This window comes from Phoca vitulina, unplaced genomic scaffold (assembly GCF_004348235.1).
Source record: "Phoca vitulina isolate PV1807 unplaced genomic scaffold, GSC_HSeal_1.0 scaffold3, whole genome shotgun sequence".
NCBI lineage: Eukaryota > Metazoa > Chordata > Mammalia > Carnivora > Phocidae > Phoca > Phoca vitulina.
The window spans coordinates 1500835-1742352 of record NW_022589706.1 but is presented as its reverse complement, the minus strand read 5'-3'; the positions used below and the strand labels follow the sequence as shown (position 1 = coordinate 1742352).

Sequence of the window (241518 nt, the reverse complement as noted above, 5' to 3'; positions counted from 1 at the left end):
TGGCAGGAAGCTGTTTTTTCCAGAACACAAAAGGGTGGGAGGATTTCAGGGCTCAGGTAAAATTCAACATTGTCGACTTGAATAGGCTGGAATCCAGACATGCTGTGGAGACGTGCTGTCCTCTCTGTTTTCTCCTGACGCAGAGTAGACCCTCAGTGATGCTAACGGAACAGGTGCGTGCATGAGTTGAGGGAGGGAGCAACCACTAAGCCCTGGAGAGGTCTGAGAAGGTGGCATCTGACGTGTTGTGCTGGGGGCCCAAGGAGCAGATGGTCCTCTCACACCTCCCAACAAAACGGTTACAAGGGATGGGAAGGCGAGAGACCCCGTGTTTGCTAGGTGCTCATGATAGGCGAGGTGCCCTGGACAGATCCCCAGGGAAGACAGAGGGCTCTCTAGTTAGTCCAAGCAGAGGATGCTCAGGACAAGGACTTAACTGCTCCCAAAGCTGTTGAAAGGGGGAGAAGATGGGCTGTTGGGCCCTGCTCCAGCGCCCCCCTCTCCTGGGGCCCCTGTGCCTCTGTCCCCCTCCTCCCCGGTGCCAGCCTCTGGCTAGCACCCCAGCAAGCCGTCTGGCAGTTCTTGAAATCCTGGCCTGGTTTGGGACACCTGCCCAGATGCTGTCATCCCTCCTCACTCCCTGCACGTCCTCCCTCCCCTGTCAGGGCCCTGTGCTCCTTGGTTCTGGGAGAGCCCTAAGGGGCAGGGGCTGCACGCTGCCCACTGGAAGCCCCCCCGCCCTGGCTTCTGCCTGGCGCCCATCGGTCCTGTTTATGGTGATGGATACAAATGTGCTGGAACAAAGGGCTCGAGAACCAGTCAGGCAACAGCGCCCAGAGGTTCCCAAGGTAGCCAGTCTCTGGTTTACCGACATCATGCATCCGTGCTGAACACACGAGTGGGTGTTCAAGCAGAGTGAAAAGGACGGTTGGGGGGCTGGAGGACCTCCTGCGGAGGCCCATGGCCCAGGTTCTAGTTTAAAATACCAAGAGCATGGGGCGCCTGAGTGGCTCAGTCGTTAAGCGTCTGCCTTCGGCTCAGGTCATGATCTCAGGGTCCTGGGATCGAGCCCCGCCTCCGACTCCCTGCTCTGCGGGAAGCCTGCTTCTCCCTCTCCCAGTCCCCCTGCTTGTGTTCCCTCTCTCGCTGTGTCTCTCTCTGTCACATAAATAAATAAAATCTTTAAAAAAAATAAAAAATAAAATAAAACGCCAAGAGCGGTTCTGGACACAGACACATTTGCCCGTGAGCTCAGGGCATGGGAAACAGGGTCATGGCCGGTGGCACAGGTAGATGCTCTTGTATAAAAGAGGATTCATCATGATAAAGCTGCCTCCCTGCTGTTGCTCGTTAAAACCGATTTTCAGGGTACGGCTTGCTCATGGTGGGAGCCCAGGGAGGATCCCCCGCCAATGAAGACGCCTCGGCCGGCTTGCTGTCTCCCACGGGGGCGGTGGTGCTGGTACCAAGTTTTCTTAAAGCGAGGCCTCCCCAGCCCCCCAGGATGGGGTGCAGCCCCAGGGGCACATTGCTCAAGCAGCCACGGTGAGGGACAGTGGAAGCAGGTGTCCACATCCTCACATCCGCCCTGGCAGACCCGGCCCCCGTGTGCCCCCTGCAGGTCTGTAACTTTTCTCAGTTATCCCGGGATCGAAGGTCTGGCCCGGTCAGCCGCCAGCTCTCCTGCCCCGCTCTGGTTCTCGGGGTGGGGAGGGTGCGGCCTGACTCTCCGCCGCCCCTGGCTCATCTGGCAGGGGTCTCCCATGCCCCGGGCGGGCCCGGCCCCCCCAGCCTGGGGCAACAGCAGGACAGCCTGCCAGAGTGGGCGGCTCACGTTCACTTTCAGCCGTGAAATGCCCCCGGCCGTGGCCTTCCCCCACGTCCTGCCTGCCGTCACTCTGTGCGCACTCATGTGGGCTCTTGGGGGCCCCGGCCCCCAGCAGGCCAGTCCACCCAGATGTCCTCTGCGAGCCCCATGGGCAGCCGCACGGTCCAGGCCCCCCCCACCCCGGAGCCCGTAAATGCCGCCGGAGAGAGCAGAAGGGACTTTGCAGGTGTCACGAAGTTAAGGAACTTGGGGCGGAGAGGCTGTCCAGGATTACGTGGCCGGGCCCTCTCTGTTGTCACAGGGGTCTTTACAAGAGGGGGGCAGAGGACGAAGGCCGTGCGATGTGGGGAGCAGAGAGAAGCTGCCAGACAGGGGCCCACTGACAGCTCAGTGGGAACTGGTGTGGGGATGAGGTGGGGGGTCAGGGTGCCGGGTCCTGAGCCCCGTGCATGCACACTCGTGTGTGTGTGTGTGTGCACACGCGTGTGTAAGGTACTCACGTACATATTAGCTAAGTTCAGATATGACACGAGGTGGGATCACATGCAGGCTTTGGATGCACAGATACTCTGCCCACAAGGGGCTAGAACACGTCTACCGGAATCCGGGGTTTTCCCACCTTCGGCAGGGCGCTGTGGCCTTTCATTCATTTATTCACCCAGTCAGTCAATCAGTCAACAAGTATCTCTGGAACACTCCTTACTCTGATTTGCCGTGGGTCCCCTCCTCTGAGCTCTGTAACCCTCCCCCAGGCCACGATGCCCCCCGACTGGCAGGACTCCCCACTGCAGGGCAGCCCCGGCTGCTCAGGTGGGAACCACCCCATGGCAAGGGAAGGCTCCTCTCGAGGTGTTTCCCAGACGCCCCCCCAGCGCGGGGGAGGATCACCTGGGGGTTGGGCAGGCCCCACCTCCGAGAGTCGGAACCACCTGGTCCAGGCAGGGGATTCCCTGGTGATTCTCAGAGTTTAGGAGACACCGCGTTTCCACCTGTGCACACAACTACCTGGGGCGGATTAGACGCAGAGCGGAATGCGCAGCTCAGGGAGGGGGGCGGACTCTGCATTCCCAGCCGGCTCCCGGGTGGGCCACGCCCGAGCATCGAGGCACCGCAGGACCCTCCTCCCTCACCATCTCCACCGCTCCCTGTGCTGACCAGCTGCTTTCTGCTGAGCCCTTCCTGGCAGCAGGGAACATCCTAAGGGCTTTGCGTACTATGTCTTGTTTGACGAGTACTAGGCTCCGTTTACAAACGGGGAAATTGAGGCATAGGGCAGGTAGGGACTTGCCAAGGGGTAGAGTGCGCTCAGAACGTGCAGAGCCGGAGTGTGCAGCCCGGCAGTCTGACGCTGGCGCCCACGCTCAGAACAGCAGAGCGGGAAAGGACTAACATTTTCTGCGCGACTGCTCTGTGTCAGAGGGGTGCCCTGTCCTGTCATCCTCAGAGCAGCCCCACGGCACCCTTGTTAGTGCCCTCAATTTACAGAAGCGGGAACCGAGGCACGGGAGCTTACAAACTGGCCCGAGTCGTCAGTGGGCTCTGAGAGGCAGGGCTGGGGTCAGCGTCGTCGTGGGATCTCTGTAGCCATCCACACATGTGCAGCCTCCGAGCAGAGCCCGGGCTGGGGCCCCTTGGGGACCCGGTCCTCCGCCTGCCCGCTCGCCCCCGCCCAGCCGTGAGCCAGCCCCGTGTTACCTGCCCGGGGCCGTCACAACAAATAGCACGAGCTGGCTCGCTTGGAACAACAGAAATGTCCTCCCTCGCAGTCCCGGAGGCTGCAGGCCTGAGACCAATGTACGCGGGGCTGCACCCTGTCTGTCGGCTCCAGGGCAGGATCCTTCCCGGCCTCTTCCAACTTCTGGTGGCTCCGGGTGTTCCTCGGCGTGTGGCTGCCCCACTCCGATCCCTGCCTCCGTTGTCACGTGCCTTCTGCTCTGCGTCTGTCTGTCTGTCTCTTCTCCTCTTCTTAAAAGGACCCCAGCCCTACTGGATCCTGCATGATCTCATTTTAACTAATGAGGTCTGCAAAGACCCTGTCTCCAAATGGGGCTGCACTCTGAGGGTCCAGGTGGATGGAAAGTTCAGGGGGATGCTATTCAGCCCAGGATAAGACAGCTTCCCTGTCTTCCCAGCCTCGTCCTTCCCCGCCAGCCGTAGGCCATGCTCTTCCATTGTTCTGCACATTTGCTGATGCTCTTCCCTCTGCCCCAAATCCACTGCTTGTTTATTTACTCCCAGAAAACTCCTACGCATCCTTCAAAACCCAAATCAGTTCCCATCTTCTCTGTGAACCTTTCTCTGACTGTCCCCAAGGGAGTTGGAGTTTCTCTCCTCTGCTTCTGCAACCTTTTATGCCACCCCCGTCCCAGCTGTCACCAGCTTGCATCGTAAATGAGTCATTTGGCCCCCTTTCCCCTCCTCCAGGCTATGAATTCCTGAAGGGCAGGGACTCTCACTTCCTCACCGGGGCCCAGCACAGAGCTAGCCCATACTAAAGACCCACTAAACGTTTGTCGAGCAGTAATTCCATGTGGTGACTGACCAAGAAGTTCCAGGTTAATGTACTCATTGGAATGACCATCAGAAATAGGAATCAGGGCCCTCATGGGGAAACCAAGACTGACGGGGTTTAAGAATCCGACAAAGAGAGCAGGACGCAGAGCACATTGATGTTGTCTGAATCCAAATAGCTCACGTTCTTTGTCCAACACCCGGATCCGCTTCCCGGGGCTGCCGGAACAAAGCACCACAAACCAGGGGGCTCAAACCAACAGAAATGTGTTCTCTCCCAGTCCCGGAGGCCACAGGCCTGAAATCCAGGTGTCTTGCAGGGCCGAGCTTCTCCAAAGGCCCTAGGTGACAATCCTTCTTGGTCTCTTCCAGCTCCTGGTGGCTCCCACTGTTCCTGGCCTCGTGGCCATGTCACTCCTGTGTCTGCCTCCACTTTGCACAGCCTCATCTGTCCTTCCTCTGAGTGTCTCATGCAGACGCTGACCTTGGACTTAGAGCCCACCCAGGTAATTCCAGCTGCAAAGTCCCTTTTGCCAAATAAGGTCGCGTTTCCAGGCTCTCTGAGGTTAGGATGTGGATAGCTCTTTTGGGGAGTCAGCTTTCAACTCGTGACATATACCTATAGCCCCTGAATTTATGATTGAATTTGTTTTGTTTCTATGCAGTAGATTTCATTTTAACCCAGTTCAGTTCTGTCAGCGTCGATTACACACCTGCCATGGCCCAGGCCTGACAGACCTCCAGACATGAGCCATGTGGGCCCCTCCCCGTGAACGGTCCCCACGCTAACGAGGGGGGCTTGCAGGAGGGGGCAGCTGACTCCCCCTGTCCTGCGACGGGGGGGGGCTTGCCAGAAAAGGTGACTCTTGAGCCCAGTCATGTGGCTGAGGAGGAACAGCAAGGGACCAGGCTGTCCAGGGCCCAACGTCGTGAAGGACCCGGGTGGCGGGTCCTGGCAGAGCCCGGCCAGCCTCCAGGGGAGGCTGTTGAAGGAGGTGGTAGGCGCCCCGGTCACGGAGGGCCCCCCGGGGTGCTGGGAGCTGGGCTCTGTGAAGTGGACTGAGTACCCCCAGGGTCTCAGAGGGCCCTCCACCCTTCGCACCCTCACCCACCACAGGCTCCCCCAGACCCAGGGTACTGCAGGTCAGCTTCCCTCTCTCTCGGCCTAGCGGAAGCCCTCGGGCTGTGGCTGGATGCTGGATGGTGTCCTTGGGGCCGCCCGGGACTGTGACACTGGACTCTCTTTACAATGAAGAAAAATGCCCAGCGGTGCTCAACGCCGGCTCACACTGGCCTTCCTTACTACGTGAGTTATTTTAAAGGCCTTCCCTGTTCTCCGCCCCTCCCACCCCCTGCCCCACCGGCCCCCACCGGAACCTCTGTGAGCCAGAAAGACAATCCGATGAGATGAAGGGTGAACGCATAAATATCTCCCTGCCTCTGGGTAAATCCCATCCCTCAGAATGTGAGTGTTCATGCGGCTCTTTCCAAGAGTGCCAAGTTCACGGAGACCCTCTCTCCCACCCCCTCCGCCCTGAGCTCGTGGGCTCCGATTCCAAACCCCGGGGGGGCCCCACTGTGAGTTGCTGGAAGGTAGAACCGCATCTCCCTGCACACTCGCTTACCTCTCTTCCTCCACGCGGACCCCAGCCTCCAGCCCGCCCTGCTTCAGGCTCCCGCATCCTGCTCATTCCCGAACCTGCGGACATCTCTCCAACCCCAACAGTGCTCCGCGGGGCCCTGTGCTCTGGTTCTCCCCCTTCCTTCTGTGCGCCCCACCCCCCAGCTCCCCTGTACAACGGGGATAATGGTCAGCTTTACTTCACTGGGTTTTTTTAAATTAAGGTAAAACATATATAACCTCAAATTTACCATTTCAACCCTGTTTAAGTGTGCAATTCAGTGGCATGAAGTACATTCACACTATTGTGCAACCATCACCACCATCCATCTCTAGACCTTTCTTCTCTTCCCAAACTGAAACTCTGTCCCCATGAACTTATTCACCCCGTGAGCCCCTGCACCCACACCTCCTCTCCGCGGCTGAATTCATCTGCTCCGGGGACCTCACGGAAGTGGAATCATTGGTATTCATCCTTTGGTGATCTACTTCTGAGCCCACAATCTGTGTTCTCCATCCACCTATGGACGGACACTTGGGCTCCCACCTCTTGGCTCACGGGAGGAGTGCCGCTGTGAACATTCATGTGCAAATATCTGTTGGATTCTTTTCTCTTCCTGATGAAGTCTTTTGGGTAGGCACCCAGAAGTAGAATTGGATAGATCTCCAGAGGTGGGACTACTGGGTCTTTTGAGAACTCTATGTTTAGCTTCTTGAGGAACCGCCAGATGATGTCCCACAGCGGCTGCCCCATTTTTCCTTGTACTCCATAGGTTTTAGGTGACAACTGAGGTGGCACGGGGCAGCCCTCAGCAAGGATAGAGACCCACAAATGTTGGCTGTCAGTGTCAGCCTCTTGTCTCCTGGGGCTCCCCATCACCCGCGGTGGAGCCGAGCTCCCTCATCAGCATCCAAGACCCCCTCGGCCTGGTCTCTCCAGCCACCCCAGCACCTCCTCCTGCCCTGGCTCCCCCTGAACCCTGGCTCTGTTGGGTGCCCCTGACCAGGAGCCTCGAGTCTTGGTTTGTGCCAGTTCTGCTGTCCGGTTCACAGGCCTTGCCCAGCAATATTCAGTGTCACCTCCTACAGGGAGACGTCCTGGTTGTCCAGACTCACGTAAGTGCCCTCATGGCCTTTTAGTGAATCCCTGAGGGTCTGAGAGGAATAGAAAGGAGGAAAAGGGCCTCAGACCCTGAGGCTGGGACCCTGGGTGTTTTATCCGTCTCTTGACTCTGCCGGAAGCTCCCTGAGGATATGCTGCATCTGGTCCTTCTGTCCCAATGCCCCCCATCAGGCCGACTCATGGTGAGAGTTCAGTGAATGAATGAGTGGACGAACACCTCTGCAGCTATTGGCGCGTGCTCCAGTCAAGGGTGCCCTCCTGTGCTGGGGGCTGGTGGTGGGGTGCTGAGCTGGGAGGCAGCGTGCTGGGGAGGCTTGGAGCATGAGGCTGCCTTGTGGCCTCAGGAAGCTGACCCGCATCCGCCAAGGCTCACCCAGCACCTGCTGAGATCCTGTGAGCATCAGAGGTCTCGGGTGTGACCTTCTGTCTGGACGGCCCCCCTTGGATGGCCTAGTGAGGGACACTCCTCCCCATCCCGGGACCGTTCCCCGCGGAGCTCGTGAAGGGGCACACAGCCCCTAGGGCCCGCTGTCTGTCGGCCCCAGGAGGGCAAGGCCAGGTGTCCTTTAGCAACACACCTACACACAGGTGCACACAGAGGGACAGCACCTCACTCACCCGGAGAACTGCACCTGTGTGGGATAGGCTACAAACCAGAGTTTGCCAAAAAGAAAGAACGGGAAGGATTCTGGGTCTGACCGCAGGCTGGTGACCTTGCCTGTGGCCTCCCAGCTCCTCACAGAAAAACCTTGATATTCTCGAGGCTCGAGTGCCGTGAACATGGCCGTGGGGCTCCCAGTCTTCAACAGCTGCGGAGCGGTGATGGTGACCGTGTCTGGAGTTTTCATTACCCACAGGCGGGACCCTGAGCTCTCCCGTGTTCATTCCCATTCATTCCTCCCACAGCCTCAGGAAGCACAGAATTTTGTTATCATCCCTATTCGAGAGACGAGGAAACAGAAGCACAGAGAGGTTAATTCATTTGCCTGAGGTCGCATCGCTAATAAATAGCAGCCCTGAGATTTGAGCCCAGGCCCCTGGCCCCAGAGCCTACACTTTGACCTCCCGGAGCTGGTGCCGTCGATGCTCAGGAGGCTGGTCTGAGAGCAGTGAGACCCGCTAGGGAAGCTGGGGAACAGAAAAGCTATAAAGAGAAGACAAGAGCTCAAAAGGCTGGCGGTGTGGGGCTGTTCAGTGGAAGGACCTCTACGCATGGGGATCGCCTTCCTTCTTCTCCCGCTCCCTCCCGGTGGTCCTGACTTACCCCTCCCCCAGGTCCGTGCAGCAGAGAGCATCTTCTTTCCTTTCCAGCCAGGCAGCCAGGGACAGTCTCTGGCCCTCCTGTGGTCCAGACGCGACGCAGCCTGGAGGGTGGGCTCCCCACAGTGGCAGTTCAGCTGGCACCCCCGGCCCCATCCGCAAGCAAGGCTTGGGGGGCCTCCTGTCTTATTAGAGATGCCAAGGAGGGTGCACCTAGCAAAACAGCGGGTCGGCGCTTGTTGAGTGGGTACGCGCCAGTTAGCCGGACTCCTCGGTCCCAGGGAGGCCCGCCGTGTGCAGCTGACCACTCCCCGGCCGCGCAGCACCTGCAGCCCCACGGGGGGCCTGGACGCTTTGCCAAATATGGTTGGGCTTGCTGGGATGGGGTGAGCTGGACCATTGGGCCTTTTTGCTTCTTCTGCCACCTGTTGGGTCGCTGTGAAATCCGTCCACTAAGCGTTTGCAAAGCACTTTACCGACACCTAGGGCAACAGTCATTTCAAGCCAGATGCTACCTGTCTGTGTTCCGAAGCCACCCTGAGGTCGACAGACACGCCGAGACACTGCCAGGGTGCCGGTGGGGTTTGGAAGCTCCCTGGAACGTGGGCCAAGACAGAGCTGGGTGTTGGCCCCCCTTCCGTGCAGAGTTGGGGCATTTTGTAACGTAATGTAAAAAAGTCACCGAATGAAGAGGTTTAGCCAAGGTTAAGAGCCGGGACTGTGGAGCCAGGCTGCCCGGGGCCCCGTGATGCCCCTTATTCCCCGGCTGATGGCAGCTAGATAATTTCCGTGTGCTTCAGTTCTTCTCCGTAAGACAGAGGTGATGCTTCGTCCTTGTTGGTTGTCAGAGAATCCCATGAGCTCGTCTTAAATTAGGGGTTGAATGAAAGATTAAATCAGCTAGATGTTGTGATGCACACAGAACAAAGAGCACCACGTTGGAAGACATGCCACCCACGAGCTGCTGGACACATCCTGTGGTGGAGGGGGGACTGCTCGCTGGGGTGACCCCCACGCCTTCTTCCCCAGGACTTGGTCATCCCCGGTTTGGACCCCTCCGCCGGCCCTGCCTGTCCCCCTGGGAGGGAAGATCCTGGCTCTCTGTAGGGAGGATTTTGCTTTGAAGCTTCCAGAAGTGGGCTGAGCCCTTTGCACACGGCTAGAGCCCAAATGCCAAGTTTGTGGGTTACAGCCCCTGTTTATTGTCCGTGAGGAAATAACATGGGGGATGCCACCCAGGGCGGAGGCAAGTCTGGCTGGGGACCACAGGACTGGCAGACGCACGTGCAGGAACGTGGATGCTGAGCAGTGTGGGGGTAAACTTCCGACAGGGGCTGCCCCCCTGCCCACATACCCTGAGCACCCCGAACCTTCCAGCTCTGTACGCCTGTCCCCTTCTCCACGACACAGTTTTCCCAGATCCTGTCCACTCCCCTTGGCCTGAAGAAAAGAGCCAAAGGGACATGGGTTCAAAACCCGCTTTCACTGCTTGCTGCTGTGTGACCTTGACCAAGTTACTTACCCTCTCTGGACAACTTCATCCTCAAAGCGGGGATCATGATGCTTTCCAAAAAGGAGCCCTGAGGAGATTCCGTGAGGTCAGCGAGGACACGGACTGTTGGTTCCTCCTCAGAAAGGCTCTGCCTCCTCAGACCTCCCATCCTCTTTGCCTGGGTGGGCCGCCTCCGCCTCATACCGCGGCTAACGGTGTGCGGGCTGCACACCCCCCCGCAGCTGAGGTCCCCGAGTCAGAATCCAGCCGGCCTCGTCCGCCTGTGCCCACAGCACCCCGCGGTGCCCAGCAAATGCTCGCCGATCAAGTCCTTGCCACCAGGGACTCGCACACATGTCAGCGTGCCCCCTCCACACGTGGCTTTTAGAATCCTTCGACCAGAAGCAGTGAATGTCTTTAGACTTGGCTCGTGGGCAGAGATGGAAAGAGTGAGAGAAACCTCCCGTATGGAGGATCAGGTGTGGGTGTGGGGGAGGCTGCGGATTACGGGGGGTCCGGGGCTGGGGGCTGGGCAGCTGCTGCGTGAACACCGCGTGGGCGGGGGCGGGCGCAGGGGGTGGGAGAGCATGGGGTCACCAGTGCAGCACCCCACACGCCATGACACCACTTAGGAGCCGGTGGGCTGAACCCCCGCATCCTCGGAATGCTGCCTTATTTCGCAAAAGGGTCCTTGCAGATGGGATTAAGTTAAGGATCTCCAGGCGAGATAATCCTGGGTTATCCAGGTGGATCCTAAATCCAGGAACAAGTGTTGTCGTGGGAGGGAGACCTCGGGGAGAAGGAGGCAGAGCTTGAGTAGGAAGAGCAGGGAGGACCCCCTCCCCTGGAGCTTTTGGAGGGAGCACGGCCCCACTGACACCCCAACTCTGGGCCCTGGGCCCTCAGACTGTGAGAGAATCGATCCCTGTCCTTGTAAGCCCCCCCACCCTGTGGTATTTGTTCCCGCAGCTGCAGGAAGCCAATCCCTGAACTCTGTGCCGCCGCACGGACCCCTAACTCTTACAGGTTTCAGCTTCCCTCCCTTGTAAATAGCACTGAATTTACACAATTATCTTAAGGATTAACCGAAGTATTTAGGCTGAATCATATTAAGTTGCTGTTTTTACAAGTCAGAAATAATTGGATGTTGGCGACATCATTTGAGTCAACATGCTGATCTGTGCAAAGCGCTTGGAACGGCATCCGGCATGCAGCAAGGGCTCAGCAAACGTGGGGACACACCCTCAGGGCAAGAAGAGATTACTAGTCAACTGGGGCTGGCAGCGCCCATGTCTTGGGGTGGAGTGGCATTCACGCTGGGCTCTGAGGGACGGCGAGGAGCTCATACAAAAATGGGGCCGCTGGGGGGACACGTGCAGGAGGTGGGGCGGGAGGGAGACTGTGGCTCTGGCAGGGGCTGGTAGAGGACAGAGGCAGCTCACCTGGGCAGAGGGGTGCAGGGGTGATGTGTGCGCCTGTGGAATACAAGCCCTCTGCACCTGCCCAGCCCCAAAGGGAACCGGTCATGTGGTTGTCTTGTCACTAGCATGATTTTCCTAGGACACCTGCTCAGACCCCTCACTGGGGCACGGGACCCTGGGAGAAAGCTAAGACCTCTTTAGCCCAGTGTATGAGTTTCCTGGGGCTGCTGTAACAAATGACCCCAAACTGGGGGGCTTAAAATCACAGAAATTAGTTTTCCTATAATTCTGGAGGTCAGAAATCCAAACCCAGTGTCAGTGGGTCAAACTCGAGGTGTCAGCGGGACTGTGCTCCATCTGGAGGCTCCAGGGGAGTCATTCCTTGGCTGGTGGCCCCTCCCTCCATCTGCAGAAGCAGGAGCTTCCTGCCTTCAGTGTCAAATCCCCCTCAGCCTCCCTCTTCAAAGGACACCTGCAATCACAGCTAGAGTCTGCTTGCATAACCTAGGATAATCGTCCCCCTCAAGAGCCTCGGTGTAATCCTATCTGCATGTCCCCTTGCCATAGACAGTGACAGGCACGGGTTCCAACGATCTGGACCAGAACGCCAGGGGGCCTTTATTCAGCTGACCACAGCTGCCATTCCAGGTCCCTCCTGCTTTGGCCCCTGCCCCCCTCTGCAGCTTCTGCTCCTCACGTTCCCACCTGCTCTACCTGCTCAGACGGGCCAGCGACCTCCTTCTTCTGGAATGCTCTCCCTGCCCCCTGTGGAGCTTCCCTGGCTGCCCCTCCCTGGTGCCCCCAAAGCAGTGCATCTGCACCCCTCACTCACAGCATCCGAATCCCCCCAAGTCGGTTCGAGACCACTGTGGGAGGGACACATCATAAACAAGCACGCGACCTTGAAGGTAGGAGGTTGGAAAGAAAGGGACAGGTCAGGTGAGAGGAGCTGGAGGTGCTGAGAATGCCCAGACCAGACACGGGTCAGGGGCAGGAGAAGTGCTTTCCGATGGTCGATCTGAAAACTTGGAGCTAGTATCGACCGAAGTCTCACTATGTCCCAGCCACATGACGGTTCCAGTGTAGCCCTCACAATGTCCCTAAGAGGGAGAAACTGTGATCAGGTCCACTTTGTAGATGAGGACACAAAGGCGCAGAGAGTTTGAGTAATTTCCACAAGGTCGCACAGCTAGCGACCTAGGGCAGTCTGGCTCCGGCGACAGGCATTGTCTGGTACGATGTGACAGAGAAGAGGGCATGTGGGTAGCCTGGAGCTCCAGGGCACAGACCCAGGCAGAAGCCAGAGCTCGGCAGAGGGGAGTGCCCAGGGAAGTGGCTGCTGGAGTGACAGTGTGGCTTCTCCCCGCCCCCCACCCCAGCCGTGTGCTCACTGTTGGTGCGCAGTAACTATTATTGCCCATGACTAGCAGAGTTGCCAACAGTAGGAGAAATGACATGACGAGTGAGCTCGATCCCCAGTGGGACCCATACTCAAGCAGCAAGAGTCATCCCCTAGGAAGGAGCACAACCAGAGGTCACTTAGGGAGCCCTTCCAACTCAAGGATCCCCAACTTTGTAGGATGTACGCAGAGACGCCAGCAAGCACTGAGCTCAGGGGAGCATTACTGCGTTTTAGGAGAAGGAAGGTCTGGCGGCTGGAGCATTATTGGTTGGGGGAGAGAGAGAGAAGCTTCTAGACCAGACTGACCAAGAAAAAAGAAAGAAGACGTATTATCAGTATGCAGAATGAAAGATGGGATGACAGACAGTAATAGATGAAATGGACCAACTGTTCAAGATCTACAAACTACCAACTCATGTACTAAGAACCTGAATAGTCTTATATTTATTACAGACTTTCAATGTTTAAAATGTGGAACAAAGAAAATTCCAGGCCCACATGGCTTCATTGGCTTGTTTTACTTAACACGCAAGGATGAAACAACTATTCTGCAAGAAAATTGAAGAAGGAAAACACTTTCCAACTCATTTTATAGGATCAGCATACGTAATACAAAAACCAGACAACGTTACAAGTTAAAAACAGAAAACAAAAAGTTACAGACCAAGATCTCTCACGGACATAGTTGTAAACATCAGCAAAACATTAGCAAATCAACTCCAGTAATACATAAAATGAATAATACTGTATTATGACCAAGTGGGGTTATCTGGGGAATTCAAGGAAGGCTCAGCATTTGAAAACTGATCACTTATAACCCACCCTGTTAAAGACTAAAGAAGAAAAGCTACAAGATCACATCAACAGATGGAGAAAAAGCATTTGGCAAAGAGCAGTATCTATTCATGATAAAAAAAAAAAAAAAGCCCCAAACCAAAGACTGTTAGCAAACTAGGATAGAATAGAACTTCCTTAATTGGGAAAAAAGATATCTTCAAAAATCCTACAGCTAACTCACACTTAATGGTAGAAAAATGAATGCTTTCCATGTTCAGAATGGGAAAAAGGCAAAGATAAATACACTCACCACTTCTATTCAACATCATAATGGAAGTCCTAGACAGTACAATAAGGTGAGAGAAAGAAACAAAGGGTATATAGATTGGGAAGGAAGAAATAAAACTATCACTATTTACATATGACATAGAAAAAGCTTCTAGTGGGGCACCTGGTTGGCTCAGTCCTTAGGTGCTGCCTTTGGCTCAGGTCATGGTCCCAGGGTCCTGGGATTGAGCCCCACATCGGGCTCCCTGTTCAGCAGGAAGCCTGCTTCTCCCTCTCACTTTCCCCCTGCTGTGTTCCCTCTCTTGCTGTCTCTCTCTGTCAAATAAATAAATAAAATCTTTTTAAAAAATTTAAAAAAAAGAAAAAGCTTCTAGAAATAAACATAGCAAGGCCACAGGATATAGGGTCATATTCAAAATTCAATCATATTTCTATGTACTAAAAATAAACTCCTTGACACTAAAATTTTTTAAATGGTGCTATTTATAATTCCTCTCCCCCAAAATAAATAATTAGGTATTAACATAACAAAATATGTGCATGACCTGTATGTTAAAACTGCAAATACACTAGTGAAAGAAACCAAAGAATATCTAAATAAGTGGAAAGATACACTGTATTCATGGATTGGAAGAGTCAATACTGTTAAGATGCCAATTCCCTCCAAATTGATACATAATGCATCCCAATCAATCTGCGCAGGATTTTTTTGTAGTTATTAACAAGCTGATTTAAAATTTATATGGAAAAAGAAAAAAAATCCTATGGAAAAGCAAAGGAACAAAAAAAGCCCAAACCACTTTGAGATAGAAGAACCAAGCTGAAGGCTGATACTACCCGATTTAAAGACTGAAAACAATCAAAATATTGTAATGAAAATATTGTGGTATTGGTGAAAGGATAGGCACATAGTTCAGTGGAACAGAATAAATTTCAGAAGTAAGTCCATAAATATATGGTCCCTTGATTTTTGTTTCTGGTAAATGCCTCATTGAGATATAATTCCCATACCATACAATTTACCCATTTAATTTTTTAAAAAGATTTATTATTTATTTTAGAGAGAGAGCAGGAGGGGCAGAGCGGGGAGGAGAGAGAATCTCAAGCAAACTCTGAGCTGAACATGGAGCAGGACACGGGGCTCGATCTCACGACCTTGAGATCACGACCCAAGCCAAAACCAAGAGTCAGACGCCCAACCGACGGCGCCTTCCAGACACCCCCAATTTACCCATTGAAAGCATAGTACACTTCAGTGTTTTTTAGTACATTCTCAGAGTTGTGCAGCCATCACCATAATCAGTTTTAGAACATTTTCATCACCCCCAAAAGAAACTCTGTACTCTGGCCATCATCCTGTCTCCCCCTTAACCCACGCCTTAGGCAACCACTAATCTACAAATCTCTATAGATTGTGCCTCCCACTCTCTAAACTCAGGAGGGACTGTTGCCTGGGACAGAGTGGGGGCAGCACCGGCTTTGGGGCAGGCCGTCCCTGGGTCATGTGGGGGCAACCCTCGGCCCCTCTTCTGTGCAATGGGCTGTCATGAAGTTTCATGAGAAAAAGTGCCCCAGACACAGGATTTGTGATCTAGCAAACCCCAAACAGACAACAGATGGAGGAAGCACGTTTCCCCTGACCCGGAGGAGTCCTGACATCAGCGCTGAGAACACTGTAACATGCTAAGGGTTTCTTTTTTTTTTTTTCAAAGATTTTATTTATTTATTTGACAGAGAGAGAGAGCAAGAGAGGGAACACAAGCAGAGGGAGCAGGAGAGGGAGAAGCAGGCTTCCCGCAGAGCAGGGAGCCCGATGTGGGGCTCGATTCCAGGACCCTGGGATCATGACCTGAGCCGAAGGCAGATGCTCAACAGCTGAGCCACCCAGGCGCCCCCATGCTAAGGGTTTCTGTTCTGGCTGGAAGATTCCCTGGCCTGAGCCATCCAGGGCTCCTGGCTAAAAGGTGACCCAATTATTAATGAACGCTGCAGAGATGAAAGCGAAGACATAATCCACCCCTGAATGGATTCGGAAGGAGCAAATAATGGGACAATAAAATTAATCTTGTAGAAAAACACAATTAGCTGTATCGTTTATAAATCTCCTCTCCTTCTACGTGGGGTGAAGTGGGAAGCTACTAAGCCTGAGCTGTTGGCAGCCCGGCCTCCATTCCACATGGACGGATGTGACTTTTGCTGGGAAAATATTTCCATTTCACATTCAAGGGGCATTGTTAGAGGTTCAAAAACAATCTCCGGAAGCCAAGATGACCCAGAGAACAGAATGAACGTGGTGGCCTTCCATCCGCCCAGCCGGATTTCTTGTCTATTTCAAGTCACTCCCGTGCAACATGCAACATGTCCCACAAAGGCTCCGTGCTGGGCCTCGAGGGCTTATGAGCAAGTCCCCGATCACGGGCACCCCCGAGACGCAGGCCCAGCCCCAGCTGTGCAACCTTGAGCAAGCACTCCACCTCGGCAAGCCTCAGTTTCCTCACGGGTAACATGCAGCACATAAGGGTGCCTCCCTCATTCCCAGGGCTGGGGGAGGGGATTAGATGGAAGTCTGCAGAGCCCCCCCCAACCAGCTCGGGGCAGGAACCGGAAGCTGGGTGACCCCCGTGGCGGGAGCGCGCACTGTACACCAGGTGCTGGGAGCTGCAGAAGACAGGAAGGCTTCTCACTGGGGTCTCCTGGTGACCCTCACTTCTCAGAGGCAGGAACTGGGGCTCAGAGAAGGCAAATGACTCACTCTTCACTGGAAAGTGACCAGATCCAGGTCGGAACCCTGCCTGGCCTGTCTGGCTTGGAGGCTACAGCTCTTTATGCGACATTGCTCTATGGGACAGTTGTGAGCTGAATTACGTGTCCCCAAATTACGTGTCCCCCAAGCCCCAACCCCCAGGACCTCAGAATGTGACTGTGCTTGGAGACGGGGTTTTTAAAGAGGTGATTAGTTACAATGAGGTCATCTGGGTGCGCCCTGAGCCAGTACGACAGGTGTCCTTACAACAAAAGGAGATCAGGACACCAACACGCACAGGGACGACCACGTGAGGACACGGGGAGAAGATGATCGTCTGCTGCCAAGGAGAGAAGCCTCACAAGGAACCAGTGCTGCCCACGCCTGGATCTCAGACTCCCAGCCTCCAGGCCTGGGAGGAGACCCATTTGTGGTGTTTAAGCCACCAGGTCTGGGGTCCTTTGTCACGGTGGCCGAGCAGAAGAACTCGGGCGCCCTAGGGACGGGGGCTGAGTCGGCCTGGGGAGCTATGGTCGGTCTGCAGAAGCACGCCTCGGGCTGACCTGGCACTTTAGTCAGGAGGGAGGGCTGCTTCCGACCCGCTCCTCGTCTCTTTGTCTGTCCATCTTGCCCTCGGGTGCAGACTGACTTCCTTTGGAGCTTTTATTCTCTCGATCCGGTGCTATCCAACCCTGGAAACTGCCCAGCCCCGCCAGGAGACTCTAAGAGCCCCTCAGCCTCTTCTTGTGGGTGTGCAAGACACACACACACACGCACAAACACAATACACGTGTGTGCACAGTTCCCGTGTGTGTGCACACGGACACCCAGGCACACGCAATGCACACACATGCTCATGCACACGCGTGTCCACAGCATCACACCGCTGTCCCCACGGTGGCAGGGAGGGGGCTCCGTGGGGGTGTCAGCCCCGCTGCCCCTCGCACACTCCGGTTCCCCACCTGTGAAGGGCTCTGACCACCGCCCCTGCACATGCTTGCGGCAGGGACGGTGCTCGAAGCAGCGGACATGGGTCCGGTCTTAGCACAGAGCCTGCCCCGTGGGTGCTGGACAGTGTTAGCAGCCAGTCCTGTTGTGCCTCAGAGTCCTGCTGAACCCGCCCTCCCTGTCATTCTGCCCCGTCCCCAACTGCTCATGCTCTAGCCATTTTATGACCTGACCGGTTTTGGGTTTTGTTGTTTTGTTTTGTTTTGTTTTTTGATACCTAACTCATATACCATAAAACGTACCATTCACTGGTTTTTAGTATCTTCATGGAGCAACGCAACCAGCACCCCTGTCTAATTCTAGAATATTACTGTCACTGCTGAAAGAAACCCCACGTCTGCTGGTGGTCGCCCCCATTCTCCCCCCACCACCAACCCCTGGCAACCACGAATCTGCTTTTTGTCTGCATGCACGGACAGTTCATATCCGTGGAAGCATACGGCCTGTGGTCTTCCGTGGCCGACTTCCTCCACCCAGCAGAATGTCGTCGAGGTCCGGCCACAGTGCAGCCCGCGTACACACATCCCTCCTTTCCGTGGCCAGACCACACTCGGTGGCATGGACGGCCCACGTATTGTGTATCCCTCCGTCAGTTGGTGGGCATTTGGGTTGTTTCACCCTTTGGCTTCTACGATCAATGTTTTTAGAACATCGTGTGCCCCTGTTTGTGTGAACATGCACTGGGCGCATGTCTAGGAGGGAACTGCCGGATCCAATGATAAATCTGTGTGTGACCTTCTGGGGAAAAGCACGCTGGTTTCCACAGTGGCCACGCCATAGGACGCTCCCACTGGCCATGGGTGAGCGTTCCAAGTTCCTCACCTCCCTGCCAACACTCGTCATTGTCCTTTGGTGCTGGGGGTGGTCCCCACCACTCTCGCCGGTCTCCTGTGTCACCCCCTCTCTCCCCACTGCCTTGGCCCCTCCCCCCCTTCCGCGAGGCCTGGGGTGCCACCGCGGCTTTCTGATTTCAGGGCTCACTTCCTCGGGACTGCAGGCTTCCCAGGGGCCCCCGATGAGCTTCTTGTGTTTGCCTCAAGTACCAGCAAAGGCTTCTGAGCTGCTGGGTCACCCGGGGGGCAGGCCCAGATCATTGCGTGGCCCAGGGACGTGCTCATTCCTCTGTCTGTCCCTCAGTTTCCCCACCTGTAAAATGAGGTATCAGGTTAGATTAGGATCTCAAATTCAAGCGCCTGCAGGTGCCGAGCAGGTTAGGTGGCCCAGGCAAATGAAGCGGCAGCTCCTCTAAGGCAGGGGTGAGGCAGATAGGCGGCGCGGGGGCGGGTGGCCATTATCATTAGGCGGCTGGTTTTGCCATATGGGAATATCTTTGTTGTTAGACCACTCAGGTTTTCAAAAGAAAGTAGGAAATCTGAATGTTTTGTGAAATCTCCCTGCTTTCCAATAAAAGTAATTTTTAAAAAAAGATTTTATTATTTATTCGAGAGACAGAGAGAGCATGAGCAGGGGCCCAAGAATTTGCACATCCAGCAAGTCCCCAGGTGAGGCTGATGCCACTGGTCTGGGGAGCCCACTCTGGAAACCACAGCCCTGGGCTAACGCTCTCTAGAGTCCACTCCAGCTCAGAAATGCAGGTTCAGGATTCTAAAACCCAAAGTGCAGGTACTCCCCTCGAGGGGAAGAGGCATCAGGTCCGGGACAGGGTGTGGACGAGAGTTAGCAAGTGCCAGGGACAACCACCCAGCAGAGACCGGCAGCACCAAGCAGGTGCCACGCACCTTCACTCTACTGAGCTTCAGTTATGGAAATTCATGCCTGGGAAATGCTTTGAAACCCTGAGGGGCTATTTTAAAACTGCATCTGATGTCAACATATTCAGTAGATTAAGACATAAAGCTTAAAAGTATTGGGTCAGCCCTTTGGGTTGTAGAGTTTCTGTCTGAGTTTCCTAGGGCTGTCATCATAAATGACGAGCCTTTCTCTCCTGACCTTCAAGGTCTTCCGGCTGGACGAAGAATGAAATTGACGGGGGTGCAGATTACCAGGAGGGAAAAGCAAAGTTTAAGGACATGTGCGCGGAGGCCCGATAATAAAATTGAGACCTAAAGAAATGACCACACAGGCAGTTTTTATACTTTCTAGGCAAAGAGACGATAGTTCGGTAAGGTCCTGACAGGACACAGAAAACTTCAGCTTGGGAGCTTCCTTTAGTGAGGAATTCTAAACAGAATTTGGGCCGGGGTGGTAAGGTAGTAAGAAGTGATCAGGTTTGTTTCTACAGCTTTCCCGGCTCGAAGTGTCCCATCTCTGGTGGTTAGGTTGTCTCTATCCCTCCTGCTGCAGGGAGGGTAATTTTCATGGGGGAAATTTATTCCTGCTTTCAGGGGACACAGGGGGTCTGAGTGTCCTTACACTCACTGTCTCTTACGTAACTTTTGTTTAAAATAATCAATGTTGGGACATCCGGGTGGCTCAGTCAGTTGAGCATCTGACTCTTGATCTCAGCTCGGGTCTTGATCTCACGGTCGTGGGTTCGAGCCCGCATTGGGCTCCATGCTGGGCATGGCGCCTACTTTAAAAAATAATAATAACCAATGCCAAAGCAGTACATTTTGGGGTGACCTGCCCACAAACTGAGGGGCTTAAAACAATGGAAACCTATTCTCTCCCAGCTCTGGAGGTCAGAGGTCCAAAATCCAGATGTCAGTAGAGCTGTGCCTGCCCCGCCCCCCACCCCAGCTCTAGGGCAGGATCTGTGGTGTGATTCTCTCCCAGTTTCCAGGGCTGGTGGCACTCCCATGTTCCTTGGCTTGTAACCATCACCTGGCCTTCCCCTCTGTGTCTCCCTGTGTCCTCTGCTCTTCATAGGACACCAGAAGGACACCATAGAATTGCTCACCCTAAATCCAGGGCAATTTCATCCCAAGATCCTCAACCAATTGTATCTGCAACGACCCTATTTCCAAATGAGGTCACATTCTGAGGGGCCAGAAGGACACGAAGTTTTAGGGGACACATCAACCCACTACAGTCTCCTTATTCTTCTTTTCTGATGTCGTTCTAATAAATGGGGCAATTTGGATTCTTTGCTGACAGCAAGTACTGGGGATGGGGTGAGCAGTGGGGATGGTCACGGGCAGTCCCCTGGCAGGGCTGGAGGACATAGATCTCCCCAAAGCAGAATCATCACTGACCAAGCCCAGTGTGAGGGCTCCCAGCTCTGTAGAGAGAGCTGACCCGATTCTTGAAGAAGAGAGAAGATTCTTTACAACGTCCTCTGCCTCAGAAGGCAAGGGCAATGTGCCTTGCATTGTAGAATAAACGGGGGTCCAAAATGAGGACAATTGGACCTCGAGAGGTAAAATTTCAATCTTTTGGAAAATCCACTCACAAGGAGCCCACTCTCCTTCCCCAGCTGGACGGGAGAAACAGGGGAGCCTGCCCAACAGAGAAGAGGTTATAAATTATAGATGTTTAAAAAAAGAAAAAAGGCGTGCCACGGCCAGAAGGTCTGGGTCAGTGCAGAGCATGTGGCCCTGCCGTGTGCTAATCCCACTCAGCTGCCACGACCCGAGCCCGGCCCAGCTGCGGAGCGGAGACATCGCGGACGGAAAAGCCCCATGAGGTCATCGCCAAGCTGCCTGCAATGCAGCTCAGCCTTGCGCTGTGCTGTGTCCCGCACACTCCAGGGAGCCTCTGAATTTTAGACACTCTCTCAGGGACCCTGGCTCTGCAGAGCGTGGAATGAATTGCACTCATCCGTCTGTGGGCTTTTAAAAAATTCAATAATTAATTCAAGCGTACAGTGGTGTTATTAGAATTTGGCCTTTCTGTGGTTCTTTACTTTGGCCGAGTGCTTTTATAATCATTCACCAGCTAAATAATTCAGTCCAAGTTATGGCTACACGCTGGAAAGCTGGTGCAAGAGCTGGTGCTGGTGATCATGGAATGCTCCGGCACAGAGCAGGAGAAGAGCCGGATGAAACGATGGGGCCCCCGGAGTTTATTCCCCAGGTCAAGTGCAGTGCCTTGACCTCCACATGTCCTTGATCATTTTGACTCTGATTCGCCCCGGGCCATGCTTTCCATGTTGACTGTGACCAATGAGACGGGGACTTCTAAACTGGAGTGGGGGAGTAAGTTAGCATTCGAGCCCAATCCCCTCATTTTTTGGAAGGGGAAACTGAGGCCCCAGGAGGGCCCCTGGTCTGCCCAAGGCCACGCCACTAGCATGACCCACCTGCCAATGATTAAGGGAGTGACAGTGGCATGAATAGAGGCCCTGGGGGTAATATTCAGATTTAGGGAATTCCACCCCCCACCCCCATTTTGGGGCCTAAGTGGACCGCGGATCTGAGAAGGGGAAACCAGAGGCGTAGCCAGGTCCTCGGGGCCCCTGGCGCCAGCGTGGGGCAGGGCTGGACTTTGGGCAGAGGGAGAGGTTGCGTTTTTGTCTGAAGTCTGCACCCGACTAAGTTCTTGAAGCGTCTGGTTGTCTCCCCTCTTCTGCCAGTGAGTCTTCCAAGCATTTCATGTCACCTAAGCCTCTGTGGCCTGGTCTAAGGAGCCCCCCCCCGCCCCGAGGTGGTTGGAGGGCACCGAGAGACAGAGCCCAGAAAGCACCTGTGAGCACTCACTGCACGTGGGCGATTGCTCATAGGGTCATTTCTACCCGTTGGGATGGTTCCTTAAGCTGTAAAATGGGTATAACCATACCTGCCCCTTCCCCTCAGAATCTGTGACGCTCAGAAGGAAAAAAAGAAGATGGCAGAGCGAGTCCTTCATGCTCATCACGTAATTCTTCATCCTGGAGGAGGCTCAGGGAGGGCTGTCTTCCTAGCAGCTCCAGGGAGGATCTAGGCGGGAGCAAGAATGTTCTCCCTTCGAGTTTCTATCTGTCAAGGCACAAGGGGGTCGCTGGTGGAGGCTAAAGGGATCATCTGAGGGGGATTTGAGTCAAGGGGATTGTTTGCTGAGGGGCGGCCAGGCGTGGGGAGTGGCCGAGTGGGTCGTGAAGACTATATACACAAAACAACAAACAGAACTCAAAAACTGTCCAAATCTAAAACACACACACACACACACACACACACACACACACACAGAGTTCTGTTTAAATACATAATGAGTCACCAGATGACGATGAGCCCCATAGGACTATTTACTCAGTTTCTCCAAGGACAAAGAAACAAAAATGTCATTCATTCATTTCTTAACCATTTCCTGAGTACTTGGTATGTGTTAAGTGCCGGGGATGGAGTACAAAGGTAAACAAAACACTAAAGCCACTAGGAACTGGATTTACGATTTTGTCTGTACCTTATGTATTTTTAAATAAGGTTTGGAGTTTTCCAGAAATGAGCATTTGCAGCAAGGTTAAATCTAGGAGGGAGAATGTCACGGTGATGTCGTGGGCAACCCTGCCTTGGGCTTGAATTAGACCATGAATTTTCTTAGTACACACTCGAGCTCGGCTTTACAAACCTGACATTTAAACGTCTGAATCTACTGTGAATGTAAAATGAATGGATGCCTATTCAGTTTTACGTACAGTTTCTGAGTTGTTGCTGTACGCCAGGCTCTGTTCTAGTCTCGGGGGACATAGAAATGAAGATTAAGTTGTTCCTTCAGCATTTGCTCACAATTCAGGAAAAGGTCTAAATACCTGAACCCAGCGGGAGAGAAGCCTAGAGGAGGGCCAGGTGAGGCTCAAAGAGGAGCTGACATTGGATCTGGGCTTCGAAGGGTGAGGATGAGTTTGTGAAATGGACAGGGGATGGGGGACATGTTCCCGGCCAAGGAGACAGCATTGGCCCAGGCCTGGAGGCAGGTGCTTTGGGAACGGGGAGGTGGGTGTGGCTGGAGTGTAGGGTTCCAGGACAGACAGGGAGGACTGCCCAGGTGGGCCGACTCCCGCCATCCGCAGAAAGATCCAGAAGCCCCATTTCTCTCCCTAGTCCATGTCAGTGTACCGGCCTACTCAGAATTAAGGATGGGGCAGAGAAACGTGAAACCATCAGAAAGAAGGGTGTGTACCAAATAGGCAAGTCCAGAGAAAGTAATTAGGTAGTTCTTAAATTTCTCACCACCACCAAAAAAAAAAAAAAAAAAAAAAAAGGTGATAGACATGTTAACTAACTTTATTGTAGAAATAACTTCACAATCTATATGTATATGGAATCATCATGTTGTACACCTTAACTGACACACTTTTGTGTCAGTAAAGCTGGGGAAATTTTTAAAAAAGAAAGGGTCTTGGCACTGACAGAAAAAGAAAGTAGATTTGTAGTTGCCGGGGGCTGGGGGGCAGGGAGTATTGGGAGGGACTGATAATGGGGACAGGGTTTCTTTTTGGAGCAATACAAATGTTCCGGAATTAATGGTGATGGTTGTGCAACCTTGTGAATATACTAAAAACCCCAACGACGTGTACACTTTAAAATGGTGATATTTGTGTGTATTACTTCTCAACTAAAAAACAAAACAAAACAAAACAAGACATGTGGATGAAGCATGTCTGGCATCGACATGGTCGGGCCGTGGAACAGACAGGACCCTCCTCCCTCCTCCCTGCAGCCGCCGCAGCGGGCGGCCCTCGCCTGTGCCAGGGGTCAGGCTGCTTGCAGGGAAGCCGCAGGGCGAGCCTCACCCCAGCCCAGGCTCCGCTCTGCCGGGCGCCCCACGGCCTGGGACCAGGCATTTCCTTCTCTGAGCTGCCGAGAGGCTCACCAGGACGCTGGGGAGAGTCTCCTCAGTCCCTCTGAGCAGTAATCCTGTGCCCACAACGAGCACCTAGTACCTCATCCTGGCTCCACGTAAGCCCTCAGGAATCGAGATCAAGGGGGACCGAGTAGCAAGTAGCGCTCAAAGCCGTGGCCATAGCCAAAGTAGGTGCTGTTGTTTAAAAACATGCAATAGCTCATTGGATTCTTCCAGCACCACTGTGATGGAGGTATTACTACGATCCTCATTTTATGGATGGGGAAACTGAGGCCCAGAGAAGTTAAGCAACTTGTCTGAAGTCACACAGCAAGGAAGTGGGAGAGGCAGGACTGGAAATCAGGCTATCGCACTGCCCCCAGCCCCCACCCCACTGCCATGCAGTCTGGACTTGAACCCCTGGGCAAGGGCATCACTGAGAGGCTTGAACTTGGAAGTGGCACCCTGCCTACAGGAGGGAGGATGGGGTGGGGGTTGCGGCCATTGTCCAAGAGGTGGCGGGTATGTTTCCCGGGTCCTTCAGAGAGTCGTTCAGAAAAACCAAATACTTGACAAAAATCCTGCAAGGGGGTCTCCAGGTCCGGGTGATCTGACTGTGCGTACGCTTTACAACACCTTCTATCTGTCCCAGAAGCACCCTCGCGGCTCAGCCTGGCCCACTTCTGTGACTCTGGCCTCTCCAGGCTGATCTCTCGCCCAGACCCTGCCTGCCCCTCCCAGAGCCGCCTGGGGCTCCTGAGCTCCCCGAACCGCTGACCCCCGCCCCGCCGCAGGCTCAGTGCCCCGGGGAACCCAGTGGCGGCCCCCCCAAGACGTCCGTGCACAACCCCCAGGACCTGTGAACGTGTCTCAGATCATGAGATTAAGGCTCTTGAGAGGAGAACCTAATCCTGGGTCATCGAGCGGGCCCCAAACCAGCGAGCAGCGCCCTCATGGGAGACGCACAGGGAAGAGGGGGAGGCGGTGTGACCATCGAGGTGGAGAGACTGGCCGGGCCACAAGCCCAGGGACCCCCGGGGCCGCCGAGGCTGGAGAAGGCAGGACCGTTGTTCCCTGCAGCCTCTGCAGGGAGCATGGCCCTGTTGACACCTGGGTTTCGGACCTCTGGCCTCCAGAACTGAGAAACTACATGTTTTACGCCCCCAGTTTGTGGTTGTGCGGGTGGCCAGGAAACTGACCGAGTGCCTTGCACATTGCTTTCCTACCTGTGCTCCCTCTGCCCTCCCTGGGGATGTCCCACTTTGTCCTCAGCCTCCTGGCAGTGGCCCCTCTGGTGGGTCCACTGCTCCACCTAAACACTCATCCCTAAGCTTCCGCTGGGTGCGCTGCGGGCTTGCGCACCCGCATTCCCCGCGTCCTTCCCTGGGCCAGGTGCCTTTCGGACACCCACACACACTGAAACTGCAAAGTCCCCGTGAAAAGCCAGGACAGCACAAAAAAAGCAAGCAGGCAGCGCCGACTGTCCACTGCTGTTTCTGTCTGACCACGGGTCCTTCTCGTCCCTGTCCTCCTCGGTTCACAGAGCCTCTGAGGGCAGGAGGGGTACACATGGGGTCCAGGACGGCTCGCCCTGCAGCTCCGTGTGGGATTCCAACCACAGTGTGTGTGTGTGTGGCCTGTGCTGGGGTCGGTAAAATGCTGGCCCCTGAGACGGGGACAAAGCCACTTCCCCCGGAAGCACACAGGGTTTCTCCTGACCCGTGAGCTTAGACCAGGGACTAACCCAGGCTGGCACTTGAGCAGATTCTAACGACCCTTCCTCACCTGCTGCAGGAAGTGTCCAAGGGCCGGCAGGGAGGCTCCTGGGGTTCCACAGAAGAAACCGGGCACACACAGACATGCAGTATCACTGCCTCCCTGCTGTGGTTTACAGGCCTTTGCTGGAAAGATGCGGGCGGCCAGGGCCAGGGCCTGTGGCAGGGGCCAGCACCCGGGACACCTGCCTGGCCCGGGCTGGCCGGGGGTAGTGTCTGCCAAGATCCTGGGTCCTGCCAGGCTGCCCTGCGGTCAGAGGCCCACCTGCACCCTGCTGGGAAGCTGGGGCAAGTGTAGGAATCCAGTGACCTCGTGTGTCAAGGGCGTGGGGCCCTCCTGGGGATTTGGAATTGGGGCCACCCAGGGCCAGGTTCCTGGGCTGGGCTGCCGGCTCAAGGCCCAGGCGGGCACTGGCTACTCCCCTATCTCGGTGTACCCCCTGCGGTTCTGGGGGAGGGGAGGCACGTTCAGGTGGTTCTCAGTTGGCGGCCTCAGCCTTCAGCCGTGCAACTGGGGTGTGGAAGTAGGACTTCGGGCACCCCCTACTCTGTGTCCGAGCAGGGCCCGAAAGAGACAGGCGTCTGCAAGGTAGCAATTCCCCAGCAGCGGCCTGCCTCCAGCGCCTGGTCTTGCTCCCACGCCACGCGTGGTGTCTCATCTGGGCAGTCCTGCAGCCGGGCTGGCTCCAGGTCCGCAAAACGACGCTGTAGTCTGGGCAGCTGCGACAGTGGCTGGAATCCCCCGCCCTTCATCCCCCCCCTCCCGCGACCTGGATGCTCCAGGCTGCGGCTGCAGTGAGGGGACCCCTGCTTCCTCTTCCGAACAGACCAGAGAAGCCCTGCCCTCTCCCTCCAACGCGGCGCAGCGCGCCAAGCGCGCCCTCTGCCCTGAATACCCAACCCTCCGGCTGCCCCGGGGCGTCCTCCCAGTCCGGGCGCCGTGCCCCGCTCAGGGGAGCGCTCCCCCCACGTCCCGAAACCTCCCCCCTCCATTCGCATCCGCGCCCCCTACCCGCGGGCACGCCTTCTTTCCGGGGCTCCCTCCCCAGCCCAGCCGCGCGCCACGGGCCCGCTCCGGGGGACCGCTCCATCCCTCGGCTCGCCCCCTTCCCGCCGCGAGTCGCCGCGCGCCCCCGCCCGCGTTCCCGGGGCGCCCCCCGACGCCCCGCCCCCACTGGCCGCCGCCGCCGCCGCCGCGAGCCTCGGGTCCGGGCGCGCCCCCCGCAGCCGGGGCGGGCGCGGGTCCCCGGGGAGCGCTCCTTTGTGCGGCCCCGCGCGCTGCGTCAGGGCGGAGTTGCCGCCGCCGCCACACGCGCGCACTCTCCCGCGCACGGGCGGCCCCGGGGGCGGCGGGAAGGGAGGCGGCGAGCGGGAGGAGGGAGCGGCCGCGAGCCCATTCGCTCGGCTCCCCCGCCCGGCCCCGCGCGGCGCCGCCTCCGCCATTGCTGCGCGCGGGAGCGGCCGACGCGGAGGCTCGCTGCGCGCTCGGAGCCAGACCTGCGAGCCGGCGTGGGTGAGTGCGGCCCGCGGGCCCGAGCCGTCCGCCCCGGGGCGGGGACCACGGCCGCCCGGCGCCCCGGTGGGGGGGGTCGGGGGAGGTGGCGCTCCGCGCGGGTCCCCGGCTCCGGGACGGGGCGCACCCCCTCCCCGGCCGCGGTGCGCCCCTGAGCCCGGCGCTCGGGTCCCGCGGCGGGGCGGGGTGGGGGAGGGCCTGGGACATTCACCCCCCTTCCCCCGCCCCAGTCCCGGGCGGCGACCGCCGCGTCCTCCCGACCCCTCCTCCCCGGAGGCCAAGCGGGGGCCGGTGAGCTCGCGGTGACTCCCGCCCGGCCCTCCCTCGCAGGCGGCAGCCTCGGGTCTCCCGGAACGATGGTGAAGTTGGGGAACAATTTCGCGGAGAAGGGCGCCAAGCAGCCGCTGCTGGAGGATGGCTTCGACACCATTCCCCTGATGACGCCCCTCGATGTCAATCAGCTGCAGTTCCCGCCCCCGGACAAGGTGAGAGCCCCCCCGGCACCCCCGCGCTGCCGGGTGCGCACCCCAAGTCTCGGGCGGCGGCCGCAACAAAAGAGACGCGCGGCGTGCGCTGGGGATGGGAAGTGGGGGCGAGCTCGGGCGGCGGGAGGAAGGCCCCCCGGGAGGACGGCGTGCCCGCGCGGGATTCCGGATCGGGAGACAGCTCGGTCCTGACAAGGGAGCGCAGTCGGGGGAAGGTCCCTTCTCGATTTTCCTGGGAGTCCTGTCCGAGAGAGGCCCCTGGCTCCACCGCGGCGGCCCCCAGCCCTGCTCCTCCCCGCCCCTGCCCCACGGTAGCAGGGGGCTGTGGGTCGGGGAAGAGACTTGGGGCGCGGCTGCTCGGTGTGGCCGCCCAGGTGATGCGGTTTCAGCCCGGCTTGCCCCGCGGCGGTGGGGAGGCCCCTCTCCTCGGCCGGATGGACCCTCGTTGAGGGGCTGGCTTCCCGTCCTCACCCTCCCCGCCTGCCCCTCCCAGGCTGGCTGTAAGATGCGGCAGGGTGTCGGTTCTGACTGGGAGCTTCCTTCCTCTCTTTGTTCCTTTTGTGAAATCTTGAAGTAAGTGCTCAGCTCGCTGGGTATTAGTGTAACTGGGGACAACCATTCATCATCCTTTCCCCAAAGCGGGTTTTTCTTTTCTGAATTTAGAGTCCCTTTTCTTGAGTACAGTATCCAATCAAGTAGTTTCTGTACGTGGAGGATAATCTTTTCAAGAGTTAACTTTTAAAAAGGTAAATGCGATGATTTAAAGTCTCGACAATTGTATTGCAGAACTCAGACCTAAAATACTATACACAGCATCCCTCCTGACCATCTTGCTGCCGCCTTAAAAACCACCCCGGCCGCGAGTAAGCTCGTTCTAGTCCCCGAAGTGCGTTTACATTTATTGTCTCATTCAGCCCTGGCGAGGACGTTCTGACTCAGGTCTTTGTCTTTTATTCCGGCATGTTGGTGACTGCTGACCACCGGATGGGGATGGGGGGATATCTATGCAGCGATGGGTCCTTCCCTTCTGGAAGATTCCTTTATTCCCATGTGGATCCTTTGACCTACTCAGCCCTCTAGAGTGGTTTCCATCCCCCCAAGTCCGTTGTCTGTGTTGTGGGTGGGGGGCAGGGGCAGGGGCAGGAGCGTGGGCCGGCAGCAGGTGTTTCGGTTCAGGAAGAGGATCGGCTTGGGCACCTGTGCACCCAGGCCACGTGGGGCCACTTCGGGGGCACTGAGGGTCCGAGGAGGCTTGGGGGGAGGGGTGGGGCAGGGCTGCCTCCGCTGGCGCATCCCCTTCACCGTCTGGGGTGGACTTGCTGGGCTAGCTCGGTCGGGGGCGGGGGGCTGCCCCCACTTCCCCTCCCGCCTCAGCCCCAGAGTGGTGGCGGCCTGTGCCAGGAACGCTGTGTCCCAAGGCAGCACCTCTGTCAGGTGACTCCCTCCGCTCAGCCTGAGCCTCCTCCTTTGCCCTCAGTCTGTTCCGTTCCAGAATTGTCCGGCACACAGTTGGCTTATAGCAGGGAGGGGGATTTCAGGCAGGCGTGAAATTCTGGCCAACTAATTGGGCATTTAGAAGCAGTCTAGGTAGGTCTGAAAGGTAATGAGTCTCCCATCCCTGGGAATATTCAAACAAAGGGAGGGAACTGGCAGGGATGGGCTGGAACCAGTGGTTGGGTTGGAAGATTTCTGAGGTCACAGATGAGGAGACTGAGTCTCAGAGAGTTCACGGGATGGGTCCAAGGTCACACGGCCGAAGGCCACAACCCCCCCCAGTGCAGAAGCTTCTGGCATGGGCCACACATTCCATCCTGCTTGGGACGCGACCTCTCACGTAACCGGAACAAGAGCGCTGTGTGGCTCACAGGCAGGGTTCGGGGAGGTGATGTCACCTGTCCCAGGTGCCGTGGCTGCTGGGGTCAGGTACCCCGTCGGGGTCGTACGTGGTGCTCAGAGCGTGTACCGAGTGCCGCGGTTCGGCAGTGACAGTGGTCGTGGGGCTCGCAGCAAGGCCCGGGCCGCTCTCACCTGACATCTGGCCAGTAACTTTACTGATAGTGGCCCTGTTTTACAGATGTGGAGATAGAGGATCTAGTCCAAGGTCACCGAGTGTGTTAGTGGCAGAGGCAGGTGAATCCAGGCCCGGAGCATATTGACCGGGTTCCCACCGCGCCGAGCGTTGTACGGATTCCCCCCTCCTCCCTGCAGCCGGCTGAGCTAGGCCCTGTTCCCATTTCACAGGCCAGGATGCTGAGGTTCCGAGTGGCCAGGCAGGTGCTCAAGGTCACACAGCGAGTCAGGGACAGTTGGGATTTGAGGACAGTAGGGTGATGCACACATGCTGCCTCCAGAGCCGGGGGGGGGCACCCACAGTCACAGTAGGCATATCTGCCCTCTCGGCTCCGGGAGCTGCGTGCACGGAAGGGACCGAAGGAGGGAAGGAACGAGTCTGATCACAGTTCTGTGGCCCTTGGATCACTTGTTCGTGGCGGCTGGCATGGGCCGCTTTCTCTCCCGGGGCTGGCTCCAGGTCACAGCTCGGTCTGAGAGCCCCTCCGGAGGCCCACGCGGGGCCCACCATCCTGACTCGCTGCGTCCTGTGAGGTCTGCCCTGGGGCCCACGGTCACGGAGAGCACCGGGTGCGAACCTCTCTCTCTCTCTCTCTCTCTCTCTCTCTCTCTCTCTCGGCGGGGAGGGGGGGAGAGTGTGGGGGTGGCTGGTGCTCTGCAGTCCAGCTGCTGCTTCCTGGCTCCTGGAAGCAGGAGGGGGGGAGCGGGGACTGGAGATGGACAACCCCATGTGCGGCGTGGACAGCGCAGTACACCGTCCCTGGCTTCAGGCAAGAGGAGGAAAGGGCTGTGAGCCTCGGAGGGAGGAGGCTGGACGGGGCTCATCGGGAGCTGCTGGGGATGCAGGGAAGGGTGTGTACGGGGCAGAGTGGGGCAGGTGCCTGGGTGGAGAAACCTCTCCCACTCCGCAGTAGAGAGCAGAGGGGAAGAGGAGCAGGGAGACCCTCTGGGGGCCGTTGCAGGGGCAGGAGAGGGAGAAAATGGTGGGGTCGGGGCTGAGAGATGCGAGATACATTTCCTTGAAGGCCTGCTCCTTCCTGATCCGCCTCGCCTCTCCCCTCGCTCTACCCACGGCGGAAACCGAGCGCACTCCCTGGCCACCGTGTCGGGGGTTAGCCCTGGCACCCATTGGCTGGGTGGCCTTTGGCCGACGAGCTTCACTTCTCTGGCCCGGAGGTACCGTCTTTCCCTCCTGGGGCTGCTCTCAGGATTATTCACGGGCCATTTCTCTGAAAGTCCTGGCACTGAGATGTCCAACAAATGGTGGCTGGTCGCATTCTTTTTGTGACACCCTTGTGGGCGAAACGGTGAGTCGTCCTCACCGGGCAGGTGTGTCCGCGCACATCTGGCCGCTCCTCTGACGCTTTGCTTCCCTGTTTCCCCGACAAGGTGGTTGTGAAAACGAAGACCGAGTACGAGCCTGACCGCAAGAAAGGCAAAGTGCGCCCTCCCAAGATAGCGGAGTTCACCGTCAGCATCACCGAGGGGGTCACCGAGAGGTTCAAGGTGAGCAGCCCTGGATGGGGAAGATGCTGCTTTCGTGTCCAGGGCGTGGGGGGCGGGGCGCCAAGCTGGCCCCTGGAGTGACGGGAACAGGACCCACCCCAGCTGTGCAAAACCCACCCCGTGCCTTTGCAAATTTCTTCTTTATTTCCTTCATCTTCCAAAACGACCACACATAACTTGGTGGGGGGCGGGGGGTGGAGTTTGTGTTTAAAAAATTTTTAATTTTAATTTATTATTTTTTAAAATTTCGGCACGATGAGCACACAGTGTTATGTGAGTTTGGGGTGCACAGTATAGTGATTGAACGGTTCTGTCCATTTCCCGGTGCTCGCCACGGTAAGTGCGCTCTTCATCCCCTTCGCCGACTTCACCCCTCCGCCTGCCCCTCCTCTCCTGGGCAGGCGCCCGGTTTGTTCTCTAGAGTTAAGAGTCTCACTTAGTTTTAATAACAGGGAAAACCCACCCCCAAAACTTTCTTTTAGACAACGGTTACAGACAGGTGAACAATCACTTACCAGACTTTAAGATCCTTACCTCACGGTTCCAGGAAGGAAGCAGGCTCCCACAAAGGTAAGGCGGCCTACTTATTACCTGCAAGACCTGGTTCTGGGCCTCCTCCTTGTTCCAGCTGAGCTCAGGGAGCCTCCCCAGAGGTCAGGACTATCCGGACAACCCATCTTGCAGACGGGGAGGTTGAGGTGCAGAGAAGTCACGGCCGTCCAGGCTCCAGAGGCCTGTACTCGGCCTCCACCCTTCAGCAGCCCTGGCGTGATGCGGAGGTGCGGGGCTTGGCTGGCCGGTGTGCCCTCTGCCCGGGCCGCTGGGAGTGCTCCCTAGTGGTGGGCCCCCGCTGAAGGCATGGGTGACGCACATTGGCCACCAGGGTTCTCGGCAGCATCGGTGTGGTTACCTGGCTCCAGGTGCCCAGAAAGGGGCAGGGTTCCAGCCAGGCCAGGGGTGGAGCTGTCCCCAACGTCGGGCGGCCTTGGAGGGTGGACACAGCTGCGTTGGTTGAGCAAGTCAGGATGCTGATCTTCTGGAAACTTGTTCTTTGCGAAACGCGAGAGACGAGAAAACGGGGGCCCTCACCCAGATTCAAAGGGGTGATTTGAGAGACCTTGCAGAGTGGCCGTGGGTGGCCTCTCTGGTGGCTCCGTGTGGCTGTGTGAGCAGCTTGCGGGTGTCTGGGTGCACAGACGCTTGGACCCCCAATCCCTGCAGTCCCCCAAAGCACCTGTGCATTCAGCGTCCCGTTCATGTCACGAAAACCCTGGGGACTGGTTACTAGCTGCAAGCGAAGCTCACAGAGCTGAGGTGGCTTCGTGGGCCAAGTAGGGAAGCCCAGGGTGTGCCGTGACTCTGAATCCCTCCTTGGCATCGCTCCAGCCTGCCCCACCGGCTGGAGAAACACGGTGCAGGGCCTGCCGGGCCGGCGGACCCCTCCAAGCCGTGATCTTCCGTGTCTGCGGGGTGTTCACCCGTGTGATTTATCTGCCCCAAGAGGCGGGTACGTCTGGTAGAACCCACTTTCTAGCGGCAGGATTGAGGTGCAGAGAGTCCTGCGTCTGGGGTTCCTGCTGGTGGTATGAGGATGGTGTACGGGCTGAGATGCTCCTCGGGTGGCTCCTGGCTGGGCAGTCTGTACGTGTCATTAAGTTCACGGCCAGGACCGGGTCGGATTGACCCAAGATCAATCCTTCTTCCGCTCCGGCCAGCCGGCTTCGCGTGTGTCTTCTCTGCGGCTGCTCGGATGACCTGCACTCCCCGCGCCCTGGGGATCGCCTCCTGGCTGAGGCAGAAGTGACCTCAATTTCAAGGTCATCCTAGCCGTCATTCTGATGGCTGACAGCATCTGGGTTTCTCATGCCTGATTTGACCCTTGCCCTTCTCAGCCCTGGCATTTTAGGTCCCCCCAGAGTGGGGTGCTACCCTTCATCCTTTGGGGTCCGTTGTGTGCCAGGCTCTGTCCCCCAGCTCCGGTGTCCTTCGTTCGTGTTTTTCCCGCACGCTCACCTGTTACAGGTCCCCAGGGCCCCCGCTGAAGGCATGGGTGACGCACATTGGCCACCAGGGTTCTCGGCAGCATCGGTGTGGTTACCTGGCTCCAGGTGCCCAGAAGCCGAGGGCTCAGAAGATCTGAGCCCGTCCCTGTGGACGGGGCTGTGGTGGCAGAACCCTGCCTCGTCTCTGCCCCCACCTTGCAGGGGATGTCCAAGAAGGTGATGTATACAGTAGGTGCTCAGTAGGGCACTGCATCGCAGTGAGCCCATTCCCTAGTCTTATACCGAAACCGTCTGGGCACGTTCATATGCTTAGCCTCCGTGGCCTCCTTAGGGTTCACAACCACGCTGAAGGGGGTGGCGTGGAGGCTTAGGAATCCCAGGTGGTCTCGGGGGCCTGGGGGGGCTTCCGACTGGTCCGAGCCTCCGAGGCCAGTGCCTTTCCACCCCCCCTCCCCCGGCCTGCCACACACACCTCCGCACAGGCCCGCCTTCCAGCTCCTTCCAGGGCCAGCTCAGCCACCAGCTCCTCCACGAAGCCTCCGGGGATTGACCTCACCTTCCTGGGGCCTCCGCTGTCCTTTGTTAGGAGCAGTAACAGGATGAGAACCGGGAGCGCTCCCACGAGCCAGACTCCGGATCAAGCTCGTGAGACTTCTCGGCTCACTTAATCCTTGTAGAAACCTCGTGAAGTGTGCCCTGTCGTCCCCGTTGCACAGTGGAGGGGAAACTGAGGCAGAGAGCTTGGCCCTGGGCAGCCTGCACCTGGCTGTGACACCCGAGGTGATGTGGCTTCCCTCCCGGGGAACATGTTTACACGGGCAGCTCTGCACTCCAGGCAGCCCATGTTGCTGCTTTTTCCATTTTTTTTTAGAGATTTTATTTATTTATCTTAGAGAGGGGGTGGGACGGAAAGAGAGAATTCCAAGCAGATTCTGCCCTGAGCATGGAGCCTGACCGGGGAGCTCGATCTCACAACCTGAGCCAAAATCAGGAGTCACCCGCTCAACCGACTGAGCCCCCCAGTGGCCCCTGGACTATTGTGCATCTAGGAATCCTTTGCCTTTGTTGATTTGAAGCCCCTCCTGGTAACCTCTGCCCGGGGCCCTCCATCTGTCCCCTGAGCCACACAGAACACAAGTCACCCTCCTTCCCAGCAGCCGTGTACTTGAGTCTTCTCCGGGGGAAGTAAGCCTCATTTTGGTCTCTTCCTTCATGTCACAGCATCCGGGCTCCCCCTGTGAGGGGCCCAGGCTTCTCTTCAGGTGTGACCAGGCGTCCTGGTGAGGTCCAGTGGGGCGGCCTCTCTGCCAGCCAGGATAAGAGCCTGTCCTCTCTGGGGCCGTCCAGACACCCCCAGCTCGATGAGTCACTGGGTGACTAGCCGTGCTGCTGACCTGGAGTACGTGGTGACTTGGGGAGACTTCCAGGGTCTGCCTGGGGGACCCTCGCTTGTCGAAGAAGGCAGCTCCCAATAGAGCGCTCTCTCTAGGCCACGGGTGGGTGTAAGCCCTTTCCAGGTGTTAACTCAGCAGTTCCCACCTGGACAGGCAGACGACCCCCAAGGTCACAGTCAGTGGCAGAGCGAGACCTGAACCAGGTGGCCTGGGCCACTTGACTGGGAGGCCAGTGGGCCAGACTCACACAGCTGAACGCCCCGCGTTCGGTGGGCACGTCAGGCTTTTGTGCCGACACCCTTCTGAGCAGGGAAGGAGATGTACCCGGTTCCCCATGCACCTGCCGCGGGGTCTGTGCGTGAGAGGCGGCCCCAGAGCACCGTTCCTCTAAGTGTGGGACCGCTAGCACTGAAATCACCAGAAGTTTGATTTTTAACAGAGGGACCCAAGACCCTGGGAACGCGCACTGTGATGAGCTCTCCAGGTGATACACTGAGTTTGGGGCCCTTTGTGGATGGAGGTGCATCCTAGCGCAGGGGCAGGGCAGGCTCAGGAGAGCTGATGCCTTTGGAAATGCCAAGGGCGTTCACCCTTCTGGAATGTTCTCCCAGCCTTTTATTGCCCAATTATGTGTCTGACATCTTTGAATGGAACACCCAATAGGGCATGTTTGTCCTGTGCGGCGGCAGCCGGCTGAGGGCTGGAGAGCGAACCTGTGACAGGAGGCGGGGGGTGGAGGGAAGATCTGCCTCCCCCGGGGCCGCACTGGGGGCTCCGTCACAGCTTTGGTCTGGCCAGAACCTCTTCCGGGCAGCTTCCGTGTGGCGCCCAGGCCGGCCGTTCCTCAGCCCTTCTCATTTCCGTGCGTGAACTGCAGGGATGAAACCGTGTCTTTCTGGCTGTTGAATCAACAAGTAAATAACGCGTCCCCCTTTGTCTCTAATTTGTGCACTTCAGGAGCAAGGAGCTGGTTGCTTTGCATCTCCTCTTTATATACCTTTGGATGGCATCCTTGAGACGAGATGTCTTTTTGGATGTTACTTTATGGTTATCGCTCGGGGATGAATCTCTTGGCTCCGAGGTTGCTAGGCTGGTTGCTAGGTAACCGCTGATGGGGAGAGGGTTTTGTAAGACTCCGCCACACTGGGATTGCTGGATGAATCACCCAGCAGCGGCCAGAAGCCGAGGCTTCCGAAGAGGTTAGTGTCAACGAGGAAAAAGTGCTCGTTTAATTAATTGGAGGTGGATTTATGCTGAGAATCAACACAGGCTGAGATGTTTCTCAAACTAAGTAAACCTAAACATTCTTCCAGTGGCACGGTCCCGCTCCCCTCCCCCAGGGCAGAGTGGAGTGTCGGGGTGCGGCTGGGGCTGCTGCTAAGGGTGCCCTCCCGTCGCAGAAGCTGGAGGGGCCATAATTAGGCAGATTAAAGGAAGGTTCCATCAGGTTCTGCTTTGTGGCTGCCCTGATGGAGAGCTGTTGAAGTGTCTGAGATCCACACACCTTCTCTCTGTGAATTATAAGGGTTCGGGTGAGCAAACCGCACGCCCTCCGCCTGGTGCCACGGTGCCCTCAGGGCTCTGGGAGGGTCTGAGCGCCTTTCGTGGTCTGCACAGAGCTGGGAGGACGTCCTGGAAGGAGAGTTTGTCTGAATGGCCCCCGGTGTTGGCAGTTGGGGCTGCCGCGGGGGTGTCCCTTAGCATCCTGTCACAAACGATTCTGTGGGCGGTTTGTATCTTTTTCTCACATCCTTAATGACCTTGAGCTTCCTGTGCACCCGTCTGTTTTCCACACTCTCCAGTAATCCCCCGGTGTGTTTCAAGATGCACTTGTTAAATATTTATGAACGGCAACACCATTTCCTTGGCATTCGGCAGCGGGGGAGGTCTTCGTGCATGGCACTGGGGACCCGAGGATGGCCTGCGGACACCCCCGTAGCCGTCCACTCACCACCCTGCCGGCCTCGGTCGCCAGGTTCTGCGGTCGCAGAGCCCACGGTTTTCTGGCCCAGCTGTAGAGTGGGGCCTCATCCAGAATCCAGTAATAAGTGGGTTGAGTCATCTTGGGAGAAGGGGTGTCTGTGTGTTCACTTTTTTGTGGGTTATCTAAAATATTTAGTGTTGCACATGCTTGAAGATGTCAGGATTCATCCTGTTTCTCCAAGTTTTTTTTTTTTTTTTTCCACTGCATTACTCAGCAGAAAACACATTTCCTTTCCCCTCCCCCTGGGGGGGGGGAGGGCAGAGGGAGCGGAGGAGGAATGAGGAGGACTAACCTAGCCATCGACCCAGTGCGCGCTCAGGCTCTGAGCCGCACGAGTGTTAGTCCTTTCCGTGTTGGTAACAGTCCTGAAGGTTGATCTTGCTGGCTCGACTTTGGAGGTGCGGAATTAAGGTTAGAGAGGTTAAGGAGCGGACTCCGGGTCAGCCAGCTAACCAGGGGTGGAAGTAGGATTCAGACCCACATCCTCCTGACACCCCAAAGCCCACCGAGCTCTGTCTTCCACACCAGCCGTTGCACAGGCCCCGTGGGACAGCTCTTCCCTGCTTCAGACGTCTCGCCAGGCAGTGACCCGCCCGCCCAGAGGCCCCCGGCAGGAGGGGAAGCCCCAGGCCAGGAGGAGCAGAAGACCACAAGCAGACTCAAATGCTGCTCGAGCCCCTTGTCTGTAAAGTGGGGGTGTTGTCAGCTCCCCCTGGGCACGGAGAGAATTAGCGTGTGGACCAGGGCCTCGTAAGCTGAGTGGCTGTGTACTTCGTGGCCCGGACTGGGACACTCTGGAGAGGGACAGTGGACACTGCGCATTTGGGATGCGAAGGCAGTCACCACCAGCCAGGACTGTCCTAATAAGCGTCTAGGAGAAATGGTCCCCTCCTTATAAACTCCTTATATAGTTCCCCCCCCCCCCGCCCCGCACTGTCCCCCCAGGCCCATATTCTATTTGCCATCCATTCCTGGCTGTTCTTTCCAGAAAACATCCCTCTTGCCCCCGGGGCAGGACTGCTGGGGCTCGGACTCCCCGTCTCGCCAGGACCCCTGCCCCCCCCACCTGTGCTTCCCGTTCCTCACCTGTCTCGTCTCTCTCCCTCGCCCAGTTTTCCTTAGTGTGGTAAAATATACATCACATACAGTTCAGCATTTTGAAGTGTTCAACTCAGTGACATGTAGTCCCTCTGCGGTGTCGTCCAACCCTCACCACTGTCGAGTTCCAGACCATTTCATCCCCCCAAGAAGAGACTCCTTACCCATCAGCGGTCACCCCGTTTCCTCCTCCCGCCAACCCCCAGCGCTGCCCACCCCGCCAACACCGGTCATTCTCGGCCTCTAACTATAGGCAGCCTAGTGGGGGCGCGGCGGTGTCTCATCGTGGTTTTGATTTGCGTTGCCCTGGTGCCTGATGACGTGGGTGATCTGTCCCTGTGCCCCGTTGGCCATCTGTGTGTCTTTGGAGAGATGTCTCTTCCAGTCCTTTCCCACCTTTAATCGGGTTGTTTTTGTGTTGTTCAGTTGGACTCTGGATACGACGTCCTTGTCACATACATCGTTTGCAGATCCTGGCTGCCGGTCGGTGGGCTGCCTTTTCAGTTTTCTGCTCGTGTTCTTTGCACACAATTTTTAAATTTTGAAGTACAATTTATTTTTCTCCTTCATTTCTTGGGTGTTTGATGGCAGATCTAAGACACTGCTGCCACGTCCAAGGTCACGAAGATTTGCCTCTTTTGTTCTAAGAGTTTTATGGCTTAGGTTTTATATTTAGTCTTTATTCCATTTTGAGTTAATTTTCATATCTGGTGTGAGGTAAGTGTCGAGCTGCTTCTGCGTGTAGATAGCCGGTTGTCCCAGCACCATCTGTTGGAGAGACTTCTTGCCCCATTGAATGGTCTGGGCGACTTGATGAAAAACAAAAAACAGTCGATCATGGACACTGGGGGTTGTATTTCTGGATTCTGTCCTATTCCACTTACATGGTGATTCTTACGCCAGTACCACACCGTTTTAATTATCGTAGCTTTGCACTAACTTTTGAAATTGGGAACGATGAATCCTTTGACCTATTTTTTGTTTCCAAGATGCCTTTGGCTCTTCGGGATCCCTTGCAATTCCATTTCTGCAAAAGAAGGCTGTTGGGATTCTGCTAGGGATTGCACTGAGTCTGCAGATCACCCTGGAAGTATTCTCATCTTCACAATATGAAGTCTTGCACTCTGTGAACACAGGATGTCTTGCCATTTATTTGGGTCTCTTCTCATCTCCCCTAGCAACGTTTTCTAGTTCGTGGCGTTCGAGGCCCTTCCCTCTTTGCTGGAGGCCGTGAGCTCCAGCAGCACCAGCTCTACCCGACACCGTGGCCCGTGCGGCTCACACGGGGTCTTGTGTCAGGCTGCAGCCGGTGCCAGGATCTCGGGACGTGCGTATTCTCCTCCTTCCTTTGAAATCCCAGTGTTTCTGAGGTCTTGGTGTTTGATGTGTTAATAAATAAGCATATATATGGAAACCCTGCCCTGAGCTCTCCCCTGAGCCTTGCTGCTCTCGCACATTGTGCCTTCCAGGCCACCGGCCCCGGCAGCGGGGTCCGGGCCACCACGCACCACCGTGGAGCACAGTGGCCGGGGGACGCACGGAGCGTACAGCCCCTGCGTGGTTCCCAGAGTCTCCTGCTTCAGAGCCCTTCTTGACAGCTTCACAGAAGTGACCCAAGTCTTGGGACTACGCGGAACCTGCCTTCTCTCCCGCGCCCCTCACACACACACGTCGGTCGGTGGCACACATGTCCTCCGGCCGACGGGCAGCGCCTCCGCGGGCTGTCACCCCCGCGGTGACAAGAAATGGGGACTTATCACCAAGGGGCAGCTGCCTCCCGAGTCCTGCAGTGCCCAGGAGCTGCCTGGCTTCCTGCTGCTTGATGGGGCGCACAAGGACCCGTGTCGGCTGGCTCGTGTCACCTCCCACAGGACACGTGATGCTCCAGCCACACTAGCTGGACGCACCATATTCCTCGGGGGACACCCCTCCCGCCCTTGCTGCCCTGACGAGCGGCTCCTCCTTCAAGACCCAGACGCCCCCCCCAAACCCAAGTCCTGGCCAGCGCAGAAGAAGGTCCGCCAGGACCCCACCCAGCCCCACGGAGGAGCTGTGACGAGTTAACACCTTGCAGCAGAGACCAGGCCTGATGCTCTGCGGCCAAGGCGGCCACTGTCTCGTCTGCAGGATGTGCACCGGCCACTGGGGAGTCCACAGAGGGAAGAAGGCAGGGCCCCGGGCCCAGAGGCACTTTTGGCTTTTCTTTGTGGGCCCCTTCCCCCTTAAAAAGAAAAAAAGGCGCAAGAAGAAAGGACGTTATCTTATGACATCCAGACTGGATTCATGATTATTATATAATTATTTCCGGTTTTTCAACAAAATTAAAAACCATTTTCGTGGGTCGCTGAGAGCATCACAGGCCCCAGCACTGGGCCTCGTGTGCCCAGTAGAGGCAGGGGCCCTGCGTCCAAGGAAGTGCCCTTCTCCAGCCCAGGGCCCCCCCACCCCCCGCCTCTGTCCCTGGCCTCTGGGCCCACCGCCGCCCCCGGAACCACAGGTGGGGGCAGGCCCTGGCTGTCACCCCAGGCTCTCCAGGCCTCCAGGAGCCCGCGGAGGGCAGAGCAGGCCTGGGTCCCGCCTCCTTCCTGGGCGCGATCGTTGGCTTCATGAAAGCCAGACAGACTGGCACCCCTGCAAACTGAATTTATGTTCCATTTGCTGCGGGGACGCTCTGGGTTGGCTCCAGGTACCCGAGGGCGGCTCGGTGTAAGTGCTCACAGAGAGGATGGAGCTGGGCGGCCTGCCAGCTGGATCCATTCCCTCCTCCCCTGCCTCCCTCCCTCCCTCAGGGGGCACTGGGGAAATGGGCTCCAGAGGAGGCAGACTAGCTCCGTGGGGCGTCCGTAACCAAGTACCGCCAACTGGGTGGCTCAGAACGACACACATTCATGCTGTTACAGTTCTGGGGCTTCCGAAGCCTTGAATCAGTGTCACTGGGCGACGTCTAGGTTTTGGCAGGTGCTCCTCTGAGGGCTCCAGGGGAGGATCCGTGTCCTGGCCCTTCTGAGCTTCCAGAGCCACGGTCCCCACATTCCTTGGCTCGTGGCCCCTTCCTCCACCTGCAGCCCAGCGTCCTCCAGTCTCCACTCTGTCTCCTCTGCCTCCCTCCTGGCAGGACCCCTGGGATTTCACTTGGGCCCACCTGGATAATCCAGGAGACCTTCCCCATCTCTAGACCTGGATTTAATCCATCTGCAGAGTCGCTTTTTGCGTATGAGGCGACGTGCACAGGTTCCCGGGGTTAGGACCCGGATGTCTTTAGGGGACACCGCTCAGCCGACCCAGCTCGCTTGCCTTGCGCTGGTCACCCGCGCTGGCTGAGCCTCAGTGTCCCTGAGGGTAAAATGCAGTCAGGAGGATCGCCTTCGGGTGCTGTCACGAGGAGTACGTGAGCTTTACTGAAGCTGCCTGCCACAGGACAGACCAGGCTGGAAGCCTCTGGAGCTACTCTTAGGAGGGCATTTTGGCATAAGTGGGCCAAGGCTGGGGCGGGAGCTCAGTAGCCCCCAGGCTCCAGGAATTCTGTGCCGAAGGGGATCCTCTGTTTACCCCACGGTCCTCAGCTCCCGTTGTGTACAGAAAGCGTCTGCAAAGTTGTAAGTAATCCTGGGGCCAGCATTCTGCTGCCGGGGCTCTGGGTGGGGTCCCCTTGTTGGGGTCCTCGGGGGCTCCTGTGATTCTCACACACAGCCGGGCTGGAGCCTGTGCGTTCAGGCTGGGTCACTGCTCGTGGCTGTTCTTGCGGGCGCCCCTGGGCTCTTAGCGCCAACTGGGTGTCTTGTTGGCACGACTTGAAGGTGCTGTCTTTTCAGGGACTGGGCCTCCATCACCTCTAAAGGAAGGTGCTGAACACGGGGGTCTCCGAGCATCCTCAGGCTCCAGGGCTGACACTGCGGGAATGGGCTTCCCACCGTGTAGCGAGGGCTCACTCTGCGCCCCTGGGTGCCCAGCATGGGTCTCCTGGGCTCCCCGCTGTAACCTCGGGTGCTGGGCTGGCATGCCCCTTTCCCGGCAGACAGGGACCCAGAAGTCAGGGGCGGATGCTTATTCCAGAGCTGCTGTGTGTGGGGGCCGAGTAGGCCTGGGAAACCAGGGCTCTTGACACGTGTTGGGCAGTGAGTGGCCAGTTTGTCCTTCCAGTCAGAGTATTTTGGAATTGGCTGAAAAATGGGGCCGCTGGTGGTGGGGGCTCTCCAGGATTTTTCTAGTCAGGCCGTGTCGACGTTAGAGAAAGCCTGAAGAATGCTCCTGAGAAAGAGGTATGTTTGGTTAGGTAATTTCACACTTTTTTTTCTGGAATATTCTTAGTTGTCTCATGGGAGAGGGGGAGGTTTGTGAAACTCTCCAAGTTGGGACACACTTCGATTTCACTTGAAACACTGGGAAACAGTCCGTGCATGCACTATTGGTGTTGGGAGAGGCTAGGGTGTTCCAGAGCCTTCCTGGAGGCAGCGGGCCTGGCCAGGGCGTTGAAGGGTGAGGAGGAGAGAAGGTGGTGCAGTCTGGCATGCTGGGGAAGGACAGGGATGATAGCAGACAGAGAACACCCGTGGGGGAGGCAAACCAGCGTGAGCCCCCCCTAACAGGGCTCTGGCTTTTGGGGCTGCATGAGTTCGCTCGGGGTCGTCGTAACCCAGTGCACCACTGGGGCCTTCAGCAGAAACGGACGGTCTCGCGGTTCCGGAGGTCAGAAGCCCCGTCCGGGTGTGGGTGGGCAGGGCTGTGCTCCCTCTAAACCTGCAGGGCAGTCCTTCCTTGCCTCTCCCTAGTTTCTGGTGGCAGCTGGTGACCCTGGCATTCCTTGGCTCAGCCCTCCATCTCCACGAGGTTCTCGCTGTGTGTGGGTCTCTGTGTCCGAATTTCCCCTTTTTATAAGGACCCAGTCGCATTGGATTAGGGCCCACCCTGATGACCTCAACTTAATCACATCTGCAAAGACCCTATTTCCAAATAAGGTCACATTCAAAGGGACCAAGGTGCAAGGCTTCCATATTTTGGGGGTGGGGAGAAACAATTTAACCCATAACGGGCCTGGCACGTGAGGCTGGCATCTCTTCAAACCCTTGATCCCTGGTCATTCTCCTGCTGAACGTGTATGAGCACGAGGCTTTTCTCCTTCTCCAGAGATGACACCGGCAGGTGATCTGCTTAGGCACACAGCTGGCAGGTGGCAGAGCTGGGATCCAATTGGGGATCTTTCTGGAAAGGCCCATGGCGCTCTCCTCAGGCCATGATAACCACAGGGGTGCACTCTGCCACACGGTGAATAGGAAACCCACATTTCTCTTCCTACCACGGGGCACTTCCCGGGTCTATGCAGACTCTGGGCCCAGGGGAGGCTCAGGGTTTGCAGAGGTGTGGGGGGGGGGGGCGGAATGGGGACAGCCTGCAGGGGAAGGTTTTGCCACACGAGGCACTCCCTCCTGACTGTCTGTGGATGTCTTTCTTTGCCCCTCTCCCTTGACTATTGCAGGAACTGTTACGGTCTTTTTTCTTGGTCCTGTGAGCTCCTCGGTCATCGGGCCCGGGGAATCCCGGATGAAAGGCCCAGGCCAGGTTCCAGGAGGAGGGCCCCAGAGAAAGTGGTTCCTGGCAGCCCCGCCGAGAGATGGAGCTTATTTTTAAACCTAAACAGATGGGGCGCTGGGAACCAAACACAGGCGTGGCTTCCAAATTCAAGGGACAGGTTTAAGAATGCCCTAGGGTGTGAGATTGTGTGTGCGTGCGTGTGTGTTTTAGTTGAGGATCGTTTGACATACACCGTTATGGTAATTTCAACTGTGTAACACAAACACTCACTATAAAAATTGGATTTTTTTTTGCTATTGAGTTGTAGCAGTTCCTTATGTATTTTGGACCTTAACCCCCCTTATCAGATACATATGACTTGTAAATATTTTCTCCCACTCGGGAGGCTGGGTTTTCCATTTCGTTGATGGTTTCCTTTGCTGTCCCACTTTTAGTTTGATGTCCTCCTTGTCTGTTTTTGCATGTGTTGCCTTTGTTCTTGGTGTCAGATTTAAAAAGTCATCGCCAAGACCGATGTCAAGGACTTTAACTCTGTTTTCTTCTAGGGTTATTTTATAGTTTCAGGTCCTATGTTTAAGTCTTTAATTGCTTTTGAGTTAGATTTTGTATATAGTGTAAGAAGGTGGTCCAATTTTCCCAGTACCAGTTACTGAAGAGACTGTCCTTTCCCCATTGCATATTCTTGGCTCCTTTGTCATAAATTAATGGACAGTGTATGTGTAGGTTCGTGTCTGGGTCTGTATTCTAATTTTATGTCAGTACCATACTGTTTTGATTGCTTTTGTTTTGTAATATCGTTTGAAATCAGGGAACACGATACCTCCAGATTTGTTCTTCTTTCTCAAGATTGCTTTGGCTATTTGGGGTCTTTTGTGGTTCCATACAAATTTGAGGATTGTTTTATTTCTGTGGGAAATGCCATTGGAATTTCGATAGGGATTGCATTCTATCTGTAGATTGCTTTGGGCAGAATGGACATTTAAACAATATTAATTCTTTCAAACCATGAGCACAGAATATCTTTCCATTATTTGTGTCATCTTCAAGTTTTCTTATCAGTGTCTTAGAGTTTTCAGTGTACAGTTCTTTCATCTCCTTGGTTAAACCTGCTCATAGATATTCTTTTAGATGCAATTACAGATGGGATTGGTTTTTTTTTAAAAGATTTTATTTAAGAGAGAGCATAGAGTAAGAGAGCATGAGCAGGGGGAGTGGGAGAGGGAGAAGCAGGCTTCCCGCGGAGCAGGGAGCCTGACACGGGGCTCGAGCCCAGGACCCTGGGATCATGACCTGAGCCGAAGGCAGACACTTAACCGACTGAGCCACCCAGGCGCCCCTTATGGGACTGTTTTCTTACTTTCTCTTTTTGATGGTTTGCTATTATGTATAGAAACACTGCATATTTTTGTGTATTGATTTTGTGTCCTACAACTTTATCGAATTTGTTGATTGGGTCTGAGAGTTATTTGGTGGAATCTTTAGGGTTTTCTATGTGTAATATCATGTCATCCCGCAAATAGTGACAGTTTTACTTCTTCCTTTCCAACGTGGATGCCTTTTCTTTTTCTTAATGCTCTGGCTTGGACTTCAGTATATGGTGAATAGAAGTGGCGTGAGTGGGCATCCTTGTCTTGTTCCCGATCTGAAGAGGGAAAGCTTTCAGCTTTTCACCATTACAATGTTAGCTGTGGGCTTGTCCTAGATGGCCTTTATTACGTTGAAGCATGTTCCCTCTATACCCACTGTGTTGAGAGTTATCATAAATGGATGTTGAATTTTGTCAGATGCTTTTCTGGCATCTCTTGAAGATGATCACGTGTTTTATCCTTCATTTTATTCATGTGACGTATCACATTGATTTGCGGCTGTTGAACCATCCTTGCATCCCTGGAATGAATCCCATTTGTTTATGGTGTATGATCCTTTTAATGTATTATTGAATTCAGCTTGCTAATATTTCCCTGAGCAGATAATAGTCTAACAGGGCTTCTTAACCTACTGCGTGGCACGGGCCTCTTTTTGGCATGTTTTCAAATGCCTAAAATAAAGTACAAAGGGTTATGAGGCATGTGGGCTGGCTCAGTCCGTTAAACGTCCTACTCTTGGTCTCAGCTCAGGTCTTCATCTCAGGATCGTGAGTTCAGGCCCGTGTTGGTGGAGCCTACTTGAAAAAAAAGTACAAACGGTTCTGAAGGAAACCAGTTACATTAAAAACAGTTCTTCCCACAGAGCACCCTGGGTGAGGCAGCCTCGCTGCTCTGGACGGTGCAGAGCCCCTGAAGCTTGCTGCCCCCAGGGGCCGCGAGTGGGTAGCTGGGTCCTCAGCAGGCAGATTTGGGGCGAGTCTGGGGAGGCGGCTGGGGTAGGACAGGGCGGTGGGCGTGAGGGAGGCTGCGTGGCCTGGGTGGGAGCGCAGCTCTGCATCTGCTAGCCGTGTGACCCGAGTGAGGGCGGGAGCCATGGGGGGTGACAGCTGCGGAAACAAGGGCAAATGCCTCCTTCCCGGTGTGCACCGTGCCCGGGCGCTGTCGTCAGTCGGGCTGCCGGTCGTCGGCCCTGCCCTGGCCCTGGGAGCTGGGTCCTCCTGTGGCCACTGGCAGGCAGGGGCCTGGCCCAGAGGAGCTGAGCCACTTGCGCAGAGCTGCCCATCCCAGGTGTCGGCCCCAGCGAGGCTGCCGCTCGCGTTGGAAAGCGCAAGGGTCCCAGCTGCTGCGTCTGTGGCCATGTGGCCACGTGGCCCTGGGGCTGCCACCCCCTCGCCTGTCCTGCACACTTGACCTCCTTCAGCTCCGTGCTCAGCCGCCCCTGCCGTCCCCCCGGGATGTCTGGGGTCTGTGGTGGTGGTCTTGCCGTAGCCGCCACCAGAACCCCGGGGTGCCTTTCCTGTGGGCACTTTGGGCCCCAAAGTATCGGTGACTTTATCCAGTGTCCGTGTGCCGGGCATGGGCTCCGTCTGCAATATAGACCGTCCAGGCAGACTGCGGTTTCTCTGGCCCCAGAGAGGGTGACGGCCTTGAGGGTCCGGGTGAGGGTGTCCCCAGGTCACAGGAAGGGAAAAGGGGGGTGGAGGACAGAGATGGTGAGGGGGACTGATGGGACTTAGGGACGGGGAGGAAGGGCCTCATGGGGGGTGACGCAGAGGCTTCTTGCGTGCCTGGGGCCTCAGGAACAGGTGTCGCCCCGACCCAGCGAGCGTGAGCTGGGGAGAGGTGGGCGTGCGAGAGGAGGGAGCGTGTGGGTGCTCATGGGCCCCAGGGAGTGAGGGCCGCCCGGAGTGGGCCAGAAAGGGACAGTGCTCCAGGTGGGGCCGGCCCCAGCCCAGCAGGCCGCGCGCTTCGCTTCCCAGGGGCCCAGCGCTGGCCCCCAGCCGGGGCTCCCCACCGTCCCCCACAGGCCTGGGGAGGACCCTGCAGACTGGTGATGAAGAGCCTGGGAAACGGAGTCCCTGGCATTCTCTGTGGGCGTCTGCCCAGTTCCTGCCGCCCTCGTACCCCCCACAGCACCTGCGAGGTGGGGAAGTGTCGTCTTGTGTCACGGGCGCGGGGGCCGGGGGCCAGAGAGGCATGCGTGAGGTGGGGGGAGGGGGACGCATGGGGTGGGCGTCTGTCCGTCTGTCCCCCTGGGGAGCATTCCTCACACCCGTATTGTCGTGGGGCCCAGCGCCGCCCTGGTCTTCCACAGGTGGAGGGCCTGTACGGTAACGGAGGCCGCGCGGGATCGGGGGACGCGCGCCCAGGGGTCCCGAGGCCAGGCCAGGGCTCGGGGCACTGTCGCTGGGGGCTCGCCCCCAGCCTCTTCTGCAGCCCCAGGAAGTGGCGGAGTTCCGCCCGGGCTTGGCAGGGGAGGAGCTGGGGGGGCGCCCGGGAGGGCCGGGGCGGGGGGAGTCGCTGACCTCGATGGAGCCCCTGCCCCGTGCCGGCACCCAGGGCCCCGCGGCCTCTGAATCCCCCCCTTCAGGAGCCTGAAAGCTGTGTCTGCTCACGGGCTGGGGAGCGGTCTGTCAGCAGGAAGACTCACACTCCCCCCACCTGGGCTGCCCAGCCTTTGCACGGCCGTTTAGCCTCCGGCCGTGCCCTGCCCCTGCCGGGGGCGGGGGGGCTCCCAGCAGCCAAGCGAGCACCGTCGTGTCCCCCGCGCTCCGCAGCCCCCGGCCGTGCAGGATCTCCCAGCCCCGTGCCCGCTGTCCTGTCCCGCCCCCGCCCGCGCGTCTCCTGAGCATATGCTATGTGCCGCCCGCTCGGCGTACAGCAGTGACCGTGGGGACTGCCCTCTGGCGAGGGGACACAACTGAGCACGCAGGAGACTTGAGGGCAGAGGTGACAGGGGCCCCGGAGATTCAGGCCTTCCCGCTTCGCCGCTCCCGGCCCAGCGGCAGGGCTGGTGCCCCGGGAGCAGGAGACATGTGGAACGGCTGACGAGCAGGTGGCTGGTGCGTCACCGCGGTCATTGGCAGCAGGCGGAAAGGCAGCCCACAGGCCGGCTCCACTGTGTGTCCCAGTGTCCGTGATGCTCGATCGTGCCTGTACCCCCAGCTCCCCACACAGGGCCATTTACGACAAAGAGAGCTTGTGGACGCGGTGAGAAGGTTGTCCCGCTGGCCGCTCGTCCCCGAAGCCTCCCGGGGCTCCGCTGGGGCTCCGACCACAGACGGGCTCTGCGTCCGCCGCTGCGCGTCCACCTGGCTGGCTGGCTGCCCCCCGCGCCCCCGCACGCCGGCCTTCGCAGCCCCCCTGACGGGCCCAACTCTGCCCACAGGTGTCCGTGCTGGTCCTCTTCGCCCTGGCCTTCCTCACCTGTGTCGTCTTCCTGGTCGTCTACAAGGTGTACAAGTATGACCGTGCCTGCCCCGATGGGTTCGTCCTCAAGGTAAGGCGCCCAGCAGGGGCCCAGGGCTCTGGCCAGGCCCCCCGCCCCCCGGGGGACCCGTGCGGGAGGGAGCAGGGAAGGGAGGCAGGGGGAGAAGGCCAGGCGGCCCAGTCGCAGGGCGGCTCCTGGGAACTGACCTAACCCGGGGGAGCAGAGACCCGGAGGGAGGAAGTGCTCGCGCGAGGGGGGCTGGGGCGGGGCTGGGCACACGCCCCCCACGGCTGCCCCCTCGGCTGGGCTCTCCGCGCGCGTGCAGATGCGTGCTTTGCTCTGACGCCTCCACGTTCCAGACGGCCTGCAAGTGGCACCCAAGCAGACCCGGGGAACAAGAGGACTAAGTGAAGACCAAAAAAGGACGAGGCGATGAGGGGGAAGAGGTGAAGCACGAGGAAGTAAAACGGACTCGCCGTGGACCGGCTCCCATTTCCCCCGCACTCGGCATCTGGGCCCCACCTTCGGTTCCGAACTCCCCGCAGCCAGGGTGAAGAGGGAAAAGGATCATTGGCAGGATCTGGTGTTGCCGAAATTAAAGCAGGAGAAGCCCACGCCGAGCGCACACGCGGACGGGCTTGGCTTGTCAGCTGCCACCCGGTGACTTTGCTTTGGGGTTTGGTGACGCGAGGGACACAGGACCCTCGCACGAGTTAGCAGGCAGAGTTCAGGGTGCCTTCCAGCCCTCCCGCGGCGCGGCGGGTACGTGCGTGGGCCTGCCGTGTGGCCGCGGCGCTCGCTGTTCCTCCGGCCAGGACCCGTCGGCTGAAGAGCCCCGCCTTCGGGACGCTCCCCGCTATTCTCAAAAGAAACGTGAAGTCAGTCGTACGCTGAGTTAGGTTATAAGCACTGGAAAGCAGGAGAGCAAGGCAGGTTCTAGAAGGACGGTCATGTTTGAGCAACGCTCATAGGAGGCCAGTGAGGGAGCTGTGCGGGGACCTGGGGGACACCCCTTGTCTTCATGAACCCGTCCACCCCCCCGACGGGCTGGGAGAGGTTATGGTCTGCTTGGAAGCTCAGGAGGCACCATGGTTTAAAGGAGGCCAACCCAGAGGGCCTGGGGGCTTCGAGGAGGGGAGGGCTGCCCTTGACCAAGCAAGCGCATTCGCTGACGCTGGAGGCCGGCAGGGCCAACCCAGGCTCGGGGAGCAGCAGCGCCGCGGGTGACCGCAGGGTGGGGCAGGTCTGGTCAGCCTGGAGGACTGGGGACAGTTGGACGTGAGCCAGACTCTGCAGACGTCACGGGCCAGGCAACGGCCCCCAGGGGAGGGGAAGTGATGGGACGGCCACTCGGTGGCCCCGGGAGGCTGGAGGTTTGGTGCGATGGCCCAGGAGGCTGCTATAGGGAGCCTGGGGAGAGACAAGGGTCTGGCCTGCTCAGGGTGCTGGAGACGGAGAGAGGACACCCACATGACTGGGGGGGATGCAGGGGAGGAAGATGCAGGGGAGGACCTGGTCCAGAGCCCGGTGACGCAGAGGGGCTGATGTCATGGAGAGGAAGCAAAGCAGACGCAGGAGCGGTGCCCTGATGGGAACCCGGTGTGCAGAGGACAGCTTCCTGGGGACTGGACAGACTGCTCACAAACCGCTGGGGCCAGCAGCTCCATCAGGAGGACCCAGGGTTTGCTTCCGGGCTCATTCTCTGGGCCGGGGCAAGCTGCCTGCGTGGAGGAGGGGGCCAGGCTAAAACTACCCGGCCTGCAAGGCCAATTCTGCTAGAAAACCTGGTCTGGGCAGGTGGAGTCTGAGAGAGGAAGCCCTTGCAGGGCAGAGGGCAGCTCTCTGTGTTCAGAAGGCTCACGGCTGAGCCTGGGGCCCAGCCAGCCTTGGGAATTTGGAGTCCAGTGACCTTCTGTAGCTACGTCTCTTGGGACTTCGGCATTTTCCACTGGCCTTTCCATCTAATTGGGGGCAGGTGGCCTCCCTGGAAACCATGGCTGGGAGGACTGGGGAGCTCCCAGTCGGTGCCTAAAAGCCCTTGGCTAAAGCTGGAGGTGGGGGGAAGGTGTGGTGCGTGCCCAAGCCCCCTCCCTCCCTCCTTTGTGCACATCTGTGCTTGTGCAGGTCACACGCAGACCCCGACAGCTTAGAGGCTTTTACACTAGGATTTGTGAATGCTCCCAAAAGCCTTCTGGGTAGATACTGTCAGATCCCCATTTTACCCGTGGGAAGAGGCAGTAGAGACGCGACCGTCATTGTGTCCAAGGTCACGCCCTGCGGTATGACCGAGCATTTAGCACGTATGTATGAAGTGCCGCTGTGCTGTCCCCGGCTGGGTGCTGGGCTCCCAGCGCCGGACAGGAGTCAAGGCCCTACCCTTGGGGCCTGTGTTCTAGTGGAGGAGACAAGTGGCAGGCGGACAGGCAGATGCCCAGATGGTGTGGACACTGCTGAGTGCCAGGCAGAGAAGAAACCAGGGTGACTGTGAGAGCCTGGGGTCACCTCTTCCGGGTCATTTGGGGGCGCAAACTGAATGAGGAGTCAGTTTAGCCAGCGGGTGGTCTGGGCATGCATGGACTGAGGACCCAGACTAGGCTGGGGTCCTGCTGACCCCCAGAGCCAGAGAGGGGCCCCGTGGGAAGGGCGGATGGGCCCAGGTGCCACAGAGGTCCTGGCGTGAGCCTGAGGGCAGGCGTGCGCCCATGCCTGTGCCGTGGGTGAGGGGGGGCACGGGCCGCCCCGACCGGGAGTGTCACCGGGGGATTTAGGAGGGCAGGCATGGACTAGGGAGGATGCGACGTTTCTGCCTTTGTCCCGAAACCATGCAGTAATTATAGGAGTCTTATGGAAAGGTTTTAAATGTAATGGGAAATTGCCCAAAGCCCACGTTTTTTGACATTTGGGTATTCCTCGTAGACTGTCAGCAGACACACGCCTTCTCCCCGGGGATCTCATGTGCGAGGCACACTCACTAGCGCTGGCCGCGGGCCAGGGGCTGCTGGGAACCCGCCTGCCTGGGTTACCTCCCCGGGCCCCAAGGGAGCGAGGGGCGGAGAGGTCTGGTGGCCTCCCCACACTGGCCCGCAGGGGGCGCGGGGCTGTGATTTCTGGCCTGAGAGCGGCGGGGTCAGACCTCCCTGGGAGCCCCGGCCCCACGCTCCCCCCGGAACTGGGGTTCTCGCCCCCCACCAGCCCACCGCGGCGCCGCCCCGGCGCGTTCCTCCCCAGCCCGTGTGTGGGCAGCGGCAGAACCGTCCGTCCCCCCCGGCCCGGCCCGCAGAGGGCAGGGGGAGGTCCTCCGTCGGGTCTGGAGGCCCCGTCGTGGCCTGGCGTCTCGCGCTGCCCAGCGCCTTGCAGGACCCCGTGCAGGGGCGGAGGAGGGCAGGACGGAGCAGAGGGCAGGTGGCCGCGCCGGCGGGGTGGGGGGTGGCTGGCTTGCTGGACGGGGGCTGCAGCTTCCCGCCGCCCAGACGTGGCGGGGTTCGAGCTGCTGATGAGACGCGGGTGTCCCCTGGGTGCTGCCCCTGCGGCTTCTGATCTTTCCTGTGCGCTGTGTGAGCGTGGACACGCCGTGGCTTCTTACCTGCCTGTTGTGCTTGGCAGCCCTGGGGCCTGGCACGGGGCTGGCACGACGGCTTCTGGACGTGCTGGGCAGCCCACCCGTGGGAGAGCCGCTCCCCGGCCGCGCCTGGTCACTTCACGCTGACACTCCCGCGGCCGGTGTCCTGGGAGAACCCTCCGGGGGGGGACCTCCATCGTGAGGCCTCCACGTCAGAGCGCACGGGAGCTTTTCCGTGACTGGGGTGTCATGCCTGTGTCTCGCCACACATCACGTGCTCAGCCCTGTGGACCTGCGCGCTGGGGAGGCCTCCGGGTTCAGAGGACAACAGCCTGTTGCCCGAGAGGATGTCGCGTAGGCCGTGGCGCTCACCTGGCCTGGGTCACAGCAGCCCTGCCGGGCAGGCCTTGCAGCCCCCCCCCCCCAGACAGCCCCCCCCCGCCCCGGGCACTGCCGGAGGAGCACCGCGGCCCCAGCCTGCGAGGGTGCTGGACGCTGAGCTGGTCGCGCGCGCCGGGAACTGAGAGCTGCGCTGGGCCCACTCGCTGGCTGGATGCGAGCCTGTCGGCGCCCTGGGAAAACACTGGTTCGGCCCCAGGGGCCCCGGGGCGGGGCTTACTGCCTCTGCTTCTCACTGTCCCGTGTTTGAGTGGGTCATCTGTTGGTGGCTTCGCACCGTGACACTGGGGGGGGGTTCTGGGCGCTCCCACCGGGAGGCCCAGACTGGAGAGTTACCTCCCCTCCCTGGGTCTCCCTGGCCCCGTCTATAAAAGCAGACTGCTGGAAGCTTCCTCACAGCGAGAGAATGTGCGGGGAAAGCACTTGGCAAACTGTCAGGGACGAAGAGAAGGTCAGGAGGAGAACGGCAGTGTGGGAGGCAAAACCCCAGTCCCGTTTTCTTCTGCCAGGGAAGTGGCAGGTGGGCCTAGAATCTACAGGAAGACCTCAAGGAGCAGCCCCCCTGACCCGCCTTTGGCTTTCAGAGATGGAGCAAAAAAAGCTGGGCCTGGGCGGGGCGAGGCTCCCGGAGGTTCCTGGCCGCATCCCGGGCTGGCCCTGAGGTCTCCCAGCGCCCACGTCCACGGCGCAGCAGCTTTGGCCGGCCATCCTAGCGGTGGCCCGAGGTGCCCAGAGATGCGGTCCTCAGAGGTCCCGTCACGTTGTCCACATGGTGCCTGCCCCGGGCAGGTAAGTGGACACCCTGAGCGGCTGGGTTTCTTGCTAAGCCCCGGGAGTTGGTCAGAGTGCCCTGGGCGGCGCTCGGGCTACAGGTCCCGGCTGTGCGCGTACCAGCAGGGTGACCACAGCCGAGGCAGACGGCACTCAGTGTGCCGAGCCTCAGGATCATCTGGGCTGTTGAAGCATACAGATTCTCCCGCACGGATGTGCCGAGTCAGACCCCTCGGGGTGGGCGGAGAATCTGGGCTGTGACCCTCTTCCTGGTGACCGTGGAGGTGGCCGAGGCCAGGCACCGGTCTTAGCTGCGGTCTCCCTTTGCTGTCTGATGGTGAGGCCGGCTTTGGTTGCTCAGACACAGGAAGCGGGGCTTCCACGCGATGGAAGGGCGACCTCTGTCCTGTTAAAGGCTCCAGCGGGAAGGCGGCGGGGCTCTGTGAGGTCACCCTGGAGCCCCGATTCTGTCTTCTGCTGCCCTGCCAGCCCCCAGGGTACCACCCTTCCCTGCGCAGTCAGCCAGCCGGGGAAGGGCCGCGGGAGAGAGCGGACAGACCTCCACTCCTGTCCCACCGGCCAGAAGTTAGCCCCACGGCCTCGCCCGGCTGCCGGGAGCGCTGGGCGCCAGGTGCCCACCTAGCCCTGGGGGCTGGCTGGGGGAGCCAATCACAGCCGCGCCCACCTCCCCTGTGGGCTTGCTGAGCCCCGCAGCTATTGTGTGGGCTGGCCATGTCAGCTGTGGGGGAGCAGTGGCTTAGGTTGGCTCCTGAATAAGGAAAGGCAGCCTGGGGTGTAGGGTCTTAACTGTTTGTGGTCCTAGACCTTTTGCGAGCTGATGAGAGCTATGGGCTGGTCTCCCCCGGCCCTCATCTCCCCAGGGTTCTGTGGCCTGTAGGGACAGAGCCTCTTCCTTCGTGGACAGCTGCCTGGGAGAGTGCCCCCCCCAAACATGCTGTCTGGGGTCCTTGGGGACGTCCTGCTGCTCTCTGGGTCACAAGGTCACACTGCTCCCTAATAGGACCTGTAGGCCTTGTGTGGCTGCCTCTCTGACCCAGGCCACCCTTCCCAGTGTGTTCCCCATGCTGCTCACTGTCTGCGAGGCCGGCCTGCCCTGCCCCCGGGCCCCCCCCCCCCCCCCCCCCCCCCGATAAGGCCTACTACAAACCTAGCTCCCAGGAGGCCTTTCTGACTTGGTTTCTGGTAGATGTAAAATGACAACTAGCGTAAGCTCTTCAGTGAAGCAGGAAGGCCACCGTCCTGTTACACACGCGCCCCCCCTGAGCACCGCTGTTAGAGAGGTCGGCCCTGTCATGACGTGAATCGCTGTCGGGTGGTCCCTGGGCTGTGCCCAGGCCAGGACCCGTGCCCGCTTTTGCTCATTTGTGTATTTCTCCTCTCGGCCCCGGGAAGGTGCTCAGTAAACATCTGGAAGGGGGTTACCTGGAGACCCTGGAGACCCACACTGGCATCCCTCCAGCCTCGGTGCACGCGTCTCAGGGGCCTCTTCTGTCTTTCAGAACACCCAGTGCATTCCAGAAGGCTTGGAGAGCTACTACGCGGAGCAAGACTCCAGCGCCCGGGAGAAATTCTACACCGTCATCAACCACTACAACCTGGCCAAGCAGAGCATCACACGCTCGGTCTCACCCTGGATGTCCGTTCTGTCGGAGGAGAAGCTGTCCGAGCAGGAGACCGAAGCCGCCGAGAAGTCGGCCCAGTGAGGTGGGCAGGTTCCTTACGATGTGTCACTTGAAGGTAACAAAGGGACTCGGAGGGACGTTTCATTAAATATAATTCCCGATAATTTAGAGGTCGCTCATTTATGGTGCAACTGCTTGTTTGCTGATGCCGCTTTGCAAATAAACCTTGCTGCCGGCCGCCCGCGGGCCCAGGTGCATCTCAGCCCTGCTTAAAGAGCTCTGACACCACTTTCCGTGATAAGGAGTCTTAATTTAGCTACTTTACTGGGATTTATTGGATGGTATCAAAAAATAAATTTGCACCAGATACGCAAGGGGTTTGGATTCAGATAATGCATTTTGTGGAATTTTTTTACCACCCCCCCCCCCTCGCTGTTTGCAGTCCTTACCCCACAGCCATATTTAGAGGGAGCCCCACTTGGCTAAGAGCAAGCTGTACTTCAGAATTTCTTCCACCCTCCAGTCAGGCGGGAACAGTGCCGTCTCCAGGACGCATGGCATTGAGCGGCGTAGAGAAGGAAGGAATAGGGCACGCGCGCTTTCCCCGTGCTCATCCCTAAGTGTGCGAGTGTCCCGCAGCCAGGCACACCTGGGGGGGCTCTGTTCCACCCCCACACACCGGAGTTGGCATCTTGGTGCAGAGAGCCACCCGTGCTTTGCTCCAGTGCATGCAGCCCGTGTCCCAGCATGTGAGGTGAGGGGCTGTGGAAAGCAAGGTCCCTGGGCCGCGGGCTCCAGGACTCTGTCCCCCTGTAGGTAGTCCGTCTGCTCTGTGATGATGTGAGTAGGAGCGAAACCCCTTTGGTCTTTATGTTCTTTTCTGTTATGAATAAATTCGCACCAACAGCCCTGTTAGCCCCTAAGTTAGTTTTCAAAAACTTATTTGTGTTGGAAAAGTGAAAATGTAATTGCTGGGGAACCAAGACTAATTTTTATTTTGTGAACCAGAACTCCTTTGATGTGAGAAGCAGGCAGGAAAGGCTGGGCGGGGCTGGTGTGGCAACTTGCAAACCCAATGATGACATTTCAATTCACAATCTTTGTAAGAAAATGCTATTTCAACCTAAATCTTGACATTAAAGTATATGTTTACAAAATTGCCAGTTAGATAAGTGTGTAAGACGATTAAATAGAAAAAAGACATATGCAGACCTTTTCTTCCATGTTATTTGAACGTGTTGTTTCCGGTGGACATGTCAAAAGTTTCACTGTTTTTTAGTAGATCAAAAATAAATGACAACTAGTGCAAGATCTGTTGCAAACAAGCCTGGTGGTCACGGCCGACTCCGTTACTGCTTCCCAAACCCGACTTTATTCTCAAGGGGGTTCTGAAACCATGACCGTGGGCTCGGGGAAGGGGAGCGTGCCTGAGCTGCGTGCAGTGAAGGCCGCGAGGACGCACGGCGAGCAGGGCCCGTACATCTGTGAGCGCGGCCAGGCCCGTGGACACGCCCCACTGAGGCAACACACCCCTCTGTGCGTCTAGTAGACATTTTATTGATGAAAATTCACTCGCAGGTAACTTCTGACACTTTCACTGGGCACGCAAGGAACACAGACTCGTACCGCACACGGGGGAGCCATCCGCACGCACACGGGGCTGCGGCCCCGCGAACGCCCACGTGCTTTCTGCACAGACATGGCTCCAGAAGTCTTGGGCTCCCCACTGCAGACAGGCGTTCCTGTTTCCTCGATGGTCAGGCGCACAGTCCAGGAGCCGCAGGCCAGGTTCCCGCTCTGGACAAAAGCTCCTTGGGCCCCAGGGGCCCCTTGCCGAGGGCCCAGAGTCTGTCCCCACACTTCTGCCCCCCCGGCAGGCAGGCGTCCACTGCACATCTCTGCTCGGACCCGCTGACAGGACACGAAGGAGCTCTAGTTGCATTTATTACATGAACAGGGCAAAGGTGCATTCTCTAGAATACGGTGACTATCACAGGGCTCAGGCAGGTAAGATGCCACAGGAAACAAAGAAATGATCACTGTTGTGAAGTTACTAGCCAGCGCTGTTCCCGAAGCCACCAGAAGGGCAAGGCGGGAGCCTCCCTGAGCCCGGCCTCCAGGCAGCCCCTCCACAGGGTCTCCGGAGAACCTGCAGCTGGTAACCACCCCACCCCCACCCACCCACCTGGCGTCAGGATCGCTACACAGGCCCCTTTCCCTTTGTGTTCGTTATTTTCTTTCTCAGCTACCAAATGGGCTTAAAACCACAGGTGTGGGTGTCCCTTCGTGAGAGTGTCCATCTGTCCCAGCCCCCTCCCCCCAAATGGCTCATGATACAATCTGCTCGCAGCCCCACTCCGCTGCCGGAGACCCTCAAGGGCGCGCCGTCCGCCAGGAGCAGCGGGGACAGGCTAGCTGTCGTACCAGTCCAGGAAGAGCAGGGAGAAGGAGCACATCACCAGGAAGAAGAGGACCCACACGCGGAAGCCGGCGTTGTTTTTAATGGCCTGGGGCGGGGGGGGGGGGGGGGGGGGGCGCCGGGGGGGGGGGGGCCGGGGGGGTTTTTGGGTTGGGGGGGGGGGGGGGGGGGGGGGAACAGTAGCTCAGGGATTTGCGTCACCAGGGATTTTTGCTTTCAGAAGCCCTCGAGTGCCCCCCCGTCCGCATGCGCTCTCCCTCCGCTGGGCTGTAGGTGCACTGCTGGGGCCTTTGCTTACCGTAGTCACTCGGCAGGACCACAGAGTGGGTTTAGAACCCATCAGCAAACAGGTATTTCCCTTACCCGCTGGCCCTCACTCAGAGATCCTGCACCTTCTCCCAGGAAACACCCAGAAACGGCCCACGTGTGTCCCAGGGTTAAAGCCACACACACGACCGACCACGGTCCCCCAGCAAGTACAGTGGCAGTGGTGGCCCATCAACCCAGCCCGAGCCCCACGCTCAGAGGACAGAGTCCGCTCAACAGAGTCCACTGTGGTGGCCCCAGTAAACAGGGACCAGGGCCCTGGCCCTCGGGGTGGGGCAGGGGCGCTCAGCAAGCTTCTCCAGCAGCGCCCACCCCTGGACTGAGGGAGCTGGTCCGGCCCTTGCCAACAGTGACCTCATGCGCCTCAAATGGCTCCTCTGGAGGCCCGTGAGTCACAGCTCCTGGTAACGGCGGGGGCCCGGGGTTTGGCGGGGGTGGAAATGGGACTGTCCGGCACCATCAGGTGGGGAGCCCTGGGGGCTGGGCCCCAGCAAGGCGCTCAGACCGCCCGGACTCGGTGCCACACTGGGGAGGCCTGGGGGGCCCGAGAGTTCTCACCTCTCTGATGTCTTCATTACCCTCCTTGATATTCTCGGTTGCCCCGACAACTAACTGGTGAATGCTGTCGATCTCGGCTTCCTGGGGAAGGAGAGTGACAGGTAGACCCAATCTCTGTCTCCTTCCCCAAGCGTACAGACATCAGAAGCCACCAGCTGCCACTTAATGAAGGGCCGGGACTTTACAAATATGAGCCTGTGAGTCCTCATGGTGCCCCGAGGGGTAGGCAGCAGCCCCGTTTTGCAAAAGGGAAACTTAGGGTTCAGAGAAGTTTGGTAACTTGCCCAAAGTCACAGAGCAACCAGGCGGCAGGACCAGGACTAGAACCCAGGGCCTGTGCCCCTTCCACCCCCAGCTGCGACCTGCGGTGCTACGTGCCGGGCAGGAAGGGACGAACACGAGCTGCCAACTACACAGTAACCACCGCAGGCCAGGGCCTTCCCCTCTGGTCTCTATTCTTTCTGACGTCCAGAGACGGAAGCTTCCACACGCGTGTGCTTTAAAACACATGCTAGAGAAGAAAGGGCTAAAATGTACACACATTAGCTCCCACATACTGAGAGGCTGCCCTGAGCCAGGCGTGGGTCTGGTACCTCTAGGCCAGCTCTGAGCGCGAGGCAGGGGACCCCCGCCCCGTGCCGTGGACGGCACCCCGGGTCGGAGCCAGCCCGTCTGACCCTGCCTGGCCTCTGAGCGCTCCTCCCATGCCCAGCTGCCTCTAGAAACAAGGCGTGTGCTCTGACACGGACCGCTGACCTTGCTGTTTTAGGTGTCGGGAGGCTTCTAAGTGAAGAGTTCCTTCAGTGTGCTATTAAAAAGGACAGCCCTTACGAACCTGAACTCGCAAACTGTTAGGCCTCGTGGCTGTGAGGTTTAGGGCAGGTTTTGTGAGTGGGGTATCTTAAGCCAGCTAGCCCAGTTTCATACAACGGAGCCAAATGATTCTGTCTTTGAAACCCTTCCACGGTCTGCGGATGCTCCAAACAAAAGGACAGATTGATCAGGTCTGTAACAGTTTTGCCAGTTACTGGCTGGAGGAATTTTAGCGGGGGAGGCAGGTATAAGTAACATGAAAATCCTCTTACGGGAACAATCCTGTTTGCTGTGTGGACGTGACAGCTGAGGGCACGGACCTGGCATTCGGAGAGGGCCGAGTCTGGGCTCTCGTAAAGGTCGACTGAGAAGCTACCACCCAGCAGGCATTGTGCCAGATGCTTCCTGTGGGTTATCTCTGAGCCTTACAACGGCCCTGCAAGGGTCACTCCATTTTACAGACGGGCAAACTGTAGCTGGGAGGCCACCCTGGTTACCCGAGGGCATCCAGAACGAAGATCTACCTGACTCCTCTCACCATGTGTCCCACTGCACGCTCGGGGTGGGCACTCGGTCCGGCCTGGGCCGGCCAGTGGGTCCAGAGCAGAGAGCTCCCCGCCACGCACAGCGGCTGCACCAGGGGGACGAGAGGCCCTCCCCCGAGGAGCCCTCTGAGTGCCCACTGGCCAAGGCACACGGCTCTGGATGCTCGGCTGCAGAGATCAGGCAACCTCTCAAGAAATACCCGGACTTCATAGTATATTCTTTTAAGCTAAAACTTTAAACGATAATTTTTTTTTCTTTCTTACCTGTTGTAAAACCTTCTCTGTGAATATCTCTTGGAGTCTGGAAATTTCAACCACTCTCCCTTCGATTTGCCTTCATTAAAAAAAAAAAAAAAAAAAAGTCACAGACAACCATTAGTACTTGGTAGTCCTAACGAGAATGCTACACATTTCTAAAGGGACCGTCTAAGTGAGAAATGGAGGGGACACCACCACAGCCTCCAGAGAGGGAGGGGGCACCATGTCGGGCTCAGGAAAGGAGACAGACATTGTACTTCCTGACTCTCCTCTGAAGTCTCTCAGCTCGGGGGCGTGTACACAATTTAGAAACCTGCCCTCCCCTGTAAGCTGGCTCACTGTGCCCCTGCCTTGGAGTCCGCACCCCTGGTTACAAAAGACAGTCTTCTAGAAGGCCTGTACCCAGTCTAGTAACCACAGTAACATGGTGGGGATTCAAAAGAAAACACCAGAATGTGCTGACAACTCAACTTTGTTACTGCTCAGTAGGTTGAAGGAGAGCGTATTTGTCACTCAAACCGACTTCCTGTTGAAAGGAAAAACTCGATTCCATCTGAAAAATATGTCTGGGTTCAGCAACCAAGTGTCTGAGCTTCTCCCTGTTTCAGGGCCAGCAAGGGTGCCCCCAGGGGTGGGCTGGGGGCTGGAGTAGGTCTAGAAATGGGGACGGCTGAGCTCCCAGCCCAGGAGGCCCGCTCTTAAGGGCAGGAGGCGGCCACTCCTCCCAGAGCTTCTAGGTGCGGGAAGGGAGAGTGAGGCGGATGGGGCCAGGGACGATGAGGGCGGAGTCTCAGGGCAAGGACCAGGAGGCCCACAGAAGAAGGGCGAGGGCCACAGAAGAGCACGGGAGCTGTCACAGGGAAACGCCTGCAGGCGGAGTCCCCAGGGCTCTGTGGGTACAGCGCCGGGATGCGTTTTCTTTTGGGATGAGCCCACAATGCAGCGGCAGGGTTTCTGTGCCCTGCAAAATCCCAGGCCTCTCGTTCGGATGGTTCAAACATTCTCGGGGAAACAGGCCCCAAGCGCTTCCCCTAGAGGGCCAGCCAGCGATGGTTCACATGGGTGAACACAGCCACTTGCCTTTGGTGCTGCTGACCCCTTTGCTGGGGGAGCAGAGAGACCCTGGCAGAGCCAAGTGCAGGAGGCTGCCCCGGCCAGCGGTTCTTCACAAGGCCCCCATCTCCCTGGGGAGTCATGAGGTGCAAACAGCCCCCACATGGGGCACTCAGTATCTGGTGCAATTTGCAGTCACTGGGAGCAGCACATGGGGGGGGACCTCCCACGGGCCCACAAGCTGAGGGGAGTCAATAAAGTTGGGCAGCTGCCTTGACCCCCGAATGGCTCAAGGTGTGGGGGGGTGCTTGTGGCCAGGGCCACAAGTGGATGCCGGGGCCCCAAAGTTAGTCAAGTTCCCAGTTTCTGGGAAAGCTATCACATAGGCCATCAGCCCAGAGAAACCACATACACACCTCACTTCATCAAACAGGCTGTTCATTTCACCAATTAGGCGCTGGTTTTCTTGTTCAAACTGCGAGGAAAGAAACACATTAAGGATGATGTCATACTCAAAACAACACAGCCAAAGGCAAGCATCTAGCAAGGCATCTGCACAGAGATCTTTGATCTGCCCGCTAAGGATCGCCACTGAGTCCCTCCTTCCGGCATCAGCATGACAACATCCCTGTGGCTGGACCTGTACCCGCCTGCAAGCCGCCCTGATGCTCGCGAAGGTGAGCCATGGAGGCGCGGGCGGCCTGTCATCCTGCCCCTGCTCCCTTCCGGCTCCCGCGGGCCTGAGCTGCCGGCCTCTGGGCCCGTCCGTTTTAAGTGCAGCAGTGAGGCCCAGCAGCTTAGCTGGGAGCCACGCTTGGCCAGCCCACCGCCACAGGAGCAGGGGTCTGAGATCCAGAGGAGCTGTCCTGCCGGGGCTCAGGCTGGAGACCAGGCTTTGGGACTCGGTCTGGGTGAGATGCCACCCTGACATGGGGGAGCTCGTCAGAGCCCAGGTGACTGTGGAGCAGACACCTGCTCTCCCGGCCCTTCTTGCCGACTTGACTCTGGCCCAACAAAAGGATGGCATGTCTGAAGCTTCGCCATGGTGTGGGGCCAGATGATATCCTCCCCCCGACCTACAGGACCAAGGACCCTTCCTTCGCATGCCCACTCAACCCACAACTCCTCGCCCACGTCCCACAGACCCAGCTCCAAGGCCACCTCCTCCGTGACCTATGTTGGGCCCCTGAGCTTGAAGCTGTTTCTAATTTTTCTAACCTTGGCCTAGCACCTTCCGAACATCTCTTAGGAGATCTTAGGCCCTGTCATAAGCTGTGCATGTCCCAAATGCCCCGTGTGACTACGAGCTGGCTGAGGGTGGGAACCATGTCAAACCCGACTTGGAAAGGGCCGCACGCCCATTCTTCCTTTCACGTCTGTTAAAGCTGCAGCTATGTCCACAGCTACTTCTGGAGACACTGTCCGTGCCAGGCGCTGCGTGGGGAGCAAATGGAAGCAAGCTCTCGCCATCCGGAGGATTCGCCATCCGACTGAAGATCCGGCTACCCCTCGCCCAGTAAAACAGCAGAGGGAAGAGAAAATGCTTATGGAAGTCACAACAGTCACCAAGGCCGTGCTGAGCATGTCACACGCAGGGACCCGGGGTCTCCCTGCCGCCCCATCTGGCTCCCACTTCACGGGGAGGGAAGGAGCTGTGCTCACTCACCTCTGCACCTGCCCACCCTGCTCCCTTTGCTACACCTCCTCACCCCTCCCTGCATTTCCCCGTCCTCCCCTTGTGCTTCGCTCACTCTCACTCACTGGACACAGTGGTGGGGGGGTCATTTCCTCCTCTCATGTCCCTCCAGCCCTCCATGTGGGTGCCCTCCATCCTGTCGCCACACCCTTGCTGCACCCATTCCTTCCCTGGCACCTAAGCTCTGCCCTCATCGTCTTTCAGTCTCTTCCAGTCTGTCCCCCACTCCTCGGTCAGAGCGATCTAAGATGCTGGTCACATCACACCGCACCACACCGGCCCCGTCCCGTGGTCCTGCAGATCAGCGCAGAGATGCGGCGTTCTCCTGGAGCTTGCCACCCCCCCTCAGCACAGGCTAGCTGAGAGCTGATGGGAGGTCCCCAGCTGGTCCCTCGAAAGCCAGCCCAGGCACCTTCCTAGTGACCAGACACATCAGGCAGAATTAATCACCTTCCTCCATCTCCTCTTATAAAAAGCTCCTCTGCACTTGGCCCATCACTACATTTCTCGCCCCTATTGGGGCATCTTCCCTCCTGGGGTGGGCCCTTCCCCTCTGGCCCCCCCATCGCAGGGCAGGGCCTGACATGCTCCAGGGCACCAGTCCCCAGCCCTGCTGCTTGTCCAAACACAAAGACACCTCCACTCTGAGACCCCAGACCCACTGGGTCAGAAGACTGGGGTTGGGGGGGCAAGCACAGCTTGCAGAGGGGCAGATGTGCTGGGGAAGCGTCTGAAGGGCCGCCCCAGCCCCCGGCGGCAGGCTGCCTTGCTGGCTGCCCACATGGTACCCAGACGGCCCTTCTCATTATACATGGAGCAGGCTGTTTAAGGGAATAAAAACTTCACTTTTGAGTTTGAAGGTATCGGCTCTGTTAACAGTTACTTAAGAGTCCACTATTTGGGGCGCCTGGGTGGCTCAGTCATTAAGCGTCTGCCTTCGGCTCAGGTCATGATCCCAGGGTCCTGGGATCGAGCCCCGCATCGGGCTCCCTGCTCTTCGGGAAGCTTGCTTCTCCCTCTCCCACTCCCCCTGCTTGTGTTCTTGCTCTTGCTGTCTCTGTCAAATAAATAAAATCTTAAAAAAAAAAAAAAAAAAAAAGAGTCCAGTATTTAAGGAAAAATACAATTACTTAGCATGTAGGTACTAATTTACTTTCAAGAATTCTCCCAGGTACTACTCAGGGTTTTATGTACTTATTTTTGCAGGGGGCATTTTCTTATTTTTCTAACGACAAAATATGGCCCTGTCCTCTTAAATCCTCAGCCCTTTTATGCTTTTTAAACTGTTCCTAAGCAAGATTAAGTAGGGGTTTGAGGTGGTTTATTATTACTGGAATGTCCCCTGGGAACAAGGCTCTCTGTTTCCTCCCCAAGTCCAGGGCACGTGGCCCCCGCCGCACCTCCTTTAAGGCCTCCAGGTAACTGTTACTTTTGCAGGACTCCTGTCAGCAGCGGTCAGGAGTGGGACCAGATTCTGGCCCTGACTTCCTTTCAACCCCTGGGTTCTTAAGGCCACCGAGAAGTACCCAGTCCCTGGAGGAAGTGAGAGAAACAAATGCCTCAAGGGATCAAGCAGCCATAGGGCTGAGGACAGAGGTTTGCCGAGGCCAAGACCTTCATGGAAAGAGGCCTCCGTTTGGGGGTGGGAGTTACAATGACACTGTGTTTCCAGAAACAACAAAACCTGTTTCCCACAGCCAAGTGCAAGGTAGTCACTTCATGATACCTGGCAGGGCTCAGGTAGACTGGGTACTGGCCAGGCTGCTGACAACATTCACTTGCACCAGATCTCAGGGTGGTTTCCGATGCTGTCGCGGTGGCAAACCCGAGTACCTCACGTCTCACCTGCTGGTAAGACAGGGAGCGACAAATGCTGGCTGGCAGGGGCAGGCGGTGGACTGCTTGGGACTTCAGTGAGCCGGCCCCTGTGGCCTCGTAGCCACTCCCTGGATGACCCTGGACCAGTCACTGGCTTCTGTCTGGCCAGTCATGTGACAGGGCTTCCTTGTGAACGGGGGGCTGAGGATGCGAGGGTGGGGAGGAATGGCTCCTCTGCTTTCCAAGCTGTATGCCCTTGGGCAAGTAACTTTCCTGTGCCTCTGTCTTCGTCACTAAAATGGGATGATAATAGTACTTAATTAGCAGTTGTTAAGAGGAAGATGTGCTAATACATGTAAGTCGCTTACAAAATGCATGGCACACAGGAAGCCCTCACTAAGTGCTCACTGTTATTATTAATCTCTCTGGGAGTGAGATTCCAGATACGCAAAATGAGTCATGAAATGCTCTGAAGGCCCCTTCCACCTCTCTGGTTTCAAACTTTAGAGGGCCGCTGTGTCTCCAGGTCATCTCACTCTCTCCAGCATGAGAAACGCTCACACATCTGCCCCCACAGGGACGGGGACTTCACAAGGGGCAGGGCCTGGGCTCCATGGTCAGCACCAAGGACAGGGGTACCCACAGGCCCCAGGAAGGCAAGCCCGCCTGGTCTAAGATACACGTCACCCATCTCTGTGAGGCACTGGAAAGGGGGACGTGCGGCCTGCATGACGGGTAAGGTGGACAAGAAGGGCCCGAGAGGCATGAGAGTAGCCAGACTGTCTTTGTGGGCCTCCTGCCACGGCTCCTTCCACTCCATACTGTTTGCTCTCAGCCCAGACACGATGCCCCCAGCAGCCTCCCCCTGACCCCTCAACGACAGTGGTAGGCACCACATGTAAAGGTCTAGGCCTTGGGAGCTCTCCATAAAATGGGGCCTGCAAGAGTCCCCACCACATGGGGCGGCACACATTAATAAACGCGGAAGTGCTCAGAGCAGTACTTGGCATGTGGTGTGTGTTACATGCGTGTTAGGCAGTATTATTTAACTGCTTTATTCCATTTAGAAGTCAGTTAGACTTCCAAATAGGGGGCCCCAAAAGGGTTTATAATCTGGTTTAAAGGATGCAAATCCACATTGTGAATACATTGTTACAGAAATCCTTTTCTAATCTAATCCTTTTTACTATAGTTTTAAAAAGAAAATCACTTGTACAAAGGCCTTTGAGTATAAAATGAGGCCAGAAGAGGTTATTTGCGTTGCAAAGACGCAAGAGCAGCTAACTGAACCGAAGACTATGAACCCACAGGGGCTCAGCCTAGAAAGCAGTCTGCCCCCCTGGCCCAGGACCTCTCAGGGGTCTTCAGGTGTGATTTATCTGTGCCCAACAGCTTCATACTCATGGCTCTGTGACCCTCACCTCTCTCCTCACACCTCTGCCCCCGTGAACCTGAAACCTCCCCAGGGTGTGGACCTCAGCCCTCAGCTGTGTGGTGCCCAGATTCTACCAACAACTCTTGCCATGAGCGTGGCCACAGATCGAAAGCCTTGCCAGCCAGGCACCTGGGGCTTCCAGGGGCTACCACAGGGGACAGGGGCTAGGGACAGCTTCCATGTAGGTTTAAGAACAGAAGTCATAAGCACATCTTTAAAAATTATGCTAAGGAATACATCAATACATGCAGGTGGTTTCACTTGAGGCAAGTAAAATGAATGCAGGCTTAGAAAAGGAGGTATTTTCTCTATGTAACATCAGAAAACAATTTGGTTTCACTCAGCCTGACCACAAAACATCTGCTTATATTAACGCAAACGTTAATATACCTGCATCATGGGTTATAAATGGAAATTTACTGTGCAAATCATGTAACACTCTGCAACCATTTTGGAACATGTAACAACTGCTCCTATGGGTGAAATAATGAATTAAATTGATATTATAGGGCTTAATTCATTATTTTACCCTGAGGAAAAATTCCAAAACAATGATTACGAATTATGACCAAAATTTGCTACAACCCTTTCCAATTTAAAACCAATAGTGCCCTGCTTCTTTCTCTTCATGTTTAGGGTTGAGCCTGTTAAGTAAGATTTGGGTTGGCCAGACTGTTAGATATGGAACTTAGCTATCATTTCCAATTAAGAGAGAGGTTAACTGAACATTAAATAGGTGGCCATCAAAGTTCTGAACATCATATCCCTCTGCCCAATCCACTTGCAGGAACACAATACAAATTAGGGAGGTCTTGCCGGTTCCGATGGCTTCAGTCACCAGTACTGGGAACCTGAAATAACTAGCATTATTGGGAATGGTCAGTAGCATGTTTACAGTGACTCAGGACGGGACCAGGAAGTGGAAGCACGGGGCATCAGCAGTCATCATGCACAGAAAAGCCTAATGATGGGAATCTTTATTCTTCCTCTCCATTGGCTAAATCCTGTTCCGGAGATGTGCCGTGAGTACGGATGTGCACAGGGGCTGACACCGGCTGAGCAGCTCCCATGGGCCCTGCGTGCTGCTGGGTACTCTTCCACAAGCTACTGCATTCCCAACAGTTCTGTGGGGTGGTGATTCTTGCCACACTCAAGTTCACTGAAGCTAATTTTCCTGCCCCAAATTACACAGACAGTAAGTGATACAAAGAGGATTTGTAACCGACTCTGTCGAGTCCCTGAGCCCACGCACTTTCATCATCTCTCACTGGGATGGGGCATCAGTAGATTACAGACATCCTGGCTGCCAGCCTTCCTCTGGTCCACCCCAGCATGCGTCTAGAGGCTTCTAAAGGTCACGCATCGGCAAAGGTTAACAAACTTCTGCTGCTCACCACTACCCACAGGAGAAAGGCAAACTTCTCTGGCAAACAACTGACTCTTATTCTAGCTACTTCACTTATGAAGTGTATAAAAGGAAAGAAGAAAGCCTTAAACAGAAGGTAAATTCTGCTTATGTACAAATCATTCAAGAGACAGAGCTATGCATATTTTTTTCTCCAGCAAAGAAATGCGGTCCTGTTACATTATTTGGGGGAACATGAAATCATTATTTTCATTAATAAAATTCTGTACAAACTGAAGAGAAACTGAGATTTTAAGAAACTTCTGCCATCATCTGGCTATAAAAGAAGGGAGTATGATCTAACTGTCCTTCACTTTCATTGGTTGGCTCCCCTGCCTCAGCCTGCCTCCCTGCGGAGCATCCCCAGGGCGATGTCCTTTGCCTCACTCCTCTCTCCCCGGGATGAACTGTTTCAAACATCAGCAGTAGGATGCCTCCCATATTCACGTCTCTAGCCTGAGCCTCGAATCCCACTGCCCACCAGACACTTCCTATGGATGTCCCAGAGGCGCCCCAAACACACACCTGTCTAAAATGAAATTCGGCATCCCCTGCCCCACCCAGCCTGCTCTCCCTTCTGACTGCCAGCACCTTTTCCCACGTCAGAAAGCTCCAGGCTCCTCCTCCCAGTCCAGTCCAGTCCAGTCCACTACCCCACACCTCTCTCATCTCTGCCTCCACAGCTGTGCCCTGACCGACCCCTCGTCACCTCCCGACTAACTGAAATCCACACTGCAGTCCTTCCTTAGCCACCCTCCACATTCGAGGCTTCTGGCTCCCACGTCTGCTGGGCCTGGGGGGCACGGAGCACCTACTCAAAGTCAGAGGGTGCATCCTGGAACCTGGGAGAATCTGGAGGAAGGCAGGGGCCTGGCAAGCCACTTAAAGTTGACTTATTAGTTCCTTAACTCAGAATTATTTTTGCCTGTAAAAAACAAAGACAGCTCTGCTGATTTTTCCAAAGCATATACCACAGGCTCTGAGGGTGTCCCCAAAGCAAGTCCTAGGCAAGTCACAGCTAATAGGACTATCACTGCAATCAGTTTTACGCTTCTAAGGGGCTGATTTTAAAGAGGAACCACTCGTCTGGGGGGGGAGTAAATGTTTGTGAAACCATATTGTGTATAAAATACATATGAAACGCCATTGAGCTGCAGTTCCCACCCACGTGACCCCTAGATGTCGCTGTGAGTGTGGCAGGCACACCTCAGTCCCCTCCGCACACGTGTAGCTGTGACCCGAGCGTCTGCGCCCTGGCCGGTCTCTTCCAGCCCGTGCAGCGGACAGCAGTGTTGCCACTCCGAAGGGGGAGGGCTGGGGGACCTTGCTGTGTGCCTGGCACTGTGACGCATGACCCTCCTGGTTGGCTCACTCAGGCATGAGCCGGCTCGGAGGAGAAACAGCAAGTCTGGAGAGCAGGAAGATTCTGAGTCAGCGCTCTGCCCCTGGCAGCCGATGTTCAAGAGAGCGGACCTGCGCACCTGGCCACCCTCGTGGGGCCCCGCCTACAGACCCTCGCACGTGCCATGCTCAGTGGAGCCCGGGAGGATGCCCGTGTCAGTTTGCCACACGGCTCCAATACCGGCTACGCGCCCTTAGACCACCAGATCCCCCCAGGGGCTCCCGTGAACTGTGATACAGGGAAGAGTGCAGGGTTTGCAGCCAGGGCTCAGGCCACAGGACGTGGCTTGGCTGTACTCGCCCTGTGACCTTGGAGGGCTTTAGAGGTTTGGTGCCTTATTTTTTCCAAATGTACAGAGGGATATTCCTGCTTCACTGGACTGTTACAAAGATTAAATAAGACAACATATGTAAAAGGCCTGGCATGTAGGGGACATTCATGAGTATACATAATAGCAGTAATAACTTAAAGTGAGAATGTTCTAGTAATGCTTACTGATGATCCTGCCCATAGTTCTTATATGACACTCATCAAAGGCGCTCATCGTTCAAACACCATTCTAGGCTCTGGGAATATGGCCACAAAAACAGACAAGTTCCTGTTCTCGTGGAGGGATGAGGGAATAAAGTGGGCTGCAGGGACAGAGTGGCTGGGGGCCTCTGCAGGCTGGGTGGTCGGGAGGGCGTCTCTGAGAACACAACAGCTGAGGCCTGCAAGGTATGAAGACAACAGTGGAGAGAAAGAGTCTGGCAACACAGACACCTCAGTCCAAGAGGCCCAAGGCCGGGACGAGACTGGGTCCCTTCCTTACTTGACAGAGCTTTTGGCTCAGAGCTCTACTGCCTCTCTTCTGGAACAGGAGCTTTAGGTTAGGAATCGGGGAACTGAGGATCAGTAAGCTCTACCACTCGTTAACTAGAGCACTTTGGGCCACTTTACCGCTTTTTGCCCAAGTTAAAAGGAGACAGTGATGCACCACCACCTCTGAGCCTGACTGTTCAGAGGATCACGGAGAAGTTGATCCCAGCAAAGTTCCGTCCCCCGTCAACTGCTGCACCAGCTAAGGTGCTGTCACTTGTCAGGGATAGCCAATGAGATGCGCCAAGTGGGAGCCGGCTTCCCGGCTCCGTAGGCAGAGGACAGTGTCTCGCCAGGGCCGCGCTAGGAAACACCTGCTCCCGCCCCAGGAAGACGGATTCCATTTGGCTCGATCACACCAACGTCTGAGTATACACAGACACTGCTGTAAATGAGCTGGCAGGCGCTCTTGCCAGAACTATCAGTTTCCTTTTGAAACTCACCCAGAGAGGACAGCCTACAGCTGGCACAGACCTTAGCAGTTCAGGTGCTACTCTCCATTTCTCAGTCATTACTTACACTTTCTCCACATTAGCATGACACCAGCAATTCAAACAATTAAAAAGCACCACAGCAGTAATTATAAAAGAGCCATTTAGTCTGGAGGACTATTTTACTGCAGCTGAAAAGAAATCTAATATTAGTAAAATTATTCCAAGGCAATTTCTTCTTCAATTATACTACTGCAAATTTAAAACTTATGAAAAGCATATTAAGAATTAGGAAATCAAGTGGAAAGGCTGTATCTAAAATATTTATTTATAACTCTTAAAACCTGGTATAACAGTCAGAGCAAGGGCATTTAGGATGACCTCCTAACTAACACCAGTTAGCAACACCTGACTGGGCAGAGAATAGCCTTACCATTTGTATTTCTTCTGGGGATAATTCATCGTCACCTTTGCCATCTCCCCAGGTGCCCAGTTCAGGTTGCGATTCAGCCGGAACTTTCTCTGTTAAAAAAAAAAAAGAAGAAGAAGAAGAAGAAAAGCAGAAGGCAAAACAACTCCTTTTCAGAGGCTGGCTTGGGATGCAGGCACGTTGTGAACATGGGCTGGAACGGGATCGTACAGCTTTGTCCACATCCAGTTACTGAGGCGCCGCACCACGGTTCTCCTACCATGCTTAGACACGTGCATGCGTGCACGTGTGCGTGCACGTGTGTGTGCACTCGTGTGGGGGGAGAAGGCGCCTCACGCACAGGGTCAGTGCCACGGTGATCTCAGCAAGGGTTGCAGACCAAAGGGACAGTCTTCAGAACCAGTCTTCAAGTGTATTTTACCTCAAACCACAAACTCACGCACTCACGCCCTCCCTCTGCTTTCCAAATACTGCTGAAGATATGGGTGTTTTCATTAAAAAAAAAAAAAAAATACAGGAAATGACAGACTGCTCCCTAATCCTATTTCTCTCCCAGAAGTAACTACTGTCAGCACTTTGACTTGCGCTAGTGCGTTCACATACACGCAGAGATGTAACTCCCTGCCTTCCCCCCACACTTCAGTCTAGAAACAATATGGAGTTTTGTGGGTTAGCATACTGTTCTGAAACTTGCTGTTTATGACTTCACCATATCTCGGAGATTATCCTACATCAGTCACATAGGTCTGCTTCACTCTTTTAAGCTGCTGCGTAACATTCCGTTGTAAGGACGCACTGTCCCTTACATAGCTATACCTCCACTGATAAACCTTGGGTTATCTGGGCTTCTCCCCAGTGTAATGGTACCGTGTGCCAGTCCATCCTTCAAGCGCTCTTTGGTGTACTCCAGGATAGGGACCTGAGCACGAACTGCGGACTGGAGGTGGAGGAACGCTTTACAGAACTTTTTGACCACAACCACACAAACGGGTGATGGATACTTGATGAAGTGAACCAACAGCTCAGGTTCCCAGGAAGGGCTGTGCCACCCAGGACCATGCTAGAGAGGCCTGCCTGGCTCGAAGGGGGTGCGGAGGGAACAGGGGAGTGGATGGAAGGGATCTGCCCCTGGTGCACACTGTGACGGGGTCTCTCTTTCTAAAGGTGACTTTGCGTCTGATGTCTCGCAGTGCTTCTAGGCTTGTCAGGGGGCTGCCAAGTACTGCTTCTTTTTCTTTTCTTCCTCAACCTCAGGAAATTTCCCAGAGCTGAGCTCAGCCCCACGAGATGGGCAAAAGTCCAGAGTTTTTTTTTAAGACTAAGGGAAAAGAACGTATGATAGCACCAATTTAGAGAAAGCAATTTAGGCAAACCCTGTGTATAAGGTATTACCATTCCAAATGCATCATCACAAAAAAATCTCTATGTCATCCAGAACACTGTGCAAGTTTAAAATAAATGGCTGTTTTTGCTAGAATTATATTTATAAAAAACATTTATATATAATTTATATATAATATACATGTAAATATAATACAACTCCTATATAAAAGAGAGGCTGAAGGCACCCACAGAAACTGGTGAGCTGTTTTTCTGACAGGACATCTTTAGGTAGGAGCCTCTGCACTGTTAACTCACCCCACCTCCACGCCTAGAGCCCTCTGTGACCTCATTATGTGACCTCATTATGGCCTCCACACCAAGCTTTCACTCTGATGTCAAGGAGAAGAACACCAAAATTAGGAACACCAAAACGTCATTCGCATCAGCTCCAAGGATAACTGAGCTCTGAGCTGGAACGTCCAATTTGCTAAGAGGATGCGTGCTCGGCAAGCTGCTGACCTCGGGAGCTGTCGGGGGCCACCCTGGCCTGCTGCCGCGAGGACCAGCTTGACATGCAGCACTCGTCACACCGTCCTCTGTGCAGCCCTCCCGTGGCAGCGCCAGGACCCGTGTGCAGGCCTCTGCCTGGCTGGGCCCCACCGCCTTGCCCGCCGGAGGCCCCGCACTCCAGCCCCTTCCATGCGCTGCCTACATCCCACTCCGCTCCACGCTTTCTGGCCTCTGCATATTTACACATGCCATTCCCTCTGCCTAGAATAGTTTCCATTTTAGGTCCAGACTCACTTCTCAGGGCCTCTCCTCCTGAAGTCCCCTCTGACTGAACTCTGTTCTTCCCACCTGTGCCCTCTCTTAGGGCACTGCTCACTTTCTCAGGGGCTGGAATCTTGTCCTTCCCATCAACTGTGAGCTCCCTGAGGGCAGGAACCGTGGCTCATTCAAGAAGCGTAGGAAGTATTCACAAATAACCAGACCCATCTTAACGCTAGGGGACACCAGTGTAAGGAAACAAACTATAGATGGGTACATGAAGGGGGCACCTGGGTGGCTCAGTTGGTTGAGCGTCTGACTCTCGATTTCAGCTCCAGTCATGATGTCATCGTCATGAGATCAAGCCCCCGTTGGGCTCCATGCTCAGTGGGGAGTCTGCCTCAGATTCTGTCTCTGCTCCTCCCCTACTCCCAGGTCGTTCACTCTCTCTAATATAAATAAAATCTTAAAAAACAAAAAACAAACAACGGGTCCATGCAGACCCTGTGCTGGCATAGTTAAGAATATGGAAGAAGGCGGCCTAAACATCTGACGAGGACAAAAGGGCTGTATGACCACAGAGCTGCTGGATACTGCTGACTAAATGAAAAGTAACCCAACTAGTGGCTTTTTTAAAAAAACAGGAGCATGGCAAGCTCTGCCTAGAACTATACCACCTAGTCCTATCCCGAAGTTCACGAGCTCCCTTACAGACCCACAAACAGGTAATAGATAAAGGTGGGATACAGCAATGGTAATAGCTTTCTTTTGGGAAAAAACAACAAAATTGAAGTATTTAAAGATCTGTTATATATGCAGGAATTTGTCCAGACAGGAAATTGTGTACACTTTTAATATTCTGATTTTACAAGTCTTTGGGATTCCACGTAGCTAAGGAAAAGAGGACATAACAAGCATCACCAAATGATTTGAAGGAAAGGGTGGTCTGTGGAGTTGGGGGGGACAGTGAGGCTGAGCCGGCAGAAGCAGGCAGGTGCTAGGGTGCAGGGGAAAAGGCAGGAGAGCACTGGCCACAGGGCATCTCAGAGACCATTCCAGGACCAAGATGGGGGTGGGGGAGTGTCTCAAGATGCAAGGAGAGCAGTAAGCAAAGGCAAACCAGTGACAACCTCACACCCTCCTCCCCACACCCCTAAAAGGTAGGTCTCATCACCTCCATTTTAAAAATGGGGGAACTGGCGCTCAGAAGTGCCAGGAGGTGCTAGAGCTGGGAGCATGACAGCCTCAGAAGAGACACTCTTCATACAATCCTGTCTCCTATGCGGGGGTCAGGAGCTAAACTGGAGAGCTCGCCCTTAATATCTGGTGGGCTGGCCGAGTCAGGAGACAACCTTGTGATTACAAAACAACAAATACTGACTTTAAGATACAAATATAAATCGTGAAGAAGAGGGTTCTTTCATTTTGACGGTGTATTTCCTATTGCCCAGAGGCATGAGGTTCCTTCTACATTAGGAAACACTTCCACAGCAACTAAAAGCAATCAGTGCTCCCGATCACCCTCCTCCCTCCTGTCGCTGTTTTCAGTGATGTACCGTTTCAGAGATTTACTGAGCACGTGCCACGTGTCAGGCGTTGTTGTGGGTGCTAGTGTGAGAGCAGTAAACAACACAGAAGCCCTGTCCCCACGGAACCTACGTTTTGGGAGGAGGGACAGATCGTCAAGAACATTCACAAGTAAAACAAACAGAAGGATGGTGGCACGTGCCAGGGAGAAGGATAAAGCAGGAAGACGGGAAGTGCTGGGAAGCCTCAGGCCTTCATCCTCTCTTCACTCACCCTCATTCCAGGGGGTCACAGCCTGTCTCAGGGGATCGATGCTGCCTACAGACCTGCCCCCTGACCTCCAGACTCGTAAACCCAACTCCTTACTCTACATCTCTGCCAGGCATCTCAAAATTAACATGCCCGACCCTGCGTTCCTGATCAAACCAATCTCCCACAGCGCAGTGAAGGACAGCAAACTTCTCCCTTGTCAAAACCTCCACGACCTTCCTGGACCCCTCCTTCTTGCCTGTCCCATGTACAGGAAGCCAATGCTGTGGTTTTACTTTAAAATGTATCCAGAATTCCAGCACTTTCCCCCCACTCCCCTGCTACCATGTGTGTTGTGCTCCACCATTATCCTGTTTCTGGGGGACTTCAGCAACCTCTTCACTGTCCTTATTTCTCTCTTCAGTAGAGCAACCGCAGGGGCCCTGCTCAAACACAGCTGGTTGGGACCGTGCTCCGTGCAGACCTCCCCATGGCTTCCCACCTCCTGCGGAGTAAAAGCCACAGTCCTCGAGCAGCCTGGAGCCCTGGCATTTCCTCACTTGCTGTCCCTCTGCCCTCTGCCTTGCTCTCCAGCCTCCAGGCTGCTCATCCACCATGCCAGGCATGCTCCCTTCCCGGGGCCTCCACACGTCTGCTTTCCCCGGCCTGTGACGCTCTTGCCCGAGAGAGACACAGGCTTCACCCCTCAAGGCCCTTGGGTCTCTACTGAAATATCAAGCTCTCCGACCTCTCTGACAGGCCTAATCTCTCCTCTGACCAGGACCCTCTACTGGACAGCACGTACAATGACTGTATAGTACACGGGTGTGATTATTCCACTAACATCTGTTTCCTGTAAGCAGAGGGGTCTTGTTTTCTACTCACTACTGTCCCCAGCAGCCAGCACAGTGCCTGGCACGGCAGCACTCCGTGTGGGCGCAGGGCTCAGCAAGGGCAGACAGCTCTTCGCCGGAGATCCGCCCTCAGCTGGGCCCCAAGAATCTGTATTGGCTTCTCCCCACTCTCCTCAGCCCTACCGGTATTACTGGAATGAATGAGTGATGGAACGAGTATGCAGTGTCTGGCATGAGTAAATGTAGACATGATATCCCTATGTGTTGTCTTATGAGAAGCTGGGCCCCGTTAGTTCATGAGTGATGCTGGGGTTTTCCTTCATTAGGGACCAGTGGAGATGGGAGGTGTGCAAGGCCTCTGGCCTATGGATCAAGGCAGCCACCAGAGAGGACAGGCTCAGGCTCTATAAAGAGTGACCCAGGTGCTGCCCCTTTCTTGGTTTTGGACAGGTTATACAATCTCTTCAAAGCTCGATTTCCACACACGTAAAATGACAGCACCACCTCAAAAGACCCAATGAGACTCAATCTGTTGATGGCCCAGCATGAGCCCAGCACAGTGGAGGGCTCACTAGATGCTGGTCTCCCCACCTCTCCCCACTGACACTGTTTCCAACCACGGAAAGAGCCCCTGGCATCGTTCAGGTGCTCAATCCCACACTGCATTCTGAATTCCCTCTCTTGTACAACGCAGGGAATAAATCAGATGGAGGGGCAGTACAGATCTGCATATAAATCCTGAATCCACCATTTATGAGTTTTTAAGTTTCCCAGCCTCTCACAGCCTTTCAGAAGGCTCATCTCAAAAACAGGGCCACCAAATCCATCCCAGGGGGCTGCTCTAAGGATGGTGGTGGTGTCTGTAAGGATTCAGGGCAGCGCCTGGCATCTGGGAGACCTGCAGGCAATGACAGTCACTGTGATAACACGGACGAGGGAACTGAGGAAGACATCTGGCCCCCGGGCCCTCAGCACGCCATCATCCTGGCATTCGTGCAAAGCAAAATCCCACCCCTGCTACACTTGAGATCCGGCAAACTAGGCACGCACTGCCTACGCAGGGTGGCCACGCAGGGTCAGTGCTAAGAGGATGCTGAGATCGCGGGACAGGGCACCACGTGGGGGCAGGGGAGGCAGTGCCCCACCTTCCCTGAGACCCCAGCCCCCACCCTGGTGGTGCACTGCAACTCAGGCCCTTTCCCTGGACTCTGCCAGCTCCTGGGTGGCTGGAGGAATCCTCCCGCCCTGCCCCAACAGGCATCAGCTCCAACTGGGACAGAAAAAAGGCTGCCCCTTCTGCGTTTCCTTTGCTTTATGCAAGTACAAACACCGCAAGATGTCTAGGACTGTGTTCCTTTTTCTGCTTTGTATTTCTGCCAACACGTCATAAGGAAGAGATGCAAGGCAAGACTTTGGTTTCAATGCATACCTGGATATTCTTCAGTGACAGGTTTTTCTTCAGAGTCTTGTGAAGGATTCTGTGAAACTTTCTCAGAGGACATGGATTCTTTTGTCTTTGTATGTGGTTCTGGTTCCAGCTTAGATCTAAATAGATAATTAGCAATCATATAATTTGCTGACACAATAAGTTTCTATTCTGACAACAGAGGGAGTCACGTGTGACCCCTGCACACGTGTTCCGTGCCCTCTGCCAGAGAGCAGAGTTGCTAAGCAGTGTCCATCCCAACACCCGTCCAGCAGGGCACTTACTACAAGGGACCAGGGTCACCGCCTGCAGGGGGAGGACTGGGCACCCCCACCAAAGCTCACGAGGGGAGGAATGCAGTCAGTAGGTGCTGAAGGAAAGGACGCACAAGCCTGCCCCACATACTGGCACCGCACTCAACACGTGCGTGGCGGAGGCTGACTGTTCAACAAATCCAGGACGCTGGTTGTTTCACACCAGTGCAAAAGTGTTGCTAAATACACACACGCACATGCCCACACATTATGTAGTATATATAAGTAGTATCTTAAATAAGGTAACTATAAATATACAAACGACTTGTCTCAGGAACCAAGGCCTCTGCACTTGGCGTCGGCCTCAGGGCCCCTCTTAGGGCTGTACTATTTTCCACCTTCAGGGCTAGGCTCGAGCTCACCTCACTCAGAGAGGCCTACCCTGGCTCTCCGATCTCAAGCAGGCTCCCCCATGTCACACTGTGCCATAGCCCTTGTCCTCCTGATAGGCAGTTACCAGCGTCTGGGATGACCTTGCTAGTTCACTTGTTTACTGCATGCCTCGCTCTGCTGGAGGGCACACTCTCAGAGCAGGGTCCTGGACTGTTGGCCGTGGTCACTGCGCAGCCCTGGGTCCCACATGAGTGCCTGGCATTCAGTGTTTAATAAATAAGGCTGAATGAATGGATACCTTATAATGGTCAGTAATTAGCTAATAGAAGAAAAAACTTGTTGATCATGAAACGACAAGCCTTGTAATAGCTTTCCTGGAGTCGACACAGCACTACAAGAATTATGGGTAGACTGCTAAAAAGATCGATGATGAATTCCATATTACAAGCCAGGAAGACTATACATAAAAGGAACAATGTAAATACATACAAGGACGATCTTGTTAATGCCAGCTAACATTTACTGAGGGCTTATTATGTATTGGGCATTTTTCTAAGCATGCTATATGGATAAATTTATTTAATGCCATACATCCCTATAAGGTAGGTAATGATACTAATGACCTCCTTACAGAGGAGGAAACCGAGGTATATGGAAGTGAGGAAACTCGCCCAGGTCACACACTTAGTCAATGGCTGGGCTGGGATGTGACTTAAGGAACCTGCCTCAGAGGCATGCTCTTAACAGCTGCTCCATGAAGAGTAGAGTCTACCCACCATGTTCCATGAAAAGGGGCTTCTGGTCAAATGAATCGGAGAAAACTGAGTCAAAGCTAGATGGGTATTTTACTCTACAACTTTTTAGAGCCTTTATTATTATTATTTTTTAAAGATTTTGTTTATTTATTTGACAGAGAGAGACACAGCGAGAGGGAACACAAGCAGGGGGAGTGGGAGAGGGAGAAGCAGGCTTCCCGCGGAGGAGGGAGCCCGATGCGGGGCTCGATCCCAGGACCCTGGGACCATGACCTGAGCCGAAGGCAGACGCTTAACGACTGAGCCACCCAAGCGCCACCGATTTTTAGAGCCTTTAATAATGCCAAAATATATTCTGAATTTCCAAAAAGGATGTCTTTTCCAAATAACCTGTGACTGCAGAGACCATTTTCATGGGGCTTTTGGAAAAGACCAGGGTGCTAAGAAAGGCTGTTTAGGAAATGCTCTTCTCGAACATTCCTAAAAGAATTTTCAAAAGTAACTATAACATCAACCTTCCTAAGCATCCAACGACAATGGCGGGGAAACAAATCAGTCTAAAGCTAGTGCCTCGAAACAACAATAATCATTTACCATCCATCAGTGTTTCTGGGGCCAGACAATTTGGGAGTGGCTTGGCCGGGCAGTTCTGACTCCGGGTCCTTCCTGAGGGGGCAGCCGGATGCCAGATGGGGCTGCATCACCCGAAGGCTTGCCACAGGCGGGAGGATCCCCTCCCAAGGAGGCTCGTCCCATGGCTGCCGAGCGGGTGACGGCCAGGAGCCTCGTTCCCTCGGCAGGGGTCCATGCGAGTGTCACTGTCCCCCCAGAGCAGGCAGTCCCTTGGGAAGCATCAGTGCTTTTTATAACAGCCAGGAAGTCCCACGCTGTCATTTCTGCCCTACACCGCGGCCCAGGCAGTTACAACGGTCCCCTCAGGCTCAAGGGGAGGGGACACAGACCTCACATCTCCCTCCCAGTGGAGCAGTGACAAACTGATTTTAATAAGACCATGTGGGATGGGATATGTTTGGATGCAGCCATCTTTGGAAAATACAGCTGCTACTCTAAGTTTCACAAATACACACAGAGATATAGTTATAAGGATATTGATCACAGCACTACTTGTAATAACAAAACAATGACTTAAATGTTCATCAGAAAGTGCCAGGTTGACAGTGACAAGATTCAGGGAAAGAGAAAACCCCATTTGCAATAGCCAAAACAAACGATAAAAAACTAACAACAACAACAAATATCACAGCATAAATTTAACAAGAAAAGCCAAAACCCATGTGTGGAAAAACTAAAAGATGTTCTTGAAAGATACAAAAATACCCTGTAACAAATGGAAAGAGATATCATATTCCTAGATGGGAAAAAGAAATATAAAGAGATCAGTTCTTGTGGAATTTAAGAAACAAAACAGATGAACATGGGGGGAAAAGAGAGAGAGGTAAACCATAAAACAGACTCTTAACAATAGAGAACAAACTGAGGTTGCTGGAGGGGAGGTGGGTGGGGGGTGGGCTAAATGGGTGATGGGGACTGAGGAGGGCACTTGTGATGAGCACTGTGAGTTGTATGGATGTGATGAATTGCTCAATTCTACTCCTGAAAGTCCAGGAGAAACCTAGATGCAAGCTTCCAGTTGTCTTCTCCCAGTGAAATACGAGAGGCAGCGCCTAATTCTCCCGGCAATGAGAACATGTGCACAGACTACTGTCACCTGGAAAGCTCCCTGGGGCCTGGGCATCCAGCGTTTCACCGGGAGTCAGTCACGCAGCATGGAGCACCCAAGTAGCTAACCTTAGTTCCTCAGTCTCCAGTTCCTCCAGGGGTCAAATTCAAATAGTTTGGTCCAAGGCCCCGGTCATAAATCACACTGTTAGCATAAACTCTCCGGTGTGACGGTCCAAGGCTCCAGGTATACAAAAACAAAACACCCTCTTAGCAGGCAGGATATGGCAAGAGCTTGGAGATTATCTTCCAAGCACTGGCCCAGAGCCAGTTTCTTCATAATGTGCAGAGTTGGGACACCCTAATCCTACTGAGTGAACCTGCTCATGCACACCTTCTAGTCCAAGTTTGCTGGAAGTTTTTATCATGAAGGCTTTATGATAACTTTTGGGTGCACTCTTGAGAAAGTAACATTTTGCCAGGCACAGAAGGGCAGAAAAGGTATGGTAGGCCCAGGGAAGCTAGGAGTGGGGCCACCGGGTCACAGGATGGTCCCTGCACTCGGGAGAATTATTTGGCTATTTTAATAAAGACTTATTTTATACTTCCACAAGCCACGGATGGGAGTTCCAGTGGCGGCATACCTGTCCCCCGACATCTGTCATTTTCATTTTAGCCATTCTAATAAATGTGAGATGGTATCTTGTGGTTTTTTATTTGCTTTGTTGTGAAACAATCACATCCAGAAAGATCTTAAGTACAGTCCAAAGAACCCTTTCTCCTGAACCATCAGAAAGTAAGTTGTCAACCTGATCTCCCTTCACTCTATTTTAGGATTTCCTGAAAACAAGAGCATTTTTTGACACAACCAGAATACAACCATCAAAATCAGGACATTTCACGTCGCTACACTACTTCCAGTCTTTCCCTGGACCCCATTCTATTTTGCCTAGTTGTCTCAATGATACCCTTTGTAACAGAAAGATCCAGTTCAGAATCACACATGGCATCTGGTTGTCATTTGTCTTCAGGCTCCTTTGGTTTAAGCAGTTCTATGGTCTTTCCCTGAGTTTCATGACCTTGATGCACGATGATGCGCCAGTTATCCTATAAGACATTCCCCAATTTGCGGGTGTCTGACCGTCCTGACGGCTGGATTCAGGTTATACATCTTTGGCATAAAAAAGTGATATTCTATTTACATTCTGCTCAGTGCATTCCATCAGGTTGTCCGTGATTTCACTTTGATCACCTGACTGAGGTGGTGGCTGCCAGGCTTCCCCACTGCGAAGTTACTCTTTCCCCCTTTGTAGTTAAGAATTTACGGGGGAGGGAGTGCTTCGATACTATGTAATTATCAATTTCAAACCTTCAGTGTACTCACTTACGTATTCCTATGGAGATGGACTCATGATGTCCTATTTTATTCAGTGGGTTATCATCTGCTACTATCTTTTATTTGATCCTCAAACTGTCTCTAATTTGGCCAGGAGAAACCCCTTCAAACTGGCTTGGTCCTCCTCCCATGTTCCCATCATCCTCAGAGCCCTTCCTTGCTGTCTGGTGTGACAAAATGTTCCAGGTTCATGTCCTACTTTCCCTGCCCCAGCCCCAGACTGAGTCATTTCCACAAGGAGCCCTGGTTCCTGGAAGCTGAACCGGCTACGTAGAAGCCAAGATCTGAGTGCTAAGCAGGCTTATGGCTACTGGGGTGTCCCTGCTTCCAGGCCCATTTGCATACCCACACATACATACTCATTTACAGCCATATTTATTTCTATTTCTCCCTATGCAAACTGCAAGCCAGGAGTTCACACCGGTACCTTTCCTTCCAACCCAACACCACAGGGTTCATTCTGGCTTCTTCCCTTTCGCTTCCCCAACTGTGTGAAACCTGGCTTCCGTCATCCTTGTATATTCACTTATTTGACCAATCCCCCTACATAACCAACCTGTCATCTCCACTGCCTCTCTTCCCCCCTACAGGGGTGCGCCCCTCACCTCACTCTGGTTGCGACCTGCCCTGGGAGCCCGTGGCCCCCCTCCACCCCTGCACTCACCCACCCTGCTCTGCCCCACTCCATGGCAGCAGGACTCAATTGTTTAGGAAGAAGGGCTTAATTGACTTTTAAATAAAGGGCTCCTGTCAAGTCTGTAATCCTTTGTGTCCAGAGTATGCTAATGTGCCAGTTTTCAATTTAAAATGAATAAAAGACTGCAATGCAGTAGACAAAGTCGAGAGCTTTTTTTTTAAGTGATAAAAACAGATCTCATTATACATAGAATGTCTATTGCAATCCTCAGGGAAATTACAAATTAACTAGTTGAAGGCACTGTGAAAAAAGCAATTTTTAAAAACTCATCAGAAAGATCAGTTTATGCCCCATGATTTATTTAAATTGATTTCTCTAACTGAAGGCTGAGCATTTCATAGCTGCAATCAACACAGTTTCCACCTGGCCAACATCTGTCTCCAGGTCCCTTATTTGACAACCTTGGGATTCTATTTAAAATTTAAGAAGAATAGAAAGAGACAGAAAGAGGGAGGAAATCAGACTTTTCAGTTTTGAAATAAGAAAATATGTGGAGGAAATTCTTGGACTTATACAAAAGTTAAGAGAAAAGTGGTTAATATTCCAGAGTTAAGTATGGCTCTTACACTTCTTTTCTGCTCCCAATCAAGGCTCTCGGTAGAAAGAAGATATTTTTGGTACAGAATATTACAGTACCGTCATTTCAGAAGTGGCTTTCAGACTCAGGTACCCACTCTAGCACAGGTACTGTGCGCTCCCACAGAGCAGGAAATGCCTCACACCACCGTGCGTCAGCTATCCTCACACCCACACACACATCTACCGGGCACCAAGCCCCTGCTGCACGAAGTGTGGTCCACAGACCGCTACCGGACCACGAACTGTTCTGGTCCTGCTACGAGAGAAGTACAAAAACCAAGAGCAAGCGTGTAGAAACGTTTATAGCACTTTGACATTGCCATGTAATCAGAAACACATCTGCCGAGCAGCGTACAGAGTTCAGATGGAGCTCCGGGGGCGGGGTCGCCCGCAGCACGGGCTGCGAGCCTGACCTGCGCAGTGGAGTACGTACCCGTCCACGACGGACTGCAAACCACAAACAACAAAAAAGCGGTCCCTCACCTCAGAGAGCCTGTTGTGAGCCAGGGGTCAGCACACTTTTTCTGGAAAGGGCCAGATGGTAAATATTTTAGGCTTTGTAGAACATATATGATCTCCATCTTGTATTCTTTCTTTCCTTTTTTGTTTTACAAACCTTTAAAAATGTTAACAACCATGTTCAGCTCTCGAGGGCTGTATGATAACAAGCAAAGGCTAGACTTGGCCCACAGGCCACGGTGTGCTGATCCCCTGTTCTAGATAGTGAGTAGGACCAAATCATGGTGGGGAAACAGGGAGGGGCTGGTAAAAGGGCACAAGCTTTCAGCTCTCGGATAAATAAGATCTGAGGATCTAATGTATAACACGGTGACTACAGTTTCTAACACTGTATTGTACAACTGAAACTTGCTAAGAGAGTAGAACTTAAACAATCTCACCCAAAAGAAGAAGACAAAAAGACAAATACGTGAGGTGACGGGTGTGCTCCTGAACGAGACGAGCGGAGCTGTTGTACCATGTGCCCGCGTATCCAATCACCACAGTGCACACGGTATCTTACAGGGTCACGTCACTTACACCTCGGTAAATCTGAAATTTTTAAAAGGGACAAAATCATACTGCTAGGGACCTCCTATCACATCGCATCACTTCGTGTCTTCCTTCATCTTTGTCGTCATCATCCCTAGCCTCCCCCCCTCCCCCCGCACTGGCAAAATTTATTGAGCTCTTACTGTGTGCAGGGACCTGGGTTAGGGGCTGAATTTTAAGATGTACAAGGCACAACGGTGCCCTCACCAAGCTTCCAATCTAGGATGAGGGAACTGAATCATAAACAATAACATGAGTACACTCTGCAAGGACCAACTAAGTATGCGGAGAGTATGTGTTGCAAGAGCACCCGTGCCTTTTCTCAAAAAGGAGGAGGAAAAACGGAATGTAGGAAATTGTGATCTTTTGTACCAACTGAAGGAAGTAAATAATAAACTTAAGGTCCTGCACCCAGCCAAGGGATCAGGCAGTATTTCCTGAAGTGCGTTTGCCCGTGATTCAAGGGTGAAAGGCTCCACAGCGAGCAGGGCTTGGGAAAACATAATCAGGGCACACGGCAACGTGCAGACCTGGAGAACTCTGTACACGCAGCGTTCCTCAGACTTGTTTGACCACAGAAACTGATTTTAGAGTCACACTTACTTAGGTCACCAGGATCCCCTCAGATACCTTAGGAAACTCTCACGTTATCCTTCATCAGAATTAACAGTAGGATCTGCTAATATTCTGGAAATTAACTCCGAGCTACACGGATAAATACAGAGGTGCCTCATCCTTCCTCCATAATGCTTCATATCACCCAATGTGAGAAGAAACCACCATCTTTCAGGCAGTAGGCTTGATCCGTCTCAAATCTCCCTTTAGACAGGAGAAAATACACAAAAGTTCCCACTCTAAGAACATCTTTGTACTAGTGAAAGTAATGTGTTCAAATCTGGGCCCAAACCAGCAACCTTTAAAGCCAGGTCACCATGGGTGGACACAGGATCAGACAACCCACCCCGAATAAGAAAGAAATTGCACTTTAAAGGACAGGCCTCGTATTTTATGTTCAGGTCTGTTCCGGGACCCCAGTATAGTCTATCGTGCCTCCACAGACAATCCTCTGAACTCGCAGAAGGGAGTAACAGAGGTCTGTTCTGGGTTCTAGACAGCCACCTTAAACCTCGTCCCCAAGGAAAAGCTAATAATACAGAACTGGATTCCTTTCTAGAAAAGGTGAAACGTTTCTGATTAATTCAGATGGCTTTTAGAGCATATTCCCAGGAGGGCATGTGATAGTTCAATTATAACCAAAATATTAGTGCTTTAAGGTGGTTAGGAGGATAACGGGAATATGCCAAACCCTTCTGGGACAACAAGGCCACTCGTGCCAATGTTGCGTCCAGTGGTGGCCCACAACCTTTCCACCTCAGAAGCTCTTATTGTGTAGACCTGAGCCAGGAATGAGTGACCGTGCTTCATTCTTTCCTTCATTCCAGAACCAGTAACTGAACACCTACTCTGTGGCAGGTTCTGATCAAGGCGCTGGGACCACAGCGGTAGAAGACACAGTGTCCTTGCCTTCAAAGGACTCACGGTCTCAGAGCAGGAGACAAGAAGAGACATGAGCGCCCAGTAAAAGCTCTCCCCAGCCCTGATGTCCAGCTGAAGACAACTGGCAGCAGGTGCCACTCTCAACTCCGAGTACAGCTGCTAGGGGGACGGGAGAAAAAAGTCACACTTAACAATGGCGCTACCTTTCTAAGAAAACAGCCAGAGAACGGCAGGACGATCAGCTGAGACTGCTTCTGGCCTAATGAGCAAAACATTTCACCCATTTTAGAACAAGCGCCCTTTGCTATGAGAGATCAGCGTGTTATCACCACTGCATGAAAATGAATACCAGCAGAGAGTACCGTTTTTCCTATACTACGAAAGATTTAAAATAAACAATCAGACAATTCCTTCACTAACAAATATGCTTTACTTCTGTCAAAAACTGAAGAAACATGACAGTAGCAACCCAGCCATAAAGCAGGAGCACTGGGGTTTCTCGAATCTGGTTTATGAGAATGACTTTTATCAATACCTAGTACCAATCAAAACAAAATAGTACAAAAACAAAGAACCCACAAATCCAATTTGACAATAGAAACTCTTATAGTCAACTTATCTTCAGGCACCCATTCATTCACTCACCCAGCAGCCCTCGGCGAGCGGCTTCCCCAGACCAGGACGGGCAACGTGCTGCGTGATGGGCTCGGGGGGTCCACCTGCAGCTCTCTAGGAGTGTATGGGTTACACCGACCATGACAGTGTGCAGGGAACCCACAGAGAAGGGAGTCACCAGCAAGGCCCACAGAAGCCAGGAAGTCTTTACAGAGCAAGCAACATCTTAACTGGGGCTGGAAGGATAAACAGGAGTTTGCTTGCCAGAGGAATGGGGAAAAGAGGGGCAGAAAGTACAGGGATACATGAAGGGCATTCTGGGCAGAGAAATCAGCAAGGATTAAGGCATGAGGGCTTCAAAGAACAAGGCCTCTTCAGAACACAAAGTTACGTACGGTCAGAGCAGAGACCCACAGGGGCCGAGTAACAAACAAGGGCTGCCATCTGCTCGCTGCGGGCCTTGAATGCCATGCCATCAAGCTGAGCTTTGGTAAGACATGGGAAGCGAGGGAGTGGTGAAATTATATGTATGTTTTAGGCAGTCGTCTTCTGGGACAAGGTGAGGAAAGAACTAGAAGGAGGCTGGACTACATTGTGTGGGTCACATAGTTACTTCCCTCAAGGTCTTTTGCTCAAAGTAATTGGCACAGGCCAGCTAGGCGGCGGGAGACGAGCCTGTACTCGACTGTCGAAATGAGAACAACTCCCATCTGACTGATCTTAATTTGTCGAAGCCTCTGCTGAGAACCAGGAAGTGAGGAGGCAGCAGCAAAAACCTCTTCCCACTTTTACCTGGGGTACCTGCTAAGTCTCAGGTGTCAGGGTCCGCTTGGGTGAGGGAGCAGAAATGGGCACCTCTCCCGCTGGTGGGTGGGGGGCCAAGTGACCACCACGCCGTGTGGATGGTAAGTCACCAGTGACCAGGCCTGCCCTTCTCCTCCAGGACGGCTCTGGGTGCCCCTCCACCCGCACTCCTCCCCAAGCCAGGACTGCTTTCTCCCTCTGTCATCGCTTTCCCAAACCCTCCTCTTCCCGCATCCAACACAAAGCCCATTGTTTGAGAAAGTCTGCCCCGTTACCCTGGCATTCAAACCTTGGTTCAGCTGTGTGATGTCGGGCAAGTAGCCCACATTCTCTGGGCTTCGATGTCCTCAATAAAACCAGATACTAGTATTTATTATTAGCAGAGTCGTTGTGAGGATCAAACGAAATTAACACACTGGCAAACAGGCTGAATGCTCAATCATAGAGAACAGTCCAAATTAACATACGTTAACACTTAGAGCAAGCGCTTTACCTATCCCAGTGCATTTTGTTCTCACGACCCAATAAGGTAGGTATTTGGAATTTTTCCATCTTACAAGGGAGGAAACTAAGGCGAGGAGAAGTCAAGCGATGCTCCCCGAGTCACACAGCTTGTAAGCGGCAGGGGGGCCGTCTGGCTGGAGAGCGTGAGCTCTGTGGCGTGATGCTATGCCGCCCCACAGCTCTACTTGACCCTCCTGAACTTGCTAATGGCTGTGACATATCCCGACTCAGTTGGCCAATTTCTCATGTTTCTATAGCAACCCAGCCTGACTCTAAGCTCCTTGCGGGCAGAGACTTTATCACTTGCTCTCTCTGCCTATCCTCATCGCCTTGTTGTAATAAACAGTAATTATTTGCTGACAGATGACATGACCCACCTACTTACTATCCCCCACAGACACTTCCATTTGTTGGCATGACGGTTTCAGATCTGTCTCACCAGTGCACAGAGCAGTTAACACAGGCCTCAGACCGCCCTCCTGGGCAAGGCCCATGTGCAGGCTCGGCCCTGGGCAGGTGTCTGGGAACTGGGATTTCGGGCGAGTTCCCATAGCCCTAACTGCTGAGTGCTTCCCTATGCCTGAACTGTCGTACGCACAGTGTGGTTTATGCAGAAACACCAGCCTTCCCGCCGAGAGTCTGGAATTGGGGCGTGTGCCAACGAGGAGGTGCCTCTGTGACCAGCCCCCCGTGAGATCCCTGGCCGGTGAGTTTCCAGTGAGCTTCCCCAGTGGGCATTTCACACAAGTTGTCACAAGTCAGATCCTGTGTGGCTCCACTGGAGGGGACTCTTGGAAGCCCGCTCACGATTTCCTCTGCACATCACCCGTTTCCCTCCGCCGTTTGCTCTGCACCTTTTCGCTGTAACAAATCCAAGCCTCAAGCTCCGCAAGTCCTCCTAGCGCACCACCTAACCCGGGGCTGGTGCTGGGGGTCTCGACACAATCAGAATTAAGAAAATTTGTCCCCAGGTAGTACGTACTGTTACCTTCTGAAAGAACGCCCTAAAATCTTTCCAAGGCCAGTTTAGAAGTGGTCCAGAGGTGAAGCCTGGACCTAGCACTCCCTGCTCATTTTAAGAATCCTATCCCAGGCTGGCTGAGCAGCTGCAAGGGAAGCAGCTTTGAGTCCCTGTGCTCTAGAAGCTGGCGTGCACCCCGACGGGGAGGACAGGCTGGGGAGCAGACATGTGCCATGGGAGATACCGAAGTCTGGCTCTGCTGCTTCCTAGCTGTGGGGTCTTGTGCAAGTCCTTTAACCTCCTGGGGCTTTAACGGCCTCACCCGCAAACCAGCACATGGCATCGAGTGCTCTGTTAGAAGGGAGGCGCACGCTGCAGATGACCCGAAGGACGCCTCACAGGGGAGCACAGGTTGCTGTGCTCCAGCTCCTGCCTCAGGAAAATCCTTTGAGAGACAGCAAGGAGAGGCGTGGGGGGCAAAGAGAAAGTTGTAAGATGGCTAAAACTGCCAGCCACACAGGGTCGCTAACAGAAGACAGGCCTGAGCGTGGATTCTGAACCAACAAAACAGCCTGGGCTCAAAGCACAGCTCTGCCACCTCCTGGCTGTGGGACCTTGGGGGCGTTACCCAGCTTCGCGAGCGGCAGCCTCCCCATCTGGAAAATGAGGATAAGAACGGTACCTGCCCCTCAGGGTAGGTGGTTGTGAGCTAACAACGAATCTAGCACAGTGCCTGGCACAACAGTCAGGGCTCTGTAAGTACGAGCTATAGCATTTTGTGGAAGAAATCCAAGCACTCTATGTTGCAAAGCATAAGGACTCTACAAACGTTAGCTGCTATCATTGCTATTATTAATTAAGGAACCCCAGCAGAGACAATACTTACAGTCTTTTCTTATCCACCACTCGTTTAACGCGGATGGCTCTCTGTTCTGAGTAAAGTTTACATACTCCTGTTGTAGGGAAAACACCAGAACAGAGACCATTTAAAACCGCTTCACAGGCAAAGGATGTCATTAAGTATAAGGAGACACTACAGTCTTCAGCTAGCAAAGCTAAATTTTGCATCATGTCTATGGTGAAATGCCACATTTGACCTTTAAGATAAAGTGAAATACTTTTTAAGTAATCTTCGATGAAATCCAGAACCACGCTCCTGTGCTCCTTCACTTGCTGGGAGGGCATCTCCTTGTGCGCTGGAACACAAACGGACAGCAGTCAGGTCTCTGTGCTCGGTTTCACAGGGCAACAACTCATCAGCTTCCTCAGAACAGTTTCTTTATGGAAAGTATTTGTAAAACTACAGCGATAAGACAAGTCTGTGTCAAGTGACATTACATCTTTAAAAGAGGAAGATTTATTGGGCTTCGCAAGAGTAAAAGATTAAACCCGTAGAAGAACTACAGTCAAAGAATTTATGGTTTATTATAGCACACAGGGATCGTACTGGATACGCCCCACTTCTTGAGAGCTGACCCCGTTTGTATTAACAGCATCCGATGCTCAAGCTGACCTTCAAGTAACATGTTTAAATCAAACTCAAGCCCCACACTACCCCCCGCCTGTCTGGGCTGCTTTTCAGCTTGGAATGCTCCGTCTTTGCCCCTCAGCTACTCCCATTCCAAGGGCCCCTTAGACACAGAGTCAAACCTTCCTTCTCAAGGAAACCTTCCCTGACTCTCCTAGCCCTAAGGATGCCTGGCTTCTGCAAGCTATCACATCTGCTTCAGGTCTGTGCCATTTATTTTGGTAGGACAGCTCCCATTTACAGAGACACTGAGTGCCTACCACCTGCGGGCACTCGGATGGTACTTTACATATATGACTGCTAATGCAAAAGGCAATCTGGAGGTCTAGTTTACACACACAGAAACTAGTAAGGTTCAGAGTCAATAAGAAGCCCAAGGTCACATGGCTTGGTACTTAGTTGCTGGTTTTATTCATAATCATGTACTTCTAGGTTATTTCAATGAATGTTTAGGCCCTTAAGGGTAGGGGACATGAATCATGTTTTTCCTGTTGGGCTGCTTAACCTGAGATTCACATGAGGGACTGTATACAAAATTCTGTGAGTATGTATATTTCTCTGGCAAGAACGTCTATAGCTTTCATCAGACTCCGAGTAGCCCATCAGGGCTGTGATGATGGAAGCTCCCTAAGACAAGTCAGTGTCAAGAACTCAGTAGCATCTGGCCACTTGGAGGTCTGTGCTATTTAATGGAACCTGGATCTGCCTAAGCACATTATGAAAGGGTCAAGGAAGATACAGGACTGGGGAAGCTGTCTCACTGCCCTGGTGAGAATGGGACATGAGTGAAGACAATGTGATGCGAACAACCCTCGTGCCACAGCCAGGGCGCTAAGCACGTGCTGAACGCACCTGAATTCTCCTAACAGCCCTAAGAGATGCACCCTGTGACTGTCGCCACTTTATAGACAAACTGAGGCGCACGGCAACTGCGTGCCTTGCCCAAAGCCGTATGGGTAGAACGCGCTGGAGCTGGGGTGGACACCAAAGCGCCCATGGCTCCAGAGCCCTCCTCTGCAGCGTGATGGTCTGCTCCTGAAGTTTCCTATCCAAGCAGACGGCTGAGAGCGCCCTCTCCCGTCCCTGTCCACACGCTGTTGACCACCGACCCTCTAAATGCCACACAGAGCACAGGGGCGCGCACAATCTGTCTGCTCTGGCCCTTAGGAAATGTCTGGTTGTGCGTGGAGGGGTCCTCCTCACCTCCCTCCTCCCACTGTTTAACTTGAATCATGGCCTTTTCATGACTTTTCACAGCTGATCAAGAGAAGAGGAATTTTAAAGTTTTGAAACTAAAATCTAAATAGCAACACAGGAGAGAACTTGAGCTGGGCGCGTGCTATGGATCCTGTCTGAGGCTTCACAGTCACGGCGGGCTGGCCGTGCCTCTCAGAGCACCTCACCTTGAGTTCTCAGCTGCTGAATTGCTTCAGAGCAGGTCCTCATGAACGTCTGCGCATCCTGGTCAATCTGGTCTCGCTCTGTGTCTGTCATCCTTCCATATTCAGACATGACATGGCTAAAAAAAAAAAGTGGGGCGTGGGACAAAATTTTACAGCAGCAGCAAATGACCACAAATGTCGTCTGGATGGGGCGTGAAGGGAAGGGAAAGCTTTCCTATCGACATGACATTTAGAGGAGCTGGCCGGGCTAGGAGGTGGGAGAACTCTGCATAGCAGACCCCAGACCCAACAGATACGAAGGCCATGAGCAGGGAGTGGGGTCAGGCCTGAGCAGGGATGTGGTCTTCGACTGTGAGAACGACAGGGCAGCCCCTGAAGGCTCTCAGGGCACACGATGACAGAACTAGCTAAACATGAGGAGAACACCCTGGGTGCCGCACAGAGACCGTGGGGGGCTACCATCGGGAGGCGCTTGAGATGTATGTGGAAAGCTGTTTCAGGCTGCCGTTTTTTCCAATGTTGACAAGCAGTCTTCAAGACTCACAATAATAGAGCTCTTAGAGACATTTCATTTTCCCTGATGTTAAGTTAGAAAACTCCAAAGTTACCGAGCTAGTGAGGGTGCTCACCTACGCTAACGCAGCACCCCGAAGCTCAAGCTATTCCGGTTAGAGTGCCCTGCTCATCTTCCTAAGAGCTGGGCAGGTGTGGCAGCACTATTATTAACAGTGATGCTAACGAGCCTAATTAAACACTCTGGACATTGTAACTGAAATTTAGAAACACAAAATATCAAGTTAAAAGGGACCTCAGATAATGTACAGACTCAACTCATTCCGCTCCCATCTACTAGCCCTGCTAGCCCCTCATCTTCACCGAGAATAAAATACAAGGTCCCGATCACCCCGACCTGACACGTGTGACCTACTTCCTGACACTCACCCTCCCACCCCGCACTCCCAACGACACTGGCTGCTTTGTCAGGGTCGGCCCCACGTGCTCCTGACCCTGCTGCAGCCTGGAAGGTCTACCAGCAGGTGCTCTTCCAACAGATGTGCACATGCTTCCTCCCCATTCGGATCTCCTATCACAGCCAGTTTCCCCGACCAGCCCCTGCGCTCGCCCCCACACGGGCCACCATCACTGATTCTTAAGTGCCTGTGCCAGATAGGACATTACGGTCTCTGAGACCCAAAGACCCCTTCTACTCTGCTTTGTGACACGGGGGCTGGGGCACTCCAGACCGCACTGCTACCCCACCGCCATCTGTTCTCACCCAGCTTCATTTTCCTTACAGGCCTTACCGCTCCCTGAAATACAGGTGTCCAGCTCCTCCCAGGAGCGCGTAAGCTTCAGGAAAGCAGGGATTCTGTCCTTTTTCCTTTGTTTCCCCAAAACCTAAACTGGTGCCCAGCACACAGCAGGGGAGCCGACAGCAGCTGAGCACTTAGCCTGCACCAGACACTTACTCTCAGTGCCGTACATGTATTTCATTGACTTATTTAATCCTTACGATTCATCCACTCATTCACTTCTATACTAAACCCCCATACGTCAGGCGCTGTGGCAGGGGTTGGGGGTCCGCAGTTGGAACAAGGCTTATTTCTGATCCCTGCAGAGGGCAGGCACCAAATCACGGGGGCACCGACACAGAAACAAGGGGCACAAGGAACTGTCTGGATGGTGTTGGTCTGCAAGTGGACAGGGGGACCCACGGGGAGAGAGGTCAGTGCGTGCAGGGGAGGTGCCAGGCGGGCAGAGAGGGAGATGCTCCCCACAGAGGACAGTGGGAAAAGACCTACTACAAATGCCCCCTGCAGGTCACTGTTGGGATGACCGTTCGCTATATGGTCTGCACGAGGATCATCCTGAGTGTGAAAGGGCCAACAGGAGTGCACCAGGTGCTCCCTGCACACTGGGCGCCCGGGCCATGGAGTTCTCGGGGCTTCGCACCACTGCGAGGGGCAGCATGCCACCCGCGCATGGTCAGCGTCTCCACAGTGAGCGTCTAGCATATGTTACTCTAGTTTTCAAGGGGATGTAGATGCTATTATGATAAATAGACATTTATTTAAAATTGTACTGAATCCGCAACAGCTATTTCTCCAGTATCGATAGGCTTCCCCAAAATACAACGATCATACAAATACTGCACTATCAATTGGAGAGGAGCCCTCGAGGTACAGAAGTCGGGCACGGCTGACATAGCCACTGGAGGATGTTAAACAGAGTCTGCATTTTGCATGGGGGCAGATGGGTGGAAGCAAAACCTGGGTGCTCTCAGTCACAGTTAAGGGAAGAGGCGAAGAGACTCTGGGCCAAGGCCAGGTCAGTGGGGAGGAGGCACAGCGGATCCAAGGAAGATTTACTAGGCGACGAGGACTGGCTGAGGAGGGAAAGAGGAGAGCCTAGGGTCCCGAACATGGCAGGCACAGGTGTGGAAGGACAGATGCTTGGGTGTCGGCCAAAGATGGCACATGAAGTTTAGGACACGACAGATGAGGAGATGGAGCAACTTGAAAGAGAGTTCAAGCTCTTATTTTTCTGTGAGAATTTAAAAACAGCAGCACCTATATAATGGGCATTTGAAACATATTCATCAAAAGTAATGAAGGCTTGCTGGTGACATGGCCCCAAATTAAGTATCACAATAACAAAATTATTACTGTTTTGAAAAGGTTAACTATCTGGCAAATAAATTCCAAAAAAATATATTCTCATAACACATGCATATAGAAATTCATCAAACTTTAATTTTATTTCCTTTATGAGTTACAGAGGGATAATTTTATTACAGACCTCAATTTACCAAAATATTAGATTCAATTAAAGGAGACCAAGTTAGGTATAGGTCTGGATTAGTCAATTTACTTCAAGAAAAAAGGAGGAAAAAAATGGGTAGTAAGTTTATTTACTGGTTCAGAAATTCAAAGGAAGATTTTTTTTTTTTAATTATTTGGTTGATCAGCATAAAGGGGCAAGTTCAAAATTACAAAATACCATTGACACCGTGCCTATTACTTTAATATGCAGTTAGATGCTTCCTGAGGATAGAGAAGAGAGAAAACAGTGTAAATGACTTTTTTAAAAGCTTTTTTGAGAGAGAGAGAGCGCACGTGCACATGTGCAGGGGGAGCAGGGTGGGCAGAGGGAGAGAGAGAATCCCAAGCAGGCTCGTCACTGGGCTTGGAGCCTGACACAGGGCTCAATCTCATGGCCCTGAGATCATGACCTGAGCAGAAATCGAGTCAGACACTTAACCGACTGAGCCACCCAGGCGCCCACTGTAAATGATTCTGTATTGTTTCAAAGGTTACTGAAAAGGTATGGACAAAAGTTAAAGGCTAAAATCTTATTTTTGCTATAAATATTACATAGGGGCAAGTACAGGACCCTGTCCACAGTATATGCCCAACAGACAGCACAGATTACCCTGTTAACGCCTGGGCTACAGATATGAACAAATATAGACCCTGCTCTCAACAAACACATCACAACAGGTAACACCCACAGGCTAATGTACATGCTTTTACAACAGGTAACACCCACAGGTTATGTACATGCTTTTACATCACAACAGCTAATGGTCACATAAAGCCTTCTGTGCATTAACACTACTCACTGTGCTAAGCGCTTCACATATATTTACCCATTTAATTCTCAAAATTCCATGAGGTGGGTACTATTACAATTCTCATTTTATATAGGAAGCAACTGAGGCACAGAGAGGTTAAGTAACTTGCCAAGGTCACACAGCTAGTAATCAGCCGAGTTGTAATTCAAACTAAAACATCCTGGCTCTGGAGTCTATGCTCTTAACCACCACCCAGGGGACCTCTTATGTCACAAAAGGGAACAGAGTTCAGGAGAGAGGATGCTTTTTTCCCACTAGTTGATGGAGAGGAAGGGGATCTATGAACCAAATCTTGAAAGGCAGGATGTGGCCATGGGGAGACAAGAGTGGACACTCTCAGGAAGTAACAGAATGGAGTCAGGAGAGAGCGAGCTTATCGGGAGAACAGCCAGTGGTTCAATCTGGCCAGAGCACAGGACAGGTGGAGCAATGAGATCTCGGTGGGCCTCCAATGCTAGCAGAAGGAGTTTCATTCTGTAGCCAGTGGAAGGGCTGGGCCTGATGAAGATGAATACGGCAGTATCTTGTTAGATGGAGGAGAGGGGGAAAGATCAGGTAATGGGTTACCGAAACGAGGCAGAGAAGCCTGCCTTATTCATCTCTGTCTCCCTAGCGCCGTGTAAGACGGAGGTGCCAGTGCATTTCTGTTGGACTGAAATTTAGGAAAGGAGCAATGGCAGAGTGTGGGTGGTGGCAAGGACTGGAAAGAGGAGACAGATCTGAGAGGTAAAACTGTCAGGAACAGCACAGCATCATCAGATCCTGGGACCTGGGGCCTGGATGAGCAGCAGACATTGGTAGAAACAAGGAACACAGAAGGAAGAGAAAATGAGCTGGAAATATGAAAGAGAGAAACCACGATTAACACTTGTCCTTACAATGCAGGGTAAAAGGACAGAAGTAATGCTCTGGAGACCAAATTTTCCATGACCGACACTTTGTTTTGAAAAAAGAAACCAGGGCAAATGGACTTTTAGAACCATTTGGTGATAAAATCTGGAGAAAGCAAAGGAGATTTTAAGTAACAAAGGATGGCTTTCTGAAGTTCAAGGATCTATGAAGGAGAAAGGGGAGTCACTGTGACATTCAGTGCCACAGCCACAGACTGAGGCAGGCCGGAGACTACAAACCACGGCCTAACAAACTGAAAGAGAGGAAGACAGCGGTGCCATCTAAAACCCCAGGAATAGACTGCTTTCACGTGAAGGGCACTCAAAAATTGCTTGCTTGCGTGGATCTTGTTGAACTGATCTGACCATTTTAATCCTAATCTCCAGAGGGCCACTCGGCCAAGTCTGGCTCCGGGGAGGAGGGGAGGAGGGGAGGAGGCAGGGAGTGGGAAGCCACAGGAGCGGAACTGTTGAGTCAGAGCCAGAGACGAAGGGGAGCAGTGGCGGACAGAGGACCAACAGCTAACCATTCACTGTTTAGCTGAGTTTAGGAACAAGTAGGAATCGGAGAGACAGAGATCAAAATATTGGCTTTATCATGATGACTCAACTCAGGTGGTCCCCGAACGGTGCTCGGCAAGTGTGCTGCATGTCCCCACTGCACGTGCCTTCCCACGCTCCTGGCTGGCTGTTCCTTCTCTTCTCCATGCTCCTCCAACTGCCCGCTCCTCGTGCCCGTCCTCAGGGTGAGGAGTAACCGCTTCCTGCCTTCTGTGCGTGCCCCCCCGGCTCTCTCCCATCTTCCTCTGGGCCCGCAAGACCTGCCTTCTCTCTGCCTCCCATGGGTGAAGGCCCAACTCCCAGCTCTGCCCCTCCACCTGGCACCAGGTCGGCCCCCACATGCTCCTTCTCTCCCCTGCACCATCGACCTTTAAAGGAGCACGGTGTGTACGAGGTGCCCAGAGAGGCTGGTGCACAGTGAACACTACATGTATTACTCACTCATAGCATTTTTTCCCTGTCTACTGGACCTTTCCCAGCAAACACTGGGTTATTTCTCCTAACTCGAACAAAACAAAACAAAACCTCTCAACTCCATGTCTCCTACCAGCTACTGCTAATCTCTCCCTTTATTTGGGTAAAACTTCTCTAATAAGTTTGCACCCCAGTCTCCATTTTCCTGACCACTGTTTCCTGACCCCAATCCAAACAAGCTTTACTCTCCTCACTCCACCGCTGTCCTCGCTCCCAGGGGCACCAGTGGCCCCCACGCTGGCTCAGCCCTTACCCAGTCACCTGGCACACAGTGGATGGAGCCGATGGTATCCCCTCCCTGACCTGTGCCCTTCCTCTGCCCTCCACGACTCCACTCTCCTGATTTCCTCCTACCGCACCCGCTGCTCATTTTCAGGCTTTTTGTGAACACCTCCTAGCTCCCCCGAAAACTTAAATGGCTCGGTCCCTGAATCTCTTCGCTGTCAACACTGCTCGCTGGGTGAGTCAGTCTGGTCTTGTGGCTTTAGCAGCACAAATACCAGTTTTATGCTTACAAGTCTCAAACTTCTATCTCAGCCTGAACCTCCCCTGGGACTGGAGACCCAAATATCTAACTGCCTGCTCAACACCTCCATTCGGATGTCGAATTCGCCTTGTGAATACGCCCCACGCTGAGCGCCGGCCTGCTCTCCTCAAACTTCCGTTCTTTCCAGCCGCTCAGGTCCCACACCTCAAGTCCTCCCAACCCTTTTTTCTCTCCCAGCTCCCGTCTAATCCATCAACAAATCTCTTTGGCCCTACCTTCAGAATATTTCCAGAATTTGACCTCTTGTTATCACACTCGCGGCTACGTCTCTGGTCCACGGCACTGATATCCCTCACCTGGACTTAACTGTAGTCTCCTAGCATGTCTGCTGCCCGCCTATCCTGACATACCAGCCATACCGATCCTGTTACAAAGTAGGTCATGTCTTATCGCTCCTCCATGCAAGACCTTCCAGTGGCTTCCTACTGAGCAATAAAAACCATGGTTCTTGCAAAACCTACAAGATCTGGCTCCTGCTGTCTCTCTGAGCTCATCTTCACCTATCCCCCATCCATCCCGCCCCAGTCACACCAGCCCCCTTGTTGCTCCTGCGATGTTCCAAACACGCTCCTACATCAGGATCTTTATGCTTGCCGGCTGCCTTCTTCTAGAACGTTCTTTCCCCAGATATCTATATAAACTGATCCTTTACTTCTTTTAGGTGTTTACTGAATATCCCCCTCTTAATGAGGCCTTCCCTAACCTACCTTTGTAAGACTGTTTCCTGACATGTGGTAGCCACTTTCCCCTCCCCCTGCTCCTAACATTCTACAGTTTTACTTTTTTTTTTTTTTTTAAAGATTTTATTTATTTTTTTGACAGAGAGAGACAGCGAGAGCGAGAACACAAGCAGGGGGAGTGGGAGAGGGAGAAGCAGGCTTCCCGCTGAGCAGGGAGCCCGATGCGGGGCTCGATCCCAGGACCCTGGGATCATGACCTGAGCTGAAGGCAGATGCTTAACGACTGAGTCACCCAGGCGCCCCACATAGTTTTACTTTTTAATTTTGTTTCTTGTCTGTCTTCCCCCACAAAAATGTAAGTTCCACAAAGGCAAGGATTTTTGTCTGTTCACTGCCATATCCCCATCATCAAGAGCAATGCTTAGGATCTGGCCGGCTGATAAATCAGTACATTGTAATCAAACACTTCTTGAACGGCCTGACTCCGTGCATGCAGAACAGGCCTGATATACAGCTGCAACTGTGCTCCTTAGGAGGCCTCTCCCCAGTTGACTTTATCCCACCCCCAAGACCTACAGGCACCCCGGCAGAGCTCTTCCAGAGCCTTCCCTGGAAAAGCCACTGCCTCCATCCTGATGACAGGCCCCTCCCAAGAGAAAAGGGAGGAGTGAGCTCAGGGATCTCAGTCCCAGCCACTGGGTAAGTCTCCCCTCCTCTCTGGGTATGGTACCTTCCTATTCCCCAACTCCAGCTCCTCATTTTCTGGGGGAGAGTTAGAAGGACAGAAGGAAGCTCCTGGGTTCTTGGAAAATAGATGGCCCTACCCTCAGTGGAACTTGGAAGAATGACAGATGACTGTTTCCTTATCCCAACACTCCCTAGCATCTCGTTTGCTTACCTAGTTTGGCTTCACATGGTAATGCTAGGTAATGCTAACAGAATGTGCCCTACATAAGGTGCCTGCTCCGTCTCTCCTCCCCCCCCCCCCACCCCCAGTCAGAGCAGGGGAGAGAGAGCAGGGAGAAGGGGGGGCCTCCAGCCTTGTGCTCTTCCCTAATAGAAACGGTCTCATCAGAAATGGAGGCAAGAGGGGTTAGGGAAAAGTAAACAAGAAAGGTACTCACTTCCAAGTGAACATGCACCCCGTGGGCGGAACGGACCTATAAATGACTAATTCCAAGAACATTAGATTAACATCCTCCTACTCTATATTTTGATTTAATGGAAACTCAGCTCAGTGAAACTGAAAAGGTCTAAAGGTTAATTTGATAAATCTGATCACTCAATTAAAAGGTGATGTTCCTTTAGGAACATTATACATTAACCTTTTAAGCTGGAAATTGACAGTATGGTTATTCTATTAGTAAAAACAGAAACCAAAGAAGTTTTCCCCCAAGTGGTACTGTTTTGTTGCCAAGACATTGCAGAAAAGGTACATCCACCAGAAGGGGAGACATTATTTTTAATTAAAATCATTCAAGAGATCCAGCCAGAGGCTACCTCCATTGCATGCTGTTCTGCTCTAGTAAAATGTCATTACTAAAAAAAATTAAATGGGTCAATAAAGTCTGAGCTCTACATTATGGAAAAAATTACAGCTTCCTAATTATGTCAAACTAACATAGCTTTATGGGTCTGAAGGCAATTTTTCTTTCAATTCCACGCTCATACTCCATCCAGAATATTCCCGGCCAAGGCCAGCACACTGCACTGGGAAGCAGGAGCAGTAAACAGGCAGGCTGCAGACCATCCACCACCGGCCAGAGGGGAACTTGATGGGAACCAAGAAGGGCAGCCCTTCTCCATCCGGAGAGAACGCAGGTCACTGAGGAGATGCCTGCTCCCTAGTCCTCATGTTTCTGCATGAATCAGCTACCCTGGTGTGACCCCAAGTGCCTTCCTCAGCCTCCTGGCAGGGGAGAAGGGGGACTTCTCTGATCGGTAAGCTGGCAGAAGGAACCAGGCACAGACAGGGACATGTACACGCACCTAGCCATGGCTCCTTGCTCTCTCCTCTTTGGGATCTGCTTGCTTATAGACAGCAGAAGCCCTGCTGTCCTCTCTCTCATATGCCAGAAAGGGGGCTGCCCCCGATCTCTGTGCTCCAGGGACTATGGCTGTTCAGTGGCAGGAACGGCTGAGTGAGTCTGTCTAATTCCAGAGCCTTCAATAAGGCCACCCACTCTCAGACCTAAGCTCTGCCTGCCACCCTAGATTTCACCAATGATCAAGCTGATCACTCATCCATCTCCATCATGTTGACCTGACCCCTGCATCCCAACTCTCTCCCTTCCTCCCTCCCTCCCTCCCACCTCTCTCTGGCAGGAAGAAGAGGTGTGTTCTTTTCTAACTGCCCACCCCTATAACTTCAACATAGGTCACATGGGGTTCCAGTCCAGTTACCCTTCACCAAGGGACTTCTCTGTGTCAGGAACTTGCACACGTCTCTTCTAATCCTCAGAAGAGCATCATCCACATTGAAAAAAGAAAACAAGGACGAGATGGGAAGTGAGCTCTAGACACTCACATGACTAATACCTGGCAGAAGTGGGGCTGAACTTAAGTGTCACTGACCGCCCCCACCCAAGCCCCTGCTCTGTCAAAAGGACCATAACAGGGGCAGGAGTGGAACACAGAATGCATGAGTTAGCAATGAACAGCTGCCACTGGGAAAAGGAGTAAAAGACTGAGCTTCCATAATAAGGTGATGGATTCGTCAAGACTAAGAAAGCCTCAGGAACTAGAGTTCTATCTGATGCTCAAGCCACAAGACCAGTAAGAGGCAGAGCAGGACCAGCCCCCGGAGATCCCAGGCGTCAGTCTGAGCATCCGCTGCCGGTAGCTGGGAAAGAGGAAGCCCTGGCCAGCGGCCGGCTATCCTGGGTGACATCAGGGAGTGGATTCGGAGTGGTCTGCAAACACGGACACACAGTGTGTGGGAGCTGAGGAGAAATAAATGCCTTAATATCACTATTCTAATCACAAGTTTAAAACTACTGCAAAGTTCCAGAATAGCACCCTTATACAATAATCTTATAAATGCAAGGAAATGCGTTGCATTTCAATGATACCGTCTTATGTGAATCTCTCAACTAGCCGGGGAGGGATCATCAGCCCCTCTGTTTAGAGCAGGACTCCACAAGCTTTTTTTGAAAAGGGCCAGATAGTAAATACATCCGACTTTGCAGGCGACGTCGTCTGTCACAGTCATTTAATTCTGCCGCCGTAGTGCAAAAGCAGCCAAAGATAACACGTAAATGAACGGGCTTGGTGGTGTTCCCATAAACTTTATTCAGGGACACTCAAATGTGAATTTCATTTAATTTTCATATGTAGTGAAATCTTGTTCTTTTCCCCCAGCTGTTTAAAAACTATTCTTAGTTCACAGGCTGTACAGAAACAGGCAGCAGGGTGGACTTGGCCTCCAGGTGGTCATTTGTTGACCCCTGGTTCAGAGACGACATTGGGTTTTACAGATTGACTTTCTCAGGTTCACAAGGCCAATAAGGGAGCGGGGTGGCCTGAACTAAACCAACATTTAAAACATTCGCCTTGTTAGATGCCTTTTCAAGGCAAAGGGAAGTGAATAATGGATTTCCATGAAAGGCCTCTACAAAAACTTATGTAACCTAAGTTGTCAGGTACTCCAGAAAAAGGAGCTGGACAGCGAGGTTTATGCAAGTTTTGTTAAGCTTCCCAAAATGACTACAGCTTCCATTTTTATGGACTATGAAATTAGTACTTGATATCCATGTACAACTCTGGAAATGAAATTCGCACTGCCATCTAGTGTTGAGCTATCACTTTAACTGAGAACTTAAAAATAAGGTCTTCTTCACTATGCACTAAGAGTAATTCACTACATTCCAAAATTATACAATGAAATACACTTAGAAGTATAAAGTTGCCGATGATGACATTTCCTATGTCCCACCCAACCTTCTCGTTAATTCACACAGGACACTGGAAGTGCAGTCCTATGGTAGAGGGGCCACACCATTACCAGGTGCAAAAGCTCAGGGAAGCACAGGGGACAAGTATCTGCTCTGTAATGCTCCTGCATCTGCTGAGAGCTGGAGTCTATTCCAGAACCCATTTTGGAAGTCTCAATCAAAACGCTTTTCTCTTTTGAAAAAGCAACCTAACCAAACCCTCTCTAGATGCAAGAGTTCTTGTCATGCGTGTTTACATGACTTGCACCGTTCCATCCTTTGTTCAATAAGCACGTACTGAGACACCGTGTCTCATTCGTGTCTACGTGTCTCATAACGTCTATGGTACATACAGAGATACAAACACGTGGGAGCATCAGCAGAGAAGATCACACTGTGGGGATATCGTGACCCCAAGGGCATGCGGGCTAGCAGAGCCTACCGTGGATATAGGAGCTCCTCCTGCCTGCTCTGCATGTACCACCACCACACTGATCCTCCCCAAGACAACTCTGAGTTAGTAAGTAAAAAGTAAGGATAAGAGGCTCAATAGAAATACAGATGTGGGGAAGAATTCAGTCACCAAAGCCACAGTAAAAAATATGCACTTACCTATAAGCATTAATATAATCTTTCCTGTGTTCCAGAAGAAAATCTCTCAGTTTGCCAATGTGTGAAATCTAGAATCAAAAGAAAGCAAAGAGTTATATGGATAGATACATTACACTCACCTGCAATAAATTTTAAATTAATAGAGGATGGAATGCAGGTTGTAGACAAATTTTAAAACTACAAACTGGACAACTTTGGTTTTGGATTCTCATATATAGTTGAGCCTTGAACAATGAGGGGTTGAGGGGCGCCAACACCCCCATAGTTGAAAATCCTTATATAACTTTTGACTCCCCAAAAACTTAACTATTAGTAGCCTGTTGACTAGAAGTCGGTTAGCACATATTTTGTATATATATCATATACTGTATTCTCATAATAAAGCAAGCTAGAGAAAAAAAATGTTACTAAGAAAATCATAAGGAAGAGAAAATCCATTTATAGGACTGTACTGCATTTATCAAAATAAAATCCACATATAAGTGGGCCCACACAATCCAAACCCATGTTGTTCAGGGATCATCTGTCATCACTAACTTGTTGGTTAACTTCCCCAAAGTCACCCACATTCCTGGGCCTTGGTCTCTCATTGACAGTTCCCTCTTCCTATAAGAGTTGTGATATGATCCAAGATGTTAGGAAGGGATGATCTCTAAGGAACTTCAAGATTAAATGAGATAATGCATGTCTAGTAACTATCCGCATGTGCTCAATAAAGGCCAATTCCTTTCCTTATGTGTCTTATATCTAAAATTTTATAGACAAATACTCCTTTTTCCGAGTGTCCTGGGGATGGATGCTAAGGCTGGAGAAATCAAGTTTATAGAAAGGGCTCCACAGAGCAGCAGAGTTAAAAGCTTCAGGGGCAACGTTGGATCCCACCCAACACAGCAAACCTCCATCTTCCCGATGGCCTACTTCCCCAGATGAACAAAAATGACACAAAGGTACAAAGGACTCTATTTGTGATGGCTGGTATCTAGTATAATAAAATCCTACCCTAAAGCACCTGCCATGTGTCAGCATGTGGAGCTAGGGATTAAAAAATAAGTAAAATAAAAAGAGGTAGGAAGAAACCTACAACCATGGTTGACAAAGACAAAAGTGTTTCCAGAAGGAAAGAATGATTAACTAAGCTGGTGGCCTGCTCTGTCCTTTGACCACTGCTCACACTAGCTTCCTCCTAATGCCCTTTGTACTTATTCCAAACATACGTAACACCAGCCTTGAAGGGTCCGATGAACTTTCATCTTTTCCATGAAAGTTTTTCTGTCAAGGCCAACTCAGGCTAATTTTCGCTTTGCTCTCAACTTAAAAGCACTTCTGCATACCACCCACGTGGCACGAAGTTACACATGGCCCCGTCCTCTGGCTTCTCCATCAGTGGGATTATGAACCATGTAAGCAGGGCCTGGGCTGCTTCCCCGCAGTTCTAAGCACAACACGGAGCACAGAGGGTAGTCACTGAGTATCTGTGGAACGAGTATATGTCTAAATACAAAGATAGTATTTATCACAACGGAAACATTCAGCGTTTGGCTGCAGATAGGTCAATAGGGGTTCAGTTAAATTTCCCACAAAGTCAAGATAAATAATAAATATGGTTCAGAAAAGTACCTTCAGGCATTTGAAGAGCAGGACTCAAACTAAAAATGAAGAACGGCCATAACATTCACTTATTTACCAGGTAACAAACAAGGGTTGAGAGTCTGCCTGACACCCCTGGCCCTGTGAGGTACGTTCACTAGCACGACCTCGTTCTCTCCCCCACAGCCCTGTTGTGGGCACAGACAAAAGTGCTCTCTAATATTAACCAGTCTGGGAAAGTGAGCCTCACAGAAGCTAAGTGATTCATCCAAGGTGACACATGTACCGCGTGGCAGAGCTTAAAGGTAATCTCAGGACGGTCTGAGTTCAAGTTCAGCATGTTTTCCTGTACAACATAGCTGCCTTCCTTATACCCTTATTCCTATTTTCTACTTAAATGCATTATAAAATTTGACTTTTAAGACTGTGGGGAGAACATTTAAGAGAAGTACAAACAAGGTGTTTACCGCACCACATATACAATTTGATCGTTACTCTTCTGTTTTAAACTTTCAATGGTTTCTATCCCCTTCCCCAACCCCTACCTACAAGGGGCCAGGTAAACAGCACACACGAGTAAAGCAAGGGAAGTGGATGGCTGTAGTACATTTGGCAGTGGTGAACTCTGGATTTAAAATATGCTGCAGCCAAAGGAAGCAGCTCTGCGGCTGATTTGCCAAAGGGCAGCCAACCATAACCTCTGGGCCTAAACAATGGGGTCAAGTCCAGACTCCCATAAAGCACTCAAGGCCCTTCACAGTCCAGCTCCAAGAGTCCCGTGTGGCCTCAGTCCCTTCCACACTCCCCACCAGGTTCCAGGCTCCAAGTCCCAGGGCTTCCCAACACGCACATCCAGATGGTTCTCCCTTTTCCTGGAATACCCTACCAACCTCCCTCCTTCGCAAACTTCTCCTCCTCTCATTTCTTCCCTACTCTGCGTTCCCAGGCACAGCCAGACCCCACTCGCCCACAGAATGTGGCATATATACGCATTTCAGCACCCTTCCCTCAAGAGGGCCACAATGACTTGTTTTAGACTGACTTCCCTTCACCAGATGGCCAGCTCCTAGAAGGCGAAGGGTCGTTTCTCTTTCCTGTTCTTGGAGAAAAGCAGAGCCTCACAAACTTTCACTACATGTTGAATAAACAGTGGGTATTGAATAATCCCCAAAGGATTATATGGACTGTTGTAGGCAGAGTAATGCCACCCTCGCAACGTATAATCCCTGGGACCTGTGACTATATTACGTGACAGGGCAAAGGAGAATTAACGTAGCAGATGGAATTAAGGTTGCTCATCAGTCCACCTTAAAATAGGGAGATTATCTAGGTAGGTAGGCCCTGCATAATCACAAGGGCCCTTAAATGTGGAAGAGGGAGGCAGAAGACAGAGGCAGCGTGATGCCATGGGAGAAGGACTCAATCCAACGCTGCCTGCTTTGAAGATGGAGGGGAGGAGCCAAGGAACGGGGTCCGCCTCTACAAGTTGGGAAAGGCAGGGAAATGGATTCTCCCCTACCGTCTCCCCAGAAAAGAACACAGCCCTGCCAACGCTTTGATTTCAGCCTAGGAAGTCCCATTTTGGACTTCTGCCTACAAGACCATAAGATAATAAATTTTGTTGTTTTAAGCCACTGGATTTATGGTCACTTGTTACAGCAGCAAGAAGAAACTAATACACCTTGTCTTAGTGTAAGCTGCTGTGACACAATCCCACAGGCTGGGTGGCTTACAGGACAACACAGTCTCACAGTTCTGGAGGCTGGGAAGTCCCAGATCAAGGTGCCAGGAGATCGGGGGTGTGGCGAGAACCCTTTTCCCAGTCTGCATAGAGCTGCCTTCTTGCTGCACCCCCACGTGGTGGAGAGGTGTCACCTCTCCTGTGTCTCTTCTTATAAGGTCATTAATCTCATTCATGACCTGATCACCTCCCACCAGCCCCACCTCATCCCACTATCACACTGGGAATTAGGGCTTCAACATATGCATGGGGGGGGGGGGGGAGGTGCAGCACACAAACATTCAAAGTAGGTTAACAGGGTTTTTTTTGTAGGAGTCATAAAGTTTTCCGTAAAAAGTTTTAACAAGTCCAAAGGAATCTAGCACATAGGCTAGATCCACCGCCCACCCCCCACTGCCCCCCACCCGCACCTCTAGCTGGCTGTAGTCTACCAGCATACAATGGTGCAATGGGGTGAGTGTCAGCGGCAAGAAGACCCCACAGGCATCTCAAAAAACATAATTAGAAGAGGTTTCACTTCAAGTATAACCAATGCGATCCCAATTTCTCATGTTCTGTAATGGCAAACTTCTATAAAATAAATTTATTAAAACAAACTGAAGCTTGTTCAGTATTAAATGGAATTCTTGGTAAATTAAGAGGTATTAATTACTGACTTAACAATATCAGTATAACTCAATACTTAACGTGAGGATAATGAACAAAATAATATTTCAAATGTATAAATGAGCAGTAAGATTTCTGTAGGTATTTGACAGCCCTGAAATTCTATTAGATTCCTAAAATAAATACACACATACAAAAATCACAACAAATCAATAAGAAAAAAAATTTCAATAGGTCTTTGATTTATCTAAATAGACACCCTTAAGTCCCAAATAGCATTATATGACAGGGCTATCTTCATCATGAACGATTTGACAGTTTAATCACACGACCACCACCATCTTTGTAAAGATTCTTGGCCAAGCTCTGATCTGTTCACTGTTGTGCTTAGTCCTATTTTTGAGAATAAACTGCCAAAGATAGTGTATTTCATATGATTCTGATACGGCCCTTATGTTTTCAAAATTTTAGAGGTTGAGTACTTGCATGCTTTCCATTTTGAATGCTTGTACACACAGTGCTCGTTTTAAAAGAACCACTCGTGTGTGTGTATCCAAAGAGAATGCCTCCTACTTGTAAAAGGAGAAAGGACATTCCAGTGTCAAGTCTGACATGGAAATCAGAGCAAAATGAAAGTCTTATTGCCCCATAAAGATCTGAAACTAGGGTCGATTTCTTAGTCTTGGTATCACTGAATGACATGGGCAGGAGGGCAGGGAGAGGGTCCTGGGAGGAAACAAGAGGTCACTGGAAAAGTCTGTGGGACCGGTGGGTGACAAAATGCAGGGGCTAAAACCAGGGAGTGTTCTGGGGGCTGAGCCATGCTGTGGGGCGCATCACAGCCTCGGGCAGATGAGGGACACACCATCTTCATAGCTCTGTGCCTCTGTGACTGCTCTTCTTCTGCCTGCTTTCTTTATTCCAACTCCATGCCACCAGAAGAATCCCTGTTCATCCTTCCAGGTTCCACCTAAATGTCACCTCCTCCATGAAGCCTTCCCTAACACCTTCCTTAGTATTTTACTAAGCACTTTCCATAGAACATTAGAAGTATTTACCTGTGACCCCCCACTAGACTTCAGCTGAGTTCCTTGAGGTCAGGATCTATGCCCTATTCATCTCCAGTAGTGAATAAATGTTGGATGAAGAAAGGAGGGGGAAAAAAAGAATCTGTGGGGGTTGAAAATCCAACAGAAAGGGCTTCAAGATCTGATAACTCCTGACGTACGAGCTGGATCGAAAAGGTATCAGAGGTATCACAAGATTGCACCGAAACAACTGTGAACAAACAAAGGAAGATGAACACGCTGGCTAACTGTGCAAATAATTCCCCTAGAAAGTCAGTGGGGTGTGTTTTCAGAAGGTGACATCTACTGAAGACGTGCAACCTAACACACTTCACAAGAGATGATCTGCTCTCAAAAGGCTGATCATCTTCCATCTGACTGACGGTCGGCCCACCATGGGAGAGTTTTTATGGCCATGAGCCGTGGACTCATTACACTGCCATATTATGTGAGAAGTGTCCTTCATTTCTAACATTATCTAACAGTAACATTTCTGTACTTTAAAATAAGAATTGAACTGTAGCTAAAAGAGAAAAGGAAGAAAGGAATGCACGATGTATTTACTATCTGCACTGTACCAGTCACTTGAAGCAGGTTATTTTGTTTAACTCTGACATCAACCCTGTTGAAATAGGTTATTTTTCTTGGTGGAGAGAAACCAAAGCCCAGAGAGGTGGTATTACTGGCAGAGCTGGTAACCCCTAAATATGCTGAGCCGGCACGGGCTCCCTCAAAACCATTGAATTAATGGACATGCTGGTATTTTCTAGTTTCACTCAAGTTACTTTAATGTCTGCTGTGTACGGTTATTTCACCAGTTAAAGAAAAACTCCCACTTAATACTGATATTAAGAAATTATAATGATTTTTTGCTTAGGTATGATAACAGCAAGCATTAGGATTACTTTTACTTTTTTGTTTTTAAAATTCTTATCTTTTAGAGATGTATACTGAAAAATTTACAAGTCAAATATGATACCTTGGATTTGCTTCAAAACAATATGGGGGAGAGGGAGTATCAGATGAAGCAGGATGGGTCATGAGTTGGTACATGTTGAAGATGGAGCACATGTGTAGATGGGGGTTCCTTATGCCATTCTGTCTACTTCAGTATATATTTGAAATCTCTCTTAATAAAAACATTATTTTTAAAAAATCTCCCATTTAACATTTGCTTCCCCCCTAACACTTTTAGTCATTTGAAGTACAGATTTTCTGCTGCCAAACTAGTAATAATCCATACTTGAACCAAAAACTAAATTCCATGCAAAATCTCCTACTTTGTTTCTCAGTACTTGCAATCTTTGCTTAAAGTTCCATTTACCAGGTTCAATGCCCTTTCAAAAAAGCAAAAAACAACAAAACCTTCACTGCGCGGAGACCGTGAGCCAGGCGATACTCCCGGAGCTGTGTGTGCACTCACTCACCTGAATCTCCCAGGCGCTATCACAGGTAACACCATCACGCCTATTCTACAGGTGAGAAAACGGAGTCAGAGACAGGATCAATAATGTGCTTAGGGACACACGGAGTGAAGTCTGGGTGGAGCCCAGGCATTCTACGTATCAGGCTTGAGTTCCTAACCTCCAAACTGAAGCACAGATGGCGGGCAGGTCACGACTGTAGTCCAGTACGACATCCACAGAGGGGACGACGGAGAAAGGTATCTGAGTGAGCAACGTCAAGCTGCTCCTGTCTTCCTCTCTCCTATTCAGCAATGCACTACACACTTGCTTACACCAAACAGTGACTGCCTCTGCTGAGCACCCGCCATGGGTGTGTCAGGCCGTGCGGAAGCTGCTCGGTCAACATGTGCCGTCATTTATCCTCCCAGAACAACTGGATGAATCAGACATGACCTCATTCCCATTTAAGAAACGTGGAAACTGAGGCCCACGCAAGGTTACAAGGCTAGCAAGAGGCAGAACTGGGATTGATCACAGGTCTGTGTGACTAAAGGGGGAAGTTACTCATCCTGTATTATACTGTCAAAGACTAGTCGGACTACTAATATTTAGCTTACCGAAGTTTGAGGTTTTTCTTCACAGTAACATAAGCTGGGTTTCGTGTGAGAGTGTGTGTGTATGATGTTGAATTTAAAAGTGTTTTTAACCACAGTGGATACAGAAAGATCTGCACGAAAGGCTTCCACACACAGTGCTCATTTTAAGTCACCTATATGCTAAAGCAGGAATATTCATGTATCTAAAGGGAATGTTTCCACTGGCTCACATCCTCTCCTCCCAGGTCAGCTGCCGTGCCTTGGGTTTTGCAACATGGCAGGCTGGGCGTTGGCAAAGCTACCCAGGTGTGGAGCGGAAGGCCCACAAACATGAGCGATGAAACAGGACGGTCAGGAAGACCAGCAGTACAATGCTGACCAGTTCGTTCTGAGTATCAATCATCAAACTACCACAAAACATGGCTTAAAGGAACAATGAAGACAACTTCCCAGACTGCTTTTCTTCCCCATGTTTGAGTGCCCCTACAGCCTCCTACAGGTTGGGCAGGGTACGGGCAGAGGAGCTGACTCAGGGCAAAAGGCTGCGCGGATCTGGGCAGAGCAGGGTGGGCAAGAGAGAGATGGGTAAGAAATCCAGGGAGGGCAGAGATTCTTGGGTTCTGACCTCGGCTTCACCACCCACTGCTGAGGGAGACCCTGATCCCCACTCCTTAGGCTTTACATGCAGGGGCTTCAGCGGGACCAATATTCCTGGCCTCAGAGGGGGGAGGAGCAACTTAACTAACTGGTTTATGATTTGGACAAAGGAATGAGCATGCTCAGCTCCGTCTCACCCTCCCCTCTGTTCACATCAGCCAGCCAGCAGAGAGGGTATATTCTGACCCAAGCTCCCCCCGTATTTGGCTACAAATCTAAAGCCAGGTTCCCCATGTGGCTTTTTCATGTTCTGACTCCTGTATTTCTCTTTCAGATGGTTCCAAAATTGGGCTGAGAAGAAAGGGGTGCTTTTACAAGCTCCCCTAAACTCTTAACCTTTGCCAACTGAAATTTTGAGCAAGTTGCTTAATCTCCCTGGGCTTCACTACAAAGAGAGGGAGGTAAACACTATTTTGAAATCCAATAGTAGCAGGAGCTAACTGCCAGCTTTTATTGAGTGCATACTATATGGCCGGCACCAGTGTGAATGCTCTGCACCCATTACCTCATTTACTCCTCACGACCCTGTGGGGTAGGTTCCATTACGATCCCAGTCCACAGATGAGAAGACACGTAGGTATACATTCCGCGTAAATGGTTCCAAAGAAATGGGAGATTGTGACTCCCAAACCAAGAGCCTGTGTGCTTCTAGTCTCCGCAAGTCCACCCACAAAGATGGCCCTGCTGTCCCAGCTGAGCACAGCACGTCTGTGAGACTTGCTTTTACCGTGAGTGTAGATGGAATGTTTTGAGATCAAAAATACCCAATGCTGAGCAGAGTTGTTCTAGTTAAAGGCACGGGCTACAGCTATGGGACAGTAAAAGCTAAGAGCCACACTCCAGGATCAGCCAGGATCTGGCTTCGTCAGGAAGTTGACACTTCACCCAACAAGTGATTCGAACTGCATTCTAAAACTACAGGTATTCATCTGACTCCTTCATTCCTTTCTTTCTCTGAACATAAATTGAGTTCACTGTTAAGTAGCTATATTTAAATAAGACTCATTCCCCAAATCAAGACACTGAAATTCTCCACAATCCATCTATCATAAAAGCAGTGTGGTTTCTAAATCAGATGCATTTGACAGGGGGGAAAGAAAAAAGATTCTCACATCACCTGTCCTTACACATAAAGGTTTTACTAGGAGGGAGCAAACAAAACCAAAAACATCCCAGCCTGTGCACCCGTGAGATCGTGCAAGGTACCCTGGGTGAATCTGAGCTGCTAACATGGCGGGTTTGGCCACAAGCGTATTATTGGGGGGATGGAGGTGGGAACCAAGCTTGCCCAAAACACACACTGCGTGACCCATTTACAGAAAAGACGGGAAATGGCACCTAAAGTTGTACACACACAGACAGGAACCTAAAAGATTGCCTATCCAAATATTGATGGTTGTCTGCCTGGTGAGATTTGGAGATTTTGCTTTCTTCTTAATACATTTTTGTACTTTTTTCCCTACAATTAGTATGTATAGTCTTTGTAATCAGACAAAAAGTGAAAAAAGGCAAATCTTCCCACATACTTCCTGACTAAAAGTATGCACTGACTCACCATTACCGACAAATCAGACCCAATTTAAGCCTGGGGCCTGGGGGTCCCTCTCCCTGTGCACAACTCCGGAGTCGAAGCCACCCCCCCAGCCCCCCGCCCAACCTCCAACCAATCCCAGTCTTCTGCCTCAACTCCTCTGCTCAAGGGAGACACCTCCTAAAAGTCTTCTCTGCCACTTCTAGGCCAGGTTGAGGCCCCCTCCTTCAGGAAGATCTCTTTCAGAGACGTTAGCATCTTGTTGTAAAACATTTTCGTGTCTATCTGACGTAAGCTGCTCAGGCATACGCCTGGTCCAAAGCCTTTCCTCAATAATGATTCAGTGTTACGAACCAGATTGATTCTCTACCCCTTTCAAAAACGAAGAGTGGGGTAAAACTGCACAGCCCGGCGGCTCATACTTCACGTTATCCACTAGATGGCAACACGAGGACTGCAGCTGCAGTAATAACAGGAACTCTAAAACACATCACCCTTTCTTCCCAAGGGCTTTTAAGATTTCCCTGGTTCTTTGTTTTTTGATCTAGAATCAAAGGATTATTAAAGGTTAATTATTCTGCGCCGGCCGAAGCTGGAACGACATTGTTTGAAAATACACACGTGCACTTGGAGGAGTCCAAGACGACTTGAAAACCCTGCACTCGAGGCAGGGCAGACACAAAGGGAGCTCCAGGCGCATGGCTGCCATCTGCCATCCCAGGCGGCAGGCCCAGCTCTGTTTACGTGTGTCCCCCACAGACCAGCCCGGCGCGCTGCTCCTTCCCGGGTGCTTTGTAAATTACCCAAAGCAAGATAAACTGTAAAACAAAAACCCCGGTACAAAACGGTGGGATTCTTCTCAAAGGATGACTGCCTTTTAACTGTGGGGCGAGTTCAAAGCGGTCACAAGTGTCCTTTGCTGGTCACAGCAGTGGTTTGACTTGCAAGCCCCCCCCCCCCACAGCCCCCCCTCCCATGCTAGGAATTCTGTTCTGCTGGCACTCACAACACTTCCAACAAAGACCTGATTGATTATGAAACACTAAGTACCGATTTGCATAATTTGCCTCTGCAAGAAACAACCATTGTTCAAGATTAAAGAGACTCCAGTAGGTCCCTCTGGCATATTGTAAAAAGTTCCCTGTAACACAAAATCATTATTTTTTTCATTCAATCAGTGGACACAGCTTGCTGTTCGGTTTAGCATGCAGCCAAAGGCGCAGCCAGAGCCACCACTGCTGCGTAAATGTTTGCCAACGACTGATAAGCTAAAATGATTTTTCACAAGGATTGTGTTCCCGAGTTCCATTTGGAGGCCCACTAACTAAATCCTGAATCCACTCCCTTCGGTCATGATTGAAAATACATCAATACCAATTACAGCTGAAAGTTCAGAACCAAGGCGCCTCTGGAGCAGGGCGACCCTGCAGTCCTCACAGCGGGGGCCGTCTGCGCCGGGTCCCCGAGCAAGAGAAGCTCCCCACCGACTAGTCACCCACAAAAGAGCCTGGCAAGGCCACAGACATTCCACTGGCGCTCTGGGCCACAGCCGCCGGTCTGCTAAGGGACCGCCTACGTGAACCCATTCCTTTCCTGCTTCCTTTCTTTCAGCAACTGTTTAGGAAGCGAGCGTCGGGGGGCTGAGCCCCTCCCAGCACTCCCCCTCCTCTGCCGCCACCGTTCAATGACCACGGGGCACTGGAGGGGTGACAGTCGTGGCGGGAGCTCTGGCCACCCCCTGCCTGTAATCACAAACTCCTGATGCTCTCTCCCTCCCTCTCCCCCTCCTGAAGCTCCATCCTCTCTCTGCTTCCTGGACCCCACTCTCGCCAGGTTCTCCTCTTAAACCTCTGGCAAACTTTCTTTACCTTCATTCACCGCCTCCTCTGCCCTTGCTAACCCGTGAAACATACTAGGTTCAGCATGCACACGCTCCCATCCGCAGCTTCATTCACCCTCTACAGAACCCATCCACCCAGCCTCTGCCCCGCTCCTGTGTTCCAGGTGAGCGCATCCAACCTCCACTGTGAGTCCCGCTGGTGCCTCCAGAGCAACGCGGCCCCCAGTGCCAATGATCCAACCACTGACACTCAACCCTCCCAGCTTACTTAGTGCTTCCTGTTCCTGTTCCCCCAAAGAGAAAGAGCTTCTCTCTCTCCAGTCCTCCAGTTAGAAAGTCTCAGGTCATTTCAGACTCTTCCCTCTTTTCTACCCCACAAATTAAACTGGACAGCCAGGCCTGTCCATTCAGCTTGTTCAACATCTGCCAAAGGAACCGAAACACCGTCCACCCTCCGGCCCTTCCCGCACCCACCCCACATTCTAGACCCACAGAGCCTTTCCCTCATGCGGCCTCCTCTTCGCTGCCTCTGCACGTTGGCACCTACTGTGCTCTCTGCCTGCAGCGTCTTCTTTCTCAGCGGCCAGGCTTCTATTCACGTGCTGGGCCCAAAAGGGTATTAACACACGGCACTGTGGGTTCGCTCCCCCTTTCTCTGCGTGAAGCCTTCCTTGAGGCACGCTGCGTCTGTTAGTTGAATGTTATAAATCTTATTTGGATATATATGTGTATACATGTATACATATATATGTGCATACATATGTATATGCATATGTACATATGTAAATATAAACATATATGTAAACATATGTTATCATTAGTTCAATATATAAAGTGCTCTATTCATCAGTTTGGAAACCTCATTAGAAAGAAGACACAGGTGACCATAACCTACAGAAAACTGTAATCAGTACCTAAATAACCTGTTCTGGATTTTTGTTGAGAACCAATACCAAACTTACTGGACTGCAGTTTTCAGAATTCAGACTGTGTTGAGAAAGAAAGACAGACAGACACATGGAGAGAGGGAGAATGAGAACTGTATGCACAAAAAAGGAGAGAGATTGATGTTTCTATTTCCACCCTTCTACTGTGGCTTCAGTCTTGAGTAGCAAACAGTTGGGATGGTTAAACTAGGAGACAAGGATGACTAACATTTGTTGGGATGAATTTGGTGGCCTACTGGCTCATATTAGCAACCTGAAAAAGTATTTCTTCTAATATTAAGCGTCTATCCCTTTTAGAAATTTAGAAATTAAAAAAATAAAATCTTAGATTCTTCGTGTTAATGAGATAATCAAAGAGCTCAGGATGTAATCTCAAAACCTGAAAGAGCACTAGACAGCACTTTGTGACGCAGGGAGCTCAGCGCCGCTTTCATTTTAAAACAGGTCTAGGGGGGCGCCTGGGTGGCTCAGTTGGTTAAGCGACTGCCTTCAGCTCAGGTCATGATCCTGGAGTCCTGGGATCGAGTCCCACATCGGGCTCCCTGCTTAGCAGGGAGTCTGCTTCTTCCTCTGACCCTTCCCCCTCTTGTGCTCTCTCTCTCTCAAATAAATAAATAAAATCTTTTAAATAAATAAATAAATAAATAAATAAATAAAACAGGTCTAGGTTCCTTCAACTTCAAGAAACAGCAGAAGCCTATCACCTTCCCAGCCTTTTCCTCCTCATTCTTCTGACCTCAACTTTTCTCTCTATATCTCCTTGTCTTCGTGATCACACTAATTAAACATTTTAATGCCTGTTCTTTAGCTCCTCAAACTGCATTCATTTATTTGGCATTGCTAGCACGTTCCCATTTCCAAACTCTGTCCATTCCTGGTCTCTCTGGCCTTTCTCCGTGCCTTGCACATGCTACGTGATACATAGGGAATAAAGCAAATAAATCTCTCCCTTGCTGGATTCTCAAAGACCAGAAAGGGCCTAGATGACGCTTACCTGCTTTGTCTGATGGTGGGGAGTCCACTGTCTGGACACTGTCTCTTCTGGGTCACCCACCCCACTTGGAACCATGCAAAGTTCTTTTCCATTCTGCATTGGGTTCAGCTATTGTGTCCCCCACCCCAACCCCTCTGTGAGTCTTCTCTCTTCTCTAAACTAAACATTCTCAATCCCCTCAAGCCTTCTTTAATCTCCTCTGAACGTTGCAATTTAGGGGCCTCAAAAATCAAATGTGGTTCCCAGAACGGACTCAATATTCTGTGTGTCAGCAGGAAATGCAGAGAAAAGCAGAAACATCACCCTCTTGTTCTAGCTTCTGGGCTTCTATTAATGCTACCCAAGAGCATGCTCACTTTCATGTCACCGAGTGAGACTTACTTCTTATCAACTATAATTATTTCTTCCATGACTGCTGCTGATAATCTATGCCTTCACTATATTCCTATTTTCCCCCACTTCCTGTTATTTGCGACTCTGATCATCTGCCATCAAAGACATCTATAACTAAAAATAATCAATTAAAAAAATGGGGTAAAAATGGGGCTGAAAGAGAAGCAAGGAGTTCTAGTCCCCTCCCTGTGGACAAGCAGCTCAACCAGCCACACATGCCCCAATAGTCCAAATCTTCAGTCCATTTAAAACAATGTTTCGTCCACAAAAATATCGTGGAGACTTTGCTAACTGCCTTCTGAAAGGAGAGCTTCCCCGCACCTATCTGCCTAGCAACCCGACACAAATGAGGCTGGGGGGTGGGCATGGCCCCTGCTTCGTGAGCCCAGGCTGCTTAATCATCACTACTTTCTTTTGTGTGCCTGGAAACCTTTCTTTTATTTGTTTCCTTGACAAATATGTCAGACTCAGAGCGGGCCAGGCACAGTAAGATGGGAGGTAATAAAGAAGGAGAGAGGGACGGAGGAGGGCGAGGAGAACAGGAAGTTCCAACCCAAGGGTCTTACATGGCTTCACACCGCTTTTCAGATCCCATCCAAAACCCGTCTGGGCCGGAGACTGTGCGGAGAGCGTGTGCAGAGACTGAGTGTGCAGACTGCGTGCAGTGTGTGCAGAGAGACTGCGGGTGTAGAGTGTGTGCAGAGACTGCGTGTGCAGACTGCGTGCAGTGTGTGCAGAGAGACTGCGGGTGTAGAGTGTGTGCAGAGACTGAGTGTGCAGACTGCGTGCAGTGTGTGCAGAGAGACTGCGGGTGTAGAGCGTGTGCAGAGACTGAGTGTGCAGACTGCGTGCAGTGTGTGCAGAGAGACTGCAGGTGTAGAGTGTGTGCAGAGACTGCGTGTGCAGACTGCGTGCAGTGTGTGCAGAGAGACTGCGGGTGTAGAGCGTGTGCAGAGACTGCGTGTGCAGACTGCGTGCAGTGTGTGCAGAGAGACTGCAGGTGTAGAGTGTGTGCAGAGACTGCGTGTGCAGACTGCGTGCAGTGTGTGCAGAGAGACTGCAGGTGTAGAGCGTGTGCAGAGACTGAGTGTGCAGACTGCGTGCAGTGTATGCAGAGAGACTGCGGGTGTAGAGCGTGTGCAGAGACTGAGTGTGCAGACTGCGTGCAGTGTGTGCAGAGAGACTGCGGGTGTAGAGCGTGTGCAGAGACTGCGTGTGCAGACTGCGTGCAGTGTGTGCAGAGAGACTGCGGGTGTAGAGTGTGTGCAGAGACTGCGTGTGCAGACTGCGTGCAGTGTGTGCAGAGAGACTGCAGGTGTAGAGCGTGTGCAGAGACTGAGTGTGCACAGTGCGTGCAGTGTGTGCAGAGAGACTGCGGGTGGAGAGCGTGTGCATGGTGTGTGCAGAGGCCTGTGTAAGACCGTGTGCAGCGACCGTGCGTGTGGAGTGTGTGCGCAGAGTGTGCACAGAGGCTGCACTCCTCCCAGTCTGGTCGGCCGGGCGGATGTGAGTCCAGAGGGGAATCCAGACCCCAGCTCTGCCACAGCTCGGCCACTGACCCGTGACGCGGTCTTGCGCCAGTTACTGAACCTCTTCGAGCCGTAACCTCTGAGCGTACGAGTGAGACAATGACCCTGAAGACGACCACAAGCCACCGACGCGAGGAGCGTCTGTACAGGGCTGCGCCGTGTCCGGCCCGTGGTCCCTGCGGCGAGGGGCAGGGCTGCTGGAGCGATCTGCGCCGCATCCGGGTCTGCTGCTTTCCACACTCGCCGCCGCAGCTCTGCGAGAGGCCCCAGCCCGTGGTCGCCTGACCACCGCCACAGCACACCGCACCTGACGTCAGGCTTGACTTCCGTGCAGAAGGTGAAAAGCACACACCATCCACACGACAGAGAGACCACACTGGGCTCCAGCACACATTTTCGAAATCCGTTCAAAACAGCTCGTTTCCCCGCCAGAGTTGGAATCGATGGCTGTTTCTTCAGCTGCGCATCAGAGGAAGCGGCTGGCTTGAGTTTAGAGGCCACGAAGAGCACGCAAATGCTCCTTCTTAGATGCTAGACTCCCAGGCAGTGAGCAAGGTACTCTTATAGAAGAGGCCCTAGGGAAACAAACCAGCGTAGGGGCCGGCGAGTCCCAAGCCCCAGCCCACCCTCAGCCCCCAGCACCCACATGGGGAGCAGACAGTGCACACTGCTGACATCAGCATTTCCTTTCTGCCGGGCACACAGTTCACCTCCTGCCAGTCCCGTCTGTGTGGGATGCACCTCCAGTGCCCAGCTTGCCCCTCCCCTGCACCCCAACACTCTCCTCCACATCTTCTCTCCCTTCCCCCCCGCAGGTACTCTCCTCCAAGAGCCGTTTCTGGGACCCCCGTGCACACCTGCACTCCACAGGCAGCCCCATATCTGTTCTGCTCCTTTGGAAAACCCAGTGTGCTCGTGAGCAGGTGTGCTGGACTCCTTTTAGGCTCTCCCAGGTTCTCAGCACAAGTCTAAGGATTTACGTCCTTGGGATCCTCGTGTATTCAGGTTTTCTGACTCAGGGCAATTCAGTTATAGACAGAACCTTGGAGAGTCTGGTCATAAGAAATTAGAAATATTTATAATTGTTCAATAAGGTGTAGGTAAAATAGAGAACAGAAAAGGCAACTAATGTGTATATATTTTAAATGTTGTTGGGTAAATGTTCAACAAAATGGTAACAGCAAATATGCAGTACTTACTATGATGCCAAAAAGAGCTACAAGGGCTTTGTCCAGATGACCCCACTTAATCCTCACTAGAACCCTCTGAGGTGGGGACCATTATTATTTCCTCTTTCTAGATGGGAGAGGTTAAATAATGGGCTCAAAGAGCTGTACTCCTAATTTCTGGCTCTTCCTGTTCTCCTCAGAACTTTGACAAGAGGGCTAAGAGGAAAGCACGCTCCATTCATATTTGAGTTCCTCAAATTAAAACCTTAACTCTATCTTTAAAATTATTTATGTATGTTACAAAACAAATAGTGTAAAATTCAAATTTGTGTTTCATTGGAGGGGGGGGAAGGTTATATTCTTAACTTCTTGAGTTGCCCTTCCAGGAAGAATCATGAATATTTACAGTTCTTTACCTTTTTACAGAACACAGATGCCTGTGAGCCTCTGACAAAAGCTATGTATCTGATCTCTTCCCTACAGAAAATAAATATTCCCACAGATACAAACAGATTTTCTGCTTACCATTTTGAGCTTCAGAGGCTCTTGGCTCACAGGAACTCAGGTTAAGAGCCTCTGATGGGGGCGCCTGGGTGGCTCAGTTGGTTAAGCGACTGCCTTCGGCTCAGGTCATGATCCTGGAGTCCCGGGATCGAGTCCCGCATCGGGCTCCCTGCTCGGCAGGGAGTCTGCTTCTCCCTCTGACCCTCCTCCCTCTCATGCTCTCTGTCTCTCATTCTCTCTCTCTCAAATAAATAAATAAAATCTTTAAAAAAAAAAAAAAAAAAAAAAGAGCCTCTGATGATAAAACATGGTACAACAGGCTCAAACACAGGAGGGTACAAACTTCCCGCAGACGCCATGCGCGTAAGGAGCCGCTCAGCACCAGGAGACGGGGGCTGGCCATCCGTCTGCAGAGTCTGTCAGGACGGTTAACACTGACCAGTCACACCACGGGACGGGTGGAGGCGGCACGGGCCCTGGGGCCTGCAGGTGGGGGACGGGGAACCGAGCGCAGGACAGCCCCCCACACGTCTGCCTTACAACATGCAGAAAAGGGGCGACGGAACTGATCGTTGTCACCAGCATCATAAACATTTAGCGTCTACTACGTGTCAGGCGCTGTGTTAAGCCCTTGCATTTAACAGATGAAAAACAGCTGAGGAAACTGAGGCACAGAGCCGTGAAGAAACCTGCCCCAGGCCATACTTCTAGCAAGTTGAAAAGCCAAGGTCCATACTCCAAAAGTCACTCCAAAGCCTATGCTCTTAAATTCGGCAGTCTGCACCTCCAAACTTGGGCTCTTGGACGTTAAGACTCGAGCTGAAAAACCGCTCAGACCACAGAGCGGCCAGGCAGCCCTCTACCACCGGCCGCAGGCCAAACTCGCTGCAACCAAGCTGCCAATTGGTCAGTTTTGTTTATCAGCTCCTCCAAAGGCCTGTGCTAAATGTCTTCTAAATCCTTCCAGTCCCTGGCAGAAAATACTAAGCACATAAAACACATTTATACTCCGCGGCAGTGCATTCCACATCCCAAGAATATGGTCACTCCTTTTTGTGGTGAAAATTACAAGACTTTTAAAAAGTGTGTGTCCAGAAAGAACTGTGTCCTGTTCATGTTGGATTCCCAAAGTCTGGCAAGGTTCCTAGCTCCACAAATGTCTGCTGAATGGGTGATACATTTTATCAAGGATGTGCCATTCTCAAATAAACATTAAAGAACAGCTACACCTAAAACTAGTCGTTATGATATATTAGAAGTTTTTTTTTTTCTTTTAAATACAGAATTTTTGGGCGCCTGGGTGGCTCAGTCATTAAGCGTCTGCCTTCGGCTCAGGTCATGATCCCAGGGTGCTGGGATCGAGCCCCACATCAGGCTCCCTGCTCGGCGGGAAGCCTGCTTCTCCCTGTCCCACTCCCCCTGCTTGTGTTCCCTCTCTCGCTGTGTCTCTGTCAAAAAATAAAATCTTTAAAAAAAATTTTAAAAAAATACAGAATTTTGTCAAAGTTTTTGCAAACGCTTTAGTATACACCAAAGGCACAGCCCCTGTGTAACAAGCACCCAACAACGGCACACTGTTGGAAACCAGAAGCAGCCCTCCCCACAAAAGGTGAACATAAAGGTTGTGGCCACAAACAGGTTCTACCCAAAGGCAGATTTTTATTACTCAGGTTAAACTTATGCACTCAAAAACATGAAATGCTGCCCTATTGACATTTTAAAAAACGATCTTTTTATTTGAATTATAGTATCAACTACAAGGAAAAAATATTTGTGAAGATGACAAGGACCAGCACGTACACCTACAGAAGTGGGAAAACCACAAATAAAACTGACATATCACAGCCTGCTCCCAATCTCATTCTTCTGGAATCCTAGCCCTGGGTAGAAATTATGAGCTGGGAACAACATGAAACCCCTTATTTGCAAGCCCAGGGCAAGAGTTAGATCAACACAGTCTAGTTCTCCAAATCTTCCACCCATCGCGGCAAGTACCGTTCCGGTCCACCAGATGGTGCCCTGCACCACACTGTTCCTCCCCAAACAGTACAGTACCTCAAAATGACAACAGCCTGGTTTTAAGATGATTTGTCTCTTGAGGATATACATTTGGTTTAAGTTTCCACTGCAAAGTTAAAGTTCTTAAGATAGGTCATGCAGATCAATTGCTCCTGTAATCTGAAACTCAAAAGAGCAAGTAATATCTAAACAAGGGGAAGGGGTGGCCCTGAGCTTATAAGGTTCTCTAAAAGCCAGGAGACAGTCAGCCTGGCTACCTCTAATCTCATCATCAAAACTGTTACCTTGTCCAGTTTCTGCTTCACATCAGCAAAGAGAAGAGTGAAATCAACGACAGGCAGTACAAAGGGAGAACATACACTCAACTTCCATACCACTTGATAGATGCCAATAATTTACATTCAACAGAAAACACTGTTTGATAATACTCAAACCCCACAAGTATAAGTGCTTTGCTTTAATATTTTTTTTTCTCTCTTGGTAAAAACAAAAGCAAAGGACATAATGTGCATTTTATCATGAAGCTCTGAGAAAGGGTTTGGTAACAAGATACCCAGCCTTTCCTCCAAAGTCATCTTTCAACTGAGTGAATGGGAATAAAATGCAGAGCGAGCCGGCCTCAACCAGGAATACAAACGTTCAAATTCCATGCAAAACCCAGGGCCTGCTTCATCATTCCCTGTCTTCCAAAAAATATAGATTCCTTTCCTTCATTATGGTCTTCTTTGGAGTAAATAAGGCACGAAACTTAAAGCACTTCTGTACACGTGCAAAGAAAAACAACAACAAAAAAAGGGCAGAAAATATTATTTCAAGTAATAAGTTACAAAACATTCCAACATCCTCTACTTGAAAAAAATGAAAATAAGATTGACTGGTTTCTGGGATTTAGAAAAAAACTAGCAAATTGCTAACTGCTAAGTTTTATAAAATGGGGACTAGCCTGATAAAATTCATTAAGTGTTCAAAATAGCATAAAATAATTTAGTTTCTAAGAAATCATTTGCTAGAGAAAAATCTGTGTATAAAAATACCTAGAAAAGTAATGGTTAGATCCTGAGGTATATATTACAGACTTCGATTTTGAGAATCACATTGTATCTCTTCATCCTACTTTTAAGATTTATTGTTTTACTTGGACACAAAAATGTTTACATCTTATATTTGAAAGTTCTATTCAGAACTCAGTTTGAAAGCTTTAAAAGTAAAACCAGTATACACAATTTAAATCCCTTTTAACAGTTTTTGAGATCATTAGGTAAAGCATCTGAAACACCACATATATAAAAATTTCCTTTCTTATCACAGACACAAATTTCAGTTAAAATCACATAATCAATTTGTAAGCAATAAAATTGTCATCAAAATGTAACACTAACTGTCCCCCCAAATACATACATACGCACTCGCAAGGGACACATGTAGCATCCTACTGAAGAAAGGACAAACTACAATGTTCAAATCCTTCAAAAACTCTATACTACGTATTGGTATCTGATGACTATTTCAAAAGTGCCAAACCTAATGACTGGTAAAGTGTTCTCTTTCTCCATGTAGTCTCATTACAGTAAAAAAAATGGACAAATTTCCCTGAGAATTGGAGAATAAACAACTAAAAATAAAACGCCAATTTGCAGTTGTGAGGTCAATGTCCTAATGGTGAGATTTAAAACAAATTTTAGATTAAGGTTTCTAAATTTTATTTTTATTTATACTCTTGATTGTGGTCTATTTCAAAATTAAACCAACTAAAAAATTTTTCCTCCTTGCAAAATTAAGAATCTCCATATATGCTAAAATTTAATGCTTATTTTGTAAAAAAACAAAAAACAAACACACAAAAAAACTGTTTAAATTTTCCTGGCAACTAAGTATGTATTTTTTTAGTTGGAGTCTATAAATACATATGTAATTTCTGTGCCCATCGTTGAAAAGGGGCACTTTGGGGATTCCTAGAACAATCACTAAGGCTCTTAAAAACAATGCAAAACTTCATCCATATTGAAGAATTCCTATTTAACCCTTATTTCAGTGACAGCCAAAGTGTGTGTTTCAGAGTCACAGAAACTGACATCCCTCTCTAGGCAACTGCCTCTGGGGAGAAAACATTATTAAATGTAACATCTGACTGTCACAGTTTCCCCAATTCACTTCCTGTGTGTTTATTATCAGACTCTAATCGTGACTTTCGCAAACTTTATACTTTCACACAAACTTCCAAAGTTTTCCCAACTTAAATAAAAACCCACAAAAACTGTGGGAAATGTTTCGCTTGAAAGATAAAAGTAGGGGCGCCTGGGTGGCTCAGTCGTTAAGCGTCTGCCTTCGGCTCCAGTCATGATCCCAGGGTGCTGGGATCGAGCCCCGCATCGGGCTCCCTGCTCGGCGGGAAGCCTGCTTCTCCCTCTCCCACTCCCCCTGGTTGTGTTCCCTCTCTCACTGTGTCTCTCTCTGTCAAATAAATAAATAAAATCTTTAAAAAAAAAAAAAAGAAAGAAAGATAAAAGTAAACTGGTCCAAATGTACATGTGCAATAATCAGTGTTTACTTTTGTTGCTCACTCAGCTTACAGCACTTTCAATATCTGCACTCAACTTAATTTTCTCGTCGCTTAAAAAAAAAAAAAAGGAGGGAACGTTTTCTTTCTCTCCCGTTTTGCTCTCAAAATATAAACTCATTTAATGCAAAGCATTCCTGAATCAGGCATGTTTTAAACTACAGGCATATCTAGTCTCAACAGCATTCGTATTACATACGAAATGCCATTTCTTTCAAAACTTCAGTGAATATTTTGTAAATCTAATTTTACTTTTCCTAATAAACAGAAGACGTTTTACTACGCAAGACCCAATTACAATTTTAGTAAATGAAAATAGCAAAAAATCTGATATTACAATACTAAAGGAGGAAAGAGGATAAGTATTGATTCATTTACTTACAAAGCTGGGGTTTTCTCCCTGGAGGCACTTCTAGTACAGACTTTACACTACATTTGTTAAAATATGACAGACCTTTAGCCTGGGAACAATGTATCAGTTAACAGTATCTACTGAGAGAGGACATATACTTCAGGTAAGTAAAACACTAGAAACTATTTATGCTGCCCTTGTTCAAAGCTGCTTAGAAAACTGGGCTATGTGCTTTTTAAATAATCATTAAAAACGGTCTAAAAGCTAACTGTGATATAGTTAATCCACAAGCCAAGTGATGCCATTTAATCCCAGAGACAGAAATTTGTCTCTCAAAGGGGATCTAAGACATCCATATATGTAATACAGTAATACACGTTAAAGGTAATAAAACTATAAAGAAATATTTCCTAATAGAATGAGCACATTTTAAAGTTTGTATGACTGGCAACAGAAAAGACTTTTTTTTACTATTAAAAAAAAAAAAGTCTCCTGACAAGAGATTCTGGGTTTGAAGTAAGTCACACCCCAGCTCCCCAGCCCACGAATCCCAGTTCATTTTTTAAAATGAGGTCTATTTCCTGTAATTTTAGATATTTTAGAGTACAATTATTTTACATTTTTATGATGCCTTTGGGGTATCATTACAAATATTTTTATGTGTTTAAACTTAGAAAAGTAAAATTAAGTAATAGCTTCTCTTAAAGGGAGCTGTCAACTCTCTCCTGAACAAAAATCTTTGTTTTAAAGCAATCTAGAGATTTATATCCCTAGTAACCATAGAAATTAATCTTAAGCTTTAGAAAAAAATTGCATAAAATGCTCCTTATTTAATTAAAATCAGAGCTCAGCTCTTTAGAAATAAGGACCCTCTTTTGAACAGAAAGAACTCTCTCCACAGAGTAGAATTGTTTTAACTCAAGGTAGCATTCTTTGTGATAAATTAATCAAAGACATGTTTAATTGGCTCTTGAATTTGTGTGCATACAAAGCTAAATACTTTGTTGGAAAGGATTTGCTCAGGGAATACATCCACTGAAAACGTCTGGTAAGAAAAGAAAGTGAAACACAGGATCCAAACGCTGTTTGTAGATTATCTAAGTGTGGGTATAAAAAGAGCAAGCAAAGAATTTAACAGTAACAATCAGGATTACCACGCCCAGCAGAACTCACTTTGTTTTCATCAGGAAACTAGAAATACTATTCACTGTGTCTTAATATGAAGACTGATCAACACCTCATAACTCAAACTTCACCCCATGATGACTCTCACTCTCTAGTTCACACGCACTGAGGCAGAGACAGGTTCTGAATTCTTTCACCATCTGACTACGAAGTTTAGCTCGGATTTAGAAGCCAGCCGGGGACGTCTGGGGAGGCAGCCGAGTCTCCCGGCAGACCGCTGTCTTCCCCCGCAGCCTGAGAGAATGTGTGCCCTTGAGGGACGGTCAAGACAAGCTCCTCAAACCTTGGTCAAATGTCAAAGCTTTCAAGGCTTATGCAACGCAGGTTTTGAAGAAATCTGGTGAACTTTCACGAGATTTAAATTTTATAGCTTTCGGTTTTTTGCTGCATAATGAGTATTTTTAAAAGTTAAGCCACATTCTGTTTCCACTATATTTTCTAAAACCCCCTCATTTGGACTTTTCATTTTGGAAAAGTGAGATAAATACAAAAAAGGTTAAGAGCTTAGTGTAGAATCAGGAAACAAAGATATCGATGATCATGTCAAAAAACAAATATTAAATATTCATAAAGTGTTTCATACAGTATATTGTAAACACCAAGTAAAGTGCAAATTATAAATGTTTCTGCTTTCAGACAATGAGTCTGAAGAGATCTGGAATAGGTGTCTCTCCCCTTGAGTTTCGGCACTGCTAAGAACATGAAACATCTATCATTTTCTCTAAGCAACCCAACTTTTTGGAAAAGACCACTGGCATTTTCTCCCCATGCCGTCCATAGCTAATTTCACAGTTCTTCAAAGGAAAAACTCCCCAAGCATTTAAGAGAATCAAGATGTCTTGTATAGGTAATAAGTTGCAAAATGGGATAGAAAATGATGAGGAATTATAAATGATACGAATAGGTAGTTCCCACTGCATTGGACACCAGAGTGTGATTACCTTGGTGATTCTAAACACACTTTTGGGGGGGGGGGATGACAACAGGGGAGGGGAGATGGGCACAGGGATGGGCACAGGGGTCAGGACTTCCTATTGTGATATCAGAAAACGGCACATCTTACCATCTTCATTGTAGGCAGCACTCCCCCTTAGCAACTAGGCCCCAAATCAGACAATACGTAGTACGTGTCAATGAACTGGTTTCACTTTTAATTCAAATTATAGTCATCAACAAGGACAGAAATCTAAATATCTATTCTGAAGTATTAGTAGAAAAAGCTGTTTAGTTTTAAAATAATCTCAAAGCATAATGCCATTTTGAAGCTTTTAACAGTATGATGTTTGATAAAAACAAAGTATCAGTGTCTCCTTGAAGTAGAGTTGTAATACCCTCTTTTCCTCTCTGCTTTTAACCTTACACATGCGAGAACTTATGAAAGAAACAAGAACCCCATTTTCACAGAAAGCACAAGAACTGGAAAGAGGTTCGTGGACTGAACTACTGTTTTGTTGGTATGTTCTTGGCTCTTCTCCCTCTCATGTAAGAAAAATCAACAAGCTAAATATATGCTCTTTCTCCCACCTCCTTAACCCGTGTCCCATAGCGGCTTCCTTTAGGACTTTACCTAACAGCCAAAACCCTGCCTCGGGGTCAGATATTCTAGGCCTGCAACGCTGTTTTGAAAGGTTACAGAACACACACAAGAGTCGATGGAGGTGATAATGCAGACGTTACGAAGTAAAAAGAAGCAATAATCCCGGCAGTAAGGAAGTCTTTGTTAACCACCTGTTTGTACACGGGATACAGGAGTATTTCAGGCAAAGAAGGCATCTGGGCTCACTCCATGCCCCTGGTAGAGTCACCTCTTCATGCTTCAGTTTTCTTCCTTGGAAAAGGACGAGACTGCATTCCCTGATCCCTAAGGCCTATCTGAGCTCCAGAAATTCTATGACTTTTTGTATTTGACTAAAAACTGAATAGTGTATTTTCAAGCAAGTTTTCACATCCCAGTTTTATGGGTAACTAGAATTTAATTTACAAGGCAAAGAATTGAGCATTTATTTCTTTAATATCTTGGAGGGTAGGGGCAAAGGGAGAGGTAGAGAAAGCAGCTCAGGCAAGCTCCACACTGAGCACAGAGCCGGACACTGGGCTTGATCCCAAAACCTCGAGATCATGACCTGAGCCGAAATCAACAGTGAGCTGTTTAACCCACTGAGCTACCCAGGCACCCGTGGCATTTCTTTCTGGTAACCTATTGCACGGCAGAACACATTCCATATTTTCACATATTTAATCTTCACAACAATCCTCTAATATTATCACCTTTCCCATTTTATCAGTAAGAAAGCTGAGGCTCAGATAAGCTAGAGATGTAAAATTAGATCTGTCCAATTAACTATTGGAGGTACTCTTTCTGTACATCACGGGCTCTCCCCTGCCGCAAAATAACAATATACCGAATCTCCCACTGAGAAACTGCAATCCAGTGCTTTGTATGTGTAAGACACTGTGCCGGGCAGGACGCACAAAGGTGGGAAACCCGTCCCTCTCCCCACGGGCCCCACCTTATGGGGCTAATAAAGGGGTGGGGCCTTGACTGCAACAGGCCACTGAAAACCCTACATCTGCCATGAAATAAGGGGGAAGTAGGGGTATGGAGGACTGGAAAAACAGGGAGGGGGTGACCTTGGACCTTGGAAGTGGGGAGAAGAGGGAAGATTTCACTGGCCTCAGATAGGGCCGGGTAAAATTTCCATCTCTCTCCCATGGCCCTCTCCACAAGCTGCCCAGATGATTCTAAAGTACAAGCAGGGCCGAGAACCACTGATGGTGGGGGCACAGGAAAGAGGACTCCGGAATCAGCCACTAGCTCTGTGGCTGTTCCCCAATTACTTAAGCTATCTTTGCCTCCGTTTCTCCACTTATAAAATGGGAAAAAACAATAGTACATACCTCATAGGGTGCGTGAGGATGAAATGGGTTATTTTCTGCAAAGGACTCAGAAAAATGTCTGGCATATAACTTTGCAAACGTCAGAAGGCCTTCAATGCCCAGTAAAGAACTTTCTGTAAGCCAACAGTGTTAAAGGTTCTCTTACACAGAGATGACAGAAGATGACAGCTTTTCTTCTTTCTTCTGTTCTTCCTTTCATATTTAAATTGTATACTTAGGGGCGCCCGGGTGGCTCAGTCATTAAGCGTCTGCCTTTGGCTCGGGTCATGATCCCGGGGTCCTGGGATCGAGCCCCGCATCGGGATCCCTGCTCAGCGGGGAGCCTGCTTCTCCCTCTCCCACTCCCCCTGCTTGTGTTCCTGCTCTCGCTATGTCTCTCTGTCAAATAAATAAATAAAATCTTTAAAATAAAATAAAATAAAATAAATTGTATACTTAAATGCAAAATGCAAAAAGTAAATGGTAACCTTATTCCAATCCAGCTTCAGCACCAGCTCCCTCACCCCTGTGTATGAATTTACAAACAGGAAAAAAAAAAATAATAAAATTCATTTTTAGGGAGAATAATTTGTTGAGTAAACTGTGACAAATAAGATTTTTTTTTAAAAAGGAGGTTCTCACAGTACCCTAGTGGAAAGAAATAGAATAAGTTAAAATGGATACAAGAGTTCAAAATAAAATGACAGAGCACAGGGCCAACACTTGATTTTAGCCCAGGTCACGGTCTTGGGGTCGTGAGATCGAGCCCTGTGTCGGGTTCCTTGCTCGATGGGGAGTCTGCTTGAGGTTCTCTCTCCTTCTGCCCCTCCCCCTGTTCGTGCGTGTGTGCGCTAATAACTAAATTTAAAAAAAAAACAATGACAGAGCACAGTGGTGCTGTCAACAGACACACTATGGGCTCTAAAACTGTCCACATCTGAAACATTGGGATGGTGAAGGAGAACATCAGTGATAATCAGAATACGTGATTTTTAAAAATCCTATAGTTGAATAACAGTTCTTTAAATAAGCGCACCCTCATCAAGATCTCTGTCATTTGTACTTTCAAAAACAAGATTTCTCCCTTTTTTCCCCACTTATTCTTTACATTCCCAAAATGAAGAAATGGAGAGTCCTGCCCAAGGCCACCGCTGACAGGAACGAAGGCTGATTTCTTAAATAGCAGCCCCGGCGGTGAGGTCAGGGGGAAAGCAGAGGCCTGGGCAGCAAGGGGAAGCAGCATCCACCACCCGCTGGGGTGTCTCCCGTCCCAGTCATCCCCCGTCTCAGAACACAGCCCGGGGAGAAGCTGTGGCCATCGTTCCTGCGTCAGCGAGGGGAGCTGGGCGAGCAGGGGGTTGGTGAGGAGAGCCCATCGCGATCGCTGCCTCCTCCTGAACTACTCCAGCCAATCCGGCGGCAAGTCCTGCAGATTCTTCAGCTTGAGTGGCTCCTAAACGCAGCCCTGCTGGTCGTCCCATCAGCCTCACCCGTGGCAACTCCTCACTGCTGTCCCTTTGCAGGCTCGCCCGGCTCCAATCCAATGTCCACGCTCCCGCACCTCCCACGGTGCTAGCCCAAGCCTCATGCTGGGGAGGAGGAGCTGGGCCTGGGATAAGTGTGCTATTTTAAAATCAGTAGCATGAGTGTCATTCTAAGCCTCCCATGAATGCTGCCCTACACGACAGTGGGCAGAAATGCTGACGTTTTATCTCTAACCCGTTCCATGCTAAGTAACTGTTGTACCATGGGTTTGGAATTTAAAAAACCCGAACACCAGCCACATTAAACCGTGGTGTTGTGTGGAGACTCCAATTCTATAAGCCTTAAGCACTCAGGATGTGCAAAGAACAGATGCTCGAAGAGCTGGATGAAGGGTGTGCGAAGCGGTGACTTATGTGCCCTTTGCAGGAGGTAGAGAGAAGGCTCCCTCATGTGCCAAGACAAGTTACCCTGTCTCCGAGTGCCTGGCCAATGTGAGAACGGGCTTCTTCATGTTTTACACTGAAATGAGTTCCATAAAACCAGCGTGTCAGCAGTGCAGTTTCTGAGGACTGTGGTTGGGCCTACCACCCCAGATCCACCATGACCCAGACTGGCTATAGGAATGCATGATCACAGACACGCAAGACGACAGTGGCCCAGACTCCCCTCTCAGGCTCCACAGAGCCAGGGGAGCCATGAAGACATGACACTCCCCACCCCACCCCCAGTATCCACACAAGAAGGCCTCTTTTTTGCAGGTTTAGGATAGTGTGACCTCTGATTTAGCTCTGAGGCTCAGGCTGAAATGCCAGGATTATCAGACAAAATGCCAATAAACAGCATAGACTTCCAATTTCTAAGATGTTTATAATGCACCATCAACAGAGCAAAACGGGGGTGAGGGGGCGAATGGGAGGTACTAAGGAAACTAGAAAAAACTAAGTCACCATTCAACTTAGTCAGCATTGACTGATGAGGCCCGAGAGCCAGAAATGTTTCTTTATTATTCTGTGATTAATACCAAAAGCATCAACAGACAACTGAACATCTATTCCCTCATTCACTGGCACTCAGAGAACACTCTGCAGGAGGTGACAAACACTATACTGTTAAACTGTCCTACAAATATAAACTCACTGAATTCTCATTAACAACCTTATGACGTAAATAGTATTATTATTCCTATTTTACACATGAGGAAACTGAGGCACAGAGAGTTAAATGCTGTGCCTAATGTCACTCAGCTAACACGCAGCACAACTGGATTAAAACCCAGTTAATCTGACTCCAGAATTTTTGTTCTTAAGTACTGCCTATCATGCTACAACTTATAAAATCCGCCAACAAAAGATGTGTCCACTGGTCATCAGAATCACCTTGTCATACCATCCTGAGATAAATCTACTGTGCCTAGAATGAAATTTGTACTGTCCCTGCTGAGTTAAACTAAGGTTAACTTTATCTTCTAGACACAAGAATATAGGGAGACAATATGACGTCACAGCCGGAGAGCATGTTTCTAGGTGTTTACACGTGAAGGTACAGGCGTCAGAAAGAGGTATGATTACTAATTACTGGAAATGCACAGATGCTGTGGGACTGTTCTACTTACTAAAAAAAGTCACCTAAGACTTCAATAACAATATTAACAAGGAAAATCAAACTTAACTCTTGTTCCACAGAACTTCACTACACACTGTTTGTCCCCGTAAAGTTACAATTCATCTATATACATCTTCTCTAAGCTTGGAAGTTTTTGTTTTGTTTTGTTTTGTTTTTTTGAAGAACAAAAAGTGGAGGGAACCACTTGCAGAAAATAAAAAAAAGCAAATAGATTCGAAGTGACTCTTCTACTTCCTTGCAAAATAGGAGTGGATCACAAGCCCAATAATAACCATAAACCCCACACAATGATGACACTGCTTCCAATTTATCGGCAAGGTTTCCCTCCTCGACTCGCTGTACTCTGAAACCCTTCATCTCACCCGTGTGTTTGGCATCTTCGATCCTCAGCACAATGACTGGCACACAGTCCCAGTCGTCCATCAATATTTACGGAATTGCTAAACAGAAGTAAGTACGTGTGTTTGGGCCACTTGTGTCATTGGTCCAATCCAAGATCAAAGACTTCATAATCTCTCCAAGGAATATAGTTCTGTGATGTTAATTCCTGGTGCATAACACCATTGTTAGGACAAAACAATCAGCTATAAAACATAGGCAGTCAGGACATTTAGGGAGGATAATAAGAACAATTAGCTTATATCCAAAGAGGTATAAATTAGCATTCCAAAATACTAGGTGAGTAGCAAAGCAGTTTAAATTTTAAGAAAAAGATCTTGGTTTCATAGTAGATGAAAAGAAAAAAGGGAGAAAAAGATGTGGATGATGAGAGACTCTAAAAGCTGGGGAGACGGGAACCTCCCTCTTTGAGGGCCTCTGGGAAGGAGTAAGACATCATCTGTTTCCTAAGGCTTAGGGCTATTCTGGCAAGAAGACAGAAAGCTCACCTAGACAGCATATCCCAGCTCTAGAATTCCTGGGTTATAGCATATGAAACAAAATACACAACTAGGCCAAACAGGCAAATGAAGAAAAAAGGTGCCACTTCTTAGCCAGGGGACAATTTGAGGCTATCCTGAATTTACATAAAACAAACATTTCAAAAATTTACCCCAGTGCCTAACAAACTTTCCTTAAAAGATCTTTTCTTTTAAATTAAAAACAGTAGCTTTATTAATGCACAACCCATTTCAAATTTGAAACACAACTCTAAGCCATACCTTGTGGAATGGAAAGCCATAATTGTAATGTGGAATGAGACCAACTGAAATCAATGTAAGATATCTGAAGTAAGTAAATACTTTTTTTTCCTAGGGGGTAGTATAAAACGTATGAAATTACAGTAGTAAGAAGTAATTAATTTGAAATTATAAAGTGGAATTGAGGACTTCAAAATATTCATAGTTTTTTTTCAAAGAATTTTGAACGCAAAGAAAACCATATCATGCTCTGGAAAAGCTTACCTTTTAGAAAAACAACATTCAGTGTGCACAGCTGCTTGACCATGTCCTGCAAAGCAACAGCAACACGGATCCCACCAAGCCCGGCACTGATTAAAGTTGGGTTTTCAGGTTCACAGGTATTACACTGATTGGCTTCTACACAAACATCCATTATTTAATAGCTAATCCAATTTAATTATTAAACTTGAACCAGGTGAGAACAGGAACTGTGTCAAGCTACCTGTAAAACAGAATACTGTGGCAAGCAGACTTATGAAAATTCCAACAAACCATCAGTAGGCAAAGAATCACCAGCAGCAGAACGTTACCTCCAAGTCAGAATAACTAACTACTAGGTGCGCCTGGGTGGCTCAGTCGTTAAGCGTCTGCCTTCGGCTCAGGTCATGGTCCCAGGGTCCTGGGATCAAGCCCTGCATCGGGCTCCCTGCTCGGTGGGAAGCCTGCTTCTCCCTCTCCCACTCCCTCTGCTTGTGTTCCCTCTCTTGCTGTGTCTCTCTCTGTCAAATAAATAAATAAAATCTTTAAAAAAAAAAAAAAATAACTACTAGGCACTCAGAAATGTTTGCGAGATAAAAGACTAAAGGAATGTTCGTTCAATGGGGGAAATGGCTTGTCAAATTTATTTTTTCCCAATAAAATGACTTGATTAAAACAGGAGTTACTCGTGGATTTCACCCCACTGCCCACGGTCCAGATGGGTCACTGTCCCCACCATTAGGACCTGTGCCCGGAGCAGAAGGAGGGTGGGGGGGAGGGGGGACAGCTGTGTGTGACTTATCTGAGCATAAGCATCAGCGACTGTGTATCTATGATCCTATCCTCAGAGGGATTTTAAAGTGGGTTCTTCATCACTTGGTATTACAAAAAAATTTGCCTCTTCAACTATATTTTAAATTTCTTTTTTAATAACTTTATTTTCTGCTTTTTGTGAAAAATGCAAAATATAAAGAAGAAAAAGAATCAACCCATCCTAACATCATCACCCAGAAATAAGCTTTTACCGTTTTGATATATTAGGACCCATTTTATGCACATATCCTTTATAGAACTGAAACCATCTTACATACACAATTCTATACTCTTGACACCATAATGAGCACTTCCCCATGTAATTAAAAATTCTTCTAAAAATTACTTTCATGGCTATATAATATTTCATTGTTTAAATTCGCCATCATTTGACAGTTTCTCCACTGCTCAATGACTAAATTGTTTCCTCTAATTGTTCACAAGGATAAATTATGCCGTAATGAACATCTTTTTGCTAAACCATACCAGAATATTTTTGTATACTGAATCTTTATCTGACTCTGTAATTCTTTAGGAATCACAAGACCAAAAGTTACCAACAGCTTTAAATCTCGACGTGCACGGCCACACTGTATCCCAGACAGAAGAGGGCCTCTGCCTCCTGGGGCACCCCAGTCCCAGGCACGCAGTGGTGCAACGGGGCTGCCAAGCAAGACTCCCCTCCCTTTGTGTGCTTGTGCAGAATGACCGCAATTTAAAGCAGTACACAACACCATTATCCCAATATCACTAAACCCAATTTCTTTTGCCTCAGGTTAATGATACTTTTTTTTTTTTTTTAAAGCATAGAATAGCATTTGTTTCCTAATGATAACTTTCTATACCACAGGGCGGAGTGAGACTTCAGTCTCCTCATCGGGAAAACGAGGAGTCAGGCTGCAGGGCCTCCAAGGCTGTGCTGATTCTAACATTTTAAGATCTTATGTGTCATCGTGCAGACACCATGTGTGCTGGGGCTCACAGGACACTGACACAGGAATAAAATGTAACTTAGTCACTCAAAGCTGTTCAGCTGTTATTCATCTTGTTTTTCCTGGAGCAAATCACGAACAATAACTCTGCAAATTGGAAATACTTAAATACAACTGCCATCCTGTTTTATAAAAAGAAAGATAACATTTACTTCTGGTATTTAAATTCATAACCTAGTTTTTGATTCTCAATTCAGGCTCTATAAAACTAGATGCAACAGCTGGAAATTCTGATTCAGAATTAAGACTTCACAGAAAACCAGATGCTATATCGAAGATAAGGTTTCCTGGAGAAGTACAGCATTTTAAGAGGCAATCGAAAATCTGTATTCGATTTTCTGTAGAAAAACAGAAATCTCCAGGATACTCCTAAGCATTTAGAACCTGCACATTAACAGAAAGACAAAGCTGCCAATCTGCAGTTCACATTTCCTAACAGCAACAGAGCATGTTTATCTGATGCACGCACACAGAACTCTGTTACCCTGTAGGTGTAATACGCCTACAAGTATCTGCCACATAGCTCAAGATCACTGTTGGCAAAAAGAAAACAAATGACAACACCAATTGTTTCAATCCTATGAAAATTACATTAGGATAAAAAGGACCGAAAATACCCTAAACATTATTTTAGCAGCAAATTCAAGCAGACCCCTGTTACTTGAAAAATAGTAAAAGTTACCTAAAACAACGTAATTGGGAAAACAGAGAAAAACGAATTAGGGAAAGTGACATTATTATTAAGTCAGCAAGACAGCTACTAAGGCAAAAACTTTACTTGTAAAAAAACATTTTTATTCTTGATACTTAAAAATTAATTTCATGGCATATAATACTGTTGAGGAACAAAAACATTTTCCCTTTTATATCTTTTCAAAGGAAACTGAAAAGGTTAATAGATTTGGAGTCAAGTTTTACATAAGAATTTTACATAAGTTTGCCCCTGGATCTTAGTAAAAAAAAATACTGACTTCTTACTAGACTCCTTGAGTTGAGGAAAAGGACACAGCTCTTTGCACTCACGTGGGCTGCAGTGCTCAGTGCGCACAGCAGGGCGGGCACCCCTGGGGGTGCAGGGTGACTTGCGAAGGTGCACCTGGTTCACACACTTTCGAGAGGATTGATGTCCCGGTCCTCCACCTCCACATACGCCCCCTCCGGAAGCGGCTCTGCCTGGGAGTCTGCTGAAACCCGCATCCCACTGGCTCTACTTTCCCACAGGCCCTTCGCAAGCACCTCTCTCACTTCGTAAAAGGAGGAGACACAGCCCTCACCACCCCTGAATCCTACCACGGAGCACGGTCCTGGACGTACAAACCTCTAACAAAGGAACACTTGGAAATCCCAGGTGAGATGACAGAGGGAACGGCTCTTGAGTGCACAGCAAACCCCTCCCAAGTCTACAGGGGATCCAGTTTTTTTCACTCAACAAAATGAATGAAGGATCTAACTGAGCTGTCAACAGACAGATTCTTTTTAGAGTTTTGATGGCAGTTTCGGCATGTAACTCAGAGGAAGTTCAAAGAACTGAGAGGAGTGGCTGCGCTCTAACAAACTCCTTCCATTCTTGTCCACTTGTTGATGCAAACAAGGTTTCTTACCTCTTATGTTACAGGAAATGAAAACTAAGAACGTAGTTGATATTGAACACGGTCATATTCTAGAAAAAAGCAATATTCACCCACTTGCACATGATCTGGTTAGAAAAAAAAAAAAACATCCTATTGCCTTAAGAGGTTTTCTGAATGAAATGACATTTTTTGTTTTAATCTGTACACACTAATAACAATTGCAAAAGTAACTCAACAGAGAACAATTACAGCATCTTGGTCACTGCTGGAAATTTTTTAAAAATTAAGTTTCAATTTGCATGCCCATTTTTATTGCACAGAGGTATGAGAGAATGAGCAATAAAAGATTTTCAAGCATAAACAGAGATAGGATAATATTATGTGGGGGAAGTGAAATGAAAATACGAATTCGAGAAAAAGATTATAAAATTTATGACTGTAAAAAAGTTTTTTCAGGAATTCTTTTCAACAAATGATGGGTAAGTATCAAATACAGTATTTAGATTCTGTGGGATACATTTAAATGAGTGATCAAAAGTTTCACTGGGTGGCTCAGTCGTTAAGCGTCTGCCTTCGGCTCAGGTCATGATCCCAGGGTCCTGGGATCGAGCCCAGCATCGAGCCCCGCATCGGGCTCCCCATTCGGTGGGAAGCCTGCTTCTCCCTCTCCCCCTGCTTGTGTTCCCTCTCTCGCTGTGTCTCTCTCTGTCAAATAAATAAATAAAATCTTAAAAAAAAAAAAAAAAGTTTCACTTTAAAATGTCAAGTTTTATAGTGTACTGGAAATTATATCCTTTGCAACTATTTAAACTTACAATGAAAAATTATAGATGTCACAATATAAACATATGTGTATATACATAAATATATTTATGTGTGAAAGGTTACTAGTTTTTTCAAAATTCTTTTAAAGGATAAATGAACAAAAATGTTTAAAGGTCCCTGGTTTATGGTCTGGTGGGGTGAAAAAGACTGAACATATATAATTATAGATAATTAAAGTTCTGTGGAGCAAAAACAGAGGGAGACCATGGCCATAAAACAGAGGTGCCCAACCCAGTCTCAGGGGAGGGCCATGAAAAGTAAGCCTCAAGAGGATAAGTATTGCGCCAGTCTTACTCACTCTTATATTCCGAGGGTCTAGAATAAATGACTGAAGGTGATGTTTGAGCTAAGAAATAAATAAAAATAAGGAGTTGACCTGGCAAAGACAGTGGAGGCAAAGACAGTTTCGAACAGAGGAAATAGCACAGGTAAAGGCTATGAGGCCGAGAACAGGAAATGTTCGAGGGACCAAACTGGATCATGCCCTGCTTCACAATCTCTATTAGAGATTTTCTTTTTCCGAAAGAGGTAAATGGAAGGAAATATTTTAATCAGGGAAGTGACCTAATCAGGTTTACTTTTTATATATTTATTATCTCTCAGGGAAAAAAAAAAAACTGTTGCTAATCAGGAAGAAGAAGAAACTCATTCATTCATCCATCGAGTATTAACTGAGCATCTATTTTGTGCCAGATACTATACTGGGCACTGAAGACATAGGAGTAAACAGACAATGAAGCTCTGGTAGAACCTGCAACCCATCAAAAAGGATTTATGTTAAGAGAGAGAAAAGAGAAGCTACTTGGGAGACTAAGAGAAAACACGTACTTGCTAATCGCATATCTGACAAAGGATTTGTCTCCACAATATATAAAGAACTCTCAAACCTAACGTTAAGAAAACAATACTCAATTTTAGGATGGGCAAAAGACTTGTACAGACACCTCACTAAAGATGGCAAATAGGCACATGAAAGATGTTCTGTGTCATTAGCCATTAGGGAAATGCAGATTAACATGAAATATCACTACATACCTACGAAAATTCCTAAATTAAAAAATGCTCACAATACCAAGTGCTGGTGAGGATATGGAGTACCTATAACTCCCACATTTGCTGGTGATAATACAAAATGGTACAGCCACTGTGGAAAACAAGTTAGCAGTTAATTTTTTTTAAATAATAGCCTATTCAGATAGAATTCACACAGCATATAATTCACCCATTTAAAGTATGCTATTCAGTGGTTTCTAGTATATTTACAAGTTGTACAACCATCACCCCAATAAATTTTAGAACATTTTCATCACCCCAAAACCTCATACCCAGTAACAGTCATTCCCCATACCTCCCCAAACCCTCTCAGCCCTAGGCAACCAATCTACCTTCGCTATGTCTACCAGTCTACGTTGGTATGGATTTGCCTATTCTGGACATTTCATATAAATGGAATCATACAGTACATGGCCCTTCGTGACCAGCTTCTTTCACCTACTGTGTTTTCAAGGTTCATCCATGTTGTAGTATCAATATTTCATTTCTTTTCCTTGCCAAATAATATCAATTGTATGGATATATCATATTTTATTTATCCATTCATCAGTTGATGGACATTTAGATTATTTTCACTTTTTGATCACTACGAATAATGTGGCTAAGAACATTTGTGCACAGGTAATTTTTTATAACATTAAGTATATACTTACCATATGACCTAGCAATCCCACTCTTGGGTATTTGCCCTAGAAAAATGAAAAGTTATGCTCACCCAAAAACCTGTACACAAATATTTGTAGCAGCTCTATTCATAACTGCCAAAAACAAGAAACAACCCAAATGTCCTTGAACAGGTGATGGATGGCCATAGTACCTCCATATCATATACCACTCAGTAATAAAAGGAAATACTGATAGATACACACACATCCAGAATGAATCTCAAAAGCACTCTGCTAGCTAGAAGAAGTCCATTTCAAAAGATTACTATATGAGGGGCGCCTGGGTGGCTCAGTCGTTAAGCGTCTGCCTTTGGCTCAGGTCATGATCCCAGGGTCCTAGGATCGAGCCCCGCATCGGGCTCCCTGCTCCGCGGGAAGCTTGCTTCTCCCTCTCCCACTCCCCCTGCTTGTGTTCCCTCTCTCGCTGTGTCTCTCTCTGTCAAATAAATAAAATCGTTAAAAAAAAAAAAAAAAGATTACTATATGATTCCATTTATACAACGTTCTTGCAAACACAAAACTATAGCAAGGAAGGCCAGGTAGGGGAGGAGCGGGGAGACAGATGTGGCTACAAAGGGATAACATGAGACAGATTCTGGGAGTGATGATACCATTCTGGATCCTGATTATGAAATGGTTACACCAAGTGTGTGTGTATGTATGCGTATGTGTGTGTGTGCTGAGTGTGCAATGTTAAAATCCATAGAACTATACAGCAGAAAGGTCAATTTTACTGCATGTTAATTTTAAAATAAAACTATGGTTAAGAAAAAAAAAGAAGCTACCTGGAAAGACAGACACGGACTCTCCCTGCACCTTATGCTCCAGCCTTGGAAAGGAAGCATTCCTTATTGACTGCATGTTTATCATCCACCAGTCACGGCGCCAGAGAGCTGATCTCAGAACAAATGACTCTGGCCATGCTAACCCAGATGTACAAAGTATTCTGAGTCCAAATGCAGGGTGTCTGTTCATGTAAATACTAGCATGCCCCCCATGGCTGCTTGGGAGAATTATGAATCATCATTAAATAAGTCAGTCATGACTAACACCCCTCCTAGAGCACAGGACATAGAAATACCTAGGTGAAAAGCACCTGCTTTAGGGCTTTCAACTTGGGGCTCAAATCCCAAACCACTGCTGTTTTTGTTTTTGTTTTCTGTGTGTTCATGGGATGTCTTAGTAGTCTATCAGGTGGACCTCACCACACTTCCATTTTTAAGCTGCTCTGGAAGAAAACAACCTCTCTTTAGACTGCCCCTTCTTGCCTCTGGTTTATGCTATGTAGCCTATATTTAACTTTAGATGATACCAAACATAACTTCCAAATTTGAAAATCCAGGGTTTTATTTGGGTTGCAGTCAGAAACACAAAGAAACATCACTTTAATTATGTAGATTTTATACATGAAGTTTATTACTTTGAAGCAAAGACTGAGTCCAAAACTTCAGGAGGCCCAGGAGTAGTACATCCCAAAATGTCAGGATCATTATTCTGAAGTCAACAAGAAGGAGCTGGTTTGTAACAAAAACTGAATTGAACTTGGGAGTCAAAAGACCCCAATTTGAATGATCACAGCTTTGCTTACAATAGAGCCACATTCTAAACAGATGATAAACAATAACCATAATATGTTAAAAATAACATATAATAAACAGTAAGTGTTAATAAGGTGTGTTAAATGGTGATGAGTGTTATGGGAGGGAAAAAAAAGAAAAAGTAGAGGGAGTGAAGGGAAATCCAGGTAGAGCATAGGGAAAATCTAGGTAGAGTGTGGGCAAAGAGGTGACTTATAATTTTAAATGGGGTGGTCAGGATGTCCTCATTGAGAAGATGATGTGTAAGGACATATTTGAAGGAGGCAAGATAAGAGCCAGACAGAGATCTGGGGGAAAGCATTCCAAGTAGAGGGGGCAAGTCCCCTCAAGTCCCGTAAAGGCCCAAAGACAGGAGAAATCCTAGCATGTGTCCACTGAACACCTCCAAGCAGAGATGCCAGGCAGGGAGCCAAACAGAGAGTTGGAAAGAGAAGTCTAAGCTAGGAGTAAAAATTGGGGAGTTACTGGGATTCGGATAATAGAGCTGCAAGGCTGGATCAGATCACCATTCAATCACTCTTTGAACAAATATTTATGAGTGCCTGTGTGTCAACTCCATGCCAAGGAGAGGGAAGACAGACAGAGAGAAAGAGAAACTCAGCCTCACAAAACACTCTACAGTTCAATTCTAGTTTAACCAGAGCAATGGGGGAGCCCAGGGGAAAGAAACTGAGATAATAAAGAAAGTTAAATAAAAGATTTAGTGTAAAATGTAGGTAATATGAAATCAGATTCTTAATCTAGGTGATAAGCTGCAGGGCTATGCTCAATGTCTCAGATCATCACTGACACTCTGTTCATCAACCTGCTCACTGAGAAATTCATGAACACGAGTCAGAAGATGAATCAGAGGTACGTTCTTTCCAATCTGTTTCAAAGAGGAGTTTTGCTTGCCCAGCCCATGTTCATGGATACTGGCTGTTCCTCGTACCAGCAACACCAGGCCAAGGCTGTTATAGGACAGTGCTAGGTTTTTGGTCCACGTAGCTGAACATTTGATTTTTATCATAGCTATTCATAAACATGGATACTTCAACCCCCTTATGTGAGCTGAATGTAGACCTCACTGAGGGAGGGCAGCATAATTTTGATGCGATGCTAACAGCGACTCATGAATAGGTTTTGCTTCAAAAGTTCTAGAGTTTGGAATATATGTTGTTTAGACACCCAAGAGAGCCAACAAATGTCCATTTGAACCTGTGTGGCAGGTGAATTAACAGTCCCTCTAAACCTGGGGGATGGCATGTCTGTATATTAGGTCAGCTATGAGCTGGAAAATCTTAACTATGGGACTGAAATGTGTGCCAATAACCAAACACCACTCACAATTAGTTTACGTCTACTGCCAAGGTAGTTGAGGTTCTCTTGAACAGAAATTAATTCTAGCTAGGTTTCAAAGGAGAAGTACTGAATGGATACTAAGGTGATTCAACATATTTGAGAGATGGACTAAAATTCAGGGTTTGTCAGCTGAAGCTCCACTGATATTTTGAGCCAAACAATTCTGTGTTCCAGGGGAGCTGTCCCAGACATCGCATCACTGCCCTCTACCCACTAGATGCCAGCCACAGCCCCCGAGCTGTGAGAACCAAACATGTCTCCAGACAAAGGGAAATAACCCCTGGAGGAGGTGGAGCTGCCCCCAGTTGAGAAGCCTTGGTTTAATGAATAAAACACCTGGAGAGCAACAAAAGAGCTGGGGCTCTCAAACCACTGGAAGCTGAGAGTAGAAACTCCTCCAGAACACCCTTGATTTCAAATTCCTTTTTCTCTGCATTTTAGCTATTAAGTCTCAGCAATGGAAACACAGCCACCAGCAGCTCCTGAGTTTTGTTCGTTAAAGTCTAGGCCTCTGAACAAAGAAGGAGTCTTTTTCCTAATTCCAATTTTTAAGGACTCCTAGGGAAGGGTTCGGATTGTTCTGATTTGAATGTGGCACCTGCCCCTGGTCCGGGACCCGGAAGGAGGAGATGTTATCTGGGAACACAGCAGCTTCTGCTGAAACCACCAGCTTGAAGTCAGATGTGGGATCAGTTCACAAGAGCAAGAAGGTGCTATTGTTGATAAAAGGTTGGTTTGGGGGACAAAGAAAAAATAATAGGTATGTACCACAATCATTCAATATTGGATAATAAGCATAACCACTGCAAATAGACAGGACATTAATGGTCCTTCACAATGCTGAAGAGGATTTGTTCTATATTTGGGGCATGTTTGCAAATAAGGTACTGTGGGAAGAATTTGAGTCTACTGGGAGACTATTATTAATTTTTGGATAAGTGGGCAAGCAGAGTACATTAGTACCTATTCCACACTTGGCTGTTTTGTCACTGATGTATTTTAAAGTGAATTTCTGGATGGCACATATAAGTCATCCACAGATAAAATTTGGGAATATTACTATAATATTACTGCCCACAGTCAGACATGACAAAGGACTGACAGTTGGTATGATTTGTGGGCTACTAACAAAATATACTTTTAACATGTGACTCTGCCTAAGTCAACGGAAGACCGTAATTGAACAACCATTGCCCAATTTGTGGGCTAACAGAAAACCAAATGTTTGCCTTAAAACTTTCCAATTGGGTTCAAGAAAAAAATCCAGGAATATGAAAATATACACATCAAAAGGACATGAATGCATTCAATTCAGAATTTAATGAAGAAAACAGTCTTAAGTTATTTAAGATCTTCCCAAAGATGAAGAGGAGACAGGACAGAGGAAATCCTTTCTGCTTCTCTCATTAGCAATTCCCAGAAATTATGTTCTGTGTTAATTCAAGAAGCACCTGTCCCTTGAGAGGGGAGATCAGAAAGAGGGTGGGCTCTGGCCTGGATCGCAAATTTCAGCTTTGCCTGAAGCAAGCCAGAACTCTTGAGGGGTTTCCCATGCATCTGTGATCTCTACAGAAGTAGGCTCAAACACCTGATTATAACCTTCTCTCAGAAGAAGCACCCTGTTATTGGGCCAGGAGCCCATCATAATCAACAGAAGGACACAGAAAACAGTCTAAAGCGGTAGAGGAGTCCCCTCGGTCAGCTTTGGGGGACTTGGGCCTAATGGTCACAGCCCTCTCTGTTCTTGGATCTGTGTTATAGTTGGTTTTAGGGGCTACACACCCCAGTGAGCAACACAAAGAAACAGTAATATTTCCAAAGTCCCTCACTCAATTACCTTGGAAATCTCTAAAATCCCAATGTTACTAGAAATCACATCCCTCCGTTTTAAACAGATGCCCAACAAAAAGGAATAACCAAGATTCTTCATCCTCTGATGGGGAAAAAGTACCCCCTACTGCCAGCTTCACTGCAAAGCCAGAGGTTGGGACATCTTCTTACTAATGCAGTAATAACGTGCTAGTTGGCTGTGATTACACAGCCACAAACTTCTATCTTTCCTTATAAAAGACTGATGTTCACTTATTGCTCTTACAAATGACATGATTTCTTTCCACCTAGGAGAAAACCATGCAAATATGTAGGAGTCAATACTGGAGGAAGAACTGCAAGATTCCACCTCCCACTGAGGGGGAGAATCCAGACTAAAGGAGACATGATGGTCAACCCTCAGACTTCAAAAACCATGAGGCCAGGACCTGTGCACTAGGACTTCATGCATCAAGCAGCACCCTGGACGTGTTCAGTAACTGCACACCAAGTGATGATTTCTGCAAGGCTTCTCTATGAGTCAGAAAGCCTTGGAGATATACAAATCAGAGAAATGTTTCTCAAACTTCTCATTGCAGATGGGGAAAACAGTTGCATAAATCGTATCATAAGTTAAGCAATCAATTTGTCAAGCACAGTGATAGATAGTATGACTTCAATGGAAAACAAGACTTCATGAGTAAAATTCATTTATCATTGTTCTCATTTTTAAAAATTACAGTAAGAAATAAAAATGTTCTTTCTTTCAGTTATTTGGTTATGGGAAAAAGGGGGGGGGGGACTTAAATGTTATTTAGATGTGATTTCTATTAACTTTTAAGGATCCTTCACTCCCAACCTTTCAATGCTAAGAACACTGAATGGATGATCCATTTTGTCTCCATTTTCAACACATCCATTTATTTAATCTCAATCCCTCAGGCTTCTCAACTCTTCACTGAAACTATTCCCTACATGATAACCAATTAACCTGGTCAAACCTCCTGGTCTTTCCCCTGTTGCATGATTCTTAGCCCATTATTTAATCAAAATCCTCTCTTCCTTGGGATCCGCGATGTTCCAGTCTGTACCCTTTACTTGCTGAAGGCACACCCCAGGAAGAGTCCTGGCTCCTGGCTAAAGGAGCTCTTCTTAGCACCTTTCTCCCTAAACTTGAGTCGTGGAATTCACATACATCCACAAAGCAGCATATGTTTAGGACATGTTGCATAAGTTTTGTTGAGTGAATGCACTGTTGCCTTAGGAATGTTCTCCCATACGCAATGTTCAGTATTCACTAAGCATTATCACACTGACCTCACTCAGCTTTAGCCACCCAAATCACTCCATCAACTCCTTAGTGCTTTCTACTACTTTTATTGTTACTGCTATATACAATCAGTTACACTGACATTTGTTTATGTGTGGATACCTATCCTTATGGCCCAGCGGCCTTCTGCGGTCTATGTTAATAAAAGCTAGTATTTCTTGAATGTTTACTATGAGCAGACACTATTCCTAAGTATATCTATTAACAATCCTATGAGGCAGGTACTATTATAATCCCCATTTCACTGATGAGAAAACTGATGCACACACAAAGGTAAAATAACTTGCCTGAGTTGCACTGCTAGAAAGTGCCAAAGGTGGGGCTTGAAACCTAGGCAGGCTGGGTCCCAGGACCTCCATTCTTCACCACCACACTCACTGCAGGCCTTTATGCTGGCCCAGGGTCTTCTTTGTAGATTATGTACTTGTTAAAGGCAAGCACTGTTTTCCTCCCAACTATTCTTCCGGCGTAGAGTAGAATGCTCTGACAAAAATAAGGTATGTTACCTATACCAGTTAAAGATTTATACTTTGCAGTTCTTTTATTTCTTTCACTTGATTCACTATATGCATTCAATGAAAATTTTCTGCATTTCTATTGTGACCATGCGCTGTAGACTGAAAACGAAACAGGTTATGGCCAGTGCCCTGAAGTAGGGAAAACTAACAGTGAACGGTTGCAGTTTTTTTTGTTTTTGTTTTTTTATTCATGAGAGACGGGGGGGGGGGGGCAGAGGGAGAAGCAGGCTCCCAAGGAGCAGAGAGCCCGATGCGGGACTCGATCCCAGGACCCCGGGACCATGACCCGAGCTGAAGGCAGACGCCCAACCATCTGAGCCACCCAGGCGCCCGAACAGTTGCAGTTTTAACAGACATAATTACAGACTGTGTCATTTCAACCAACGAACAAACCAGTACAATTTTCTATGTGTCAAGAATGTATATAAAAATAAAACTAAGAAACTATGTACAAAGAATCTTGATACACCAGAAAGAACATAGGGGTTAGAGTGACAAAACCCTGATCTGAATTCTTATCCTGGCACTTTGGGGTTAATGGCTCCAGTCAAGTCAACTTGGGTTCTCTGAAGCTCAGGTCCCTTGCTCATCTATAAAACATGGAGGCCTTCCTAAAAGGACTGTTAGAATAAAGTGAAAATGGTGAACTGGAATATTTTGAAGAAATACTGGCTACTATTCCCATACTTGACCTCACATGAGCCCCACAACAGCACAACCCAAACGACTACACTGGTCTCTATCAACAGAGCAGAAGGTAATGTCCTCAACTATAAAAAACATAATCTCCAAGGCAATGTTCAATTAAGTATAAATAACCGAGCAAATACAAGTATATTTAAAAAAGAGGTGTAGTTTGGAGCAGTAAGGTCTCAAAGGGGCTGGATCACTTTTTAAAAGGAAGAGTAACTGGCTGGCTGAAAGGGAAAGGAGGGTGTTCAGGGAAGGGCATTGCCATGCCTAGAGTCCTCTGGTGAGGGAAATAAGACCTATATGGTGAAACAGCATAAAAGGAAGGGCGGAAAGGACTAACATTGGGTTAAGAGGGGCTTAGATGATCTTGAAAGAAAAAAAAAAAAATGGATCTAGTGCCCAAGCCAGGGAGAGAGGACAAAAGGCAGACAGTGCGTCCATCACGCAGCCAACAAGGAGCAAGTGCTTGACGCTGGACTACAACGGGAGGACATAACACACACCAGCCTTTGATCTGAAGAAGCCCATAGTCCAGGGGGAATGGTATAAACAGGTTAAAAAAAATACAAAAATCCAAACCACACTTAGCACCATAAAGAAAGCAGCATCAGTGGCCCACGTGTATATAATGAAAGGAGGACCTAGGAGGAGTGCTGGTCTAGGAACTGGGTGGAGAAAGAAGCAAGAATGTTTTTAATGAATTAGGTAAGGGAGTAAATGAGAGGATCCAAAGGGCCTCTCAAGTTCATACTTCGGAAGACTAGTCTTTCACCTTCTCTGTGAAGAGTCTGAGAAGTATGGGGATAAGAAGGAGGTAGTTATCATATTGTCCCTACTGTTCTTGAGCAAAAGTCTCATAAATATTAAGCATAAGGTATCTGTAATCTTCTTTGAGTTTCATTTTCCCAATGTAATTCTCATAAAGTACATTCATGCAACAAGGTAGAACTACTTCTCTCCCCCATGACAGAATCCTTAAAACCTCCCAAGGACAGCAAAACCCCAATGAACACGACTTTTAAAAAATAATATGGCATACTGGGAATGGCCATAAAGTTTCTAGAAAAATTCATGGTCTAATATGCAATGATTACAATCCAATAAATACCTCAAAACATTTGCTGCCAATGCTAATTGGAATGTGGATGACTTGAATACTAACTAATGGGGAGGGGGGAGAGCGCCTACTGTTGCACAAGCATTCCCAAAACTGTGCTCATCTTTTGTGTTTTAAGAAAAAAACTTGAATTGCGAAGGTTCCTAGATAAAACTTAAATATTTTGAACTGGCCATGGCAGTTTATGGTAATTCTCACCCAAAGACTCATCAAATCATAAGCGGACTTATGAAGAGAAATGGTTTGGAGGGGATTTTTGAACATTACACACTGAATCTCACAATGGATACCAGCCTGATGAGCAAATACAACAAAAATGTGTGAAAAGAACTGTAAGACATATTTGATAGAAGAGAGATGTTAGAGCAGTCTACCTGCATTTTTTTAAAAATATCTTATTAAATATATAAAGCAACTGAAAATGACCTTAACTATAGTTTTCTCAGTGTAAGAGGAAAATAAATTATTTTTCCTAGCACAGAAAAAAAAGTTCTAGTCAGCAGCAATATTTTAAGGGCTACTTTAAAAAAAATACTCCTCAGGGTATGATCCCCTCCCCCACCCCATGCAGTCTTTTCTCCAGTGCAAATTATTGATTTGCCGACAAAAGTATTCAGAAAACAAACATCTGATTATAGCATAAGCTACTGCTAATACAAAAGCTTTTGTGACGAGAAAAATTAGTACCTCAAATCTAAGAAGGTAAAACACTAAGTAGCAAAAATGAATCCTTTAAGAACTATCAAACCAAACAAAAAATAAAATTAGATATAAATTCAAGTTTTAGACTGTGGTCAATTGAGGTCTAGACAAAACCCTATGTTTGTTCACTGCCTAGTCTCCAGTCTGCTCCAAGTTTGAAAAGGTAATTGAACACAGTCTATAATTACTGGATTAGACACAGATGGGCTCTGTACATTTCAGGGGGAAAAAAAGCACTGTTTTGATTCATTTTATGATTGACTGTAAGGTCAGACTTTTCAAAATGTACTTTCATCTGTTAAATGGTTTCTCAAATTCCCTGGGGTATATCTTCAATAACTGTGATGTTTTAAGCAATTTGGGCCTATCAGATCCTGTCTTTGAATGTAACTAGCTGCCCATTTTCTAGTATTATAAATGTGCATGTAGGTTAATTGCTACATCTCTTACATATTTTCTGAAGATGCAGTTTTGGGGGAAAAACTGAAAAAATGTGTCCCTTTTCCGACAGGAATTGGTCATACTGATGGAGATTTCCAAGACAGGAAAAAAAACTTAGCTATTTGATAACAAATGATTTAGTGTCAACTAAAGACCATGAAAAGTATTTTCTACCTGACTAAAGTGAAAAACAGAAACAACGAAACATCAACATTTTAGACAAAAGTTGTAAGCAAACTTTAGAGTTCTTGCAACTGAATAATGTGTAAAACATGATTAACACATACTTGACTCAAATCCTACGCATTTTTTTGTAATAACTATAAATGACTGGGATGTATGTCATCTGCGCTAACACAAAAAAGAAAAACACTTTCTAACCTACAAGGAGAAAACCCCTACACATAACATTCTATATCACAATTAATGACATCATTATATAGCAATGTATTATAAATTCACAGTGGAAAATAATATCTAACTTGGAGAACTGGGAATTTGGGTCCCTTTAGGGTACTGTCTACCCTATTTCCAAACATCTCATATTAAAACAATTTATTCAATAGATCTGGACATAAAATTTTTAATTATGAAAATCTGCGGCATACCCAACAGCTTGGGTTAAGATGCCATAAAAAGTCTTCTTTGCTTAGTATACTTAGCCACAGAAAGCAGGTTCTCAAGCTAAAGGCTGGGTCAAAGGAGCCCCCGACCCAACCACACAACCCCCAGGCAGAGCTGCAGAATTCCAAGAGCGGCTCTGTGCCCGCAGGAGTGAGGCTGCCAGAACATTCTTCATTTCATTCCCACCTTTCTTAACGTCCTAGGATGATTTTAGATTCTCCATCTTTGTTTAAATCTCCTTTCTGATCATAGCTTCATTTTCTATTCCCAAAATTCACCTCAGTTAGCTACTCTGTGATCCCGCTGGAATAGAAACATCCCAATACCAAAAAAATTAAGAAGACCGTGTAGAATAAGGAATCATTCCAAACAATTTTTTATAGGTCTTAGGAAGTTAGTTTTGAGTGTTTCAACAAATAAGGAGAAACTTAATAAAATAAATAAAAGTTTTTAAAAACCCTATGATGAAATTCATGAAATTACACATGCAAGCAGGAATTAGTTATACTTAGACAAAGATTTACAGCCATGTAGTCAACCCACTGATCCTCTGTGAGACGCACGAATGTGATCTACTTATAACCTCCTCTTATCACAAAACCAAGGGGTTTCTAAACCACACAGATAACCTTGTGTTTTTAAAACCACACTAATTTGAAAAGAGAAAGTTGTAGAGAGACGAATGTTTATATTACTATTTACACGAACACAGCTGTCATCATTTCATTTATGCGTTCATATAAAGTGTTGTTGCAAATATAATGATCTCACATGTGCTAAGGAAGTGGTTTCATAAAAATTAAATCTATTACATATTTGTTATATCTGTATGTAAAATGAACAGCTGCCTCTATTTTAGATCTCACGTATATTTGGATTTTCTTACAACAATTTGCTAAATGTAAGATATATTTGTATCTGAATGACCAGAAGCTCAGGGTACCACATAAATGCTGTAGAAAATTATTAACCATCTCCGTCCATGCTCTCCATAGAGCTCATACACAAAACAAAGATAATATCAGAATAAGGCATTTGTACAAAAAACCATGACAGAACATTAGCGTTGTTACTGTGTGTTTCATACTTTCTTCCTAAGGGTGTATATAAAACTGAGAGAACAAGCCAACTGAAATGGTAAAACTGCCAAGGAGGGAAGTCTCTTTAGGTAAATCCATTTGTGAATTTAAACGGGAGTTTCACAAGACCGGTTACCAAAAACTGTGCTTTAATGTCGATTATAAACATGCAAAAAGTTCTTAAGAGGGTTTTTGAAAAAAGATATACACGCTATAAATTAATTCCGTTCTTCCTTCCTTCCTCCCTCCCTCCCTCTCTTCCTTTCTTCCGTAATTTCATTTCCAAAGCCACAGAAAACATATTTTGAAAGATTATAGCATGTTGAATTTGATGTGTATTATTCTGCACTGAGGCCCGAGTTTAGCCTGGCTCTTGCTCACAATCATTTTGCTCACATCCACAGGCACTTTACTTTTTGACATTAATGTTTCAAATAAATTGCAAGCTTAAAATCATGAAACTGACTATAAGAACAAAAGCCTGGAAAGATTTCTTCCTAGCCTTTCTCAAAAAAGGCCTTTCCCTTTTTAAACAATTTACATGATGTTTTATGGTCCTTTTAGAAGAGAATTATAGTAAATGGCACTCCAAGTGGGTTGTGTGAACCCACAAACCACTCCTCATAAAAACTGCTATAATTTTCCAGGACAGGGACAATAAAATATCATACATAAGCCAAAGCTAAATCACAGTGTGACCACAGTAACAAACACATTATTTTCATGAAAATTAAGCATGATAAAGCTAACAAAGAGATGACAAAGAGACAACTTCTGACAGATTTTTCTCAATCTACTTAGCATTTACACAAGCCTTTACAGAATTTTCCTCCATTTCCTCAATAGCTTGAAATACAGGTGCTAATCTAATGTTCAAGTTTTTATGTGTAATTCATCCGTTTTCAGTGAGATTAAGAAAATAAGTAACTTCAACTGTAGCTCAAAGAACACTTTAAATGAGCCAACCAGCCTACCGAAAATTATTAACATTTTTGTTTCTAATCAAATGTTAAACTTTATGGAAAGTTCTAATGAAATTTTTAGGAGATGCATTTCCAATTTCAGACCACTAGGGACCCATAAGTGTCTTCCATTCCCAAATCAGTAACTTCACAGTTAATGGAACTAACTGGCTGCAAAGAGGAGCCCCAGGACCCTCCTCCCTCACAGAACCACACTCGTTATCTGTAGAACAGATGAGAACGCTGCCCAGAGAAAAGTGGGTGAGCACGAGATTTTTAGAAGATGAAAGTTGTTCAAATGGTGTCATTCTTCAATCACCATCTACTCGGAAAAACTTCCTACTTTCCCCTTTCTCGCGGTAGAATTATTAAATGTTAAAACTGAAAAAGAATACCTGGGGGTGGGAGAAATGGTAGTACCACACTGATACAGAAAATAAAGCCTGCCTAATACAATTCACTGTAGCTGATCACAGCAGCTTATTGCTAAATCAGGCATAATACTAAAATTAGGATCGGTAAGCCAAGCCAAAAGATCTATAAAAGAATATCATTTACAGAGAGTTATCTTACGATGCAATAATCATGGTAAAATCAAACAACATTTTCTACTGAAATCTGTTATTATTAATTCTGGTTAGAGAGAACTATTTAAAATATTTACAACACTCCTTTAGAGCAAAACACTGGGAGAGAACTGGAATGAAATAGTATAAAGCCCTGAGACAAGCTGATACAAACCTTAACAGATATATTTTACTGCTTGTTAGGTTCCTAGCTAAAACGGATGGCTCTTTCTAGAGCAACAAATTATGCTAAACTTATTACAGTACTTTTGCAAACAGCTCAAAGTTCCCGACACTTTCTAAAAGGTTACCGTTAATTCGCATTCCAAATTTCTAGAAGAATATGGCAGTGATTCCATGAACCGCTAAGACACTGTACGCAGAAATCTGTTCTTCCTTCCACAGCCACACAAAATGTAAAATAATAAGAATAAAACAATGAGCTAGAGACCAAACAATACAGCTGAAATGTGTACTGGTCAAATCCTTTCATACAAAAATGGACATTTTTACATGAACAAATATTTTTGCTCCTAAATCAAACTTTAGTAGGACACTTAAAAACTATTTATACTATTAGATATAAAGAACAAACAGTCACATTTAAATGACATGCTATTAAAAACGAACTCATTATTCTTGAGCTTAAATAAAATTGTTTATGATAAAATATGTCGTCGTATTTGTTCAGACAGTCCAGTGGGCCTTTGTTTGTGTTTATTGGAAATGCCTTCCATACACTGAGGCTCCAAATCAGAGCTTCCCAAATGGAATCTGCAGAGAAAAAAACACTGATTCCAAAAAGAAGACTGTGCAAACAATACATAGTTCCAAGATAAATAAATCTACCCAAACCAACTAAACTGTTCTTCCAGGTTAATCAAAGACTCCTGCCTAGCAAAATCTATCTTTCAGAGAACATGAGACATCCACATGTCAAAGTCTTACACTTAAAATGATCTTCAGAATTTAAAATTTTTCATCAGCCCAAAGACAACCATGAACAATTTATCTAGTCTTACAAATTGATCTGAAAAATCTTGGAAGATGGGAAATATATTTCAACTCATCCTACAAAATCCAACCTGACTCCTCCTCTGTTTACCAAAGTCTACCCACCCCACCCCACCGCCTTTACCGGCCTCTATGTTATTTGCCTAATATGGCAAAATCCTTATAAGCAAAAAGAATTCACTGGATCTCTTTTTGCTCCATGGCCTGGTTTCCTTTAGGTCCCTCCCTGACATTTCTTTGGCCCCACAGCATGGGGGTACAGGCTGATCTGCATGGCTGGCTATGCAGACTTTTCATGAAGCCTTTACAATTGACCACACAAACACAATACCACAATGTAGGTCAACTTGTGCACTCAAATACCAACGTGAAATTTATATGGAAGTAAAGTATAGACATAAATCTGAAAGGGTAGAATTCCACCCAATGATCCTAAAATTATTTCAAGGAATCAATCTCCAAGAATGCATCATGAAATCAGAAGAGCCCAGTTAAGCTTGCGGGGGGGGGAGGAGGCAGGAAGAAGAAGAAAGAAAGAAAATGAAAGACTTTAGAAGCGGCAGCAAAGGTTTCACCAATCATTATATCATTGAGAGGGCTCAAACTACAGATGAAGTTAGAATACAGAAGACTGCAGAAAGGGCATTTAAAATTATTAACTGATCAAAAATTTGTAGTTGTCATTAAAAAAAAAATACAACTTAGCAATTCAGTTCAGAAAGAAGAATATCCCCAGGAACATACACATCTGTTTAATATTACAAGCCAACTGTCAACATCCTAAGTGAAGTTTTAATTTAATATTTTTTCTTTCTTGATGTTTTACCTTTAATCAATGCCTCATGAGAGTATCAGCTTTCTATAAGAAACTGTTAAATATAAAGAAATGTTATTGTAGCATGTTTATAAAATCATAGTTCGAGAACTTTTTATTTTTCCAAAGCCTGACCACAACTTAATTATCTGCAGGACATTCCAGGCTCACAATTGCAAGCTCCAGTTCCCAAGCAATTTTAAACAATATCTACTGTACAGGACAGAGGGTACACAACAGACCGCAACATGGTTATATTTCCAAAAGTCAGCATTAGGTCCTTTAGACATGGTTTTTATTTTCATTAAACAATATTTGTTTCCTCACTAATCATTAAATGGTTTTCATCACTATCGCCTGTTTTCCTTTCACATGCTGGTTATTAGCATCAGTGTTTGTGTTCATAATAAATACAAAGGTGACCCACCCAGTTATTTAAAAATGAACATACACGACGTCTGGTTCAACGAGTGTTAGAGATTCCGCAACACACTCACACCCTGAATACCGTTCTATTTTCATCTAGACTCTAAAAAAACTTCCAGAGAGTAACAGACTCTGTACATACTCCTTTAAATCAGATTTAAGCTTCATGCCTGCTTATGTTATTGTGGGCACACAGATCTAATCAGTGGTTCAAGACATTTACGTGGGAAAATGGAAGAGGAAGAAGAAAAGACAGCAAGTTCATATTCCTGACCATAATGGAGAGGAGCTGAAAATATTGCCAATTCCTACAGATGGATGAGAAAAGCAGCCTGATTAAAAGTAACATGCCAGCAACTGACCAAAATGCGGGGGAGCAACTAACAGAGCATTCCAGAACTTTAGGAATGACTCTGAGGAAGGAAAGCTTAAAAAAAAAAAAAAAAAAAAAAAAGCAAAAGAGAGAGAAAGTTGTATGCTACAGGGTATTAGGAACAATTTAGAAATATGTCGTGTGGAACAAACAAACCCGCATCAAAATCAGAGATAAAATTCATAGCCAACAGAAAAAATAATCCAATAAATAATCTGGAAAGCCGTCAAGAAGTCTGATACTTGCATTATTGCATTGGAACCACCAGAGTTTTCAGGCAAATAAATTATTTAAGTCCAAATGGACTAGTTTTGGGTTTTGGATTAACTGGCCATTGATATATGAACTCAGAGAGACAGAGATACACAATGCAGGGCATGCACATGTGTTTATTAGTTTCTGTGTTTATTTATCAAATACTTTATCACATTTCCTATGTGCCAGGCACTTTGAAAGTACTTCACTCTTTCAATCTTCCAAAACTAGGCACCCCTTTATTCCCATTACATAGATCAGGAAATGAAGTTAAAGAATCTATCTACAAGTCACCCACCAGTAGGTACTAGAGCGCAGAGTCCCTGCTCAAAACCACCATGCCACAAGCCATCCCAGGTGACATTAACTTTATCAAGATAAGAAAAGCTCCATTATTGGAGGGACCCACATGCCTAACTTCTCTGACTCCTTCCTCCGTTGGTCTCTCAAATGTTGCCAACTGAGGCCCTCTTCTCATCTAAAATTCCCCTCTGGCAATCTTGCTCCTTCCTTAAGGCCTCAAACTCCACCTATACTCTGACGTCTCCCCGTCTACAGCCCTGGCTAGGGCTCGGAAACCTTTCCTGAGGTCCACTTCTGTATTTACAACTGACGAATACGTGTCCCTTGGCTGTTCAGCAGGCACCTCAAATAACTATAAAACTGAACACATTTGACCACCCACCTGGTCACCCACAATTAAAACCTTGAAGTAACCTAGAACCACTGATTTTCATCTCCTACATCTAATAAGTCCCAAATCCTGTCAAACAGATCTTGCATCTGTCCTCTGTCCTGCTTGGCTCAGGCCTTCACCACATCTTGATTAGACATGAAGGCTGCTCAACAGATCTTCCTCCTTGCTGCCGGTCCTTCTCACCTCTACTGGGTCTGCCAACAGCCAGCAGTAGGATCTTTCTAAAATCCATCCCTGATCACGTCAGTCCCCTGCTGAAACTTGTTATATGGTTCACCATGGCCTTTAGGATGATGCCCTTTCTTTCCCATTCTAAGGAATACCTTTTATCCTTCAAGACTCACCTCTCCTATGAAGCCCTTCCTCCCAAGTGAAGAAGTCTTCACTTCAACTTCTGTAGCCATACATACTTTGATAACACCATTTTTTACAACACGCTTTAATTATTTGCCTCTAGGTCAGTCTTCTCACTAGACTATGAGTTTCTCCAATTCAGGGATTGTCTCACGTTTGTTTGCCCAATACCTACTTGTACGCGTGACACACGCTGGATGCTCAATAAATAGTAAGTGAATAAAGAACTCATTCTCAGAGACACCCTCCGTTCAAGGTGATATTAAAGTGATATTAATAATCTAAGGCAGAATGAAAGGGCACAATTTTGAATGCAAAGTACATTTATTGTTGGCCACCCACATCCACAGTTCTTGTCCTCCTGGAAATAGCTCCCCAAATTTCCTTTGGAAATCTTTCTTCCTCTCCTCTCAGCTATGTATACTGGGTGGAAGTGACACTGGTCCAGCTGCTGGGCTGGGTCCTAAGTAGACCAACTAAGCATATGTCCTTTCCCTTTGGAGACAGGGATGGATTTAAGGATAGGCATACGTGTCAATTCCAAGATTCTGATGGATACTACAAGGAAAGAGCCTCTCTCTTCCTCCAGATGGAGTATTATGGGAAAGTCAAGTCTGCAAATACTACAGCTTTTTGGCTACCATGAAGGAAGAGCTTGGAGGGGCCCTAAAGAAGATGCTAACACCATGAATGGCAGAACAGAGAGAGTGAGAAAAATCAGGCCTTTGGTGACACTGCTATGTCCCCTGGGTCCAGCCATGCCAGAGGTTAAGTCATACCACTAGACTTGTCAGTGATATAAATCAATACATTCCCGTGATCATTTCAGCTAATTTGCATTGGGTTCTAACTTGTAGCCATAAGGCTGCTGATGCAGTAAGTTAGTGTTTATGGGAAGAAATCAAGCTACCCATATGAAGAAATGCACAGAAAAAGGAGGCAGAACAAAGGGTGAGAATAAGCAGCAAGTTAAACCTGACAGGTGATAAAAACAGTGAACAGGGTGCTCCGGACACAAGGAAGAGAGAGGTTCAAGGTGCCCGCCATTCCAGGCGGCACTAACCAGGCCCTTGTATGGGTAGCCTGTGGGCCACTTATGAAAAGAATAAAGTTTTATAAAGAGTTAGAAAAAGAAATAAAAAAATAACAAATGCTTCTTTTTAAAAAGGCCTTTATGAGAAAAAGAAAAGGCTGTGGGATAATTTAATCTGGAGAAAGCAAGTCCTCGAGGCAACTGAACTTGGTGAAGGGTTATTTATAAAGAGGTGACTGAACAGCTGTTCTCCAATTTCACAGGGAAAAGAATTAGAGGAAATTGATTTACATTTCAGCACGAAGCTGAGGCAGGCAAAAGGAAGAAGTGCTGGAGGGAGAACCGTTAATGATGAAAAAAGGCTAAATGAAAAACTGGATTTTTATGGCTTTTAAAAGATGGAAAATCACCTATGTTGATTAATTTAGTTTTGAGTCAAACTAGTAAACACACAGTTGAGAATTCCTTCTATTCATTTACTCACATACCAAGTACTGAAACCCTACTGTGGGCCAGGCGTGGTGCTAGGCCTGGGAACACAGAAATGATTAAGAAGGGACTGCCCTGTCCAAAGGCTCGTAGCTAGCTACGAGAGCCATGGCGGGAAATACAAAGAAGCATCAAATCAGAGTCCCACCTCTCCTTTTCCACCCCCACACCCAAAGGTAAGCAATATAGTTTGAGACAGCACAACAGCACCTGGAAAGTTAAGCAACGATGCAATCATTAAACGAGAACACAAAAACAGTCACGCGAAGGCTGTCACAGCCAGAATTCCTTGCTTAATGAGTAATATGGCAGCAAACACTTTGAATTCAGGAGAAAGAGACTAGTATAGGAGAGAACGTGGCTTTCAAGATGGGGAGAATTTGAGTAAGTGAAGGGAAGCGAGCCATCCACGCAAGAGAAACAGCGGGAGCCAAACAAGGAGATAAGAAAGCAGAGAAGGCTGTAAATGGAGTAGGTTGGTTAAAGCTGGTGGGATGATCGAGGAAGCATCGGGTGTAAAAATGGAAAAGTGGGTAGTTCTAGCTTTATAAGGGCCTTTGAACGCAGGCCAAATAACAGGAATTTGTTGTGTGGGGAGTGAGCAGTACTGAATGCTTCTGTGCAAAGTAACACGATGAAAGCAGCATTTTCAGCCCAGTGGCTTGGCTCCAAAGGAGATGGAGGGCTCAGGACAGTACAGCTGCCATCACAGCTCCGGCTCAGGATGGTGAGGGTCTGAACCCACACGGTTGCGGTGGAACGGATGAGAAAGAGGAAGCCGAGGCATCAACTTACTTAATTCATTTCACAAATGTGTGTGGACTCTGCACGGTGCTCTGTGCTGTGACGGGGAGTGCAACACAGTCCCTGTCCCCTCGGGCCTGAGAATTAACTGGCTGGGGTAGGCCAGGGAAAGGGAGACCGACGGACACCCCTGCAAAGATGGTGCTCAATGTGGGTGAGCGTCTGGTGGGCTCGCATTCCGAGAATTTTCTTTACACAAGCTGGAACAATGACAAAATGCCAAAATATAAACAGAAAAACCAATCCTCCCAAAATATCACTCCATGTGTATCATGGGAGATACTGATTTTTATTACCAGTTTGAGTCATGGAAAAGTATAGAAGCAAATATGCCCATACTGACTGAGCTGTACCAAGTAATGAATATAAAAAAGGCTTTTAAAAAAGAGAGAAGGTCTTTTTTAGGACTGAAATGTTTCCAGATTTCATCTTTTGACATAACTGAGATATATTCAGACTTCCCACTTACCCACAGATAAGTATTTAGAAGCTTTCAGAAAATTCATCACCTCTCCTTGATATCTTTTTTTTTCCCTTCCTTCCCTTAATTTAATTTTGATTTAACTTCCTCTTGTCACTGCTTGCTTACAAATCACAGCCTCTATGTCTGGAGTCAATTAGGGATATAAAGTACCCCACCACGGCTTCATCTGGGGACCCATTTATATATATTTTCTTATTTCAAGAGGTAGAGCTAAGAGCCCGTAACACCAAAAGTTTCCAATCAACCATCACATTCTATTCTTTGGAAAAGTATGCTTCTCTCCACAGTTAAGAAGGCGACATCAAACTACAAATTTTGCAAGAATATTTCCTTTCCACCTGTATAAAGACGAATTGTGCTTTGGGAATTCATTTGCAAAAAATGGGTTGAGTGTGTGTAATACATGCTTAATAGCAGTAACATTAAAAAATCTTTCTACCATTTAAAATTAAATGTAATTTCCTTATTACTTTAATGGAATCCCTTGGAGTTAAAGTATTTAACTAGTCGCTTGCACATCAAGTATTCATTATATAATTCCCTTTAAATATTAGGTATATTAAGTATGTAAACTGTCCATTGACAGAGTAAAAACACACATTTCCACTGAAACAGAAACAGGAGAAGAACAAGGCAGCTTGATTCAGAATCTGATAATGGGTTACAGATTCTCTTCCAGTGCAGATTTATAGTCAAAATGCCGTAAGAGCCATTTACCACCTCTAACCTTTCAGGTCATATTTGGAAGAGAAGTATGAACTGCCACATCACTAAGAGAAAATCTGTCTGAGGCCAAAATTCTTGACTTTTCCCTATTGCAGTGTTGAGCTACAAAGGGGGAGAGAGAGAAATAGATCTCCTATGAAAACCACCTTAAATAAAAAGGTAGAGATGAATTGTATAAGGTCTATCCATGGGAAGGAATTCCTCTGTCACTGCCTTTCACTGGGGCTGCAATGCAATTCTGTGTATTGCTGGCTGATACTAGCCTGACGAACCCCATCCTACCCCACAGGACACCTGACAGACACAAGGAAAAAATCCTAGGGTGGGCAGACATCCCGAGTCATGGATTATGGATGCAAAGCCTCTACCACACTCCAAAACCAACCCCTCTCCCTTCCAGCCCTCCAATCTCCTGCTGGACCTCCCACTGGCTGAACCCAATCAGAAGCCAGGGAACAAGGAAACCCAGGCAAGCACTCCATAAAAATCAGCCTCCTGGGGCAAGACCAGAGTGGAAACGGTAGAGAATAGATCTGGAGGGGCCAAAGGAAAATACAAGGCACACTCCATTACCTATTTCTCACACTCCTTCCATTACACTGAGCTTTTCTCTTTACCGTCCTGTGCTTTCCCACCTTGGAAGCTTTGTCACACGTTCCTCTCCTACTTCTCCTTTCTCCATTCTCACACGTGGAAAATCTAGGAGTCCCAGCTTCTTCCACGAAGTCTCCCCTCAACCTTACCCAGAAGTAGTAATCTCTCTATCCTCGCAATTCTTGAAGTTCCTCTACTAAAGATGTCTATAGTTATGAATATGTCTTATATTTATTAGTTTACTTATCACCCAAGTATTTTATGTATCCGTTTACTCATTTACTATAAGTTTCCCATTACAATACTGGGGCGCCTGGGTGGCTCAAGCAGTTAAGCATCCAACTCTTGATTTCAGCTCAGGTCATGATCTCAGGGTCGTGTGATGAAGTCCCATGTCGGGCTCCGCACTCAGTGTGGAGTCGGCTTGGGATTCTCTTTCTCCCTCTGCCCCTCACCCCATGAAGGCTCTCACTCTCTCATAAATAAATAAATCTTAAAAAAAAAAAAAGAATATAACCTCCACAAAAGCAGAGATTCTGTCTTAACTTGGCTCCACCCCACGGCCAAAAACAATGCATAGCCTATACGAGATGCTCAATAAATATTTATTGAATGAATGAATGAATGAATGCCCCCTTCTAGAGTGTAAGCATTTAATGGCCAAATCAAAGTCTCTCTCACCTATCCTATATAGCAATATAAATGCCTTCCTTACTCATAGGCAGATACTCAAGCAACAGGAGCTGGTAATAAAGCAGTTGCCGTTGAATGAGAATCTGTAACATACCAGCTACAGTGCCAACAGCTTTACATACAGTATCTCCTTCAATCCTCACAACAACCCTAAAAGGTAGTGTGGCAGAACTATGCCTTCAGGATCGAGGCCCTCATTCCCCCAACTTCCAGAACTGCCTGCCGATGGCTCCCAGCTAAGTCTGTCTATGGAACTCCCCTCAGCAGAGGGAAGCTGCTTCACCCAACATTATGGTTCGAATCCCTGGGGGAAGCCCGCATCCAATGGCTGGCCACCGCAGAGGTTTCAAAGGCCTGACCCCTTGCCTCACCTGGGTAATTCTGAAAAGGCATCTTGGCTCTGCAGTTCTCCACGGGACCAACTATTGAGTGAATCCACAAAATAACAAACTAGTGCCCCAGATGGAAAAACAGAATCAACACTTTGTCAAATATCTATAATGTAAAAATCGGGTCTCCTTCCTTCTCAGCGATTTTACTAACTGAAACCATAAATCTTTTCGCCTTTTCCTCAAAAACAGACCATAACACTACCTATACAAAACGTATGGTCACTGGGTAATTCTCAATTAAAAAAAAGAAAGAGTTTGGTTTGTATTTCCCCTACAAGCGAGTCAGGAACTTTCAAATATATAGGATTTATGGACCAAAATATACTCCCGAGGATAGCAGATGATAGGACAACACGCCAAGGAGAAAATCACCAGTGATCTGACCTGCGGAATGCCAAGACCTGGGACAGCGCTTGCCACGTGCACGGCCGTGCATTCAGAGTCCTAGGAACCCAGGGCACGCTCATCGTCCTCGTCCTCACGTCATCCTGGGCAGCTCACTTAACCTTCTGAACCTTTCCTCTTCATGAGGAAAGGAACCTCATCCGTAAGGATAGTCGACTAAATGAGAATGCTCTTTGCACAGTGCCAGGTAGAATAGGTGTTCAACAAGTGGTAGCTATTACTATTGCTGATGAGTTTTCAGAATGACAATCAGAAAGGTAAAACATCCACACAACATTTGTGGATGATTTTCTCGTAGAGCTTCAGAAAGTCAGAATTGAAAATCCAGCTGACTTACAGGAAAATTACTCCCTTCACAAAAGGTTTTACTGCAGACTTCCTTTAAATAGGGGCCCCCTCTGTTGTGCATTTAATATACAATCAGATACTTCTTACTCATGACACTTTTCTCATCAAAAGATATTAATTCTTCTCTATTTCCTACCACAGCAAAGAAAAACTCATCTGCTGGGAGTATCATTTTTTCTGTTTTGCTTTTCATTTCAAAAGTAATATGTGCTCATTAAAGAAATTCAGGATGATGGAAGCAGAAAAAGAAATCACCCCGAGTCCTCTCTCCCAGAAACAGCCACAGTTAACTTGTGGTGTATTCCCTTCCGATCTCTATTTCCACGCCTAGAGTTATTGTTTTGTTTTGTTTTCTAATTTCGTATACATAATTTTGTCTTGTTTAAAGATTTATTTATTTATTTTAGGAGGGGCAGAGGGAGAGGGAGAACCCCTGCTGGTGGGGAGCCTGATGTGGGGCTTGATCTCAGGACCCTGAGATCATCACCTGAGCCGAAATCCAGAGTCGGACACTTAACCAAGGGAGTCATCCAGGCGCCCCTCGTATACATAGTTTTAATTATATCTGGTTTTGGTAGTAACTTTTTTAACCTAACGTGATAATATAAGCAATTTTTCTCATGCCATGACTTCCTCTTCAGTGTGCCATGTTTCCCTAATAATTTCCCTGTACTTGGGAATATTGCTACCTGTCTCTTCGTAAAGTAACTGTGACAGTTGCCACCACAATCATCATCAAAATCATCACCATTATTATTATTAAAACTACTGCTGTTAGTTTTTAAACTCAAAGACCTCCTACTTCTATAAGACAGGACATTCATATTCATTTTTATTTTCTTCAGTTTTGCTTTGGCAATGAAATCTTTAGTTCATCTAGAAATATATTTTAATGTGTATACAGTAAGATATGAACAACAACAACAAAAAAGCCAGAGCATTTTTTCAGAGTGCTAACCAATTATCCCCAAATCATCTTGAATAAGCCTTCTTTTTCTTACTGATTTACAATGCTGCTTTTATCAAGAAAAGGTTACACACACACGCCTGGCCTTATATGCTTCACTGATTCAACCCATATACACATGTACTTTTTGTCTTTAAAATGTTTTAATAGCTGGCAAAACTAGTATCCCCGCCCCAACACACACACCCTTCCACTCTTCAACAATTATTCTCACGCATCCTTTTTTCTAGGTGAATTTCAGGACCACCTGCAGGTTTCTCTCAAAAGAGTTCTGTTGCAATTTTGATGAAAGCTGCACTAAACCTACAAATTAATTTAGGAATAACTGATGTCTTTACAACATTTTTTCTTCCCTTCCAGTACACAATATGTGTTTCTATTTATTCAAGTCTTCTGTATCCCTCCACAAAATTCTGAAGTTTTCTTCAAACGGGACATGTCCATTTCTCATTAAGGTTATTTCTAGAAATGCTTTTTGTTACTACTGTAAATGTTTTCATTGAATTTTAAGTGGTCATTAATTAGATATAGGATGGCCACTGATTTATGTGCATTTATGCTGCACAAGAGCTCTGGAGGCCTCTGGGGTAAGGCCATAAAGCACCTCCCCCAATTTAATTCACACTGCCCACAAAGAAGCACCATTATTGGCTCAATCAGCCAGTTTCCTGTCACTGAAAAAGTCCATGCTCACACCCACCATCTACTCAATTTCACTTGCTCAAGGCTCTGCTCCAACTTAAAAGCTTTTCTGACTACCTCCCCCTAACTATTATCTACCCCTCTTCTACACTCTTCCAGCACTGATAATAAGTTCTAATATATTTAACCCTTAAAAAAATAGGAATAATTTTCCTTTCATCAATATTAGAACATCAATTTTTTTTATATTTGAGAAAAGATTAAACAGAAAACAAGTGAAATTATAGATTTTTTACTTTTTTAGGAGATTATAAACTTGAAACAAATTTGGTGAAATGTATTATTGTTTAAAATAGTGATAAACTGAAAGCAGCCCAAAGATCTTTCCATAAGGGTTCAGGTAAATAAGTTATGTGAAATTATTTATCTATTTATTTAGAGAGAAGGGGGAGGGGCGGGAGAGAGGGAATCCTAAGCAGCCTCCACACCCAGCACAGCCCCAGGTGGGGCTCCATCTCACGACCCTGAGATCAGGACCTGAGCCAAAACCAAGAGTCAGATGCTTAACCGACTGAGCCAGGCAGGCGCCGCTATGTGAAACTATTTTTAATGACTACACAGCCAAATAAATTGGTGACACAGAACAATACATACGGACATAGAAAAATGTTCACAATATACTGTTAAGAAAAAAAAAAGCAATAAAAGAAAAAAAAAAGAGGGCTACCTAACAGCAGTATAGAAAAATTCTTTTTGTTTAATAGGAAAAATGTCTGGAAGCTATGTACCAAGATTGTAGTAGGGGCTATCTCCGGCCAGGGGTACTATCTGTGAACTTTATTTTCCTTTTTATTCTGTTTAATGAGCACTTACTACTTTTATAGTCAGATTTAAAATAATTAGGGAACTTCAAAAACCTATCCTGTGGTCTCTCTAATAGTAGAGAATCACTATTAAATCAAATGCATTTGTAGAAAGAAACATACCAAATGTCAGCTTTGAAAAACAAACTCATTGTCTCATCTAGGTGAAAAATTATGAGTACATAAGAACTCGAGGAGAAAGTGACACAAGACACTGAGCAGTTGTCACTGCAAAAAGCATTTTAAGATATATCCTGGCACTTTCAAAAAGAAGAGTACTGAATCCTGGAACCATCCTGTTGAACAGGTCCTTAAGGATTATCTAGCCAAAGCCCCTCATTGAAGAAACAAGAAAAAATGAGAAACAAACGAACCAAAAAAAAAAGAGGTTAGGTGAGTTTTCTAAGATCACATAGTTAATGACAAAGTCCAAAAGTATTCATAATTCAAAACCTATGCTTTTTAATTCTTTTCTCAATTCTGGAGTCAAGATATGCTGCAGTCTGTCACTTCTATTTAGACTGTAAAAATGCAAATGTTCATTTACCAGGGTTTTCTTATCATCCATCTAAAAAGTGAACAGGAATGTGCACAATGGTTTGAAATGGAAAGATTCACTCTCTTGGTTAAGTATACCTTACGTGCTGCAATGGTTTTGACAAATAGCCATACACTGAATTGTGACAAGGAGGAGCTAGCAAACTCTAGTATTTACACACTTTGAGAACCTGAAAGTCAGGAAGAAAAAAGTACTATTGAATTTAAAATTACAACTGTGCTGCAAGCTTTTCATATCGAAGTTATAGGAGATCATTCAACACATCACCCTTTCATTCCTCTGGTTTACTCGCTTTCTTTTAGGCGGGTTCTGAAGGGGCCCTTTTTAAGTCAATTTTAAACCCAGTATGTCATAAACACGATAAGCTGTCTATACACAAGCCGTAATTAACCACTGTAGACTTCACTGATACTTTGCCCACCAGAGGGAGCCCATATGGATTTCCAGTAACAAGAAACCTCAAAACATCAAGTTTGTATGAATTCTATTCTTAGAATATTATTCATAGTATCAATATTGTAAAATCACTTAATAATATTGTATTTCTATCCTCCCCAAAAGAGAAAAGTTAAATGAGATCAGGTACATAAAGTCCTTATCAGAGCTCCTAACCTATAACAGAAGCCCCAAAATGACTGATTTTCCAAAATTTGTATCCTCTTGAGTACTAATTACACTGCTCAAAATAAATGAACTTTTATACAAGTTGATGTGAGTTTGGTTGATATCTGTTCCAATAGATGGTTCTACCCTCAATATGTTGACAAATCTGGTTCTCAAGCCTGAGGGACAGCCAGACCCTGACCAGGAAGAATTCATTAAAAATGTCATCCTCGGGGTGCCTGGGTGGCTCAGTCGTTAAGCGCCTGCCTTCGGCTCAGGTCATGATCCCAGGATCCTGGGATCGAGCCCCACATCGGGCTCCGTGCTCTGCGGGAAGCCTGCTTCTCCCTCTCCCACTCCCCCTGCTTGTGTTCCCTCTCTCGCTGTGTCTCTGTCAAATAAATAAAATCTTTAAAAAAAAAAAAAGTCATCCTCGGGGGACCCATTTCAGCAGCCCTGTCCTACCTAGTAGGTGATACACTGAACTGCTGGTGACCTGCCAGCTAGAAACTGAGAAGAGAGAGAACTGTTTGGCCTATTCTAGATGTTTCTTGGCACGAAGGAGAAAACCAACGGACTACCCCTGCACACCATGCCTCTGTAGTATGTGATACAATCATCACCACCAAGACGAGTCTTTCAAGAATGAAGAAAGCAGAACTGAGGGGAACAGAACTTTGCACAAGAACCTGGCATCGAAAGGAGCCCCAGTGAGTCTCTATTCCCATCTGCAATCTGGTGAGCCTGACTCATTCACAAGGCCCAGGCCAGAGTTTTGCTGGATGTGAGGCCCACTGCACATCTCCATGCAATTGGCTGGGCATATGTCCCAGGTGCCTATTTTGTAGACTCAATGGTCTCCAATATAGAAATATGACAAAGTGGGAGGACCCCACTGGGTTCCAGCTATGTTCTCCAATTCAGGTTTACCCAAAAGCACTGCCAATGGAGACTTATCCACCACTTGCTGCCTTTTTTTTTCTTTAAGATTTATTTATTTGAGAGAGAGAGCAAACTCGAGTGGTAGGAAGAGCAGAGGGAGAGGGACAAGCAGACTCCAAGCCGAGTATGGACCCCAACAGGGAGCTCGATCCCACGACCCATGAGATCATGACCTGAGCCAAAATCAAGAGTCGGATGTTTAACTGACTGAGCCACCCAGGCGCCCCCACCACTTGCTGTCTTCATAAAACTCCAATGTCCATCAGGCTCCTTGGATGTATTCTCTACTGTTTAGAACCGAAAGAAGAAGGCCTATGTAACTGGCATCCTACTCTAACTTTGAAAAAAACTTATTGTGAAGTCTATTACCATAACTTTCCAGCCAGAAAGCTGGGAATTATTCTACTTATTCCTCTTTCTAACCCCACTCGTTACTGCCTCCTGCATATCTGCTTCATCCATCTACGCCCGTCCAACCTTACCGCCACCAGTTCACCGCTTTCTCCTGACTGCCTGCAACAGCCTCCTAGTTAGCTCTTCTAGGTCCGTCTTGTTACACTCCAAACCCACCCTCAATATTGCTGATTATTTTAAATCACAAATATGATCCTTTCATGCCTCTGCTTGCGTAGCTCAGAGCACAAAGCCCAAACTCTGTAGCACTGCTGATGGTGCTCTTACCCAAGGGGTGGCCCACTTCCCCTCTACAGGACCAGAGAGAAAATGTTTTGGCTTCGCAGGCCCCTACAGACTACAGCTCTGCTGCTCCAGCACAAAAGCATCCGTAGCTTATATGTACACAAATGAAAGTGGTCACATTTCAAGAAGACCTCGTTTTCAAAAAGTAGGCAGCAGGTCAGCCCAACTGGCCCACCTGCTCCATCCAATCCCACAAAGCCTTATCTCCTGCCACTCTGACCCTCCCCCAGGCCTCGTCCAGAAAAGGGCTCCCCCGCCGCAGTCTGGCCTCCGCTCTGCCCCCATCACCCTGTGTGGTGCATCGGGGCCTCTGCTTATACTCTTCCTTCTGCCAGGAATGTGATTTATCACCTTTCCTTCGTCTGATGCAACAGTTCTTGTCCTTCAAAGTCCAGGCTGATCTCCCACTGACTTCCCCTCAAGGAGATTTATCTATCCTTTATTTGTATTTCCAAAGCATAGGTCTCATAGCTTTTTGTGTGCTCACAATGCCTGAGACATATTGGCTGTTCAATACTTACAGGATGATGGAGTAAATGAATTACTGAATAAATAGAATTTTAAAAGTTGCGGTCTTCATAAGTTCTGGAAAAAACTCGGAAGGGCAACCCACACAGAGGGCTATTAATACCATGAAAGTCTCTAGCACTGAGTTCTGCTTACAGGACACAGTTAATATGATCCATAAAAACACAGTATCATGAAGCTAGAAGAGGCCTTGGAGAACATTAACACAGTGGTTTTTAACCTGTGTGTCTCTGAGTCCTATGTTTGATTCCCAAGGGACTCCTCAAGGAGAAGGGGGAAGGGTGGCAGAGGGACAGGTTGGCTAATGAATCTCCTTCTTCCTAGCCCCCTCCCTCCAGCCTTAGCCAAAGCTGCTCTTTATCTCATTTGCAATAAGGTTTCTGTTTTAAAAAAGGAAAAATCTATATGATTCAACAAACTCATGCTCTGTTTGCAGCCTGCATCCTAAACCTGCATTATTTCCTGATCTATTCCTGTGGCCCTGTGTCCAGCTTCTCACTGACCCCTGGCACCTGCTGCCTGATACTGCTTCTTAGAAGCATGCTCCCTGGACTGAAATCTCCAGTTTAGTCGGTTTTATACTCAATCCTTGGAAGAAAGTCTATTGCCAGCTACTCTGGATAATAATCCAGGTGGTCCCTCCCAGCTCAACTTCTGGGTCCCTACACTGGCACACAAGGTGAACCATGTGATTTCAAAGGCATCAAGGAGGACCTGGGCAATCAATGCTGAGGGGGTTACAGCTGTCACTCAAATAGTTGTCAACTCAAAAGTTGTGCTATTTATATGTCTGCTTCTCCACTAGACTGTGAACTTCTTGAGGTAGGAACTGAATCTTTATAATAAAAGATACTATTTAATGTTTACTCCAGATACTGGATTAAGTGTAAATGTATATTGATTGTGTAATATTCAGGAATCCTATTAGGATCACACATTTCTAGAATTGGAAGGAGCCTTGCACAGAGATCAACTAGCTCCAAAACTGAAAGCAAAGTGACAAGCAATATTGACTACTTGGGTCCCTGTCCTGTCTAGAACCTATGGATTCGGTGGTGGACCACACACAGGCTGTGTCTTCACAAAGCACAAATCCCAGTGGATACACAGAAGTGCAAGGTCTGTAACAAATGGATACATGATATGTTAGATGATGAAAAGAATAAAGCAGGGTGAGGGACAGGAAGAGGATGCTACTTTACACAGGGCAGTCAGGGAAGGTCTCACTGAGGCAACATTCGAGCAGATACCTGAAGATCAAACCACACAGAATCTGGGCAAGAAGTGTCCCACGTAGAGGCAACAACAAACACAAAGGTCCTAAGGTGGGAACCTACCTGTTCATGGGAGAAAAGCAAAGGGGTTAGGGCAGCTGGAACAGAGTGAGCAAGGGGAAGATGGCAGGAGATGAGGTCAGACAGGGAGCAGGACCAAAGCATCTGGCTTTGGGCCACTATAAGAACTTTGAATTTTAGCCAGAAACTCAAGATAATCAGTTCCTTGAAAACTCAAAATAAATAGAAGACAGTCAGCTTTCACAAAAGCAATGTGTAATAAAGAAAACTTCACCTGCGAGCCTTATCTGAAAATAGACTTTCCAGAGCGCAGGGTCACTATTACGTGACAGGGAATCAGAACACCTTTGTTTTACAAGAAATCACTGCGGTTACATAGTCTAAGCGCTCCATGTAACCAGAGTGGAAACTGAGGCCCAGAGAGACTCTGTGGCCTGCCTGCCTCGTGACAGACCTTGGACTACAGCACCGGTCTCCTGATGGTCTGTTCAGAGCTGCTCGTTGGCTCCTGCTGTCCTGCGCCCAGCCTGGCTGCTCAGAGCGTCCTGGTTTCCCACCTGGTGCTCTCCCTGGCCTCGGCAACCTTTATAAAGCAGTAAGGTAACAAAGAGCTGACACTGGAACGCACCTCCACACAGACCCCCACACCGAAAGCCTGTCACTACAAACTTGCATGATTCTAGTTTTCCCTTCCCCACAGAGCTGAAGACAACCAGGCAGCTGAGGGGAAGGCAGGTCAGGCATTGTGCCAGGCACTAGGAACATTTCAGTTGGTATTGCCTGCCCACCCTTATTGCCTACTCCTCCCCAGGGCACTCCCTTCTCCAAGGTTCTAGAGAGGTGATAATCATAGCATCCAACCCACCTCTGGCCACATGTTGGGGTGGACATATGACTTGGCCACAGGAAGAACCTTATGCCCGCTAAGGCCATAATGAGGGCTCAGGATCCAAGCAGAACCAACCGGAGTCCTTCCTGGGTTTTATGGATAAGAGCTGGAGAAGGAAGTTCTATCCCCTGTGTTTCCCAGTTACATGAGCCGAGACAGTCCCATTTTGCTCAGGTTAGTTTATATTAGGTTACTGTTACTTGCAACCCAAAGAATTCACACTCCTGCAGGCACATGTATACATTTTCTCATTTCATCTGTATAACAATCTTTTAAGGCTGCTCTTACTCTGTTTTAGAAGGGAGGAAACTGAGGTTAAGTAATTTGCCCAAGTCCATTCGGTAAGTACAGGGCATTCAAATTCATACAGTAAAAGGCATTCAAACTCAGGTCCTTCTGCTCTAAGCCCATTCAGTATCCAGTTATGAATTCCATATTCACTCAAGAGGAAACTCACTGCCATTCAAAAGCCAAAGATTCTCTGGTTTAAAAGGTACAAGGATGAGGTTTGGGAAATAAACAACATTAAACTAGGGTCATAGGACCTGGCTTCTACCTCTGGCTCAGTCCCATGACTCAGCTATTAAGACTCTGAGCAAGTTTTTCCACTTACCTGGGTGTTTGTTTTCTCACCTACAAAATGAGAAGCCTGAACAACATGAACTCGAGATCCTTTTAAATACTTAACAAAAAAAGTCCATGGTTCTGCTTTAAGCATACAGATTCTGTTTTTACTCTACATCAGGCAGGATGTGAAGCAGATTTCAACTTGACCGCCAGGCCCAATAAATGGCTGCCTAGGCCACAATGCTGCAAAGGACTCTGAGCCATAAGATCTACTAGGAAACTGGCACTGGCTTCCAGGGTCACAGGGAGGAAGAGAGAGGAACAGCTGCATTTGTCATTGCCGATAGAGTGTCACCTTCACAGAGGAATGCTGCGGACTGCACTACCGATGCGCACCCGCACAGGATTTTCACGGATTCCTTTGTGTACTTCTTGGTTCCTCTTTGCAAGCAAGGAAGGAAAGTACGGGAAAGCTAACTGGTTTGGGGAATATAGCTGCGAGCCACTGATGAATATGTCTGAATGGCCTACATGGGGTGAAGGTAGGGGGCAAAGGGGAACAGTAACAATGAGTGTGGTTCTCTATGATACAAAGTCTCAGAAGATGCTGATAATTAGCTTAGGAGTTCAGTAAAGTATGATCACGCCCATGCGACAGAAGTGGAAAATGAGCCTCAAGTAAGAGGACTTGCCCAAGTCACCCACTTCTAAGTAGCAGAGCCCAGATCTGAATCCACATCTTCTATATCCAAGTCGCCGTGCTTTGTCCACTCCCAAGGTCCCCATTTACCTCACAACCTAAATGAGTTAATTAATCCAGTTCCCACTGCAAAGTGGCATACTTGTCATTGTTTGGAGTTTTTCAGATACAGTAAGTTCCTCACCCCAAGATAGGAAACGTTGTTACTGTTTGTAATTTAATGGGTACACATGCATTGAGTATACATGAATTCAGCAAAACTGAGCATAAGAGTTAAATATTTAAAGGAATGATGCTGAAGAAACCAGCCTATGGGGAAAAATTTAAATAATCAACACAGTTTTATTAATCTTAATAAAACCTCTACAACAATATAGTGAGATGGAAAACGGACATCAGGAATATGCTTTGTCCAAACTGAGGAATGAGAAGAACTAGAATTGAATCAGGTAATGTGCATCCTAGAAATGACAGTGAGTGCCTCGAGGAAGACATTCAACCAAAGGCATTACTGTAACCTGCCACATTTCCTTAGGTCTGATGACCAGAGCTAACCCCAAACCAGACTATGAGCTCCTAGTACTGGCCAGACTTTATGTATAAGGAATCCAGGCCAAACAAAGTAACAGCCAGCCTTCCGACACATGTGACTGTGGCAAGGGCACAGGACACCCCCTCACCGGCTCTATACTAGTTTCTGAGTGGGAGAGGGTGTGGAGGGAATGGCTGCAAGAACAGGAGGTAATACACAAAGCAACTACAACATAAAAATCAAAATTTGTCAAAAGAATGCATGTTTTCCCTATGTCAGGAGGGGCAGTAGTCCTGAACAACGCAGCCTATGTCCCTACTTCACAGACTCTCCAAGCCTTAGCACCTACCCACATCATCAAATACCACAATTGACTTTTCAATGGCATGCAATCTAACCCTCTGACTAAGGCGCAAAGTTCTTCTCAAACATCTCTGACAAGCAGTCATCCCTCTGATTAAGTGCCTCCAGTGACAGGAAATTCAGCACCCCAGGGTCCTGTTAGTGCCCCTGAGGCTCATTAATTCAAAAGCCTAAAGCATATTCTTATCACTCAGGGAAAGGCCTAAGGCCTAAGCCTCCATAAGTCTTGCCATCCCAGCTATGCTTCTTGTCTCTACCACTTGCATATCCCTTACTCCGGAATAGGATCCGAAATTAGCACAGTGCTCATAAATCAGTGACTTCAGAGTTAGAAAGGGACCTCCCAAAACGAAAAAACTGTGACCTTCACATACCAAATTCCACAGGAGGAACCTCAGGAAGAGCTTGGGCAGACCTGGGGGGAGGTGAAGGGAGAATGCCCTAGTTTCCTTTCCTCTCATTTCAACCTGGGAAGCTCCTCCTTTGATCTGCTATAAACAGGGGATCAATGCAGTTTAAAAGTCTTCTGCTGTTTGAAGGGGAAAAAGGGAACATTTACAGGTAAATAAACTAAGGCCATAAAACTTGCTTAATAACCTCATACAGCTAATAGTTGCAGGGTTAAGACAACAACCTGGTCTCTTGGCTCCTTCTCTAGTGCTCTCTCTACCACGTAACATTCATCCACCAGCAGAGCAAAGTTCCCACATTCCAGCCACACTCATATGCTTATCAAAACAATTCAATAACACTGCAAAGTGGCATATTCATCATTATTTGGGAGTAGTGCAGACAATATAATGTTCCTCCAAAAAAAACCCCTGAAATATTACTAATTTGTTTGCAATTTAATGGGTAGACATGCATTGAGTACATATAAATTGAGCATAAGCTACCTATCTCCACACCTTTGTGCATACTTTTCTCTTAGCCTGAGAGGCCTTTCTCCACCCTCTCTGAAGATTTGTTCCAGGCATCACTGCCTCTAAAAGGCCTTTCCCGGCCCTCAGGTAGAACGGGCCACATTCACCTTTGTACCCCACACACTAGGAGGCTGGATGGCACTTGTGTTGTTACTGTCTCCCCCACCATTCCTTTTAAATTGTGTTATTCTAACAAGGTGCTGGACAGAAGGCAGGTGCTTAATAGGCATTTATTGATGGACTGAGTGTCTTCACCTGGTCCAATCCCCTTCTGGTCCTCGCATACCCTCTGCAAACTGCCACACGTTAATTCGTGCATACAGATATTCACTGAAAACTATATGAATGCCTACAAAGTACCAGGCATTGGACTGCATGCCAAAGAGAAGGGGATTTACCATGAAATTAATGAAGTTTAAGTTTCAGGGCCCCTCACTTGCCCCTTCCAAAGCTCTGAACCTCTTCCTGTGATTTTGTATCTTCATTTCTTAAAGAGGAGAGACAGAACTGTGTAAGCTTACTTCAAGCTCCACAAATACTAGATCCACCCTTGGGGCCAAGGATACAAAAGTGAACAAGGTAAACATTCTCTCCCCACTTAGAGAGTTTCCTGTTCAGTGGAGAAAACAGACAACCATCTGTTCATTCATTCATTCAAAAAACATTCACTGGCCAGTGCTATGAGTCGGGCATTGGGGTTCTGAGGTGACACCAGCACTGTTCCTGTCCTCAAAGAGAAGCTCCCTGCTCTCCTGAACGAAAGCCTACTGTGTTCAGGGAACAGAAAGCAGTTTAGAAGACAGTAACACAGTGTTTGTGAAAGATTACCCTAAACGCGTCTCAAGACCTACTGATCCCCAGCAAGAGCCCTGCACCTATGGCAGGAGGCAAGCGGAAGGGAGAGGTCAGGTGAGTATGACCTTTGATCTCACTGAGCCGGGGAACGCGGGAGGGGGAGGGAGACAAAACAAGTAAACAGAAGAGGCAAATACACTGTGGTCGGTGCCGAGACAGAAAAGCAAAGGCCTGTGGGGAAGTTTCCCCGGTGACGGCGACCTCAGTACCTCGCCAAGCAGCCCAAGAACTCTGCGGACAAGAAATCCTTGAGTTCCCCCAAATGGGTTCCCAATCCCCGAAATAAAGCTGTTCCTTTCCCAAGACAGCTGGCGGCTCCCTGGTACCAACTCCCCTGTCCCCACTTCGGACCACTTTCTCCTCCAAGTTATTCCTTCACACAGTGAACACGGGACAGGGGCCGGTTCTGGGTCTGGGGTCCACGTCGCGGGTCCGCCCCCCTCGCCCGCCCGCCGTTTCCATAGCAACCAGCTCACCACTTCCCGCGCCCGGCTGGAGAAGTCGCCCTTGGGCCGGGGGCTCCGGCGGAACAGCTCGTCGCGGCTGCCATCGACCCCGCCGCCCACTGCCACTCCCAGCGCTTTGTTGCGCGTCTTCACGGTCTTGACGCTGGCCCGGAACAGCAGCGTGATATCCACCGCCATAGCGACCCACACCCCCGGCCCCTTCCCGGCCGGCCCACGTCAGCAGCTTGCGACCGCGGCGTGCGCCCGGCCGCTGGAGGACCGTTCCGGCTCCGCACGCTTCCCCCGCCAACGCGACGCGAGAAGAAAGGTTCCGGCCTCCGCGGGGGGACAGCGGCGAGAGGAGAAAGATTCCGGCCTCAGCCCCGTTCTCCTCCCGGCAAACCTCCGAGGGCTTGACCTCGGGTAGAGGTCCCGCTTGGGGCGCATGGGCCTGGGGAGCAAGAAAGTGGGGAAGCCAGCAGGCCGGCTCCCCTCTTTTGGCTCTCCCGCTTCCTAGGCACGGGGAGTGGGGTGCACTGGAGGCGACCCTTGACCTCCAGGACTCACCTTGTGAGGGACAGAAGCACGTGGACGTTGACCACCTGGGTGCAAGAAGGGCTAGGGTAGAGCAGGTGTGCGAGGCACAGAGCTGGAGGCCAAAGGCCTTTATTTCTCAGCCTACAGCCACCTGATCTGTAAAATTAAGGCAGCACCTTCCTCAGTGTTATTGTGACAATCGAAGGCGGTAATGCGAGTAAAGTGTTTCGGCCTTGCTTGGCTCGCAGTGGCCAGTAAAAGTTACCGTTGTTAATAAGAACACTGTTACCATTCTTGTTATTATTTATGATGGGGAAGAGTACAATAGAGGAGGTATCACGCAGAGAAGGCAGATTTGAAAGATGAGGCGGAACTGATCCGATGAAGACAAGGGCAGAAGAGTGCCCCCAGTTTCTGTTCATCCGTGATATACAGTTTTTAAATACCCTCTTAAGTTGTAGTAATTTAAATTAACCGCAAGTTAGCCAATGAGTTCTTTCTACATTTTGACTCAAGGCTCAGATTTAATTCACCTTCTCGTTGCTTTGTTTTTCTTTTTAAAGAGGCTGCACAACTAGAATGCGGTAGAACAGCAGTTGGCAAAGCGTGGTCAGCAAGATAAAAATTATCTTCGTGACACCAAGATGCTCCCTGCCTTTCATTATCATTCTCTCACAAGTTGTACACAGTTGAGTTTTCCAGAAGCCGTGTGACTTGTGACATTGCAAATACGCTGAATGCAGAACAGCTGTCTTCTATTAAGCCAGACTTTAAAGAAGTCTGCAAAAAATGTAAAACCGTGCCATTCGCACTGTTTGTTTCTGAAATGTATTTTTTTCACAAAAGGATCTCATTTATGTTAATAAGTAATGGAATTATTTTTGTTTTTAAATGAATATTTTAGGTTTTGGTTTTAATTTCTAATGTAAATATCAATAGATAAACATATAAACAAAGTTTGTTTAGGGTTCTCAATAATATTTAAGAGTGTAAAGGAGTTCTGAGACCAAAAGTTTGTTTCCAATAAGTTTATGAGAAATAGATGTCATATGTACCTGAAAGGAGGAGGGAAAATGTTATTTAAAACCTAAACTGTAGCTACTTCAGCCTTCCTGTATGAAGAAAATAAATGTCCACACAGCTTTCTTACACCCACGTAGTAAGAGAAAATCAGAAAGAAATTACTAAATCTCTGCCAGTGATTCTGTATTGCATAAATGGCCCTTTGTTTTATGGAGACATTAATGAATCTTTGGCTATGCAAAGGCAAGCCTGGGGCAGAGTAGGAGGAAAGAGAATCAAATCGCTCTGCATAATAAAGTGAATGGGATTGAATTAGGGGAAAGCTGGGGAAACCAGAATCCTAGGGGGAGCCCAGGAAAGGAAAAAGTAGTTCCTTGGGAAAGGTTTTCAAGTGGGAGGGGGCTGAGCTACACCAGACCTTCAGTGAGTACTGCCTTGTATGAGTCCTGTGTTGGGGGCAGTTGGTTTTGGGGGTAAAAAGGTGGGGACAAAGGTCTAAGTTTTCTGTCTGCATCTGCAAGAGCAAAGAAGATTTTGGAGATGACACCCAAGTGAGCTCAAAACATCAGGCACTAAAACCACAAGTGACTACAAGTGCATAAAATTACTAGAAAAGTCGCAAAGATCTTGAGGAGGCTATTGGGCCGCCCACAGACCACAGGCTATGATATTTCGTTGGGGTTTTCTGTTTCTGGTGTTTTTGCTCTTTTAACTACAAAGAGCAAAGTGACTTCAGGTTGACAGTACCTATTTGAAACTCCATAAAGCTGAGGGGCACAAGAACAGAATGTCATGGGAATGAACTACAAACTGTCCAGTTTGATGTAGTACATACACTATGTTTCATAAGTAATAATGTTTCATTCATTAGGCCATGAACTTTTCTCTTTAAAAAAAACAAAAACAAAAAACCCAAAAAACCCAGTAAGACATATTGGAGTCCCTGAATGTAGCTCCCTATAACAGCATGCTCCATACAATCAGGATAGATGGACACATCATAGAATCTTTTGGGGACTCATAGAAGTCATTAAATGCAGCCTCCATCAAAAAGAGCGTATATTGCACGTCCAAATGCCCAACCCACGACAGACGTGCTATGTGACGTAGGAAAGACGTTATTAGGGTTTGAAGCCAACAGCCAAGAAAGAGTTCTTGAGACGTCTTTGGTGCAAAAAGGTGATTGCACGGGGACAGGACCCGTGGGCAGAGAGAGTTGCTATGGGGTCATGAGGAGTGGCCCATTATATACTTTCAAGTTGGGAGGGGGTTAGGGATAGCGTAAGTCTCTCAGGAATTTTGGAAACAAGGTTTCCAGGACCTTGAGGGTGCTAGCTATTGTTGGGAAAAGGTCATTTATTACCATCTAATAAAACCTTAGTCATGAGACCCTTCAGATGTATATTGGTGGGCCATATGCTTGGGGGATGATTACCAACATGTATCTTGGGGGGGAGGTTAGAGATAAAGGAATTTTCCAAAGGAATTTTATGTGTTAAAGTAGACTTACAGGATCCTGGGGGGTGGGAGGGGGGTGCGGTCAAGCTAGGATTGCCTTTTGCCCTTAGCAAAGTATTAACATTGAGGCAGTTGAGTCCCTAGAGGAATGTCACTCTGCCTGTTCCAAAGACTTGTCGATGGGCTGTAGGTAGTAAGGAAATTTAATAATTTTTCTTCTGCCTTTGTTTCCCACATCAAGACATACTGGAGTCCCTGAATGTAGCTTCCTATAACAGCACCCTCCATACAATCAGGATAGATGTACACATCATAGAATCTTTTGGGGACTCATAGAAGTCATTAAATGCAGCCTCTATCAAAAAGAGGGTATATTGCACGTCCAAATGCCCAACCCATGACATATATGCTATGTATGAGAAATAGAATTCTGTTGTTAGCCACTGAGATTTTTGTCATTGTTACATCCTCTAGAGAGGTTGGTTTTATAGCCCCACTAAGTGAGGGAAGATGGTATGCAGGCATTTGCTGTATGGAGTGTGAATTCTTGCAGGGTAGTATGGGGAGACCAGAGTTTTTGGGTCCGCAGGATCATGGACTTGCCACAATATATAGTAACTGGAGACCCTCTGTAGAAGTTTGTTTTATTGTTCATCTCATATTCATGACCCCTCCCTAGGAGAGGATTATAGTTCCTGGACATATTGATGACTATCTTGGCCGGGTGATTCCTCTTCCCCATGAAAAGTGACATGTGTTACAAATTTAGGAGATAACGTGTGGTTCACTGTGCTCTCTTTTCCCTCTGCCACGACAAGCCATAGTGTTCCAATGTTTCATGAGCCTAGGTCCCTGAGTAAAGATGACATGGAACACAGCCAACCAAGGATGTGTGCTGGCAATGAGAAGTCAACCTTTGTTCTTATTGTCTATGGAGATTTGTGGTTTGTTGTTACTGCAGCATAAATAGCCTATCCTGATTGATACACGCATTCTTCACCTACCTTCCTGACAATGTTATCTCCCAGTGGGTAAAATGTGGAGAGGAAGGACTACTAGATCACACCTAGATCTAATCAATAGTGTTAGACTAACAGAAACCCTGGAGGATTGGCCATGCCATGGTAGAATTCACACTGAAAGAGGAGAGGACTGAAGAACATATATTTTCAAATTAGGAAGTGGACTTAAAAAAGAAATTCACTGAAAAAATATTTTTTCTCATGGGCTCTAGAAGACCATGACTCTAGGGATGAGAATCTCAAAGAATAAACTTTTGTTCTTAAGAATGAACGTAGCTAATAGTAGTTAGGAAATTTAATAATTTTATTATTCTCCTTCTCCAGGGTGCTGGAGAAAGTGGAACCTCTGTATGGTGTTGATGGGAATATAAATTGGTGACACCACTTTGGAAAACAAAAAATTAAAAATAGAACTACCATAGGGGTGCCTGGGCAGCTCAGTCAGTTGAGTGTCCAACTCTTGGTTTCAGTTCAGGTCATGATCTCAGGGTCCTGGGATTGAGCCCCGGGTTAGACTCAGCGTGGAGTCTGCTAGAGATTATTTCCCTCACTCTCTCCCTCTGCTCCTCCCCCTGCTCGAGGCTCTCTCTCTCTTTTTCTAAAATAAATAAATAAAATCTTTTTTAAAAGGGGGGAGGCACGTGGGTGGCTCAGTTGGTTAAGCAGCTGCCTTCGGCTCAGGTCATGATCCTGGGGTGCTGGGGTCAAGCCCCGCATCAGGCACCCTGCTCAGCAGGGAGTCTGCTTCTCCCTCTGCCTCTGCCCCTCCCCACCCCCGCTCATGCTTTCTCTGTCTCTTTCTCTCTCTCTAATAAATAAAAAATCAATCCTTAAAATCTTAAGAAAAAAAAAAGAACTACCATATAATCCAGCAATCCCATTTCTGTGTATATATCCAAAAGAATTGAAATCAGGAGCTCAAAGAGATAGCTGTACTTCCACCTTCACTGCAGCATTATTTACAATAACCCAGCTTTGGAAGCAACCTAAATGTCCATTAACAGATGAATGGATCAAAAATTGTGGTATATATGTACAATGGAATAGTATTAATCCTTAAACAAGAAGGAAAACCTGCAATATGCAAGAACATGGGTGAACCTGGAGGACATTATGTTATGTGAAATAAGCCATTTGCAGAAGGACAAATACTGCATGATTCCACTTATATGAGGTATCTAAAATAGTCAGAGAGAAGGAGAGAGTAGAATAATGGTTGCCAGGGGCAGGGGGGCGGGTGGTCGGGGGAGGAATGAGGAGTTGCTGACTGATGGATATAAAGTTTCAGTTAAGCAATATGAATGTAGAACATTGTGCCTAAGGTTAGCAATACTGTGTTTACACTTAAGAATCTATTAAGAGGATAGATCTCATGTTAAGTGTTCTTACCACAATAAAATGAAAATTAAAAAAAAGGGGGGGGGATTTCTCCCAGAAGCTCTTTGTCGTGAGCATGAAGACACACACACCAGTTGTGTCTTTCTATAAGGCCAGCTTTATTCAATCATAAAGAAAAGTTAACATGATCATAAAGCAGGTTCAGGATTCCAAATTCAATGGTGTTTCACCATATGTTTAGCTTGGCTTCTTACACGTCACACAAAGCAAAACACAAGACAAGTCACACAACGAGCAAGATAGAACAGAGGGTAGGGAGCCACAAGCCCCAGAATGCTGGCAGCCATCAGAAACTGGAAGGTGCAAGGAAGGACTCTCCCCCTAGAGCTTCTTGGAGAGACTGACACCTTGATTTTGGACTTCTACCCTCCAGAACTGTAAAAATAAATTTCTAGGGCGCCTGGGTGGCTCAGCCATTAAGCGTCTGCCTTCGGCTCAGGTCATGATCCCGGGGTCCTGGGATCAAGCCCTGCATCGGGCTCCCTGCTCGGCGGGAAGCCTGCTTCTCCCTCTCCCACTCCCCCTGCTTGTGTTCCCTCTCTCTCTGTGTCTCTCTCTGTCAAATAAATAAATAAAATCTTAAAAAAAGAAATAAAGAAATTTCTACTATTTTAAGCTACGAAGTTTATGGTAATTTGTTACTGCAACCACAGGAAACTGATATATACCCTGACCACTTCTTCCTCCTGCCCTTCCTTCATTACTCATTCTCTGGGCCTCTCCCCTCCAATTTGATCCTCTTGGTTCTCAGTCGCTGTTTGGACAGTCCCTCTGAGGACTTTCAGCTGCCGTGCATCCGTATCTTTCCTGATTTTAATTGTCTTGCAACTTACCTACTTTTGTGCTATTGTCCCTTCTTTCAACTTTCAATCCTCTGCCCTTGGAGAGTAACTTCTGCACGCATACACACACACACACACACACACACACACACACACACACACACACCCATGGAGGGCTGGAGGCCAGAACGAGCTGAATTTGGCCAAAACGGCAGCCACAAGTTTCCTTTTGCTAAATATGCAGTGAAATGGCTGTCCAGTGGGTCACTGGTTTGGGGCAGATGCTTCACTCTCAACATATGGCACAGAGAAGGTAGATACACTCAACTCGTACTTCCAATTTTCTTATCAAGGAGCTGTTTGAACGCGGAATGTGAGAGAGAGCTTGTTTGGAGGGTCTAGCAGCACCTCAGGGCATCTGGAATTTTCATGCCCAGAGCGGCCATTCTCAGTCTGGAAAAACATTCAACTTTGAGCAGTTCAAATTAGTGCAGAAAGAGACAGGGGATGCTCGCCTACACAGCCATATCAGCCTGGGGGCGGCGGGGGATGCCAATGAATGACAAGATGCCACCAGAACCCAGCGGTTCAGTAGCAAGTCAATCCTAAGGAAGGAGCATATGGCAAGAGAACAGGAACCACTTAACAAGGGTCTTGGCATAGACACGAGGCGGCTCTTGGTCTCTCCAAGTCCTTCCCACCATGTCCGTGTGACTACGTTTTGAGAGACAAGGTTGCAAAGAGTAAAAAGATGGTAGGGCATTTTCTGTGGTTTGAACTTCTGCCAGTCACTTCTCAGATGGTTACCAAGAGGAGCTTGCCTTATTTGGAAAACTATCTCAAACTAAGTCCTTTTGTTGATTTTCATATAGGAAGCCAAGCAGGGTTTGTGTGTGTGTGTGTGTGTGTGTGTGTGTGTGTGTGCATGCGTGCACATGAGTGTGTAGGGGGTAGTGAAATACAAGGATTAACGAACTGGTTCTCAGTTTGTGGTCTCTCCCACCATCAGCGATGGTCTTGGGAAAGACCCCTAACCTTCTGAACTCCCAGGAGACTCTCATGGTTTCCTGGTACAAATCAGTCTTCAGGAGTCCAGCTGGCCCGGAGGGCTGAGCATGATGTGCACGGGGTTCGGCACAGCCTGAGGGTCCGACTTTGAAGGCAGTGAGCTCCCTGAGTTCAGACTACTCTATCAGTACCCCCTTTACTCCGGTCCTTGGCTCTCTAAAGGTTGTTGAAGCCTAGAGTCACAGTGTGGTTGGGGATTGCAAGCCCGGACATCAGGCAGAGACAGAGGCCCATGGCCAGCCAAGACTCCAGTGGCTGCTGGTGTGCACTTCCCAGGAACCACACAGATGTGGACACGAAGGAGCAAAAGTCTTCAGAAGAGAGTGGGAAGTTATTGCTCTGTTAACCCTCCTCGGGATCTGATCTGTAGACCCTGGACCCTGTAAGGCCTGGACCACTATATCACTATATCACATGCTCAGTGTTCTCCTCCCTGGACAGTGGTGACTGTGAGTGTTTTAATACCCAAGGAATTTTTGTAGGGTACATAGGGACATTTATCAGATCTCTGAATTATTTCTAGTTAAAAAAAAAAAAGTCCAGGGAGCAGTTAGCAGAGGACAAGTAATGTGAAAAGCAAATGAACAAATGAAAAGTACATGAGATTTGGAAACTGAAAGACTAGAGTTGTTTGAATTCCAACTATCCTACTTACTAGCTGTGTGATTTGGGGCAAGTTACTTCACTTCTCTGAGCCTTCTCTGAAAAATGGAGGAACACCACAGCTATTCACACTGCTGATTCTGGAGCAGGGATTTCCCCCTAAGTCCCCTTGACACCTCCCCCTGGAGCCAATATTAGTCATCTGGTTGTTGGGCAACAGTCACCAGTCTACACTTTTTTCATTTGGTTGGAGCTGGTCTATCAATGTTTCTGAACTGAGGACATTGGCTCTTTCGCAAGTGTCCATGGGGTACAGTGACTGGGTGAGGGGTCTGTTCTACAAACTTGTACCTCACCTCAGAGGGGAGCTAGAAATTAGAATGCTACCAGACCTCTCTCCACCTCTCTCTGCCTCTCTCTCCCTCGATATAATTATCTCTGCAAACCAGCTTTCTCTGTTTCTTCACTCATGTGGCTGAACATGGGTCTCCCCCGCCCTCAGCTGAGTTTGTATGTCATGCTGCTAGTCATAGCTGAATCAATCCCAAGGCCAAATTCCGAGCATGCAGACAAAAATCAGTCCAGCTTGGGACACACATCTACCTGTGATCCAAGCATCTATGGCTCAGCATCCGAAGTCACATGGTTCACACATGGCTATCAGGACACCCTCTGTTGGTTGGAGGCTGTGGGGGGTATAACAGGTTCCTGTGGCTACTGTAACAAATTACCAAACTTACTTGCTTAAAACAATGCAAATTTTGCTGGGTTACAGTTCTAGAGGTCACAGTTCCAAAACGGGTCTCACTGGGCTAAAATCGGACATCTTTGGGGGACCATTATCCTGCCCACCGCAGGGAGTAGCTCCGACAGAAAGGTAGGATGATGATGAACTGGGCAGATGCCCCTTACTGTCTTCCTAGCTGAACAGAGAGACCCACCTGCTCTTTTCCATTTCTCAAACAACATTTCTAGGTCTGTTCCTTATAACCCTCCCAGGCTCTACAGCAATAAGGAAAACAGAACTGCTGCCCTTAAAGGATAGACTCTTGTAGGAGGCTTTCAGATATCCTAAGGACAAGGTAAAGTTCCTCTTTACCTTGCCCAGGGAAATCTTCTAGCCCTTTCTAGCTCTTTCTGCCAAACCCATTGCAGGACTCGACTTGCAACAATGTAACCAACAGTTGTCAGTGTTCAAGTCCGCTCTGTCCTCACCCCACAGGTTTGGAAGTTGGTGCCACTTCTTCCCCACCCTCACTTCATCCACCCCAGGAGTTTCATAAATCACCTCATAAAAACCCATTTACTGGCTTCCCCAACATAATGGCAAGAATAAACTGCTCGATGCACACTTGGAAATCCCTCCAGAAAATGTATGCGTTGTTTTGTTGGCATGGCGTCTTGGTTTCCAACCTGAATTTCTACCATCTTTGCTTTTCTGACAGTATCTTCTGTAATTAAGAAGGCCAAATCCTCTACTTTTTATTGAGTTGGACAGCAAATCGCAGAATAAATGCTTTCGCTTGCACTTTAAAAGGATTTAATAGGAAAATATTTTTCCTACATCCTGTTTCAAGGGGAGAATGTGATTTTAGGGGGACATTTTATAGTTCACAACAGGATATTGAAGGGCATTTGGTTTTGCTTAGTTTATTATGACTGTGTTTCTCCAGCATGAAGTGGTGTTTTTGTGATTATTTAGATAAGTCTGATTAAGGTAGGTCGATAGCCATAGAATTATGGAAATTTAGGACTGGAAAGGGCCTCAAATATTATCCAGGCCAACTCTCCTCATATTTCAGATGAGAAAACAAGTGACTTGTCCAAGATCACACATTGAGTTGGTGGGGAAAATGAGATTAGATTCTTTATCTTCCAACTATCCCATGACCCCAAACCAATTTTGTTGTGAGAATAGGGGTGGAGGAAGGGGAATGGCATTTATACAAAGGGATACGTATGAATCTGTAAGTACTTTTGAATTTGAGAATTGGGATAATTAGTAGTGTGGATTTGTGTATGTTTTATCCATCTATCCATCCATCCATCCATCCATCCATCCACCCATTCATTCAGCCATATTCCAAACAAATTTTGATTGTCTACTCAATAAATGGCACTGTGTTTAGTGCTGAAAATATACAAACAAAGCTGAGGTCCCCACGCAGGAACAGGTCAAAGCCCAATGGGGCAGACACATCTTCACACTCATAATTATGATCAAACATAGTAAGTGCAATGATGGAGTTTGTTATTTTTAAATGACATCGCTGAAGAATGAAATATTTAAAATTTTATGTATTACTAGCCTACTCTCTGGGGACAAGAAAAGATCAGCACGAATTAGGCTCTGAGTCACACAGCCCCAGGTTCAAATCCCAGTCACTTATTAGTAGTGAGATCTTTAGAAGGTATTTCTACATCTATGAATCAAAGTTAAAAATAGCCACCCAACAGAGTTGTTGTAAATGAGATGATCTATATTAAATGTGTTAACAGAGCATCTGGTGCAGAGCTAGTGATGAAAATAGAGCCATTGTAGCAATGAGGATATTGAGGTTGATGATAGATTAAACTTCACAGCTGGTGGTGCTGCAATAGCCGTAGGTGGTAGAACATCTTCAAATATTGGCAGGAGCCTTGCTTTACTTTTGGGTCTCTGCATCACCCACTGAATGTGTGCTGTTCAAGAATGAAAGCTGAGACAGTACCTTGGATCAATGTTGGAATTAAAGGAAACACTTAGAAAATAATTGGCTACCATGGTCTCAGAGAATGTTTCTGGGAGCTGGAGTATTTACTCTGGAGAAGAGAAGAAGATTTAGGGGGAGGGTTGAAATAAAGTCCTCAAGTGTATGAACCAGTGGATGGAGAGCAGCTGTTCCCTATTTCTGTTTTGGACAGAAGGAGAGGAAATGAGCTTACATTGAAGCATGAGGGATTTAGGCTAAACCTTAAGAAGAATTTCCTGGACGTGGGTGTTACTGGACTTTGGAATGAGTTACTAAGGTGTTTAAAATCAAGACACTGTCTCTTCTGGCCACAGATCTTTGAGTGTGGGAGCATTGGCTGCATGGAGGGGTGGCTACATGCTCAAGCTCCTTCCAAACTGGAGAGTCCATGACACCAACACAATTTGCCAACACAAGAACATGAGTCTCAGCCAACCCCGAACCACAATCCTAGACTTTGGTCTATCATAAGAAACGATGGTGATACTAGCTGGATGATTACCTCCAGCAATCTGCAGTTTGACATTCCACAAATACCACAATTGCTTATGTAGGCTACTCCGGTGACCAAGCACCTCCCCTCTCTGAAAATTTATTAAGAAATTCTCTGTAGGGCTTCTTTCACCAAAAGTGCATTTAATAAAGCTTGGAATTTCCTCACAACACATTTATTCTTGTTGATATATTTTTAGGTCTCCATTATTACTTGTCTTCACCTTTCTTTGCTGTGTAGACACAAGGCAGGCCAGCGTAGCAGGATTCCAAAAGTTATCAATAACCAGGAATTGGCCGCACTGCTGGAGTTCTACCCAACTCTCCCGAGAAAGCCAAGCTTCTCGCGGTTAATTTAGGAATCCTTTAAGCCAGTCACTGGTTTTAATAATTGTTCATTACAAGGGCAGGCAAATTATAGCTGTAAGTTCAAACTTGAACATGCAAGTCTCATTGTGAGCATCAGTGGGAATAGTTTTTAGTTTTTCCCCCCAAAAGTAGCCTGTGGTGGGTTAGGTTTGTTTTTTTAAAAAATAGATTTAAAGTTGAGTGGCTGTAACTTACACAAGGTTTTTAACAAAGAACCTGTATATCAATCATTTAGCGGCTACCAAATATGCCCCCAAAGACCCCAAAGTGTTTCACTGGAAATGTCAAATATATTATCACAATCCATTAATTTAACTTATGAGAACCCTAATTGTAACCAAAGGACTTTCGTATGTCGGATGCCTCCTGTGGACCCAGAGGACACTGTTGGGGATTGCGAATGAGCCCAGTCCAGCACTCCATCCCCTGTTATAGAAGAAGGAGTCATGATTTCCATAACTGAACATACTTTTATCCAGTTAATCCCCCACGGAGTCCAGAAAAATGTGCAAGTAGTCCTTTACTTCAGGTTCTTCCCCACACAGGAAGGGAGGAGAAGCAGGGACAGCGGCTTCACCTAACATCATCCCAGAGCGCAGGTCCTTAGCCCTCCCTTCCCTGGGCTCCCACTGTGGTTGCCCCCTTGGTCTGCAGAGAGACCTCCTCCCCTCAGACCTTCCTTCAGTCCTTCCCTCCCCACTCCTTGGCCTGGCAAATCCCTAGAGGTCCCTTGGAGCCTTACGCTTTCTTGGGTTGTCATTCATATTGGCTCCTGTTGCTGATGCTAGATCTAAGGGCGGGGGGGGGGGTACTGTTGATTGTGTAAATGAGTCAGACCTTGCGTTCATGCTTCAGGTGTAAGCCCACTCCTTTTTTTTTTTTTTTAAGATTTATTTATTTATTTTTTAGAGAGAGAGAGCACAGGGGAGTGGGGGGGGCGGGCAGGGGCAGAGGAAGAGGGCAAAAGAGTCTCCTGGAGCTCGATGCGGGGCTCAATCCCAGGACCCTGAGATCAGGACCTGAGCTGAAACCAAGAGTCGGACGCCCAACCAACTGCACCACCCAGGCGCCCCTCTGATGCCTCTTCGGCATCATTTCTTTCTCCTCCTCCACATTGAGTTGTAGTCCCTTTACTTGTCTTAGCCTTGGGGAGTATAGGTTCCGGGAAATGGAGGATAGGGAGTGGAGGGGAACATTCATTCCCCACAAGTCAATAAGCTGAATTTTCTGGCTTGAGTGACTAATTGACATGACTAGAGACAGAGGGTGACAATGATAACAATAGCAAGTCCTTACGTAGCACTTACTGGCTTCCTTACTTACAAACGCTATTTTAAGTGCTCTATGAACAGTAAATCACACCATCCTATGAGGTATGTAATCTTATCATTCCCATGTTATGGGTATGAGAAATCAAGGTACAGAATGGTTAAGACACTTGCCTAAGGTCACACAGCTAGCAAGTAGTTGAGCAAGAGTGGAACCCAGTCAGCCCAACTCCACTGTCTGAAATGCCTCCCACAGAAAGAGCCGACATGCCAAGAGCATCTATGGGTCAGCCAGCTAGAAATGTAGAGCAGCTGTAGGAAGTCTGGTTTTGATGCCAGAGGTGGACCCAGAGGCAGATTTGGGGGGCCATCTCCCCCCTTGGGCTCCTGGCTTGGCTAGGCCTCCCCACCGGGCCCGCTCCTCTAAGTCTACCTTAGTGGCTAGATCAACATCCTCTCCTTTTCTCCATTTCAGTCACTCTCGCCCATGCACCCTCCTTTTTAGCCACCAAATGCCACCCTGGCATCTCCAGGCTCAGTTTGCACTTTCTGCCATTGGAGTTACTCTGGCGCCAAAAGTCCTGCCTCACCATTGTTCTGTTGCCTGCCCATCAGACTTCTGGCTGCCTTTGCCATCAGCATCCTAGAGCTCACACTTATATACAGCATCCTGAAGAGGGATTTGGTGTAGAGTGAAAAAGCAGATGTGGTTACAGTGGAAGGAGCATCTTCACCAGGTTCATCCCTGCTCCTGCTCCTTAAGCAGGAAAATGCAATAGCCCCATATAAATTATGTATAATTTACATAAAATAGTTTCCAAATTTATTAAGGGAGCAGACGCAAAAGGAAACCCACAATTAAGGAGTTTTTGCACGCATTCAGTATCTTTCCACTGGCTGAAGTATCATCTTCCCGCATTAATGAGGTCTGAGCAAAAACTGTAGTGCAAAAGTATACTCCACTCTCAAGACTTCAGGGCATGTATCATCCTGGGTGGGGGTTGGGGGCGGCGGGGGTGGAATTGGCAGTTAGAGCCCAATCTGTTTTGTTAGGAAGTGTTGCCAGACTGAAACTGCCAGGCTGATACTGTAGGTATGGATAAGAGGAGGACACGACCTTTGTACACTATGAGCTCTCCACCCACTGATTTTACTGCCCGTCATTCATCTATCACTTAGCTAATTCTCTATCCACCCGTCTATTTTAATACTTATATCCTACCCTGTTTGCAAAAGCATTTGCAAAAGGTAGCCAGAGATCTGGAGGCAAGAACAACTAAGGGAAGAACTGGTTGGGCTGGCAGCAGGAAATGCCCAAGATGAGCTTCGCTAGGACCAGAGGCCACTGTCCCCTGTAGCTGGTGACGAAGACTGAGCACTGGATTTGGTTTGGCATCCTGACTCAAGCAGTGACCTCCACCAACTTGTTCCTTCATCTTATTTCTTTGTCTTTAAGATCAGAATCACACTTATACCCCTGGGGTGTTCGTAGATGAAGAAGTACTGTGAATAATGTGCTCATTACGTGACGTCTGTCATCGAGGCAGACAGCAACCGTCTTATTCATTCTCTGTTTACTGAGTATTTACTACATGCCAGGCACTGCTCCAGGAACTCTGATGGAGAGTAGGATAGCCCTGCCCTCACTGAAGTCTCTTCAAGTACTTATGAGCCTTTTCCTTGATAAAAATGCTTACACCAAGTACAATATCAATATACAGTTTTTCTAAGCCTTGGAAACGAGAGCAAGTAGAAGAAAAGGCAATCAAGACCCAGATTCTCAGACACATGCTCATGTGGGACTTCATCACACACACACACAAATAACAAGAGGTTTTGCTGTTTGTTGTTTGTTTTTTAGGAAATCTATAGCTGTTTATAGAAAAGAAAAAGTAAATAGGACCTGATGTTTCAGCTTCAGGCATAATATCCCAGACATTTCTGAAACCCACAAGGATAGTTTTTACTTCTCCAGAATGTCCCTCCTCCCACTCCCGTCTGTCTTCCTTTTTCCTCCAGGGGAATAATATACACAAATCCTACCTAAGAATATTGTATGAAATACGTGCCAGCATAGAAAACACAGCCCCAACCAAGCCTAAAAAGCACAGGATTCATTCATTCATTCATTCATTCATTCATTCATTCATTCAACAAATGTGTATTGAGAGGTACTACTCAACAAGTACCCTCTAAGTGTTAGGGACAAAATGGTACAGAAGGAATGGACACAGGCGTCAGGAAGAGAGACAGTAAACATGTTTGGGGTAGAACCATGACCGCTCTGAAGAAGTGATGAGCAGAGGCAGGTGGTGGGGCTTCTCCTTAGGTGGAGGGAGAGGGAAACATGGCTTCAGGAGATAATTAGCCTTGCACGGGCTACTCTTTTTCTTTTCCTTCTCTCCTTCCTTCTTCTTTCTGCCCATTCTCCCTCCCTTCTCTTTGGAAATCAGTAATAAAAGAGAAATAAATGTCTAAGAGGCAGATATGGTGAGAATAAAATAGAATAAAATTCTCGGGACTTAGAATTTCGCATCTGTTCCCAAGTCCTCATTGGGTGCTTGGGTCTCTCCTAGAAAATCTCCAGCAAGGGACTGTCAGTGTTAGATGCAAATACTCCCGTGGATGAGGAGCTCTCTCCTTTCTGGAAAATCCCTTTACATTGGGGGTTGCTCCAATGTGTTCATTCAGCAAATATTTACAGAACCTCCAGTGTGTCCCTGGCTCTGTACCAGGCACCAGGAATACACAGATGAATCAGACCTGCTCACTGCTCTCTGGCTGCTGCCAGGCTTCTTCCTTCTTTTTTTTTTTTTAAGATTTTAATTTACTTGGGAGAGAGAGAGAGCATGAGCTGGGGAAGGGGCAGAGGGAGAAGCAGACTCCCTGCTGAGCAGGGAGCCCGACGTGGGGCTCGATCCCAGGCCCCTGGGATCATGACCTGAGCTAAAGGCAGACGCTTTACCGACTGAGCCACCCAGGCGCCCCACCTCCTTGCTTTGTTAAGGCCACCCCCTCTGCCCTGCTTTTCCCCTGTTCCCTCTCCTGTTGTGTAGCTTTTTGTTTGGTCCCTGTGTGTCCATGTTTCTTCACAGAACTGAGCCCCGACTTCAGGTGTGGTCTGGCTCATGCGCCTCTCGGGTCTCCCATGCTAAAGACCGTTCTTGTATTAAAGTGGCTCAGAAGCTCGTTAATGTTTTTGGCAGCTAGGCCCTACTCCTGACGCACAGGAGCTGGTGGCCACAGGTGCCAGGTCTTCATGCCATGTGCTGCAGCTAAGCCTCGACTCCCCCATCACCTCCCTGTGTGGGGCAGTTTTGGACATATGTTCAGCAACCAACACCTGCCCTTATTAAACTTGGTCTTATTACATTAGTCCCCTTGTTCTAGCTCCTTGAACTTTTGAATCTTGTTTCTGTTACCCAAGAAGACCTCAAAAGCTCTGCATCTCCTATTAAAGTGTGTGTGTGTGTGTGTGTGTGTGTGTGTGCGTGTGTGCATGCACACACCTGTGTACGGCTCTGAGCAGCCCACCCATAGGATTCGGAACACTCCTCCATGAATACAGTTCATTCAGACCCAAATTTATTCACTCTGCAACTTTATTCAACATCCCCTAATAAAACTTTCATTCTTTGAGAATTTTTTGCCTAGGTGTTAGAAAGAAAGTGGAAGCAAATTAATCTACACTAGGGAGTGAATGATTGATAGTATTCACCCTTTTAACTATCCCTGGGGTGTCTCCTTGTTAACACAGGTGAAAACCTTATTGGTGAAATAACACACGGTAATATCAGGAGTAAGTGGAGATTTATTTTAAAATATATGATTCAGCTAACTGTGACAAAGAGACCTTTCAATGCAACACCTAACCCTCTCTGTTGAAGCTGCTAGAGAAGGAGGCTGGCTACCCTCAGGATCTAGAAATGTTCAGAGAATCCTCAATGTGCATTCTTCTCATCCCAGTTATCCACCTGTAAACTGCATTGAGCTCAGAAATGCAGTGGTGAAATTGGGTGATGGGCATTAAGCAGGGCACTTGGTGTAATGAGCACTGGGTATTAGATGCAGCTGATGAATCACTAAATTCTACCCATGAAACTAATACTACACTGCATGAGAACTAACTTGAATTTAAATAAAGTCTTGAAAGAAAAAAAAGAGAAGAAATGAAGTGGTGACTTCAGAACCCCAAGACCCTCAGATCTTTCTCCAGGTTCAACTCACACCTTTCTCCCTTGTTATTGGAGGGAGATGGTGGACTTGGGTTCAAAACTGTTTCTCAAGGCACTTTCTTGTCCAGACCATACACAGGTAGAGTAAAACTTCATGTTTTCCTGTGTTGGGGTGAGAGCAAATGGACTAGGCTTTGTGCCTCAGGAGTCTCGGTAGAATTGGGTAGTAGAGCTTTAGCAGATCAGGCCTTTGGGAAAATTCTAATGTGGTAACAGTACCACTTTCTCATGGGATTGTTACAAAGATTAAGCTGCCTAATGGCTGTAAAATGCCTAGCACAGTTCCAGGCTTTTGGTAAGTATGTATACCCATTTATTAGCTAACAAAGCTAATACAGAACACAATGCTTAACACAAAAACCTCCTATGGTAGCTTAAACAGAGAGGGGGGTTATTTTCCTCATATGGTAAGATGTCTGAGTAGTTGCAGGCATTGGTTCAGCGGCTCAAAGATGATGGGGCCAATGTCTCTGAAATGTTTTAGCCATTCCCTCGTGGTTGCAAGGGGGCTGCTGTAACTCCAGCAGTTGCATCCTTGTTCAAGCCAGGAAACCACATCTAATCTCTTTCATTGGGAAAGAGAAAGCTTCCCCCAGAAACTCATGAGAAAGATTTCTTTTTAGGTCTCTAGTGCCAGACTGGATCACATGGCTACTCCGTAGCTGCAAATCTAGGAGACAGGATAATCATGACGGACATACCAGCAATGAGCCATGGCCAGGAGGAAGCAGAGGGTTTAGATGCTAAGAGTGATTACCACAGTGATCATTACCAGCTTGAGTTGGCTTCTCCATCCATGTACCCTTCATTTGTAGTGAGTTATTTGGTGGCCTTGTGCCAATTATGAATAGTATTCAATGTGCTCACAGTCCTCTGCTCTAAACAAGGTTTTCTCTTAACCTCCTCACTCACTCCTTCCCCTTCAGTTGGATATTGCTTCCTGACATCCTCATTCCCTAGGAAGTTTTCTGTACTAGTCACAGTGGTTGATTATGCGTGTAATGAAGAGCTCTGGGATGGTTAATTTCATGTGTCAATTTGGCTGGGCTCAGGGAGGCCAGATAGCTGGTAAAACATTATTTCTGGGTACATCTGTGAGGTTGTCTCTGGAAGAAATTACCATTTGATTAAGATCTACCCTCACCAATGTGGGCAGGCACCACCCAATCCACTGAAGGCCTGAATAGAACAAAAAAGCGAAGGAAGAATGAATTCTCACCCTCTCTTCTTGAGTTGGGATGTCCGTCTTTCCAGCCCTTGGAAATGGGAGCTCCTGATTCTCAGATGTTTGAACTCTGGGACTTACACCAGCAGCTCCCAAGTTCTCAGGCCTTCGGACTTGAACTGAATGACACCACCAGCTTTTCTGGTTCTCCAGCCTGCCGATAGCAAATTGTGGGACTTCTCGGCCTCCATATTCACATTAGCCAATCCCTATAATAAAATAAATCTCCTCTTATCTATATCTCTATATATCCTATTAATTCTGGTCTCTGGAGAACCCTGAGTAATACAAACCCCCAAATAGCAATAACACTTCCTGCTCACAAGCCTGCAGATCAGCTGGAGTGGCTCTGGTCCAGGATGCGGGTTCAGCTCTGCTTATGTTTCTCATTCCAGGGCCCTGCCTGGAGGGAGCAGCAGCTACCTGAGAGACGTTCTCATGGCAGAGCAGGAGAGCACAGGACCAAGCTGTATGAGCACATTTAAAGCTCTGCTTTCATTGCATCTGCTCATGCCCATTGCCAGTCGGCAGGCCAAGTCTGACAGGGAAGATGATCCCCCTGCACAGGGAGTGAAAGAAAAGCTAGTATTTGCTGAGTAAGGATCTAATCTATCATGCCTTCCCCCTTCAAAGGTGGGTTAGAGGGCTTCCTTGGACACCTGTGGGCCTCAGTACATCTTTTGGGTTCCAGCTTATTAGACTTTGTTAGCCTTATCTGTTCAGTTCAGTTGTCTATCTTCCCCACTAGACTAGACAGAACTCCCAGAGGACTGGGGGGTTTGTCTTGCTCATCTCTGTGTCCCCACATGCCTGGGGGTGGGGGTGGGAGGGAGCAACACGAGCCAAGTTTCTGGGGGAGGATGGAGATGCGTGTCACCTTCAGACACTTGAAAGAAGTCAGACTGTGGTAGGGTCTTGTGTGACACTGGTTTGGGCTTGATTTGGGAGGCAGCAGGGAGACCCTGAAGGGATTCATTCTGGCCTGGGGGTATAATGGGAGCAGATTTGGGTTGCAAAAGGATTCCTTGTGCTGTAATGTGTTAGAAAACTGTTGTGGTCTCATCCAGGTGAGGTGGTAAGTGTGATTGCTATGGTCATGGTGGTGAATTATTTAATAGCTTATCAGCAAAATAATAATGACCTAAAGTTACAAAAAAAAAAAAAAAAAAGAACACGAAGGACAAGTTACTTGAACACTATGATCAGACTCTAGTTTTCAACATTACTTCAACTTAATTTTAGCATGCTGTGGATAATAATGTATCAACAGAATATAGGACAGAGATTGGATCTTTCATGGGCTACAACATCATATGTCTTTAAGTCCCCTCTCTGCTGCCAAAGTAGCATCTAGAGGTATGTGCTCTTATTTTGAGGAATTTCTCTGTAATTAAAAGATTTTAAGCTCAACAGATAATTCGTTTAATGAACGTTCCAGGGCCAAGCACTGGAGGACATGGACAAAGACATGCTCACTGGGCTCAGGTAGCTCCTAGTCTTGGAGGTGAACCATGGTGGGGAAAGAAGAGTTAACAGATGAAAGGAGGAAAATGAAATTCTAGTTTATCACTGGTGGGGATGCAAAATGGTACAGCCATTTAAGAACTCATTTTGGCAGTTTCTCACAAAACTACACATACTCTTACCATATGACCCAGCAATCGGGCTTCTTGGTATTTATCCAAAGGTACTGAAAACTCATGTCCACACAAAAGCCTGCAGATGTTCATAGCAGCTTTATTCATAATTGCTAAAATGTGGAAACAACCAAGAGGTCCTTTAGTAGGTGAGTAGAAAAAAGAAATGGTCCATTCCAGACAATGGAATATTATTCAGCACTAAAAAGAAACAAACTAGCAAGGCATGAAAAGACATAGAGGAACCCTAAATGCACATTACTAAATGAAAGAAACCAATCTGAAAAGGATACACTGTTATGATTCCAGCTACATGACATTCTGGGAAAGATAAAACTATGGAGACAGTAAAATGCTCAGTGGTTGACAGGAGTGTGTGGGGAGGGAGAGGTGAATAGGTGAAGCACAGTAGGTGTTTAGGACAGTGAAACTACTCTGGGTGATACTATAGGGATGGATACATGTCATTATACATTTGTCCAAACCCATAGAAATGTATTAACTATAGACCTTAGTTAAGCATTTGACAAAATACAGCATCCATTCTTGATAAAAACTCTCAACAAATTAGGGATAGATGGAACATACCTCAACATCATAAAGGCCATATATGGAAGACCCACAACTAATATTATCCTCAATGGGGAAAAACAGAGAGCTTTTCCCCTATGGTCAGGAACAAGACAGGGGTGTCCTCTCTCTCTATTACTATTTAACATAGTCCTGGAAATCTTAGCCTCAGCAATCAGATAACAAAAAGAAGTAAAAGGCGTCCAAATTGGCAAGGAAGAAGTCAAACTTCACTATTTGCAGATGACATGATACTCTATGTAGAAAACCTGAAAGCCTCCACCAAAAATTGCTAGAACTGATACAGGAATTCAGCAAAGTCGCAGGATATAAAATCTATGTACAAAAATCTGTTGCATTTCTATACACCAATAATGTAGCAGCAGCAGAAGAAATCAAGGAATTGATCCCATTTGCAATTGTACCAAAAACCATATGATACCTAGGAATAAACCTAACCAAAGAGGTAAAAGATCTGTGAAACAATAGAACACTTATGAAAGAAATTGAAGAGGACACAAAGAAATGGAAAATCATTCCATGCTCATGGATAGGAAGAATGAACATTGTTAAAATGTCTATATTACCCAAAACAATCTACACATTTAATGCAATCCATATCAAAATACCACCAGCATTTTTCACAGAGCTAGAACAAATAATCCTAAAGTTTGTATGGAACCACAAAAGACCCTGAGTAGCCAAAGCAATCCTGGAAAAGAAAAACAAAGCTGGAGGCATCACAATTCCAGATTTCAAGCTATATTACAAAGCTGTAGTCATTAAGACAGTATGGTACTGGCACAAAAACAGACACATAGATCAATGGAACAGAATAGAGAACCCAGAAATGGTCAACTATATGGTCGATTAATCTTCAACAAAGCAGGAAAGAATATCCAATGGAAAAAAAAGTCTCTTCAACAAATGGTATTGAGAAAACTAGACAGCAACATGGAGAAGAATGAAACTGGACCACTTTCTTACACCATACACAAAAATAAATTCAAAATGGATGAAAAACCTAAATCTGAGACAGGAAACCATCAAAATCCTAGAGGAGAACACAGGCAGAAACCTTTTGCACCTAGGCCGCAGCAACATCTTACTAGACATGTCGCCTGAGGCAAGAGAAACAAAAGCAAAAACGAACTACTGGGACTTCATCAAGATAAAAAGCTTCTGCACAGCGAAGGAAACAACAAAACTAAAAGGCAGCCTACGGAATGGGAGAAGATATTTGTGAGCCACATATCTGATAAAGGGTTAATATCCAAAGTCTATAAAGAACTTATCAAACTCAACACCCCAAAACCAAATAATCCAGTTAAGAAATGGGCAGAAGACATGAACAGACACTTTTTCCAAGTGACATGTAGATGGCTAACAGACACATGAAAAGATGCTCAACATCACTCATCATCAGGGAAATACAAATCAAAACCATGATGAGATACCACCTCACACTTGTCAGAATGGCTAAAATTAACAACACAGGAAACAACAGGTATTGGCGAGGATATGGAGAAAGGGGAACCCTCTTACACTATTGGTGGGAATGCAAGCTGGTATAGCCACTCTGGAAAACAGTATGGAGATTCCTCAAAAGGTTAAAAATAGAGCTACCCTATGATCCAGCAGTTGCACTATGAAGTATTTACCCAAAGGATACAAAAATACAGATTTGAAGTGATACATGCACCCCAATGTTTATAGCAGCATTATCAACAATAGCCAAACTATGGAAAGAGCCCAAATGTCCATCGACTGATGAATGGATAAAGAAGATGTGGTATATATATATATATATATATATATATATATATATATATATATATAACTCAGCTATCAAAAAGAATAAAATCTTGCCATTTGCCACGAGGTGGATAGAACTAGAGTGTATTACGCTAAGCAAAATAAGTGAGTCAGAGAAAGACAAATATGATATGGTTTCACTCATATGTGGAATTTAAGGAACAAAACAGATGAACATATTGGAGGAGGGAAAAAGAGAGAGGGAAACAAACCATAAGAGACTCTTAATGATAGAAAACAAACTGAGGGGTGATGAAAGGAGGTGGGTGGGGGACAGGCTAGATGGGTGATGGGCATTAAGGAGGGCATTTGTTATGACGAGCACTGGGTGTTGTATGTAAGTGATGACATACACTTCAGGAGTAGAATTCAGCTACTCCTGAAACCTACTCCTGAAACCAATATTCTACTACTCCTGAAACCAATATTATACTGTATGTTCTACTTACAGTGAATTCTACTCCTGAAACAAATATTGCACTGTATGTTAACTAACTAGAACTTAAAAATTAAAAAAAATAACGTGTCTATATTGATTCCTCAGTGGTAACACACTAATGCAAGGCATTAATAATAGAATAAAGGGGAGGGGATTGAGGGGGAATAGAGAACTCTGTACTTTCTGCTCACTGTTTCAAAATGTAAACCTAAAACTGCCCCCAAATGAAGTCTATTTAGAAAAAAAAGGTAATAAAGTGCTTTAAGAGAGATATGAACAAAGTGTAATGATAGCACAGAGAAAGCAATAATTAACTTTCTCTGGCACATCGGGAAACCTTTCCAGAGGAGGTGGGTTTGAACTGAATCTTGGAGGATAAGTAGAAATTCGCAGGTAGGGCAAGAAGTAAGGTACACCAGGCCCACCACCTGTGCAAAGAGGTCAATACCAGGATCATTGTCTGTTGTGTTCACTGATATATGTCCCAAGTTCCTAGAGTTCTTCCTGCCATAGGGAAAGTGCTCAATCAATATTTGTTGAACAAATGAATGGTAACACGGTAAAATGGAACTCTTATTCCTAGCTAGGCACTAAGATTATTTAAAAAGCATGATATGTACTTATTTTATAAGCACCTCCATCCTATCCATTCTCAATGGCTAAAAGGATATCAAATGTTTCCGATAGTTTTGGGGGAAAAGCATCTTCTTAATGTTGGTATTAGATGCTGAAGAGGGGATTAGATTGGAGGAGATGGAATCTTGTTTACAGTATACATTTATACATGAGCAAAATCAAAACTGAAAAGTCACATTTCAATATTATTTTGTGTCCTCAGCATGGAGCCAACATTCTGGGGACTGGAGCATGCTCAAGTGGAATTGGCCGCCTTGGCCAAATGAGAAAGCCCGTCTCCAGGAAGGCATCTGAAGCCATGGCTGAGCCTGAGCAGGAGGGAGATGCACCAATCCTGAGACTGAGCTCAGTCCCCAGGGGCTGGGGGAAATCCTAGATGCAGAACACCACAGGGACCGGCACCAGAGGCAAAGAGGAAGCACTTGGGAATTCAGCCTCTGTCACCAGGGGCTTCTCTCTCTGGGCTTTAGGCAGAGACTGTCTTCTTTCTTCCGGATCTTTTACCACTTGGAATCTCTAGCTCCTAGACGTGAGTGAACAACTGCATAACCTGGTCAATGATGTAGTATGTATGTATGTATGTATGTATGTATGTATGTATGTATGTATTTTAGAGAAAGAGAGAGCAGCCAGGGGGAGGGGCAGAGGGGGAAGGAGAGGATCCCATGCAGACTCCGAGCTGAGGGTGGAGCCCAACAGGGGGCTCAATCTCAGGACCCTGAGATCATGACCTGAGCTGAAATCAAGAGTCGGACCATTAGCAGACTGAGCCACCCAGGCGCCCTTCAATGATGTATTTTTAAAAAATCTTTCCACTTACTGAGTACTAAAGGTGACCACACACCATGCTCGGGAGTTGACAAAGCTCTCCACACTAGAACTCTTCCAGGCCCTAGGGTGGAAGGAAAAACAAAACAGAGTCCCTGTCCACAGAGAGTTTACATTCTAGTGAGGAAATGGACAATAAACAGGGAAACCCATATTAAAATTTCACGTAGTGGAAAGTACTATGAGAAAAGATAATCAGGTAAAGGACACAAGTGACTGACCTGGATGAGGAGCTATTTTCTGCACATGTGAGCAGAGACCCTGGATACAGTGAAGAGAGCACCATGTGGAAATTTGGGAGAAACACTCCAAGCAAAAGGAACAGCATACAAAGTCTCAGAGATCAGAGTTCTTGGCACAGTCTAGAAACATCCAGGAGGCCAGTGTGGCTGGAACATGATGAAGCATGAGGACATGGGTGGGCCAGGTCGTGTATGACTCACTGACCAGGGTCAGGACTCTATTTTTATTCCAAAGATAATAGGGAAGCCATAAAAGTTCTGAGCAGTGGTATGATATGATCTGACTTATATATGTGCATATACATATTTTAAATATTCCCAAATTTACAAAAAAGTTGCAAATACAGTGCAAGTAATTTTTTCCTGAACCATCTAAAAGTAAATTGCCAGCAGGATGCCCGGGCATTCCTGAATACTTCAGTGTATATTTCTGACAAGCAGAGAGAACAATCACCAGAATTAGGAAGTTCATACCATGCATCTCCACATCCAGTCCTCAGACCACACTTAAGTGTTTTACCCTTTGTCCCAATAATGTCTTTTGCAGCAAAAGGATCCAGTTTAAACATGACATGTTGTCTTTAGATATTGAGTCTTTTTGTCTCCTCCAGTGTGGAATGGTTCTTCAGTCTTCGTTTTTATGACCTTGACCCTTTTGAAAATTACAAACCAATCATTTTGTAGAACGTCTGGATTTGTCTGATATTTTATCCTGAATAGATTGAGGACATCCATCTTTGGTAGAAATATCCCAGAAATGATGCTTTTTTCTTGTTGTTGCTTCCCATGAGGTAGCACAAGAACTCACTGTGTCCCACAATGGACGACGTTCACCTGGATCACCTGGTTAAGATGGTGTCCACGGGGCCTCTCTGCTGTATTACTGTCACTTTTTCCCTCTGTAATTGATCAATGTTTTATGTAAATGTCCTGTTGCTCACCAAACTTTCAATTTATTCAGTTATTTATAGCATTAGGACCTCCCAGTTTCCTATTTTATTCTATGGGCTACCATTCATTACAATCATTTTTTTAATGTTTGAATTGCTCTAGATAGGGCCAAATACGGCTTCTGTGTTCTGATGTGTCCCCATCATTGTTTGAACTCTTAATTTCTGAGTACCAAGATAGTCCAGACTTATCCCTTCCGTAACCCTGGAACCAGACATTTTTTCCATGGGTCCCTGCTTCCTTTTTGTTGTAAATGGTATTTAGAAGCCAAAATTTGGGTGCTTTGTGTGCTTACTCCTTTTGAAGTATCATTACTCTCATGTTTTCTTAGTGATGTGGAATATATATGTGTAACAAACACACATGGATACACACATATTTTACTATGTTTAAAGTCAACCCTTGAAAAACTGAGTTTGAACTGTGAGGGTCCACTTATGGCAGATTTTTAAAATAAATATAGTATAGTACTTATAAATGTATTTTCCTTATGATTTTCTTTTCTTTTCTTTTTTTTTTTTTTTTAAGATTTTATTTATTTATCTGACAGAGAGAGACACAGTGAGAGAGGGAACACAAGCAGGGGGAGTGGGAGAGGGAGAAGCAGGCTTCCCGCCGAGCAGGAGCCCGATGCGGAGCTCGATCCCAGGACTCCGGTACATGACCTGAGCCGAAGGCAGACGCCTAACGACTGAGCCACCCGGGCGCCCCTTCCTTATGATTTTCTTAACATTTTCTTTTCTCTAGCTTACTTTATTGTAAGAATAGAGCATATAGTACATATAACATACAGCATATGTGTTAATTGGCTGTTTATGTTGTTGGTAAGGCTTTCAGTCAACGGTAGGCTATTAATAGCTAAGTTTCAGGGGAGTCGAAAGTTACACACAGATTTTCAACCAGGCGGGGTGGGGGAAGGTTAGTGCCCCTAACCCCTGTGTTGCTCAAGGGTCAACTATAATTACTTCTTTATCTATGTAGCTATTGAAAACCATAAGTTCACATTAACACCTCCAATTGCAATCTAACCCACAGGAATCTTCCTGTATTTATAACTTGATTCTCCAACAGTGAGAAATTTTTCTCCCTTTAATATGTTTGCTTATCTGATCAGTTCCCTTGTGTGTATATAATCCTCCTCTCCATCGCCACCCCCTCCTTACAAGGATGCTTCTTACTCCACTGAGGCTCTGCTACCTTCTTCTCCCTGCATGGATGGCCTCCTTACCCTGCTTGGGTTCTGACATCTCTGCAGAGTTTCCCTCCACACCCTGGACCCAACACTTGGCACTGAGCTGCCCCTTTTGGTGGAAGCTTTTCTCATCCAGCCAAAACTCCAACATTCACACTGGGCAGCCTTCTTACACGTCACTCCCCTCGGGTCCCCATACCCCGCACTGGGCCACCCCTTACTGCATTTTAAGGAATGTGTGGCAACCTTGAGAATGGGCCTCCCAGACCTTCAAGTACACCGGTGTAAGAGACAACAACCCAGCAGCTGTGCTCTGAAATCCATCACTGCGGTAGCTTTAAGGACATTCAACCATCACCGCCATCCATCGCTTCATCTCAAGAAACCTATTAAACTCTAACTTTCCATCCTCCTCTCCCCCAGCCCCTGGCAGTCACCGTTCTACTTTCTCTGTGTGTCTGATTCCTCTAGGTACCTCATCAACAAGGTTCACCGTGTTGTAGCAAGTGTCAGAATGCCCCTCCTTTTTAAGCCTGAATAATATTCCATTGTATGGATGGACCACATTTTGTTTATCCATTCATATGTTTATGGACATTTGGTTTGCCTCCATCTTTTGGGTATTATAAGTAATGCTGCTATGAACATGGTTATGCACGTATGTTTGAATCCCCTCTTTCGATTATTTTAGGTATTTACCCCAAAATGAAATTGCTGGACCAGATGGTAAGCCTATGTTGAACTTTGTGAGGAACCACCAGACTGTTTTCCATAGCACCACTTTGCATTCCTAACAATGCACAAGGGTTCCAATTACCCCACATCCTCTCCAACACTTCTTATTTTCAGTTTCTTTTTTTTCTTTTTTGTAATAGCCATACTAAATGGATTTCCTCTTTGTATGTTATATGCTTTACCTATTTATAATGCTTATTTTTTTCTTCCACTGGAACTCAGGTTTTTGAGGACAAGGATATTTGTTTCATTCACTACTGTATCCCAAGTGCCTAGAAATAAAATGTCAGCATGAAGGCAATGCTCAGTAAATATTACTAGGATGCTAAGGGTCAGAGTCAGGTGCCTGTCCAAGGGCACGCAACCAGTAAGAGCTGGAGCCTGGACTCCAGCGCATGTTCCTTCTGCTGAGGTCTGTAGAGTGCAGAGGTTGTCCCACCATTTAGACTCACGCCCATCCCCTGCAGCAACACACTGCCTTGAGGGTTGAGTGGTCTGCTACCCCCACATGGCTGCAAAGCCTGGGGAATGGGGTAGACCAACCTTCTTTGTACCTGTGCCCCCTAGAAATGTGTGTGCCATACTGAGCAACTGAAAACCAGAAACATGGCTCAGACTTGTCCAGGGGCAGCTCAGGTCCCTCCTTTTGGAAGGTTGTACCTATTTTCATAGTCTGTAGCTCTGCCTTTTTCAAGGGCTACAATGAAATCTGAGCAGAAAACAAAAAGCACCCATTTCTTTGGTCCTCCCTGAAATCATTACATCATTACTAATTTTCCACAAGTTACTATTTGATGTTGGAGCCCAAAGGACCCCATTCCCAGAACCTGCCTGGTTTTTTTGCACCTCTCTGTTCTTGCACATGCTGATCCTTCTGCTTGGAATGCTTTCCCAAGACTGATAAATCCCTCCATTTCAAAGGGGTTTGACTCTGTGAAACTTTCTTTGATCCCTAAACTTGACCCTAAATTTAGTTATTCAGTTTTCTCTCTGCTACTATTTTCATACTTAGCTGGTTTTAAAAATTTATTTGATATATTCTTCACTCCTCCTACTAGGTTGTGAACTCCAACTCTCCTTCACCCACTCATCAAGTATTTATTGAGGCTCTGTACTAGGTACTAGGAAAGAAACTGGAGAACGATATATAGCTCACTCCAGAACTTACCACAACCCACACATCTCACACCCCCCCACACACCCCACACACACCCCACACACATCATACACACCCCACAAAAATAATATACACACCACACCCCCCACACCCACTCCCCCACATCCCCCACACAGCACATGCACAACATACATATCACACCCCCCCACCCATATACCACACACACCACACACACCACACACACACACACCACTCCCCCACCCCCCCCCCCCCCCCACCCCACCCCCCCCACACAACACACACACATCAGCTGTCTGACACTGTGAGGTCCCTGCCAATCCAGCCAGGCCCAGACGAGCGTTTGCGCAGTGGTTTACTCCCATTCTGTCACTCGTCCTGCTCGGCCTCACGGTTCCTCTGCTCTCAGAAACAGCCAGGGCGGCGGGGGGGGGGGGGGGGGTCTATTCGATTTCCGAAAAGAGGAGATGGAAGATACTCCCGCACCCAGCTTGACCGAAATGGACAGGCAGCGTTTCAGTGCTGGCGGCTCTGGGGAAGGCGTCCCCCCATCTCCCGCCACCGCAGCCCTGTCAACCGTGGCCCCTCGGTGTCCCGCGCGGCGGCGCAGGGACCGACCCCGCCAGCCCCCTTCGGAGCCGGACTGCCGCGCACACTTTGAAGGGCGGCGGGGGCCGGGTGAAGGGCGTGCTGAGCGGCGGGATCAAGAGGCAGCGCCGCCCCGAACCCCGCAGGGCAGACAAAGGGCGCTCGGCCTCCTCCCGGAGCGGGGCGCGACAAAGGCGGAGACGGGCGCGCGGCGGGGTCCCGGGCAGCCGCGCCAACCCCGCCAACCCCGCGCCCCGGCGCCCGCCCGGCTCCCCTTCTGGCCCCCCCGCGCCCCGCCTGGACCCCGTGCCCCGCTTGGACCCCGCGCCCAGCCTGGCCCCCGCGTCCCACCTGGCCCCCGCGTCCCACCTGGCCCCCCCGCGCCCCGCCTGGACCCCGCGCCCCACCTGGCCCCCCCGCGCCCCGCCTGGACCCCGCGCCCTGCCTGGACCCAGCGCCCTGGCCCCCGGAGCCCTGGCCCCCGCGAACAACCTGGTCTCCCGCGCCCCGCCTGGACCCCGCGCCCTGGCCCCCGGAGCCCCGCCTGGACCCCGCGCCCCACCTGGCCCCCCACGCCCCACCTGGTCCCGGGTGCCCCGACTCCCCGCGCCCCGCCCGGACCCCCACTCCCCGGGGCCGGGTCGGCTGCCCAGCAAACTGCAGCGCAGGCCACTCCCGAAAGCGCCTTTGCCCAGCCCTGGCCCCAACGAAATTTTGATTGTGACAGTGCGACCTTGGGTTTCTCCTACAATGTGAGAAGTTCCCAGTTTCTTTGCACCGTAATAATGACTTAAAGCGCCTTGTGGCTAGGCGCTCTTCTAAATCCTTTAGCTCCTATTAACCCATTTCCGGCTCCCGTAACCCTGCAAGGGTGGGGGCGGGGAACGGTTAGCCCCGTGGCACAGATACGGGAGCCCAGGCACGGACTGAGGGTCCAGATTACACAGGTAGATGTGGTGCCGCCAGGCTGGCTGGCTCCAGAGTCCCTGACAGATCATCCTTTTAGATTTGGTGTTTTGCTCATCTGCCTTTTTTTTTTTTTTAGCTTGTTAAAACATATTGCATTAAAATATTATTTATCTTGGATACTGAGGGTTTTTTTGTTTTTGTTTTTGTTTTTGCGCCCTCTTAAATTTTGTGTACCAACCCAGTAAGATAATGCCCAGCCAGTACCCACTCCTCTCTGCCTGGTATTGGAAGGGTTTGCATTCTCCCTAGCTCCCAGCAAGTGGGATTACTGACTCCCCGGGATATTTCAGAAGGGGAAAAGCTGAAGCTCAAAGTTGCTAAGTGACTTGTCCAAGGATTTGTGGCAGGAAGTCTGACACCAGCCCTGAGCTGGTTAAGGTACCAAGTTAGGGGAACTTGTAGGCGGTTGGGTTAGGTACTTCTTTTTTGGTGGGCTCAGCCCTCCTCATAGCAAACTCTTAAGAAGAGCAACATCACAAATATTACTATATTTTTATTACATTATTTTGGAAGGATTTTTAATAATTTTAATTTTGCTTTTACTTGGCTGCAAGGCCCTCATTTACAATGGTTGCTATTTCTTAGGACCGATTGGGCACACCGGGAAATTCTTGCAAAGTGAGAAAATCTAAATCATTTTCACATGTACTGAAACTTTTAGGAATAATTAATTTAGCAATTTAATGATGTTGACATGGTGTTACCTTCTGCAGACATTTAATTATACATTTATTAGCTTTGACTTTGCAGTTTGCGTTTCTCACGGTGGAGCCAAAATTTACTTTTCCAGGTCTCCAACATTTTTGTTGGAAAGCCTTCCTAGCAGCTTGTGAGTCCTTGTACCTCCCCGAGGGTAGCTAGCTCCTGGAATGGCCCCGCCCACTCCAGCCCCTGCTCCATTGGGGGGTTTACGCCCTATCGTCCTATCGTCCTATCGTCCTATCGTCCTAGTGTTGTGGCTTTTAAGTAAACAGAACCTCCTTTGGTCAAGCCCCTGCTAAGCTGTGAGCTTCTCCAGAGCAGATTCTAACTGTAGCCATGTCTCAATTATCCTCCTACCTGATGGAGGGAGGACACTTGTCAATATTGGTTGAATTGTGATTTTATTATAGAAATTGGGGCAGGATGTGCAGTAGAAAGTATACCAGGAAAGGGGTGGAGAGTCCTGGCGCTACTACTAATGCTGTGCGTCCTCGAGGAGGTCTCTGTCCCTCTCTGGTTCTGTTTCCTGTTCTGGGAAATGAAGATGGACTAAGAGATTTCTATTCTGTTGTCCCTTTCAGCGTTACCATATCTCCAAGCAGAAATGGGTTCATGGAAGAAGCAATTTGGTTTCATCTGAATGAGCATTATGAGAAGGTAAAGCTCTAAAGGTTGGTTTTGGCAAATGGGGTCCATCGATGTTGCAACAGCTGTGGCTTGTGAATTTCTGCATTTTTTCTGGGTGCAATCCCTCTGTTACCCCCTACTGTCCTCAGATCCTTAGCAGATCTGCACAGCCTTCCTGTATCTCGTGGCATGCGTGACCACCAGGCTGTAAGCACATGTGAATTTGTACAGAGAGCCTGGCGCCAAGCCTGATGTGTGGCAGGCACTCAGTGCATGGTTGTCAGGGAAGAGTGTCTCCTCCGGATGAGGAAACTGAGGCACAAAGAGGTGGAGAGGAAGCAGCCATCTTGAAAACAAGCCCGCTGCTGCGATGTTTCTGTTTTGTTTTTTAAGATTTATTTATTCATTTTAGAGAGAGAGAGAAAGGGGCGAGGGGCAGACGGAATGAGAGCATCTCAAGCAGACTCCATGCTAAGCTCGCAGCCAGACACAAGGCTCCATCCCACGATCCCGAGATCATGACCTGAGTGGAAACCAAGAGTAGTTGCTCAGCTGACTACACCACCTGCCGTGATATGTCTACACAACTTTCCCTGCAAGAGAAGGGATTTTATATGTCTGCAAATTGGATGGACTTTCTTCTTACCTGTACCCAAACCACAAGCTGAACGAGGTCAGTGAGGGGCACTGCTTTCCCACCAGGACAGCTTTCAGGAGAGAAGACAGAGAACTTTCCTCCTTACTTAGGAAGCTCATCCCCCATTTCACCCCAACCCATCTTAAACCAAGGTTTCGGGCCAAAGACAGCTGTCTGGGAGCCCTCGAGCCTAGGTTCCGGTTCCAGCTCTGGTGCAAACATGATCTGTGACTCCGAGCAGTCCCGCTCTTCTCTGCACCTCCGTGTCCTTGGCAGTAAACCAGAAGGCTGGATTAAAGCAGGGCTTCTCGAGCACATCCTCTGAGGATCCTGTTAAAATGCCATCTGATTCAGGATATCTGGGGCAGGGCCAGAGAGTCTGCATTTCTAACAAGCTTTCCCAGGTGACGTGGTTGCTCCCGCCAGACTCTGGACTCACATTGAGTAGCAAGGACCCAGAGGACTTCTGGGGTCACTGCTTGCTCTGAAGGGCCAGACCTTGAGCTGGGCCAGCAGGCACAAGAAGAATGACAAAGAGTTGCCCAGATCCGGTACAGCGAGGACAGTACAGAATATGAAATGATTCCAAGGGGCCCTTTCAACCAATGGTTACAAAAATCATCGTCGTCGTCATCATCATCATCAACAAACATTTGTGCAGCACTTTTTTGCTATCCAGAGTAGCTGTCACATCCTTGAACCCAGTTGACCCCTGCGTCCCACCCTGGTGGGAAAGGAGGACATGGCTGGGGAATCTATTCAGTCCTAGGCAGAGGATTTGGGCAAGAGAACAATAGCCCCTAAGCTATTGTTTCCCAGCGGCCCTTTGATTTTCTTAGCAATTTTTTGGTGCCTGCTCTCTGACCCCTTCCTCTTTGGTCTCCCGCTGCACCTCCTCCCCGGTCCTAATTCTCCCCTCCCCCAACACACATACACACGGTGTCGGGGGAGAAAACCAGTGTGTCCACCCCCAGATTTCCCACTTTTGATCCTCTCCCCTCTGACCAAATAGAACCCATCTTCAGGGATGGAATCCTGGCCCCTTTTGGGGGACCCCAGGGCAAATCACTTCATCTGTCAGTCCCACACTTCTCATTTATAACAATGATAAGTTTCCTGAAGGTCGCATTTGTTGATGATTCACATTGTTTGGGACACTATGCTCATGACTCCGTCCTTACTACAAGGCTAGGGAGGAGGAGCTGTGACTATCTCCACTTGGTGGATGGGGAAACTGAGGCTCTAGGAAGTTTTCCTGCCCAAAGTCACCCAACTGGTCTGTGATGGAGTCAGGACATCAAAGCTTGGCTGGCTGACATCAGAGATCATTGTAGATTCCTACACAGTTGTAAAAAAAAATACAGAGAGATCTCCTGACGGTTTATCCAATCTTCCCCAGTGGTAACATCTTGCAAAGACATTGTATGGTGTTACAACCAGGATATTGATGTTGCTACCATCCGCTGATTTTATTTAGATTTCCTCAGTTTTACCTGTACTTGTGTGTGTGTGTGTGTGTGTGTGTGTGTGTGTGTAGTTCTATGCAGTTTTAACATATGTGCAGGTATGTGCATTTACCACGTCAAGATAAAAAAGAGCTCCATCACCAGAATGACCCCTCCTGTTGTCCTAATATAGCCACACCTTCTCTACCCCACCCACATCCCTAACCCCGGCAACCACTAATCCTGTTCTCCATCTCTCTACTTTTGTCACTTCAAGAATGTTCTATAAATGGAAGCATGCATATAAATGCTTTGGGCGTTGGCTTTTTTCATTCAGCTCGAATTCCTTGAGATTCACTTGAGCTTCCTTGAGATTCATGTGAGTAACCATAGTTTGTTTCCTATTCACTGTGGAGTGGTATTCTGTGGTATAGATGTACCACAGTTCCACATTTGTCCACTGAAGGGGGATGTGCTTTCATCTGCTTTGCAGATTCTGTCTACCAGGAATAAAGCTGCTGTGAACATTTGTGTACAGGTGATTGTGTAAACATAAGTTTTCATTTTTCTGGAACAAATGCCCAAGAGTATAAAGCCTTTGGTTTTAACCCTCACTTTGTGTGTGACCCTCCAGATGAGATGCAAAGATAAAAACACCACCAACAACAAAAAAGCAACATTTATGGAGATCTTACTGTATATTTGGCACTATCATAAATATTTTGCATGGATCAACTCATGAGTCTGCAGCACAACCTTAGGCTTAGATACTAGTATTGTCCCCATTTTACAGATAAGGAAACTGAGGTGCAGAGAGGCTACATAGTTTAAGGACACATAGGTTGTAAATGGCCAAGCCAGAATCTGAACTCGGGCTGTCTCACTCCAGATTTGTCTCTTCAAGCACTACCCTACCTTTCTAGGAATTAAGTTTCTTTTTCTTTTTTAGCAAACTTTTATGGAAGAAAAACATATATCCAGCAACTTTCACATACCTTAAGTGCATGGCTCTATGAATTTTTACAAAATGATGACTACCCTTTGGAACCCCCACTCACACTGAAATACAGAGCATGACTGATGCCCGGAAGTCTCCCTCATGCCTGCTCCCAATCATTATCTCCCGCTAAAGGGGACCGCTCTTTGGCCTTCTGTCACCATAGATTTGGTTTTGCTAGCTTTTGAATTTTATGTAAATGAAAACATACACTGTGTTCTCTTTTTGCATCTGGCTTCCTTTCCTACTGTGCATAGTAGTACTTCGTTCTTCCTTCCTACTGCGCTGTATTCTATTGCTTGGATATACCACCACTTTTATATCTCTTCTCCAGTTGAAAGATGTGTGGTTTGTTTCCATCTGAGGCTATTACGGTTAATGCTGCCATAAATATTCCTGACAGTGTCTATTGGTGTACATTCCTGTTGGGTAGATACTCAGGAGTGGGATAGCTGGATCTTAGGGTGTGCTTTCATAGATTCTATTAAACAGTTTCCCAAACTTTAAAAAAAAGATTTTATTTACTTATTTGAGAGAAAGAGAAAGAGAGAGGGAGCATGTGCAAGCGGGGGGAGGGAGAGAGGGAGAAGGAGAGAGAGAATCCCAAGCAGACTCCATGCTCAGTGCGGAGCCCAACGTGGGGCTCGATCTCACAACCTCGAGATCAAAACCCGAGCTGAAATCAAGGGTTGGATGCTCAACCGACTGAGCCACCCAGGCACCTCAACAGTTTCCCAAACTTTTTATACCAATTTACACTCCCACAGGCTGTTTAAGAGAATTTCAATTACTCCACATCCTCGTTAACACTTTATATTATCAGTTTTTGCATTTTAGCCATTCTGGAGGATATATCATGGTAACTCATGGTTTCAATTGCATTTCTTTAATGGTTTATGATATTGAGAAGTTATACATATGCATACTAGCCATTTGGATGTCTTCCTAAATGTCTACTCAAGTTTTTCCCCATTTAAAATAAATAGAATTATCTTTTTCTTAATAATTTATGTTATTATATTTTTTGAAGATGAATATTTTATAGGCTATATGTATTAAAATATATGTATTTCTTACCATTCTGCAGCTTGCCTTATACTCTCATAGTGGTGAATTGTTATCTTTCTTTTTTTTTTTTTAATTTTTTTTTTTTTTTTTTAAGATTTTATTTATTTGCGAGAGAGACAATGAGAGACAGAGAGCACGAGAGGGAGGAGGGTCAGAGGGAGAAGCAGACTCCCTGCTGAGCAGGGAGCCTGATGTGGGACTCGATCCCGGGACTCCAGGATCATGACCTGAGCCAAAGGCAGTCGCTTAACCAACTGAGCCACCCAGGCGCCCAAATTGTTATCTTTCTGATATTAGAAATGTGTGTCTTCTTTTTTCACATCAATATTTATCAGTATTATTAATCTTAAAAAAAATAAAGTTTAGGATTTATTGATTTCTCCTGTAAGTTTGCTTTCCATTTAATTGATTTCTGCTTCTGTCTTTTTTGTTTTCTTTCTTTTAATTTCCTTAGGTTTATTTTTCTGTTCATTTTCCAGGTTTGGATCTGAAAACTCAGATTAAGGGTCAGCAAAATTTTTTGGTAAAATGCCAGATAGTAGATATTTTAGACTTTGAAGGCTATATAGTCTCCATTACAATTATTCCATTATAGCATTACAGTAAAAAGCAGACATGGATAATACAGAAACAAGTGGTGTTTCTCTGTTCCAATAAAACTTTATTTATAAAAACAGATTGGGGGGAGATTGGCTGATGACAGTAGTTTGCTAATTATTTTCTAGTTCAGATCATTGATTTTTAGTGCTTTTTTCCTTTTTTTAAAATATTATTTATTTATTTATGAGACAGAGAGAGAAGAAGCAGGGGGAGCGGCAGGCAGAAGGAGAGGGAGAAGCAGACTCCCCATTGACCATGGGACAGAGCAGACAATAATCTATAGCTAACTTTAAGTCAACTTTTTGTAGATTGGTCATTAGAGTGCTGTCTAAGAGTACCAAATTCTAGCCTGGGGTTGCGACAGGGATTAGATGCTGTGACCCAGGTGGGCTAGTGGGCTAGTCATGCAGGGTAGTAAATGTCACTAATTTATTTTAATCCTGCTCTGCCATACCCTGTTTAAATTTACATTGCTTTTATATATCTGCTCTGCCCTACGTTAAACCTTTCGTCTAGTACTTTCCAGAGAAAACGAAGTATTATTCTATGAGGCACTAAAGGCTCCTTATGGGAATATCCAAACAATTCAAAGAAAAGGTAACAATAACTTGACCCTAAACACCCCAGGGTGGGGGCACCATTATCGTATTGAAGAAGTAACCGTATTGACTTTGAATTAGCAGAACGCTCTGAAACCGAACTTCCAAGAGAAAAGAAACCTTAAAACAGTCAATGAAAAGAAAAAATTTTTTGTTATCATGTCTAATTGGTTCTTCAATATTGTGAAATAGCTCTAGTAATAAAGCTTGCCTTAAAAAATATATTGTCTTGGGGCACCTGGGTGGCTCAGTCGGTTAAGCGTCCAACTCTTGATTTCGGCTCAGGTCTTGATCTCAGGGTCGTGAGATGGAGCACCAGGTTGGGCGCTGGGTGTGGAACCTGCTTAAGAGTCTATCTCTCCCTCTGCCCCTTCCCTTCAACTCTCGTGCCCATGCGCGTGCACTCTCTCTCTCAAAAATTTATTTTCAAAAGAATATATTGTCTTTTTAACTATATGTTGTTAAATACATATAGCTATTTATATGTCTGTACATGAGTATAAATAATAGCAATAATTATATTCTCATTAACTGTATGTTAGTAGAGTTACCTCAGCTTTTCCTATCCTTCTAATTTCAGTTCTTCAGGCTCCTTCTGTGCAAGGTACTTGCTTCTTATAATCACAATATAACTGAGTCTTGCTTTTTTATTTTTATTTTTTTTATTTTTTTAAAGATTTATTTATTTGACAGAGAGAGAGAGAGAGAGAAGGAACACAAGCAGGGGGAGTGGGAGAGGGAGAAGCAGGCTTCCCGCAGCACAGGGAGCCCGATGTGGGGCTCGATCCCAGGACTCTGGGATCATGACCTGAGCAGAAGGCAGACGCTTAATGACTGAGCCACCCAGGCGCCCCGAGTCTTGCTTTTTTAGAAGTCTGACAAATTTTGGATCAAGACAAATTTGTTGAAATGTATTCCATCTCCTCGCTCTGCTACCTTGTTAGTCATATGTTCTGTTATTATTCCTATACTGGTTACCCTAGAGGATAGAACACTCCGCTCTGACTAACTGCATCTACTTTTGGATGTTAGCAGTCCCTGGATAAAGCAAGGAGCTAGCAACACTTTAAGCCCATTTATCCCCTCTGCCTTTTGTTCTGTGTTGTCATGTATTTCATTCCACATACATGGTTGACCTTCCAACCACCTGGGGGTTATGGACTCTGACCTTCTGCGCAGCTGAAAATTCCTATGTAACTTTTGACTCCCCCGAAACGTAACTACTGACAGCTTACTGTTGATCAGAAGCCTTACTGATAACAGAAACACTTGATTAATACATATTTTGTATGTTCTATGTACTATATACTGCATTCTTCCAATAAAGTAAGCTAGAGAGTAGAAAACATTAAGAAAATCATAAAGTAGAGAAAATACATTTACAGTCCTGTACTGTACTTAAAAAAAAAAAAAGCATGTATAAGTGGAACCACGCAGTTCAAACCTGCATTGTTCAAGGGTCAACTGTATTCACCCATGTATTACTCTTCCCAGTGCTCCTCATTTCCTCCCACCATCTTTGTGCTTTGATTTCAGGTCATTTTCCTTGAATATTTCTTGTAGGGCTGGTCTTCTGGCCACAAGTTTTTGTTTGTCTAAAATGACCTTTTTCTACCTTCATTTTATTATTATTATTATTTAGAGAAAGAGTGTGTGAGCGAGGGACAGAGGGAGAGAGAATCTTGAGCAGGCTCTACACTTAGCATGGAGCCCAATGCAGGGCTCAATCTCATGAACCTGAGACCATGACTTGAGCTGAAATCACGTCTGACCTGACCAACTGAGCCACCCAGGTGCCTCTCTTCTACCTTCATTTTTTTTTTTTTAAAGATTTTATTTATTTGACAGAGAGAGACACAGCAAGAGAGGGAACACAAGCAGGGGGAGTGGGAGAGGGAGAAGCAGGCTTCCCGCAGAGCAGGGAGCCCGATGCGGGGCTCGATCCCAGGACCCTGGGATCATGACCTGAGCCAAAGGCAGACGCTTAATGACTGAGCCACTCAGGTGTCCCTTCTACCTTCATTTTTAAAATGGTGTTTTTGGGGTGCCTGGGTGGCTCAGATAGTTGGGTGGCCGCCTCCTGATTTTGGCTTCAGTCATGATCTCTGAGTTGTGGGATTGAGCCCCGCAATGGGCTCCACACTCAGTGCAGAGTCTGCTTGTCTCCCTCCCTGCCCCTCCCTCTGCTCGTGCTCCCTGTCTCTAAAATAAATAGATAAATGAAAGCTTTTTAAAAAAAAAAAAGAAAGAAAGAGAAAAAAAGTGGTATTTTCACTGGGTGTGGAATTCTATTGGCTACTTAAATGTCATTCCATTATCTGGCTTCCATCATTTCTGTTGAGAAATCTGATGTCAGTCTTACTGTTGCTCCTTTGAAGATAAAGTTTCTTGTCCTTTAGTTTTTAGAAGTTTATTTTATTTATTTGGTTTATGCTCCTTGCCTTTAGTTTTCAGTTTGACTGTGATTTGCTGTACTAGAGTCTGGACTCCTTATTTTTATGTTTGATGGTGACAGACTTCGAGCCCCCCCACCCCTGCCCCTGCTGCCCCACCTCTGGGCAAGCTAAGAAAGTCCGGCTGCTCCCTCCATTTCTGCCAGTGGGGAAATTCAAACCATACAAGCCTGAGTCATGTGTGAGAGTCCTCATCTCAGCTCTGTCCCCTAATCACCATAAAAACCCAAGCCAGTCTTTTTTCCTGGCTCTCTCAATCTCTTTTTTGGACCTGCTATGGGGAGCTGTTCCTGCTGTCCCAAGAAAGCCTCATTATGTGAGTAATAAACCTTTTCCTATCCTATTGACACATGTGTAACATCATTAGTCTCAGCAACCAAACCAAATTTTAAGTAGATGGGTAGTGGTGGTGGGGTGCCCACTCACATCTGCAGGGTGAACACAACATGCCTAGTTATGTATAGGTTTCCCCAACTATCCAAAAGTAGAGCATTTCCATGAAAACTTTCATAAGCTGAAATGGCGTAAAGTGAAGAGTATACCCTGCCTTTTGAAAGTTCATATTATGTGACTTCACTTTTACAAAAGACCTACATTAGTACGGTAACAGCTTTTTCATAAAAATGAAAATCCTTTGGATTTTTTTTTCTTTTTGATTAGTGAAAACATGTAGGTCTTTCATATATATATATGTTCATTATCTCTCTAGATAGATAGCTGATAGGTAGATAGATAGATAGATAGATAATTTTATTTAGAGGGATTTATTTTAAGGAATTAACTTACATGATTGTGAGGGCTGATGACTCCAAAATTTATAGGGCAAACCAGCAGGCTGGAGATTCAGGTAAAAGTTGATGTTGCAGTCTTGAGTCCAAAGGCTGAAAACTCAGGCAGATTTTCTTTGTTGCAGCCTTGAGGCAGAATTCCTTCTTCTTCAGGATACCTCAGTCTTTGTTCTTAAAGCCTTCAACTGATTGGATGAGGCCCACCCACATTATGTAGAGCAATCAGCTTTACTCAAAGTCAACTGACTATAAATGTTAAAATACCTGGACAGTGTTTGGCCAAATAGTGGGTCACTGTACTCTAGTCAAGTTGACACATAAAGTTAACCATCAAATGCCCTTTTCTTTCCCTCCTCCGTTCTTGGGACTCCAGTTACAAGTTTTTTAATATTTTCTGCATGGTCTCCTACACAGCTAATTTTCTATATTTTTTTATTCTCTTTTTTTCTCACCTTTAGTTTGAATATTTTTATATTCCTATTTTCCAGTTCACCAGTTCTGTCTTTTGATAGATTTATTCACCTGACTATTGGAATTTTATTTTCTATTATATATATTTTTTTCAATTTTAGGATATCCAATTGATTCTTTTTAAAATATATGCCACCTTCTGGTGATTTTTCTCCATCATTTCCTCTATTTTATTGGGCATATTAATTATAGTTACTTTAGAGTCTGTGTCCGAAAACTCTAGTATCTGGTTCCTCTGTGGTCTGGTTTTACTCTTTATTCTTCTCTTGATTTTCTGTATTTTTTCTGGTTGTCTGACCTTCCTAGTAATTTTTAATGCATGCCGAAAATTACATATGAAAAATTGTTGGGCTTCTGGATGACATCTTAGTCTTTCAGAAAGAGTTTGATTTTCTTCTAATTGGCAGATAAAGTACGACCGCTTATCTTTAATGGAGCCCGTTTCCCATTTATACATATTCTTGGACATGTCTAGTCCTTTTACGATCTCAGCTAAAAGCCTGGGGTGTTTATTAGGAACCTTCATCCTTGATTTTCCCTGAACTCCAGTTTTTGCTTCCCAAGCTCTGAATTATGTGCTTAGCCTCCTAGCAGTTGCGTTCTAGTTGGGTTCTCTGTGTCTCTCCATGTAATTGTGTATTCTCTGTGGATCCCCATTCTCTGGTATCTTGTCCCCCTCAGTCATAGGTGCTTGTTACCCCCTGATCTCTAGTTTTTTTCTTTATCCTTCTAATCCCAGGAATACACTGCCTTATGCTCTAGATCACTGCTTTCCATTTTTAGCTCTGTGACCCACACTGTGAAAAATATGCTAAGAGCTAAAACCAGCAGAGGATACAACACAAACTTCAGTGTATTTCTCTGGGGTCTTGATCCCTCAAGTCTGGACTGCATGGGATACTTTTTTTTCATACCTTCAAACAGCATTTAAAAAAATTTTTTTTTAGCTTTCATAGTTGTTCTCAGTGGGAAGTTTAGTCTGATACCAGCTATTTTGTAGAGCCAGCAGCAGAAGTCTGAGTTAAGTTTTGTATGGGACTTGCATATAGAAAATTTCTAACTCAGTGTGGGCTCTGTTCCCAGATGAAAAAGGGTTAATGGTCTGTCTGGACAGTAAGGAGGAGACTCCAATATTCTTTGATTTTTTTTTTCCAAGACATGCAATCGTTCTAATTGCCCTGAAAGGATGCTGACATTTGAGAACGAAGAGGGGAGAGTGTCTGTCCCATGTCAGTGAAGAAACCCAGGCTGTGCAAGATTAAGACGGGAAGGAAATAGAGAGAGCACCTGGGGTTCCGGACCCGCTCATGGATATTCTTTAGTGGGTAGGGGAAATAGCAAGCAACGATCGTGTCTACCACCATATGTGCTTTCATTCAGTTCCTCAAGGGTCCTGGAGACAAAAGGAAAAAGATCCAGTGATCTAATCTGAGGAACCAAGGCAGCCTGAGAGGGGAGGGTGTATTAGTCTGCTCGCTGTCATAACAAAGTGCCATACACTGTGCAACTTAAACACCAGAAATCTATTTTCTCACAGCTCTGGAGGCTGGAAGTCTGGGATCCAGGCGCCATCAAGGTTGGTTTCTGGTGAGACCTCTCTTCCAGCTTCTCAGCAGTTGCATTATTGCTACATACTCATGTGGCCTTTTCTCTCTTCTCTGTGGCTGGAGAGAGTGAGTTCTCTGGTGTCTCTTCTTCTTAAAAGGACACCAGGGCTACTGGGTTAGGGCCCCACGTTTATGACCTCATTTAACTTTGATTACATCCTTAAAGGCCCTATCTCCAAATACAATCCCATTCTGAGGTGCTGGGAACTAGGACTTCAAATTTTGGGGGTCACACACTTCAGCCCTAACAGGGCTCCCCAAGATTATGGTCTGTGATAAAACTGAGACTAAAGTTGAGACATGCCCTGGTACGTCTCTGACCCTCAGTGATGAGTCGTCATTGGAAGAATGTGTCTCAGGCCTCTGGGCCTCCCGTGGTGGGTATTCAGCGAATATCATATGGAGCAAACCTAGCGGTTCAAAGTGGAATGTCTTATCAGCACAATAGTTTTTCCTTCCTTAATGTAAAAACTGAAGCCCAGAGAGGGCAAAAGTTTTGCCCATGATCACACAGCAAGTTGGTGGCTACAACCCAGGTCTCCTGCCTCTGAGCTCAGCGTTTTTTCCCCATCCCCAGGCAGGCCTCTTCCCCTCCCTCAGTCCTTGCTAGAATCAGAGAAAAGGGAGCAAATCTGTGAGTTAGGGAGTAGGCACCGACTCGTTTCCTCTCACAGGATATTTGTGTTTAAATCTCTGCGCCAGGCAGAGGAAGAGAAATCTAAGCCGTGTGTGTGTAGTGGGCTCATGGTGCTCTGAAAGGGCCCGTAGGTAGTGGGGTGGAGGCCGGGAGGATGACCGGGTCATCCTGGGGAGGCCCGATCTGCTTGTCCTCCTGATTTACTACCCCCAACCCCAGCCTCATCTTGTGACCCTGGGGTGTGTGTGTGTGTGTGTGTGTGTGTGCAAGCACGCATGTGTGTAAATTTGGAAAACTGGACTGCATCCCAAATGAAAGGAAAGCCAAATTAGTTCATGTCTTCATATCCAAATTATACTTTAAATTTAAAAAAGAGTGAAATGTTCCTTAAAATGTTTTTTAAAAAAAGTATTTTGGTTTGTAGGATAGAGGAACAATTCTGCCACAAAGCTAATAACTTTCCATGGAAAAAAAAAAAAGGAGATCTCTGACTGGTGGTTAAAGTTGCCAGGAAAGATTCCTGAACCTTCTGGGGAGGGGGGGTTGCTGAGCGTTCGGCCTCTGACCTTGCGGCGCACGCTGGCTGGTGTTGGGCACGTCCCCTGTCCCCTCTGGGCCGTGGTTTCTTCTCTGCATCGGTTTGTCCGTGCGTCTGGAGGGATCACCGTTCGTTGGCGGCTCCCTCCTCACACCACGGCGCTTCATCTCCACGCTCCGCTGCTATGGTTCTTCACACCTGCCCTTTGGAAGGGAAGGGGCACGGCCCTCGGGTTCCAAGGCCCAAGCACCGACTCTGGCCCACTTGCGCAGAAAAGCGATAGCTGGGATGCCCGTCGTAGCTTCCCAAGTCCACAGGAAGGCTGAGAGCAGGTCTGGGAGGGCCGGAATCAGGGCTCCTGTGGGATGCAGGGCAAAGGAGCAACGGAAAGCAAGTCAAGGCCGTGAGGGGGTGAGTGGGTCCCGGCGCCATGCCCTGTCGCATTGCTCCGTTCCAGTCTGCAGTCCGGGTCTGCGTGGGGTTCCTATGGCTGTTGCAACACACCACCACGGCGGAACTCCTCTGTGTGACACGGTAATGGCAGCTACTTGTCATTATGCGTTTGGTGGCCAGCTTTGGGTCACGTGCCCGCCTCGTGCAACGGCGTGTGCTCCTGGTCCCGGAATCACACTTCGAGAGCTGCTGGGCTCAGGGAAGGCAGAACTCCTTGACTGCCTTCCTCACACCGTCTCTAGCTGATGGGAAGAGTGGATTCCTCAAAGCTCATGGGGATTCAGGAGCTGGGGGAGATGGCTGCCTGGTGGCAGGGGCACACGTGGCCAGGTTGTCAGTTAGGGGCCCTGCTCTGGAGAGAGTGTGCGATGCAGCCCGTGAGGATGGCGTGTTCAGAAATATGTGAGGATAAAGACGAGCTGGCAGAGATCGCGCTGGTCACCGAGACCCACAGGTGGTGGGTCCTAAGTCCTGGCTGGGTGTCCGGTGGCTTGGCCACAAGCACTCCCACGGGGAATGCAGGCTCAGTGGGGCCCCTGTAAATGAGGTCCTCGCGACGCCCTTGTTGAGACGCGTTTACCTGGATCTTGGAGCGAGAGAGCAAGCTGGAGGGAGAATCTGCTTTTAATTCTCAGAAACAAGGAGACTGGATCAAATGACCTGTGGGACCAGCAGACCAGCCTGGCCTCCGATCCCGAGTGCTCACGTCCCAAAGCTAATGTTGTCATCGCCCTGGGCTGTGTCCGATCTGTGTAGTTAGGTTGATGGGATTAATCAGCTCATGTTAACATGCTGATGATCATGAAATAAAGACCGGCCATTTCAATAGGAGAGTCGGGGCTGAGGGACTAAGGTGGAATCATCTGGACTTTTACAGGGGTCATGGTTGAATTATCACAAAACTTCCTTTACTCAAAGCAGATGCTTATTGAGATTAATTTAGTGTGAAAAGTGAACCAGACTGAGTATAAAAGACATTGTCTCCTCAATTATGTAACAGGACACCTCCTCATTGTCCTCTACTCACTGAAGATGATTGTGCATTCCCTCCGGGACATTCAGCACACTGTGCTGAGTCGCCGTGCAATCCCTCTTTTGGGGATGTTCAATGAGATCCCAGTGTTCACACAAAGACGGAGTGGGCACAAACAAAAGGGAACATCAATTGGGAAAATGGGGGCTGCAGACAGAACCCATCTTTCTGCTGAAACCATGTACGTAGCAATTTCTAGAGATGCGCCTCGTCTGAAGATGAGAAACACATGGGGAGATTATTGCCTTGTCTCAGGTGCTTGTGTGATGCGTGTGCCCGTCTGGGTCCCTTGGGTCTGGAGGAGGAGCTCTGCAGAGGGTCACATCTGGACCCCGGCTGTATTTGTCATCTTCTACACACTTTCCTTATCGTCTTTTTAAAAGAAAATAGCATCTCTTCCCCGTTTGTCTGTTGGTTGCACAGTGTTCCTTCTTAAAAATTTTCTCTTTGTTTCTGAGACCCTCTGGAGCCCTGGCTCTGCTCCTACCTCTTGACCTGTCCTATCTCCTTCCCCGGATCCTCTTCCAAAGTCATTTCCTTGATCACTGCCGTTCCCCAGGGCTCAACTTTCTGTTTCTGTTCACTGGAAACAGTCTTCCTGGAGTTGCTTTATCTAGTCCTGCAGTTTCTACAGTTACTTTAAGCCCAGAGATATGGGGAAGTCAATGCTATGCTCCCCGTAATCAAATAAAACCAAGAGTTTCCCAGGTGAGCAGTGACAGGAGAACTTCCTGTTGGGAAGGGGCAGCTGGCCACGCGGTCCCTGTCTGGGTTTTCTTTTCTGTGGAATTCTTGCTCCCCCTCCTTTGGGGCACATCAGAGGGGCCTGGTTTCCTTGTGAATCTCTGTCCTAATGGCGAACGAATCCTTTTTCCTTGGTTTTCCTAAGCTGAGACGAGAAGCTTTCTTAGTATGTGGCTACATGCAAGGCAAAACACAAGGGATATAAGCACAATGAGACCAGAGAAGGTAAACAACTTGGCTTTGCAAGGGTTGAGCTGGGAGCACTGTATGAGTTATCAGTGTAACAAATTACCTCCAGACATGGTTGCATATCTCAATCATACCCAGGGCTTCTTAGGTCAGGAATTCAGGAAGACCTTTGATGGAAAGCTCTCACCTGAGATCTCATGAGGTTGCACTTATGCATCTGCTGGGGCTGCATCATTTGAAGGCTTGACTGGGGCTGAAGGATACCTTTCCAAGCATCCACTCGCATGTGGGACAAGTTCTTTCTGGCTATTGGCTGGGGACGTCAGCTCCTCTGCCAGGGGTCCTTTCCACAGGACTGCTTGAGCATCCTCATGGTATGGCGACTGGCTTTCCCCAGAGCAAGGGATCGTGGCAGGAGCTGTGGTGCTTTCTATCTAACATCAGGAGCCACACATTTCCATGTCCTTGAAATTCTATTGGTCACGAAGTGTCATCTGTGATTCAATATGGGGGATGATGACCCAGGGACATGGATATGGGGAGGCATGGATTAGCAGGGGCCATTTTGGAAGTGAGCTGCAACAAGAGCCAACTTGTTCTCCAGGATCTGTGGGACTGTCCCTTTCCATGAGGATCTCCACAAGAAGAGGCTTTTAGGGATCTTGACTTTTTGGCTTCACCCATAGGCAGAGGTCAAGCACCACCTTGTCAAGAGCATGCAGGGACACCCCCTTCCAGTTTGATCTTTAGACTTCAGAAGCAGAGAATTTAATTAATCCCATTCCTCAATCCACGGTTTACTTTCATCACTGTTCCATGCGAGGCTCCTTTCTTGCTTTATTTACTTATTCTTTTTATCTTCCTTCCACGCATATGCCCTTTCCTCTATTCACCCTTCCCCATGACTACTACCATTGGCAATCACATTAAAATGTAAAATCATGTTAAAATGGTCTGCTCAGGTTGCTTTTAAAAAATGCCATAGACTGGGTGGCTTAAACAACAGACATTTATTTCTCATAGTTCTGGAAGCTGGAGAGTTCAGGATCAAGGTGCCTGCAGATTGCATTCTTGGTGAGGACCCTCTTCCCGGCTTGCAGATGGCTGCCATCTCACTGTGACCTCACATAGCCGACTGAGAGAGCACACACAAGCAGGGGAAGGGGCAGGGAGAGAAGCAGACTCCTCGCTGAGCAGGGAGCCCAACCCGGGGCTTGATCCCAGGACCCTGAGATCATGACCTGAGCCGAAGGCAGACGCTTCACCGACTGAGCCACCCAGATGCTTTTAAACCACAGACTCAAACACTTTGCCTTTGCCAGGATGGACCAAAAGTTACCTTACAGCAGTAGTGGGCTTCTTGCCCATGTTGCAGTGAGGAGCTGGTGGAGAGCTGGGCTGGATCAGGACGCGGTGCCACCCCTGAGTAGCAGGGGGCTGGAAAGGCTGAGGGGCAGGTGTAGAAGGTAAGCAGGGAGGTGAGCCAAGGGGCCGTGCCAAGGAGAGCGAGGCCATTTGTCAGATCCAAAGGGCCAGTGGGAAGTTGGGCTGGCAGTCGAGGCAAGGAACAGCGGGTTGGATAAATGAAGAGTGGGAGGTGGAAGAGGGCAAAGGGCTCAGAACACAGGCTATTCACTCTGGAGGTTGCCTGGGCTCTTTCTGTGGGGCTGGTGGGGGAAGGCAGGGAAGGTTTAGCCAGCTTCAAGAAGGGCTGCCACAGGTGGGAGGGTAGTTCTGTGAGAATTAGGAAACAGAGACTGCTCTGGGCCAATGCAGCTTTACCCCCAGGGCACATGGCTTGGGGAAGGAGAGTAGGCTAGATTGCAGTCTCCTGAGTAGTCCCTGTTGTGCAGTGCACAGCCTGGACAACCGTGATGGGCCCTGGCTGAGAGACTTTGGGTTAGCCAGATCCCTTTCTCTTTGCAGTTTAACTCCTGACTTCCCAATGGTCCCCCATGCAAGGCACCTCCAGTTCGCCTCTCACCCCATGGGGTGGGGGCGGGGGCACCAGGAGTCAGACCTGGGGTTGGCATCTGCTGCCTGACTTTTATTTTTTCATTAAGGTCAAATTCCCTTACCATAAATGTATAGTTCAGTGGCATTCAGTACTTCTGGTGTTGTGCAACCTTGACCTCCAGCTAGTTCCAACACATTTCATCACGCCCCCAGGAAACCTTGTACCCATCAAGCAGCTTTTCTCCATTCCTTGTCCTCTAGCACCTGGAAACTGCTAATCTGATTACCTATCCTGGAGATTTTATATAAGTAGAATCAAACAATACATGCCCTTCTGTGTGTGAGTACGACATTCCTTTTTGTGCCTCATACTCCCACATATGGGCAGAGAGCATTTTGTTTATCCATTCACCTGTTGAAAGAAACATGGATTTTTCCATCTTTTGACTACTGTGAATAGTTCTGCTGTAAATACGCACGTGTAAGGTTTTGGTGGAACAATTCTTGTTTGTTTTCAGTTCTTTGGGGTGTATGTATACCTGGGAGTGGAATTGCCGAGTATGATAGTGATTCAGTGCTTGAATTTCAAGGAACTGCTAAACTCTTTTGCGTAGCAAAATTTTGCATTCTCATCAGCACTATATGAGGGTTCTGATTGCCCCACATCCTGGCCAGTGCTTGCTGTTTCTTATTTTTTAAAACTTCAAGCCATCCTTGGTGGGTGTGAAGTAGTATCTCATCATGGTTTTGATGCGTGTCCTGGATAACTAATGACCCAGTGCATATTTTCATGTTTTTGTTGACCTTTTGTAGATCTTCTTTGGAGAAATGTCTACTGTGCTCATTTTTATTTTATTTTTTTAAAGATTTATTTGTTTATTTTAGAGAGAGAGAGAGAGAGTACACATGCATGGGGGAGGGGCAGAGGAAAAGGGAGAGAGAATCTCAAGCAGACTCTCCGCTGATCACAGAGCCCAATGCAGGGCTTGAACCCAGGACCCTGAGATCATGACCTGAGCTGAAATCAAGAGTCAGACACTTAACCAACTGAGCCACCCAGGCGCCCCCCTCATTGCTCATTTTTAAATTAGGTTGTTAGTCTTTTTGTTATTGAGTTGTAAGGGCTCTTTATATATTCTGGCTGTTGTCTGACTTTTATTCTTCTAAGTCAGAGGTGCTTTAGCCTAGGTTCTGTCACTTGAAAGAAAAACCTCCAAAGTAAATTTCCTCTTGCAAAATGTCAGCAAGTTACTGAGAGCCTGTGAGCTTCAGTTTCCTTATCTGTGAAATGGGGATAATAATAGACCTGCTTCCCAGGGTTGTTTTGAGGATCAAATGTGCTAATATGTGTAAAGTGCTTAGAACAGCACCAGGTATGAATGTGAGGGCCCCATAAAGATTAGCTCTTGCAGGGCGCCTGGGTGGCTCAGTCATTAAGCGTCTGCCTTCAGCTCCGGTCACGATCTCAGGGTCCTGGGATTGAGCCCCGCATCGGGCTCCCCACTCCGCGGAAGACCTGCTTCTCCCTCTCCCACTCCCTCTGCTTGTGTTCCCTCTCTCGCTGTCTCTCTCTCTCTGTCAAATAAATAAATAAAATGTTAAAAGAAAGATTAGCTCTTGCTCTTTTTAACATTATTTTGAGAAACTAGCACAACCATGCTCATCAGCACCTTCATTTTAGGTCACCACACACCTCAGAGGATGTGCAGGAGGAGAGGAGGAGGCCAGGGGTGACGCAGCAGGCGACTCGGCCTCCTAACGCTGTTAACCTGGGACAAGTAGGCAATCGAGGTGGGTGTCATCCACACACAAGAAGGTAAGCACCCACGGGTGGCTGTGCTATGCCGCATACCACGGTGGTCCGAGTGCCTGGCCTGTCACCGAGTAGAAGCCAGTGCACGAGGAGGACGTGCTCACCCAGCGCGGGCAGAAGGGCAGAAGGGACGGAGCAGGAGGCCACATGCCGGTGCTTCCTGTGCTTCCCAAGCAACCTCCAGAGCCCAGCTGACGTGGTGGTTTGCTGGGCACCCCTCGTCTGTCTACTTAGGCCCAGATAGCTGGGACTGGCTTCCTTTTGCAGGGGGTAGCAGAAGGAGAAGGAGAGAGAATCTTAAGCAGGCTCCAGGCTTGGCGTGGAGCCCAACACAGAGCTCGATCTCACAGCCCTGAGACCATGACCTGAGCCAAAACCACGCTGGACACTTAAGGGACTGAGCTACCAAGGTGCTCCAGGACTGGTTTCTTTGTTAGAAGCCAGCCAATCAGTTCACCCCAAAAATGTGCAAACAAGACTCACTGTGCCCAAATTTTCTATAGGTTTTATCTCACTTCTTCTCTCTCTTTTAAATCGTATTTTTTGCCTTTGTTCTCTGACAGAGATTGTCAGGGTCTTTGGCTGTCTCCCTCACATTGGAGTGTATTAGGGTTCTCCAGAGAAACAGAACTAATATCATCTATCTATCTATCTATCTATCTATCTATCTATCTATCTATCTAGACATCTATCTAGACATCTATCTAGACATCTATCTAGACATCTCTCTAAAGATAGATATATAGATACGGATTAGCTCACCCAATTATGGATGCCAAGAAGTCCAGATGCAGGAGAGCTCATGGTGTAGTTCCACTCCCCATCTGAAGCCTGAGACCGAGGCGAGCTGATGGTGTAAGTTTCCATCTGAGTCCAAGTCCAAAGGCAGAAGACCCATGGCCCAGCTTGAAGACCATCAGGCAGAGCAAAAGAATTCTTTCTTGCTCAGCCTTTTATATTCTTCAGACCCTCATTAGATTTGCTGTGTCCCACGCACATTGGGAAGGACCACCGGCGGTCCTCAGAGTACCGATTCAGGTGTTAATCGCATAGACACACACAAATATTTGGGCACCCTGTGGCCCAGTCAAGTTGACACATGACATCAGCCATCACAGTGAGTACATATGAATACACGTGTCTAACCTGAATGCCTCCAGGTTGTTCTCTGGGCACACTCCATAGATGGTTGTCGACTACTGAATGGGTGACCAGTTGCTCAAAGGGATGGTTGTGTGAAATGACAGATCCTGGGGCGCCTGGGTGGCTCAGTCGGTTAAGTGTCTGCCTTCGGCTCAGGTCATGATCCCAGGGTCCTGGGATCGAGCCCCACATCAGGCTCCCTGCTCAGCGGGAAGCCTGCTTCTCCCTCTCTCACTCCCCTTGCTTGTGTTCCCTCTCTCTCTGTGTCTCTGTCAAATAAATAAAATCTTAAAAAAAAAAAAAAAAGCCAGATCCTGTGCGGTTGCGGGACTAGGGATGGGCCATCTCAGTGTGTGCTGAGGGAAGCCACGGTCCCAGAAACTTGGGGATGCCTCTGTACTGATTTGAATAGTGTACCCTACACATTCACGTTCTCCCAGAACCTAAGAATGTGACCTTATTTGGAAATAGAACCTTGGCAGAGGTAATTAAGTTAAGGCCATATTGGATTAACGTAAGTAATGACACTGTCCTTGTAAGAAGAGGACACCCAGATGTACAGAGAGGAGGTCGTGTGATGGGAAGATGGTGGACAGATGGAGTGATGTGGCCATAACCCAAGGAATGCCAGGGGCCACCAGAAGCTGGAGGAGGCCAGGCCAGGAAGGACCCTCTCCTACTAGAGTTTTGGGAGGGATTATGGCTCCGAGGACACCTTGATTTTGTACGTCTGGCCTCCTGACCTGTGAGAGCATAAATGCCTACTGTTTTCAGGCACCTGGCTTGTGGTAATTTGCGGGGGCCGCGCCCGGAAATGAACACAGTCTTGAATAAGCACCCGCTGGGCCTTTCTACCTCTGGAAGGCCATTGCCCAGCACTGTTTGTTTCTCTTTGTGGAGCGCTCAGGCAGTTTGGCCGGAACCCCCTTCACTGTAAATGCTCAGTCCCCGCTGGATTTTAGTAGGCCATTTTTAATTTTTTCATTTCCCTGTTGCTTATCCGGGGCAGGCGGTTCGGATTAACTTTGAGAAACATATTTGCATTTTAGATAGCAAAGGCCTACTGACGTGTGATGGCTGCATGAGCCAGGCAGGGAGCGGGTATTGTATCCCGTCGGGGGCCTGGGACAGGGGCCTTTCTTCCACTGGGCGAGACCCCCTGACCCGGGAGCTTCTGGGGCCCGGCCTGCAGGGGAGAAGTCACACACAATACCCTGGAGTTTGCAGGCTCCCGGCCCTCCCTGGATGTGAGAAGGTTTTTTCCTAACTATAAAATAAATAGATATTCACTGAAAACAACTTAAACAGTGAGTAAAAGCATACAGTGGCAAAAGGACCCTTAATAGCATCATCCCTAATCATTATTAGCCTTGTGTCGACTCTCTTCACTCCTACCCGCCCTTCTCGTGCATGCTTTTCTTTGTATGTGGGTTTATATTTTTATGAGAAGATGTGCACAAACCACAGCATCTTGTAAGCTGCCTTTTCATTTTATGACATATTGTGCACCTCCTTCCACACCCACAATTATGGACCAATAGCAACATTTGAAATGGCCGCACTGTGGCCGGTACCCCTTCCGTGAACACGCCCCTGCCCGAGGGTGGGGTCAGAGGATGGAGGCTCACCTGGCCGAGGTCAAGCAGGCTCCAAACGTTGTTTATGTCTGATCCACTGATGAGCGGGCAGGCCGGTGGGCAGGCCTCTGGCCCCTGGAGCCCACTGCCGGTCCTTAAACCTCAGCTCTGCCTGCTCAGGGAATGCACTAGGCAAGGTTCCTGACCTCTGTCCACCTTAGGTTCCCAGGGCTGCTGTGACAAATTCCCAAAACCTGGCTGTCCTGAAACAAGAGACATTTCTTCCCTTGCAGTTCTGGAAGATAGAAGTCCCAAATCAAGGTGTCCACAGGGCCGTGCTCCCTCTGAGGTTTCCGAGGAAGAACCCTTCCCTGCTTCTCCCAGCTTCTGGGGATCCTCGGCATCCCTCTAGCCTCTGCCTCCACCATCATGTGGCCTTCTCCCCTCCGTGTGTCTCCATGTCCAACCCCATCCTAATCTAATATGGCCTCATCTGACCTTGATTACATTACCAAGACCCTAGTTCCAAATAGGGTCACATTCAGAGGTTCTGGATGGACATAGTTTTTAGGGGCCACTTATTCAACCCAATACACTCATCCTTCAGGAGATGTAATTTGGGGAATGAGTTAATATAAGTAAAACACTTAGAAAAGCAGCTGGCCCAGTGAAGCCCTCCTAGAAGTGGTCATTATAATGCAAGGAGCATTTGAAAAGACTCAGAGGAAAGAGCGTATGTAAATGCCCAGAAAAGGACACATCCTAGCCAAGCAAACCCGCCCCCCCCACCCTGCCTGGCTAGTCTTTTTGAGTCTTTGTCTTTTATATGCCAGAATATCAAGTTTTCCTCTTGCAATCCTTCCCTTAAAGAATGGTTTATCTGGCCATTTGTTTATGTGTGGAAAATGCATAAAAATTTATAAAATAAACCCATTTACTTCCAGACAAAAGTTAGCATTTTGCCCGGAGTGAATTTTTGTGGCTGAGTTATAAAATTCTGAAAGTAAGTGTTTCTTCTTTTTTTTTTTTTTTTTTTGAAAGTAAGGGTTTCTAATGAAACTGCGCTACCCTTTAATGAACATCACCACCCTCGCTATAATAAAGAAAGTACAATATTTGGCATGATGCACTCTGGAAAAATCTCCTAATATGTAATATGAGTGATTACCTCCTTTGTGAGCCAAGCTCTGTTTCCATTTTGTGGGGGTAATTCTGCTCAAGTATTTATTGAGTGCTTACTAGGTCTCAATCACTGTGCTGGGCAGTGGGGATCTAAGGATAACATTAGTGGGGGTACAGTGTCATAAATAATAGCTTTCAACCAGGTGCATGTGGGGCACTGTTCTCAGTGCTCTGCATACCCACATAATCCTAATAGGCTCCCCATTTACAGATGGGACACCAGAGGTACGGAGAGGTCCAAGTCATTTGCCCACCATGCTGCACCCAGCAGGGAGAAAGTCAGGGGGCACATCCACTGTCCTGGGAGGTAGGTGGAGTGCAGTGGCTGAGTTCAGCATGATGGCGTCGGCACAGGGGCTGTGGAAGCCCATGGGGGGCCACCTCCGTGCGCAGTCTGGGAAGACCAGCGAGGGCTTCTTAGAAGGGCGTGTTTAGGAGGAACTGGATCGAAGGCTGGCGAAGGAGAGGGGGCACCAGGGAGCACCATCCCTGAGCTTAGAAACGATGCAGTGTGTGCACCCATGTGTGCACGCCTGTGTTGGGCGTTGCTGGACCTGCATCATGGCCAAGAGCATCGAGATATTCATCCAGAGAAGTGGGCAGGGGTCAGCAGGAGGAACGGTGTAGACGCTTCCTTAAGGAACTTGGAGACTATCCTGCACGTGAAGGAAAGCCTGAATCAGGGTTTTAAGGAGAATGACACGCAAGTCTGACTATTCAGGTTTCTTCCCTGTAACCGGAGTATTTTAGGACATGTCACTTGGATGCTCATTTTGGGACTGGGGAGGAAAAAAGGACTCTAGAGAGGGGAAAAAAATAGGATACTATCTTAAAATTCCATCCAGGCTGCTGTTTTTGTTTCTCTCATTAGATGTATTTGTATCCATTTCACATGTCAGCCCCAAAGGTTTGAATCTTACCAGTTTTCACCTGCAAGTAGGACATTCGTGCGGCCATCCTGTAACAGCCAGCACCCTGAATGCTTCTTACGCACCACGTATCACTGCCAAGATCTTACAGGTTTCAGTTCGTCCAGTCTTCGCCAGGACTCTAAGAGGTAGATCTACTGGTGTCCCATTTTCTGATGGGACAGCCTGAGGCACGGGGAGTTTCCTCAGCACCTTGGCCCTGGAAGAGGTCAAGCCAGGATTTGAACCAGGCAAATCACTCTGTAATCCAGGTCTACCATTCTTCAAAGAATGGGATTTTTCCCATGGTCAAGCCACGCCGTCACTGGCCTCAGGTGGGCTATGGACTGAACTGTGTGCCCCCCAAATTCATGGATTGAAGCCCTTACCCCCAAAGTGATGGGATTTGGAGATGGGGCCTCTGGAAGTAATTAGGGTTAGATGAGTATCTTTATTTTTATTTTTAAAAGATTTTATTTATTTATTTGACAGAGAGAGACACAGTAAGAGGGAATACAAAGCAGAGGGAGTGGGAGAGGGAGAAGCAGGCTTCCTGCTGAGCAGGGAGCCCGATGCGGGGCTCAATCCCAGGACCCTGGGATCACAACCCGAGCTGAAGGCAGACACTTAACGAATGAGCCACCCAGGCGCCCCCAGACGAGTATCTTTATTAAAGGGGCACCAGACAGCTCGCTTCCCCTCTTTCTCTGCCATGGGAGGAATGAGAGAGAAGGAGTCTGTCTGCAAGGCAAGAAAAGAATCCTTAGCAAAAATCCAAACATGATGGCGCCTTAATCTCAAGACTCCTAGCTTCCAGAACTGTGAGAAATAAAAGTCTGTTGTTTAAGTGCTCTGGACTATGGTGTTCTCGTAGGGCAGCCTGAGCAGCCTAAGACAAGGTCAGCCAAGATAGGCTTCTGCTAGCCCTCGGGGTGGGTGGAGATTCACACAGAAGCTGGCTGCTTCTGGCTTCATGGTGGACCCCAGGGAGCCCTATGATGTGACCTGTGTACATGGGAGCCACGGCAGGACGAAGGCAGTGCCGCACCGTGTCCCACTTCGGAATGAAGGGTGCTGTTAATAGCCCATGAAACACAGCACTGTCAGAAGTGTGCACCTTGTCACAGACCCTCAGGGACCAGGGCCCAGCTCCGCCGCTCACAGGCTCTATATAACCTCGGGCATATTGGAAGTCCCTGGACCTTGGTCTTCTCACCGTACAGTGGGAGTGAGAATACTTACCTCTCATCGCTGATGTGACATTTACAAGGATACTATAGGCCCAGCACCTGTGAATGCTTAATATAGGGGGGTATAATGTTAATATAAAATTCCCTTTTTTCCAATACCTAGTTCAGGATTCCCTCATCTTGGAGGCTCTCCCCGGCTCTCCCCCGCTATCCCCTCTGTATGTCACACATGTTGATGGTGGCTCCTTCTTGTGTTAGGTTCAAACTACCTGCTGACATGTCCACCTGCCCCCCCAGATGCACAGGCAGATCCTTTGGGCATACACTGCTTCCGGTTGTAGCCGAGGGACGGGGGGACGGGCTGTAGGCATGTGGGAGGTGACGGAAGGAAGGTCATTTCAGAAAGAGGTTACAGGTGGCACAAGGCTGCCCGGTGTGTCTGGGAGGAGAGGAAGAGAGAGAGCAGGGGTGCTGGTTGTGCCAGAAGGCGCAGGGGGAGCTTTTAAGGGAAACAGGGATGCAGAGAGCTCGGCACTGTCCCGGGCACACGCATGTGCCCTGCAAGGTTTTGAGCAGGGAGGCGGGTTCAGATTTGCTAAAGTCTAGGCAGGAGCCCGGAATGCAGCAGGGACATTTCCCTACATGGGCGAGGCTGCAGAGAAACCAGGAGCCTGGCTGGCGAAAGCTGGCTGAGACCTTCAGACCTTAGGTCCGAGCACGACCGTCTGGATGACTGCAAGGTTTCAGCTAGAGGATCGGGGTCGTGAATGACCTCACAGGCAGGCAACATGGTTCCCAGGCCCTCTTCAGGGACCTGACCCTTCGCCCCTTCCCAGAGGTGCCGTGGGGAAGGCAGGCTGGAGTTGGGAGGCTTTCTTCCATTTTTTGTCCTGTGATCATTAGGTTTGCTGATAAGTGGGGATTATTAATTAAAGGGATAAAGCGTGTGCTTCCAAGGGTGATTACCGTTACTGTAAATCAGACTTAATGGCGGCAGAAATTCATTAGGGATTCATTTCCTAATGATAATGAATTGGCTTGAGCAGATGTCAGACGCAGCCGTGACCGTAATTCTAATTCCAGGCTCCAGGAGTGGGAAGTGTCCGGGACTGAGGAATCAGAGCAACCTTCTCAGAACTTTGGGGCTTTTTAGTGTGTCCTGGGCAGCCATGTGGACACGAGCCTCTCCTGAGGACCTCTGGGCCTTTGCTCTTGCCATGCCTCTTCCAGGAACAACGTTCCTGCTACCTTGTCTCTTGAGCCTCACTTTCCTTGGAAGTTTTCCCTGACTGTTCCTGAGGGAGGCCAGAGCCGCTGTGAGCTCCTGAAGCTCTGATTGCCCCCTTCTCTGGACACCCTCGGGGGCAGGCACTGGCTTAACTCTACCTCTGCTTCCCCAACACCCAGCGCATAGTTGGCATTTTTGGTGATGGCTGAATCAATGCACAGATGAGCGGGCACAGCGATGTTTTGCTGGCGGCATCTGATGTGGCTGAACCTGCGGCGATTGATTCTGTTTGGAACTTAGGGGCCAGAGAGGAACCGCCTGGGACAGGAGGAGTGAGCCCCCTGGTCACCAGGAACATCAGGCCTCCCCATGCGGACCAAGGTGAGTCCCCAGGCACACGGATGCCTGGACTTAGCAGGTCTGGGGGCTCGTGAAATTCACAGGACATTAACCAAAGCAGCAGGAAGTAAAGGACCCCAAGCCTGTTGCTAAGCCTGTGAAATACCTTATCAATGGTTATTGCCGGGAGCGCATAAGAAATTCACGCCAAGCTCAAGAGCTTAGCATAGAGCTTGGCACCTGGTAAGCATGCAACAAATATGAGCCATTATTATTATTCTGCTGAACTAATGAGGCAGAATCTCTAACTTTGTAACCAGGACAAGAGCAGTTTTGCTTGTAAATATAGACCCATGTCCAGCATGGCAGCCCATGCTTCAAGAGGATTCCAGGAGGGGTGGGTGGTTGGGGAGGGAGCAGGAGAAGGGAAGGACCAGGAGGACTCAGAAGGGCCTCGGCCTTGCAGGAAGGGCAGGGTGTGCCCTGTGAGTGGGGAGGGAGTAAGGGCAGATGGGGCCTGGCCCCAACCACGCCAGTCCCTCAGGGGGTCCAAGGCATGGCCTCTGCAGGCCTCCAGGGCCGTCTGGCCAGGCAGACCAACTCACTGGGCGGGTGATTGTTTCTAACACAGGACATGGCCCTTCCGTATCTGCCCTCTCCAGCCAAGTGCTCGCAGAGTGAGTCGGGCAAGGATTGGGTCCTTTATGGACGAGGAACCAGGCTCAGCAAAGTTGAGGGACCTGGCGAGTGGCACTCAGCTGAGAATCAGGCCCCATCAGCCTGCTTCTACACTGTTGGGAAACCTGACCAGCTGGCCTCAGAAGAGAGCTCCTCTCCAGACAGGGGGCTAACTCCCTAACTACCGAAGGGGAGGAAAGTCTTTTCTGATACTGTATTTTGTTTGCTGGACCAGGAGTTAACATTTGGGTCCCTGTGAATTGCCAAAGCCTCTTGGGAATGTAATCTGTAAGGATCTATTAACATGTGGAAACACACATTCCCTTTGATCCTGCAATCCCACTTCTGGGAATCTATCCCACAGAAATGAAAACCCTAGAATGTAAGGCCATAGGAACAGGATGTTTATTGTCACATGTTTGTGGTGGTGAAAACCTGGAAGCAATCTGAAAGTCCATCAGGCCCGGAATAAGGTTGAATAAGTTATGATACACGCCTTTTGGGAACATCAACCTTTTAAAAATTAGATTTCTATGTAATTATCTGGAGTGCTGTCCTTGATACATTGCTAAGTAAAAAACAAAAAAACAAACATACAAAAATCCCCCTCCAAGGTGGCCAGTAATGCGAATTATGCAATGCCATAAAAAATAATGAAAAAGTTCTATATGTGGATCTATATTAATTTGCTTGGACTGCCATAACAAAGCACCACGGTCTGGGAGGCTTAAAGAGCAAAAACGTACTTTCTCACAGTTTTGGAGGCTCGAAGTCTGAGATCAAGGTGTTGGCAGGTTTGGAGCCTGGGACTAGCTTGGTGTCACTAGATTGGGGGTAACTGTACATGGTGGGGAAATATTAGGAAATGAGATGGGGGCCAGGTTGTGTAGAACCCCCCACCCCCCGCAACAAAAGAATAAGAACCAGAGAAAGGCCACATAGATACCTGTTCAAAGAGCCTTCCATATTTTACCGCAATGAGTTCTTACCATTGGATGAGCCAATGTTCTCCTTGCTGTGCAGGTGAGGAGGGAAATTGAGGGATGGAAAGGTTAAGTGAAGTGATTCACTAAAGGTCACTTAGCTGGTTAGGTGTGCGAACTAGAGGAGTCAGCACTTTCTCACGGATGCCCTCGACTAGTTTCGAAGCCCCGTGACGGGAGCTGTTGAGTCTGTTGTGTTTCCGTGGCTCTCTAGTTGAACTTGAACCTCATACCCGGCAGAGACCCGCTCCGTTCTTCAGACTTGGAAGGAATGAATAGATTTTGTGAGGCAGGGACTACTATGCCCATTTAGCAGATGAGACAACAGAGGCTTTGGACAATTATCCGCCAAGGTCACCCGGGCGACTCCACACCGGGATCGCTCCCCTTCCTCGGACCGCCTGATAGGCTTCGTGGCAAACCTGTCACATCAGGGATATTTATATCCCTTCCAGGTGAAGAGCCTGCCCGACTTCTCACGGTAAGTGGAAGGAGACAGTGGTGCTGCTGGGTCTCGCCTCATCCCCCCAGAGCACGTTCTCACGACACATCTGGATGTGGTTGGCCACCCCTCGTGTGGAGTGCCTTTTTATAGACTTGTAATGAAATTGTCTTGGGCTTTGTAAATCCCAGCTTGCGCTTTCAAAGATGATCCCGCCTCCAGCTGGAGGTCGGAAGCGTTTTCTTTGTTTTCCTGGCAGCAGTAGACAGGTGTTTGAAAGTGGGTCCTCACATCATGGGGGAAAAGCAGTTGTGGCAGGGGATACATCATGCCAGGTGTGTTAGCTGTGATCTCATTCAATGCTCCTGACAGCTCTGGGTAGGACTACCACGCCCATTGGACAGAAGAAGAGACCGAGGTTCAGAGAGGGTATGGTTCCTTCCCCAGGGCATGTGAGTAAGTGACAGAGGCAGGACCTGTGTTTGACTACACCTTTCCCTCCTTCACCGCTCCCTGCAGGGCCACTGCCTGAGGCTGCATCCTGGCTGTCCTTCTTCTGGACCATTTTACATCCTGGGCTCTGGGCCTCAATTCTTGTCCCCTCCCCTGGCCGCCTCCAGATTTTCCTAAATCACAAATCCCTACAGCCGTTCCCCTGCTTAAAACACCAATGAGTCTCCACTGGTCTTGGGAGAAAATTAAGCTTGTCAGCTATAATTCGTTCCTCCATTTAAAAATGAGTTTTCTGGGGGGAGAGGGGCAAGGCGGGGGGGCACCTGGCTGGCTCAGTCGGTAGAACGTGCGACTCTTGATCTCGGGGTTGTAAGTTCGAGCCCCATGTTGGGTGTAGAGGTTACTTAAAAACAAAATCTTTTAAAAAATGAAATAAAAAATAAAAATGCATCTTCTGGTGCCTGGGTGGCTCAGTCGGTTAAGTGTCCAACTCTGAATCTCTGCTCAGATCATGTTCTCAGGGTTGTGAGTTCAAGCCCCACACTAGGCTCTGTGCTAGGCATGAAGCCTACTTAAAAATAAATAAATAAATAAATAAAAATTCGTTTTCTTAAGTGTCGTCCTTTTCGAGAGAGGACTTTTTAACAGAACAGAGACAATAAGATCGAACAGTAACAAGCAAAGTAGGATTGCATATTTATGCCCCACCCCTCAAACAGGTAAGAGAATGGAGCTTCTGCATTTTCTGTGAATGACCCAACCTGTGTGGTTGGGCACCCCAGAAAGGAAAGAGGAACCTACAGTTTGATAGTCATGATATCTCAATCTCTCCCACAATTAAAAGTCTCCTTCGGCGGGGCACCAGGGTGGCTCAGTCAGTTAAGCATCTGACTCTTGGTTTCGTCTCAGGTCGTGATCTCAGGGTTGTGGGATCGAGCCCCACGTCCAGCTCTGTGCTCTGGATCATCGTCTGGGCACTTATGGCAAATGGCCTTGACTATTTCCTTCTGTTCTCAAAGATATTGCACTGTGTGGCTCCTTCCTTCTGACTTGGGCTTCTACTCATTCCCTAGGTCTCTTCCCCCTTGCCGGGGCATTTGGGAACCTTTGAATGCTCTGTTGATCATGGAGAATGAGCAGTGCCTAGACACTAGTGTATCCAGACATTTCTTCTGTCCATGCTTCACTGTTGTCCTTGGCCGCCATGTTGGATGCTGCACCACATGCAATGTGTAGCTTCTCCTAGAAGCTTGCAGCGTCCTCTGGCTCTGCCTGGGCAAGCAAGTCAGGAGCCTGATGGAGCTATACAAGCTAAGCTGACCTGACTTTTCTTCGTAAGCTCCCTGCCCCATTATGCGCTACCTTCATGGCTTGACTTTCCCTCACGCCTGCAGGGCTAGCCTTTTATTTGTATGGAACATTCCAGCAGGGCAAGCTAGTGGCAAGTCAAGCCTTTTCTGAGGCAAAATCTGCCATTGTTCCATCATGCCTGTCTATTTCCTTGTAGCTGTTTTCGGGTGTTAGAAAATTGGATTAAGCTTCAATCGCATTTTCCCCTAAACACAAAAGTCCAAAATTAGTAGCACATTTCTGACAGACCTCACTTAAAGCCACATCAAATTAAATAGAGTCATTTTAAAATGGTCCTGTATATATTGTGTAGCATGGATTGGAAAGGTTTGTGAAGTGAGGTATGTTTGTAAATACTGGAAAGCTCAAAATTGTTTTGACCTTGTGATATTTGAACCATATTCTTGTAAATTGTATTCAACTTGGAATTGACATCCTGTGGATTTACAGCCCTTGCCCCCGACATATTGCTTTGCAATTTTATTACAAGCTCATTTGATGATGTTTTGTTTTTATAAACCTTGATGTTATCCAAAGCTGCATAAGATCAAAGGATATTGAAGATAGAAATCTCCTTTGAGAGCTCCTCTTCATCCCTCAGAACCCTCTCATCTTAAGGATGCGTTAACTGAGGCTCGGGGAAGTGAAATAAATTATTTAAGCCACCTAGAGTGTGGGCGTCTGGGCTGGGAGTTGAGTTAGTTGAGTTCAAGGCCCCTGGATGCAGATTGGGTGACTGGACTGACCACACACTTTGAGGGGACACAGGCAGGTCTGAACTCCATGCCAAGCTACCTCCTTCACAAGCTGTGTGACCTTGGTTATGTTGCTCACCTCTCTGAGCCTCAGTTTCCCACCCTCCCCTCCGCCCCCACCCTATGAAGTGGGGAGATGTGTTCCTATCTCAGGGTGGTTTCAAGAGTTAACAAGAATGAAGCACAGAGCCCAAGCCCTGGTCCTAGAAGATGCCTAGTTCCTATTCTTTCCCTTTCCCTAGTGGCTCCTTGTCCAGTACGTATTCTGCTAGAATAGTCTGGGTGTGAGGAGAAGTGGGGGAGGGGGCCAAGTGAGCGAAGGCGGTGATGCTTCATTTTGTCGGTGGACATGCAGGCTCTCAGTCTCCAGGGGCCTAGAAGTGACGGGTCCTAGTGGGTGGCTGTCACAGGGCTGCCCACTCAGGTATGGAAGCTCCGGCTATGGAGATTTCTGCTCTGGAAATCGCTGCCTCTCTTGCCACCTCTCCAGACTCACAGATCTCTTTGCATCTGTGCCACCTGGGCTCTGACTTAGGAACAGCGTGCGGCTGTCTGTAACAGAATGTCACTAGAGGGGCCTAGCCAAGGAGTGGTTTATGTTTCTTCATAGCACAAGGAGTCTAGAAACGGTGGTCTCTGCCGGTACAGTGGCTCAGTGATGCTCCCAGGGACTCTGGTTCCTTCTGTCTTCCTGCTCCACATCTCTAGTGTGGCCGTCATTCACACGGTCACTTCCTGGTTACGGGATGGTCACTTCCTGGTTACGGGCTGGGCGGTCCAGTCCCGGTCTCCCACCTGAGGTGCAGGAAAAGGAAGAAGAAGGAAGCATCAGCAGAGAAGGATGTAGAAGCTTTCCCAGGAATCCTTAGCCAGCTCTCTTCACACATAATGGCAGATTAGAGCTGGCCAGGAATTCCTTGCCACTGCCCTCATTGAGGGGCAGGGTCTGTGTCCTCTCACCTTGACTCTGAGTGGGCTCAGGGCCACCTGAGCAACACCATACAGCAGAGGTGGTGCTGAGCTCGTTTCCAGATTGAGGCTTTAAGGAAGTGACGGCTCTATTCCCTTTCTCTTGGAATGCTTGCTCTTGGAACCTAGCCACCATGCTGGGAGGAGGCAAGTCACCTTGCAGAGAAGGCTCCAGCCTACAGGTGCCAGCCACAGCCAGCACTAACGTGCCAGCCACGGGAGGAAGCCATCTTGGAAATGGATCCAGCCCCACTGAGCCGCCCCAGTGATACATTGTAGAGTAAGATGAGCCCTGCCTGCATTCCCATTACAGAGGACGTAGATAATGGTTGCTGTATGAAATCACGAGGTTTGGGGATGGTTTTTTGCTCTGTAGTAGATGACCAGAACACATGCCATTGGCCAGCAGGGTGTCACATGGTCACCTCGAACTGCAAAATAGGCTGCATGTGTCTTTAGTAGGCACATTGTTACCTGGAAAGAGAAAATGCATTCTCTTAGTAAAGAAGAAAAGAACAGGTAGAGAGGAGGCAGCTGTAATGTTCTATCAACTTGTCTCTCTCTCTCTCTCTTTTTTTTTTTTTTTACTGTTTACCCCCTAAAGAATGTACTCTACAGGCATAAAAAATTATTTATAAATTTCATATGTATAATAACCATAAATATATTGCGAATGCTATAAACCTTGCACAAAATAGAAATCTCAAAGTGGGTTTTTAAAAATATTAAGACTGTTGGGGCGCCTGGGTGGCTCAGTCATGAAGCGTCTGCCTTCGGCTCAGGTCATGGTCCCAGGGTCCTGGGATCGAGCGCCGCATTGGGCTCCCTGCTCCGCAGGAAGCCTACTTCTCCCTCTCCCACTCCCCCTGCTTGTGTTCCCTCTCTCACTGTGTCTCTCTCTGTCAAATAAATAAAATCTTTAAAAAAAAAAATATTAAGATTGTTTTACTCATTCACAGTACCAAGACAAAAATTATTAATAATCTTTTGAGTGCTTTTTAAAAAAAAAGATATCTTACTTCATATAATCTGTAGCTAATATCTCCAGGCACAATATATAATCATTCAGGGAAGTTTGTTGTTAATGACAGTGGGTGTGAATCCATATTTAGCTCATTTTTTCGTGACAAATTCTCTCTCTCTCTCTCATTGCTTCTGATGAGATGTCAGAGTTTTTACCTAAGAGATGACAAAGAGCTCTCACTTGGAGGAGGAGAAGTGTCAAATCTGCTGGGTTTTTTGCTCCTTTGGGTTTATACCTTTAGTTTTAATTATCTTCAGTCCATAGTTTCTTTGCAGGAATTTTGTTCAGCTGTGTGTCCATGAGAGTTTGCATAAGTACTGAGGTAACATAAAGTTGCAAACCCGCTTTACAGAGGAGAGATAAATACTTTACGGGGAGAGATAAGTACACGACAATGACACTGAACAGGCTAGGGGAGGCGTGGACACCCCTTTCCCTCCCATCATGTGAGGACTCTCCCTTCTCCAGCTGGATGCCCACGTGGACTTGCCAGACTCAGTGACCTCCTGGGCACCACTATTAACCCACACATCAGACACAGGCTAGCCTGCTTTTCCAACTCCTGCTAACTGTTAGATAAGAATAAATTGAAGTAGAAATTCTTGTGCATTTACTCACACCCAGTGCATCATCTTGCATATCCCCTGGCGTGCATTTTTGCCACTTTGGAGACCAGCTGCCTCTTACACTGTAAGCTTCTTGTGGACAAAGCTTATGTCCTGTTCATCTCTGAATCCCCAGTGTCTGGGGCTGTTCTGACACCGAGAAGTTGCTCGCTTGGTGTTCGCTCAATGAGTGAATGAATGAATGAATGAATGAACCAACAAGATAGGTCCTTGAGTAGCAGGGTCCCAAGGTGTAGGGTTGGGCTCAGGGGTGGAATTCAGGAGCTGGGCCTGGGCCAGCTGAGCAAAGTGAAGTTGGCAGGCTGTCCAATTCAGCTACATGCGGCTCTGAAACTCACTTCCATGGTTCCTGCCTCATTTCCCTATCCGTAAATGGAGATTCATGACAGTCAGATGTACCCTACCTGTTGTCCAGAGACGCTTATGAGCCGGTGTATGAGAGAAGAGTAAGGGCTCTTCCAGAGCCTGGCACTGTGCATGCTCAGCAAACGTTTGTCCCTTGTCCTGGAAACAGAAAATAAAATACGTTGGCCAGTGCCTGAGGCAGCGGGATGCCTGTTAGCTCCCTACGACTGAAGAAACGGATGACCATAGATTTGTTCTCTTATAGTTCTGGATGTCAGAATCCAACGTGGGTCTCACCGGGTTAAAGTCGAGCTGATGGCGGGCCTGGTTCCTTTCTGGAGGCTCTAGGGGAGAATCCATTCTTTGCCTTTTCCAGCTTCTGGAGGCCGCCCCCATTCCTCAGGTTGGGGGCCTCCCTCCATCAAAGCCAGCGATGACATCGCCCCATACTTCTGTTAGGCAGCAGTTTTCTGACTAACACTCTTGCCTCCCAATGATAAGGACCCTTGTGATTCCGTTGGGTCTACCCTGGAGATCTGGGAGAATCTCCCCACCTCAAGATCCTTAACTTAATCGCATCTGCAAAATCCCTTTGGTCATTCACAGGTTCCGGGGATTAGGACGCTGACATCTTTGGGTGGAGGGAGTTCACCTGCCACAGTGAACTGCCATCCAGTTTGCCTGGGACAACCAGTTTCGGCACTGAAGGTCCCGTGTCCTGGAAATGCCCCTGGGCCCAGGCAGACGGGGCCTGTTGGCCATGCGAGCAGGTGGCATCACATTAATGGTTAGTAGACGGGCTGTGGGATTAGACAGACCCGGGCTGGAATCTCCTTGCAGCACTTACTGGGTCCTTTGGAGGGTTGGTATGAGGATTAAATAAGAAAATGTGTGGAATGGTGGTACTGTTGATGTGGGAAACAAAGGCAAAAGAAAAATTAAGTTTCCTTACTCCCTATAGTCCACTGACAAGTCCTTGAAATAGGCAGAGCGATCTTCCTCTAGAAACTCAACTTCCTCGATGTTAATGCTTTGCTAGGGCAAAAGGCAATCTTAGCCTGACCCCCAGGAGCCTGTGAGTCTACTGTAACGTATAAAAATTCCTTTGGAAACTTCCTTTATCTCTACCCCCCAAGATTCATGTTGGCAATCATCCCCCAAGAATATGGCCCTCCGATATGCAACTGAAGGTCTCATGACTAAGGTTTTATTAGACAGTAATAAGTGACTTTTTCCTAACAGCAGCTAGCCCCCTCAAGGTCCTGGAAACCTTGCTTCCAAATTCCTTAGAGACTTACGCTATCCCTAACCCCCTCCCAACTTGGAAAGCATATAATGGGCCACTCCTCACTACCCCAGCGCAGCTTTCTGCCCACGGGTCCTGTCCCTGTGCTTTAATAAAACCACCTTTTTGTACCAAAGAGGTCTCAAGAATTCTTTCTTGGCCATTGGCTTTGAAACCTGATATCTTTCCTCTATCACTGTTACTGTTATTATGTGAAGTCTCTGTGGGGTGTCAGGGGACACTGAGGAGACACCCCCCCCCCAGTTCCTTACACCTCTTTCCTGACCCTGCCTGTCCTCAAACTCCACTGCAGCCCAGCATGACCCTGGGTCCCCCATGGGCACTCTCCCCTGGCCCACGCTCGGGACCTGCCCCCAGCAAAGGCTGAGTGTTACTGGAGCAAGACCAGATTCTGGCGATCTTGGACATCTGGTTGCACTGGGCAGCCCTGAAGACACAGAGCAGGACGAGAAGGGCCAAAGCAGGTGAACGTGCTCTGTTTTCCTGAGCCAAACCCAGTGCCTGGGCTGCTCCCCAGGGCGGAGGTGGGGCCTTCCTGAGCTGTCAGCCCACCGGATCCCTCCGCCAGAGTTCAGGGTACGGATGGTGGCCTTGGCAAAGCATCCAGCAAGGCGGGAACTTCCGGGGCCTTCTCTTCTTCCTTCAGAAAGAAACAGCGTGGGGAGCGCCCCCCACCCACACGCCCAAACACAACAACTTATTTAAGTTTATTGTGAGGTCAGTCTACTTGACTTTGGGCTATTCTGCTGATTGGTATTTGTTTAGGAGACAGGTCTGTTCTGCATGAACAAGTCCGGGGTATTTGACGCCCCCCCCCCCCCACAACTGGCTCAAGAGGAGGTGGCTGTAGACTCTAGGGCAGTGGAATCTTGACCTTGGAGAGGCAGTGGGCTTGAATTAGAGAATTCTGCATCTGTATTGTGATTGCATCTCATTTGAATTTCACTTCCTGCCTCTACATTTGGAAGCCCTGGGCGTCTGTGGCTGGATTCCTGCATTTGAATGAGCGTCCCCCTTGATGGAGCTTTAATGATGCTCCGTCTGGCATATCCAGACCTGCTGTGCATGGTGCCCTGGGCCGCAGGGCAACTGGCAGAGCCTACATGACGTTTACGCGGACAATGAACGTAAGTTCCAGAGGCGGCCTCCCAGCGTGTGCTGGACTGGCTCCTGGGCCATGGGTGGTGAGCAAGGCGGACCCATCTGCCGCCACCCTCCTGGAGCAGACGGTCAAGCAGGAAGCCCCCTGATTGCAGAGTTACCCACATAATTAAATATAAGTCACAAGTAAGAGGCTAGGCCAGTGGCTGCCTGATACATTTCCAGTCTCAGCAGTGGGACAGTCCCCTTGCTGGCCTCATTCTGGCTCCCCTGGTGTACCCTCCCCATTCCCACCACGCTAAGCAGCTGGCCACATCCTGGCTTGGGCTGTTCCCACCGCAGGACGACCGCCTTCTTCAGCACTCACCCAGGTATCTCCCGCTCAGGACGTGCTCCCTGCCCTCTTGCTGGCCCTACACGTCGCTGTCCCTTCCCCTGTGTGACCTGCCATTGCCCCGATTACACTGTATTGTCACTGACCTGTTTATTCTCTGTCTCTCTCACTGGTTTCTCATATCTGTTTTTAGATTAAGTCTTATTGAGATAGAATTCATAAAACATGAACTTCGCCATTTTAAAGTGTGTGGCTGTTACCAGACCACAGAGGGTCTGCTCCCTGGTGAGTTAGAGACAGAGACTACCCTGGGGCAGTTGCCTCGCAAGCAGAAAGAAGATCAGGAGGAATAATCTCCAGAGCCCTGACTCCCTCTTAGGGCTTGGGATGAATATCCAGACAGGGATTTTAACATTATAACGAGGGGCGCCTGGGTGGCTCAGTCGTTAAGCATCTGCCTTCGGCTCGGGTCATGATCCCAGGGTCCTGGGATCGAGCCCCGCATCAGGCTCCCTGCTCCGCGGGAAGCCTGCTTCTCCCTCTCCCACTCCCCCTGCTTGTGTTCCCTCTCTGCTGAGCCTCTCGCTGTCAAATAAATAAATAAAATCTTTAAAAAAAACCAAAACATTATAACGAAACCAAGGTAACTGTAGGGCACTTCCGGCACTTTCCATTCCTCTGAGCAGATGTCTTCCTCGAAGGTGTCTTTTCTTGTCCCAGCAGTCCGTTAGTTTGTTTCTAGAAGGTAAGACTGACAGCTAGGCAGAAGCTTCTACTAGAAGTTTCTTGAGTTGAGGGGTCAGGCCGGCCAGTGACGCAATCCATACTCATTAGTTTACTTATCATTAGCACTGTCTAATTCAGAACATTTCCATCACCCCGAAAAGAACCCCTGTACCTGTTAGTCCCTCCCAATTTCTCCCACTGCCAACCCCTAACAACCACTTTCTGTCGCTGATTTGAACAGCGCTATTCTGAATATTTCCTATCATGGAATCACACAGTATGTGACTTCTTGTGGCTGGTTTCTTTCGCTGAGTATGGCTTCAAGGTTCATCCATGCCGTAGAATCAGACTTTCATTCCTTTTTATGGCTGAATAATATTCCATTGTATGGATATATATATATCTACATATGATGAGATGTATTTTGTTTACCCATTGATGGACACTTGGGGTGTTTCCTCTTTGGGGCTATTAGGAGTAATGCTGCCATGAACATTCATATACAAGTGTCTGCCCGGACGTATGTTTTCAGTTCTCTCGGGTATAGACGTAGGAGTGGAATTCCTGAATCACATGGTTACCCTGTGTTTCCCCTTCCAGGTTACCCTGCAGGAAGAGGGTGCCTTCCACGCTCCCAGTAGCAGTTGAGAAGGGTGCTGATTTACCGCGTCCTCGCCGACACCAGTTACCGTCTGTCTTCCTCAGTGTAGCCATCGTGGTGGGTGCAAAGTCGTAGCTCATCGAGGTTTGATTGGCATTTTCTAGTCATTAGTGATGTTGAGCGTCTTTTCTTGTGCTTATTGGCCATTTGTATATCTTCTTTGAAGCACGTTCT

General features: G+C 48.5%; 2 protein-coding genes across 4 annotated transcripts; one reads left to right on the top strand and one right to left on the bottom strand.

The window, feature by feature from the left end:
- Positions 1–27310: 27310 nt before the first annotated feature.
- NSG1 (neuronal vesicle trafficking associated 1) lies at positions 27311–55985 on the top strand. The gene is made up of 5 exons (XM_032399791.1): positions 27311–27422; positions 27753–27907; positions 31367–31483; positions 48247–48357; positions 54538–55985. The coding sequence occupies exons 2-5, from the start codon at positions 27779–27781 to the stop codon at positions 54739–54741; spliced, it is 561 nt and encodes a 186-aa protein (XP_032255682.1). The 5' UTR covers positions 27311–27422; positions 27753–27778; the 3' UTR covers positions 54742–55985.
- A 245-nt stretch (positions 55986–56230) lies between these two features.
- Positions 56231–172994, bottom strand: STX18 (syntaxin 18). Of its 3 annotated transcripts, none has more exons than XM_032399780.1 (11): positions 172749–172994; positions 101702–101769; positions 90372–90487; positions 88538–88636; positions 88327–88393; positions 76259–76374; positions 70112–70200; positions 61050–61108; positions 59587–59656; positions 57965–58045; positions 56231–57167 (listed from the first exon to the last, which is right to left on the bottom strand). In XM_032399780.1, exons 1-11 carry the CDS (start codon positions 172914–172916, stop codon positions 57072–57074), a joined length of 1029 nt encoding a protein of 342 aa, XP_032255671.1. In that variant the 5' UTR covers positions 172917–172994; the 3' UTR covers positions 56231–57071. The 3 variants fall into 3 exon arrangements, with proteins under 3 accessions (XP_032255671.1, XP_032255674.1, XP_032255668.1); XM_032399783.1 differs by having other exon boundaries at positions 88559–88636; XM_032399777.1 differs by having other exon boundaries at positions 88327–88636.
- Positions 172995–241518: the final 68524 nt, after the last annotated feature.

Excerpts from the sequence above, each read along its gene's own strand:
- STX18 (XM_032399777.1), bottom strand. The coding sequence starts at position 172,916 with ATGGCGGTGGATATCACGCTGCTGTTCCGGGCCAGCGTCAAGACCGTG. Across the intron at positions 90,488-101,701 it reads GATTATATTAATGCTTATAG|CCATGTCATGTCTGAATATG; the intron begins GTAAGTGCATAT and ends TTTTTTTTTTAG. Across the intron at positions 88,637-90,371 it reads TCAGCAGCTGAGAACTCAAG|CGCACAAGGAGATGCCCTCC; the intron begins GTGAGGTGCTCT and ends TTTGTGTTCCAG.
- NSG1 (XM_032399791.1), top strand. The coding sequence starts at position 27,779 with ATGGTGAAGTTGGGGAACAATTTCGCGGAGAAGGGCGCCAAGCAGCCG. Across the intron at positions 31,484-48,246 it reads GGGTCACCGAGAGGTTCAAG|GTGTCCGTGCTGGTCCTCTT; the intron begins GTGAGCAGCCCT and ends CTCTGCCCACAG. Across the intron at positions 48,358-54,537 it reads CCGATGGGTTCGTCCTCAAG|AACACCCAGTGCATTCCAGA; the intron begins GTAAGGCGCCCA and ends TCTGTCTTTCAG.